Source organism: Mercenaria mercenaria, chromosome 5 (genome assembly GCF_021730395.1).
Source record: "Mercenaria mercenaria strain notata chromosome 5, MADL_Memer_1, whole genome shotgun sequence".
NCBI classification, from domain to species: Eukaryota; Metazoa; Mollusca; class Bivalvia; order Venerida; family Veneridae; genus Mercenaria; species Mercenaria mercenaria.
Genome location: NC_069365.1, coordinates 64,248,911 through 64,462,141, shown reverse-complemented (window position 1 = coordinate 64,462,141; position 213,231 = coordinate 64,248,911). Strand labels below are relative to the sequence as shown.

Sequence of the window (213,231 nt, the reverse complement as noted above, 5' to 3'; positions counted from 1 at the left end):
AAACAAAATGAGAAAAAAATGATTCAGTTAAAAAGTGAAACAAGTTTACAGAGACATTATCTAGAAAGGCACTGTGTGTTTACATTACTGAAACTGCATACATTCTAGACAGGATTATACAACAGCAGATCCAAACTGTGTGGCTATAGACACGGCAACAGCAGATCCAAACTGTATGGCTATAGACACGACAACAGCAGATCCAAATTGTATGGCTATAGACACGACAACAGCAGATCCAAACTGTATGGCTATAGACACGACAACAGCAGATCCAAACTGTGTGGCTATAGACACGACAACAGCAGATCCAAATTGTATGGCTATAGACACGACAACAGCAGATCCAAACTGTATGGCTATAGACACGGCAACAGCAGATCCAAACTGTATGGCTATAGACACGGCAACAGCAGATCCAAACTGTATGGCTATAGACACGACAACAGCAGATCCAAACTGTATGGCTATGTAGCGACAATTTCTCTTTAATTTGAATAATGTCATTTTTGAAATACTACATGCCCTTAAGGAACATTCTGTCAAACGATTTAAAGAAAAACTTGTTCGAATTTGGTTTGATCTTGTTATAATTATCAAAATTTGTTGGTTTTTTTTTTTTGCTTATTGTAAATTTGATATCATTTTTATTTAAGAAAATATCTAAATATTTATCATTTGGTGTTAAGTCTTTTGATATAAAGAACTTATCTAAAATTCAAAATATATAACACAGTTACGACATTGATTACCTTAAATTTGTTTTCTTATATATCTTCAACAAACTTGGACTGCAAAATGCTGTTATTCAAATAAAAATGTAAAACGTTATTGTTGAAATTTCTTTCATTAATTTATAAAAATCAGTGAATTGCTCAGTGGCATTTGCCTATGAACAAGGAATAAAAAGACGGCAATATGTAGATTAAGGACTTCCTGGAAGACACGGAAACCTTAAAGGCCTAGATTCACTACTATATAAGTGTCCCCCAACCCCAAATCCAGTATACAACTCCCATCTTATCTGCTGCTTATCAGTGATTATGTAACAGTTACTGATTATAGAGGGCAATTAGCACAGCAGGGACCCCAACTAGACCATGAAGATGTGTGCAGTGGAGTTGAAAAAAAAATTCTCCAGTGAATGTGGAATGATAATAATAAAAGTTATTATTTTGATATTATATGATATAATAACTATTACTTTAATGTTATAATAATGATTATGATAATAATAATAATAATTATTATTATTATATTATATATAGGATAATAAAATATACAGTAATAATATTGAAAATAATAATGATAATAAAACACAAGTATAGTGAAACTTCATGAGTTCTTTGTGCTGACAAACAATATTTTTCCATTTGGAAATTGATTTTCTTGTTTTTTTGTAATCAACATTATTTGAATATAAAATTATTGTGTTCCATCTATACTCAATTTTCATTTTCAGTATGTTGCCAAAAGTGACTTTTTCATGCTTTGCTTTGTAACTTTGAAAAGCACATTCTGTTTCAGTTTTAACAAATGTTATTTACAGTTTTCTGCAACCTGTAGATGAGTGAAAGTCACATTTTTCTGAAATATCACAATTCTCCAGAGAGAATTTGAATTTCAGCCATTAAAACAAGTTTTATTTCAAGATATCTTGTCCCAAACTAAAGTTATTTAACGTAAATAATAATCCGCACACAAACAAATAATTATAAGTCCGCAAAAAGATCTTTACCAGGTACAGATGTGTCAAAACACACCTAAAATTGAGGTACCATCCAAGTTGTACCCTGAAAAATGGTTTCGGTTTTTGTCCAACGGCACATATAAGAAGTTACAAAATAAGCTATTTAGATTAACAAAAAAGGGAAGTAATTCAATAAAAGATGTCAGTCCACAAAAATTGATTTATGTATGTCAAAGTTATGGCCTAAGATCTTATATGACATTTGACCACTAACTGCGACCTTGACCTTAAAGGTAGGGACCCAGGGTTTGCACCTGGCATCTGTCTCATTGAGGCAAAGCATTTATGCCAAATAAAAATAAGATTGTTCAATGCATGTCAAAGTTATGACACGGACAAGCTCTAAAATGACCTTTGAACCCTAAATGTGACTTTGAGGTAGGGGTCTTGGGAGTTACGCGCGAAACTTCGTCTCATTGAGGAAAACATTTATGCCAAATAAAAACAGATTGCTTTATGCATGGCAAAGTTACACAGCCCGAACAAGCTCTTATATGACCTTAAGTGTGACCCTGACCATTGAGATAGGGATCTGGGTTTTACGCATGACACTCTAAAATATAGCGCCATACTTATTAAAGTTATGGCCCAGACAAGCTCTAAAATGACCTTTGATCCCTAACTGTGACCTTACCCTTTGAAACAGAAACCTGGAGTTTGCGCATGACACTCCGTCTTCATGTCAAATATAAACAAGCCTTCCTCAATGCATGTCAAAGTTATTGCCCGGACAAGACCTGACACGACCTTTGACCTCCAAGTGTGACATTGACCTTTAAGACAGGAACCTGGGATTTACACATGACACTCTGTCTCATTGAGGTAAACATTCATGCCAAATATAAACAAGATTGTTCCATGCATGTCAAAGTAACGGTCCGGACAAACAAATCCGGACGGACGCACGCCCTAACGCACATACACCGAACAGCCATTTGGACGACTATGTCTTCGCTTCTCCAAAGTAGGCACGACAAAAATTAAAATAACGTTTCACAAATATACTTTACCATATTTAACCTGCAGCACGACAGAAGTTTTCGCAAAACCAATATTTTTCAGAAATTCGCGCATAATACAATCGTAAAATTCGTCAGCAAGTTGAACTTTTTGATTGAAATAAAAGTCGTTTATTATTCAATTTTATGTTGTTCGTTTGAAAGCAAAATAATTGCCAGCATTTGCTTGAATTTCTACAGAAGCTAGAACATCTGTAATTGGCCTAAATTGTGTCGGTTTGATTCTAAACGAAATACATTAAAAGAAACCAGTACGAAAGTTGCTGCAAGATGCAGCAAAAAGAAACTCCGCGCGAAACAAAGCAATGTATGGAATACTGATAGAACAGGAGGTGATACAACAATGCTGGTCTCTGTTGTAGACCCTAGGCAAACAGACAGTCTGATGGGGTTTCATGGATGTTTAAAAACAAAAGGCATGAAACTCACAGTTTGAGACGACAGACCAATGTGGCTATTTAGATTACCATTTGGCATAATCTAACATTGAACGACGTAAATAACGTCCTTCGTGAAATTAACAAAATGCTATGAAAATACTGCATCAATGAAATTGGTTGTAACAAAGTAACTGATGATTTTGATATATTACCGGAAAACACGCGGATCCCACAGTTTTATATACATAAATACATAAACAACCGATTGGATATCCTGATAAGCCTATTGTTTCAGCGTACAGCAGTTACACAGAAAGCATTGCGAAATATATTGATTTCATATGAATCATTACCTTCATATATTAAAAACAGTACAGATTTTTTGAAAAAGTGAAAGTCTCTACAAAGATTATCTAAAAATTCATTACTAGTTACATTAGATGTTTCTTATATATTTTTATGTTATATACAATATATACAAATATTCCACATTCTGACGGAATTGAAGCATGCATATATTTCTTAAACCAAAGAAGAAGTGAAAGTAAATGATCAACAGATGAGATCTGCCAGCCTATAAAAACTGTACTCGAAAATAACCATTTTCAATTTGGAGAAACCGGCAGAAATTAGGAACTGCAATGGGAAGTCCGATGGCACCTAATTTCGTATCGCTATTTATGGGTCATATGGAATCGGAATTTCTTAATTCTTATGAAATACAACCATCAATTTGGTAACGTTTCCTTGACGACATCTTTATAATATGGGAACATTCATTAGATGAACAAGCTGAATAATTTCCATCCAAAGTAACTTTTTCAATATCTGAGAAATGTGTTTCTTTCCTGGACATGAATATTATAAAACACACGGATGTCCATCAATACCTTGAATTTAGTTCATGCAACCCCAAAAATGCATAGAAAGTATTCCATAGAGTCAGGCGAAACGTTACAGAAGGATAATTTATCATTATTATTGTTATTATTATTATTATTATACCAGACTTATATAGCGCCCTTTTCATGATAAACCCGTTCAAATTAGCGAGCAGACCAGAGGGACAGAGTGAGATAAAGCCCCCAGAACAGACAGAGAGAAATCCTTTTTAGATACAGTCCTGTCCGGTTAACTTAGCCTAGCTCTTTGCGAATAGACCGTCTGGTTCTTTAACGTGCCCGGTGTATAGCACCGATACACGCGAAGCCCAGACCAGGCCTCTTAGTTAGGTGGGAGACACTCAAGAGCATCTCAGAAATTTTCAATGCCTGGACCGGGATTCGAACTACGGACATCTGGATTGACAGTCAAGCGTGTTACCACTAGACCACCAGCCCATTTCAGACGATGATCAATTTACGAAATCGTTAGATACATTAAAGGAATATTTCAAGGAGAGACAGTATACAGATATGATCATTAGATCTGATTTTGATAAAATTTCAACTACTACACAGACGAAGGCTCTAGTATATTCAGTAACAAGAAATGAACAAATTATGATTTGTGATACCTTTTAATACTACCCTTCCAATATCGGAAAAACCATAAATAAATATTGTGACCTTTTGAAATTATTTGAGAATAAAACTGTCAAAATGTTACATAAATACAGACCTGTGCTAGCCTACAAGAGATCCAAAAATTTACAAGATTTTCTTACCCATTCTACATTGAATAAAACAACTGAAGATGAATTTCAAGCAAATGCAACAGACGCAAATGTACAAACTGTGACTCAATTATTCAGTATGATTCGTTCACCAGCACCAACACGGGGTGAAACATTTCAACTGCGATCAAATGGTAACTGCTCAACAAAAATATTATTTATTTAATTTCTTGTAAGAAAATGTTATATACAATATGTTTAGAGTTTATGGATCAAGACTATTTCTTTCTGGCACATTCATCAAACTGATAAGCAAAAGAATTTTCCAAGTGATGTCCGACAAAAATTGCTTTCTTTTCTGCTCTTTGATTTCTTTCCTATTTTATGAAACTCTTATTTCTCGTTTGTGTTTTTTAAAGTTGATGCCATTATTGTGGGCCAGGCCAGACATTAAAAATAAAAATTTGAAATTTTGCAAATCGAAAGGACAAAATCGTCATTTCCGACATACATTGCACTGACAAAACGCCATCACAAATAGTCCGCGCCTGTGGGCGCAGAGAATAAACTTTGTTTTCGTGCTTTATTATAACAACTTGATATCTAGATGATATTAGTTTGTTTTAATGTAAGATCAAACTGTATTTCATCCGCGGCATGAACACCACATGTAATATTTTCACGAGGGGTTTAGTGCGTTGATATTGCATATAAAACAAGCATAACTCCATTTTATTTATTTTTTCAATGGTTTTAACCAGCTTTTTCACATTTTATACATCTTTACCTATAAAATGTATATGAAATACGTGTACTGTCCCTGTAAAATTAAAGATATATATTTATAAATATAATTTTTGATTTTTAAATGTTTCAATGAAAAAAAAATAGCTTAAAAAGATGAACTATAAGATCAAATATCATAGCGAAATCCACTAGAATACTCACATTTTTGCGTATATCTTATCCGATACAAAATGTCGAAATTATCATGCACGCCTTTCAGAAATTTAAATTTCAAATTGTTAAGTTAAAAGGTAGACACCTATCGTTTACAGTGACGACTTTTTAAATATTGCAACAGTATTTGCCATCAATGTCACACTTTCAGATGGGCAATTGTTAACTGGTTTTTTTTTTAGAACAAAATGCAGTTTATAGAGATTGATAGTGATGAGGAAATATGTTATTAAAAATGTACTAATTAGTCAAGAAGCAAATGTTGATCATTTATCTAGGCTGTCATTAATCATTTTATTCCTTAAAACCTAACATTTATTTATTTCCTACAGAGGACATGTTCTACCACGTTCAGTCAATATTCATTTATAACCAAGACATGTTAAGTTATTTTACTGTTTTGGTCCATTTGATATTCAGTACGTTCACTGGAGCGAAGCAAAAAAACCGCAACAACTATATATTCGAAAGTATTTGTTCTTTTCTAATGGATATTTATTTATCAGAATTGTGCATAGTAGAAATTTGGAGACGCAGATAGTTGGTCGTTACCGAAAAGAGAAAATAATTGACAAAGTTTCCATTTAAAAAAGGCTCATTTGATGTATAATAATATGAAATAAGGCACTGCCTCAATCGGGAATCGACCCGACTTCAACTCATCTCATAAGGCAACAACACAACACGGTAGCGGCTTCCTCGTAACATCATCCTTCATACTGAGTATTGTCAAAGATTATGCTATTTCCAATCTGACTAAAGTACATCTCCTATTACGCTACGCTTAGGATCTGAAGACGAGCTATTGATAGCCTCGTTCTGACGACACCTCCGCTAGCCAATCAGAAGGCTTACTTACAACATTTTGTAACTTAAAAAGCCTGTATTTAGCCTGGGTTTTTCATATTTACAAATCTTATGACGACCACATCGCGACTACGCCCTCGTGTTTTGAGAGAAATCGTATGTCATGGTACGGACTTGGTCAGTAAAGTGTCAGATAGCCGGTTAGCTCAGTCGGAAGGGCACTTGCCCTGTAAGCGAGGGGTCACGGGTTCGAGCCCCGGACTGACTGCACATTTTTCTTACTCTTTGACATTCGACGCTATTTTGATGGTTCAGCCAAATGCTTGTTGAAACAAGTCGTCTGATTGGTTCAAATAAAAATAGATTTGCGAAAATAAAAATAGCAGTATTGGAAATCCAAAATATACTAATAAACTTTGATAATGTGGCAGTTGACCTCAATACAATAGACACTGTTTATTTTCCAATACAGGTAAATCCAATATTTGCTTTTCAATAGATCTATGACGGATTATCTTTGAACACCCCTGGACTTATTGGACTCAACTGCCACATTATCATAGCATACTGAGAAATTTTCCTCACTTATCAGGGGAAGGAAGTGTGCAAATACTACGATTAAGTCAATTTCGCTATTAGCGTTTTCTCCCCTAGTGAGCAAAAGCGATAGCGCTTTGAGATCTCTTATCTCAAACAGTGACCAAGTAACCAGACATCATCTCTTACAGGCTTGGTTGTCTGTACAATCAATGCATATAAATAAACAGCATTTTTTATTCAGAACGTGAATGTTGTGACTGATGTTTTTTTTTTCTTAAACAAAAAAGTTTAGTAATTTTCTGTTCTTTGCACGAGGCAATGGATACTTTTCGCACCTAATACACAAGTGTTTCATTAGAAATTTATTCGTTATATGTTGTATTTATTTCTGATCTGAAATTTTAGTCCAACGAAAGTATCTAAACTGTACCAGAGGAAAACATTTCAATACCATATAGTGTTATTTTATTTTTTGTGATAGTATTTATTATCAGATCAGAAATCAGATTAACTTGAATAGTTGACGTATTCTTCAGACTGGCTGACAAGGATAGATCTATCAAGTTTACCATTTATTCAATAATTTCATTGCACATCTTTTAATAATATCAAGTATTGCTATTCAAACAAATCAAAGCATACATATGATATATGGATGAATGGCCATACTCTGTTGTAAATGTATGCAGCTATGATAAAACAAAGAGTTCTTATGAAACTTGATAATATTAAATCAGCTACATTATATACAATATCAACACATCTGTTTATAATATATCATCTCCAACACCATGTCCCTTATTTTATCTCTGCTTCATCTTAACACATTCTTATCAATACGCATCAGTGTAGCTTTGCGTAATAACTCTATCAGCTAAATTGTGTTTGCTATTTTTTTGTCACGATTCCTAGCGATTTCAATTTTGTTTTTAGTTCTTCCGTGGTTATTTCACTGGCGGGTTTTTCATTTTCTTTTTCAAATTTCTTATGTGCACTCTGACAGTAAGACTCAATTCTTCGGGTTTTTTTGCTTGATGATCTTCTCCGCTGTATATATAGAATTTTATCATGTCTTTACTATTGATTTGTGTACTTTGATGAGACTTTAATAAACAATAAAACCTATGTACGTAAATATATTTGAAGTTTAACATAATAGTTGCAGTTTAACATATTTGAGAATTATTTTCTTTCCTTGTCACTTATTATTTTTAATAAAAGGGTAAAACATGAAAAAAAAAACAAAAAAAAAAAACCCCTAAAATGTTGGCCCAAATCAACACAGGTGGAAATTATTAGGTGTATATTCCTCCTTCATTATGGAAACACATGTGCATCTGGTCACTGTTAATTAATAATCTAATTAAGAGATAAACATCTTTTTGGCGTAAAACAGCACGCACTAGAAAACTGTTATCAAATTAATTCTTTAAACGGCATTTAAGTTTAGTACTAAATAATAATATAATTAAAGCTATTTAGATTTCGGAACATGTAAGAACATTTCAGGCAATTTCGAAATAATGACTTTGCTGCTGATTTCACAGAGCATCAAAGTCATAGCCAATATTTTGTAAATTTTCTTAATGTCATTTTAATTCTAATTCACTGATACAATCCGCTACTTTGACGTAAATCACGCGTTTAAATTCAAAAGCTTATATTAAAACATCGGCACGTGTTACGATGTTACACCTTTCATTCAAACATGCCGTGATTAGGACGGCAACTGTCGTCACTTTAAAATTAAATTAACACAATTTAAATTCTGCGTACACTGATTTAAGGCACATGACCATAAGATTTATAATGCTAATATCTTGTCAATACAATACGCTGTCCCGTGCCACGAAGATATACATGTATACAAGAAACAGGATGCTACTTGACCAAAATGACACTTAAAAATTTCAAATTCAAATTCAACTAATTTATTGAAACACCCAATCATTATGTCAAAATAAGTCATAATAAATATATTGTATTATTATTTTGGTTATTACTGTAATGCAACAACAGAGCTGCTTTCACTTTTATTTTCGAATTTTTTAAAACATATCTCAGTATTTTCAAAGGAAAATGCCATGAAAAAAGTAAAAACTTTTAAAAGAACATTTGTCAGACAGAACGCACCCTAAAATCATGCTAAACTCTGTTATATAATTATACATGTATTCCTATTCCGATACAGCTCTATCTTATCGTAAAACAGCACGTTTTTGTCAATATACAGAAAGCGTTGAAACTCTGTTTTTAAAGGAATTTTGAAGCAAGAAAGAAATAACTTATTTTATAATAAACTATATATCTAGAATGTGCACGACGAGGACTTTCCAAGTATATCCGGGATGGTATTTTAACTTTAACTTTTCCTTCAATAATACTTAGTAAAAATAGGATTATCGTGTAATTCTGCCAAATATATATAGAGAGTATAATGAATTTAAGAGACGTTTTTCAAACGAATTTAGAAGCAACCAAATATTGACTTATTTTGAAAGAAAATATGCCATCGTAAAGGTATTGAATTGTTTTTTCAGGAAATATCCGGGATGGTATAATAGAATAAATAGAAATGTGTAATTTTTGACATTTTGTATGGTAAATGTATCATTTTCCTATATAAATCAATGTAAGTATAGGAATAGGATTTATCAGTTGCACTGTCAGATGGCTTATCAGAATATGTGCCGTAGATGTACTGATAAGATCGCCAAAGAGGAGAATTGTTCCACATGTTTATTAGTACAGAGGGCCATTCTCAGATCTTCGTTTAGGTAGCTATTTCAATGACATTTTATAAAAAATACATTTCCTATCTTTCAAGATGTTACTTTATTTCTTAAGGCAATACCTTTCTAAAAATGTTAAGAAATTAATTGAAATTATTGCAGAAAAGATTCTGCTCCATAAAATTGTTTCTCCTACTTTTTCTCTCTTGATGCAAGAAAAAATGTAAACAAAAGGGAGACCACTACTTCCAACAAAGGGATAAGTTCCAGAATGCATAATAAGTAATGCTTTAGTTACTTCCCTTTAAGTGATGATAGACCATAAAAAATACAGGAAGTGAATAATTGCTTCTCCCTTGGAATTTCATAACTTCCGCTGCGCATGCGCAGTGAGCACTTTACGATTCGAAGTTTTGGAGGCAGATCGCTTGTAAATGCGAGTTGATAATGATTTAATTTCTGCAATAATAGAATAGTTGTGAGGTAATCCATCATCTGTAGGAATTTCTTTTTGTTTGCTGCAGTATTTATGAAAATTGAAAATCATTTCCAACTTTCTATGATACTAAATAAAAGCAAAGTTTCACCGCCGATTTTGTTTCCATAAAAAAAAAAATCACGAGTGTATTTACGAATTTTCAAGCGAGTTCCACTTTCTACTTTCAATCGACGGCCGCCATATTTGTTTACATTAAAGGTCAAGGTCATTGAAATACCTAGTTTAGGAAGATCAAGTACTTTAGTCAGATTGTGCTATTATCAGTCTTGACGGGAAATAACTCGTGTTTACCGCTTTAGTCGTTCGTTTTCTTTTCAGTCATTACAGTCCATCAGCTTGCCCACAAATATGCGTTTGTGTCATTTGGAATAAAAACAACACTGCCCATATTTGTACTGCTGTGCAAGACGTTGCGGTTCGAACAAGTTATGTGAACGCTTATTAGGCACAAGGAAAAATCGTATTCTTCCAAAAAATCCGAAGTCAGACGTTCTGTGCACGTGCAGGAAGTACACTTTTTTTTTAATTCGATAGTATATCTCATTCGGTAAATCGCATTTTACCGTAGAGGGATCGATCCCGATTTTCGTTTCTTTTATCAGTTTACACATAATTTACATGCATATAAACAGGTGATATTCTTATAGGCTGACTGTCTATATCTCCCTATATAAATCAATAGAGTTAGTGTAGTGTTGCGATAAACAATCGATGTGAACTGGTTCGCCTGCCTATAGCTGTGGTCAGTAATGCATGTACAAACAACATTTTAAACTAAATTTACACGGGGTTGTCTTTTTGTGTCTAATGCAATAACCAGGAACAATTTCGACAAAAATTCCGTAAGATTTTGTAGTATACATATTGTACTTCAAAAAGAGCTGAATTTTGTCTTTGTAATATGTGTTTTAATGGAGTTTGACTGTCCGTAAGATTTCAATATTTTGGGGTAAATTTCCGGTCTAAACGAGACTCAGATATTATACAAGCGGCGTATGTACTATAAATCATGATATGCTTCTATGTTGATGATAATTTGACCAATTGTTAAGGCTTTTGTGCAATTTCAAGAGAAAAATACTCGGCCTGAAAATATGAACTGCTATTGAGTTGTGACTGTTGCGATGTCTTAACGAGGGAACACATTTCAACAAGTCAATCTTCAGTGAGGCACTCAACAATACATACATATACACAATACATGTTACAATAAGCATGAAACAAAAGTAATAATCAATAAGCAAAGTATTTATCTTGATGGCTGCTGGTTACTGGGAAATTTGCTCCATTGTAAATATAAGGATTTAAAATGTGTTACTGAAGTTGCATGTGTATGTACTTCGGGAGGCCATTCCAAATAGCTGAACCACAGTTAAGAAAAACATTTCTAAAAGATTCACTATTTGGTTTGGGCAATTAAAGCTGGAGATGAGAGGACGACTTCAGCGTTCTAAAATGAATATCCGAAGCAAATGTAAGTGGATCTTTGAGATACTCAGGAGCTATAATGTCATACATAGTTTTGTATATGAAAACGTTTTTTTTTTTATTTACCGCGTTCGGGAAAGGTTATCCAATTTAGTTCTGAAAACAATGTAACAATGTAACAAATGCAGTCACAAGTTCAAAATCTTTATCAAGAATAGGAATAGTTCTAGCAGCTCTCTTTTGAAAACGAAATAATTCATCTACAAATTCCCCAAATTACGCAACTGTAGTCCAAATTGGGCAGAATGTACGCGTTATAAAAGCGTAGAAAGCGTTTTATATGTAACACTGCATTTTTAATAACAAGATCAATATGAATATTCCAAGTAAGTGTGCCGTCAATATTAACACCATGTCAGTCATGAAGACTGGCAGTAATTCCCTCGCCCAATAAACATACAGCAGGCAAGGATTCTGTAATACGATTTATTTTTTGCCTTATAGAGATATGCATAACTTTGGTTTTTGCAACATTGATAGACATTTAATATTTGGTTTACACCAATTATTAACATTGGCAAGATCATTGTTCAGTGACATGGCGACATTATCGATTGACACATGTGAAGTAGAAAGAGTTGTATCATCTACAAATAAATAAGTGTAAATCATTCACATAATAGGACCGAAGACAGAGCCCTGTGGAACACCCGGAACAGCTGTTTTAGATTCAGATTTGCATCCAGAAATGTCAGTTTGTTGTGACCTTTTGCCCAGATAAGAAGTAAACCAAAGTAGGGACAAATCATCAAATTTATACGACTTCAACTTATACAACAGTATAGAATGATTAACGAAGTGCATGTTGCACGTGGTATTGAAAATGTTCACTTCGTGTTGCCACACGTTAAACTCTGACAATAGCCTGTCTGGACTACTTTCGGTGACTCTTACGTATCTTAATAAATGGGCAAGATCTTGTCTCGTAATAACGCTTCAATGAATGACTTTTAGATAGATCCACTTTTGCCGATAACGCTTTTTATCAACAGACACAAAAATTCAGAACTGACGGGCACTGTTGAAGAAAATGGTTGTTTATGAGTTGTGTAAAAGCATGAAACGAATTAATGAATTGCTTACATAAGTAGTGAGTTTCAAGCGGTTTCTCTCTGAATTGAGCGTGAATGCACACAAGGTTTGTAAAAAGTCTACATTGATAGGATGTAAATAAAATCTGTAAAAAGATCCTTTGGAAGCAAAGAATGCAACGAAGAAGAATAATAGCAGACTCGGTTTAATTGAGTCTGTTCATGAGAGGTAATGAAACGTGCAACACCTCTCACGCCCCCTAGTTGAAAATACATGCACAATTAAAATGAAAACGAAATCCTGCTTTCTGTGAAATTGAAAAGGAATAACCAATTTTTTTTCTATATAACATCAAGGTTTATGAGTATATCATCAAAACACAGCAATATTTGATAAGCGAACGACATCTTTATCAACAATCTACCTTACCATTATATGTTCTGCCGTACTGTCCAGTACGATGGATATCTTAAATATTCTAAAACAATTGTCTCCCTTTGAAAACGAATGCCATTTGTAAAGAAATAAAAAATAAACAATTGCTGTAAACTACGTTCCTCCTACCACAGGAGTCTGAAATTCTATCAATAAGACCATAGAAGTCTATCTTTACAAAAAATACCCCCTATATATATAAAATAAACACCAGGAATGAAACGTCAAAAACCAGGGTCCCCTGAAAATACGCACGGAACACAGGGTGATCGCAATTAGCGAGCGTAGTTAAGAAATAACACTAAATACTCCCACCACACTCGACAGCATTCAAATCTGATACACTTTACAAGTAATCAGACATTTTCTGAGTTTTCTGAGATTTTCAGCTGTCGCGAAGCCATTCGCTGACGTCACAACAACAACAACAATTACAGCGCCGAGATAAAGATAAAATACTTATTTTATCCTTTAAAATTTGTACATCGAGTAAATAAGTATTAGAATATTTATATGTTTACATCAGTCTATAATATCCCCTCGATTCCTTTTGCAATAAAAAGATAATTTACAAAATTTGATTGGGAAAACCTGTAAAGGGAGGTTACTCTTGGGATAATCCATTTTACGTTGCAGCGGAATATCTAAATTTCAGAAGTAAAATTTGATACTTGGTGTACAATGACTTTTTTATATGAATAGAGCAATATGAAAATGTCTGTTATGTAATTTGAAGGTAAGACAGTACGGGAATTGCTACTTTCTAATTTTATCCCGGCGCTGTAATTGTTGTTATTGTTGTGACGTCAGCGAATGGCTTCGGCGACAGCTGAAAATCTCAGAAAACCTCAGAAAATGTCTGATTACTCTTGTAAAGTGTATCAGATTTGAATGCTGTCGAGTGTGGTGGGTGTATTTTAGTGTTATTTCTTAACTACGCTCGCTAAATTGCGATCCCCCTGTGTTCCGTGCGTATTTTCAGGGACCTGGGTTTTGACGTTTCATTCCTGGTGTTTATCTTATATATATAGGGGGTATTTTTGTAAAGATAGACTTCTATGGTCTTATTGATAGAATTTCAGACTCCTGTGCTCCTACTTATGTGGAATTTCAGCACTAGGAAATTATTGCAAATGCATCAAAACGAAGATATTTAACAGTTCTTTGAAAATGGTGAGATTTTAGATGCGTTGAACTGTCAGAAAATGTGGCCCAATCCTTTTTCAGAAATTCAATATATACTGATAGTATACTGATAATTGTTTTATAGAGTAATATACATGTTTTCTATACTGTTTAATTTTCACGTGAAACAATCCTTGCTTTCTACGATTTGGTATTGTTTGATTTTTTAAAAAAAATGTAAAGCTAAGCGATAAGTGATGTGTTGCTGCCTTATCTGAAATAATGTAATCTTTCAGGTTAATAAACGCCCTTACATGGTCAACAATTAGGTTGAGTTCGCCGTCTAATCGGTAAAAATTACCCCCCTTAAAACGCCTGGCTGGTCGATATCGATTTTTTATCTGGTTGTTTTTTTTTTCCCAATAGAAACAAAGAAGGAAAACATTTTTGGAACAAATATTGTTTTCATTAGAATGAACGCACAACATCAACTGGTACAGTAATAAAATCCAAGAGCGTATTGTCTGGTAATCAGCCGATTTTGTCACATGACCACAGTGAGGCCAGGTATGGCGTACCCAACCACTTCAAGTTTATGACTTTGTCAATAGGCATTTTAGATATATTTGTAGTCAACTGCAACATAGTTAAAAAGTTATCTGAGCATAAAAAGTAGTCCTGGGTAAACTATTTGGATTAAAAATAGAGACACTATAGACAACTATGCTAAAACTATTCTTGGCTTCTTCGCATCCAACAAACTAAACACTTTTAGCCCTTAGCCATGGAAACAGCATGCCTAATTTCCACAACTGGATATGAGCAGACATTTAAATGGTTAGTGACCAGTGATACGAAAGGAAAATGATACTAATGTAAAGGTCAAATCAAGAATTTACCAAGAAATCGTAACATTTTCTGAAGTGAAATGTATAAAACAAACAGACAGTATTTTTTAAAAAAGTAAAATCCAGCAGAAGTTCACAAAGTTAATTGTGTTGTTCAAGACATTGAAAGTGATGAATCTGCGCTGCGTATATTAATGGTATGAGACAAATATCTAGAAAATGGAGCAAAGCGAAGAAAAAATGAGGTTAGATGTGTTAGTTTGTATAGCAGGGAAACATAAATTTGTGCAGATGAAAGTATAAAACAATTTTTGCAACCGATTTTTATTACTATTTACTCCACGATGTAAGCACACGACACTATGCAGTATATAGGTTTGAAATGTGTTCGCTGCTCGAAAGGCGTACGGCACTATGCAGTATATAGGTTTGAAATGTGTTCGCTGCTCGACAGGCGCACGGCACTATGCAGTATACAGATTTGAAATGTGTTCGCTGCTCGACAGGCGCACGGCACTATGCAGTATACAGGTTTGAAATGTGTTCGCTGCTCGACAGGCGCACGGCACTATGCAGTATACAGGTTTGAAATGTGTTCGCTGCTCGACAGGCGCACGGCACTATGCAGTATACAGGTTTGAAATGTGTTCGCTGCTCGACAGGCGCACGGCACTATGCAGTATATAGGTTTGAAATGTGTTCGCTGCTCGACAGGCGCACGGCACTATGCAGTATATAGGTTTGAAATGTGTTCGCTGCTCGACAGGCGCACGGCACTATGCAGTATATAGGTTTGAAATGTGTTCGCTGCTCGACAGAGACTATAGATGTATTTATACCAAACATACCATTTTTTTTACCAAAAACACGATAAAACTTCTAACATATAATTGAAAATATAATAAATTTACCATACCACATGTTGTCTTATATCAATCCATGACAATGAGAAATCATCAGAAATATTATACACTAATGTTAATAACGGACATGACTTTATATTCAGTTGGAAACTATTTCTGGAAGTATGTTACTGAAGGATGCAAAGCTCATGAAAAAGCTCTTAATATATCATACACAATGTTTCCTTTCTACCAAGTACCACCCATATTGCATCTAGTTGCATCTCATCCAAACAGTTGCTATTTTACATATCACTACTACTTAAACCCAAGTAAAAATGAAAAACGGGAGGTTCCTTACCAAGATTGTTACCAAAAGCTTACCAGTACATGACCTTTTGAACCTAACACACGCAATGCCTTTAATAGATGGACAAATAGATTGGTAAAAACTAAATTTATGCGACGTTTACTTTTATCATTTACTTTTCTTCTATTGACTGGAAAATGACATTCTCATATTGGTTTTGGAAACTATTTCATATCTGTCAAATATGATGGAAAAACTGACAAATGAATGCAAACGCCGTTCCTGTATCCTGTAGCTAAATGTTTTCATGTGCAAAGATTCTCTGGATATTGTCAAAGCAATTTTGAGTCTGTTCATTTTAGAGGTTATCGATTTGGCGGACCTCTTATATAGATTAATGTGCTCTAACAAATCAATGTCCCTCGTGGTTGTCTATTCTCAGATTAGCATCGCACTTTGAATTTATTTTGATGCCGAAGAATGGAAGGGTATAATGTAATTGTTTCGTGACTTGATGGTAAGAACAGGACACATCGTCTTCTATAATTTGTTTATTGAGCAAAAGGAAACCTACTGGAAACAAACTAAATGCTCAAACTGTTTAGCGGTATAATATTGTTATACATGACTTTTAGATCTACTTGGCCTGTGACTGGGTTAAATTGTATATTCATATGTATTCGTATTTTAAACGATATACACATGTCATTATGATAAATAATGTCTTACTTACTTTACTTACCTTAGCAGCCACACAAACACATGATACTCAGATTAATTGCTGCAACATGAAAGAAACACAATACGGACATTCTTTGCACTGATGCTCCATTAACTAAATACATTATAGAAATCTACATATGAGCCGTGCCCTGAGAAAACCAACATAGTGGCTTTGCGACCAGCATGGATCCAGACCAGCCTGCGCATCCGCGCAGTCTGGTCAGGCTCCATGCTGTTCGCTTTTAAAGCCTATTGGAATTGGAGAAACTGTTAGCGAACAGCATGGATCCTGACCAGACTGCGCGGATGCGCAGGCTGGTCTGGATCCTTGCTGGTCGCATACCCACTATGTTGGTTTTCCCATGGCACGGCTCATATCATACCTGTAGTTACATATCGTCTTATATCATTAAATATCAATGTTTTAACAGAGAACTGCCGTAACTCATTCGGTGTGTTTTGATTTAAAGTCAGTATTATACAGTTCAGATCATATGTCGATTTTGGATTGAATGGTAAACACTTCCCTGAAGTGTTGATGTTTTACTGTTCTGCCGGGATTACCCATTGTATACCATAGAGGATAGAAATTTTGTTCCAGTATTACTATATCATCGATGTAAAATGTGTTGTGAGCTTTTTTAAAAAAAGTACATACGTTCAAATGAATTAGCTTTGGTAATACAAGTGAAGCAACATTTCTGAGTACACAATTATGTAGACAGATAAAACGATATAAGTACTGTTTAGAAAGAGGTTAGCTTTCTGTGAAAGCCTATGATCAGCCAGTTTCTATATATTATACTGTTTAACATAACCCAACTGTAAGCTCTGTGGCTATGACAAGTAAAATGACACATTTACACATATACTTAGTCCCAAAGAAAACAAACTTTTCGACCGAATAAAATATATCAATCACCGTCATATGGCTCTCCTTTGGGATCGTGTATTACAGTCAATGTTACTATAACAGAATTCCGCTTAAGTTTGTGCAAATGTTGGGAAGGGTTTTGCATATTTCATTACCTCTCATGAACAGAGGCAAACAAACCGAGTCTGTCATCAGTCTACCTGGTGGCGTTTTATGCTTCCAAAGGATATTCTTACAAATTGTATATTAACTATCACAGCATCAGTCTTTTAATCCTGTATGTGGACTCGGTATTATTGAACTTTCTGGTCATTCGACATTGTGCTATTCATTCAATTTTACAATAATGGAATTCCTCTTAAGCCTGTGCTAAGGGGCATGAGGGTCGTGATAATTTCATAACCTCTCATGAAGAGACTGAATTAAACCGAACCAGTTATTAAATCGTATGGTGTTGCATTTATAAGAGACCAAAGTGGAAATTCTTATTGTAATTGAAGTTTTTTTGTCGCAAATGAAATTGTTAGGTTCTGGCATAAAACTTCTTCTGTGAAGTTTTATTGACAAACATCCATGTTTGTTCAAGTGTACACACCTTTTAAGGGTAGCAGTGTATATTGGCCATTGCATCAATGATATTATTAGAGTACAGGTTACAGATGCAAGTCTCCAATATAAAAGAAAAACCAGAAAGAAAGCAAGAGTATATCTAGCCTATGTATTCCAAGACATGGCAAATATATTAAAAAATCATACGCACTAGTCCTCTGTTATTCTTGCTTGGAAGCGGCCATATCAGACATATCAAGAGCTAAGTATACTGGTGTAGTTACCATACAGTGCAACTGGAAGTAGTATTAAGAAACAATTTGAAATCATTCTGCCATTTGATAGCAGACGCCATATGATAGCAGACAACAAAATACATTTAGCTTGTAACATTAGGCAGTTTCGTATTATATTGCGTTTTATCAAGATGACAGTCATTTTATTTTCGAGATAGGAGAATTTCACCCAATATGTTTTGGACAGTGATACAGATCTATTGGTGTACGTATATAAGACCCTGGCGTAATAACACTGACAGACTTCGACAGTCACCACTCACTTCATGCAAGAGGTCCTGACATGTAACAAACGGGCAAACTGTAATTTGTCAGATGTCATTTACGACATCTAGAACTGTTAATACCGAAGTAGAAGTGACTAGTATATAATGCAGTAGTCCAAATTATGGTTCCATGTTGTTGATGAAATATGGTATTATGTGTCATATAAGGATGTGAGAGTTAAATATGAATGTGTGGTGCTAGAAATAGTTTGTGTGTTTGTCTCACAACTGTATGCGAAGTGAACCCAGTGGAGACTCAAGCCTTCGGATTCTTGAATTGTCTCTGATAAATATCATTTGAAAGAGGCTAATATTTCATTACATTATTTTCATTTTGGCTTGATATGAGACGAACAAATGAGTTTTTATCTGTCTGGTTATTTTATTTTCATCCCAGGTTCGATACTCCTGTCTGTGTCTAGGAACATACCGCACCTTTGCAATATGACCACAGCTTCAAATCTAACTCATATCTGATTTTTTGTTTATACAAACTAGCTTTCTATCTCCAGTCGTGTCTATAATCCCATTAGTACGGTTTTCATCAAATCATCTGACTACTTCCATGAATGGGAAGCTATGTGATTGATTTCTTGATTCATCAAGTCTTACTTTTTATGGATAAAAATGAGAATTAAAGTCAGTTCTATGAATACGAACAAGTATAAAGAATATCTGTACCATTCTGGCTTTTCTCGTAATCTCTTTTCTATGCAACAAATCGTAGAAATGTCATGCAAGAAGGCGCTCCACATGACAATGGAGGAACATCGATTATTGCTTCCGTTGAGTCTTCATGACTTTATTTTGGTATTGGATTCTTAGAACGTCTCACTTTATCGCTTGTCTGTAGGAAAACCCGAACACTCTCATCTATATGCAGTATGAGGATATTACACACAAATACGCAAATCAGTTATTTTATATTCCGAACAAACGGAGTTCATTTATGTTGAAATATTTGCTCTCGTGAACATTATTAGACAAAATTTTACGAAGGATTAAATGTGGTGAACATTGTGTTTCCTTGCGTTAAAAAGTTAAAAATGATGTTGATATGCCAAGTTGAAATGTAACGCAAAAACAGTGCACACGAGTATAATATTATAAAGAAATAAAAGTAGAAAAACAGGTCTGCGGAAGGCTTTGAATTTGTTCTCATTAGCCAAAGGCATTAAACTTCTGAGAAAGGTTACTAATATTTTAAGATTACATTTTGAGACGTAAAACCTTTCTTTCATGCTGTATCGAAGTTTAATAATATTGGATAAACAAGATTTATTACTTTTAATGCGTTGTTCACCCATATCACGCTGGCCATAGCTTTATCAGATCAAGTGGTTCCAACGTTGTTTGAGCGGTGAATTTTACGCCGATCAGATGGAGAAATATGGCCGATACTACAAATTTCAGGTACTGTAAGTATGACTTAAAGGAATTTCTACCCGTTAAATAACGAATCAAATGAAAACGATGGGTGCACCTGGAGCGCAAATGTGTCGATGTTTTAGCACATATGTCCATTTAGCTGAGATTTGTGCCGTTTATTCAAACACTTATGTACATTCCGGCGGGGGAAGGGGATTTTTGACAGTTTCTGACAATATCGCCTCAAATATAGTGTTTTATCGGGAACAAGTAACTGTTAAAACACTTTTTATGTAAAGGGCTACTTCTTTAAACAAAGCGTGTGTATTTCCATAAAATTATTCAGCGTTGTTTCTGAAAAATCGGCCGAAAACCTAATGCAACGCCGTTTCGAGTGGGTCGCAATGCAACGCAATCAAGTGGATACCGTTCTCTGTCTTACTTGCGAAGTCTTATCCGTCTTAAAAACCGTCATTAAAGCCTAACAATAAATAAATTTAGAGAGTTTTATATCATTATAATGATTCCGCCATTTCTCATATATTGTACTTTTACCTTTTTATGCTCGCTTAACATTTAACATATTTTTGCGGACATTGTCAAAAAACATCAACACAAAAACATAAAGCAAGGATGAACATCGAACAATATCACCAAGTAAATAATAGTAATAGTTCGTAAAAATTAGAACCAGTTCACGGATATTTATCTCCTCCACGAATGTTACTAAACAGCATACCAAAATCGGGTTGACTCTTTAAATCGTATAGTTACAGTTGGTTACTTTTAAGTCCCTTAAAAACCAATACATTTCGAGTTCATTACTGATTTATTGTGCATTTAAGCTGTTCATACAAAATAAATAAAATTTGGCCCATGATAAAAGTATTGATCAGTTGTTTGTACATATTTTCATTCATATTCCTGTGGTAGCGTTCATTTATTTTCAGAGAGATAAATCACAGAGAACGTTAAAATTGGCCAGGGAAAAGACAATATTTCATTTGTCCTCCATAAAACAGAAACGACGTAATAAAAACTCTATGGCTGCCGTTCAAATATGAAAATACAAATGAAAATACAGACACCAATGAAAGAAATAAAACGGGACCAGCAATACTAATAGAGATGTGTCATTAAACAAACGATTAAGAGCGTTTTCTCCATATCCTCAAAGTGAATAAAAATTAAAAAAAAACAACCGAAAATACTGCTAATTCCAACTTCAAGCACCAAAATATCAAGAAAAAAACCTGTTCACAATAAGGTATTAAAAGTGAGAGTTTTATGTGATGAAATGTTTGAAGAATTAGCAGAGGAAGAGACAGATTTTTAGACAATGCAAGCGACAAGGCTATCCTGAGACAACTTTCTGAAGCAAAAGATACATTATTTTACAATATTTTAACTCTTATCAATTCGAATAAGTAGAATAAGTACCCGTTGGCAAACATCGCTTTTCTTCTTTGGTAAGAGACAGTTAAATAGTACAACTGTGGCACATCTCTATTAGTATTGCTGGTCCGTTTATTTTCTTTTATTGGTGTCTGTATTCATTTGTATTTTCATTTTTAAACGGCGACCATAGAGGTTTATTACGTCGTTTCTGTTTTATGGAGGACAAATGAAATATTGTCTTTTCCCTCAGTGGCCAATTTTAACATCCTCTGTGATATATCTCTTTGAAAATAAATGAACGCTACCACAGGAATACGAATGAAAATATGTACAAACAACTGATCAATACTTTTATCATGGGCCAAATTTTATTTATTTTGTATGAACAGCTCAAGTGCACAACAAATCAGAAATGAAATCGCAATGTATTGGTTTTAAGGGACTAAAAAAGTAACCAACTGTAACTATACTGATTAAAGAGATTTTTTTATGTTTCTGCGTTGATGTTTTTTGACAATGTCCGCAAAAATATGTTAAATGTTAAGCATAAAAATGTAAAAGTATAATATATAGAAATGGCGGAATCATTATAATAATATAAAACTCTCTAACTTTATTCATTGTTAGGCTTCAATGACTGTTTTTTAAGACGGATAAGACTTCGCAAGTAAGACAGAGAACGGTATCCACTTGATTGCGTTGCATAGCGACCCACTCGAAACGGCGTTGCATTAGGTTTTTGGCCGATATTTCACAAATAACCATGAGTAATTCTATGAAAATTCACACACATTGTTTTAAGAGGTAGCCCTTTACATAAAAAAGTGTTTTAACAGTTACTTGTTCCCGATTAACGCTAAATTTGATGCGACATTGTCAAAAACTGTCAAAAATATCCTTCCCCCGCCGGACTGTACATAAGTGTTTGAATAAACGGTGCAAATCTCAGCTAAACGGACATATGTGCTAAAACATATATACATTTGCGCTCCAGGTGCACCCATCGTTCTCATTTGATTCGTTATTTAACGGGTAGAAATTCCTTTAAATCATACTTACAATGCCGGAAATTTGTAGTATCGGCCATATTTCTCCATCTGATCGGCGTAAAATTCACCGCTCAAACAACGTTGGAACCACTTGATCTGATAAAGCTATGGCCAGTGTGCATATGTGTTAAAAAGGTATTTCAATTTATTCATAAGGCTGTGACAACTGCTGTGGTAAACACTGTGTCGTATGGACCTTCTAGAATATCATTGATCACATCCAAGCATATGCCATATGGTATACTTTTCTATCCGTTTGATAACGACATTCGCTTATATCGATAGATTGTTCAGTACGTGTATAGATGTCAAATCTAAAGGACAAACATACAGGATGCTTGTGTAACATGGATTATTTCGTTAGGACTTTATTATTGATGTGGCCTATATTAATAGGCATTGCCTTTCAAGGGTAAGTAAATATTATCTACGTATTTACCATCAAATTAATCAAATATAATGATATTCACATTTGTGTAGCCGGATACATATATAGTTCATAGAAACTACTCTTGTTTGCCAAATGGAACCGAAGACATCGCTTGCATAAACATACATGTGCTTGTACATAATATAATTCTCATCTTCATCTTTGGGGGACCAGTTTTGTTTTAAACGATATTTTATTTACACAAGATATATGTGTATGATATAACAAGCAACCTGAAGTGATGAGTAGGAAGTAAATTTGAGAGCTCTCTTAGTAGAGATCATATTTGACTTAACTCCTAACATCGCACACACGCCTGGTACACTAAAAGAGGTATACTATTGTTGTATATGATGGCCCTGTGGCTGTATCAGATTAAATATTCACATACTTTGTTAAACGTTCTACACATGCCACTATGAACTATTTACTCACTTACTTTACTTACTTAAGCCTCTCAAAGGTGGTCAGTCACATTTGAGCAACATTTTATGACATTTTTCAGTTTTCATGTGTTCTGTTAGAGCTTTATTAAGTAACAACAACAAAAATATAAAATAATAATAATAAAAACACATTACATAGAGTTAAATCCCTTTTGGAAATGTATATTTTAATACTTTTAATTAAAATTTGTAATTACCTCCCTTCAATATAAAATATTGTAAAAAGTGGACTATTTCTTTAGATATAATTTCTAGTTTTACATTTGCATTTGATAAATATAAGAATATTTCAACTACTGAAACAAAAGGCAAGATAGCTTCCGGATTAATCTATTTACAATCTATCTTGGTTGCGCAACCGATATAGGCAAAGGGAGGTAATAATAATCTTATAAACTTACATTTCTAATTTAACTTTGGTAAAATATGTACTTGTAAATGCAAATCTTTGACAACTTTGATATAATAATGCTTATATTCATATCTCCCCTTAGGCAAAATATGTTTATTAAATTATACGTATGCTAAAGTAACGCTATCTTGGTGTGGCAACCAGGATAGGAAAACTAAATTTTATCAATACTTCCAGTGAAACTCTAACATTTATTAATACCTCAGTGAACACAAGTAAGTGTAAACGATTAATTGTTAAAGTTTTGAAAAAATCCATAGTTGACCAAATTCTGATTAACCACCTTAAAGCCGATGCTTGCTGCGCATTTAGCAGTACAGTGCTTGTTGAGCATAAATCATTCCAGTGTTTGCTGTACATATAGGAGACTAGTGTTTGCTGCACACATAACAGCCTCGCATCTGCTGCACATATAACAGATTAGTGTTTGCTGCACATATAGCAGACTAGTGTTTGTTGCACATATATACTTATATAGCAACAGACTAGTGTTTGTTGTACATACAGCAGACTAGTGTTTGCTGCACATATAACAGACTCGCATCTGCTGCACATATAGCAGACTAGTGTTTGTTGCACATATATACTCATATAGCAACAGACTAGTGTTTGTTGCACATTATAGCAACAGACTAGTGTTTGTTGCACATTATAGCAACAGACTAGTGTTTGTTGCACATATAACAGGCAAGTGTTTGTTACACATCTATCAGACTAGTGTTTGCTGCACATATAACAGACTAACTTTTGCTGCACATATAGCAGACCAGCGTTTGCTGCGCGTATAGCAGACCAGTGTTTGCTGCACGTATATCAGACCAGCGTTTGGTGCACGTATAGCAGACCAGCGTTTGGTGCACGTATAGCAGGCAAGCATTTGCTGCACGTATAACAGACCAGTGTTTGCTGCGCATACATCAGTCCAGTGCTTGCTGTACCTATCGCAGTCCAGTGTTAATTACACTTAAGGAAGTCCAGTATTTGCTGTGCATAAAGCAGTCAAGTGTTAACTAGGCATACAGCAGTCCAGTCCTTGCTGCACATATATCAGTCCTGTGTTTACAGCACTTAGTAGTCAAGTGTTCGCTATATATATAGCAGTCCAGTGTTTATAGGGCATAAGGCAGTCCAGTGCTTGCAGAGCATATAGCAGACCAGTGTGTACTGTGCATAAGGCAGTACAATGCTTGCTGCACATTTAACAGTACAGTGTTTACTATACATGTAACAGTACAGTGCATGCAGAGCATATAGTAGACCAGTGTTTACTGTGCATAAGGCAGTACAAAGTTTGCTGCGCATGTAACAGTGCAGTGTTTACTGTGCAAGTAACAGTACAGTGCTTGCAGAGCATATAGCAGAACAGTGTTTTCTGTGCATAAGGCAGTACAATGCTTGCTGTGCATATAACAGTACAGTGTCTACTGTGCATGCAATAGTACAGTGCTTGCAGAGCATATAGCAGACCATTGTTTACTGTACATAAGGCAGTACAGTGCTTGCTGCGCATATAACAGTACAGTGTTTACTGTGCATGTATCAGTACAGTGCTTGCAGGGCATATAGCAGACCAGCGTTTACTGTGCATATGGCAGCTCATTGCTTGCTGCGCATGTAGCAGACAAGAGTTTACTGTGCATATAGCAGTCCAGTGTTTGCTGCGCCTACAGCAGTCCAGTGCCTGTTGAGCAAGTAGCAGTCCAATGCTTGCTGCGCGTTATAGAAGACTAGTACTTGCTGTGCATATAGCAGACCAGTGGTTGCTGAGCATGTAGGGGTTTAGTGCTTGTTGCCCGTATAGCAGACTAGTAATTACTACACATGTAGCAGTCCAGTGCTTGTTGAACATGTAGCAGTTTAGTGTTTGCTGCCCTATTTTACATAAACGGTGAAAGCAAAGTTTTAAATTACAGTGTTTCCTAATAACGACGCATTGTGATTATCATATAATCTTAAAATAATACATATACATATAGTGCCATGTATATTTTCGACGCTAAACACAGCTTTCAATCAACGAGTGGAATATGTTAGCCATTTACTGAGTATTCATGTCATTTAAGACAGCTTTGAACGTTTCTTGAAGTTCTTCCAAACTAGGCAGTTTTTTTCTTTGTTCGGTCTGTAACAATCTAGAAATGATGTTTACAGTTCATGCTCTTGGGATGAATGTGTTCGTGACTTGTGTTATTTTAGACAACATAGGTTTAGAAGTAAACACAAAATTTTAACGTTATTGTACTAGATTGAAATATCGAGTCCAAATGACCTAAAGACACCAGACAATGAACAGTTGGTTCATATAGATGAAATAAAACTATTCATATTTTGTAGTAACATTAAACAATCAAATACCTTATCTACCTAGCTGTTCGTTCACAGATAAAGGCAGGTGTCTGTTACCGGCAATACGCTGTATTTTTATGTGCTTCAGGTCAAACCCAATGTTGGTCATTAAGAATACAATATACAATATGTATCGGCGGTGAAACCTGACACTTACATATTTCTGTTTTACATAATTAGTATTCGAAATGCTAAAGCGGACACTATTGATTTTGAAGAAATCTTGAAGTGTCTGGAAACACCCAGACCCTCGTTTAACAGAACTTTCTTGCCAGTGAGATATCAGAAGTTGCCAGTGAGAGATCAGAAGTTACCAGTGAGTGAAAGATCAGAAGTTGCCAGTGAGCTATCAGAAGTTACCAGTGAGATATCAGAAGTTGCCAGTGAGTGAGATATCAGAAGTTGCCAGTGAGATATCAGAAGTTGCCAGTGAGTGAGATATCAGAAGTTACCAGTGATATATCAGAAGTTGCTAGTGATATATCAGACGTTGCCAGTGAGATATCAGAAGTAACCAGTGAGATATCAGAAGTTGTCAGTGAGATATCAGAAGTTGCCAACGAGATATCAGAAGTTGCCAGTGAGTGAGATATCAGAAGTTACCAGTGATATATCAGAAGTTGCTAGTGATATATCAGACGTTGCCAGTGAGATATCAGAAGTAACCAGTGAGATATCAGAAGTTGTCAGTGAGATATCAGAAGTTGCCAGTGAGATATCAGAAGTTGCCAGTGAGTGAGATATCAGAAGTTACCAGTGATATATCAGAAGTTGCCAGTAATATATCAGACGTTGCCAGTGAGATATCAGAAGTAACCAGTGAGATATCAGAAGTTGTCAGTGAGATATCAGAAGTTGCCAGTATGAAGATGGCATCTCTTCTAACAAAATGTCATTTGTTTATTGTACGTAAATGCATGTGACAATTACCTACGTGAAATATGTTTATAGTTTATGTTATCTGAGAAAGCTGCAGAATACGATAATTATAGAATATTAAGTTGTAATTTGATGATGGCAGATGGTAGTTCGCAAATTATTTGAGTTGCATCTTCATTAGAACTTTAATTATATACACTTTTAAACGTAAGTCAGTCTTTGGTAGTAAAATATCTCCATAAAATAATGACTTTGCCCTAAAAGAGAAAACAATGAGCAGAACGAATTAGAGATGCGATCTGAGGTTATGGAGCCTGCATATCACAGAAACAGCCAAAAGACAAAATTAAAAAGCAGGCACCATATCCAAGGGGAGATTGAACAATACCCAAAGCTATTAATGCGGGAGTATTGGAACCACCCAAGCCGAAATGGTCTAGCTTACATAAACGATCTGAAGAAACTAGATATGCAGACCGACAAACAACTTAAAACCTGACAATGAATATTGACATTTATAGATCCAGAATTTATGCACTAGTAAAGCTTCTCTATATTTGAGACTAAATGTTATTGGGAGAGTATGAGGCTCGAACCAGGACCCATTCAGTTACAGGGGAAGTGAGAGGCTCGAACCAGGACCCACTCAATTACAGGGGAAGTGAGACTAAATGTTACTGGGAGAGTATGAGGCTCGAACCAGGACCCACTCAATTAAAGGGGACGTGCTCTACCGACATAGATAACCTGCTGCATTTCAGCTTTACATAATAATTATACTATAGTAATATTACCTAATTAGACCAAGTTCGTAGCGTGACAGTAAGTAATATCTATCTCCCGCTATTATCATGCTACCCAATGTCTATGTTAGCTTTGTGAAATGTTAAACAAAATTTGCATGTGAACTCATACACCACAAATTTATTATATTGCAATTTGCATTATTTTTCAGCATGTCTAAGTGCTGGAAAGTTCCACCCACACCCACAATTAGTAAAAGATGCTATGGTCTATACTAGTATACTTGAACAATAACTGCAACATTTTCATTATATGACCCCCTCCTAGAGAGTTTATTACAAGGTGTTGAATTTCAGCAGAACTTGTAAACGAATTCCTTTCCTAACACATACACGGGGTTTCAACAATAAAAAGCAACATCCTTTTCATAAATAATCTATTTAAACAATACACTAGCTATTGTGTACGCTCAAGAGTTAGCTGTAACCTTAAATGTTTTAACTTATTAATTATGTGAATGAATATAATTTTGACAAGAATGGGCAAAGAAAGAAATCTTGTGCTCCCACGTTAATGCTTTTTTACAATCACTCCCTTAGTTCCAGTTTCTGAGCATATGACTTTGTTAACTTCCGTTTTTCGCATGTTGTACCAAATTGCTTAAATTAACAGGAAAAATGGATATTGGTGTGAATTTATAGATGTCAATATTGAAAGTCATTTCAAATACAATATTCTCTATTCTCTCCTCTCTCTCCCACAAAGAAAAAACTCGTGACATTCTCTCTTCATGCTCTTATTTATCTAAAATATTACAAAAACTGGGCCAGAACTGTAACAGAACTGAATTCTATAGTACACTTGGTTGGACATTTAAGGATGACCAATTAGCAAAGTTGTTCCCATGTTCAACCACTTCATCCGACAACATTTACACCTTTACTTAAAGTTTCATCTATCCTTCTTTGCTTTACCTTGAAATGTAAATAATCTCGTATACTAATTTAAATAGTAGGTTATTCTAACAATATAAAGAATCTTAAATGTTTCACGCTTAATTGTTAATTATATAAAAATCAATGAGTCATTAGTTTTACTTTACACTTTAATGGATGAAAATAGCTGATAAATATTTGTTTTAAATTTGCCCATTTTCAGTTATTTATGTTTAAGGAAGGACACTATGTATAAGGAAGGACAATATTTTTGTATAAGGGAGGACACTATTTTTGTATAAGGGAGGACACTATTTATGTATAAGGAAGGACACTATTTATGTATAAGGAAGGACACTACTTATGCTTAAGGGAGGACACTATTTATGCATAAGGAAGGACACTATTTATGTATAAGGAAGGACATAAGGGAGGACACTATTTATGTATAAGGAAGGACATAAGGGAGGACATTATTTATGCATATGGAAGGACATTATTAATGTATAAGGGAGGACACTATTTATCGATAAGGGAGGACACTATTTATGCATAAGAGAGAACACTATTTATGCATAAGGAAGGACACTATTTCTGTTTAAGGGAGGACACTATTTATGCATAAGGAAGGACATAAGGAAGGACACTATTTATGTATAAGGAAGGACATAAGGGAGGATACTATTTATGCATATGGAAGGACATTATTAATGTATAAGGGAGGACACTATTTATCGATAAGGGAGGACACTATTTACGCATAAGAGAGAACACTATTTATGCATAAGGAAGGACACTATTTATGTTTAAGGGAGGACACTATTTATGTATAAGGGAGGACACTATGTATGTATAAGAGAGGATATCATTTATGTATAAGGAAGGACACTACTTATGTATAAGGGAGGACACTATTTATGTATAAGGGAGGACACTATTTATGTATAAGGAAGGACATAAGGGAGGACATTATTTATGCATATGGAAGGACATTATTAATGTATAAGGGAGGACACTATTTATCGATAAGGGAGGACACTATTTATGCATAAGAGAGAACACTATTTATGCATAAGGAAGGACACTATTTCTGTTTAAGGGAGGACACTATTTATGCATAAGGAAGGACATAAGGAAGGACACTATTTATGTATAAGGAAGGACATAAGGGAGGATACTATTTATGCATATGGAAGGACATTATTAATGTATAAGGGAGGACACTATTTATCGATAAGGGAGGACACTATTTACGCATAAGAGAGAACACTATTTATGCATAAGGAAGGACACTATTTATGTTTAAGGGAGGACACTATTTATGTATAAGGGAGGACACTATGTATGTATAAGAGAGGATATCATTTATGTATAAGGAAGGACACTATTTATGTATAAGGGAGGACACTATTTATGTATAAGGGAGGACACTATTTATGTATAAGGAAGGACATAAGGGAGGACATTATTTATGCATATGGAAGGACATTATTAATGTATAAGGGAGGACACTATTTATCAATAAGGGAGGACACTATTTATGCATAAGAGAGAACACTATTTATGCATAAAAAAGGACACTATTTATGTTTAAGGGAGGACACTATTTATGTATAAGGAAGGACATAAGGAAGGACAGTACTTATGTATAAGGAAGGACATACGGGAGGACACTATTTATGCATATCGAAGGAAAATATTAATGTATAAGGGAGGACACTATTTATCGATAAGGGAGGACACTATTTATCGATAAGGGAGGACACTATTTACGCATAAGAGAACACTATTTATGCATAAGGAAGGACACTATTTATGTTTAAGGGAGGACACTATTTATGTATAAGGGAGGACACTATTTATGTTTAAGGGAGGACACTATTTTTGTATAAGGGAGGACACTATTTATGTATAAGGGAGGACACTATGTATGTATAAGAGAGGATATCATTTATGTATAAGGAAGGACACTATTTATGTATAAGGGAGGACACTATTTATGTATAAGGGAGAGCACTGTTTTAGTATAAGGGAGGACACTATTTATGTATAAGGGAGGACACTATTTATGTATAAGGAAGGACACTAATTATGTCTAAGAAAGGACACTATTTTTGTATATGAGAGGATACTATGTATGTATAAGAGAGGACATCATTTATGTATAAGGAAGGGCACTATTTATGTATAAGGGAGGACATTATTTATACATAAGGGAGGACACTATTTATGCATAAGGAAGGACATTATTTAAGTATAAGGGAGGACACTATTTATGTATAAGGGAGGACACTATTTATGCATAAGGAAGGGCATTATTTATGTATAAAGGGAGGACACTATTTATGTATAAGAAAGGACACTATGTATGCATAAGAGAGGATTATCATTTATGTATAAGGAAGGACACTATTTATGTATAAGGGAGGACACTATTTATGTATAAAGGAGGACACTATCTATACCTAAGGGAGGACACTATTTATGTATAAGGAAGGACATAAGGAAGGACAGTTTTTATGTATAAGGAAGGACATAAGGGAGGACACTATTTATGCATAAGGAAGGAAATTATTTATGTATAAGGGAGGACACTATTTATGTATAAGAAAGGACACTATTTTTGTCTAAGGGAGGACACTACTTATGCTTAAAGGGAGGACACTATTTATGCATAAGGAAGGACACTATTTATGTATGAGGAAGGACATAAGGGAGGACACTATTTATGCATATGAAAGGACATTATTAATGTATAAGGGAGGACACTATTTATCGATAAGGGAGGACACTATTTATGCATAAGAGAGAACAGTATTTATGCATAAGGAAGGACACTATTTATGCAAGTAAATCTGTATAAGGGAGGACACTATTTTTGTATAAGGGAGGACACTATTTATGAATAAGGGAGAACACTATTTATGTATAAGGGAGGACACTATGTATGTATAAGAGAGGACACTATGTATGTATAAGGGAGGACACTATTTATGTATAAGGGAGGACACTATTTTTATATAAGGGAGGACACTATTTATGCATAAGGAAGGACACTATTTATGTATAAGGGAGGACATTATTTTTGTATAAAGGAGGACACTATTTATGTATAGGGAAGGACATTATTTATGTATAAAGGGAGAACACTATTTATGTATAAGGGAGGACACTATTTATGTATAAGGGAGGACACTATTTTTGTATAAGGGAGGACACTATTTATGCATAATGAAGGACACAATTTATGTATAGGGAGGACACTATTTATACATAAGGGAGGACACTATTTATGCATAAGGAAGGACATTATTTATGTATCAAGGGAGGACACTATTTATGTATAAGGGAGGACACTATGTATGTATAAGAGAGGATATCATTTATGTATAAGGAAGGACACTATTTATGTATAAGGGAGGACACTATTTATACATAAGGGAGGACACAATTTATACATAAGGGAGGACACTATATATGCATAAGGAAGGACATTATTTATGTATAAAGGGAGGACACTATTTATGCATAAGGATGAACATTATTTATTTATAAAGGGAGTACACTATTTATGTATAAGGAAGGACACTATTTATGTATAAGGGAGGACTCTTTTTATGCATAAGGAAGGACATTATTTATGTATAAAGGGAGGACACTATTTATGTATAAGGAAGGACACTATTTATGTATAAGGGAGGACACTATGTATGTATAAGAGAGGACACTATGTATGTATAAGGGAGGACACTATTTATATATGAGGAAGGACACTATTTATGTATAAGGGAGGACACTATTTATACATAAGGGAGGACACTATCTATGTATAAGGGAGGACACTATTTATACATAAGGGAGGACACTATTTATGTATAAGGAAGGACACTATTTATGTATAAGGGAGGACACTATTTGTGTATAAGGGAGGACACTATTTATGTATAAGGGAGGACACTATTTATACATAAGGGAGGACACTATTTATACATAAGGGAGGACACTATATATGCATAAGGAAGGACATTATTGATGTATAAAGGGAGGACACTATTTATGCATAAGGAAGAACATTATTTATGTATAAAGGGAGTACACTATTTATGTATAAGGAAGGACACTATTTATGTATAAGGGAGGACACTTTTTATGCATAAGGAAGGACATTATTTATGTATAAAGGGAGGACACTATTTATGTATAAGGAAGGACACTATTTATGTATAAGGGAGGACACTACTTATGCTTAAGGGAGGACACTATTTATGTATAAGGGAGGACACTATTTATGTATAAGGGAGGACACTATTTATGTATGAAGGAGGACACTATTTATGTATAAGAGAGGACACTATTTATGTATAAGGAAGGACATTATTTTTGTATAAGGGAGGACACTATTTATGTATGAGGGAGGACACTATTTATGTATGAGGGAGGACACTATTTTTGTATAAGGGAGGACACTATTTATGTATAAGGGAGGACACTATGTATGTATAAGAAAGGATATCATTTATGTATAAGGAAGGACACTTTTTATATATATAAGGGAGGACACTATTTATGTATAAGGGAGGACACTATTTATACATAAGGGAGGACACTATTTATGCATAAGGAAGGACATTATTTATGTATAAAGGGAGGACACTATTTATGTATAAGGAAGGACACTATGTATGTATAAGGGAGGACACTATTTATGCATAAGGAAGGACACTATTTATGTATAATGGAGGCCACTATTTATACATAAGGGAGGACACTATTTATACATAAGGGAGGACACTATTTATGCATAAGGAAGGACATTATTTATGTATAAGGGAGGACACTATTTATGTATAAGGAATTACACTATTTTTGTATAAGGGAGGACACTATTTATGCTTAAAGGGAGGACACTATTTATGCATAAGGAAGGACACTATTTATGTATAAGGAAGGACATAAGGGAGGACACTATTTATGCATATGAAAGGACATTATTAATGTATAAGGGAGGACACTATTTATCGATAAGGGAGGACACTTTTATGCATAAGAGAGAACAGTATTTATGCATAAGGAAGGACACTATTTATGCAAGTAAATCTGTATAAGGGAGGACACTATTTTTGTATAAGGGAGGACACTATTTATGTATAATGGAGAACACTATTTATGTATAAGGTAGGACACTATTTTTGTATAAGGGAGGACACTATGTATGTATAAGAGAGGACACTATGTATGTATAAGGGAGGACACTATTTATATATCAGGAAGGACACTATTTATGTATAAGGGAGGACACTATTTATGTATAAGGGAGGACACTATTTATACATAAGGGAGGACACTATTTATGTATAAGGGAGGACACTATTTATACATAAGGGAGGACACTATTTATGCATAAGGAAGGACACTATTTATGTATAAGGGAGGACACTATTTATACATAAGGGAGGGCACTATTTATGCATAAGGAAGGACATTATTTATGTATAAGGGAGGACACTATTTATGTATAAGGAAGGACACTATTTATGTATAAGGGAGGACACTATTTATGTATAAGGAAGGACACTATTTATGTATAAGAGAGGACACTATTTATGCATAAGGGAGGACACTATTTATGCATAAGGAAGGACATTACTTATGTATAAGGGAGGACACTATTTATCGATAAGGGGGACACTATTTATGCCTAAGAGAGAACACTATTTATGCATACGGAAGGCCACTATTTATGTATAAAGGAGGACACTATTTTTGTATAAGGGAGGACACTATTTAGTATAAGAGAGGATACTTTTCATGTATAAGGAGGACACTATTTATGTATAAGGGAGGACTCCATTATGTATAAGGGAGGACACTATTTATGCTACTATCTAAAAACTGGAAAGCGACCATATGACCGTAATAAAGAAGTAAAATTGTAAAGTATGAGGTAAAACAAAACAATGAGATTAACATTTCGGTCGTCAAAATCAATTTAGTTGGATTAAGAGATTAAGAATACAAGGAGCGGAGACAAAAATATAGCCTGTTAAACTGTTTTTTCAAGAGAGAAAGACGGATGGACAGATAGAAAAAAATGGTCGGTCAGAACTCGTATGTACCTTTCGGTATCATGATAAGAGACGTAGAGACATATGATAAATTTCAATTTTGTACAAAGACTATAACATCATATTTTTAATGTTTACATATGAAACTACTGAAATTCATTTGTAACTAATGATGCGCAAAATTCTTAAACAAACAACAACAACAAAAACAACAAAAACAACAAAGTCCACCCAAGTAACCAATACTAATAGGGAGACACTGATAAGGTTTAAGTTCGTTCACACAATTTCCGACAGTGCTGTAGCTCATTTTGCAGAAATGTTATAAGAGTCTCGTTTAAACGCTTTGATACTGAGTCGATATACAGTGTAAATGCTCTTGGAAATCTTCGATGTATGGAAGGCCGGTGCACTATGCTTATGTGGAATTTCAGATACTTTATGCTCAATGCTAATTGTAAAATGCTGAACTGACAAATATCGGCAATCATATTGTAGTTGTCGAATGTGAATGCTGATCGTTTATTCTGAAATGCGGAATGATACAGTCATATACTAAATGTTTATTTAAATAAAGAACTGAATATACATGTACCATTTAAATAGTCATTTACGTTCGTAAAACCTAGTCCCTTTAAAAATCAACGTTTTATCTGAATATTTTAGAATGAATAGTTTCAGTGCCGTTAAACCTTGGCTATTCTTTCAAATCATAGTACTACATCAGTGTATGTTTTCAAATAAATGAAAATAACGGTCATTAATTTAAGAGATACATATCACTATCTCATAAAAAAAAATTTGACTATAAGCATTTATCATTTTTTGACAATTAGCATAAGGTATTTGACATCTAGCATTTGGCATTCAACATTAAGTATGTGGCATATGTCAGTTAGCGTTAAGTATTTGACATTAATCATTTAGCAATTAGCATGGCGTATCGACCTTTTACAGTGATAAACATGCTATTTTTTCACATCAGTCTGGTTGAATGACACAACAGTCCTACAAATTTTGAAGTAAAGGAATTTGATAAAAACAACAACATTTAGCACTTAAAATTTGCAGTAAATGTTTGGCATAAGATCTATCTGACATTAAGCAATTGTTAAAATTTACAATTTAGCATCACTGGTGTTCAGCATTTAGCATTAAGCATCTAGCATAAAGTATTTGGCATAATTATCGATTATTTGGTATTTAACATTAAGCATTTGGCATTTAGCATGGTGCATCATGCAATGCGCATATAGCAAAAAGCATTTTGCACTAATTACTTGTTATTTAGCATTTGTCATTTAGCATGGCGCACCGACCTTCCATAATGCTGATTACTCGTTGCTAAATGGCACATAGTTAAATGCCAAATGTTAGTTGTCAAATGCTACATATAAAGGACAAGTATCAAATGCTAGATACCAAATGCTTAAATGCCGAATGTTATTTGTCAAATTCTGTAAATTTATGGGTTAAGACTCTGTTTCTCTGTATAATAAGTTTTTACAGTAAATTAGTGTCATGTCCAATATTTTAGAACACATTTACAAGTCTGATATGAAACACGTATTTTTACCGGCGGGCAAATGTCGGAAACTTTTCTTCTGATCTGTTGAGAGAAAATTCTGTGGCTATTGGCCCATGGTTTCAATGCAATATGATATTTTGAGCTGTATGTTTTAGAAAGCTCTTAGCAATAAGTACTTGAGTATGAACATTTGTAAATTAGCAATTCGGTATTTGACATTTATCATTTGGCAATTAGCATGGCCATCCATATTTCTAGCCTTTACTGATTGTCATAAAACAAAGCTGAAGTATTTTTCTATGCAAAGATTTGTCTGCCTTCGTTGAATCACAGATATTATTTTGCTTTATACAAACATATGAATATCAAACTGTCTGCTCAAGCCATATTTTGATATTGATTTATTAAGAAGAAATGGTCTGTTGCGTACGTTTAATTTGTCTAAGACATTTAACGGACACAGTCTCTGTATTCTATTAACCGATAGACTGGTTTCAATGACAACTTTAGAACAAAGTCTTTGAACAAGGAGGAGGTCCAAATATCAGACATTCGTTGGAAGCGTACAGTTCAGATTAATCACCGTGAATGACACTTCTTTTTCCTTTGTTATTTGTTTCTGTCAATTATTAGCGCTAGAGGTATAAAAAACATTCTAAACTCAAATTGAAGTAGCAAATCTGCATTAGGAATTTCCTTGTCACTAAACATACTTAATCATATGATATAAAATCTCTATTGTGGAAATATATGTTTCTGTTTCTGTCATTATAGGGGATGAAAATCCCCGAGACGGTAACGTCCGTATAAAGTTATTCGTCTTTGTTGTCTGCATATACTGAGGTAATCTGGTTCCCTGTCCAATATTGGTTCCCATTGTTTGCCGTTCACTAAATGAGAGATATTTAAGAAATAATATATCTCACTTAATGATTTGTCGCTGAATAAATCATTGTTTGGAGTTCAAATGCGAAGGAATAGATCTAATAATACGCATCTGAGCGACAAACAATGATTTTGTTCAAGAACAAATCACTAAATAAGATATATTATTTCGATTCTAACACGTTACCAAGGACTTTAAAGTACATCCTTTACGGCATTCATTAAATATTTGCCCGTTTTCAATTGGTTTCTTTTCCAGCGCGCCGCTATATGCCGTTTGACGCTATGACGTAATAATTGTGACGTCAGAACAGTGAATTGTTGTAGCCTATAATAATTCACTGTTTTCAGCCTCCTTTGTTTAATAGGAAAATGAATCGGACCGTGCTAGAATATTTCTTAAACAGCTTTAGTGACTGTAGGTTCCGGAAATTAATTCCTACAATAAGCCCTATTATTCTTCATTCGTATACATTATTATTCATAGTTTGACTGTCATAGCAGACGTGGCGGTCCTCGGGAAAGTTTATTTACCAAGCATGCGAACCCTTTTGAACTGATGACCAAATATAGCACAGGTGTACGTCGAATAGATCTGTGAGATTTGTATCCTGACTGTAAAGGACGTCTTGGCCATATTAATTCATGCCAAAAGAAGGTATAAATATGTGTTGCTACATAAACTCAAATTACTTCCCTGGAAATACATATGTAGTTCAAATATTGGAACGCCTTTAACTACTTGACCATTGTTGTCCTTTTATTATTTTTTTTTCTCTCTTAAGTCGGTGCTAGGGGGCGGGGAGGTGTGTTGAACATTTCATTACACCTCAACAGACTCAGTCAAACCTAGGTCACTATCATTTTGCTTGGTTGTGTTATATGATTTCAAAGGACCCTTATACAGATTTTATTAGTAGGCTACTTCAGATTATTATCTTTGACTACGTAAAGCTATCAAAATATGAAAATTGTTTTTTTTTTCTGAGATTGTTATGAAATACGTAACTATGCTTTGTCATATGCGGAAATTGTTTACAAATTATTTGGCAATTAGGCCTATATACATATTTATGTTTCAATTACAAGCAAAAGGTAGTGGTCTAAAAGGTAGTGGTCTATGATATTTTGATTTTGAATTACGAAGGATGCTCATTATTTACATACAATAATAAAATTCCTCATAGAAATATGGTATTGACGGAGTTTACATTCTCTAAAATTACTTATCCTTGAGACGAATGCACATCTTTAGTTTTTTCCTCCATGAAATGGTTTGAACAGCGCAGTATTCTAGAACAGTTAGAGCCAACTGCTTTCCTACAGTGAAAACCCTCAAGGTATTTTCTTTTCAATTTTGGTAAAAAAGAAAAAAAACATCACAAGGGGGTACATCTGGCGAATAGGGTGAACGACTGATTTATCCTATTTGACTTACGTGTTGATGTCAAATAACAAGCGTATGCGGAACAAACTGTAAGCAGAACCATAAATTATGCATGCTGGACAACAGTGGTTACAAAATTGAATATTATAAATACATAGTTTTTACAGTTCTTGTGCTTTTAGTCACACAAGGACTTCTACCGTTTGTGGTTACCTATGTATTTTGGCTTACTTTTCTGTGTGGTTCATAAAATAAACGCAATTTACTAAATTAGAACACTGAAACAGGAATTGAATTGAATAGAATAGCAAGTCGAAGGGAATGCCTAATTTTATAATAGCTCATATGTAATGATCTGCCTCTGTGGCAAAGCATCTTTACAAGTTGTTGTGACCCGTACAACGTCATATTTGTTGTCTGTGTGTTGGGTTAGAGTCTGATCTGTCCCACTTTTATTTGGGATTGTCTACAGTAACAGCTTATTGCCTGCATTTGTCAATCAAAATTCATGATGTGATTGGTAATGTGCACGCCTCCAGATAGATTAGTTAGTAATTGAAATAAAGAGAAAATATGAAGTGAGTTTATGCATTTTAGGAGCTTTTTTTAATCACATAAATACGTAAAATACTTTCAAAAGCGTTAATTTCGCTATTGAAATTTGATACAAATTAAAATGAATTTACAGTAGCTGTATTTTATATGATACACATTAAAATATCTACTTATTATATAATAAATAATACTGCTCTATCAGTTTTATTGCTACCTGTTTAAAAAATGAAAGGTAAATGTTCATTTGGGGGCATTTCCTTTTAAAATATTAACGACAAATATCATTAACTAACCATCAGTATAGACAAAAAAAGTTAAAATGGGTTTATTTTATCAAAAAACATAACAAAACTTGTATTTTGCTGCCATTTACTTGAGAAAAGTTAAAAAGTAAATGGCAGCACTACTGTCATATTCTGCCTATATGAAATGTCTGGTGCAGAAATGAGGTTGTTTGAGTGTTTTAGTGGTAAAATCATGACAAACGACATTTCTGATAAATCAATGACACATAAACATAGTTCACTTTATTCGATCTGACTGAGAATCACACTTACAATTTAACTATGTTTCAGTTTGTTCTATCATATTATACTTCTCTGTACAGTTAGTGGTTTTAGCCAAGAGTTCAAAGAAGTTCTTAGTCTCCCCTTGTGCCATTCGTGTAATTTTATGACCATTAAGATCAAAAAGGCGTAATTCAGCGCCATCTAGCGTAACGTCAAACATTGACGACGTCACGTCTTTGTGTTCTAAGCATTGATTGACGGTAAACAGCCTGTATGCTGAAGATTTCATTTCGAATCAAGCTTTTCATCATATTTAAACAATTAAATATCTACTTGTAGTTCAGAAAAGGTGTGGATATAACTACTGCCTACTTTAAATATATTTTCTGATATATTCTTTTCCATCAAAGCAGAATGAACGCATTGAAGCCCAAAAAAATATATTTATTATGTTTAGAGTAAGAATATGGCTAAGATTATGTCAACATTTATTCGCCAGTATTATATCTAACACTCGGATAAAACCTTCTATCATTTTTATCAGTATGTGTAGTTTTTCGAATTTGAATAAAGTGAGTATTATAGCCGGATAGAGCCGCTAAATCGCTGTCATTTTCAACTTAGTTTGAAACAAAGCCGGGTGATATGGATAAGAAGTATGGCCTTGAACTGAAGTATAAAATATGAAAGATCGGTGTCTTTTCCAAACTTTTGCGCAAAAATTTAGAACCCGTGTCCCTCCAAACATGATCGCCCAGAGTCTGTTTTAAAACGGTAGTAATTAATTGCTAACTTCATTCTTTGTTTTTAAAATCATATTTGATGGTTCTTTGTTTCATACATAAAATAATACAAGCATATCCTTTTAACACAGAAAAAATAACAATTAGTTCGGGCTACAGCTTATCTCAACATCGGCAAATACAGCCATTCCCACAATGTTAACTTTCATCTTTTTAAATGAACATTTTAAAGCATGGTTCAATTTCAATTCAAATTTTTTTCAGGCCTAAGATCATAAAACATTATATATAACTTATACAGTAAAAATACATGTATACAATAATCAAGCAATATATTTAAAATGCCTTGATTAGAATTTTATAAAAATCTTAAAATAGATCATTATCTTCACAATTAAAACCTGTGATCATTACAAATATATAGGTAAAAAATTCGTGTGTAAGTGAAAAACATTACCTTATCTAAAAAAAACTTATGTCCTGAATATTATCACAGTGCAATATTCATCTTCAGGAATGTCTCAGTAGAAAATAGTATTGATCAGAGGTTTCTCTTAGACGTGCGCACTTGTAATCGACTTTTTAGAGACTTAGTGAGACCAGCATACCACGCCGGACAAGAGTAGTCTAAGTGGCACTTTGTTTGAATACTGAAATACTACAGTGTCTGTATAAAATTGTTTACCCGTGCATTGACCTTACTAACTATTGAGTCTTCTATCTGCTCACCATTTAAAAACTTGTCGATACGTAGATCAAGATACCTAAAATTACTCTGAGAAGGTATTACATGACCGTTACAAACAACTTAAAAGTAAGAAATTTCCCATTGAGCTTCCTAACAGAACCAAACAACATGCATACCAAGATGTAGGGACAATTTATTATCAATTAGCCATGTTGAACAGTTTTCCATAACTGCTTAATTTTTTCTGAAATAATGCGCAAGTGATATCGCAATGTCATCGACATATAATATAAGCTTGCAGTCTGAATCTATATACACGTTGGCATGTCATTTACGTAACAAAGAAAGAGTAAAGGCCCCAGGATACTTCCCTGTGGGACTCCACATGTGCCCTCGGCAGATTCGGATGAAACTTTGTTAATATTGACTATCTGTGTTCGGTCAGTGAGATAAGCTTTAAACCATTTTATTGATTGAACCCCCATTGCTGTAAGCTTGCCACAAAGAATAGCATGATAGCATGGTTAACGAATATGTACAATTCAGATTGTAGAATAATTCCCGTTTTGAAAACTTCAAATAAAACTGACCCTTAAAAGAAGTTTCTTGTCTAATTCATACCCCACCCCTCATGTCGGACCGAATAACACACTGGTTGGAGTGTTCGCCCTTCAATCGAGCGGTCTAGGTTTGGTGTCCGTTATAGTCACTCTTTCCGTGAATAATATTTTTCAATGGGACAGTTTAAGTTACTGTGGAAAAAAGTGCTTGTAAAAAAAATAAAATGTTGATAAAAACGGTCTAAAATCCCAAAACAATTATTCCCGGCTAATTCTGACTTTTAAGTTGATCGAACTATGCACGTCAGACTTTAAAAGTGTACGGACATGAAAAAAAAAGAGTTATTGCACATATGCATTTGAAAGCCATTAATTGTCAATTATGTCACGGCGGTCTGCTTATACAACCTTTCTTTATAGTTTCTAACCAGTAGGCACTCTCCCTAAGAAATTGACAACTTTCCCACTTCATGGAACGCTGCAGGTGGTCGGGCTCGATGTAACATATCCGGATTTCGGGGAAATTATATTTAACTATTTATGAAACAGTTGAAACGTATTGAAACTAATTAATGATGCAACAAGCCGTTCTGTAAAGGCTGCAAGTAAATCCTACAAAAAAGAAGACAATAAAAACGCGGGAAAAAAGGGAATTTTAAAAACAAGTCGCAGCCTTGTTAACATCTTTAAATAATAGCAAATGCTTATTTTCATCAGATATACAATTATTGAAAAGGTCAACTGCACACTTTTTACGCAAATGACGTCGAACTATTATACAGTTATTGCCTTTTGGTGAGGTCGATATGTGGATTTATCAGGTCGATAAATCCACATATCGACCGAACTTAAAAGGCAACAATTGTTTTATTATCAAATCCAGCCTACTCATAAGTATAAACATTAAATACAAATATCTGCAGCCTTTGGTCATTCTTCGCAGTAAATTGTGTACGACGTCGCATTGTTTTGACGTCAGACCGTGAAAACGTCACAGCTGGAGGTCAATATGTGTTTTAGCTCCGCCTTCGAGTCAATACGACTTTTTATCATGATCATGTGACTACATCTAGACCAATGGAAAGGACTATCAATATAGATTTATTTTATCAATGGACCGTATATAACAGGGAATGACAGCAGCCATTAGCAAGACGCAAAATCATCAGCCATTTTAAAAGAAAACAAGAATGAATTTATTAATGATTGACAATATCATCATTTCGTTGGCAGATGAGTTAGCGTCCGACCACATACGTCTGTCACACCCACTACAACTAAAATATCAGTATAAATGAAAACAACAACACAATTTAGTGGGAAAAGGCCGCGACTTTATTTAAAGATTTCTCATGGCAACTGGCAAGGTGAGATAATGTTTAAAATGCACATAATATACAAACAGTTAATTTAAAGATGTATAATTGAAAATAACCTAATTTCATTTGCCCCAGCGACACTGCAAAGGTACAAACAGAATACATTAAATAAATAAGATAAAATTTGAATCAATCGAAAGAACAATCATTCCCAGCGATGGCTGCAAAAGGGGGAAAATACTAACTGTTGCATATGTCATGTTTTGTTATTTTCCTACATATCTGCGATGTGTCACATGTTTAATTATAAAGCGCCTTTGAACGTATATTACATATGAAAAGGGCTCTCAACAAATCTGGTATAATAATAATAATAATAATAACTGTACATAGAAGTTATTAGAGTACAAAAGTATCTTTCTTCTAACAGAAAACAGTAATCAACAATTTTACATTCTTATAATAGAAAAGCAAACATACGGCATCAAAATGTAAATGTTATTCAAATATGTACAAATGCTATACAAGATGCCGTCATATCAATTGATATGCATGCCAGAATCGAATCTGTATATTAAATAATACAGTTAAAGCCGCTACATGTTTTTTACGGTGAACAAATTCGATTGTATATTTCTCAAACGGAATACGAGCCGCCCACGAAAAACCCCTCCCCGATTTTAACTAGGACAGGAGGAAACGTGTTTCCGTAGCCAATGTATAACACATTGAAATGCTCAGACTATTCCTCTTTTTAAAAGAAGCCTACTTGTTATCCATAGTCTTTATTCGGCTTATTAAATTTCAAATCAATAAAAATTTGCAACCTGAACTTCTCTCCATTGTAAACCAAGCATTGTACTCGAACTGTAAAATAGTTTGTAAATCACATACCTATTATATGATACGACAGTTTTCATAGAAATAAATATATAAACAGTCATTATTTTCGAAAAATATGACAATTTATTACAGCATTACTAAAACATTTTACTGGAGCTATTTTGAAATAAAACAGTTAAGATTCGTCTTGCTAGTTACCGAGAAAGCGAATATTTCAACCAGAGTATTCCCATAGTCCAATAATTACTGTTAACACGATTTTGTTCGAGTTAAGCACTTAGTTATGTGCTAACACGAATCCTAACTAGATACGTGTTCTGTGGCTAGTTATCGAAACAGCGAATGTTTCCATAGTAGTCCGATTGTCCAATACCTGGTAACTCGAATCTTTTCACGTTAACCACTTAGTTATGTAAAAACGCGAATCTTGACTATATATCCAGTAAATATTTGAAGGTAAAAATAACTTAACAGGTGGCAGCTCTCGGCATTTTAGGGCTGTAATTTTTTTTAAGAAATTTATCTCACTGGGAAAATATTTTAAAACATTAACTTGGTAACCAGATAATTTTCCAGATATTTATCAAGCTAACGCGAACCTGTTCGCGAACCTTAACAAGATAGCTAGCGGCAGAAATATGCCAACAACCACATTGTTATTTTTACCATGAACTCTTGCATGTTTAGATTAAAAACACACATATACCGTAATCGTGTTAATAGAAGAAAACAGGAAGTTAGTTTAGGACTGCTTGTACGTAATGGTGAATTTTCAATTTAATCAATATCACCACAGACAAAACCCCTTCTTAAACGCGAACAAAATCCTAGACGTCTCAGTTCTAGAATTAAGAATTTTTTATTGCAGCTTTGTACGATCCCTCTGATACTTGCCAATATACACTACCTAGAATCAATTCACTTCGAGAAAAAAAATACAAGATATGCTTGATGACGGATTTAGTATACCCTTAACTTCCTTCAAGCGATGTTTTAGGGGCCAAAACAGATGGTGAGCGAAATATTTCTAACATTTTTTTTTAGAATTTAAGAGTAAAGCGTTTCGGACACATGTTTGCACAATAGGTAGAAATAGCTCTTGGTGGACCATATTACGGTTTCAAAAAGTCGTAAATTACACTTATTTGTTTTACAGATACATATCCATTAATAAAGTTATTTATCATTTAGGTATTTAGGATTTAGCATTTGCAATTTAGCACTAAGTATGTTATATATATCCTTTGGTTTTCAAAACATTTAGCATAAGGTATTTGGCATTTTGCATTAAAATGTTTTATGGAGCATGCTTGTGTATCCCAGCATGATGACAAATAGCAGACATTCTCCTATCAAACTGTTTTAAACTGACCGTCCAAAAATGACGAATGCTTCAAGTGCCTTACAAGACGTCAAATGCGTTCACTGGAAAATTACAAATGCTTTAATGCTGTTGATTAAAAGATAAATAGTTATTTGTTACATGATGATATAGTTTAATCATGCAAGTGAGCATCTTTGAAGAAAATACTAATGGCAGAAGTTTTGTTTAGTTTAGTTACTAGGATATCTCGGACAGACTGACGGACCAAAGACAAAAGACTCTTCGATTTGTTTATGCTACCCAATTAGGCATACAATTTAAACCATGTAGAAACGTCTACAAAATGTAAAACACCGTCAATAATGTAATAAAAGTTCTGTTCTTCTTTCTGTATTGTCTCTCATGTTAATGCTTTTTAATCATTTTGAACAGGCTATAACTGTTGATGTACAAGGTAAATACACTTTCCAGACGACTTTCCGATTCTGTAGTCAGGACTCATAAGCCCTTGAATAAATTCATATGTAGCAAATATTTCTAGAAATTCGTTTAATTTTATTTTATTCATGAGTAAAACAGGCGATTTTTTAAATTTCCATTTAAAAGCTAGAGCAGTATTTCATTTAATGTTCGTATTTACTAGAAATGTAAGTAATGTTCCCAAGATTTTATAGTAACATGGATGGTAGCTGATCCTCTTACACGCTGTGATATGCTAATGGGATTCCAGTGCGAATAATATCGAACCAAGAAACCATGGAAACAAATTAAAGAAAGAATGGTAGTTTCAATTTTGTCTCTTTCACAGTGTATTATAATGGAATGGTTTGATGTCTCTTTCAAATTTTCATCCATTTTCTTACATTCTGCATGACATTTCAATACAAGTACATAAAAGCCGCAAAGTACTGATTATTATTCAAAGCGAAATACTCGTGAACATATTTCGGCAAATATTGGCTGTTTTAAAGAAGATTACGTACTTTCAAGAAAAAAGCTATTAATTTTGCGCTGCAATTGACACGTAACGTCATGACGTCATTTTAGAAAAACAATGTTTTGTAGCGTTTCTGCGGTAATTAATTCGTTATTTCAGAATTATTTTACCATTAAGCATCACAGGTTAATGATTTTGTTTCAGAAGAATGAATATACAAACACATTTAGTTTGTCGTAAACGTTGTCGTATATCCTCACGTTAGCTTGCAGTTGGACATGCGTACATACAAATATTAATGTATACTACCTCCTTAATAAATATAGTAGAGCTGATTCTTTAACACTAGTAAGCAGTAGGCAGTAAGCAGGACGCTGTAAAGCAGTAGACAGTAAGCAGGAGGCAGTAAGCAGGACGCTGTAAGCAGTAGGTAGTAAGCAGGAAGCTGTAAGCAGTAGGCAGTAAGCAGGAGGCAGTAAGCAGTAGGCAGGACGCCGTCGTTTATGGAATTCCATATAAAAGTCAAATTCAGTCTCATACGACGTAATGCTACTTCGTCGAGCACCGTCTACACAAACAAGCTATTTACATGAAATTTGCATTTTAACAAACACAATTTCCGCTAACTGTTTTGAAGTGAACGTTTAGCATGCTTTGCATACCACTTATAGAAGGCTGTCTGTTGGGATTTATTTTGATAAATATTAAGTACGTAAAAGGAAATTATTTGGATAGTATCAGAACAAAGCTATTTGACGATGATTGTGATCATAAAACTGTAATAAGAAAATATGTTCCAATCAAAAAATATTTTGCAGGGTACTTTTGGTACTGCATACATGAAAATTACGTGAAATTAAAGCAACTATTTGATTCACGTTATCCGCCACAGAAGGTTTACGTAAATTCATATATATTATTTCTAGAGTCACTCTATGTTTTGAATTAAATGTATAAATAGTAAAATGTTTACTTTATCCGAAAACCACATGCGCTATCGCAAGCAGCGACTGTAGACATTCTAAAATATTCACTTATCTATAATCTTGCCTAATTCATGCTAATTAGTTTAACTTGCATTTATCGACTTTCTGATTGTATTGATTATATATGTGCTTGAATGTTACTCTCTTCTTTACTTTACCTAACCAAATTATTAAAGATATTGAGTGGTAGTAAGAAGGCGTTTTTTTTTCTTTTGCTTTCAAAAAGGTGCATATCCTTTGCAAATTTCCGTATAATTAAGGATGCAAAGACACTGTTAGACAGACTACGTAATGGCTGACAAATAATTAAGGATGCAAAGACACTGTTAGACAGACTGCGTAATGGCTGACAAATAATTAAGGATGCAAAGACACTGTTAGACAGACTGCGTAATGGCTGACAAATAATTAAGGATGCAAAGACACTGTTAGACAGACTACGTAATGGACTTGAGCAAAAATTTAAGAGATGCACAAGGATAAAACACTGTTAGACAGACTACGTAATGGCTGACAAATAATTAAGGATGCAAAGACACTGTTAGACAGACTACGTAATGGCTGACAAATAATTAAGGATGCAAAGACACTGTTAGACAGACTACGTAGTGGCTGACAAATAATTAATTTAGTTTCTTTTAAATTGGTCCAACCGCCTTGTTAACGATTTATGATGAAAGTATATCTTTACATATTATGAAGCCAGAAAATTTTTTGATTTTTGAAAAAAGAATGTAGCTGATGAATCTATTGTCTAGTAGTAGTACACCAAAGTAAGCTATTCCTATGAACAATTAGCTTTTTCATTCACGGTCAGTAGTAATATACAAAAAGCGGGCTTAACGTTGCTGAGGTTTTGTCGGGTTCAGTGAGGTTCTGTAAGGTTCTATTCAGTGAGACATTTCTTAACTCTCCTGAATGCCTCAATGAGATATCATGACATTTATTAACCTTGTCAAACTTCCAATTTGTGTTCTAGATTTATTTAAAAGGGGACAAATATTTGTGCAGTGGTTCTTTGATCATGCCCTTGTGTCTAAATTAACTCCGTCCTGGGACCAAAAGCTTAGATATTTGGAATGTAGCATTGTTTAGTGGTCCTCCACAAAGTATGTTGAAATCATGGACCCACCAGTGGGAACTGAGAAATATAGAGTCATAATGTCCCTCTTGTTTTACTTTAATAATCAGTTAATGCCTATACATGCTGAAGCAGGCATTACTTAAGAGAGATATTTTATTGATCATACATTTTGTTAATAGACATTTCACACATTTCTTCTTTGACATTATTTCACTAATACTGTGAATAACATACCTTTGTTTATTTTCTACATTTATAAGGGTCTTGGTTTAGACTTGTTATTCCCTTCTATATACTTGTCCTAACAGAGACCAAAAGGACGACGGAGGAAATCAAAAAAAATGTCGACATGTTTACACGTCCAGTCTTAACTGTACATACGCTAGACATCTTCACTACTAAATACATTATCTAAACACAAACGAATAACATAACTTTAGGACTTGTACATTGGAGTCATTTAATCGCAAAAGATGGAGGAGTGAACATTATATAACATTTTCTCAAATTATTGTGGGTTCACGTTACATTAGCTGCGAATCTGCTATTGTGCGTGGACAGTCTCATACGTGCCCACAAAGGATAATAAATATTAGAATATTATGCCGTTGTTGAACAATAAGATATACTAAATAAGGGCAAAATGTCTTCAAGTGGAGAACAGGGCTAAACGACCAATGTAGGGTTAACGCACGTTTTTTTTGTGTAACAACATCTGCAGAGCCCCAAGGGATTGGTTGGTGCACGAGCCCTACGGGCCAACATAGCCCGAGTGATTTGCAGATGTTGTTTCACGAAACAAACGTGTGTTATCGCTCTTCTTGCATAAAACACAACTAAAGTGCTGGAACTATCGAAAAAACAAGACTATTCAGCTGACATTAGCCGATCGAAGCCGGCCGTTTCAGGCTGTTATGGACACATGTTTTATTTATGCATGTCCAGGGCCTACAGAAACAGTGCATATTTTATACATGTCGAACGGACATTCTTGATGTGGTAATTTCTTTAATATTAAATATATGTAAAATAAGTATGACTCACCCTTTTCCGATATATCGGTAGGAACTTTAGCTTTAGAGGGTCGGAATTATGAGAATAGGGCATAATGTACACGGCATCCTGTCTTTACACAATTTGCAGCCTGCAGGTGAGGTGCCGACAGAACACAATTCTGCTTGGTTTAAATTAGTAGTCTGTCCCTTACGCTTTTTAAATGTAAACATTATCGTTTAATAGAAATTAGTATCGATACCTATATTCTTCATATCGTTAAAAATGAAATCTCTAGGCCTATAACGTTGAAAATTTTGCTTTGCACCCCACCCCATCGCGGTTAAAGTTTGAAAAACACAAAAATTTGAATTTTTCCAACATCGATATAATCAACTTAGACTGGATTTATAAACTCAAACATGGTTGGTGAGATCTCCAAATATATTGAAAAATATATAATAAATACCTTCTGTTCATCAAATGTTCATTAACTATGGAAAAATTCTTCTAACTTAACGCTTCGTCATGTTTATGCTTTACATTACACACCATCACTACATCAGTAGACTGCATAGATGTGTAAAGTAGACACAAACATTTTTAAAATTTTGGTGTAAGATTTAAAGTTAGCATGTCAACTTTCTCGACTCAAATTAATTTGGAAAACGAAATTGTATTTTTGTAAATGTTGTTTGCCTATCATTTTCAGGGATTAAATCGCGGCGTGTAAACTTACTTTGGGTCAAATACGCGTAATGATTATAATACAATAATACGGAACGTCAATGCAGTCGCGTATCAAGAGAGGTAGCACTTTTTACAAGTTAAAGTAAAGTTAGGTTGAAAAATGATATTTTTGATAAATTGCAGATGAAAAGATTTCATAAATCTCGGACCTTTCGACTTCGGCCAAAATTGATTCGGGATCCATAATTTGCTTACGTTGGACCCCCAACAGCATATTCAAAACGTTCACCAACAGCGCGTGCTCACGAGAATCTCCTTGTTTGTACACGTTTTTTCCCTTTTTGTGCATGCCCGAAATCGGCAAAAAACAAAGGTTTTATGCAAGAATGCATTGACGGTAGCCGTATACATCAATATGAAAACAGTTTGTTTTCGACAGTATTTGGGGAGATATACTGACACAGCATATACACCATCTGGGTATTACCTGTCCATAATGTAAAGGGTCAACAAGAAAAGTGTTGATTTTTCTGCGTTGAAACATTTTACTCACTTTTGATCAAAATGTTTGGTAATTTATTAAGATATCTTACAATCATATATAAATCATTTTATCCCACTGGTCACTTACATATACTACCTACAATGTATTTTTTTTTTAGAAAAAAACCCCAAACAAAACAATTTTCGCGTAGAAGTGTGAGCAAATCGCATTAGAAGTCCACAATTCTCAAGCTGAACATCAGGAAAGTATGTCTATGAAACGATTGATGCCGTGGTTTGCTTGTTTAAGATAACGATTTTTTCCGGAAGGATTTACCAATAAACACTAATAACGTTTCTAATTCAATTTAACAAACAACTACAGGAAAGTGTATTAGTTTTTCATCTAATATAAACGTATAGTTATAGCATCAAAACACGAAAGACTGTAAATGTAAATGAAGTATGCTATTCTGCTATTATCATATTCCCGTGTTAGATAGACTGCACTTTGTTTTATCTAGAACAAATAAATGTATTGAAAATGGAATTTTGCAAAAATCTTTATTCACGGAATGCTTCAACTGCCAAGTGAATGTACGCATTACATAGGTGGGCCGATGGTCTAGTGGTAACACGCTTGACTGTCAATCCAGAGGTCCGGGGTTCGAATCCCGGTCCAGGCACTGGAAATTTCTGAGATTCTCTTGAGTGTCTCCCACCCAACTCGAGGTCTGTACTGGTCCTTCCCAGGAAAGACGGCTTCGCATGTATCGGTGCTATACACCGGGCACGTTAAAGAACCAGCTGTCTATTCGCAAAGAGCTAGGCTAAGTTAGCCGGACACGTCTGTATCTAAAACGTTCTCTCTGTCTGTTCTGGGGGCTTTATCTCACTTTGTCCCTCTGGTCAGATCGCTCTGTGTCTGTACTAGTAGAGGATGAATTTCGCGCCCTGTGTGGCTGCGTCTGCTATATGTAAAGCGCCTTTGAACGTGTTTATCATGAAAAAGGCGCTATATAAATCTGGTATAATATTAATAATAATAGTTACACTGTAGTCCCTTCCATTTTGATTGACAGAAATGTGACAGTGTGAGTTACTTTCTTACGTATTCGAAAGCTTCTCTAGGGATCGACAAAACTTGGACAGTGTAAGTTAGTTTTTTGTTAGGTCTGTGAAACATTTCCAGCGATCGGCATAATCTAAACAGTGCCTGTTATTTTCTTACGTCTGTTAACCATATCCAGTGATCGACAGAGCTTGGAAAGTGTCAGTTTCTTCTTACGTCCGTTAACCATCTCCAGTGATCGACAGAACATGGAGAGTGTCAGTTTCTTCTTACGTCCGTTAACCATCTCCAGTGATCGACATGGAGAGTGTTTGTTTCTTCTTACGTCCGTTAACCACATCCAGTGATTGACAGAACTTGGAGAGTGTCAGTTTCTTCTTACGTCCGTTAACCATCTCCAGTGATCGACAGAACTTGGAGAGTGTCAGTTTCTTCTTACGTCCGTTAACCATCTCCAGTGATCGACAGAACATGGAGAGTGTCGGTTTCTTCTTACGTCCGTTAACCATCTCCAGTGATCGACAGAACATGGAGAGTGTCAGTTTCTTCTTACGTCCGTTAACCATCTCCAGTGATCGACAGAACTTATCCTCATTACTCTCTTAATGCTGAGCGCGAAGCCAGGGATCGAATCCACGACCTCCCGCACGCGAGGCTACCGAGGCGGTCATGAGCAGTGTCAGTTCATTTCGTACGTCTGTTAAATCTTTCTAGTGATCGAGAGTACTTGGACAATGTCAGTTTCTATATTAAGTCTGTTACATTTTTCCAGTGGTCGACAGAAGTTGATCAGTGTCAGTTCTTTTCTTACTTCTGTTAAACTTCTCTAGTGATCGTCAGAATTTTGGTCGGTTTCAGTTCCTTTCTTACTTCTGTTAAACTTCTCTAGTGATCGTCAGAATTTTGGTCAGTTTCAGTTCCTTTCACTTTACTTCTTGTATCGTAAACATTCTCTATTGTTAATGGATCGTCAGAATTTTGGTCAGTTTCAGTTCCTTTCTTACTTCTGTTAAACTTCTCTAGTGATCGTCAGAATTTTGGTCAGTTTCAGTTCCTTTCTTACTTCTGTTAAACTTCTCTAGTGATCGTCAGAATTTTGGTCAGTTTCAGTTCCTTTCTTACTTCTGTTAAACTTCTCTAGTGATCGTCAGAATTTTGGTCAGTTTCAGTTCCTTTCTTACTTCTGTTAAGCTTCTCTAGTAGTGAACAGAACTTGGACAGTGGCAATAACTTTCTTACGTCTGTTAAACGTTTCGGGTGATTGATAGTGTCAGTTGCATTCTTTTGTCTCTTAAAAGTCTCTTACATCTTTGATCACACCACTTTCTCATATCACTGGAAATAACAATTTTCATATTAGCAGCATTGGATCTCATTACATTCAAAACGATAATGATTCTATTCAAACAGTTCCTACAATGTTCAAATTTTAAATGTATTGGCTAGAGGTCTCGGAACCAATCCACCTTTTCTACCTTTTTTAAAAGTGACCAATTTCCAATGGCAGAAATATGAGAAAATATATTATTGTCGCTAAGAGTTTTCATGTCGAACATTAGTTATTGAGATTGTTTCATTTTGTTTCAAGTTACAGTGTTATCTGTAAATCGCCCAATACAAGATACAGTGTTATCTGTAAAATGTCCAATACAAGATACAATGTTATCTGTAAATCGTCTAATACAAGATACAGTGTTATCTGTCAATTGCCCAATACAAGATACAGTGTTATCTGTAAATCGTCCAATACAAGATACAGTGTTATCTGTAAATCGTCCAATACAAGATACAGTGTTATCTGTAAATCGTCCAATACAAGATACAATGTTATCTGTAAATCGTCTTATACAAGATACAGTGTTGTCTGTAAATCGCCCAATACAAGATACAGTATTGACGTTAGATCGTCCAATACAAGCTACAGTGTTATTTGTAAATCGTCCAATACAAGATACAGTGTTTACGGTAAATCGTCCAATACAAGATGCAGTGTTATCTGTAAATTGTCCAATACAAGATGCAGTGTTATCGGTAAACCGTTCAATAAACGATACAGTGTTATCGGTAAATCGTCCAATACAAGATACAGTGTCATCTGTAAATCTTCCAATACAAGATGCAGTGTTATCGGTAAATCGTCCAATACAAGATGCAGTGTTAACGTTAAATCGTCCAATACAAGATGCAGTGTTATCTGTAAATCGTCTAATACAAGATACAGTGTTATCGGTAAACCGTTCAATACAAGATACAGTGTTATCGGTAAATCGTCCAATACAAGATACAGTGTTATCTGTAAATCGTCTAATTCAAGATGCAGTGTTATCTGTAAATCATCTAATAAAAGATGCAGTGTTATCGGTAAATCGTCCAATACAAGATGCAGTGTTATCGGTAAATCGTCCAATTCAAGATGCAGTGTTATCTGTCAATCGTCCAATACAAGATGCAGTGTTATCGGTAAATCGCCCAATACAAGATGCAGTGTTATCGGTAAATCGTCCAATACAAGATGCAGTGTTATCGGTGAATCATTCAATACAAGATGCAGTGTTATCTGTAAATCATTCAATACAAGATACAGTGTTACCGGTAAGTTTAAGTTATGCCATCACTTACCTCTCGCCGCTGCGGGCTTGAAACCTTGCCACGGTATAGAGTTCTTCCATGTAGTAAAGTCATCGCTCTGGCTTACAAGTGGTTCCACCTGAAGTAATTCCCAGAAGGCATCTGAGGCCATCCTCCACCATACAAAATCTAGAAAGTCGCCATATGACCTAAATTATGTCGGTGTGACTTAAAACCAAACATATTTAAACGGAACAAAATAGAAGCCATACAAACAGTGTAAACAGACTTACATCTGCGTTAAATTATTTTTATATTATAAGTAAACAGATGAGCAAATTCTACTAACCTACTTGTTTAGTTACATGTATACATCGAACACATTTAAGAGATATGTGAGATGGTTTGCTGGAAAGAATATTCAAGATCTTTTCGTAAAAACATCGATTTTGTAATAACTATTTTAAAGTATATTCAATTTTAGTTAAATTTAGCCTACCAAAACACAAAAAGGAGCAAAAATGTCAGTATAGGCTAGAGCCAATCAAAGCGACAGCTTTACCTGGGAATTCATCACATAGCAAGTTTTTATCTATCTTTTGAAGAAATAGCTGTGTTGCTGATTAGGCGATTAAAAATGTTTAAAAGCTCTTCGATGTCCATGTTTAAACAGACCAGAATAATTTGAATACATTTTGTTCAGGATCACCGATGAATCATTTCTGTGAAATTATTACAAAACTGGACCAGTAGGACTCGACACAACATCTAAACATTTTCTATTTCTAGTTTTCGACACAACATATAAACATTTTCTATTTCTAGTTTTCGACACAACATCTAAACATTTTCTATTTCTAGTTTTCGGTGAGTCCTCCAAAACTTTTCTGTGAAATCATTTTAAGATCAGACCGGCGATTAAAGGATGAATTATCATTTAAATAGTTTTCCAGTTTTAACTCCGGCTGCCATTCAGAACAGTTTGAATTGGTAGACCATAGACATTTGTGTGGAATTATCAAAAAGTAGTCCAGCAGTTTCTATAGATAAGATTTTAAAGCCGCTAAAACATACATTTAGAGAAAAGTTACTGTGTCCTCTGATGGCCATATTTTATGACGAATCAGACTAATATGAAAACTCTTGGAAGAGCGTCTAAATAAGGAAAATTTGAGTAAAATTATTTAATGAAATCAGCAGTTCCTGAAACAAGACTCTTAAAGTTTACACTACATGTAAATAAAGAAAGACCAGCCCAAATTCATGGTCATGCTTTTACCAAAACCGAATGGTCTAAATGTCGCCCAGTGAGCGTTTTAAATTACTTAGAAGTCAATCAAGCAGTTTCTGAAAAGGTGGTTCTCAAATTTTCCACTTCATCAATATTAAGACAACCTGCAAGACCCCTGGTGACATCTTTTTTAACGAAGCGGAATGATTTGAAGCAATTTGATAAAAAAGTCATCCATTGAACACTTTATATGAAATTATTGAAAATCGAGCCAACGTGTTCAGCGGAGTTATTTTATAAGATTTTTCCGTTTGGCATGGCAATCTATTGCCCTATTTCAACCAAACAAGCGTTTCTCGACATACACTTGATTTTTAATGTTTTTAAGTTTTTCCTTTTGGACAGACATCCAATGAACCTAAAAGCTACGAGAGTAAGAGAGGGTGTGTACACGTGTGTAGGGGGTGGGGTAGGGAGGTGGGTTAGTAAGAGAGGGTGTGTACACGTGTGTAGGGGTAGGGTAGGGAGGTGGGAGAGTAAGAGAGGGTGTGTACCTGTGTGTAGGGGTGGGAGGGGTGGGGTGGGGAGGTGGGAGTGTAAGAGAGGGTGTGTACACGTGTGTAGGGGTAGGGTAGGGAGGTGGGATAGTAAGAGAGGGTGTGTACATGTGTGTAGGGGTGGGAGGGGTGGGGTGGGGAGGTGGGAGTGTAAGAGAGGGTGTGTACACGTGTGTAGGGGTAGGGTAGGGAGGTGGGAGAGTAAGAGAGGGTGTGTACACGTGTGTAGGGGTAGGGTGGGGAGGTGGGAGAGTAAGAGAGGGTGTGTACATGTGTGTAGGGGTGGGAGGGGTGGGGTGGGGAGGTGGGAGTGTAAGAGAGGGTGTGTACACGTGTGTAGGGGATGTGGTGGGCTCAGTTTTCTTTCTTTCCTCTTTGAAATTATTTTTTTTCCATTAAAACACCATTTACAAAGCAAAAAAAAAAAAAAAGCTTCTTTGATGCAAAATTCCATACCATAATTTTTATAAAAATATCCTAGATCTACATATTTCACATGTCTCTGTTATTGTATGAGAAAAAAACATATCCCAAAATCAAGTACGTTACACCATGTGAAATATTGAATCTTTAAACCATATTATAAAAAGCCGTCTAACAACGTCATATGTTTCTCACATAGAACATTAACCATTAATAATAACACTGCAGGAAACGTTTTCCGACAGCTCTAGACACTTTGGAAATTCATTTCATTTCATTTCATTCAGGAAATAGGAAGATCGCGGGATGTCTTGACTATGTTTATTTTTCCCATTTATATATGGTTTCTGCAACAGAAATTTACAAGAACAACTTTCATTGTTTACCAAAATATTCATTTTAGGGTGAAAATGGTTTCGTACATCTTTTGATATATTTTGAAAGTTCCTTCTATGAGCCAAGTAGACATTCAGGGTGGTATGTAACCTTTACCTGGCTCTAATATCAGCCAAGTAGACATTCAGGGTGGTATATAACCTTTATCTGGCTCTAAATTCAGCTAAGTAGACATTCAGGGTGGTATGTGTGTGTTACCTTTACCTGGCTCTACAATCGGCCAAGTAGACGTTCAGGGTGGTATGTAACCTTTACCTGGCTCTACAATCAGCCAAGCAGACATTCAGGGTGGTATATAACCTTTATCTGGCTCTACAATCAGCCAAGTAGACATTCAGGGTGGTATGTAACCTTTACCTGGCTCTACAATCAGCCAAGTAGACATTCAGGGTGGTATATAACCTTTATCTGGCTCTAAATTCAGCCAAGTAGACATTCAGGGTGGTATGCAACCTGTACCTGGCTCTACAATCAGCCAAGTAGACATTCAGGGTGGTATGTAAACTTTACCTGGCTCTACAATCAGCCAAGTAGACGTTCAGGGTAGTATATAACCTTTATCTGGCTCTAAATTCAGCCAAGTAGACATTCAGGGTGGTATGTGTGTATAACCTTTACCTGGCTTTACAATCGGCCAAGTAGACGTTCAAGGTGGTATGTAACCTTTACCTGGCTCTACAATCAGCCAAGTAGACGTTCAGGGTGGTATGCAACCTTTACCTGGCTCTACAATCAGCCAAGTAGACGTTCAGGGTAGTATATAACCTTTATCTGGCTCTAAATTCAGCCAAGTAGACATTCAGGGTGGTATGTGTGTATAACCTTTACCTGGCTTTACAATCGGCCAAGTAGACGTTCAAGGTGGTATGTAACCTTTACCTGGCTCTACAATCAGCCAAGTAGACATTCAGGGTGGTATGTAACCTTTACCTGGCTCTACAATCAGCCAAGTAGACGTTCAGGGTAGTATATAACCTTTATCTGGCTCTAAATTCAGCCAAGTAGACATTCAGGGTGGTATGTGTGTATAACCTTTACCTGGCTTTACAATCGGCCAAGTAGACGTTCAAGGTGGTATGTAACCTTTACCTGGCTCTACAATCAGCCAAGTAGACGTTCAGGGTAGTATATAACCTTTATCTGGCTCTAAATTCAGCCAAGTAGACATTCAGGGTGGTATGTGTGTATAACCTTTACCTGGCTTTACAATCGGCCAAGTAGACGTTCAAGGTGGTATGTAACCTTTACCTGGCTCTACAATCAGCCAAGTAGACGTTCAAGGTGGTATGTAACCTTTACCTGGCTCTACAATCAGCCAAGTAGACGTTCAGGGTAGTATATAACCTTTATCTGGCTCTAAATTCAGCCAAGTAGACATTCAGGGTGGTATGTGTGTATAACCTTTACCTGGCTTTACAATCGGCCAAGTAGACGTTCAAGGTGGTATGTAACCTTTACCTGACTCTACAATCAGCCAAGTAGACGTTCAGGGTGGTATGCAACCTTTACCTGGCTCTACAATCAGCCAAGTAGACGTTCAGGGTGGTATGCAACCTTTACCTGGCTCTACAATCAGCCAAGTAGACGTTCAGGGTGGTATGCAACCTTTACCTGGCTCTACAATCAGCCAAGTAGACGTTCAGGGTGGTATGCAACCTTTACTGGCTCTACAATCAGCCAAGTAGACGTTCAGGGTGGTATGCAACCTTTACCTGGCTCTACAATCAGCCAAGTTGACGTTCAGGGTGTATGCAACCTGTACCTGGCTCTACAATCAGCCAAATAGACATCAGGGTGGTATATAACATTTATCTGGCTCTACAAAATTTGTTCAAGAGTTAGAAATTCATGACTTTTATTTCAGTCCGCTATTTTGGCTTGCAGCCTGACCTGCACTGCAAATTACAGACCAGTCACAACTAAATTAAACACAGAGCGAATGATTTCATACACGATTTAAATGCAAAGACCCAGAAATACACAATTTAAGTTTCACATCTTTTAATGTTTTGTCTTCTACCAACAAATATTTCGAAATTTTTTTTCCAATTTCTGGTCAATACTATGATTACTGTATCGGAAGTCACCTTACCAAGAAAATAAATGGTAACATAAAATGTTTATGTCCAGAAGCATGGCTATTTATCTTTGTTTCATAAAAATCAAGACATTTTTTCCAATATTCACCCATATTTTGAAAACACCATTTGTTTTTACTCCAAACTAGCTGTTAAATTTATACGTGAATTATAGTCACATTGTAACAGGAAAGGTAGTTTAAAAATTATTAATAAATGTGTATTTATTACTGACATAAGTCGTGCAATGTATCTTAGTATAAACTTTGGTCATACGATCTCTTTCGAAAAGTCAAAATTAAGTTGAAATTATTATCAAAAATATTACTTAAATTGTTAAAGGTGGTCAATCACATTTAAACAACATTTAATGACATTTTTTACTTTTTGTATATTCTGGTAGAGAATTATTTAAGGAACAAAAAGACCGATTACATAGAGTTAGATTCCTATTTGAAATGTATATTTTATTATTTTTATAAAATTTTGTAATTACTCCCCTTCAATATGAAAGTATATAAAAAGCTGGGTATTTTTTTTTTATTTCGATACAATGTCTAGTTTTACATTTGCATTTGATAGACATATCAACTATTGAACAATCTGAACCAAAATGCAAGTTTTAAAGCTGTGTGTAGCTTCTGAATTCATTTATTTCCAATCTATCTTGGTTGCGCAACCAAGATAGGCAAAGGGAGGTAATAATAATTTTTCAAACTTGCGTTTCTAATGAATTCCATCTAAATACATAATTTTTAATGCAAATATTTAACAAATATATTACAATATGTCTAATATTTAAACATTTCCTTAGGCAAAGTATGTTAATCAAATTTATACTTATGATAAAATAACTCTATCTTGGTTGGGCAACCAGGATAGAAAAATGAAATTTTAAAAATACCTCCAGTGAAAATCTAATTTGTATTAAGTGTTAAGTGAACATAAATGAGTGTAAATGATCAGATGCTAAAGTTTCGAACAAATCCGTTACATGGCCAAAATCTGATTATCCACCTTTAAAGAACGTCAAGATGTTTTACGATGTATCCTAACCAGATATCAATCTGACAAAAGCAATAAAATCTCGTTAATAACAACTGATTTATTTTCCTTTCAAACAAAGTTTTGGATAATTGTCCTTGATATCGTGTCAGAACCAAAACGATATATCTCACTCGAAAATCGGCGCCCTCGTGATATACAGTAATTCCATCGCATCTGAACTTAAAACAATGATTTTATTCAACGATAAATCACAGTTTTTGATATATTATTTCTTAATTAGCAGTCTTGTTCAAGTTTCTTTATGCATATTGGGTACATTGTTATTCAATTGACGAATCCAACGGTCAGATGCATAACAACATTTTTGTCATTCTTTTACTTTCGCTTATCAGAAAATGTCAGGACTACTTTTCTAGAGAAGATAATCAACTCCTCTAACAATACAAAATGTTTCTCTCTGGTAAAACTACACAGTATTAATCAATGATGTTACCCTCATAAGCATTCAAACTAATTCACTTTATCTAAGGAACGACTGTTTTACAATAATCATGAAATATATTTAGTTCTGTTTCAGTAACTAACTCTTATTTTGACGTAAAGACGAGAAAAATGTTTCCTGATTATTCGTCTGAAGTTTTCCCAAAAGGAGTGGAGGAAGATATAAATGAAACATGACATCCTTTATATGAAGAAGTGAAATATAATATCCTAGATAAGAGGTTATGCAAACGCAGTTCATGGTGTTTCTAAGATATACTTTCATTAGCTGTTGGATACAGCAATTTACTGTTAGATTTTATTTAGAAAGAAATGCCCTATATCATATAACAGTGACGAGTTTCTATTAATGTCATGATAATAAAATCAGTTGAGGGGATTTCAAAAATACTAAGTTTTGTCCAACACTCAGATCGTTTCTAAAATGAGTAAATAGTTATTAAATATAATCTGTAGAAGGAAGATAATATAGCCCAGCCGACATATGAGAAAATAAATATTTTACTACAGTTATACATGTTATGCAACATTTATCTATAAACATATAATGCAACATTTACAGTCAAAACGTGTTGCATTAGAGGAAACTATACATACCAGTTCTTTTGAATCATGTAGCACTTTGAAAGGTTGCAACGATCGATTGACTACGATTGTGTATCGTATTTTAACTTACTTACATAAAAGCTGACGTCGTGTGACGATGTGTAGTAAGTTAAAGGCAAATGTCACGTCTACCAAGTAAACAAATAGAAAACTATGGAAACATGTTTACGTATTAAATTGAAATCAAAATATCATTCTCTACTGCACTGTTGACATTCTCTCTCTGGGGAATTGTCGCACAAGTCGTATCTTCAAAAAGTATTGTACGGCGTAGAAATGTATAGATGTAATTACCACCCATCGATATCCCCATGTGGGTCTAGGACGATCTGTGTATGAAAAGAATTGGAACCACTGCCTTACCCTCGCATGATCGTAAGAGGCGACTAATAAGGTCTTAACACTTGGTTTTGCTGTAACTCTGATTCCAGCAGGTGTGCAAATTTTGATTCCATACCTCATGTTTTTATTTCGATGTAAATGAGATGTGAAACCAGAGTTTGTAGTCCAGTTTGGCGGCATATAACCTATACTGTGTTGGTGCGCCGTAAACCCAAATAAAATAAAATAAATAAATAAAGATGCTTGTAACAAAACGATAGTAAGGAATACCCGCACGTAATTCAAACTATATCCGGTAGTAAGAGTTGTGGTAGTCTTTCCATGAACGAAACACCCAAAAGAGTACTTCATTGTCCATTTTACTTGCCTTTTGCCCTGCTTTTATCTATGAATCTGGAAGCTATTTTTCAGCGGTTCCCAAATCAGCCAAATGTACATTCAGGGCAATTATATAGCCCCTCAAGATGAAAGGAATTATTTTATCAATGGACCGTATATAACAGGGAATGACAGCAGCCATTAGCAAGACGCAAAATCATCAGCCATTTTAAAAGAAAACAAGAATAAATTTATTAATGACTGATAATATCATCATTTCGTTGGCCGATGAGTTAGCGTCCGACCATATACGTCTGTCATACCCACTTCAACTAAATTATCAGTATAAATGAAAACTACAACACAATTTAGTGGGAAAAGGCCGCGACTTTATTTAAAGATTTCTCATGGCAACTGGCAAGGTGAGATAATGTTTAAAATGCACATACTATACAAACAGCTGAAGATGTATATTGAAAATAACCTAATTTCATTTGCCCCAGCGACACTGCAAAGGTACAAACAAAATACATTAAATAAATAAGATAAAATTTGAATCAATCGAAAGAACAATTATCCTCAGCGATGGCTGCAAAAGTGGGAAAAAATGTTAGCGATAAACATTATCAAAGAACCAATTCGATTTGAATCATTATTTTCCGTGTTTTATTATTAATCACCTTGCCTAGTGCCATACCTGAAATGCACTTATGTGTGTTGATGGGCCACTAACATTATTATTTTATATACGTATATATACATTATGAATAAATGAAACTGCTTAGTAAAATAATAATTGCCCCAAGGTTAATAACAAGCGTTACTTATATCATATCAAAGTAGAAATTTGTTTAAGGTTTAGCAGTATATCAGAAAAACATAGAAATTTTTTAGTAAACGAACAACATCCCTATAAACAACCCATCTGTCAAATACATTTTTTGTTCTGTCCCGTAAAATTGGATACTTAAATATTCTAAAAGATTTGTCCCCCTACAAAAAATAATGCCAGTTAAATAAAATAAAATAAAATTAAACAATAGTCAAAAACGATATTTAACCTAGTTGTGTAAATATTAAGCACTCGTACATTGTTGCAAATGCACCAAACGAAGACATGTAACATTGGTGAGGTTTTAAAGGCGCTGAACTGACCAAAGTGTGGCCCCTTCACGCAGGCCTTTTTCGCAATTCAAATATTTATAAATATGAGTAAATTGACAATGGATTTGTAGAATGAAAAAATGTTTTATATGCTACATTTAATTTTTGTGTAAAACAATTATTACTTTCTATGATTTGATGATGTTTAAAATTTCTTCTCCAAAACATGGACCTAACTCATCCGAACAAAATGGTCGAATTCCACCCGTGTATAAATGTAAACGTCTGTTTTAAAGTGACACCCCTCAATTTTTTTTTTAAATACGAGAATGTACTTTCATTATTTGATAATGTAAATGTGCCGCATTTGTGGAACATTTGTTAAGCATGTTAAACATACTGAGAAAAAAACATAACGATAGTAGAGCAATTTAAATGTGATGTAGAAAAAGGGGTATAAATTATTTAATATTCTATAAGCGTTTCAAAGTAGATTTGAAACATACGTTTATGTTTCTCATAAATATTTTCCAATTTTACAAAATTAAAGCATTTTGGTGTCCTCATGGAGGCAAGCCCCTTTAATGTGATTAGAAAAATGGTCATGATAATGTTTCATTTATCAGCTAAATAAATAAAATGTACGTATCAGGGGCGATCTGACCTAGACAGTTATTACCATTTGTTTATTTGTATATAAACATGTATATAAGATACTTGCCTTTTCTAAAATAGAGATGTTTCACTGCAATAAATGGCTGCAGATACGAATCATCCTGTTAAATGAATGCTCATCTAGATTTTGATCGGACGTCCATCAACACAACATGTGTACAACCCATATAGACAATCACTGGAAACATGGCGACAGTAAGAAATTTGTGAATCGTTGTGCCAGTCGATGGAATCTGTGATGGCAATTATTTAGCCAATGCCGCTGAAAAATATGAATGAAACAGCAGCACAGCGGATGTAAGATTACGGTAATGATCTTATTTGTGATACTCCTTGAAAAACAAAACTCACGAAGAGAAAAGGACCTGTAAGGTGGCTGAAAGATACAATCTGGCTGTCAGACATGCGTACCATGGAAGTGTAGTCACCCATATCATTTCTGATACCATATAACAACGACAATTTGTTTACAAATTTAACTTTTAATGTTGATCTGGAGGTATTTTCCTTAAATTAGCACGAACAATAATGAAAGAGCTGAACATTAAAACTATCTATGACAATGCACTTGAATGCTAACTGGACAGGTCAAGACAACATACTATGCTCGAATCATGCAAAAATACCAATTAAACAGGAATCCAAACTGCCATGCCCTTATGTGCGGAACCCAAATTAGCTATAAACAAAATTTTCCTGTACGAATTTTGCTATTTTTAACTAAAACCTACTTGTTCAAAGGACAAAAGGATACAGTACACTTACTGCGCATATAGTTATATCCCAATCACAGACCTGCGCTGACCAAACAGACGGATACTCTTCAAGGGGGTCCTCTTTGGTGGGACCCTGGTTGTTAGAGGTTTAGCAAAGACATTATATATATATGTTTTTTTTTTTACTTTGCAACTCTCGACGTTGGGGACGACCGATGAGCAGCTTACTTTACCTTGAAGTATTTAAGTGCAGGCCTGTCAAAGGAAGCCGTTGGAGACGACACTAGCCGACATTTTTATTGTCAAGGCTGCCTCTAACAGTTAAGGGGTTTTACTTTTATTTATTTACTTTATTTTACCCCTTAAACCAATATAAAGCATGTACTTGTGCCCCCACCACAAAAGTACATAGCTGCACAGATTATGAAGACGTGGCTGCAGGCAAGTTTTCTGCCAAACCAGGGATACAAACTAGCTATATTTATTTAGGGGCCCAGACTGTCCAAAATAAATGTTAAACATTGGGTATACGGGCATTTTATACTACATTTTACAATTTAGGGGCCCAGCCAAAAATCTAGGGCCAAGGGCTACTGGGTCCCGCATATTTATATCCCTGCTAACGCAAGCTTACACGCTTATAATCAGCCTATATATTTATCATTACATTTATTTTAACTGCCGTACTGGGTAGCAGTATATATAATTCTTTTTTTTTCCTTTTTAAGGTAATAGTACATATGGAAAATAATTCCGCAACCGAGCATTCATGCTGACATTTCAGTCATTACACCAAAAGGTACAATAAAAGGTACAATAGCTCAATACTTTAGCCCACAGCGCAGCTGTGAAAACTTATGAAGAACGAAAAACAACTCACAGCGCCCCGTTAATAATTTGCCCATATTTTTTTATGCCCCCGAAGGGAGGCATATTAGTTTTCAACTGACCGTCCGTTCGTTCGTTAGTCACAACGTTAACTTTTTGCATGAAGGCACTTTACTCACAAACCACTGCACCCAGGACCTTCAAACTTCACGTGCTGATAGTGCTCATTGAGTGTTCGACCCTTACTGACTTTAGGGTCACCAGATCAAAGGTCAAGGTCACAGAGTCCAACGTTAACTTTTTGCATGAAGGCACTTTACTCTCGAACCACTGCACCCAGGACCTTCAAACTTCACATGCTGATAGTACTCATTGAGTACACGAACCCTCTGACTTTGGGTCACCAGGTCAAAGGTCAAGGTCACAGGGGCCAATGTTAACTTTTTGCATGAAGGCACTTTACACGCGAACCACTGCACCCAGGACATTCCAACTTCACATACTGATAGTACTCATCGAGTACACGATCCCTACTGAATTAGGAGTCACCAGGTCAAAGGTCAAGGTCACAGGGGCCAACGTTAACTTTTTGCATGAAGGCACTTTAATCGCGAACCACTGCACACAGGACCTTCAAACTTCACATGCTGATAGTACTTATTGAGTACACGACCTCTACTAACTTTGGGGTCACCAGGTCAAAGGTCAAGGTCACAGGGGCCAATGTTAACTTTTTGCATGAAGGCACTTTACTCGCGAACCACTGCACCCAGGACCTTCAAACTTCACATGCTAATAGTACTTATGGAGTACACGACCCCTATTGACTTTGGGGTCACAACGTCAAAGGTCAAAGGTCAAGGCGCTGCGGGGGCATTTGTCACCATTAGTGACAGCTCTTGTTTTTTTTTTATCAACTGAGCTAGCCGGGTGCTTGTACTTGTAAAAATAAAATTAAAATAAAATAAAACGGGCTAAAGAATGGAAAATAATAAATATTTGAATGTTTACACTTGCTTTCACAATATAAAAATATTACTTGTGGTTCAAATTAAACATGCAAGCAGCATTTTCAACAGCCCTGGCAGACCAGACATTATGTGCACGCTCAATCTAATGGCATTTATGGTACATATCTCTGCCCATATACATATGACGCAAATATGACATTACTTTTTATTTTTTTTTATTTTTTTAGCACTTGGCCTACAGTTCCCTCTTGGCGCTAACCATTGACCTATTGACTACAATATGATCGCATTTTCAATCATTCTTACAATATTACTTAGATTCTTTCTATCACTGAATCTAATTTAATGAACTTAATTAAAAAAAACGACTCACCCGGTTCACCATTCATTTGTTTCTAAGAGCTGCCATCAATGAAGATGCACCTTGACCTTAACCATTCCAAAACGCCACGCTAGCTGCTTGGTCCACACCCTTATTCTGAAGATCTTTATAGGCCTACCAATCATATTCCTTGAGGTTGTGGATAACTTCTCACGACGGAATTAACTTGCATTTTCTGAATCTTGTAGTAAACAACTTCTACATATATTAAATGAATACCACGCGATCATAGCTAATATGCAAGATAAATTCAGTGAAAGTCTATGTTGTTCCATTGCTGACGAGGATTGAAATGGCCGTGCAAACGTGGCAAATCCAAAAACGAAGTTCACGCTTTTTTCATTACAAATTGCGTTCAAAATACAACAGGAAACAACTAGCGCGCGACTAAATACTAAAATACTGTTCTCGTCGCGACCTCCTTACTGGAACAGGGGTCCATGAAAAATAAACAGGTTTATTATAGGTTTATTATGCACAAAGGGCAACATAAAACCCAATATTGTCTAGGCAATATATGCCGTATCCACAGAAGCGTGAGCTTGCAAAATTCGCTATCACGATTGACGGAATTGGAAACAAGAAAAAAGATTAATGAGCTACATGACCTTGAAGACATGACCTCTACAAGTGTGCTAAGGCACACTATATCATAGTAATGTTGACTGCAATTTAGCAAACATGGCGAAATATACAACAGTAATTCCCAAAATTTGGGGGTAAAACCAACAACATTTTAGGTTTTATTGCTTAAGATCGCTGAACCATTCGAGCTTCACTTGGGGCGACAAAATCTTCACGTGAGGAAGCCATCTAGCTGGCTTACGGAAAGTCGGTGGTTCTACCCAGGTGTCCAACCGTGATGAAATAATGCACGGGGGCACCTGGGGTCTTTCTCCACCATCAAAGCTGGAAAGTCGCAATATGACCTAAATTGTGTCGGTGCGACGTAAAACCAAACAAAAACAAAATCAAAATCAATGAAATAATACTGCTTAAAGAAAAAAGTAATTAATGAGAAAAGCCATTCATAGAATATTAAAACGTTATTGTAACTTCTTTAAACATGATTTTCGTAATAACTTAAGGTATATTGAAAACAATGTATTACAAATTTTACGTAACAGGGAAATGAATGTTTACAGATGCATTCGATAAGTTTTAAAATTTCGAAATTTTATATTACCCGCTCCATTTTATCTTAGTTGCAAGAATAAATCGAATAAAATTCTTAAGTTATAAACAGATATAACATAATTATATTTACATTGTATTTCCTACATAAATGAAGAGCTTTTTTGAACCATACAAAACATTTTAATATAACTCAAATATAGCGTGTATAAAACATATGTACAAGTGAATTATAAATGTATTTGAGACACATAATTTTATCACAAATTGATCTTTATTAGAACCTATGAATTTAGCACGTATTTCATTAACGAATACAAAACCCATTATTCAACTATATGGGTTAATATTCCATCGGAAATGACTTAATGATGACGTCTAGACGTTCCATGCGACAAATAGTCGTTCACCGTTTAAGTCTTATTTAACTGAGTCAATTTTGACTAATTGAGCGCTTGTTATTTGTATATGTATAAAATTAAAGGGTCATTAAAACAGTAACTTGATATGCAATGATGCATTCGGCTCTCGTTGATTTTGCCAGGCTGGATCACACTCCACGCAAGCGTCTCGTGGGATCAAGTGCTGGTAACATCCAATCGAAACAAGTCAAAGTACTGTTATAACCCTAGCAAACAAATCAAAGTACTGTTACTGTTATAACCCTAGCAAACAAATCAAAGTACTGTTACTGTTATAACCCTAGCAAACAAATCAAAGTACTGTTACTGTTATAACCCTAGCAAACAAATCAAAGTACTGTTATAACCCTAGCAAACAAAACAAAGTACTGTTATAACCCTAGCAAACAAATCAAAGTACTGTTATAACCCTAGCAAACAAATCAAAGTATTGTTACTGTTATAACCCTAGCAAACAAATCAAAGTACTGTTACTGTTATAACCCTAGCAAACAAATCAAAGTACTGTTATAACCCTAGCAAACAAAACAAAGTACTGTTATAACCCTAGCAAACAAATCAAAGTACTGTTATAACCCTAGCAAACACAACAAAGTACTGTTATAACCCTAGCAAACAAATCAAAGTAGTAGAAGTATAATTCTAAAAAGCCCAAATTGGCGGCCAACGTGGAGGCCTGTTAATGTATAAATAAATTTCTTTCAACTACTGGTGCTTAGTATTTGTACAAAACTGAAAGCGTAAGTCTATTTGCTTCCGCACCCTCCCCGTCGTGGAACCGAAATGTATTAAGGAATGCTTGCCTTCCACTTTCTGTCTGTCCGTCCGTCTGTTTGTATTCAAAACAGTTTAATAAGTGAATATTTGACTAAATTGATTTTGACGTAACTTTTGTTATAACAAGCATTTGTTACATTTATATGCAATATACGTTTGTATCCAAGAAAGATGAAGGACAGATTAAATTGTTTCAAATTTAAGTCCGAAATGTACAGGAAAGTATCGAAAGTCCAGTTGCTTCAACTGCCTTTAGCGGTAGTTGTTAATTAGTACGCCAAACGTGTTCATGAATTATAAATTCACTGAAACATTAAAACGCTTGTAACTACGAAATAAGTCATAATTTGATACCATATTAATATTTTTTTTCAGCAAATACTTAATTTTGAAAAAATGCATTTTTAAAAGCCAGCTTATCTGAACATCAACCGAATCGGATATTTCAAACAAACTTTTTTGAAGAAAGGGAAGATAATTTGAAAAGTTTACATTACCAAATGTTCCTTAAGGCGATATTGGTTAAATCTACAACCTTTTAAATACAAGATACCACGATCACAGTACAAAGCATGAACAGACTAAATAAAAAAATCAAAGAAAATAAGGAAAATAGCTATAAAGAGCAGGAAAAAAAAACTTAACAAAAAAAAAAAAAAAAAAAAAAAAAAAAAAACACACACACACACACAAAAGAAACTGAGAACTATTTGAATCCGCCATAATGCGACCATTTTTTCGCGCCATTTTTCAATTTAGTGTCTTTATACCACGTTCATAGCCTTATTACTGCACTTAAAACTAAAACAGCATTTTTTGATGCGGGGTTTATCCCGCTACCAAAGTTAAAGTGTATTTCTGACAATCATAGCATCTTTATTTTATTCCAAATCACATCCAAAGGATGTTCATGTGCTACACAAAATAGTCCCATTCATGAACAATGCGGATGAATTATCAATGAACAAGCAGTTCTTATTCAACCTGTATCCACTCACACTGACCAATTAGATTATATAAGATCTATCAATGATAAGGTATTCCAGCCCATTGTTACATCACAAGCCGGGTCAGGCAGAGTTCATCTTAGATATGAGGCACATTAAATTTGTATTTGTTTCTCGTTTATGTATATTCATAGACTGGCATTTAAACAGAAAATAAATCTACCAAAAACCCGCAACCATCAGACATTTCAAGGCTTTGATTCCTTAAAAGTAAGATAATGTAATTGCGTATTCCACATGTGATTTTGACAACATACGCAACTTTAATTGTTACTCGACTTATGAACTCAAGAACTTAATGTTGAAAAAACGGCGTTAAACCCAAAACAAACAAACAAACAACAACAAAAAAAAACCCCACAAGAACTTAATTGTGTTCTTTGACCAAATTAATATGTGAGAACACAAGCGATGGCTTTTATGTTTGTGGCACTTTTCTGTATTAAACATAATTTAACACAAATTTCGATTTCCTGAGATACTGAAATGATAATCAATGTTTAAAAATGTGACACTCCAAAACATTAATAATCATTTCAAAAATTGTCACGACAGTCAAATATTACGTCGATGTCATTTCTCTTGAGGTCTTGTCAAAAACATAATTCGGAATAAATAGAAGTTATACAAACTTACTTTAACGTTAAACGAACGTCATTCAACTTCTTCATTAGATCGAAGAAGATGTGACCCCGTTCGATTTCGAGACACAGTATGTCTTTTTCATGGTGTATTAATTAATTTTCTGTCAGTATGTTGCGAAGAGACCGTATGTTTAACGTAATTTAAAACGACGGCACGGGAGACAGATTGTTCTCATTGTTTAACATTCTATAAGAATACCGAGGATAGAATTTTCGACCAGTAAATGGTCCGAAACTTTTCTAAACGGTATAATTATGCAAGAAAAAGAACTCCATATCTGAGATATAATAGAAGTTTCCCATAGGCAACATGTCTTTAATGGTTCTAGAACCAATGATTTATGAATTACCTCGTCTAAAACAGCAAGTTGTATATACACGGCCTACCTCTGCTGAATAAAACCGTTACAAACAGACTTATACGACAATACGTTTAACACACACACCAACGTCTATTAAATATCAAAAATTTGCTTGACAGCGTCAAAAACACCGTTAACACGGTCATTGCACTATCTGTGATGAAGTTTACAATATCCTGCTCCCGAACATCGCCCAACAATTTTCATCCTGCCCCAATAATCGCCTTTTTTCGTATTTCAAACATAAAATCTCCACTAAGACAGCGATTTTGACATTATATTGGAAGGATGACAGGGGAAAGATTGATAAATATAGTCGATAAAGAAATTGTCTTTGTTTTGCAATAGTTACGAAGAAATATGGCTATAAACTTTATAATTGCCGAAGTGAGCGTGAAGTTTAACATTTTTCCCTAAAAATGGCATCTTTTCAGGATTTTAAATCGGCTTTGGAAACTTCATTTATTACATGATAAGGCAAGTGAGGTGATTTTACCGCATATTTGTTTTATATACCAAAATGAGGAGAATATTTAACACGATAAAGTTATCAAATCAATGTATCGATCCTGCACCGAACATAGCATCCTCCGGTTACCTACTATACTAAACGAAATCAAGTTAAGATAAATTTTCGCCACACTTACCCCAAAACAAAAGAATGCTCATTTCATTATTTCAACACTTCTAACCATAATCATTTGCAATGCATTTCCAAGGTATACATACATATATTTATTCACTGAAGCTACAATCATTTCTGATTAAAGCAGTTTTGATTGCAGTTTTGTACAGTTTTTATGATCAGACACAAAAATATCCCAATTAAATGAAGTTTCGATATCAAGCAACTTTTCAATGCTATTCATTACTTTTCTTCCAACATGCCTTTTGAGAGACTGAAGCAAAACAAGGGATGACAATACACGGACATGGTAAAAATCTTCTCCATCTAAAGAAGAACAATCGGCGATGTTGAAATGAGAATGCTCGAATGACATTCATGTCAAAATGCAATCGATGATATATGTAAACTAACGAATCAGTAAACAAGTAGAAAGTGGTCCAGAAACATTTAGAACTGAATCATGCCGGCGGTTAGATTATGTAGAATACCGTTTCGGTGAACCAGTACGTCACATTTAGATTTAGTGTGACTTATTAAACACCAAAACATTTAAATAAACAAGAGGACCATGATGGTCCTGAATCGCTCCCCTCTTCCCACATGACCCAGTTTTGAGTATGACGTCGTTTTTTCCATTATTTGACATAGTGACCTAGTTTTTGAGCTCATGTGACCCAGTTTTGAACTTGACCTAGATATTATCAAGATAAAAATTCTGACCAATTTTCATGAAGATCCATTGAAAAATATGGTCTCTAGAGAGGTCACAAGGTTTTTCTATTATTTGACCTATTGACCTAGTTTTCGAAGGTACGTGACCCTGTTTTGAATTTTAACTAGAGAGCATCAAGGTGAACATTCTCACAAATTTTCATGAAGATTTCATGAAAAATATGGCCTCTAGAGAGGTCACAAGGTTTTTCTATTTTTATACCTACTGGCCTAGTTTTTGACCGCACATGACCCAGTTTCAAAACTTGACCTAGATATCATCAAGGTGAACATTCTCACTAATTCTCATGAAGATCCATTGAAAAATATGGCCTCTAGAGAGGTCAAAAGATTTTTCTCATTTTAGACCTACTGGCCTAGTTTTTGACCGCAGTTGACCCAGTTTCAAACTTGACCAAGATATCATCAAGATGAACATTCAGACCAACTTTCATACAGATCCCATGAAAAGTATGGCCTCTACAGAGGTCACAAGATTTTTCTATTTTTAGACCTACTGACCTAGTTTTTGACCGCACGTGATCCAGTATCAAACTTGACCTAGATATCATCAAGATAAACATTCAGACCAATTTTCATACAGATCCCGTGAAAAATATGGCCTTTAGAGAGGTCACAAGGTTTTTCTATTATTTGACCTACTGACCTAGTTTTTGATGTCCAGTGACCCAGTTCTCAAACTTGACCTAGATACCATCAAGATGAACATTCAGACCAACTTTCATACAGATCCCATGAAAAATATGGCCTTTAGAGAGGTCACAAGGTTTTTCTATTATTTGACCTACTGACCTAGTTTTTGAAGGCACATGACCCAGTTTCGAACATGACTTAGATATCATCAAGGTAAACGTTCTAACCAATTTTCATGAAGATCTTTTGAAATATATGGCCTCTAGAGAGGTCACAAGGTTTTTCTATTTTTAGACCTACTGACCTAGTTTTTGACGGCAATTGACCCAGTTTCAAACTTGACCTAGATATCATCAAGGTGAACATTCTGATCAATTTTCATGAAGATTTTTTGAAATATATGGCCTCTAGAGAGGTCACAAGGTTTTTCTATTTTTAGACCTACTGACCTAGTTTTTGAAGGCACGTGACCCAGTTTCGAACTTGACCTAGATATCATCAAGATGAACATTCAGACCAACTTTCATAAAGATCCCATGAAAAATGTGACCTCAAGAGTGGTCACAAGCAAAAGTTTACGGACTGACGCACGCACGCACGCACGGACGACGGACGACGGACGCTGCGCGATCACGAAAGCTCACCTTGTCACTTTGTGACAGGTGAGCTTAAAACCCAAACACAGTAACAGCGTCTCTAGTATGTAGAACATTAAGATATGACTTCATAGTCCTGAAAACATGTAAAATCAAATATTCAAATAGCGAAATTATACGTTTCTCTGGCTGTGATCAAGAAGAACATGAACAAGGTACAGGAGATACTGAAATATTAATTGGCCAGCTATTGAACAAATTTTACATGAGTGTCTGTTCATATTGAATTAATTAAACAAGTTGAATAAAAGTGATAAAATGCGAGGGTCCGCTGGGCATTTTATCAAATTTATTCATCTCGTTTAATAAATTCAGTGTGGATGTAAATGTAATATTTTGTTTATCACATGAAAGCTTTTCCTCCTTAAACAGCAAAATTTCTTCTTTCCTTTAAGAAATGAAATGATTTTTTTCGGTGTTCATGCGAAATGAACGACAGAATAGGATCGGCAAATCCACGAATCGGCGCTAGCGATTCATGTTTAATTTGCCGATCCTATTCTGTCGTTCATTTCGCATGAACACTGAAAAAAAAAATAGTTTCATTTCTTATATTTACATTATATTTTCTTTCCATTTGTAAACAAGATAATATTATAAATTGCACATATTTTGTGGCATTTAACATTAAAATCAGCATCCCGGCCATTCTGTTCACCAGGCGGAACGACTGCGACGTCATATAAGGAACGTTCTCACTGACTATACGCGGACGTCGTCATAACAGCGGTCGGTTATCACTAAGCAGCCATGACGTAACTTTCGCGCCTTTCCTTTTGCTGTTCATACGAAATGAACGTCATAATTTTCAATGGAAAAGAATAGGGCGAATGTAAATATACTAGTGTATTATCAAATTAATGTAATGGTTTTGTTTCATTCCCACGACGTCAGACATGTGATAAATATATATAATATTTAAATGTGTAGATACGTTTTTAACAAAAAGATTATAAACGCACTCGTTATTTAGCTTTCTAAAGTCCAATATTTCAGCTGTAGAACTCGTTCCTATTTCTTATTCTAATATGACTAACAATGCTTTAATCAACACAACGATATTATGTTGACGTCACGTCAACGTTATATTTAGCGCCATGTACGCATCAAGAAATAGCGCTTTCAAATTTCATGAAATATTTAACTTAATAACATGTTTTAAACAAAATGCCACATTGCACAAATGTGTTGATTAATTTACACACATACTGAGTTAGTTATTCGCTTTGCTGAATAATTCGCAATAATTTTTGCCCGAACTGAACTCTGCCGCAAGACGCATTACCATTTCCGGTCCTGACGTGTATAAACAAAGACCTACTATTGGCGCCATGCTTGCGCGAAGAAACAGTTCCATCATATTTGATATAAAGTTTACAATAAAGAACATATTAGAATCGAAATAATTTATAACAAAACAGTGCTTTATCACTATTTATACACGATGGGCGATTATACGTCGGGCGTAATAATTTCACGAGGGCGCAGCACTGTTTTGCTATAAATTATTTCTTAAACACAAAGCTTATACAATGTAACCTATAATTATGCTATGACCACACAATTGATAAATTCTAAAAATTTCAAAGCCGCAGGAAGTGATGGTTTTCAAAATGAATCGACAGAGACGAACGTCGGGTTATTTGCTATATTCATCCTTTAACAAAGCTCAGTCCTGTTGTCAAAAAGAAAGATACTCGGGAAAGAGTTTCTAAAAAAGCGTATATTAGCTTACTACTCGATGCCTTGCTTTTGTAACATTTATTGTAATCACATGCTGTTTGTTGAATAAAATATTGTTTAAACCAAAAAGAATGATCCAAACCATCCATAACGATTGCGAGACCCAATGTTTTACTAAGAGGTTAATATACACCTAAGGCGTCTTCGTTCTTCTTGTTCTTCTGTGTCCGACCCGAGATAGAATCGCCAAAATGACACGAACAAGGCCCAAGAACCCTGTTCTCGGGTCAAAATTTCAAACCACCTCCTAATCGGGAGGACCGCGAACAATGCGAGAACAATATGGTGGAATGAGAAGGTACAACTTCAATGTCAAAGAAGCATCGTAGCGAAATAAACATATAATAAATTTATGACCATATAAAATATTATTTGAACGAAGAAATTACACTACTTTTGTAGAAATGTTGGTTACTCCCATCGATAATGTAAACAAGTGCCGTAAACAAGGCTGTAAAACTCCACTTCCAGTTCTCGGTGTTAGAGCGTTTTACTCGAGTTATGTGATCCGACTCGACTCAATTCCATCCGGGGGATAAACGCCCAAGGACGCTCCTGGTGTCATAATTGTCCGAGGACATTAGCCTGAGGGCCATTATGAAACCAGGCGTGCCATTATGGCTAGAAGGCACAAACTAGCTGTTTATTGACCTTTCTGTTATATACGTTCGCTTCATATTTATCATGGTGTTTTCATACTACATATTTTTCACAAATTATTAAGCATCATTTGTATTGCTTTTTTCATCAACAATGCCATCATTATTTGACAGTCGGTCTGAAAATGATTAAATGATTCAGCACCCTTTCACCCGCGATAATGACGTTGCTTCATGACGTTAACACCATAGCGTGCTGACGTTCCGGTTACCCGTTGCCATTATGATTAAGGCGCGTTCAGAGACCACCAATTCAAAAAAGTAAAGGGAACTTGCTGGGAATAAGATAAATGTATACCTGTGAATAAGGTAATGTTTGTCCGTTTTGATTGGTCAGTCATTGAAATTGAAATTTTAAACTACATTTACAGTATTTCGTTATACTTTTTGACAAAATCTGCTGCATTTTATGTGTATTGAAAAAAAAGTTTTATCAAACGAATTTCTGCCGCCATGCCAACGACATAAACAGGGGCTCATCTCATTCACACGAAAATTACTTAAATAAAGTATCACTATTCATATGTTTTTCGTCCGATATGTTGGTGGAAATAAGACAGTTCTTGAAAAAAATGTGATTAGATATACATGTTTCGATTTATGGAAGGTCGTAAACGTCATAATGTTATCATTGAAGTCTATGGGAAAACAATTGGTGGTCTCTAACCTATAGGCACACTTTGCCATTACGGATCCGTATTAAACTTTTTTTCTTACTATTTATGGTAAGGTATAAAATAAAGGGTAAGTAAAATGTATTATACGGTCTACTACTTGAGCAAGAAAGTAACAACCTCCTTGCAGATGAACAAATAGTTTTAGGGAAAAATACAATAGATCATTTAATCACTTAAGGTTTCGATGGAGGCCTTGAGAAACAAAAATCAAACAACACCAAATCATAGAAAGAAAGAGTAGTTTGACATGAAAATTGAACAGCATGAAAAACATGTATATTACTTTACGAAACAAGTGTCAGTATACTGATATAAACATTGAATTCCGGAAAAGGGCTGCCTAAAGGGGCTCCACTTCCGGACAGTTAAACGCCTTTAAAAACTCACCATTTTCAAAGAACAGTTACACATGTTTGTTATGATGCATTTGCAGTAGCGTGCGAGTGGTGAAATTTCGCATAACAACGTGGAACACAGTTTTCAGCAATTGTTTATCTTTATTTCTTTACAAATGGCATTCATTTACAAAGGGAGGCAACTTTTCCCGATTATTTTAAATACAAATGGCATTCATTTTCAAAGGGAAACAACTTTTTCGGATTATTTTAAGTAATCTTTGAGAAAAAGTTGTCTCCCTTTGAAAATGAATGCCATTTGTAAAGAAAAAATGATAAACAATTGCTGAAAACTATGTTCCACTTTGTTACGTGAAATTTCACCACTCGCACGCTAATGCAAATGCATCAAAACAAACATGTGTAACTGTTCTTTGAAAATGGTGAGTTTTTAAAGGCGTTTAACTGTCCGGAAGTGGAGCCCCTTTTGGCAGCCCTTTTCCGGAATTCAATGTTTATATCAGTATACTGACACTTGTTTCGTAAAGTAATATACATGTTTTACATGCTGTTCAATTTTCATGTCAAACAACTCTTTCTTTCTATGATTTGGTGCTGTTTGATTTTTGTTTCTCAAGGCCTCCATCGAAACCTTAATCAAATAAATAAATTTCAACCTTTTTGCTTTCTTGTATTTCATTAGATAACGTCATTTGTTTTGAATTATAAATTTTGAGAATGTTAATTAATTTTCTTATCCGTCAAATATTTCAAATCCGTGTAAGACCTGCTATTTCACATTTTGGACTTGACAATACACAAATACATACTGTCCATTGAAAATCCACATGTACATATTCTTCATGGAATACCCGCATGTAGAATCTAGTTTTTACATCTACTTTTTATGAATCTATTAAATCTACAACTACGACTTTATTTAAAATGACTTTGTCAACTATATTAATTACAAAAGTCTTTTCATATTGAATTTTATATACATTTTGAATAAAATATCATTATGTCTATCTAATTATAAATAGTAACAAAAAACAGTTCAAAACGCCATAGATGGATCCGTAATTGCGCAGTGTGCCTCACGCGCCATAATCATAATGACCCAGGTAACCGGAACGTCAGCTCATTCTGACGTCGACGTCATGTAGCAACGTCATTAAGAATAAAATTAATGCACATCTTTCAAAGTCAGAAGTTTCACACAGAAAATCCATCATCCGGTAATTGACCCAGTCAATCGGCGACAGTGTTCCGAAGTATTTGAAGTAAATAACTAAACTAGATCTATGCATGTGAAACAATATCTTTAATCACTTCAGAGTAGATCTAGTTTTAAATGCATAATCCGAGAAAAATCTGTACGATACAAAATCGTTAACTGCTACAGTCGTCTTAGTTGCACATTAAACAATCTCGCCTAAACACAATAACTTTTCAAACGCTGAATTTAAATTATGTCATACAATATATGACGTCATTAAAATATCTCGAGCGATCAAATGCATAGGCGGAACGATGTTTGAGCTCTTTTAGTAATTATTAAAGCTGAAGGAGAGGTAAAGTAAATTAGCTGACAATGGTGTGAGTCTGATTACATGGATAAAATTTAAGTCAAAGGCGGGGATGGTTAACGTTAAAAGTTAAATTCAAATTGCCGTGAAAAAAAAATTCTGTCGTTAAGATGTTTTTCATACTCTGTGAGCTTGAAGAACATTAGTTTTTAAGACAAACAAGAGAAGAAAAAGCACAGTCCATCGAACTCGTATTAATCCTTCACCCACTGTTTAAGCTTTTCTGAAATTTTGTAAATTTGAAAAAATGATGGTACTTTATAAAACATAAAACAGTTCTGCCGTTAAGATTTTAAAAATATTTTGCCGCTTAAATGATACACACAAATTCTTCAAAATGGAAAGAAAAACAGTTGGGGTCACCGTGCATCTAAGAGATTTATTTAGAAAAAAAAACGTTTAAAAACTAATGAATTTTGATATTTTTTGGTTCTTTTTGGTTTAATTTATATTTCCTAGATGATATAAAGTGCTATGTTGAAAACTTTTTATTTCAGTTGTAGCTTATCATTATATATATCAGTCAGAAAAATATGAGAACCAAACCTGAGCTACTTTGATAGATATTTGAAATTACCAACCCCTAACCCATTGTACATCTTGCTTCTGTTTTAGGCAAATGCCAGTCAAAAATAAGGGAGAACAATTTTTGTTCGCAATAAGTAGAATCTGTTTAGTTAAATGGTACATTATTAGGCATATTTTAAATATTTAGCAATAATTCTTGGTAAAATTTTTTTTAGAAAGAAATATTCGAAGAACATTTTTTTAAAATGGCTGATGTCCTGAAAAAAAAACACGCTCGTACATCCTTAAAGCATTATTTTGTTAAGTACGATCTATTTCAATCCATTTCCAACTAACGTGCAAGGTTTCGTGCACCAGGAACAATTATTTTTGTTAATTTGTCCCGGACAAATACGATTTTACGAGCAATTCCTCTGTCGTCAAATGGACAGTAGTAATGGAAAAATCCATCCAATATTTGCACAGTGTTTCAGTATATTGTACCTGAAAAACTGTTGTATCATAATAAAAACATAAAAATAAACATTTTTATCGAGTTTTGTTAGATGTCAAAAAAACCCTGAAAAATATCTATTCAGTTGGAATCAGTAGTTTGTCGATATTTCGTTTAAATTCTGTCAAGCTGCCGTAGTGTCATGTTTTCACCCCACCGACACAACAGCACGACAGATCGACATTTTCTGTATTTGTCGAGTATTTGCGGGTATTTCCCCTAACACGACCATTCGACATGGTAGAAATCGGCCACTAACATGTCACCAGTTGTTCTCTCTATGTGACTCCAAAGTAAGGTTGTCAGTGTTCCTACACAGTAAGTTCCAACATGCTGTGGTGACACATAAGTGACATATATACCAGTCTTGTGTGCATAAGACTTGATAAGTAAACTCTCCATAACAATGTTTAACTAATCGTATAGAAAAGATAAAACAAATCTTCATTTAAGACTATTTAGGATATTCAAACAGTTTTTAATTCCTTTAATATAAAGATCACTGTGTTAACAATTTTACCAAACATAACGGTAATACAGATAAATTGAACTGGTTGGCCAATGAAATGAAAAATATACACAGTTTACCAAAACTTTGCCGTAATGCACGAATTTCTACTTCTTGTAAGCCGGGATATATTGCAGCTTTTGGACCATACCTTAAAGCGAGTATTTCATGAACGATGTATCTTAGGTTGTTCTGAATATATTACCTTATACTAGTTTCTTACTCCTAGGCTTAAAGACGTTTAAAAAGTATTGATAAACACTAGTCTTAACAGCATAACACAGTCAAGAATTACTGCACAAAGAGATGTACTTTATGCAGTAAGTGACAGTTCATTCACATTGCTTGTTCTTTTGAAAAATGCAGCGCAAAAAGCTCATGTTTACTGGGTTTTGTTCAGCCAGGTATTATTACGTTGAAAAACAGTAAAAACTCGTTTTTAAGTACAAGATTGATGTCTGTTTTCTACAAGCATACTGAGAAATCATTGATGATATTCCACCATTCCAGAAACTGTTAAACTGAAACAAGAATAACAAATAGATTATATTTATATTCTTATCATATGGCATTTTTCTGTATATTTCAGAGTCAAAACGCAGGACTTGTCAATGAAATTTAAAAACGCATCTGAGGCTATCGAAAAACTGCTGGACGGATACGACATTCGACTAAGGCCTGATTTTGCAGGTTTTTAATCTTACCTTTATTTGATGTTGTAATCTTACAGTGCTGGAGAAAAATCTTACATAAATTATGTGTTATGACATTTAGCCGTTAGAGTAGATACACGTTCTATAAACATGAATTTGCTGTTCAATTAGCCTATCTCAGATGAATTGTACCTATTTATTTACTTAATCCTCTCAGTATCAGCATGATATTTCACCAACGCAGTTAAATGTTGACCTTGACCGCATTATTTTACTTATTAGGAGTCCAACACTCGACTATCTGATGTCGTCCAAAAGTGTTGATACATAATCTTATTGGGCAGTCATATATCACTATGTACCACCTTCTTCAGATAACATTTATAAATCAAAGGCCTGAATGGCCTGAGTCGGCTAATGATTGATGTACTGACAGTATAGTCTACCAGTTTCAGTTTGTTTTTAGTTTTTTTCTTAAAATTTCATAACACAGCTCGATATTTACCCAAAATATTATATCCTGATACGATTACACTTTTCTCCAGTTTGAACAATATATTTTACAAATTTTGATGATACGAAGACATTTAGCAGCAATTGGCAGTATCTGACATTGAAGTTTACGGTTAAATTACCTCTTATTTAAATCTTTTCATAAAAAAGTTGTTTCGTTTCGTGAAAGCAGCCAAACATAGACGATCTACTTCCGATTTTAAAAACTACAAGAAAATACAATTTAATGTTTCGCCGATTTGTTTATTTCTCGAAAAATAAGAATTAAATTCATTTTTAATATCAGTAGTAAATAAACAAACCAGTAAGAGCTTCTTCTTCCGATAATTTATCCGTTTACTGACTGCAAAATTCAACCCACGCAAAGTTTATAGAAATCATACGATGCGTGTTTACGTTCAAGGTGGGAGAATTAAGGCTGATGGGCTATGTTACCTAACGCATCCAGACGATTCAGATTTTGTTTTTAAAAAAGCATTGTGTGCGTTTCTGTAATTTTATATACGTTTTTATACGTTTAGAAATTATTAGACATGCGTACTTGCTTTATTTCTATACGTAATTTACGCTAATACGCATCTTATCTGGAGCCCTGTGGAACTATTTTTTGTCTTTCGCTGGATGTTACCCAAGCTTTGTAAGCCTGCGCAATTCTGAAAATGCACATTTATGCTTAATGAGTTACATTCGAGAATTGCACAATTTCAAGTCATAAATATGACAGATTACATCGTATATTGGTCATAGCACAGGGAATTGACACAACTTAACTTCATTCATGCAGTGAATTGTTTGAAGTTTGAGAAATCTAATGGAACTACATCCCTTCACTGTGTTATTTGGTCCATTTAGAGAATCGTTGGATAGCAAGGACTCGTCAAAAGGCTTTCAGCCTTTAGCCGACTCAATAAAACATGACAACTAATTTATTTTCAGGTGAACCGTTGTCAATTGGAATTGAAGTTATTTTGGCAAGCTTTGATGCTATATCAGAAGTTAATATGGTATGTTCACGTTGTCGTCGTTATGTTACATTTTTCTACACTTTTTCTTCTCATATAATACTGATCAATGACATAAAATAAATGTGGAAATGGTTTTCTTGTCATATATGTACGAGACTCAGTTGATTATTTGAATGGCTGGTTGCTTGTATGTCATGTCTGCCGTAATTTTGGTTGCGACATAAGTATTATTCAATGTGAGTTTTGTTCAAAGCAAGTCTACTTAATTTTTGAAATTATGAAACACAACTAGTTAAAGGAATCGGATAGATGTCAAGTTAAAAGCAAAAAAAAAAAAAAAAAAAACAAATGCAGATATAACATTAAAAAGGGCAACTTCTTCCGCAGGTGCCAAACATTCAATAACCTTCTGAAGGCCGGGGCGCCGTGTTTTCTCTAGAATTTGTCAAAGGTTTGAATATTAATGAAGATAATAGAATGTTTTATTGAATCTGTTGCTCCTGATTACACCCCTTTATAGCTTAAGCTGTAAAAGTTTGAAAACAAACAAAAGGTTTTTTTAAAAAAGATACAGGGCCGCATTAGCCAACGCACACTTAAAAGCATATTAGCTACGAAACGTGTATGCACTCTGCACTTTTACATACGATCTGGTATTTATAAAGCAAAACAAAATGTAGTTTTTAAAGTAAAATTTTCATGTTTTTATGTAGAATATGTTTTACAGAACACATATTTTACATCATAATTATATTAATTATAATCTAGGAAACTTTGACCAAAAAATAAGACTAAAGGAGGAGTCGAAAAGTGGGGGACGAAATGACAAATTTTTAGTCACATACGAAACATCGGGTTTTGACGGCAACTATTTTGACAGAATGTATTAAAATCCTGAGCCACACAAACAGACGTGGTTGAGGACAAACGTTAGTTTTATGATAATGTAAGATAAAGATTGTTTACCTGTCTTTCTTAATATCCGATGTGTACAGCAAAGTCAGCAGTTACTGAGCTGAGCATTTCTGTTTCAAGTTTTCGTAGCGTGATGAAATTAATTTGTTTTCGCAACAAGTGCTTTTTTATCTATTTCATTCGATGGTGGGGTAATAATAGAAGAGCAAAGCATGTCGTGTCATATTCATGACATTTGCAATACAAAAGAAGTGAATATTTTAAAATTAGACAAAATTATACTGCTGTATGTTATGGTGGCATATTTCTGCCAACCACATAATTTATCTCGAAATATTTCGTAAAAATGTTACTTATTCATTTACTATCTGGCAAGTGACAAAACTGCGTGTTAGTGCACTACTGCCATCCACATACTCACTTACGTTAACTAGGTATCTTGATTTTTGACAGTTAATCAGTAATGGTTACGATATTTAAAAATAAACACTGTTTGGTCCTCCGCTACATCAAAGCGCTCAAAACACTGCTGGCGGCTGCAGTTGCTGCTCATCATTTGAAACATACTGGGAAGAAACGTGATATATTAGGAATTCTCACTATAGGTGGGGGCCAGGAACGTTTACCATGCACCCCCACCCCTTTGACTTTTTTTTTTCATAGGTACCAAATTGTTCTTTTGAACTATATATGATTTCACTTTTTCAATTGCAACCGTTAATTTTTGGAAAGGACATCCATATAGATGATAATCAGTCATATCTTAGTCAGCTTTGGGGATAAAACAATAAAAATGTTACTCTGAAGGTAAATAATATTTTCCACATTAGGTATTTTAGCTAATTTGCATAAAATCAGTGCTATAACGAGTTCTTTTATTTGATGGTTTCATTATTATTTAATTATGTACACATCCCTGCAAACATCCATATACTGATATAGGGTTATGATTTGGGACTGCCTTCATGGAATATGTGTTTTGTTAATGGAGATTTATGTCGTGAAGTGTATCAATGCAGTCATTTACATGAGAAATAATTTTAAAAGCATTTCTTTTATTTTGGAAACACGTGTATTATAGTGAGATATTTATGCGCTCATTAATAAAATATTCACTGTTGAAAATAAGCAGTGAACAAAAACTAAACACAAGACAGGTAGTTTAAGTAATCTTTATATTTAAACATATGAATTTGCAAAGAGCTGTCAAGAATGTGAACAATATTAAGTGGTTGAAAACCAAAACTGTTAAGAAAACAATTACTTAATACTATTCAAAACTTTTAGGAAGTTACTGACTGCCTTCTGAACGACGCTACTATTTCTGAAATTCAAAAACCACTTTTATAGAACTTGAATTTTACTCACAGGAATGACTGCACATATCAGCTTTATGATCATATAAATGCACAGATTGATAATAGTGTGTGTTTTATTGAAATGCCATCTAAAATAATAGTTACATCGATGGTGTAATATATATACCGCGGTATATATATGGATCGGACTGGATATATTATATATTGGGTCGGATTCGTGCTTTTTCTTCTTCACAAGCCACTGTATGTCTCCACATTGAAGAACATCAAACCTGAAGATAAAATACATTCGGTAACTTCAAATGCGGTCATCCGCACACACTAACTCCTTTACATTTAACCAAGTGACTGAAAAAAAATACTGCCCTTTAGCATATATATTGGTGTAAGAGTGGACAGGTTGACAGTCGTATGGAATGACAAACGTATTGACAGACATACAGACAGTAGGGGCAGATGAGGTATTTATTGAACGTAATTAGGTATAAAACACTATTCAAAGCTTACTCTTTTACTTATTTAGGTAAATACAAAATAGTAGAGTACTTACCTTTGACTGTGATACTCCGATGCACAAGTTTTCTTTCCAGAGAGACGTTTTGCTACAACTTCATCATATTTCGACCTAGGCCATACAACACTCTTGTTGTTTTTCTCTATGTTTTTAAATAAATTAAGTGTAAACTTTTTTTCATTAGACATACCATTATGTTCCTTTGCCATTTTGTCTAGCACTGAACATGTCAGTCTTTGGGAATGAGAAACTACAGTATAATGTATTATTTAACAGCGAATGTGATTTTACATTATGCATATGTATAGGGAAATCTCACTCACTCAATGACCAGCAGGTATACAAAGGACATTAAGGGAGGATTAAAATCTTATAATCGATATGAAAATGGTCATACCAATTAATAATCATTACTATAATAAAAGTTATTCTAACAATTTAACAAACCACCGGAGTATTATCAGGCAATATATTAAATTGGTCAGTGTTTTTCTAGGCATTATACAAAATATCTTACATTTTTAGGTAATTTACATAATGACCAACTACCTTAGTCATTTTGTAAAATGCTTTAAATTTCAGACATTATGCAAAATGCCTAAAGTTAGAAACTGCCTGTAACTTATATATATATATATATATATATTAGGCAATTTCTGAGTTAACAGAAGGAAAATATCTTAAACTTTACCCTAACAGTTTAAATAAATCAGTATGTGATACTAATGGCTTCAATTTCTTCTTAAATATCTTAAAATAACAATGGTAGTGGTAACATATTTTAAAGTGTGTTACGGGAAAAAACAATTCACTGTCTGACAAGTAAAGAAGCATATTGTGTTCTTATAGTACAAAATAACTAAGTTATATTAATTATCTTTCTAGAATATTTTCTAAATAACTGATGCAATAAAACAAGGTTGTTGAAGTGGTAACGTAACATGTGTTATGTATATTACATTATGATTCCTCCTTCAGTTAAGTGTTTACTCTATATCTGCGAACAATGAAAATCACATAAACATGTTATTTCATTGATAACAATTAATCATATCATTTTATTCAATTTTAGTGGTCTCAGTTTTTATTCGTTGTTTGCGGCACTGGTTCAGTTTATGCAAATTTTTTCAGCATACCTAGTTTGGAGTAAAAATACCATAAGAGTAACAAAATACTATTTAAGAAAACACTGAGAGACTTTAAGACCAGATCAGAACTGTTTGATACATTTAAATTGATTTAAAACTTAGAAAATGTTATTATACCTTTTTGTATTGTTTCTTACTTTTCATAGTACTATGTTTTTAAACATAAACTGTTCAACTTATTAGAGATACCGTTATCGAATGTTAACTTACCAAAAGGTTCATGCTAAAATTGTCAATTAATCGGCAGTACGGGAATCTGATAAGCAGGGCAAATTTACACATAATGCTTAAATAAACTTTACATATGTATACAGTATGTTTAGTCCTATGGGTAAGAACGTTAGCAGGATTCGGACTACTTTTGTTTTTCATGTTTTCTAAGGTTTGTATACACAGACAGTTTTTCCCTTTAGATTTGCAGTTTGAACTGTTAGTCTACAGTGGGTTTAATTATTTTTCACATATGACCTTCTTAGCAGCAGAGGATCTCTAACCATTTTGGTTGTTCATACTTTTTTATACTTTTTTTACTATACGATTCATCGTAATAAACCAAGTTTTCGACATTCGTCACTTGATTAGAAAACACCCTGGTGTCATATTTCAGGATCTACAGACTGTCAAAACAAACAAGAAATATTCCCGACATTCAATACCGTTTAAAAAATTCGAGGGCTGCCACAAAAGAGACGTCTAATCATATAGCAGAAATTATAGAACAATAAAACTATTTTGGCATCTTTCAGAGCTAGGGCAATCTAACCACTAACCTTTCCATGCTATGCCTGAACCTCTTTTATAACTGAGTGACCGTGCAATACGACGCATGGTTGTGCCCCAAAACATCACAAAAATCTTTCAAAATGTTACATTCGAAACTTGAATTCAGCTGTTTTTACACAGTATCTAGTTATGGCGATTATTCAAATTGAAAATAATCTATGAAAGAATACACATATTTTTTTTAAATACACCATCCTAGATTGTAAAAATGGCCGGCAGAGGTAAAATTACTTATAAAATGAACAACCGTCGTCTTTAAGTACACTAGATTGAATCAATCAAACTAGAAGCTTCAAAACGCTACTAGCCATTAAATATGAAAACTCCGATATGTATTTAATATTAGTCTGCCTTCGGTAGGTTCTTGACATTTGTCATTTGACATGATGAAGATATGTCTCATTTAGAGTCATCTTGCACTAAAGCAAAGTAATGATTCAGATTCTTCGAAGTAAACTTTTCTATACAACACAATATTTTATTTCATCAACAAAAAATTGCAGTCTGAAAAACACATAAAATCTCAAATTGATTTGTTGATATTTTTGCTTGTTCGAGAATCTAAGTTCTTCAAAACATTCCCGAATGCTTACGATTTGACTTGCCAACAATAAAAGTCAGGGGTATAATTATCACTTACTTGGTTCACTTTTTAAAAATACTTTTCAACATCTTGTTTGTCAGGTTCACATATTTTCCAATACGAATAAATAATTACACACACAAAAGAGTGTAATAATATTTTTCTCGGTTAGAGTGCAAACGATGAGTCAGTGGTAACAAAAAATTCCATTGCTGATATTTGCTTAACCTTAGCCTGTTGGCGCATGTGATTCTGCCTTTGCGACCAGTGCAGACCAAGATGTGTAGGCTGATCATGGTCTGCACTGTTCGCTTTTCAGTCAGTAAATTTTCAGACAACACCCCTTCGAATAATAAATGTTGCTGCCCAAATTGAATGATAGACTAGATCTAGTCCAGTTTTGACATTTAGCAGGGTAACGGTTAAGAATGATGTCATGTTGCGTTTGATGATAATTGTTCATTCCAGGATCACTTTTCCGTTAAGGTAATCTTTACTTATTCTCCGAATGCTGTTTCGGCATTCTCTGGTTGTCATGAAAAAAAAGTCTGTTATGGCCGAAGGATGCCGAATCCGCACGGAAATTGCCGATGTTCAGTACGGATCCACTACCTTTAGAGTATTTAAATTTTCAGGACTACACAATAACTATGTACCTGAACCAGTACTGGGAGGACAACAGACTCGCTTTTTCTAGTAACCAAACAGACAGTATGACACTCTCAGGTGTGAACGGTATATATGTGATATTTTAATGTGTTGTGACATTTAGTTATGTGCGATATTTATCATTTTTTATGTTGTAATATTCAGTTGTATGTTTGTTAACGAGTTTTACGAGATTTAGCTGACAATAACTGAATTGTTCAGTGGAATGTAGTTGGAAATCGGTATATCTGTTAAAACGTTTTCTACGCGAAGTTGCACGTTGAATAGTATATATATATATATAATATTTGTTTGCTTCAACGTAAGAATGAAATGTCAAGCGAACGTTTTAGGTCTAGTGTTCGCTTGTGAAAGATATTGGTATTCCATAGTTTAGCTACTCATGGTTCATTTACATCAACTCCAAAAATTAGATTTCATTTTTATATTCACTTTATATTACATTTGGTTTTGTTAGATGGTTTATTTCCAGGAACTACTTCTTTCTTGTTTGTTTGATGTTTTTTCACATGAGTATCACAGATTCATGATAAATGTCAGACTCAATCGATACAACTTCTAGACAGAACAGCCAAAAAGACCAGAAAGATCGACCTGTGTTAAACTGTGATTCGCCATCCAAGAAAAATACTGTAACAGTTTCAGATTTTAATTATCCAAAAGAAATCATTTCAGTGTGTCAATTCAGTCAAAAGAATAAATTTGAGATATAATTGAATTTTCTTCATGAAATGTTTTCAAACGATGCTATTTTGTTTATGTTTTCGTAAATGACGTCACATTGTGCGTGCAGTCTGGCTGAAAGGAATGTCCTTTCTGTACAAAATACATACACTGTATACATATTGACTGTTCATATTTGATTTTACTTGTAGACATACACATTTTCTTTTTTATCATTTTTTTGCTTATGATTTAAACGAAATTGTACCAATTTTGTAGTTCTGTTACAGTGGAAATTAAATTTCAAGTTGTATTTCTCCATTCTATTTCAATAATTCACTTGTTTTAAACATATTTATTCCCAACAATAGACATAATTATATTTACACACTAACTTTATAAGTACATTTGATGGAAAGGGTTAGAACGAAAGACAAGTCTTATAGAGTTCTTCTCCTTTGTTCTTCACTTAAAAATATAGTAATTAGATTTATCACAGTTAATTGGGGTCACGACCCTCTACTCTTCCTCTGCCCCTGTCAACAGTTAGCCAATATCTTTTAGCATTTTAACACGGACTGAGCATAGGTGACGGTCATAGAACTTGTTTTGTTACAGTTTCAGTATGTTTTAAAAAATGTATTTTAACCATCATTGTTCTTTTTATTACAAGATATAGGCAACCATCTTCCCATAAAATCCAGGTTATTTCTGATGTATCTTTAGTCAATTTTGTTCCATTCTAAAAGCAATGTCAATCTTGGTCTATTCTAAGGACAAGGTCAATTTTGGTTCATCCTTAAGGCAAGGTTAATGTGGGTGCATTCTAAGGACAAGTATAGTAGTACATTGTATATTGTTTCATTCTAAGGGTATGGCCAATGTTTGTCCGTTATTAGGGCAAGGTCATTAGTGTTAGTCCATTCTAAGAAAAAGTTTAATGTTGGCCCATTCTTAGGGTAAGGTTAATGTTGATCCATTCTTAAGACAAGGCCAATGTTGATCCATAATAAGGGCAAGGTCAATGTTGGTACATTCGAAGGGTAAGGTCGTTGTTGGTACATGCAAACGGCAAGGCCAGTGTTGGTCCATTCAATCGGCAATGTCACGGTTGGTCCATTTATTGGCAAGGCCAGTTTTGATTCGATCTAAGGGCAATATAATTGTTGGTCTCTTCTAAGGGCAAGGTCATGTTGGTCTATTCTAAAGGCAGGGTAAGTGTTTGTCCATTTTTAAGAGCAAGGCAAATGTTAGTCTATTCTACGGGCATCATCAATGTTGGTCCATTCTTAGGGCAAGGCCAATGCCGGTCCATTGAATACAAGGTCAATGTTGGTTCATTCTAAGGACAATTGCAATTTTTCTCTTTTCTAAGGGTAAGATCAATGTTGTTCCATACTAAAAGAAAGGTCAATGTTGGTCCATTTTAAGGGCAAGATCAATGTTCGTCTGTTTTAAGGACAGGGTCAATGTTGGTCTCTTTTATGGACGACGTCATGTTGGTCTATTCTAAAGGCAACGTATGTGTTGGTCCATTTTAAAAGCAAGGCAAATGTTAGTGCATTCAACGGGCAACATCAATGTTGGTCTATTCTAAGGGTAAGGCAAACCTAAGTGCATTCTACGGGCAACATCAATGTTGGCCCATTCTAAGGACAAAGTAAATGTTGGTCCATTCTACGGGCATCATCAATGTTGGTCCATTCTGAGGGCAAGGTCAATGTTGGTCCAATCAAAGGGCAAGGTAAATGTTGGTCAATTCTAAGGGCAAGGTCAAGGTTGGTCAAATTAAAGGGCAAGGTAAATGTTGGTCCATTCTATGGGCAAGGTGAATGTTGGTCCAATCAAAGGGCAAGGTAAATGTTGGTCAATTCTACGAGCATCATCAATGTTGGTCCATTCTAAGGGCTAGGTTCATGTTGGTCCAATCAAAGGGCAAGGTAATGTTAATCCATTTTTCGGGTACTGTATTAGAAACAAAATGTTGATGCTTAGGCGGCCAAACAAGAATGTTTCTCGAGATAATTAAATCATGTAGGAAGCATCTTAAGACTCATCAGTTAGATAACAAAAACAAATTCTTTTGTATGACATTGCGGCTTGGATCAAGGTAATGACATGTGCTTTTTAGCTCACCAGAGCACAAAGTGCTCAAGATGAGCTATTGTGACCGGTCATTGGCGTCCGTCGGCGTCCGTCGTGCGTCGTCCGTTGTCCGTCAACATTTGCTTGTGAACATTCTAGAGGCCACATTTGTGACCCAATTTTAGATTGGGTCAGAAGCACAAGTGCTAGTGACTCTAGTGACAAGTTCAATTGGGTCCGTAGGGTCAAAATCTAGGTCATGCCTGATCAACGTAAAAGCTTGTGAACATCTAGAGGCCACATTTGTGACCCAATCTTTATGAAACTTGGTCAGAATGTTAGTCTTGATGATTTCTAGGTCAAGTTCTAATCTGGGTTATGTGGGGTCAAAAACTAGGTCACCCAGTCAAATCAAAGGAAAAGCTTGTGAACACTTAAGAGGCCACAATTTTGACTCAATCTTTATGAAACATGGTTAGAATGTTTGTCTTGATGATTTCTAGGTTGTTAAGTTTGAAACTGGGTCATGTGAAAGTAAAAACTAGGTCAATATGCCAGATCAAAGGAAAATTTTGTCAACACTCTAGAGACCACAATTTAAGTTTGAAACTCTTGATAATCTATAGATTTTGTGGAGTCAAAAACTAGGTCACCCAGTGAAATCAAAGGAAAAGCTTGTGAACACTCTAGAGGCCACAGTTGTAATCCAATCTTTATGAAATTTAGCCAGAATATTTGTCTTGATGATTTCAAGGTTAATTTTGAAACTGGGTCATATGGGGTCAAAAACTAGGTCAGTGGGCCAGATCAAAGGAAAAGCTTGAGAACACTCAAGAGGCCACAGTTGTGAATCAATCTTTTTGAAATTTAGTCAGAATGTTTATCTTGATGACCTCTAGGTCAATTTTGAATCTGGGTCATGTGGGATCAAAAACTAGGTCAGTAGGCTAGATCAAACGAAAAGTATGTGCACACTCTAGAGGCCAATGTTGTGACTCAATCTTTATGAAACTTGGTCAGAATGTTTGTCTTGATGATCACTAGGTCTAGTTTTAATCTGGGTCATTTGGGGTAAAAAAAAAGGCCACATGGTCAAATCAAAGGAAAAGTTTGTGAACACTCTAAAGGCAACAGTTGTGACTCAATCTATATGAAACTTGGTCGGAATGTTTGCCTTGATGATCTTTAGGTTAATTTCGAAACTGGGTCATTTTGGGTCAAAAACTAGGTTAGTAGGCCATATAAACTCTGGTGAGCGATATAGGGCCATCATGGCCCTCTTGTTTTATTTCCATTGTGGTTTATTAAATTGGTAAGTGTTTTCTGGCCTACATCGTCATAGTTTTGGGTAATGATATTGCAAGTTTTGGTCCTATAGTGTTTCAATATCATATGTGTATGAAGCTTTTAAAACTTAGCTGATGATCATTTATAACAACAACAACAACAGCAACAGCAACGACATCTATTTAGCAGAATCGACAGATACATGCATTTGGCTAATGGACAGAATACAATCACTAATTTAAAACTGTTATGTAAATAAATGTTAGACAGATATCAGTCCTTTGAATATGTATTTAAAATTCAAATGTACTTTTTTCTTAGCAGATAACAACAAATTATCAAACGTTTTCAAATTTGTCTACGATATTTTTGGCAGATATTGTACATGTTAGTTATTTTTAGGACACGTCAATAACACATGCTATTCAGATTATTCTACATTTAAGTTGCACTTTTGACATATTCGTATTTATACCACTATTATAATATGTACAATGTGTCAGTAGCTTAACAACGTAACTTTAGACGTTCTTAAGCAGCTGATCAATTTCCTTAAGTAGTCTACATTTAGTGTGCTATGGTTCAGACATAAACAGCGTTTCAAATCTTGAATAACATTCTAGTTTTGGCATGTTTGTAAAGCTACTATGCCATTCCTGTATAAATTGATCTTTTAACCATTTTGCAACAATGCCAAATACAGTAGTTCATATTCGGCGCCATATGGTTCCATAGTATCCTAGTTGTTCTAACATGGCTAGACCAATATGTACATCTAGGCGAATAAGCATTAGTGTTTAAAAATATTAGTCTTGATAGAGTCTGGATTGTTTGTAAGATTAAACCAATATTCTAAAACTCTGTCTTTACAATATATTGAGAGAGGTTACCTTCCCCAAACACTGCCATACTTGGGGTCTGCATTTTGACACCGAATATTTTTAACAGAATTTCATATTCGATTTATGAAACTTGTAAAACAAAATACAAAGTTCTATGCATAGAAATATAACAAAATTTCAAAAATTTTCATGAAGCCCGTAAATATATGCTTTATTAACACCTGTAAATTAAATAACATATGTAAGTAGGCTGAAATGAAAGTCAGTACAGCTCAATGTACCGTAAACAAATTATCAAGAAGCTCTTGCATTTATATATATAATATTTCTTCCATATTTGTATGTATTTGTATTGATATATCCGATAGTTGAATTTTAGAATTCTTATTATTTCCATCTGGATGAAAACAAAACAAGAATTAACTCTGATATGCTGTCTAATTAGACCTTTTAATTTGATTATTCGTAAATGTATGATAAACAAAATAATTTCAAGTTTCTTTTGTCTGAGAAAAATGATATGTTTCCATTTCAGACATGTTAAAATTATATATTTTTGTACGTTGTAGGAGATTTTGCGGAGAAAATTTGGGTCCCTGATACATTTTTCGCCAACGACAAAAATTCGTTTTTACATGATGTCACAGAAAAGAACAAAATGATCAGACTTTTTGGAAATGGTTCAATTATTTATGGAATGAGGTAAAAAAATTATATATTGAGAGTAAAGATTTATTTCTGCATAAAATGTATAAAAGATGGCATCACAATACATTATCTATTAAAACAGAAACAAACATGTGATAGTGATCCATATCAACTACATTATATACAAAGGAAGACATGGAATCTCTTATTTCCATTGTGGTCCTTTAAATACATACGTCAATTCTTCTCATAAAAAATGTCAAAGTGTATACTAATAAAATATTTCCATTCTCCCTGAATAAGTAAAAGTGTAAGAAAATCGATTTACTTTTGTTTACAACGTGAAAGTCATTCTACTAAAACAATGTTGTGCAATGCTACTACCCGTTTGTTAGATACCTATCAAAATAACAACACTAATCAAAATGATACAAATAAGTCAGAAACAGTGTGAAACCATTACGGTTACAAAGCAATAACTGTTTGCTCCAGACATGGTTTTACGTCATTCCCGTCTCAATGAAGCAATAACTGTTTGCTTTAAACAAAGTTACACGTCATTTTCTTCTCATTGACACAAAACTGTCTGCTTAGATGTTTACGTTCTACTCGTCTCAATGGAGCAACAACTGTTTGCTTCAAACAAGGTTTTACGTCATTCCCGTCTCAATGAAGCAATAACTGTCTGCTCCAGACAAGGTTTTACGTCATTCCCGTCTCAATGAAGCAATAACTGTTTGCTTTAAACAAAGTTTCACGTCATTTGCTTGTCATTGACACAAAATTATCTGCTTAAATTTTCACGTTCTACTCGTCTCAATGAAGCAATAACTGTCTGCTCCAGACAAGGTTTTACGTCATTCCCGTCTCAATGAAGCAACAACTGTTTGCTTTAAACAAAGTTTCACGTCATTTTCTTGTCATTGACACAAAATTGTCTGCTTAAATTTTCACGTTCTACTCGTCTCAATGGAGCAACAACTGTTTGCTCCAGACAAGGTTTTACGTCATTCCCGTCTCAATGAAGCAATAACTGTCTGCCCAAGACAAAGTTTCACGTCGTAATCATCTCAATGAAGCAATATCTGTCTGCGTAAGATAAAGTGTCATATTATACTCTTTTTTAATGAAACAATAACTGTTTGATTTGGACTAAGATACACAATGTAGCCACAACTGTCTGCTCCAGACAAAGTATTGCGTAATACTCGTCTTAATGAAGCTATTACTGTCTGCTCTAGACAAAGTTTCACGTCGTTCCCGTCTCAATAAAACAACAACTGTCCGCTCAGGACAAAGCGTCTCACGTCGTATTCGTCTCAATGAAACAATAACTGTCTGCTCTAGACAAGGTCTCACGGTCTTGCCCGTCTCAATGAAACAATAACTGTCTGCCTTAGACACGGTTTCACACTGAAACAATAACTATCTGCTTTAGACAAAGTTTCACGTTCTGCTAGTCAATATTAAGCAATGACTGTCTGTTGTAGACAAAGTTTCAAGGTTTACAAGTCTAAATGAAGCAATGTCTGTCTGCTGTAGACACAGTTTCACGGTTTACAGGTCTAAATGAACCAATGACTGTCTGCTGTAGATAAAGTTTCACGGTTTACATGTCTAAATGAATCATATTTTGGTGTAGATACACATGTGCCTTTTTCTCTTGTTGCTCTGTCTTCTGTTAAGGCATATACTACATACGTTTTTGGTTCTTAAGGTTTGTTTTTATATATTAATACAGGAGCATTTTTGTGTTTTACATGCCATGCCTTTTTGTTTCTATTACATGTGTTAGAGATTCACCTGGCGGGGATTACTTTTATTTAATTTACACTGTCCCGTCTCTTTGGAACATGGTGGCGGGGGGGGGGGGGGGGGGGGGGATAAGAGTGATGTTGGATGCGCACCATAAACCGGTTTAAGTTCCCCAGTGGTGTTTTTGCCACTGACCTTTCCAAGGTGGTGACCCACTGTGTTCCTTTATTTGTTCGTTTTGTCCTCGTGTGTTTGCTTTGTATGCGCGCGCGCGAGCGCGCGCGTGTGTGTGTGTAATGTGCACGTCTGCGTGCTGTGGGTTTCGTTGTGTGGAGGCTTTGTTTTTGGAACATGGCATTCCCTGTTTGATATATGTCCTTGTTTTTTTGTTTAAAACTAAACAAGCTGATTAAATTGAAATAATCCTACAGGTCTAAAGACGTAACGAAATCACATCGACGAAAGGTCATCCATTAAATTAAGATTAAGTATGTTTTTGTTTAATTTAATTTAATTTGTTTAAGCTCCTTTGTGATGAAAGCTTAAAACTTATTTGAACCACTCTCGAGTCTGCTTCCTGCAAAAAAACAGGACAGGTGTCATATGAGAAGCTATGATCATGATCCTAGTAGGACTCAAACCCACGATCCCCGGTGCTGTTGTTAGCTCACCTGAACCGAATGTTCAGGGTGACCTATCAGTATAGGTGAATGATCCGGCGTCCGTCGTCCGTCGTCCACATTTTCATTTAAACATCTTCTCCTCCGAAACTACTGGTCAGAATAACACCAAATGTGGTCAGTAGCATCCTGGCATGGCCCTCTATCAGGATTTTTCAAATGGTTTACCTTGGCCCCTTGTAGGGGCCGCCAGAGCTAAAAATAGAAAAAAACTTTAAAAAACTTCTTCTCATAATCTCATCAAACTTGTTCTGTAGCATCATTATAAGGTCCTGTCACAATTTTGTTCAAATGGGGACACTTGGTCCCTTTAAATGGGCCGCCAGAGCCAAAATTAGAAATACGTTTAAACTAATTCTTCACATGAACCTGTTGAAGGATTTTCTTCAAACTTGATCTGTAGCATTATTATAAGGTCCTCTTCCATATTTGTTCAAATGGGGGCACTTGGCTTCTTTTAGAAGCCACTGGAGCGAAAATTAGAAATACCTTTAAACGACTTCATCTCATGAACTGCTTGAAGGATGTTCATAAAACTTGGTCTGTAGCATAATTATAAGTTCCTCTCCCAAGTTTGTTCAAATGGGGGCACTTGGCCCCTTTTAGGGGCCGCTAGAGCCAAAATTAGAAATACCTTTAAACGACTTCATCTCATGAGATGAAATGCTTAAAGGATGTTCATAAAACTTGGGCTGTAGCATCATTATAAGGTCCTCTCCCAAGTTTGTTCAAATAGGGGCACCTGGCCCCTTTAATTGGCCGCTAGAGCCAAAATTAGAAATACCTGGTCTGTGGCATAAATATAAGGTCTTCTCATAAAATTGTTCAGTTTTGTGTGTTTGGCCCCTTTTAGGGTCAGTTGGTTAAGGTTCTCTTCAGGTGAGCGACGTAGGGCCATTTGGACCTCTGTGTTATAATATTTCTTCCAATAAAAACATTTTGACCATGAAATCAAATATATGACAAACATAAAATAACACGTATATTACTGGAAAGAATAAGATTTTTTATTGTTCAGGAAATATGTACGTATATGTCTTTAATATTTGATCAGTCAGTACTTTATATCTCAAGTCACATACGAAAACGTACAGCCATATTACTCCTAACTATTTCATGTTGCTCCTAACTGATCCATGAACGTATTGCTCTTTATTGATTCACGGCAATAACGCTACTTACTGATTCACGACCAAATTGCTCGTAACTGATCCATGACCATATTGCTCCTAACTGATTCACGACCATATTGTTCCTTACTGATCAACGGCCATATTGTTCCTTACTGATCCACAACCATATTGTTTCTTACTGATCCATGGCCATATTGTTCCCTAAGGATCCATGACCATATTTTCTTACTGATCCATGACCATACTGCTCCTAACTGATCCACGACCGTATTGTTCCTTACTGATCCACAGCCATATTGTTCCTTACTGATCCACGGTCATATTTTTCCTTACTGATCCATGACCATACTGCTCCTAACTGATCCACGACCATATTGTTCCTTACTGATCCACAGCCATATTGTTCCTTACTGATCCACGACCATATTGTTCCTTACTGATCCACGGCCATATTGCTCCTTACTGATCCACGACCATATTGTTCCTTACTGATCCATGACCATACTGCTCCTAACTGATTCGCGACCATATTGCTTCTTACAAACACGCACTACCGTATTGCTCCTAACTGATCCACGACCATTTTGTTCCTTACTCATCCATGACCATATTGATCCTAACTGATCCACGACCATATTGTTCCTTACTGATCCACGGCTATGTTGTTCCTTACTGATTCATGGCTATATTGTTCCTTACTGATCCCCGACCATATTGTTCCTTAAGGATCCATGACCATATTGTTCCTTACTGATCCATGGCCATACCGCTCCTAACTGTTCCACGACCATATTGTTCCTTACTGATCCACGGCCATATTGTTCCTTACTGATCCATGACCTTATTGATCCTAACTGATCAACGACCATATTGTTCCTTACTGATTCACGGCTATATTGTTCCTTACTGATCCACGACCATATTGTTCCTTACTGATCCATGACCATATTGTTCCTTACCGATCCATGGCCATACCGCTCCTAACTGATCCACGACCATATTGTTCTTTACTGATCCACGACCATATTGTTCCTAACTAATCCATGACCTTATTGATCATAACTGATCCACGACCATATTGTTCCTTACTGATGCACGGCTATATTGTTCCTTACTGATCCACGACCATATTGTTCCTAACTGATCCAGGTCCATATTGTTCCTTACCGATCCATGGCCATACTGCTCCTAACTGATCCTCGACCATATTGTTCCTTACTGATCCATGACCATATTGTTCCTAAATGATCCATGGCCATACCGCTCCTAACTGATCCACGACCATATTGTTCCTTACTGATCCACGGCTATAGTTTCTTACTGATCCACGACCATATTGTTCCTTACTGATCCACGGCCATATTGTTCCTTAAGGATCCATGATCATATTGTTCCTTACTGATCCATGACCATACCGCTCCTAACTGATCCACGACCATATTATTCCTTACTGATCCACGACCAGATCATAACTGATCCACGGCCATATTGTTCCTTACTGATCCATGGCCATATTGTTCCTTACTGATCTACGACCTTATTTTTCCTTACTGATCCATGACCATACTGCTCCTAACAGATCCACGACCATATTGCTTCTTACACACACCCACTACCGTATTGCTACTAACTGATCCACGACCATTTTGTTCCTGACAGATCCACTTGCATTTGTGTCGCCACATGATTAATCACACTACTGTCTTTTACTATAGATAAATATACTGTACAGACACAAATCTCATTTTATTACCTACTTTTACTGTCTAGATAGACGAATTTTCTTCATTTCCTTTCAGATTTACCACGACGTTAGCCTGCATGATGGATTTGCATCATTATCCGCTGGATGTTCAAAACTGTACTGTGGAAATAGAGAGTTGTAAGTGATTTTGTGTTCCTTGTTTTCGTCTCTTATAGATACACGGTCAATTGTATTGCTAGATTCCGTGTTCACAAATTTATTGTCTCGTGTATAATAAAACAAGATCGGAGCTATACAGTTTAAAAGTCGGTTTGTATTAAACAAAGGAGCATCCGTCGTTAGTTGGTTGTTGTTTTGTTTCACTTACGCACTTTAAAATATTTAAAATATAAAAATGTAAGTTTACTTTAGACTTTGCCTTTTGCGTCGTTCTTGACCTATTTACTCAATTATTGATGATAAACAAGTGAACAGATTTCAAGACTATAATTATCCCTGTAATATTCAAGAAAGGTGTAAAGAAACATCGAATTTTATGTACAAAAATGGCCATGATTTTCCTTGATCTCAAACTTTAGTTACGGTGACCAGTACAAGGTTTAAACACCCAAAGACAGCGCCAATCTACTACGTTAGGAAAGAAGAATGTGATATATTCCAAAGTTGTAGCATAATTTTACTAACATTTTCATGTAGAATATGGGAATGAACAATGATTCTCCGCGCCCACAGGCGCGGAGTATTTGTGATGGCTTTTTTTTGTGAGTGCAGTGCAGTTTATGTCGTAAATGACGATTTTTTCCCTTTCGATTTGCAAAATTTCAAATTTTTATTTTTAATGTCTGATCTGGCCCATAATAATGGCATCAAATTTAACAACAAAAACGAGAAAAATAGTTTTCACAAAAAAAAAAGAAGCAGGAAAGAAATCAAAGAGCAGAAAAGAAAGCAATTTTTGTCAGACATCACGTGGAAAATTCCTTTCGTTTTCAGTTTGATGAATGCACCAGGAAGAATGTTACCTTTTTCATGCGTAGTAATTTTATTCTATTTTAAATATTGATTTATTATATTGTAGGCATTGTTATTTGCCACATTTATTTCATATTATAGGGGAGTATAGGCCTTTTATTCCAATCGAAATTGCGGATACTGCTTTGTAAAGTTAATTTATGCTAATTTTAAAACCCACTTTATTGTGTTACTTTTATTGGTATGTATATAAATAAGTTTTATACTACTACTTCTGTATTAGCATTTGTTAAGGATTGTTGTGCATTTGTTAAGGATTGTTGTATGTTGTGTATCGTGCTGTTACTTTATCGTTGTTTCTATGTAATAGTCTGTAACTTACTCTGCAACTCCTTAAAAGTACAAGGATCTGTCATCTTAATGTAGGCATGGCTATGCCCATTCCTCTTTCGGTAATCAACACCAAACTTATTGCACAGTACGTACGTCTAAAACAAACATCTATAAACAGTGTTTTATATTTTTAGTTTTATACTTTGAATTTTTAAGTTAAGTATTTATGTGTTTAATGTTTGATATGCACAATTATAGTCAAACGTTTTACAAATTCACCCAACAAAAAGGCAAAAACTGGCCTTTGAACCAAGGTGACTTGCATTTTAAAGTATGTTTGCTCTATTATCCCAATGTAGGTTTCTTACAGGCTGACCTTTAGCAATATCAGAACAATGGTCTTTCTTGAGAGGTGGCTGATTGCACAAATTGACTGTTTGTCCTTCCAAAATACCAGTTGATCAATATATGACTGTATGTAGTAGTAAAGGTCTTTAAAGTAGTGAACTGTTTAGTCAATTTTCATTGCTGCGTATTCAGAAGCTGTTCTCTAAGGAAATGGTGAAGAAAACAACAACAACAACAACACTACCCTCTAAGTAAATACACCAACATAATCGTCAACATAAATCACTTGGGTTATAATTTTCTTGTTCCTTTTAAACTGTGAGTTTCACGCCCCTAGGCGGGATAAAATGATGTTTGTTGTGTTTCATTCATTGTACATCTTTGTCCTTCCTCATCATTTAACTTGAAAGTATCATATAGAGCCCACATTCCTGATTAGACATTTATCAGAATAATGGTCTTCATAACTGAGATAAGATTGAAACTCAGTCATTTCGGATGAACAACTACGTAAGTCTGAATTTAAGCACAACCTTGTGTATGCAATACATTTCATTCCATATACCGAAACTTAGAGGTCAATTCCGCATATGGGTCATGATCAGATAATATTTAGGTCACTAAATACAACAATAAAACTCCTGCTCACACTACAAAGGCAATGTTTTTTCACCATCAGACTGTTTGTTTGCCTATAGACACCAGTATCGTTATATCATCTCCTGTTCTATCAGTACCCCGTACACTGCTTTGTTTGGCGCGGAGTTTCCTTTTGCTGCATCTTGCAGCAATGTTCGTACTTGTAATATTAAGAATGACCATGACAAATCATCACCCGATTTACACATACCTCAAACAAGTTTGGCGGCCGTAAGAAGTCTCCCTGTACATTCATTCAGAGCTGTTATATTTCGATCTCCTCAGATCGTTCAGCACGACATTTATGTTGTGTTAGTGTACCGTTTAATTTTTCGGCTTGGGTGGTTCCAGTACTCCCGCTTTAAAAGCTTTGGGTATTGTTTAATCACCCCATGGATATGGTGCCTGCTTTTTAATTTTGTCTTTTGGCAGTTTCTGTGATATGCAGGCTCCATAACCACAGATCCCCTCTCTAAGTTCCAGTTTGTTTAGTTCTGCCCATTGTTTTCTCGTTTAGGGCAAAACCATTATTTTATCTGGGGACCATACGCCGCTTTTCATATAATTGCACTCTGTGTATCATTGAAGGTTCCATGTGCACCGCCGTATGAAAACATCTGCGTCTCTAAATTATATTCTGGTACTTATAGCATGTGTAAATGTTGAGTTCTGCTCAACCCGGGGCTAGAGGGCGTGGACGGTAGCTTGTATTTCCACTACCGTCCATGAACAGGCTCAACCAAACCGAGCCTGCAACATTTTCATTTATGTCGTGTTGGGCGACCTATAGTTTTCCACTTTTTTGTTTTAGTTTATTCATTATTTGATTATAAATAGAATTCAGCTTGATAATAAGAGTTCTTTACTTGCGTTTAAATATATATGGTTTTATATATGATGTTAAAATAATAAGACTTTCAAAAAAATATATATTTTTGTTAAGTCACTGTCAATTTTATCTGGTAAAGTATTGCTACAGTTGTTTTCCAGTCTGTTTAGTTCTTCCCATTGTTTTCTCGTTTATGGCAAAACCATTATTCTATCTAGGGACTATACGCCGCTTTTCATGGAATTGCACTCTGTGCATCATTGAAGGTTCCATGTGCACCGCCGTATGAATACATCTGCGTCTCTAAATTATATTCTGGTACTCACAGCATGTGTAAATGTTGAGTTCTGCTCAACCCGGGGCTAGAGTGTGTGGACGGTTGCTTGCATTTCCACTGCCTCCATGAACAGGCTCAACCAAACCGAGCCTGCAACATTTTCATTTATGTCGTGCTGGACGACCTATGGTTTTCCACTTTTTTACTTTAGTATATTCATTATTTGATTATAAATAGAATTCAGCTTGATAATAAGAGTTCTTTACTTGCGTTTAAATATATTTGGTTTTATATATGATGTTAAAATAATAAGACTTTCAAAAAATTATATTTCTGTTATTAAAGTCGCTGTCAATTTTATCTGGTAATGTATTGCTACAATTGTTTTCCAGTTTGTTAGTTCCAATTGTTTTCTCGTTTAGGGCAAAACCATTATTTTATCTGGGGACCATACGCCGCTTTTCATGGAATTGCACTCTGTACATCTTTGAAGGTTCCATGTGCACCGCCGTATGAATACATCAAGTGAAATAACTGCAATTAAATAATTAGGACTTGAAATTGAAACATCTTTTTTAACAATAAAGTAAAATTCACTCATAAATTCAAATGAATGTTTGGAAAATTAAGCCATTACGTTTCTGTATCATATTTATCATACATGTCTGATGACTTTCCAATAAAGTAATGGCCCTATGTATTGCAAGCACACTGTGAAAGTGACTGATCCCAACTGAGCTACTGAAGTCCGAATTTCCTTGGTCTACTTCTAAGATCTAGGCATTTAGCAGTTGCATGCTACTATATGTACTATGATGTTTACAGGTAAATCAAAAGTTGCGTAGAATCGGTCTATAACATGAAAATTACGGAGATACGAATTCAAATTCCAACGTCCGTTTGCAAATATAAGGTATAAGAAGATTCTTTGTGAACATTGACCATACCCAAGCTAAATAATAGGAGACTTAAAACACACTTGAGATGTCTAAAACATTTGTGTAATGTGATATAAAATGCCGCTATAATTTAACATTCGAAACAAAACAAATCCTTGTCTCAAACTTTTTTACTTGATGATGAAATATTCATTCTGGAACTGAGACAGACTCCGTAAATTATATTTATCTTCATTTTTAAATTGTAATCAGATAGACGGAGCACTAGTCTAGGAATTCAGATCAATTGGTTTAAGATGTCTTTCCCGAAATCCTGTTAAAGTAGTGAAAATATGGAGGACCCTAGAAACTTAGACATCATCATTATTTATGTTTAGGGTTCTCATTTGATAAGAAGCATGTTGATTGTCCACTAAGAATGTTTGTGATGCATTTGTTTTCAATTCAACCGTTTTTATCTGAAACACCAGTGATATCGAGATTGGAGACTAGTCGCGCAATGCAATATATTCCTCGGTCAATTTCCTCATTGATCTTAAACAGAACCAATAAATGGAAGAGTTTAAAAAGTGAGTTTTTTTTTTAATTTGGTATATATCTGACATAACTGTAAGTTTATTCCTGTTTACAAGACTAGTGGATCTTACATATAAACTTCTCTAAGAAAACTTTCAGAAAAATCATGCTATATGTGCTTGTATATAAGGCAAATATTAGAAATTGGTTGTCAACTTTTTAAATCATTATTTTGTCATTTCATTTCAACATACAGAGTACCAAATCATTAATAGTAACCAATGTCAATGGAAACTGCAATTGTGTAGATTTTGGCAGGATTTGAATAACCTAATAGGATATCTAGGCTTCTGAGAATTATAGCCGGGTATACTTTTTTAACGGTTAATCGCATTGTTCATAAATTTCATCTCAGTAGATTGAGACCATAAATTATTCATAAGAATGTTATTGTTACGCACTGGGGTGGATGTTACGTCCACATATAGCCTTCGGCTAAGAACTAGATACCTTCAAGAGGACTTGGCTAATCGACATGATAAAACACCTTCCAGTGTATTAGGCCATTGACTAGAACCTCTATATTAACTGTTTATGAAGTATAATTTGTGTATTATATAACGACATGCACAAATAGTTCATAGTTGAAGTATCAAAGAATAAAATTTATACTGATCACGTTAAATATCAAAGGAACTTTAGCAATTCACAAGATACCATACAGTGTTTATCATAAAATCAGCATAAATGTAGAGGACGATGTTAGTTTTCCATAACTTTACGAAAGACAATATATTTTTGGATGTTAGACTCTATTCATTACTTAATATATCTCAAAAGGCCTAAATAATACAGAATTCAGCAGTGATGACTTATAAAACATCTAGTATCTAGCATTAGGACTGCATAGGCTTTCCATAACTTTGTGACAGGATGGTTGAACAGGGGACAGAACCTATTTGAACAATTCAACACTCAGTACAATATTTACAAATTTATTTACATGAATGAACATTTACAAATGAAAAGACAAAAAACAAAAAGATTAATAAAGAAAGGAAAAAACATGATGAGCTCATTCTCTATTATAAAGTTCACAATTACAGATGTTTCAGTCCGAGATCTTTTATAAGGTTTTTCACAGTGACGTTACAGATGTTTCAGTCTCCAATAAACTAGCACGTAAAAGAATTACACAACTTAAATAGTGTTCCATCAAATCGCGAAGAAGTTGACCCCATTCTGGCTCCCCATATCTGGTGTTTGTATCATTGAGCTATCTCAGTCGGGTACAAAGATGAACAGCTTGGCGGTTAAGGCACAACCATGGAACTAAGATCTTCAGCTATGGGTAATCCCATCCAGGCGAGATACGTTGACCACGGGTATATCACTTCCGGGTCGTGACATCATCAGGAAATATGTCGTCCGGTGGAAGAAGCTAAAATATATGACAAATGGTAAGCTCTGAAGCAAATACAAAATAAAAGCAGAAACTGCTATGCTGGATACACCATACCTCTGCAGGCTCCCATAGATAAAACATGCCAATAATAGAACAAAGTATACGTGCTATCCACTTGAATATAATACGTCACTTAGTATTTCTATCAGTTCTCTAGTTAATTACCTAATGGACTAACTAAAGTTAAAGTATGATAAGGATGTGAAAAGATAATCATAACAAACCATAGGAGTAAAATTTCTTTTATAGATCAGAGAATAATTAACTGCAGCTATTATTCACAACAGCAAATTAACGTAATGCAATAGCCGGTAGGAACGATAACTCTGTATTATCGACTACCATGTAGAAAACGGACAACTTGAAGGAATATTTCTTTAAAAATATCTTTACATAATGTGCGATGAAATATTAAATATACGGTACCATACTAGTCAAACCAAACATTTATAATATAACATACGGTGCTGGGAAACAGAATGATAACGTACATGCATTACCGGCGTTCCATAGGGTACAACGAAAAATTTGACTACAACGGTTTATGTGAAAAGCACTTACTAAACATTACGTTACACATCTTTCAATATAAATTTGACACCTAATACAAGTGAAAAATCCTAGATTCCTCTTTCGAATTAAATAATTTACAAAAGTCACAAAAAAATTAATAAATTAGCCTGACAACTCGAAACCAGCTAATAGCTTGCAGAAATTTAAAGTAAACCTTTTTACAAAATTCTTTAAAATGAACAAACATTTACTAAACGAAATCACAATTCAAAAATAAAACAAAAACTAACAAATAACCTTCTAACCTCGATGGAGCAAAAACAATTTCTGCAAAGAATAGACTATAATGATATTCTGCCAGTCGGTAATGTGGTGTTCGCTATGCATATTTAGACTTGTCAATATGTATGGTTTTTGTCCCGCCAAAATATTGATTTTGCACGTGAATCACGACAAAGGCCGTGAAATTGTCTAATCACCCGCGAAAGTAATTTGTACAATTTAAGGCCCGTTACAGTGGTTTGGGATATAAAAACATATATTGCTGAAGTTTCAAAATTAATATTTTCCTTATTACTGAACCGAATTTAATGAAATTTACATGGACATCTAAGTAATCAAATGCAGAAATTCATGCACGGGATTCTAAACGTGAAGGATAAATGTCACAGTTGCTTATATGTATATGGGCAAATATTTTCCTCCTTTGATGTTCACATTCATTTTGCATTTCATTTTTAAGTGTGCAATCTAATTTTGCTGTGTGATATTGATTCCAAGTACGGATCGGTATGCGCTTCCACGAAATAATGAGCTTTATATCAGTAAATTATATGGAGTTATAAATACATAACTATATTTTAACATACTGATGATGGTCAACTGGAAATTCGGACAGATGGAACAGGTAGAATTCCAATCGAGTGTACTAGAGTTTATTTTCGTCCGACTTTTGTCACAGTTCCGACCGTCCAATCAAAATTTAGGAATTGTTTGATATTTGTCTTTGTTTTTGTATACGTATGCATTATTTACTGTGCCAATACAGTTATCGTTTTGTCAGATCGTTACCTTAGATATCAGGTCACTAGCGCGTGATCTAGGAAAAGAAGTAAATCATTCAAAAATGGAACTAACTTATCTGCTAACACGCCGTATATTATTTTGTGAGGTCATGAATTCTGCCGAAATCGCATAACGCTGGTAAAAAGATTCTAGAACGTGGTTATATAATAAGATTGTTGCTGTTTAAGTGCTAGAATATGTCACTCTATTACTGGTTGTAAGTGCGGATATAAATTTTCAGCATGATTTTTTGCACAGAATTTGAGTTAAATATGCTTAGAAAATGCAAACGGTAATAAAAATGCAAATAGTACTTAATAAATAAGTAGTGCATATATGCTCACTGTCAGGCAATCATTTCAGAGTGTTTATATAAGACAGTTCTATCGACTGATTACCAAATATTCGCCATAAAATTTTATTCAAGTTCAATAAATATTATACTGGTGGAAATGAGAATTCATTGAAAACATTGAAAACTCGACCTACTGAGACAACACGTACGTTCACTAAGGACCTCCAAAATCAGTTTACCAACATCAACAGATGCAAGCCATGCTGCGGGTTTCTTGTGACAATGTTATTTTTCTAAAATTAGTCAGCAAAGTTACTGAGAAAACAAGGCTTCATCAGTTCATCACTGCAACAAACAAAGAGCACGCTCCTGTAGGTTGTATTAGAAATTGAGCAATAAATTTGAAATATGAGGTAACGTTCTACATAGGTTGAACTTATGGGCCTAAGCAATTGCGCTATAGAAGAAGGACATACTAGGCTAATGTTTGAATTTTGAACAAATGAGCTAAAACAAACATTTAGTACTGTGTATAGAATGTTTAAACCATTTTCATCTTAAAACTAAGAAAGTCAATTTCTTAATTAACTCTAGAAAAATTGATTCCACGTAGTACCACTAGTCTCAGGTGTATGGGGAATCATAGACTTCCACGTAGTACCACTAGGCTCAGGTATATGGGGAATCATAGAGTTCCACGTAGTACCACAAGTCTCAGGTATATAGGGAATCATAAAATATCCTTTGGAATCATAGAAAGCAAACAAGCAACATATTTTCAAACCCGGTATAATTTGAGTCTGTTCATGAGAAGTGATGAGATGTGCATCATTCCTAACGCCCCTAGCATCGGCATTCCAAAGGAGGACCAGAAAATATAACAACACTGAGTCCAAGTACGAGTATACCTTTTACAGCCGTCACACGGCACAGTAAAGACTGCTGCTGTGATAGTTAATAACATCTGTGAAAAGATCCTTTGGAAACAAAGAGCACAACCAAGCAGTAATTTGAATAAATATACTCCATGATCTCAAAGGACCAAAAAATATAACAATACTGGGTTCCACTACGGGGAGACATTTTACAGCCACCACACGGCACTAAAAGACTCTTGCTTTTATTTATTTTTTTTATAAAATCTGCAAAAAGATCCTTTTAAAGCAGATACCATAAGCAAACACATGGGCACACATCTAGCTATAGTATTAAATTCAAACTTGGCGGTTTTGAATATGTTTTTCTGCATGTTACAGATTTTACTTTACAGAACTTAATCATCAGGCCCCGTGTTCACAAAACATTTCCAGTCTCAGCTGAGTTTGATACCGAAACTTTATCTGTCATTTATATCTAAACAGCATGTTTAAAATTAGATTTGAAGTTAATAACTATTTTCAAGTGACTATTTAGTACTGATGGTCAGTCTCATTTGGAATTTAACCATGACGTTTTAGTAAAACTGATATTAAAATTTCCAACTCAAACTCAGCTGAGACTGAAAAATGTTTTGTGAACACGGGCCAGCATATAATGTCTTAAATATTGTAAAATACTTACCAATATCATTCAGACTTGTGTAACATTTGATAACATTTGCATTTTTATTAAAAAAAATTGAGATTAATTTAAAATAACATATGACATGATATCACATTGTGTAAAACTGGTCATGTAAAATTGAAAATTGATAATTATATGTATTTATTCTGGATTTGATAAATAAATACATGTTTTGATTATATTAAAATATACACCATTATATGTCGCCATTTCATATCATAAGTCTGCTTAAAATCTATATATACACAGAACAATTTGTTTCTTTTTCTATTGTGCGCCTAGTATTTCCACGAGACAGATAAAACAAATCAGTTATCCATTCAGGACTGATTTCCCTAAGTCCCGCCAAGGTCACAATCATCATTTAATTGATTAAATCGATCTTTTACACTTGCATTAAATAAATTTCGAAAACAGCTTAAAAGAGGTGTTGGTCTTAAGGTTTCTGATGTCTTGGTATTGTCCCTATTTGTGGGGCTACCAGAATTATAAGTATACTTCTGACAAGAATCTTTATTTTGTCCCTAATCACTTCAAAAAATGTTCATGCGATACAAAAATGCATGAACATCAGTGATGAATTGTCAATGATAAAGCAGTCCTAATGACACATGCCTCCGTTTACACAGTCCATTAGATTACATAACATCTATGGATGATGAGGCAGTTCAGTCCATGGTTACATCACTGCATTCCAGCTGAAAACTTTGATAAGGTTAATTCCTAATTAATGTGAAGTCGCAGAGAGTTCATCTTAGATTTTAGATGCAGGTGTTTTTGTTTCGTATACATGCTATTTAGTATTTCGACTTTTGTATCAGAAGTATATTATTTATAGCGCAATTTGTAAGCGAATTATTTATAAAGTTAAGGTTGTGAATATTAATATTTCACCATGAAGTTTTTTTTTAATAGCATGCAAACTAATTGTTGTTTTCTGTTCTTGAGATAAATTTTGTCCTGTGTTACATTTTATACAGCTGTACTTTCTGCAAGTGACATGCGGTGTTTTAATATACAAAATGTAAAGTCAGATATTCTCTGCTTTGCCCCATCTGTTAACAAATGACATCGAGAAACGCGGTCATTGAAATAAATAAAAGACGTCTCAAGGATTTGACTATATATATTGACATGACCTTACCTTGTGCCTAACATTCAGGTGTCATTCCGCATATTGACATGACATTAACTTGTGCCTAACATTCAGGTGTCATTCCGCATATTGACATGACATTTCCTTGTGCCTAACATTCAGGTGTCATTCCGCATATTGACATGACATTACCTGATATTATGCTCAATAGTTTTACATATACTCGTTACATGATACAGTATATTCAAAGCCTTTTTTATATGCTCCCCTGAGCTTTTATTAATTTTAATGCATCTCGTTCTTCAGCTATCACAGTTCTTATGTCTTCCTTTATCTCTTTTATATTATCTATATTAGTTGTTTACGCAATTAATGTTAAACTTTTTGAAGTATTCATACAAGACATCTAGTTGTGCTTTTCAAAGTATTTTACATTATTATCACGATCTAGAGTTTTTAACATTTATTGGACATAGCTTTATATCTTGTTCTTTAATAGTGTACATTCATGCAAGTTGCTATTGTCCGCCTACTAGCATTCACTCTTTTCCTGTCATGATTCATAAACTGACCTTAACTGCTAAATGGTTATTGTCATTATCATTTGCTGTTTCTAGACATCCAACATATCTGTCATTGTCAGAGCAATTTGTTTGAGAACATTTTCTGTGTTTTTGTTTTCGTTTTTTTTTTCGGCGACGCCGTCTAAATTCGTTTTCGTTACCTATGGCACGTGACTTCAGTTTGCAAATCAAACTACTTGATAACGCATTATAGATAATTTATCAAAATGGAAGATTTATGCAACACTCTGCCTGATTGGACGAGAATGTCAATTTCTTTGACTCTGTTGATTGTGCTACGCTGAGTGAAATGTAGACAAAGCGTTTATCCTAAACGACGCTATTCACAGTTTTAAAGCTAACTTTGGCTCAGTATATTTAGCAAGAATATTGATATATCTCAAAATGATAAGTAAGTTTAATAAATGTGATAAAAACCTGTTCAATACCAACATATATCAAATTAAAGAAAGAGCTGAATACGGTCTGCGTATCACATGAATAACGGTGTGATAAGAGTCTTTTATGTAGAGAAGTGCTTTTAAAAAGATTTTCCTTGTTACAATTGTCGTCTGTATATGAAAAGCTTTCTTGCTTTTGTGACTTATTCAGGTTGCATATTAAAATGACTACTTGTTTGCTTTGATATATTTGTTATAAATTATTTAACTGATTTATTATATATAAATATTTTTCTTTAGTATGGTATGCAAATATTGAACTCAGTTGAAATCTGTTTTATTATATATATGCTATATAATGACTGAATCTCGTTACACTGAAATGAAGGTAAGCTGCATACAGTTTATCTATGTGATATGACTATGGTCAAACTTTGCTTATGAAAGAGAAATATTGAAATAATTACAAGTGTATGTTTTGCTTGACCTTCACTTTTTTATAGGTGTGACGTCATTGTCCAAAGATTCATGAATAGCGAATATGCTATTTGTTATAGCGGAATCAGTTGGCTTTTTTAGAAATAAATAAAAATAATAAATAAAAAAATCCTTTAACTGATTTTTTCTCATGTATTCTAATCAAACTTGATTTTTAGCATCTTTATTAGGCCCGCAGCCAACTTTGTTCACCTGGGACATTTGACCCCTTTTAGGGGCTGCTAGAGCTAAAACTTGAATTGCCTTTATACAGTGTCTCATGAACAGCTTGGTGGATCTTTGTCATACTTGGTCTGGAGCATCATTATAAGGTCCTCTTCCAAATCTATTTATATAGGAACTTGGGCCCTATTAGGGACCACTATAGCTAAAAGTAGATATGCCTTTCTTCGCATTAACCACTAAAATGTAATGGATTTTTATCAAATTCGATGTGTAACAATATCGTAAGGTCTCCTGCTATTTTGTTACAAATGGGGATAGGGACCAATTTAGCTAAAAATATAAACACGTTTAATGACCTCTTCTCATGAACCGCTTCATTAATCTTCATCAAACTACTGCTGTAATTATTCGTCTAAGGATAAACGAAACAAAATTGCAACCCTGCGAAACCTTTGCGAAAAAATAAAAGAGAACCATTTAAATTGTTAAAGTCCGGTGTTTAGTTTTGCAATTTGAAAAATGTTAGATGAAAGATGAATGTTAGATGAAAAATTCATAAACTTCTTTCCTTATTACAATTCGCCGACCATCATTTTTAAAGATATTTCTTGTTGTTTCTACATTTGAACCTTAAAGGGATCTTTAGCCTGTTCATCATAAGAATTGTATATTGTACCTATTTTAAGGGTTTGGAGCCCATAGTTCGTCTTTACATGGTAGGGGTAAGAGTGAGGTTAGGTGCACTATAAACCAGTTTAAGCTCCCCAGTGGTGGTTTTGCCACTAACCGTTCCGAGGCGGTGCCCCACTGTGTTCCTTTGTTTGTTTGTTTTGTCCTTGTGTGTTTGCTTTGTGTGTGTGGTGTGCGTGTATTGATCGTGTGCGCGTTTGGGGAGGCTGCGATTTTAGAACGCGGCTGTCCCTGTTGGATATTCTTCCTTGTTTTTATAATAGAATTGCCTTGTTGCGGATTTTTCCTTTGTGTGGGACTTCTGCTGTTTTATGAATTTCAACTTCCGAAGGTATTTTGCAAATCTGCATTTTTATATGGTATGCACCATCATTTTCTATAGATAGCGTATCTCTTTCCAGTTAAGTTATATCTGTTGAGATATATTTTGAGACAGAGCAACTTATATGTACTCTCATTCCAAAGTCTACCCGTTTTTGTACTTTCCAGGGAAGTGTATTTTATCTCATTTCTGTCTTTCTCATCCTTAGAATTTGTAAGACCATTGTATTGGTCTCCCCTCTTCTCTTTTCTTGTCGTTGAAAACTTATCGGTTGCTTTATGTTCATTTCATTATTGATAAAGTCATATAATGTTTGTGAAGTAAATCTATACTGTCAGTTAGTTCAACATCTCTGATATCATACAATTCAAGTTTTCTTGCATGTTTTGAAATGTAAGTTTTACTTTGATTCGTTTTCTTCTGGTTTGTATTCTTTCAGTTCTTGCATACCTAGTTCATTTTTAATCACCAAGGCATAAATTTTATTTTTGGATTGCCATGTAACATGTTGTTTTGGTAATCACTCACTTGTTTCTCATTTATTTTCAAAGTTTTTGCTTACATATTGACTTTTGACTGACCAACTTTTGTCACTGACCTTTAAAGTTGTTTTGCATCTTGCATTTGATTTTCTGGGGCATTAATTCTTGTATTTTCTGTTTTTATCTTATTTTCTAAAATCTGTCATAGAGCTTTTTATAAAAACAGCTGGGCTTCAATTCCTTTTAATCTCCAATCAAGCCTTGCTTCCATGATTTGTAGATTAGCAATCTATGTGTGAACCACTGTTATTCCATTATGCAATACTAGACACGATAATAGATTAATTGTGCATATTACTTGAAACAGATTGAGCAAATTCCAAACTCATCTGAGCCATTGTAAGAAAACCAGAGCCAGTATGAAAACAGTCAATACGAGAAAACGGGGCCAGTAAGGACTCAAATATTTTCATTTTTTAAAGAGAGTTACCAGGACGGATTTGGATAATGAAATAACCATAAATTAAATGATTTCATATTGGCCTAACTGTCTGTTCCTTAGTCAGTCCTCTGGCTGTCAGACTGGCCAAGGTCGAAGCCAAGAGCCAATACAGCTACAAAGATGACAAGTAACAAAGTCGATATCAATTAATTCGATTAATAACATAAAATTGCTGCTTAAATCTGTAATGTGTACATTTGTCTAGTCTCATAATGTCTTCAGAGGTCGTTTTCCTTTATCACCAGTATGTATTTAACGGAATTTAGCCACTATGATAACCTGACATTTCTACCCAGTGGTGTTCATATTACGGTGACAAATAGTTCTGATGTTTTTGAACTTGGATCAGGTGACAGTTGTATATTTTTCATAGTTCTGACATGCATGATATCATAATGATTCCACATTTTCTAGTACTTTGACATTTAAATTAATCGCTTTCATCCTATAAAAGGATAACTGTGAATATCAGCATAGGGATGATGTCTTATTGTGAAAACCTATAGATTGTTAATATTTTTGACCACAGCTCGACGCTACAGTGTTCTGTGCTTGCTGTACATTTTCACATTTTTATGATTTGATAAAACAGTCTTGCAGAAAAATGATTATTATACGGTATGATTGTGTAGACTTTATTCTGTAGAGTACAGCTTGTGACGCACGACAAAACATTACATTTCTTATACATATGCGTATTTTTATGCACAAAAGAAATTGAATATTTATAAGCTTGAAAGGTCTCAACAAAGAGTAACTTGTAACAAGATATAAAAAGGTGTAAAGACAGTTCGTTCCAGCAAACAGCTAAATTATTTTACTAAAATGTAAAAGGTATTATCAAAGGTACGTACTGTTCACAGAAAGGCTGGTAAGGATCATGTTTTGGGATTTACCACTGGATGAGATAATATGAATGTATGACAATTGGTGAAATATTAACTTTGTTCAGATATTTTGTAGAAACTAGTATTTTCACAAAATTATATAGGATTGGCAACTTGAATTTTAAGTTATTTATATCGTTTTACGTTACAGTAGTTGAGTTTCAAAAAGAAGATCTAAAAGGAACCAAACTTCTGTAGAAGCATTTCGTAGGCATGTCAACATTAAACATGACTGAAAAACTGTACATATCTTACTTTCCATGTTTTTGTTATGCAAATTGAAACTTTTCCGATTGGAACGAACTTTCCTTACACCCTTTACTATGATCAACACTTGACACTAACTAAATTTCTTTCTTTTATAGACGGTTATGCCATGTCAGATGTTGAACTCTACTGGAGAACTGAATCCGTTCACAATGTTGATAATGTTGAATTGCCACAATTTGACGTCGTCGAGTATAAAGCAATCAATAAAATAGAATCATTATTAACAGGTAAATAAATAATATTTCCTCAAGTACATTTAGGATTATATATTTCGTACACTGTCAGTTTGAACGATGCAACTCAAAGTTAAGATTTTTATGTCTTCGTTAATTACATTTTGACTGCATTTTATGCAAGATGTAATCAGTGTTATATTATTTATGTCACTTTTACGTAAGCAGACTAGTAGGGCCAATTTTTACAAATCTTATAATTAAAATATAAAAAGTGTCTAATTTAACGATCTACGATTTACGGCATTATAACACAGTCAACATATCTAACACATCTATTATTGCATTATAACACAGTCAACATATCTAACACATATAGTATTGCATTAAAACACAGTCAACATATCTAACACATCTAGTATTGCATTATAACACAGTCAACATACCTAACACATCTAGTATTGAATTATAACACAGTCAACATACCTAACACATCTAGTATTGAATTATAACACAGTCAACATATCTAACACATCTAGTATTGCATTAGAATAAAAACCTAGACCGTAACTAGAGTTAACCTGTGTTTAACTGTGAAATATCCTTACAAGGTGAAATAACCAACATAAAATAATACAAAAATACGCCAAGATTATTATTGTATTTTTAGTGGGATTAATGGCCATGACTGAAATGAATTTGAAATGAAATTCACAATAAACACATTGACAAAATTACTTCGTAGATTATGAAATAAAGCAAGCGAAACAAGAAGTATCTTCAAAAAAGATACATGGCCGCATTAGTAAATGCACACTTTAAGCTACGAAACGTGCATGCACTCTGCACTTTTACATACGATCGGGTATTTATAAAGCAAAACAAAATATAGTTTTTAAAGTAAATTGTTCATGTTTTTTTTATGTAGAACATAGTTTACAAAACAACACATATTTTACACATAATTATATTGATCATAGGAAACTTTGACAAAAATAAGACTTAAAAGGAGGGGTCAAAAAGTGGGGTGGGTGCGAAATGACCATTTTTGAAATCGTCAAGGGATACGAAATGGCAAAAAGGGGACGAGTTGACTGGGGACGAGTTAACTAGGGGACGAGATGACTGTAAATCGTTTAAGGGATATCACTCCGTATCAAAGCGGCAGAGTTGAACGCAGGGGATTCAGGTTTATGACGTTCTACAAGCTATTTCCACAGGAGCCTTTCAACGGATTATACTGTCTAACAGTACAGCTCAGAGCACCTGCACACCCCTTAAAAAAATATTATCTATTTCGTTCGGAAACCTGTGGAATTTTTCATCCACCAATCAAAATGTACAGTTTTAATCAGCTGTTAAATAACCTTAACCCTAGATATAAACAGGAAGTAAAGATGGAATCAATACCGGCTTGCGGCCGAACAAAAAATCCTTGGAAGCAGATGCTGGTTTCTTCCCTTTTGATTTCATAACATTGGCCATGCATACAGAAATATGTCCGTCACTTTAACAAAATGTAAATGTTTATAAATGCAGATTTTATTAAAACTTAAATTTTAATACACAGAATAAAAAATCCAATAGCAAAAACTTAACACACAATGGAAACTATAAATTAACTAAATGTGATAAAAGAGAATCTGTTGCAATGTTGACAAATACACGGACTTTTTATTGTATTTTAGTGTTTAAAATGCATAAGAAGTCGTCGAATAGTGAACGCAGTTTTAATCTGAAAATGTAACACGGCACATTCGGTTTTTACCTCATCATAATAATGATTGCTACACTTGCACCATTATGAATCGTGCCTTACATGTTTTACGAACAAAACTGAATTGGGAAAGAAACGATCTTGTGACCAATTGTCAGATTTGAAACTAACCTTAAAAACAAAACAGTTCATGAACTTAACATACGAATATGTATTTTCGTAAACATGTTTCTAACTACAAAAACAACAAACAAGAAACGTAGGTTTTAGTATTTGACAGCATTCCAATTTACAAAAAATACGAATATATTTGTCTTGTAACTGCTAGTTGGTACGATATTGTACAATGTGGTAATGACCTGTAGAAGTGTGGTAAATGACCTGTAGAAGTGTGGTAAATGCGCTTATCTTTATCTTTGTACACCATTCAGCCTGAAAACATATTAGCAAAATTTAAGGCAAACATACAATCAGATGTTCATGAAAATCTAAACAGTAAATATGTGTTTTCCTTTATGTCCCGAATGAAACAGAAACATGTTATAACTTGAAATCATCTAATCTAGAATAGTTAAACAGCATATATGGTGGCCACTCAGGCCTCTCTCAGCTTCTTTGAATAGCCACAAAATAATTTTAAAAAAGTTGTATAGCTTGTAAAACATAACATTCTTTAGAGTTAGAATCAAAATAAAATGAAATCTAGCTCAAAAAGGATAACGACAATTTCCATTTGATAAAGAAAGAATAATGTTGTATTAAAACAACATAAATATATGGATATGAAATTAAATGCGTACTTGTGAACGTTACCTTTCTAAATGTAGATACCGAAGTGTGCCATGAAGAATCCAAATATTCTTATATTAAATTCAGCAAAGCCAAATGTTAAATGTATATCTGCCTTTAATGTTCTAATATCGCACGACTACTAACTCAGTAGTAATAATTATCAAGAAACTTTTCATGCCTAAAACCCATAAAATATCTGGATGTACATTTAAGATACATAATTGTGATCCTAATTTTTCTGTAATAACTTAAAGGAGATGTAGTGCCTGGCCTGAGGAATCTCGCTAGAACTAAATGAATACTCTCGTTTAAATCACAGTCAAGCCAAATGCGAATATAAATCTGCTTTTAATACTCGAATACTGCTACAAGTTATCAGCAATAACTATCCAGAAACTGGACATGCCTGTAAGGGTGTGTAGGAGGAAAAAATATCAAAATACTTATGACCTCGAGTGAAGAATTATCAGTTAACAATCGCTTAAAATATGAGAAAATCATGAATTGAAAGAAGAAAACCCGGGAACTGGAGATAAACATAGTTAGCAGACGATGAAAAACGTGAATAATTTTATTTATCATACTAACATACTACAAAATTTAATTGTCCAGACTATGGTTTTGTTCACTTCTGTGGTGAAATAAAGGCATTTTATCAGTACGAGATATACTTGACAAGGAGCTCACTAACGAATGTGTAAAATGTTCCAGTGATCTGATTTAAAGTCAAATTATCTCAATAACTATGAAATATTAAACCATTTCCAGAAATTTTAACAAAGTTTCGCTTTAATATTGGCGAAATGTTATACACCGGCTTATAATATTACTGCCATTGGTAAACTGATTACGCAAAATTTGAATAAAATTGCGTATCCTTTGTTAACGATGCCATTATTACGTTTACTGTCAAATTGAAATTGCAATTGATAAATATTCATATAAAACAAAGAGCTCGAATTGACAATATTCTAAGTAGCTTATGGGGAATTTCAAATTCGACTTTTCATTTCTTTTACAGTCATATAAAAGCTTAGTCCACCAATTTACTAAATATGTATGATTTTCTTCGTCTCCTTTTATGATGTTTCTTTTTAAAAGGGCCATTTAAAAATATTTTAGGCAAAATAAACAACCCCTATATTGAGAGTTTTCCATTGATTTTTTGGATTTCATCAATGAGAGTCTGTATCAGAAGTCTTAACAGAATCAGTATAGTGTAAGTTAAGTCTGCTTGCAACACTTTGGAAGGACCTATGTTGAAATTTCATTTTCTTTTAGTAAATTCAAGACTAGCTAAGCATCTTAAAGTGAACAAAAAGTCTGAATGAGAGAGAATCATATGCTCTATATTATGCTTAACGATTCTTTTAAGTAAAAAAATCTTGAACGAAATTGGTGCATTTTAATTTTGATGAACCACTTAACTTTCTAGAAGGGCATAAGGACGAATTGAAAAATAATTTTTTAAGAGAAAATTTTGCATTCGATAAAGATCTTTTTACTTAACATAGATCATAATCCGTCTGCCTGAGCTGTTGTTAGGAAAAGAGACTGTTTAGTTTTGTCTCTGGTTTATGTTGTCTTCAGTTTACTGGTCAATTCAGAAGGGCCCCATGAAACCTTTTCGGGTAGGTATCATCTCTAAGTACAGATCCAACAATAACTGGAAGTAATTGTTTGTTTCCTAAAACATACAATTCAGCTTTATAGATTACGCAACTGAATCAAGTTGCAAAATTCACTGCCAAACTTTGTCGAGTACAAACATAAACATCTTGGCGGTTAGGTACAACCATGGAACGAAGATCCTCAGCTCTGGTTAAACACATCCAGACGAGATACGTTGACCACGGGCATATCACATCCGGGTCGTGAAATCACCAGAAAATATGTCGTCCGGTGGAAGAAGCTAAAATACGAGTATATAACATATGGTAAGCATCATAGCAAATACAAATAAAAGCACGAACTGCTATGTTGGATACAGCATACCTCTGCAGGCTCCCATAAATAAAACGTGCCGGTAATAGAACAAAGTATATGTACTATTAAGTTCATATGCCACTTGAATACAATACGTCACTTAGTATTTCTATCAATTCTCTAGTTACTTACTTACTGGACTAACTAAACAAAAATTTACTAAACTATTTACTAAACGAAATCACAATTCAAAAATAATACAAAAACTAACAAATAAACTTCTTACCTAGATCGAGCAAAACAATTTCTGCAAAGAATAGTTTATAGTGACATTCTGTCAGTCGGTAATGTGGTGTGTGCTATGTATATCTAGACTTGTCAATATGTATTATTTTGTCCCGCCAAAATATTGATTTTGCACGTGAATCATGACAGAGCCGTGAAATTGACTATTCACCCGCGAATTCAAAGTAAATAGTACAATTTAATGCCCGTTACAGTGGTTTGGAGGATAAAAACATCAATTGCTACAGTTTCAAAATTAATAACTTCCTTATTTCTGAACCGAATTTAATGAAATTTACATGGACATATAAGTAACCAAATATGCAGAAATCAGAAATTCATGCACGTGATTCTAAACGTGAAATCTGACATTTACTTCAACAACTCAAAAATATACAGAAAGATGATGCAAAACCCTGTCTTTCTACTATCGATGCTTTGAGGTCCGTATGTCAATTTGTGACATATAACTTAAATAAAATAAAACGAACTAAATATATCACAATTCACCAGTTTTTATTTTTATTTTTGGTAAATACACCTCTTAGATGCACGGTGAATCCAATATATTTTATTTCTTTGTGTGTCACTAAATCAGCAAAATATTTTTAAAATCTTTACAGCAGATTTTTTTGTAGATTTAAATACGTTTTTCCATTGAAGTGGTCGGGTAGTTATGCCAACTTGTAAAAATGAAAGAGATTTGTTAGTGACATTTATGCCTATATAATACTGATATCACCGTGTATTCATTGACCTGAAATCCCTATAACATTAAGTGCGATATTGTCTGCTTTATAAAGAACCCCCATTTTTCAATTTTACTTAATTTCAGAAATGTTTAAACATGGGTGAAGAAAATGCCCTAGAAAATAAAAAGGAGTGCGATGACCTGTACTTTTTCTGCCCTTATTTGTCTTTGAAAGTGATGTTTTTCAAGCTCACAGAGTACCCTTAATGTCATGTAATTTTAATATTGCTTTTATTCTTACATTATTTTATAGAACATATTTTACGTTTTTCTGTAGCATTTCGATTCGGACATCGAAACTTTATTTACGGAAACATGCGGAATATTCTTGAATGCCAGGTCAGTACTTGGGAACAATAATATTGTTGGCATTTATTTCAAAATACTTGGAAAATTTATAACCTGTATTCGTTTATTTAGGAAGATAATCTAAGAAACTTCCGTTCATGACCGCATTCAGAATCAGTATCCAGTGTGTAACTTTACTTTGAATTAGATATGCTGCTATGGTTACTATTTGTACTGAAAACGAGTTTTGCGTCTTCTTGGGAGAAAGAGAGAGAAGTTATGAATCTTGAATCTGTTATCATTTAAACCCTATGGAAAGGATGTTTATAATAATAGAGACTTAACCCATTTATGTTCGAAGACGTGCTAAGCTTAGACTTATAACAAGAAATCTTGATTACTTCATATTTCAGCTGTTCCACATGTTGAGAAGAAACATCTTTAAGGGAATATCAAGTTTTATACAAATAATGATATTAAATATTTCGAGTTTTCGAATTCATTGTTTTGACAAATTAGATAACTTCGTTTCCGAAATCTGGATTTATGCGGTCGTTCATTTGCCCAACATATTGTATACCATAGGTCCATGGATAATATTTGAGGTGTTCTTATGAATATTTTTGTTGAAATTTCTTTATCAACGTAAGAGTGTATTGCTGTGAGGACAGCATATGCGCCAGTTAGAATGATACTTAGAGACTAAATGAAATTTAACGTGTTTAGTAACAGATATTTCGATGGTGATCTTAAGAATAGGTTAATTTATTGGCGAAATCAATACTTGTAAATAAGTGTAACGAAGCACATTTTTAATAGTCCTTCTAGAATTATTTGAACCTAATGACAACTTTCTACCGGTCACAACATTATTACAAGTATCTATAGAAGTTAAGTTTTTACTGGACCGTTAGATGTCACACAATTAGAATTTGAAATTTTATTTCCTTCATTATTCTGCTCATATAAATATTTTGAGTGAAATAGCGAAATCATTGGGAAACAAGCAAGGTATTTTAAATCAAACAAGAATTCTTAATTAACCACATTCTAATACCAGAAGCATAAAAATGAAAAGCCAACACAAAATAATAGGGAAGGAATAACTAGATGGTACGAGCAATATGTCGACCCCGCCCTTTGACCCATAACTGTGACATTGACCTTTAAGATAGGGACTGGGGTTTACACATGAAACTCCGTCTCATTGAGTTAAACATTCATGCCAGATATAAACAAGATTCCTCAATGCATGTCAAAGTTATGGGCCGGACAAGACCTGACATGACCTTCTCACTGAGGTTAACATTCGTGCAAAATATAAGCACGATTGTTCCATACATGTCAAAGTTATTGTCCGGACAAACAAATGAAGGGCACCCACATACACCGAACAGCCATTTGGACGACTATGTCTCGCTTCCGCAAGCGGGATCGACAAAAATGATAATAAGGAGACTATGTAAAATTTTATCATTTTGAAGCCTTAAGAGACGGTAAATTTGCTAGTTTTTATCCCTTTATATCATATGCTTTTTATTTAGGGCACATTTTACACATCCGTAATCTGATATACTCAAAGTTAATCGGTAAAAATAGTAATAGTAAAAGTAGATATTAATGACAAAACATTTGATGTTTTCTGAAAATTCCAATAGAATGTATTATATAAGATCGACTAAAATGACTAGTTAGAATAAAGGACTAAAACTGGATATTTTGCGGGCATTTAAGAAAGAGAAAACACACAGATTATAAAACGTGTGGCATTTCACTTCAATAGACCAACAATCATCTGTTCAAAAAGTATTGCCAGATATTTCAAAAATAGTGAAGCGCTAAAATCATGGAACAAACAAAATATGTGAACAAATGATGATATAAAAAGAAATATATGCAAAATATTTGATATCATTTTTAACAGCTGTTTCATTTGCAAACTTCATTCTTAATATTCACATATGACTCCTGAAATGGAAGCTTTTATAAACTCTTCATCTATAAGAAAGGTTATGTCATATTTCAGGAAAATACCAAAGGTTGTCACTGAGTTTTAAGCTACAGAGGAATATTGGCTACTTTGTATTCCAGACGTACCTTCCATCGATCCTCATCGTAATGCTATCCTGGGTTTCCTTTTGGATCAATCATGAAGCGACTTCCGCAAGAGTAGCTTTAGGTAATTGACCGGCTGTATTGTAATTACTTAGCATCAACTGACAATTACTGAAGTAATGGCTAACAATATTGTGATACAGACAATATATTGCAGACAGGTAATTTATCGTAAACAGAAAATATATTTTGTTTTTGCTTATCTATAGAACGTTAGAACCAATTTTGGATAGATACAATGCAGCCTCAGCAATGCAATTTTATCAAAAGCTTGGGGCATACTTCGCTAAAGTCAGTTAGTGCTGACTTAATAACATACATTGCTAACCAAGCTTTTGATAGATCTTTTGTTACAAGCCAGGCGTAACTAGAAAGCAAAACCAGCAGTAAACAGCAAACAATAACAAAATGTATTAAATGAAATATTCAGAAGGCAATTTTATTATCAAATACTTTAAACAAAGTCTCCTAAAATAAATACTATCCAAGTCCTGAATGAAATCTTCAATGATCTGGGTTTTGTAGTTTTTATAATGTTCCTTAAGGTTTTATACACACGAAACAATATATGAACAGTGATATCAACATAACTGTCGAAATAATTCCTACAATTTGTTGGAATGAAATTCCCAATTAAATCCAATATTATAGTAATAATCTTTTTAAAGTAGCAAAATATCTAAACTCCAAAGTTCAATTCCAAAGATATTAATTATAACATAATGGTATACATGTACCTTATCTGGAAACGAACCCCTGGAAGTTTCTGTAAGGTCCAGAATTAAAGCCTCCCCCTCCCCCACCACCACCACCACCACTGAATCAAAAACAGTAATACCTCATAGAAATTGATGTATAAGCAAAAAAAAATTAAAGGTATCGAATCGTACAGTTAAATTCAAATATAAGAACCCCCACTTCAAGAAAAAGAAATATGTATGCAGGAAACATTACTTTGATATAACTATGTACAAGTTAAAATACAACAGGAAAAAATCAAGCAATGAAAGTTATATTTACATTATACAACAGAAATATATAAACACAATCTTTAATGACCTAATGCTAAATGCACAAGTTCAATATTATGTCAAACTTAACGCGTGATCGTGCATCGTAAATTCAATGATCTTTCTCTGTTATATATCTTATGTCAATAATAACAAATTCCACCTCAGCAGTCTTTGATTTATACTTTAAATTTGTATAAAACACCGAAGACAACTATGGATGAATGTGAAAAAGTTTAATACACTTCAAAATACTGAAAAGCAACAACTGGAGGAAGACTCAACTCAGTTTTAGATTGTTTTTCTGATGCTTGTTAAACTTTTTAGAAAATCGTTTACAGCAAACCTAAGGTATTTGTTCAAAAGAACTGTAGCGCTCTTGAGAATGGCTTTGTTTCTCAAATACTTTTTGACCTTATGACGTTCCAAATGAATTCGTTTCATTTCTAAGGCAAACAATTCAGTGATTCTGCAATTACTGAAAAAATTATTACAGGAATTTCGAGAACATCCAGTCATGGCAACAATAGCATTTGTTGTCTTTAATGAAGACACAAGGAATTCAGGGATAGCTTTGGCTTCTTACTTGTCAGTGTCCACAACATGTAAAAGTTCCATGACAAAATTGTTTTTGCAAGATTTAATGTCAGCTTCGCATCATTGTAGAGGTCAAAGAATTCCCTGATTATCTGTAGATGATCGTTCTCTGCGTCGGAGTATATGACGACAACATCAGTTTATGCATCACAACCGGATATACGCTGCTGAAACGTAGCCGGCAAGCTCTAGATTCCAACTGGATTAATATTGTACAGATACAAGTCACTGGGTGAAACGAAGGCTGGTATCTCTTTTGCTGGAACTTGCAAGAATCCTTCAAGAAAATCAAACTTTTTAATATATTCTAATTTTACTTTTACAATCTAGTTTATACAGTAGTCAGTTCTTGTTATTTGAATAGAGTCCGTTTTTTGTCGCATAGTTTACTTTATAGCAGTCTACACACATTCAATATGTACCATTTGGTTTTTGGTATATGCACACACTGTAACTACTTTGGCTTGGTTCAATAAAATATCTGAAATATCCTTGTTTCTACGCATTCATTACAATTAGCACATGGTTATCAAAAGGTACATGGAATCTGACTAGTTCTAGGTAAAGTCTATAATAACCTGATAAAAGATTTATCAAAAGCAAGAATGGGCAGTAAACGTGCTTATGACATTACCTACCATGTGTAATATCTTGACGAATTTTAAAGTTCCTACAAACATGTGATTCAAAGTCATGCGAGTAAAACTATCAAGTATCTTATGATAGGTTTTGTTCACACCTAAATGACTTTGCAAGGGCGTTTCGTGAGCAAAACGTAACTATTTCTTGGCGATATGACTTTCGGACCATAATTTGGTGGTTTAAAGTCCTTTCATACTCAGCAGGGACATCAGGCGTTTTTTTTTTAAATTGAATAACATTCTTTTCATATAACTGACTGGAACTTATGAATATTCATCTCCACATAAAAACTGGAATCACAGAATTAATTTATTGTACCTGGATAAACCGTGGCCTTGACAGCCTCTTATGACCTTGGTTTTGTGATCTTGGTGCCAAGGATCAGAAATTGACAATTGTGTCTGGGTGTCAGACAGGTTATTTGTAAGATAATTATAGTAATATAGTAATCTATTTTTCAAAATACTGACCTATTATAATACTAGCTAAGACAATATTTGAATTGATGTCATTCTCAATGACCTTCTTAGTCATAGCCACAGTAACTGCACGTGAAGGGTAAAGGCAAGGAATTTACTGCTTAACTGGGTCATGGGTCTGATCCACACATGATATGTCAATAAGAAGTAGGTTATCCAAGACAATCTCCGGACAAGATTTTAGACGGGAACAAAATATCTTATACCAACATCCACAGGCACAATAACAAGATATGAGGACAAATATACATTACGGAGAGGAATATTAACAAGTCCGCAATCTACGTTCTGATCAAGAACACAAGTTCCAGAAGAAGTCTTCTTAGAAAAAGATGTCTACTAAAAGAAGAGATTGAGAAGCTCTTGTATCTCTTCATATTTCTGTATGGGTAGGCGGGCGGATTCTCTATATTAAGTGACACAAAACCGTCTGAGAGGAATCGTTCAATACTAGAACCAGACTAGTTTCTCTGACCATCACCATTTTTGGTCTCAGTACAAGACTGAGGTTTGAACCATAATATGGTACGGGCAGTGGGTTCGGCTTCAACGCGTTGTTGATGTAATGTAATGTAATGAACTAAGACATGCGGTGACGAACATGTAAGTTGATTTTAGTGATTAAATGTAAGGAAGTGGGTTTTGATCTATTAGAAAATGAAACTTTGTGATAAGGAAAGAATTATCATCGGCCAGACAAACAGCTTCTTTTTAAGTTTCTACTTGCTTGTCGCCTATAGAAGATAGATTTAACATCAGAGAGAATGTCACGTTTAGTTTGAATTATTCAATTAGCATAATTGTCTAAGTTCTTAATGGTTTTTTTTTAATATTCCTAGACAAATATCATCTATCAAACAACTATTTCTTTAATCTGTCGAATTTCCTTCCTAACATTTCTAAACTCTGCCTACCAGCCTCAAGGACCATCCATAACCTTTGGAACTTTGATCATTACTTAGCGGTGTATTAGTTTAACCGAATCAAATAATAAATGAAATTTTCAGAATGCAATATAAAATAAATACCTGAAAGAAAATCATAAAATACGTAAAAACCTAGCACTGAACGAGCACTTAATTGTTCCTGGTTTTTGTAGTTTTAATAACGTTCCTTCAAGTCCAATCCACAGAAAAACAATGTATGAATTCTTATATAAAAACAAACACTGTTGAAATAATTCCCACACTTTGTTAAAATAAAGTCCGTAATTTAATTTTAAAAAATTTCTAATAACAACCATTTTAAATGTAACAAAAAACTAGATTCAAAGATACTGGTATTAGATCAGGAAAAGAATTAGGTGACATAATGTTATTATATGTTTGGGCAAATAGATACTAAAACAGAGTGGGGAAAATCTATATGTCAATTAAAGCCCGCCCCCATCCCCCTTTGAATCAAAAACCATAAAAATCTCGAAGAAACTGACGCATAAGCAATTACAATGTATACTATATCATAGAATATTAACATTAAATTCACATATTAAATAACAATTTTTCTGTGTAACATAATTCAACATAAATGATATCTCAAGTTCATAGCTTTTGAGAAGTCTACCTTCCTTCGCCACAATTTTTTGTAGATCCATGTATTCGAATGATAAATTCAGTTGGAGTTTCTTCGCTTTGTTCATACAAGTAAGATTTAGATTTGAAATAGATAATTTCCTCATCATGGCTTTTTGGATTGTTGTTCATATTTTTGAATTATTGCTGTTCAATGATTTTCAATTTGAAAACACAGATCAATGATTAATTGGCACCAATAAAATACTCTTCTTTGTTCTATTTTTTGCTTGTTGCTCGGTGCACGAGATGAGTTTATGAAACCATTTCTAACATAAAAAACACCTTTCATGTTTTCTATATCAACAAGTATTACCACAGTTCATGTTTCATGTACTCCTTTAGATATTATCACAGCTCATTGTTCATATTTTAAACAAGTATTACCATATTTAAGTGTTCATAATTGCTATTTTATAACGGTTTTACCATAGTTTATGTTTCAGATTTGCTGTTCAATATTACCACAGATCATATTTCATATTTCCTATTTGAGGTGCCCGCTCGTGATGAAATAATGCACGGAGGGGCACCTGGGGTCTTCCTCCACCATGAAAGCTGAAAAGTCGCCATATGACCTATCATGTGTCGGTGCGACGTTAAATCCAACAAAAAAAAAAATAATTTCTATTTGAAAAAGTATTTCCACAATTCAGTTCTATATTTGCTATTTGAACAAATAAACTGTATAGTTCATGTTTCGTAATTTTTGTTAGGTATTACCACAGTTGATATTTCGTATTTGTTGTTTGAACAAGTATTACCACAGCTAATGTTTCATATTTGTTGTTTGAACAGGTATTACCACAGTTCTGACAATGACTACAATTAGCAATGGCGTAAGGTCCTCATTACCACGTATATCATACATCAAAGCAATAGACATATATTTAGTTATGTGCTTTGTGTTTGTATTTGCCGCATTACTCGAATATGCAGCTGTGAATTACACATACTGGGGTGCACGCGCAAAGCGGAAAGCTAAGAAAGCGAAGGATGGAGGTGCTACAAGTATCATACGAGGTCCAAGAGTGGAAAGAAATTCAAAAGAAATAGTAAGAGATATATGAGTAATACGCATAGACAATAATAGCGCATGATTATCAGTTGCTGATCAAAAATGTTTAATGGAATCTATAAAATTTAACTATTACACTTGATTCGGCCTTACTGATTTTAATAAAATAGGGATTAAATTGAAAGGTGAATGGATAAGTAATAGCTGTACTATTGAGAAAGCTACGGTGGCATAGAGGGGACATAGGAAATATTTTATTTATCACGTTCGCACGTGGTAGCTAACACGTGCACACGTGAAAAATAAAATATTTCCTATGTAAACGTGATAGCTTTTACGTGCGAACGTGATAAATAAAATATTTCCTATGCGAACGTGATAGCTATCACGTGCGCACGTGTTAGCTACCACGTTGGAACGTGATAGCTAACACGTGCGAACGTGATAGTTATCACGTGCGCACGTGTAATTAACACGTTCGCACGTGGAAGCTAACACGTGCGCACTTGATAAATAAAATATTTCCTATGTCCCTTCTATGCCACCGTAGAAAGCAGCTAGGACAACGTTTTAGATATTTTAAAGACCTGTTACTCAGTTAAAATCATTTAACCTGGAGAAAATGAGTGTCTAGGTTTAGTACCGAATAATTATATTAGCTTTAATTCAGAGACCATGAGAAGAAATCCAGACACGATTATTACTTGTAGTACTTAACTGTTTTAAAAAAATTGTTTGAAACCTAATGAGGACTTTCAGAGAATTAGTAGTCACTGTAATTCAAAGAAACTAGTCAGACAACATTTACTTATAAATGATTCAATGCCCATAAATGGCAAACATCATAAAATTAATTGACTGCACAACTAGGCTTGGTACTTACCATTCCGACGTGGTTTCAATTAAATTTGAACGAGTTAACTGTATTACCATAGTTCATACGCCCTCAGTCGGTATCGCTTTTATTGGGTCGATAAATCCACATAAGGCAATAATTGTATAATATATTTACACTCCTAGCTCTATTAGTTTTTATCTTTGTTTATTTTAACCATTTTTCATTTCAACAGGAACCAGAAACCTGTATAGAAGAAGCAAACAACGTGAATATTTCACCTTTACCAGCCATTCGTAACAGCTACCAACACGTGTTTAATTTTGAGACAGAAGTGGCAAATGAACAACCAGTTATCAGAATGGCGCCTGTGCTTCCACGAACTTGTGTTGCGAAAGGATATACACCTAATACTGTGCTCAAAAGACGCAATGGAAATCTCGCGCAAAAGAGAAAACTGCTTTCAACTGTTAGACAAACTGCTAAGAGTTTGAAACCAAAGTTGCCGGTAGTGAGGGATGTTAATGTAATAGACAAGTACGCTAGACTTCTCTTTCCATTGTTGTTTATCATGTTTAATATCACATACTGGGGTTATTATTTGATCAAGCAATATCAATTTCACCGGTGACAGCTGTACTTCATACGTTTATTTTTCTTCATTTTTTCAACTATTTCAATGATTTAATCAAAAATGAAATTAAATTATGTTGTTTTGTAAAGAAAAAAATCACTCTGATCGACATCATATTGTACCTATGCAATTAATTCAAATAAATTATTTGTCCATCTTAAGGTAAAATGTTTTAAAATAAGTAAAATATTAATAAATATCAGAAAAATACAATGAGAAGGCATTTCTCAACAAAGTTTTAAAGACAGTTTCTAACACATGCCATTGGTCTTACTTCTTATAAACACCAACTTAATTCATACGTATACATGTCACAAATTCTTTTCTATTTTTTGTTTGCATTTATATTTCAACCTTTATTTGAATTACACCTCTGTACTAAATTGTCATGAATTCTTAGTAGATTCTAATATCAGTTGCATCCAGACTACATGCATGTTCAATTTTAAATTTACTAAAAATGAAGACGACAGGTCAAACTTTAGCAATACATGTATATTTATAAGATTATTCTTGATTCAGTTTTTTTTTGCCTTGAATTCTCCTGATTATTATGAATAAATATGATACTTCCAACTTACTATAAACAAATATCAAACGAAACCTTTCCATCTTCCTAAAATTTATACCAAGGGAAATTTCGATCTTATTTGAGATAAATAGCACACAAAAAACTTTAGTTATCTGTAAGTACAATATCCTTTTGAAAATCTTTTGTAAACGTAAAATCAATATTGTAAATGTGCATAAATGCGTACTAACTTTAGTATCGTTTGTATATTAAATTCTTTGTATAGTATGGTGTCTGATTTGTGCCATTTCGTCTTTTCGCCCTACGGCCGCTGGATAGCAGGGGCGCGAAACACGATAATCAGCGGGTACAAAAGATTTTAGACTTCGAACAGCAGGGTCCCGCAGCGAAAAGTCGACGTAAACAGAACGCTTGACATGGAAATGGAAGATGACACCACTTGTATTACTATAAGGGAAGGCGACACACTAATTACTATAAGTGAAGGTGACACCACTTGTATTACTGTAAGGGATTACTGTAAGGGAAGGTGACACCACTTGTATTACTATAAGGGAAGGTGACACCACTTGTATTACTATAAGGGAAGGTGACTTCACTTGTATTACTATAAGAGAAGGTGACACCACTTGTATTACTATAAGGGAAGGTGACACCACTTGTATTACTATAAGGGAGGGCGACACCACTTTTATTATTAAAGGGAAGGTTACACCACTTGTATTACTGTAAGGGATTACTGTAAGGGAAGGTGACACCACTTGTATTACTATAAGGGAAGGTGACTATGTAGTACGTAATTGAGTAATTAAGACAGTAACGACTTTATTTTGAGTGAATGATATACATGGCGCACTAGGTTTTAGTGTGGGGCACTATAAACACTTGTACATACTCAGTCGTACAATGTCAATTATGTTTCAAGAGAGTACATCCTTAACATGTTTTGTTTAGATGTGTTAAAACTGTAACGCTCCGAGTTTTTACATCTGCGACACTAACTGAAATACATGAGATACACGACAAGCGAAGTGACACTCGACAATACGAAGCGACATTTTCATAATGTCGTATCGCATGTCGTCCGTCTACCGGTGAAAGGGTAAGATAAAAAGCTGTATTTCCGTACTTTTCCGTACGTAAAATGTACATGTTTTTCATTAACTTCAAATAATTGTAGAATGTTCCAGACATAAGATATTTTAATGAAATAACTTTTATGAATTAAATTCAAACAATGTCTAAACGGATATGTAACTTGTATAATTTAACGCCGACGGTTTCGTCAGAGGACCGTCTCAAAATGTATCAGTGTTCGTGAAAATATGCATACTTCTTCATATATTATATAGAGGGCTGGTCCTTGTCTGAGGAGCCATATCTTCATAACCTGATGTCCGATTTTAATAAATGATACCTTGTTGCAAAGGGCATGTCAGTACCTAGAGAATAAAGTCACGTCAGGTCTAAACCCGGTCGACTAGGGGTCAAGGTCATAGGTCAAATTCCGATAATATTCTCAAAATATGAACTTGTCAGAGCAGACAAGACAGTCCTGAAAACCCAAGCACTACCTTCACTGAGTCCAATAACACCCTTGGAGCAATTATCATGGCAAGTTAGTACCTAGAGTCAGTACGGGTCGGGTCAGCTTAGTCTTGGCCAGCACCCTACCGTATATACATGTAACAAGTTTGGTCATTTTCTGATACCTGTCCTATTTTGTTTTAATTATTATTATTGTAATTTATACTGAATTTCAGTTGATAATGACACTATGTTAGATTCTGACCCTTGTTCGAGTCTCTACACCCCAGGTACCTACCTATACCATATATATATGAATATGTTCGTAGATGACTTGGCTTTACATTTAAGCTACTTACAAGTCCATAAGATGCCATCAGAGCTCAGGACAGGTACCAGAAAATGATTAAACTTGTTATATACGGTAGGGTGCTGGCCAAGACTAAGCTGGTCCGACCCGGGGAGCCGTGAGAATTGCTCCAATGGTGTCATTGGACTCAGTGAAGGTAGTACTTGGGTTTTCAGGACTGTCTTGACTGCTCTGACAAGTTCATATTTTGAGAATATTACCGGAATTTGACCTTGAACCCTAGCCGACCGGGTTCGAACCTGACGTGGCCTCTTTTCTTTAGGTACTGGCTTGTCCTTTGCAACAAGGTATCATTTATTAAAATCGGACATCAGGTTATGAAGATATGGCTCCTCAGACAAGGACCAGCCCTCTATTTAATATATGAAGAAGTATGCATATTTTCACGAAAACTGATACATTTTGAGACGGTTCTCCGACGAAACCGTCAGCGGTCAAATTATACAAGTTACATATCCTTTAGACAATGTTTAAATTTCATTTATAAAAGTTATTTCATTAAAATATCTTGTGTTTGGAACATTCTACGATTATTTGAAGTTAATGAAAAACATGGACATTTTACGTACGGAAAAGTACGGAAATACAGCTTTTTATCTTACCCTTTCACCGGAAGACGGGCGACATGCGATACGACATTATGAAAATGTCGCTTCGTATTGTCGAGTGTCACTTCGCGTGTCGTGTATCGTTTGGAATTGTCGCGCGTCGACCCTCACCCAAACCCGCGACACGCGACATACGATACGACATTTGGAAAATGTCGCTTCGCGTTGTCGAGCGTCGTTTGTGATTATCGCATGTCGTTTGATAATGTCGCCGTCGCGTTTGCAGGGTCGACACACGACAACGCGAAATGACATCGCGACATTACGAAGTGACATAGCGACAATGCGATACGACGCTCGACAACGCGAAGTGACATCGCGATATATCGTGCTTTTGAAAGGCGACATTTGATAGTGAATATCGCGACATTGTCGTTTGGGATTGTCGCCGTCGTTTGCGATTGTCGGGTGTCACTTCGTAATGTCGCTTTGTCACTTCGCGTTGTCGTGTGTCGACCTCACAAACGCGACGGCGACATTATAAATGGCCCCAACAGGATTCCGTACGGAACAGCTACGCAAGCACAGTTAAACACAAGCACATAACACTCTTTACACATTGCAAACAAACATAGGCAGCTAAAACAAAAAATATAGAAGCAGTAAAATAATATAAGCATTGCAAGCATAACATCACCACTAGGACATAAAGCAAATATAAATACATGCTGAGAGGTGGCTTTAATTAGAAACTAGACTAACAACAAACTAAATAAATAAGCAAAAGCAAAATCCCAGTATGTCGCCACAATGACCATGAAAATCAAATACTTTATGTCACTCCATACAATGAGCAGACACACTTCTCTCCTTGCCAAGTATTAAGTAGGGTGCGAAAGTGACTAAAGGATGAAGTTTTTCGAAAATCATCAGGAAGTTGATTCCATAGCTTGGCGTACCTTTCTATTCTAGGTTGTGGTACCTCAACCGTGTTTGTATGTCTAAAATTGTAATTAACAGGTTTATAATTTACAAGATCATATAAATATTCTGGAGACATTTTGTTCAAAATTGTGTATGCTTCTAAAGCAATTGTTCTTAACGTCTTAAATTTTAAAGAAATAAGTCCAGATGTTTCTAGTAACTGTTCATAACTACTAAAGTAGTCTTCATGTATAAATCTTAATGCCCTTTCTTGTATCTTCTCTATTTTTTTTGGTGTTACATTCACTAATAAAATGTCAGCTCAGAGGGCAGTAATTAAATTTGACATTACAAAAGAGTAGTATACAGTATTCTACCTAGTCTATTAAAATGTTTACTTAATCTTTTCAGAACATTTAGCTGTCCAGAGGCCTTTCTACATAAACTAGACACATATGAATTTAAATTTAACAAAAAATCTAGATTGACATTATTAAATAAAAGTAACTTTACTTCGCCCGCTTAGCTCAGTAGGGAGAGCGTTGGTCTACGGATCGCGGGGTCGCGAGTCCGATCCCCGGGCGGGGCGTAATGTTCTCCGTGACGATTTGATAAAAGACATTGTGTCTGAAATCATTCGTCCTCCACCTCTGATAATTCATGTGGGGAGGTTGGCAGTTACTTGCGGAGAATAGGTTTGTACTGGTACAGAATCCAGGACCACTAGTTAGCTATGTTAACTGCCCACCGTTACATAACCGAAATACTGTTGAAAACGGCGTAAAACCCAAAACAAACTAAACTAAACTTCGTCTTCACATGATATTTCTATATTATGAAAAAATATTATGAAAATTGAATTGAATTTTCTGCTGATGTTTTTTTATTGCCAAGTGCTGTTGCCTGAAACTTCTCTGGATTTAAATTTTCTTTCATTTGATTTTTGAGGATCAATCTATAAGTGTTAAACTGTCATTTTTCAGAGTATTAATTATATCTGCCAGACAGGAACTTGAATCAGAAAGAGTGTTGTCATCAGCATAATTGTATAACTGACTTCGGTCAATAAAGTAAAAGATATCATTAATATATAAGTTAAACAGAATCGGTCCAAGTATGGAGCCCTGCTTAACACCTTTAACAATATTCTAATAGTCACTACATATATTTCCAATTTTCACACACTGCTTTCTATCAGATAGGCAACTTTCAATAAGTCTCAATGATTGATCAGAGACACCATAAAGTTTCATTTTCAATAGCAAAAGATCATGAGATAGGCAGTCAAAAGCCTTTGAGAGATCCATCAGAATTGCCTCCAGATACTGATTTTTGTCTAAGATTATTTTTCCAATCATCAATTATTTTCAAAATAGCTGTATTACATCCATAGCCTGGTCTAAATGCGCTAAGAAAATGGTTAAGTATTTTATCAAAGAAAGACATAAGATATTCATAGATGGCTCTCCCAACACGGACGGACTGGTCTTTAATTACTTTTGTCTAAAATACTATCACCAATATTTTTGGCAACATTAATATAAAAATCGTTAAAAACATTACCAATCTTCACTTGTCAGTGATAAGACAATACTTTTTACTGAGTACAAGATTCTTCCGACAAGGTCTACCCTTATTAGTAAGAAAAGGTTTAATTGTCTTCCAGAAATCAGTTGCTTACAATCACCAAAGCATCTGTCTAAAAATAGTTCTAATAGATTTTTTCTTTATTCTAGTAACTAGATTTCTCATTTTTCTATAATTTTCCCAGTTACTTGCATTTTTATTTCTAATATATGTATTAAATAACATTTTTTTCTTATAAACAGCTTTCCTCAATGTAGAGTTCATAAATGGAGCAGGCTGTAATAGTTTCCTCATTTTCTTAATTGGTGCATGTTTATCAAAACATTCTACCACAATTTATTAGAATTTTTCAGATACTAAATTATGTTCTCATCATTTTTAACAAAAGATAGAAACAAACGTCTAAAATCATTTAAAAACCCTATTTCATTATTTTTTATAAACTTCTATAACTAATCCATCTATCTCGGACTGAAGTTATCTATGAACAAGAAATCAGAGGATCTCTACTACTCACTTGGTCTTTCCTTGTTTGTGTATTTTTAGTGCTGCAGGTTACTATTACGCTTGCTGTCTATTTCATGAGGCTCTGACCAGTATTCACAAGCAATAAAAAGGCTGTAGAATCCACTGTCAAAATACCCTTTAATCCTGGATTCTACCCTTTTTGATTCTTTTGACCAGGAACAGCGCGTTCTGCAGAATTCTATTATATCTTTTACGTTTCTTTAGCGTTAAAATTAAATATATAGTGAAATGTTTATCACCAAGGATAGAGAGTTCGTTATATAATGTCGTGAATACATAACGTTAACGTTGCCGCCAATTTATGTATACGTCGGACGTCAGATATTGACGTCATGTTGTTGAGTTGTTTATGTAGAATTGAATAAAGGATCGAACCGTTAAGACGCGTAGTACTCTATCTGACAGAAAATCCACTTTCGTATGCACATTTTCTGTAAGATATACTATCTTCACTATAAAATGTTATGTGAAATTTCATTTTTTTATCAGCTAGTTAAAAGATACTTTTTACCATAAGTAAGCTGACAAAACATCCAAAGCAGTTAACCAATCACATAAAGATATATCCAATCGTTTTTGTTGCATGAATATGATAGTGTGTCTATAACCCTTTTCTTTTTCCACTCGTGTCATTGTAAGGGAAGGAAACTAACATATATTTACTTGAAAGTACTTGCCTAAGGCAAAAGTTGTCAACATTAAAACTTCATTTGCAAAATCTTTTTTCTTGTTGTCATTTGAATGACTTAGATTTTATTTAATGTCCTTCTCCCTTTTAAAAAATTTAGGTTCTATCTCAATGAAATTAATGAAAAACAATGACTTTCTCGTACAGTGTACACATTTTCTATTCTGTATAACAATTAAACGGACGATCATTTTATTCAGAACGCTCAGTTATTATTATCTTTTAATATTAATATATTTTCTTTACTTGTAGCTAAGAAAAGCAAATGTAGAGATCGTGCGGACAAATAAAATTAAAACCACACTGTTTTTATAATACATATAGTCACATATAATACATATAGTCACATATAATACATAAAGTTAAGATGAAGTGTTATCGTCGTGTGTGACATCAGAATGTGACATGCCGTATCGTGGGAGTCGTATCATACCGGGGAAGATAAGAAGCTAAGAACTATCTATCTATCTATCTATCTGTCTATCTATCTATCTATCTATCTATCTATCTATCTATCTTTCTTTCTTTCTTTCTTTCTTTCTTTCTATTTTTATGTATGGGATTTCTGCCAGTCAGGTCAGAGTTATCGTCCTAGATTAAGTAAAAATATGCATACAGGACATACAAGTTTGTGATGCATGTATAAAGTAAAAAAAGAGTCATATAACATTATTGTTACATAGCATGTGAAGGGTGCATCTTGTTTTCTGTTCGAGATTTCACTCAGCAAGACCAAAGTTATGGTCCTTGACCTCGTAAAAAGTACATATAAGTGCTTAAAATATTGTGTTGCATATATCTAAAAATATTTCATCTAGAGTTATGAAATCTTGTAGGAATGTTATGCAGCCTGTGAATTCATGCACCTGATTCTTGTATAGATTTCACTGTACAAGACAAGAGTTATGGCCCTTGACTTATTCAAAATATGTATTAGGGGCATAAAAGTGTGTTTGTCCCAGGTATCTCAAATGTACTTAACATAGAGTTATATAACATCAGAGGAGCGTTATATAGCATGAGAATTTGTGCACCTGTTGTTCCCTTTGGGATTTTACTCAGATAGACTAGAGTTATGCTCCTTGACTAAGTAAAAATAAACACATAAAGCGCTTAAAAGTTTGTGACGCATATATGATAAAAATATTTCACATAGAGTCATGAAACCATGTACAGTGACAGGGCGTGGGGGCAAACGTCTAGTTTTTAGCTCACCTGAGCACGGAGTGCTCAATGTGAGCTTTTGTGATCGACCTGTGTCAGTCGTCCGTCGTCAACAATTTGACTGTTAACATTCTAGAGGTCACAATTTTGGCCCAATCTTAATGAAACTTGGTCGGAATGTTACCCTCAATGAAATCTTGGACGAGTTTGATATTGGGTTATCTGGGATCAAAAACTAGATCATCAGGTCTAAAACACTCAAGAGGTCACATTTATGACCATATGTTCATGAAACTTGGTAAAACGTTGATCTTGATGGTCTTTAGGTCAAGTTCAAATCTAGGTCAAGTGAGGTCAAAAACTAAGTCACTAGGTCAAATCAAAGAAATGCTAGTTTACACTCTAGAAGCCACATGCATGACCATATTTTAATTAAACTTGGTCAGAATGTTAATCTTGATGATCTTTAGGTCAAGTTTAAATCTGGGTCAGGTGGAATTCAAAACTAGGTCACCAGGTCAAATCAAATGTAAAGCTTGTTAACACTCTAGAGGCCACGTTTATGACTTATCTTCATGAAACTTGGTCAGAATGTTAACTTTGATGATCTTTAGGTGAAGCTTAAATCTGGGTCAAGTGAGGTCAAAAACTATGTCACCAGGTCAGATCAAAGGAAAAGCTTGTTAACATTCTAGAGGCCACATTTATGACTGTATCTTCCTGAAACTTGGTCAGAATGTTAACCTTGATGATCTTTAGGTCAAGTTTGAATCTGGGTCATGTGGAATGTGACCTACTGACCTACTTTTTTTGTTTTTAAGATACAGCCTTGAAATTTGGATGACATGTACAGTTTTGCACACCGATCTTAAAACTGACTTCAGTGACCATGAATGTGACCCACTGACCTACTTTCTTGTTTATTTAAGATAAAGTCTTGAAATTTGGATGACATGTACAGTTTAGCACACCGGTCTTTAAACTGACTTTTAGTGACCATGAATATGACCTTTTGATCTACTTTCTTGTTTTTAGCTCAGGTGAGTTTTTCTGATCGCTCGATGTCCGTCGTCCGTCGTCTGTCGTCTGTCTGTCTGTCTGTCTGTCGTCTGTCAACATTTAGCTTGTGTATGCAATAGAGGCTGTAATTTTCAACTGATCTTCATGAAATTTGGTCAGAATGATTACATTGATGAAATCTAGGCTGAGTTTGAAAATGGGTCATCTGAGGTCAAAAACTAGGTCACTAGGTCAAATCAAAGAAAAGCTTTGTGTATGCGATAGAGGCTGTATTTTTCATTAATCTTCATAAATGTTGGTCAGAATGATGACCTTGATGAAATCTAGGCCGAGTTCGAAAATGGGTCATCTGAAATCAAAAACTAGGTCACTAGTTCAAATCAAAGAAAAACCTTGTGTATGCGATAGAGGCTATATTTTTCAATTAATCTTAATGAATTTTGGTCAGAATGATTGCCAAGATGAAATCTAGGTCAGTTCGAATATATGTCATCTGGGATCAAAAAGTAGGCCACTAGGTCAAATCAAAGGAAAAGCTTGTATATGCAATAGAGGCTGTATTTTTCAATTGATCTTCCTGAAATTAAGTCAAAATGATAACCTTAATGAAGTCTAGGCCGAGGCGAAAATGGATTATCTGGGGTCAAAAAGTAGGTCACTAGATCAAATCAAATAAAAACCTAGTGTATGCGATATAGGTTGTATTTTTCAATTGATCTTCATGAAATTTGGTCAGAATGATTACATTGATGAAATCTAGGTCGGGTTTGAATATGGGTCATCTGGGATCAAAAATTAGGTCACTAGGTTAAATCAAAGAAAAACATTGTGTATGTGATAGAGGCTATATTTTTCAATTGATCTTCCTGAAATTAAGTCAGAATGATTGCCTTGATGAAATCTAGGTAAATTTGAATATGGTTCATCTTGGGTCAAAAAGTAGGTCACTAAGTCAAATAAAAGAAAAACATTGTGTATGCGATAGAGGCTGTATTTTTCAATTAATCTTCATGAATTTTGGTCAGAATGATTGCCTTGATGAAATCTAGGTCACTTCGAATATACGTCATCTGGGATCAAAAAGTAGGCCACTAGGTCAAATCAAAGGAAAAGCTTGTATATGCGATAGAGGCTGTATTTTTCAATTGATCTTCCTGAAATTAAGTCAAAATGATAACCTTAATGAAATCTAGGCCGAGTTTGAAAATGGGTCATCTGGGTTCAAAAAGTAGGTCACTAGGTCAAATCAAAGAAAAACCTTGTGTTACGATAGAGATTGTATTTTTTAATTGGTCTTCATGAAATTTGGTCAGAATAATTACATTGATGAAATCTAGGAAGGGTTTGAATATGGGTTATCTGGGGTCAAAAATTAGGTCACTAGTTCAAATCAAATAAAAACATTGTGTATGTGATAGAGGCTATATTTTTCAATTGATCTTCCTGAAATTAGGTCAGAATGATTGCCTTTATGAAATTTAGGTCGAATTTGAATATGAGTCATCTTGGGTCAAAAAGTAGGTCACTAAGTCAGATAAAAGAAAACCCTTGTGTATGCGATAGAGGCTGTATTTTAAATTGATCTTCATGAAATTTGGTCAGAATGATTACCTTGATGAAATCTAGGTCAGTTCGAATATATGTCATCTGGGATCAAAAAGTAGACCACTAGGTCAAATCAAAGGAAAAGCTTGTATATGCAATAGAGGCTGTATTTTTCAATTGATCTTCTGAAATTAAGTCAAAATGATACCTTATAAAATCTAGGCCGAGTTCGAAAATGGTCATCTGGGTTCAAAAATTAGGTCACTAGGTCAAATAAAAAAAAACCTTGTGTATGCGATAGAGATTGTATTTTTTAATTGGTCTTCATGAAATTTGGTCAGAATAATTACATTGATGAAATCTAGGTCGGGTTTGAATATGGGTCATCTGGGATCAAAAATTAGGTCACTAGGTTAAATCAAATAATAACATTGTGTATGTGATAGAGGCTATATTTTTCAATTGATCTTCCTGAATTTAAGTCAGAATGATTGCCTTGATGAAATCTAGGTAAATTTGAATATGGGTCATCTTGGGTCAAAAAGTAGGTCACTAAGTCAAATAAAAGAAAAACTTTGTGTATGCGATAGAGGCTGTATTTTTCAATTAATCTTCATGAATTTTGGTCAGAATGATTGCCTTGGTGAAATCTAGGCAAAGTTTGAAAAGGGGTCTTCTGGCTTCAAAAACTAGGTCACTAGGTCAAATCAAAGAAAAACCTTGTGTATGCGATAGAGGCTGTATTTTGCAATTAATCTTCATGAATTTTGGTCAGAATGATTGCCTTGATGAAATCCAGGTCAGTTCGAATATACGTCATCTGGGATCAAAAAGTAGGCCACTAGGTCAAATCAAAGGAAAAGCTTGTATATGCGATAGAGGCTGTATTTTTCAATTGATCTTCCTGAAATTAAGTCAAAATGATAACCTTCATGAAATCTAGGCCGAGTTTGAAAATGGGTCATCAGGGTTCTAAAAGTAGGTCACTAGGTCAAATCAAAGAAAAACCTTGTGTATGCGATAGAGATTGTATTTTTCAATTGGTTTTCATGAAATTTGGTCAGAATAATTACATTGATGAAATCTAGGAAGGGTTTGAATATGGGTTATCTGGGGTCAAAAATTAGGTCACTAGTTCAAATCAAATAAACACATTGTGTATGCGATAGAGGCTATATTTTTCAATTGATCTTCCTGAAATTAGGTCAGAATGATTGCCTTTATGAAATTTAGGTCGAATTTGAATATGAGTCATCCCGGGTCAAAAAGTAGGTCACTAAGTCAGATAAAAGAAAACCCTTGTGTATGCGAGAGAGGCTGTATTTTTCAATTGATCTTCATGAAATTTGGTCAGAATGATTCCCTTGATGAAATCTAGGTCAGTTCGAATATATGTCATCTGGGATCAAAAAGTAGGCCACTAGGTCAAATCAAAGGAAAAGCTTGTATATGCGATAGAGGCTGTATTTTTCAATTGATCTTCCTGAAATTAAGTCAAAATGATAACCTTAATAAAATCTAGGTCGAGTTCGAAAATGGGTCATCTGGGTTCAAAAAGTAGGTCACTAGGTCAAATCAAAGAAAAAACATTGTGTATGCGATAGAGATTGTATTTTTTAATTGGTCTTCATGAAATTTGGTCAGAATAATTACATTGATGAAATCTAGGAAGGGTTTGAATATGGGTTATCTGGGGTCAAAAATTAGGTCACTAGTTCAAATCAAATAAAAACATTGTGTATGTGATAGAGGCTATATTTTTCAATTGATCTTCCTGAAATTAGGTCAGAATGATTACCTAGATGAAATCTAGGTCAGTTCGAATATATGTCATCTGGGATCAAAAAGTAGCCCACTAGGTCAAATCAAAGGAAAAGCTTGTATATGCAATAGAGGCTGTATTTTTCAATTGATCTTCCTGAAATTAAGTCAAAATGATAATCTTAATAAAATCTAGGCCGAGTTCGAAAATGGGTCATCTGGGTTCAAAAAGTAGGTCACTAGGTCAAATCAAATAAAAACCTTGTGTATGCGATAGAGATTGTATTTTTTTATTGGTCTTCATGAAATTTGGTCAGAATAATTACATTGATGAAATCTAGGTCGAGTTTGAATATGGGTTATCTGGGGTCAAAAATTAGGTCACTAGGTCAAATCAAAGAAAAACCTTGTGTATGCGATAGAGGCTGTATTTTTCAATTAATCTTCATGAATTTTGGTCAGAATGATTGCCAAGATGAAATCTAGGTCAGTTCGAATATATGTCATCTGGGATCAAAAAGTAGGCCACTAGGTCAAATCAAAGGAAAAGCTTGTATATGCAATAGAGGCTGTATTTTTCAATTGATCTTCCTGAAATTAAGTCAAAATAATAACCTTAATAAAATCTAGGCCGAGTTCGACAATGGGTCATCTGGGGTCAAAAAGTAGGTCACTAGGTCAAATCAAAGAAAAACCCTTGTGTATGCGATAGAGGTTGTATTTTTCAATTTATCTTCATGAAATTAAGTCAGAATGATTGCCTTGATGAAATCTAGAATGATTAAATTGATGAAATCTAGGTCGAGTTTGAATATGGGTTATCTGGGGTCAAAAATAAGGTCACTAGCTCAAATCAAATAAAAACATTGTGTATGTGATAGAGGCTATATTTTTCAATTGATCTTCATGAAATTTGGTTAGAATGATTGCCTTGATGAAATCTAGGTCAAGTTCGAATATGGGTCATCTGGGTCGAAAAGTAGGTCAAAAGGTTAAATCAAAGTAAAACCTTGTGTATGCGATCAAGGCTAAATTTTTTGAACTGATCTTCATGAAATTTTGTCAGAATGATAGCCTTGATGAAATATAGGTCGAGTTCGAATATGGGTCATCCGGGTTTAAAAACCATGTCACTAGGTCAAATCAAGTAAAAACCTTGTGTATGCAATAGGGGCTGCATTTTACACTGGATTTCCATAAATTCTGGTCAGAATGGTTGCCTTGATGAAATCTAGGTCAAGTTTGAATATGGGTAGTCTAGAGTCAAATACTAGGTCATAGGTCAAATCAAAGTAAAACGTTGTGTATGCGATAGAGGCTGTAATTTTCAATTGATCTTCATGAAATTTGGTCAGAATGAAAGCCTTGATGAAATCTAGGTCAAGTTCGAATATGGGTCATCTGGGATCAAAAACTAGGTAACTAGGTCAAATCAAAGAAAATACTTATTTATACTCAAGATTTTTGCTCCAGTTTTAATGATAATTGGTCAGAATATTTTTTTCCATGAAATCACTAGGTTAAACATGTTTACACTGTTATGGTGTGTTATGGTGTGTTTCTCAGGTGAGCGACCTAGGGCCATCTTGGCCCTCTTGTTTAAGATACAGCCTTGAAATTTGGACAGTTTTGCAGACTGATCTTAAAACTGAATTTCAGTGATCATGAATGTAACCTACTGACCTTCTTACTTGTTTTTTAAGATACAGTCTTGAAATTTGGATGACGTTTACAGCTTTGCACTCCGATGTTAAAACTGACCTACTTTCTTAATACTTTAGCATCAATTTGACATTCGAAACATGTAGCTTATATTACTCAGGTTAGCGATAAAGGGTCATCATTACCCTCTTGTTATCAAAACAGGCCCAATCAAACTGAGTCCAGTATTATTTTAATGATTACTATGATTCCAAAAGATCTTCTGACAGACTTTATTTACAAATGTGTAGTGCAGTTCCTTTAAATAATAACATTTACAGCTGGGAAAATATCTCAAAACAGTTAAATTGTTCAATGAGTGACCCCATAATATACATTAACATGTACGCGATTTAATCGATTAACCAAAGTTAAATGCAATCCAGACATGTCAATAACAAATTCTGTACAATATCAGTTCCGAAAATACTGTTTAAACGAGCCTATTATCGGACTAGTATTTCAAACTTGCAGATTATCATTGTTCTGATGTTCATTTAAAGGCGAATGATGACTTTCTGAAGCTGTTAAGTTGCATAAAGACACATTTCTAGAAGAGCTAAAGGTAGTTTCTGAAGTGAAAACACTATGTGGTCCTCTCCTAGCGTCGCTATCTTTCGACAGTTTCTCAACAGACATTTGCTCCCCTTTGCCCAGCTGTCGTCGCCGGATAAGGACATAGACTCCAAGATTGAGACAGCCTCCTATATTGGAAAACGTTGTTACAAGGTGGAACAATGCTTGCGGTACGTTTTCTTCATCCACAATACCCCAAATACCGTATAACCCCATTGCCCACCATTGTATGAAGAACGCGGCTACGAATAATGACATAGCTCGTGCAGCACGATGTGAAGCGCGCATTGTTGCCGACATGCCACTCAATGACTTCTTTACGGCTTCTCCTTGATCGTGAATTCTCTTCCAAGTCATCATGTAAAGTACCGTGTTTGCGATAAGAATCAGTAAAAGAGGAACTGTGGTGAAGCAAATGTTTGCCACCTTGCCTTTAATTCCGTCAAAGTAGCAACTGAAAAACATGTTAAAAGATGTCATGACAGCATAGAAAATACTAGTACTACAAAAAGTAAATAATTAAATACATATATGTTTATATTTGTCTTCAGTTGCAAATTCTTTCGATATCTGATAGGTCATAAAAAGGTGTACGACTCGGAGTTATCATCGGATTAATGGGGAGGTGATAGGGACCCAAAAAACTCGCACTATATCTAAAAACTCACTGTAACGCTAGGTAGAAATTACATACTTCTTTCCAAAGTTTGACCGTAAGGCAAGGCAGTGAAGTTTGACTGTAACGCAAAGCAGAAATAACAGAATACTTGCCAGATCTGACTGTAACGCAAGGCAGAAATAACAGAATACTTGCCAAAGTTGACTGTAACGCAAGGCAGAAATAACAGAATACTTGCCAAATCTGACTGTAACGCAAGGCAGAAATAACAGAATACTTGTCAAAGTTGGCTGTAACGCAAGGCAGAAATAACAGAATACTTGCCAAAGTTGACTGTAACGCAAGGCAGAAATAACAGAATACTTGCCAAAGTTGACTGTAACGCAAGGCAGAAATAACAGAATACTTGCCAAATCTGACTGTAACGCAAGGCAGAAATAACAGAATACTTGCCAAAGTTGGCTGTAACGCAAGGCAGAAATAACAGAATACTTGCCAAAGTTGACTGTAACGCAAGGCAGAAATAACAGAATACTTGCCAAATCTGACTGTAACGCAAGGCAGAAATAACAGAATACTTGCCAAATCTGACTGTAACGCAAGGCAGAAATAACAGAATACTTGCCAAAGTTGGCTGTAACGCAAGGCAGAAATAACAGAAAACTTGCCAAAATTGGCTGTAACGCAAGAGAGAGATAACAGAATACTTGCCAAAGTTGACTGTAACGCAAGAGAGAGATAACAGAATACTTGCCAAAGTTGACTGAAACGCAAGGCAGAATAACAGAATACTTGCCAAAGTCTGACTGTAACGCAAGCAGAAAATAACAGAAACTTGCCAAATTGACTGTAACGCAAGGCAGAGATAACAGAATACTTGCCAAAGTTGACTGTAACGCAAGAGAGAGATAACAGAATACTTGCCAAAGTTGACTGTAACGCAAGGCAGAAATAACAGAATACTTGCCAAATCTGACTGTAACGCAAGGCAGAAATAACAGAATACTTGCCAAAGTTGACTGTAACGCAAGGCAGAAATAACAGAATACTTGCCAAAGTTGGCTGTAACGCAAGAGAGAGATAACAGAATATTTGCCAAAGTTGACTGTAACGCAAGGCAGAAATAACAGAAAACTTGCCAAAATTGGCTTAACACAAGGCAGAAATAACAAAATATTTGCCAAAGTTGGCTGTAACGCAAGGCAGAAATAACAGAATATTTGTCAAAGTTGGCTTAACACAAGGCAGAAATAACAAAATATTTGCCAAAGTTGACTGTAACGCAAGGCAGAAATAACAGAATACTTGCCAAAGTTGACTGTAACGCAAGGCAGAAATAACAGAATATTTGCCAAAGTTGACTGTAACGCAAGGCAGAAATAACAGAGTATTTGCCAAAGTTGACTTAACGCAAGGCATAAATAACTGAATATTTGCGAAAGTGTGACTGTAACGCAAGGCAGAAATAACAAAGTACTTGCCTTAGTTTTTAAAAAAGAAATTACAGAATATTAGAAGCTACTTCTACCACAACTGAGACAAATACGATGTGAACTTGGCTTATGATCCTTACAACCTCTTCTGAAGTTACAATGAAATGACTTCTTTGGTTTCAGAGATGTTCAAAGAACACAGTTTCCCCGTAAGAAAAGAAAATAATTTTGATGAGTAAACTTACATTGTGATCTCAAAGGTTTGTATGATTTTAGAAATGGAGAAATTCTCCAATTTAAAAGGGGATATAAATTTATCAAACAAAAGTCACAGCTATTGCTTTTCATATGTTACTTGTCTTATGATCTATAAAACATACTTGAACACTCAAATTGATATATATTAGACTTCCAGAGATAGGCGGGTTCGCACGGGACAGGGACAGACGGGGTGGGACAGGTACAGACGGTGCGGGACAGGGACAGGTACAGACAGGGCGGGACAGGGACAGACGGGGCGGGACAGGTATAGACGGGGCGGGACAGGGACAGACGGGGCGAGAGACAAAGTGGTTCCTATGATAGACCTTCTCCCCGCAAAGCTTGAAGGGGGGTGGGGCGGGAGGGGGGGGGGGGGGTGGGGTTTGGAGGAGGGGCGTAAAACGGGGCGAGACAAAGTGGTTCCTATGATAGACCTTCTCCCCGCAAAGCTTGAAGGTGGTGGGGGGCGAAGGGGCGTAAAATACAGGAATATCGTAACACAAGGTAGAATTTACAGAACATTTGCTGAAGTTTGACTGCTAACATCTGAATGTAAAACTTTAAAATTTGAAAGTGACGTGAGCTGCATGCGTAAAGATTACGTACATCAAGCTGACAGTTTTGTAATGTATTACTTACAATGTTCCGTTTGGACCGAGTTGTCCTGCTATACCGGCGATAGTTGCACCTAGAAAAGGAGCACCGAATGTCCACAGAAGAAGACGGAAGTCGCATCTTCCAAAATTCAAATTTTTATCAAAATACATCAGCATAAATGCATTAATTGCAACTATGTTCACCATAAGGTTCTGTGCAGTTATAAATATCGCAAGATTAAATCCGTAAAATTCACAAAGTTCTTTCGGATAAACATGATCCTTGACAATAACAATATGTAAATGGTCAGTAAAATGAGATATATTAAACAAGCCATCACATACAGCCAAATAAACTATGAATCTCTCGCTTTTCGACCAGTGGCTGAAGAAAATACGATAGCTCTGCCTTTTAAAAGATAATGTTATTGCTATGACGGCACAAACAAAACTACATGTGATACACAAGATTGCTGGAATATGAATGGCATAAAATGTATCATTTTCTACTCCATATACGGGAAGATCATAACCACTTTGCAAACCGGCATGTTTCACATCGGACCCATTCTCGTTCGTCGTACTTGTCATGTTTCCGTTAAATCTGCTTGTCGTTTGATATGCACAGATTTCTTAATGGTTATTTCTATATCACTAATATTGATACTCGTATTTGTAACGTTTTCTATTAAAGATAAAGAACATTAAATTTGATAATCAACACGTATTAAACAAAAGAATGTGAAAAAAAAATCCTTCTTCTTGTAAAATTCCGGATTTTAAGACATGTCCGACACAGTTCACACACTATTTAGCGCTTGTAGATTATATTTCTGGCATATTTGTAACTATCTAACCAACGTAACTTCCTTGTTTATGAAATGTCTGAGCTTGTTTTCCAAATTTTACATGACGAGTTTATCCTGGTTTATCTAAAACTTATCTAAAATGCGTATCTGACAGGACGTCAATGTTCAGTGTTCAATTTACTTTAAATTGGTCTAATTTCTAATTGGTTAACACTTATCAAGCGGAAGCAAAATCTAGTCAATATCCTCTTTTAAACTATATCACTGCATTTCAAAATTGTTATTTTGTTGTCAACTTATTTGTTTACAGAGTGGTTTAAAATGTTTAAGTTACAAACTTAATCAATTTGTTTTTATATTTGTTCAAGTTTTGCTTACATGCAGTTTGAAATCATGGCAACCAATGCATATTTGCTTGTGACGAAGAGATATAGATTTTGTGTTGTCCGTTCGGTTTTTCGTCCGCCGTGCGTTAGTTCGTCCGAAATTGAAAATGCGCATAATTATAAATTTAAAGTACTTTAGATAGAATCACCAACCCTCATATGGTTATTAATGAGCACATGATTTTACTCATACATAATATTATCCGCCTTGACCCGGTAAAATCCATAGTCCTCCCACCCCGCACCCACCCCCGTTTTGGTAAAACATATGCTCGGTTTTTTACTGTAGTTAAGTAACCTATTGGTGGATCTTCATGAAACGTAATACAAATATAGAGCTCTACAGGGTGGGGATGCAAGCGCAAATTTCGTAAGGATCTCTTCAGTACCTGAAGAGTTATTGCTCATTAATTGCCATGATACAAACGGTAACCCATCGATGGATCTTGATGAAATTCAATACTAATAAAGATCACTGTAGGGCAGTTGTGTACCTGCAACTCCTGACCAGAGGTAGACAAGTAGTCTGAGCCATAATACAGATAAACCACATCTGATTACCGGTATATTGTTTGTGAAATGAAATATAAATATATATAAATATATTATTGTGTTTTAACTTTATTTCAGGCGTCCGTATAATTTACACGTGTGTTTGAGAAGAACCACGTTTCGATATTGATGTGTGCACCCGTGTACTTTTCAATATTTTCTAAGGGGGCATGCTCCGTACCTGCCTTGAAACTATGGATCCGCCCTTGGCGAGTGCTTTTGAATGAAATATGCCACAATGTACAAACATGTACATGACAAAATTAAGAGTAACTGCATTGGATGATACACTGTCATTTATAAAGCAAAACAAAATGTAGCTTTTATAGTAAAATGTTCTTGTTTTTATGTAGAACATCATAATTTACAGAACAGATATTTTACGTCATAATTATATTAATCATAATCTAGGAAACTTTGACAAAATCTAGAATGTGTCTGTAGTACACAGGGTGTGCCCCCCCCCCCCCCCCCCCCACTGGTACATTTGTCACAAAGAAGGGGCAATAATTCAAATGTTTGCAGTCTTAAGGGGGTAATATAGCCTAAACTTACATTTTATGAAAAGGATTCAGTATTCTAGGCCATATACTTTTTGAGCTATGAGCATCACAAACAATAAATCCACTACTTTGGCTATTTCAAGGGCCGTAACTCTGTAATAAGCACTAAAATTCTCAAGAAGAATGTAAAGTGTGCAAGGTCACATCATGATAAAGACTCAAGCAAGGTTTCATGAATTTACATCAAGTACTTTTTGAGCTAGGCACATTATTAGGTGAAAATGTGCATTTCTGACTATTTCAGGGGCCATAACTTAAAAAATAAAGGGTGGAGCCTGCCAAAAAATAAGAGGTGCGCAAGTTTTTATCATGATCAAGACTCATGCAAGTTTTCATCCATTTATATCATATAATTTTTGAGCTAGATGCATCACAAGTTGAAAATGTGCATTTTTAACTATTTCAGGGGCAATAACTCTAGAAATAGGGGGCGGAGGCAGACAAAAAGTAGGAGGTACGCAAGTTCATATCATGATAAAGACTAAGGCAAGGTTTAAATTTGGATCAAATCCATTTAGTAATAACCGAGATAGAGTGAAAGTGGTTTAAAATTTTAACCTGAAATTCTAAGTAAAAGAGGGGCATAATTCAGGAAACATTGATACCAGAGTTATGGCCATTGAACCATATGATAAGGTGGAAAAACTATATTAAGTTTGAATCAAATCCATTTAGTAATAACTGAGATAGAGTGAAAGTGCATCAAAACTTTAACCTGAAATTCTAAGTAAAAAAGGGGAATAATTCATGAAATATTGCTGCAAGAGTTATGGCCCTTGTGTCATATGATGTGAGTGATGATGTTGAAGAACTATTTAACTATTTTAAGTTTGAATCAAATCCATTTAGTAATAACTGAGATAAGACTGAAAGCGCATGAAAACTTTAACCTGAAATTCTAAGTAAAGGGGGGGGGGGGGGGGGCATAATTCATGAAATATTGATACCAGAGTTATGGACCTTGTGTCATATGATGTGGGTGGTAAGGTGGAACAAATATTTTAAGTTTGAATCAAATACATTCAGTAATAACTGAGAAAGAGTGAAAGTGAATCAAAACTTTAACCTGAAATTCTAAGTAAAAAGGGGGATAATTCATAAAATATGCGTGTGAGAGTTATGGCCCTTGTGCCATATGATGTGGGTGATGATGAGGAATAACTATTTTAGGTTTGAAACAAATCCATCATGTAATTACAGAGATAAAGTGAAAGTGCATCAAAACTTTAACCAAAGTGCGGACGCGAAAGGACGCCGGCGCCACCGCCGACGCCGACGCCGGGTGGAGTAGGACAGCTCTCCATACTTCGTATAGTCGAGTTAAAAAGGAGGGCTGAAAAGTGGGGGACGAAATGACCAATTTGAAATCGTCACGGGATACGAAATGACCAAAATGAGACGAGCAAACTTCCCGCAACGACTACTTCCGCTTACGGCACATTAAATCACTGCAATCACGAGTTGTTTAACAGAACAGAACAGGATTTTTTTTAAATTGCATTATTCGCATCTAGATTGTAATATTCGCGCACATAATAGTTCAAATAACTAATTGAAGTGATTTTTGTCAAGAAGATTAGATAAATAAATAAATGTTGATAACAGAACTTTTTTGCAGTGTCATGTGACTTTCTCATAGTCACGCGGTATCTTGTGAATGCAGCGGTCTATAATGAACGCAAGGGAAGGTAACCGCTGTGAGGAGTTTGGGGACGAGTTGACTGTAAATCTTTTTTAAGGGAGATCACTCCGTGTGGCAGAGTGGCATGTGTGTAGGCCTAACTATAGTAAAGGAACCAGCGTGGGAGCCATCTGGTCTAGTCGCGTAAATGGCGGACAGCTTTTTAAACACTAATTTTTCACTTGACATGGTAAGAGAGGTCTAAATTTAAGCTGGTTTCTGTTTAAATTTCATTGTGGATGTATTTTTGACATTTTGGTAGAAAAAATGGGAGAGGAGGTTGTATTTGGTGAAGTGAAGTGAAGTGAAACTCAATTTTAGTACTTCCAGATCACAGCAGTGTGATTTTGATGTAATTGTACAGTAAGCAAATGTGACAAGAGTATTCTCACTTAGAAGATACATGACCCTTACTTTTCTTTTCATTTTACATAAGTTTTATCACAACTCTTTAAAATGAGGCAAGAATTTGTTCTCTGAAATAGGTCTAGCTATGTCTGGTAGCTCTTTAAAAATGTCAGTTTTATATAGAATATGTAGTGAATAATATTTACTGGTGTGTGACCTGTAGACGAATTCACTACCGAGGGGATTCAGGTTTATGACGTAAACTATTTCCACAGGTATCTTGCAACGGGTTATACTGTCTAGCAATACAGTTCAGAGCATCTGCACATCCCTTGAGAAAATATTATTTATTCCATTCGAAAACATGTGGAAATTTCATCCACCAATCAAAATGTACAGCTGTTAAATGTCCATCACGCAGCATGATCCAGCCATGCTATAGTTCCAAAGAGCAGATAATATTTCAACAGGACGGTTACTACCCTAGGTTCGTACTCTGGGTATATGAAGTTTAAAGTTAGAACAACTAAAGACCAAGCTGAATAACGGTTTTCAAATTTATTTACAAAGTCCTTAACAATAGTGAACAGCCAAGTTATAATACGAGAATATCATCATAAAATAAATTGTGACAACAAGTATAATAAGCTAGTAATGTAAGTCAATAATCCTGATTATGGAGAGCCAGCAGGGAACCCAAAGGCTGTGACGGAAGAAGCCGCCCGCAACCCGAATTATAAAATCTCACTACAGGGTCATGACAGAATAAAAATATGAATGTCTGCACCCTTTAGAGAGATGTAAACAGGGATCCACTTGGGAACCGCCCTTGAGAAAATAGCTGCCGGGAACCCGATTTGTGACTAACAAGCGTACTAGACGTAGGGTCAGAGTTGCTGACCTAGTTAAAATAATTTACGTACACTTTTAATAATAATTAAACTGGTATAAAATTAGCATATTAGCATATTAACATATTTATAAAGAATTAATGTTTTGCTCAAATCATAAATACAACTCTCTCTCTCATCTTAAAGATACATTAGATTGCTCTAAGAATTAATGTGTAGTTTTAACAAACTTTAGATTTGCTGTAAAACAAATGTAATCTAAATGTTCAGAATAAAAGGAAATTAATTCATGCGATTGCAGAATTAAGTTAGAAAAGTCAAACCCGTAACAATTACAAACAATATCATTCTTACTAGTCTAGCTACGTAATTACACAAACGAAATACCAATTTAACTTATTTTGTAATTTCTCATTGTTCGATATATACATTTTAATATATAAATTTTGTGTAAACCAATGCATCATCATTGAAAGCAATAAATAACTTGGGCTAAAAGATAAAAACTTAATAACGTTAATGTCGTAAAATTTCTTTAAAGGAATTTATGCATTATTTTACTTTTTTTCATGCACTTCTAAACTTTCTATCAGGGCCTCACTACAACTTATAAAATAACTGTCAGTGTAAGTCATAAGAAAAGTGTGCATGTTGTATATTGAATACAAAGAGATTTAAAGACCCACTACGACCTAGTGACCTACTTTTTCCTCCAACATTAACTTCGTGCAAATCATTCTGATAATATCATTCTGATAATACTGGTATAATACAGCTATTCTACAAGATGACAGGTGGACAATTTAGGCCCAATCTGACTAAAGTACATCTCCTATTACGCTACGCTTAGGATCTGAAGACAAGCTATTGATAGCCCCGTTCTGACGACCCTTCCGCTAGCCAATCAAAGGCTTACTTACAACATTTTGCAGGCCTATATTTAGCCTTGGTTTTTGATAATAACAATTCTTATGTCGTAAATATCCGGTTAGCTCAGTCGGTAGGGCACTTGCTTAGTAAGCGAGGGCTCCTGGGTTCGAGCCCTGAACTGACTGCACATTTTTCTTACTCTTTGACATTCGAACAAGTCGTCTGATTGATAAAAATAGATTTGCGAAAATAAAAGTAGTAATATTGGAAATCCAAAATATACAGAAGACGAATGTGAATGGATCATCCTCAGATCTTCGTTTAGAAGATCAAGTACTTTAGTCAGATTGATTTAGGCCCTCCCTGAATTAATGTGTTTTCACAACTTCATCTGCAATCTTATTCAGTAATTCTCTTTTCAGTATAGTTTTATAAACATAGAATAATAACTATCTTACACTGTAGAAACAAAGTGTGTTCTAAACTCACCTTAATAAACCAACTACTGTGCATAATACTACATTAATTTAATAATATATTTAGACATTAAACACATTGTTTTTGGCGTTATATATGCCACTGTCAATTTGTAACTAGATACTTGTTATTTCACATTTTCTTCATGCAAAGCATGTATAATTACCGTCATGGAAATACAAAAGAATACAGTTATTTTGTGGCGCTTCTTTAAACAAATGTAGGTCATATTTTGTCTGCCTGATCAGTTGTTGGGAAAAGAACCTTTTTGATTTTTCTTTCACTTTTGACCAATGTTTTATGTTGGTCAATTCAGAGTTGTTTCCCTTAAATTTTCTTGTGTAGGTCCCATTTTTAATATTTATTCTCTAGCAATGCTGACAGTTTGAGGCGATAATATTAAATAATGAATGCTCTACGCGCGTTTTTTATGTACGTGACGCCTAAATTAAATAACTGCATTATACAGATAAAGCGTTTTTAAAGTCCTAGGGTGTATTACACAAAATACTTATGCACAGACTTTAAAAATAACTTGTTAAAAACAATCAGAAAACTATTCATTTGGTCATACACACATATTTCTGCAATATTTGAAGAACGCTTAGAAACATGATATGACACAGGCAGCCATTGAAGGCATTGCGTCTATTTGTAAGCTTTAACATTGAAATAACTGTAAGTTTGCATGTAAAGCAGAAAAGCACAAAAGGAATAACCAAATCGTTGGCATTTGTGCATGAGATCTGGATGATCTTGCGAGGATCTCTGCTTCAAGATTCACTGGGCAGTGGCAGGACGTAGGCATCGAACCGCAAAATATAGCATTGAGATGGACTGCATTTACCAAACAATGCCTTAGCACGTCCTCGATACACCGTGTTGCGGCGTCGTAAACGCTGCAGAGAAAAAGAAAAGACATGTCTGGTTAAAATTAGCAATAATCAAGTGCAAACAACTTGAAATACATTTTGGAAAAGTCGAATTTTAAGTATAGGACAGAATAGGCCCAAAACAGTTCTAACAATATTTTTGTCTCATATTCAATGGAAGGTACATTCATCCTTGCACCTACACGGAGGGTGATCCAACATATGTATTCCCAAATGGGCACCGCTTAAAATCATATGTTGTGCTTCCGGTAGTACATATGTGGTAAACATTTCACAGAAAAACTGGTGAGATTTTTATTTGTGATTGAATTTTGTGAACATGACATTGATTTGCCGAAATATCGCGATGTAGTGCAACCGAGTATACATTACTAACCACGAAAGTGCATTTACCTTACCTGTATTTGTAGAAATGACAGGGAAAAACTTATCCTCCGTGAAGCGGTATGATTGAAAATTAGCAACATTTTATCAACAGATGGAAATATGTTGTAATTGCCCTGCGCCTGCTTAATTTTTGCCCTTGACACCTTCCGTATGCTAAACCCCACCAGAAGAAAAATTTTATGGCGACCACTTTTCTAGAAAAATATTTATTGGCGAAAGAAACGAATGGGATACATTCTGTTTTGCATGGGCTACATATGTGATGCATTACTTTTTTTAAAACTGAGCAGATTTTGAGCTTAAATGGTACCTGGATAAAGAAACGAACTGAAAATATGTGCCAAGTATATGTCACATCATTCCAAATATTATATACATGTGTATTAAAGGGTTAACCTGTGACCTCGGGGCAATTAGAAACGAGCACAGCTTTAAGCTTATATTAGATGTTGTAGAACATTTCCAGTTAAGAGTCAACGCGTCTCTCCTTAATCCGAAGGCGTTTTTGTGTTGCTGACCTGTGAATGTCGGAAATATACATGTTTAGTTTGGTGTATAGTATAGTAGTTGAGCGGTGTTCGTGCCCGTGGCATAACTTAATAACCATTCAAGGTATTGACGTTGAATTTGGCATAAAGGTTGTAACGATAATACAATGTGCAGAGTGCATGAATCAAATCAATTGATCAAAGGTCAAGGTCACAATTGGAGCTCTGAGGTCACATTTGTCCGGAGCATAGCTTAATAATTATTCAAGGTATTGACTTCAAACTTGGCGTAATGATAGATGGCAAAGAGGCAAATTGTAGAGCGCATGCACTTTGTCGGCGGATCAAAGGTCAAGGTCACAAGTATAATTTATTTTTTGTTTCCAGAGAATAACTTTATAACAATTTAAGGTATTCACTTTAAACTTGTTATATAGGTGGGTGGTGATGCGAAGATGTAAGCAGTTTAACAATCCACATTACCCTTTCTCTCCCACAACCCCATCCCCGCTACCAAAAGACTTTCTTTCTTGTGCCGTATTAGTCCGTCACTTCCGCCGCACAAAACACCCCTACCCCAACCTAACCACATTGCACACCTGTACCACCTCCGACTAACACATTCCAAAAACCTGTCCTTTATATATTATGAGCACAACTTCAAAACTATTCAATGTTTTGACTTTAAACTTGAAACATAGGGGATGGTTATGAGACGATTTGAGCAGCATAACTTCCCACACTTACTTCACACACCCCGTAAACAAGTGACCGAGAATTGTAGTGGCAATACAGACGTTTCCTACACATTGTCTCATCATGGGGAACGTTTGGGTACGACACTAAGATAATCGTTCAATGCACATAAAAGTTATGGACCAGAAACAATGTTTTACTTAACCTTCAACAGTGGCCTTGACCTTTGACCTACAAGCATAAGTCATTTACGTGCATAATCTACATATTGCCTTCTATTCACATACCAAGTTTTATGAACCTAGCTTGAATACTCTTTGAGAAATTGCACGATCCAGATTTGCGGACGGACGGGCGGACGGACAAGGTGGCGACAAAATGCTACCCCCTTCGGGAATTATAAAAAGAAAATTTCTCATTTATGCTGATTCCTATAGCATTTTTTTCTGACCTGTGTCTTTCGTACGTTAGATATGAATTTCCGATTAAATTATATTTTCACTACATACAGAATATGACATTAAATGGTAAATAGCATTTTATGATATGCAGATGGCACTTTAGTCAGCACTCTAGGTGTCTTAAGGATCCACAACCAAGTCAAACTATCAACTTTAAGTGATTTAAAATGTCACCAATACGAAATCACATTGTTACTGATGAAATATTTTACCTCCTTTTTACCAATGACTTAGATACGGTGTAACTGCCGAAAACTACACATTAGTCGGAACAAGAAATGCCAAAATACTTCAGAAAATGGGAAAAACATGAAATTTGGCATAGATTTTTATCACAGTAAAATATGGGATCCTTTTGATATCTTTCAAGATGGCCGCCAAAACTCATTCTAATGAAAGGTCATTATATTTACGTTCGTCCCAAAAATGCAAGTGCACCGAAACATAAATGTATATGATAAGATAAATATTAACTTTGAATCAAAATCACAGAATAACAATTCAAATGTTGTTATTTTCTTTCTATTTCTGTGGTAACGGCAAAAATATAACCACTAAAAGTCAGTTTCATATTATCATAGAAAAAATGTTCGTCATTTTTTATATTTTTCTATTTTTGTTTATGTAGTTTGTACAATATAACTTGTATTCTCTCCACTACGACAGATTAAAGAATGTTGGTAATCCTCTACCAGTATTTAGCCGGGTTGCCCACGTATGCCTGTCAATCTGTCAGTCATGCAAAGTGGTCTTCTGCGATAACTTTAAAAGTATAATATATATTTTTATGAAGCGAGGTACATGGAAAGATGGCAATGCGGAGAATGCCAAAGTCATTTAGATTTGTTGCTGTGGCAACAAATGTGGTTGCTATGGCAACATAAAAGAATATGACAAAAAAGTGTCATCTTGCGATTTCTTCCAAAGCACGAGAGGCTTTTTCTTGACAAATTGAACGTAGATAGAAGGAAAATTATTTTCTCCGTTAGTTCATCTGTTCGTTCGCCCGTCTGTTTGTCCGTCTATCAGTTATAAATGATGGATTCTTCTATAATTTCAGAGGTACAAAATTTAAAGATTTCTTCATGAAACCTGGTTTATAGATGGTATGTAATTTGGAGAATATGCAGATCCTTTCACTTAGTTTCTATGTAAAAATTCCTATGACACAAAATATGACAATTTGCCCCTTTTGGTTCGGGACATTTAAATGCAATAATATAATGTTATTGATCAACCTACCCGCCCACTTAGCTCAATAGGGAGAGCGCAGATCTACCGATCGCGGGGTCATGATTCTCCGTGACGATTTTATAAAAAGACATTGTGTCTGAAATCATTCGTCCTCCACCTTTGATTCATGTGGGGAAGTTGGCAGTTACTTGTGGAGAACATGTTTGTACTGGTACAGAATCCAGAACACTGGTTAGGTTAACTGCCCGCCGTTACATAACTGAAATACTGTTAAAAAGCGGCGTTAGACCCAATACAAACAAATACAAATTAGTCAACCGATTTCATATTGGCCTTGTTATTTGTCCAAGGGTTGTCATATTGGCCCAAGGCCGTATACGACTGCCCGAGGACAAATAGCTAGTGCAATATGAAATCGCTTGATTAATGATGATTTTATTATTCAACTTTCGAGTACTGGCGGTAACACCGTAAGAACTCTTTGTGTTACCTCACGGCAGTTATGCACGTTCAGGTCAAACATTTTGTTATAAGCATTATCTTTTAAGCCAGTGAAACAGAATGGGATGTATTCAGGTGTGTGTGAATAATTTTGAGAGATATTTTGATGCCTATAACTGGAACTTATATTTGAGCTGTGATAGATACTGCTTCAAAGGTCATTTCTTTGTTGGCTGCAGGCAACGAGACATAAAATTGCACACATTGATCAAGATAATATAATATGATAATAGAACCAACAAATCACATATTATACACCCCATACCTCGTTTTATTTGTATTAGACCGTCAAATCTACCATTCTCGTTTGTGCATTTGTCCGTATTGTTTATAAACCATTGAAGCGTGCTTAATCTATTTCTATCTTGAAACTTGTAAATCAAGTCTCGTGCGCATTCTGTTGTTCTTATTACATTCAATTTCATTGGAGCGCGAACGTGCACCATCCATTTTTGCTACAAAATTATTCAATGGTCATTTTTTTTACGCACATTGCTGAATCTGTTGCTGAGTATGACGGCCAATGACTTTACATCTGTGCTTCTTCCACGGTAAGTAGGCGGGCTAGATATGGTCGGTTTCATATTATCTCGTGGGGAGGAGCTGGGGATGTTTCACCCACTTGTATCATTTTTCTTGTTTTGTGAAATATGGACTAATTTTGTAGCCTTTTGGCTCTATATAATGTCATGTTTCTTCTTTGGTATTTTTACATAAAAATCAGATAAAAAGATATACCAGTACATCACACGTCTATATCAAAAGTTGTGGAATGGTCTAAAAACTGAAACAGTGTCAACTGACTTATATTCTTATTGAAATTCTTGGTGTAAACGTGATCATGACTAAATGTACAGTAAACACGATCATTCAAACGTCTTCTGTAAAATATAGCTTAAGAACAAACGATCAAATAGGTCGAAATTGATTTCCTCCCTACACATTCGAATTAGATGTTGAATAAATACGTAATATAGGCTAATTTGGTTATTAATTCAAAATCAAAGGTAAACGCTAAACGTGTGCGTAATTAAGGGTGGCAACTGATTCTGCCTTTGCGACCAGTGCAGATCAAGATCAGCCTGCACGGAATTGCAGGCTATTCTGTCAGTAAATTTTCAGTGAACAACCCTTCAAATAATAAGTGGTATTGCCCAAATTGAATGATGGACCACTCCATTTTCGAAATTTAGCAGGGAAAAGGTTGAGTAACTTAAAATCAGAGCTAATCCGTGTAAACAATATCCACACAGCAGGTGCGCGTTACGTACATACTGACCCTTGATATTACGTGAACACAGCTGAACATAAAACAAAATTAGTCAAGCATATGTTGCAAACGTACACCTAAAATTATAACTGTATGCAAAGTCATACTACTGTACTCTTGGTCACATATAACATTTAAAGGACTCTGTAGCTAATGAGGTAAATATATCACACAAAATAAGAGAACTGACACAAGTTCAATCTGCAGAATAATTAAATAAGGTTAATTGTTCGTATTTTCTCCAAATAAATATGTAATCCTAAAATTACCTGCAGATATCATTGACGGATACATTTCCTCCCTGACGCAGTAGCTCTGTTTGATTATTGATGGCATTTCCATAGATATCATTTATACAATGCTCGAGTTTCTTTCTGTGTGGATGTTCACAGTGATGATTTCTATCTGTTAATGGAATTCAAAATTACGATTGCAAAACATTTTGACATTATCCTTACATTTTTGTGAATAAAGAGAATCTCTAATCCGCTCTTTCTGTCTCTCTCTATGTGCCTCATTTTCAAGTTAATGAAATATGTAACGCACGCCAAAACAAAGATGCAAGACTATTTTCGATTGGTGCTTCAGTCAAAACAAAGATGCAAGACCATTTTCGATTGGTGCTTCAGTCAAAACAAACATGCAAGACCATTTTCGATTGGTGCTTCAGTCAAAACAAACATGCAAGACCATTTTCGATTGGTGCTTCAGTCAAAACAAAGATGTGGCTACTCAGGGAATCAAATAATATTGAAACGTGCCATCACAGTGTCAAAACCATTTTGTTATGTTTTCTTGGAGTAGTATTGATGTCTTTAAGTATTTACTTGGTAATTTTTTCTCTACTTATTATTGCATTAGTTTAATGTCATGTCTTCATTTTTATATTGCATTTTAATGCACATACAGTGCATCCCATTCTGGCTGTAACCATGTTTGCACTGCATTCTAGGTATTTACTCTTGACAATTAGCATACTTATAGAAGACATCCAATGGCCTGTCTTTCACTAAAACATTCTATATTTAGATATTTAATTTAAATTTAGAGAATCCTCATCAAATACATTTAATTTTATTAAATACATGTATATAAAATCATAACTACATGTCATGCAGTGTACACATTTATACCGTCTTCAGTCATACAGCGTGTACTGTGTTTTACCTAAATACAAGTACTGTTAAGGTTTAGCAGTAGATCACCAAACCACAGACAATTTTGGTAAACGAACCACACCTTAACCAACAATCTACATGTATATGTCCAACACTGTCCCGTACCATTTGATGCTTAAAATATTTTCAAAAAGTTGCATCCCTTAAAAAAATGTCATTTATAAAGAAATAAACTGCTCAAAACGAAGACATGCGCTGAACTGTCCAAAAGTGTGGCCCCTTCATGCAGTCTCTTTCCGGAATAAATATATGTATATAAGTAAATTGACAATGGTTGTGAAGGATAATATAATACTTTTATATGCTGTTTAATTTTCATCACGGTAAAACAACTCCTTCTTTCTATGATCTGGTGATGTTCGATTTTTTTCCAAAACGTGGACCTAGCTCTAAATACAAATATGCTTACATAAACTATTATATACTATCTGTTCATGTTTTCAAACATGAAATCTGGGTCTAGTATTACTTTATAACAGGTGTATAAAATGCATTAGTTCTTTAAACATTATATTTTTACCTTTTTCTTTTTTAATGTCGCATCTAAATCTTTCAAACCGCATAAATCTGTCAAGCTCAAATTCCATATTCGACAAAATATCTTCATCGTGTAAAGAGGCTAGTCTCTCGAGTTGAAAGCACTGCCTCATTGTCATCACTGATTTACTGTGGAACACAAGAAAATATAAATAATAGAGAAAGAACCGAATTTCAACAGATAAAATTAAGGCACTGTTTTGCAATAAATGTAACATGAATAAGATGTGTGAATAAAATGTTCTCGTTGCGTTTTTCCCTCCTCTGCTAATTTCAACTGTTAGTACTTTACTGTATAGGAGTTATTAGTGATGTAAACAAAACTTTTATAAAATGCATATTTGTGAAATATTGTTTGGTTATTTGAAGGACATAAAAAGAAATAACCTTTAGTAGAAACTGGATAAAACCGAGTGTTTATTACAAGCAGAAAATGAAGCGTTCATTGAGCTACACTGCACTACTTAAAGGCATACGTACAACTGATCAGTAAAATTACATATTATGTATTACAACGCTTGTTCATTAATGCGACATTTTGTTATTTACGTAAAAATGGATACATCACTTTATTACCGAATTGTTAAAAGTTGCTTTTTAATTAGATCTAATTAGGCTGAAAAAAGTCTTGAAGCAGTGAATCACACAGATTGGTATATTCTACCTTTCTGATATAAAATATATAATGCTTTTAGCCGTTTTCATTTTCCAATCAGTTGTGATATTGCCAGAAATGTTAACTAATATATAGATATCTATGCTTGTAAGTACCTGAAAAATGCCTACCTGAGGCAAGAGTTGTCAATTCTTTGCGCACACAGTTATAAGATAATCTCAATTATTACATACAGTTACACTGTGTATGTTATTGTGTGAAACTGCATTCACATTGATTAATTTCAACAGATTAAACCTGAAGATCTAGACAATATGAAATTATTGCATTCTTAATGCTCGTCTCAAATCCTTCATTGAAATGCTCACGCACCACCAATGAAACTATAAATTTTCAAGATTTTAAAGTACATTGCTTTCTGTACAGAGACAGTATATAATAATTCATAATATGCTATATCTATTTCATTTATCCAATCGTGAATGTTTATTTGCAACACGTGACCATTCAATATATTACCGTATTGGACGCACGTGCGTACAAAAAAAACCCCTGTATTTATATATATCAACATTCTCATGTTAAACATATGATAAAGCCCTAAACGTGTGAAAATGTTCCGAATGTAAATCGGGTGAAGTAGGCGCTCTATGTACAGAAAAATAAGAAAAAGCTAGTAGATCAGGCACGTAGAGCCATGTTTTCAGTTATCCAGAAAAGCCGCAAACTCAGCTTGCCTATTTCAATTCAGTTACATTTGTTTAATACTATTGTCGTTCCAATACTATTATACGGTAGTGAGGTTTGGGGTACGGAGCGGATAAGTATAATAGAGCAATTTCAACTTCGGTTTTGTAAATTGATTCTAAATTTGAAATCTACGACTCCTAACTGTATGATTTATGGAGAGCTGGGTTTACAGCCTTTAGCATTACAAGTTAAGGCTCGTGTATTATGTTATTGGTGTAAAGTAATTAATTCAGATAGTGACAAGATTTGTAAATTGTTGTACGATACAAGTTTCTATTTGCATATGAATGGTACACACACTTCTTCTTGGATTTCTTTCGTAAAAGATACACTTGATGAACTTGGAATGTCTGAATATTTTCATGCTATGTACATAGATATTAATTGTTTTAAAACAACACTGTGAAAAGTAGGTTAAAAGATCAGTTTTTGCAAAATTGGCATGATAGTGTTGTCACTTTACCAAAATGTTTAGTCTATCGTACTTATAAAAAAGAATTTGGTTTTGAGGAGTATCTTGATATATTACCTTCTAATTTAAGTAAGTATTTGTGTAAATTTAGAACTATGAACCATTTGTTGCCAATAGAAAAAGGTAGGCACTTGCATATAGAGCGCAGTCAACGAGTCTGTCACCTCTGTCCGAAGCAGGCACTACAGTAGGTGATAAATTTCATTATCTTTTGGAATCCAGTAACTTCGATTCTATTAGAAAGAAGTTTCTTCCCAATAATTTTACTACTCGTCCTAATATTCATCAACTTGATAACCTCATGAATAGTAAAGATAAGGGTTTACTTGTTAAATTAGCACTGTTTTGTAAAATTTTAATGTCAAACTTTAAATAGCTCATTCTCCAGATTCAGTATTGTATTTGAGTAACTACTTTACTTGAAACAAATACAGATGGTATTAACATGCTTCAGTTTTGGTATAAGGTATAAGTTGTATGTTACGATAATGTAGAAATTAATTATAACATATCATGGCTTATTTTTTCGATCTCTGGTGTAACATGTAAATGTTTTGGACCCCCCATTATTGATGTTTACATGCAATATAAGGGAGAACATTAAGCATTCAGGTCAATTAATAGGCAATATTTGGGGGAATATACTCTGTCATTATTTCTGCATCAGCAGTTTTTGAGTTGTCTCCCTTACATCTTTGGTTATTTTAGTGTGGTTGGTCCAATTCATTTTTTCTTAGTCAGACATTGTACCGCATCTTGTACAATATTTTTGCACAATATTTTGTACAATATTGATTTGTGACTGTTTTATTATTTCACTTTGTTTTATCCACATGCATATTATATGCCATGGATTTAAATAAATCTGAAATCTGAATCTGAGTTTTAATCAGAAAAGGTAGAAATACATTATTCAATGAATCATTTTTAATTTTAACTAAAATAAAATAGATATAGAATAAAAAGGTTGTTTAACATTGTACTGTACAATACGAGATATATTTGGACTCGTACCCAGCTGAGAAAACCATATTGGACTCGCCTATCGGCTCGTCCAATATGGTTTTCTCAGCTGGGTGCTCATCCAAATATATCTCCGTATTGTACAGAACAATGTTAAATAACCTATTAATATCATCATTATAATTAATATGAACGTAGCGAGCTGATGAATGTGTATCAAAGACTTACACACAAAGTCACTGAGAGACTTAAAAATATATATATAATTAATGAATAGTGTATCAAAAGTGATATGTTTGACAACAAACTAAATATAAAACAATTTGGGAAAAAAATTAAGTAATTTAATTTAGCACTTATATCGTGATACACGGTTTGCAATGAATTTGTTGCAATGTACTCAGTCAATAATGATGAAAATATTCTCTCTATTGACTGTTGGTCCTGAAATACAATTTTATTTTAAAAAGATAGTCATTGGGGCCCAGTAAACACCTGACGTCGTACCGACGTTGGTTAGACGTTGGATTTTGGTCGCGACGTCGGGGACTTGGATCCAACGTTTAACCAACGTCATATCCACGACGTCTAATAGACGTCAGACTTAGACGTCTAGAAGACGTTGGAATTAGGTTGGATAGAAAGTCTGATAAATGTTTTTAGTTATAAAAATCACTTATTAATGGCATGTTCTAATCTCTGGCCTGGCCTGGCCCGGCCTGGCCTGGCCTGGCCTGGCCCGATGAGCCCAATTTCCGACTGAGCCGGGCCAGGCCAGGCCAGGCCAGGCCATAGATTTCAATTTCATGAAAGTGATTTCTATAGCATCTTTAAAATCTGACTTTTGGAATAAGTTTGGATATTTCAGACATTATATAAATACATTTTGAACTCCCACTCTGTAAAATTATACACCTGGGAATAAGCCTGTAGCTAACATAACTATGATGTCTAATTTAAAGGTGATGCCTGATTAATTGTTATGACTATTATCAGGGGATCTCCACCTCAATTGACCCTTGACTGGTGGTTTGGTTTTCCCCAAATTGAATAACCTAACTAATTTTATTATTTTGTCTATTGAGGATTATTTAGTATTGTCCGAAATTATTGAACTAGCACTCAAGAATATATTTTGTATGCTTCGGTAAAAAAAAATTGTGCCCAAACATAAATAAAAATATAAATATTGAAAACCAAATAAAATATAAACATTTCTTTACTGCCAGGTCGTACATGCAGATAAAGTTGTGCTGACAAAACGTTCAGCTACCAATCTCGGGACTGTAAGTTCGAAACACCTGTTTGACCATTTTCATTATCATTTTTTTTTTAAATTTCCTCTGTAAACTTAGAATGCAGGAAAATTATCACTTATCGTGATTTATTGTTCATTTATTGAAAGAAATACGCAAGTATTTGACATTCTTCTACATACAAGTTATTACCATAAAATGTTGTAAGAATAAAACCAGTATCAATAAAATGACATTATATTGATTTAATGAAAACAATCTGAATTGAAATCGAACCCACGGTAACATGTGTGAAAGTCGGAGAACTTATCACTACGCCACTGTGCCACTGGTAAACTTCGCATGTTATTTTGGTCAATTTAGATATTTTCAGGTTACAAATATGATATAAAATAAAGAGTGGCACCTGTCAATATTAAACGGACAACAACTTTCAATTTCTAAAATAATGCTACCTCCGTTCTAGAACCTGGGATAGTATGGTGCGGGGAAGCGATATATAAATTTTGTAGTTTAGGTTATACACATACTGAATATTTTTGTAAGATTGTTTTTATATTGATCTAAGTATGTGGAAAAAAAAGCATACAAAGTCTTGTGAAACAGGCTCAAGAGCATCTTTTAGCATGAAATATATCACTTAGAAATAACATAAACACAATGCACCATTATTTTTTTGTGCAAGAAAAATATCAATAATCTAAAATGCCAACACCCTGACAATGAGTTAGAGGTCCCACAATTAATGAATATTATTTTCATTACTCTTCCATAAATTGAACATCAGCTTACTAGACCAAACACATTAAAAGTTCAACTGAACAGTTAAAAGGTCAGCTAAGGATAGTAGGGACACAACCTGTAATTACAATTCCCAAAGTGATGTGTTCTCAGTGCATGTAAATATTCAGTTATATTGCAGCAGGTAAACTTATCAATGAAATTAGCCATTAGTTTTAAACCAAGTGTTAAAGTTGACTTTAAATAATTTGATTACAGAAAAAATGGGTAGTTATCATTTAGTTACACCATTTTCTTCAGTGCAAATCTGTATTTCAAATAAGATGAATGACGGCTAATTAATGATTCTCCAGAGGACTGGTTGACATGCAGCAAGTAAACAATGCAGGTTAATACTGCCTGCTATTGTAATTGTATATTTAGATTTTATGCCATTCATTTCTCTATGTATAATAAAATCTGGCCTGGCCTGGCCTGGCCTGGCCCGGCCCAGTCGAAAATAGAGCTCATCGGGCCAGGCCAGGCCAGGCCAGGCCAGGCCAGAGATTAGAACATGCCCTTATTAATAATAGTTCATTCTCACAACAAACATTATATTAATTTAATTAATATAAATGTTACAATATCGCATGAGATTGTCTGCTTTCGGAGTCGGATTCTTTTCACGAACTTTAAACTGTTCAAGATAAATATGCATTCTATACACATGTATAAATTATTCTAAATTCACAAAGATCTTCTCTTCTACACATGCTGTCTACCAGTCACACATTCGCGAGATAAGCCTGCATCGGTTTACACAGTCTTCCTGTAATTTGATATTTATTGGGATAAGATAGAGCAAGTTTACAAATACTTTACACAAAGAGAAGGTCCGCAACGTGAGTGACAGATTTTTAAAAATTATACTTTTTTTGAAAGTTATACTGTTTCTTATTCCGTATTTTTTTTTAAAAAAAATGACTTATTTTTGTTTGTTACTTTAAAAAGCAATTGCATTTAATTACATTTTACGAAGTTATAGAATATTTTATTCATAGAATTTAAAATATTACATATTTGTTTGGCATGTAATAATTATGTTCTTAGTAATAGCACTAATATATTTGTATATGTTAAATAATGAAACTGTCAAATTTTATACATTTCAGGTGGAAATGTTGGCGGAGTTGAAGAATCATACAAAAATGACGAAACTTGAAAGTTTCAATAATATTTACTGCATTACTTTTTGGACGTACTGTAGTAGACTTACGTCGCCATAATATGAAATAAAGATGATAAAATACATGTGTTGATTACTTGTTTGATTGCAAATTATGTTGAAAATTTGGTCAGATTTTGGTTGAAAAGCGGTTAGATTTAGGTTGGAAAAAGGTCGGATTGCGACGTCTAGCCAACGTCAGGATCCGACGTCTAAACGGTTTGCAAATCCAACCAAAATCCAACGTTAACCCGACGTCGGGGTCCGACGTCTATACGACGTCTAACCGACGTCAAATGCCTACTGGGGGATGTCGGCGATTTTCTTTTCCATTTTGAGGCACATATGGGTCGGTTTTACGACACTGATAATTTTGAAACACTGCGTTTGGATACATCATAACTTGAAACAAAACGTTATTCTTTAAATATTTGTAATTTTAGCCTCGTTCTCAGAAATATAGTAATAATGAAACAGCCTTAATGATAACTCCTTGGTTTACACCTGTTAATATAACATAATACAGGCTGTTTGTGAAAGTTCCAAGTACGAATTTAGGAACACACTGTAAGTCATTTTGATGACACATATTTCCTAATATTATCTGCATATGATGTGAAAAACTTTCATTTGTTTGTGGTGTCTCAGTTATTCAAACTGAAAATCTAATCATAATAGGTTTTAGCCACGTATGATATCAGTAAAATGCTAAATCCTTGACAATTATATGAATAAAGTGTAACCTTAAAATAAGAGTTATTTAGAGCTATGTAAATGTTGCACACTACAAATTATATAAAAGTAACAAAAACGCACTGAAAATAAAACAATAATTACTAGTGTACAACTTAATACGGAATTTCCAAGTGCATACGTTAATGAATTCATTCTTTTATTAATAGGAAAACTACGTACTGACATTCCTCCTTTGATTGCTGCTTTGGATTGGGATGGAAAGCCTTTCGAATCTCTTTGCATTTGTCTGTCTTAGATTTACCACTAAACGAATGTAATAGAAAATGATATAAAACCAACTAAACACAAGCTTACTACTTACTGGGTAAGGGCAGCAACAGGGAAGGTTTCCTTGTTTAATATAAAAGTAATTAATTGATACATTTAAACCTTTAACTGCGGTCACGGCTTTAGTCTTCCATTCATATTCATACTGACTGTTGGAGTATTCACAGCTCTGGACTTCTCTTCTTATTCATACTGACTGTAGGTGTGTTCACGGTTCTAATCATCACAGACAAACTGATACTGACTGTAGGTGTGTTCACGGTTCTAATCATCACACACAAACTGATACTGACTGTGAGAGTGTTCACGGCTCTAATAATTACATACATACGGATACTGACTGTGAGAGGCTTCACGGCTCTAATAATTACATACATACGGATACTGACTGTGAGAGTGTTCACGGTTCTAATTATCACAGACAAACTGATACTGACTGTAGGTGTGTTCACGGTTCTAATCATCACACACAAACTGATACTGACTGTGAGAGCGTTCACGGCTCTAATAATTACATACATACGGATACTGACTGTGAGTGTGTTCACGGCTCTAATCACCACACACATACGGATACTGACTGAGAGTGTTCACGGCTCTAATCATCACACATATACATAAGGATACTGAATGTGGGAGCGTTCACCGTTCTAACCATCACATACATATGGATACTGATTGTGACCGCGTTCACGGCTCTAATCATCACATACATACGGACACTGACTGTGTGAGTGTTCACGGCTCTAATCATCACATACATACTGATACTGATTGTGAGAATGTTCACGGCTCTAATCATGACTGTGAGAGCGTTCACGGCTCTAATCATCATATACATACGTATACTGACTGTGAGAGTGTTCTCGGCTCTAATCATCACATACATACGGATACTGACTGTGTGAGTGTTCACGGCTCTAATCATCATATACATACGGATACTGACTGTGAGAATGTTCACGGCTCTAATCATCACATACATACGGATACTGACTGTGAGAGTGTTCATGGCTCTAATCATCACACACATACGGATACTGACTATGACCATGTTCACGGCTCTAATCATCACATACATACTGATACTGATTGTGAGAATGTTCACGGCTCTAATCATCACATACATACTGATAGTGATTGTGAGAATGTTCACGGCTCTAATCATCACATACATACTGATACTGATTGTGAGAATGTTCACGGCTCTAATCATCACATACATACGGATACTGATTGTGAGAGCGTTCACGGCTCTAATCATCACATACATACGGATACTGACTATGACCATGTTCACGGCTCTAATCACCACATACATACGGATACTGATTGTGGGAGCGTTCACGGCTCTAATCATCACATACATACGGATACTGATTGTGAGAATGTTCACGGCTCTAATCATCACATACATACGGATACTGATTGTGAGAATGTTCACGGCTCTAACCATCACATACATACGGATACTAATTGTGAGAATGTTCACGGCTCTAATCATCACATACATACGGATACTGATTGTGAGAATGTTCACGGCTCTAACCATCACATACATACGGATACTGATTGTGAGAGTGTTCTCGGCTCTAACCATCACATACATACGGATACTGACTGTGAGAGTGTTCACGGCTCTAATCATCACATACATACGGATACTGACTATGACCATGTTCACGGCTCTAATCATCACATACATACGGATACTGATTGTGAGAGCGTTCACGGCTCTAATCATCACATACATACGGATACTGACTATGACCATGTTCACGGCTCTAATCATCACATACATACGGATACTGATTGTGGGAGCGTTCACGGCTCTAATCATCACACACACACGAATACTGATTGTGAGAGTGTTCACGGCTCTAATAATTACATACATAAGGATACTGACTGTGAGAGTGTTCACGGCTCTAATCATTACATACATAAGGATACTGACTGTGAGAGTGTTTGCAGGTCTAATAATCACATACATACGGATACTGACTGTGGGAGCGTTCACTGTTTTGATCATCACACACAAACTGATACTGACTGTGAGAGTGTTCACAGCTCTCATTATCACATACATACAGATACTGAATGTGAGAGCGTTCACGGCTTTTATCATCACATACATACGGATACTGACTGTGAGAGTGTTCACGGCTCTAATCATCACACACATACGGATACTGACTGTAAGAGTGTTCACGGCTCTAATCATCACACACATAAGGATACTGATTGTGAGAGCGTTCACGGCTCTATTCATCACATACATACAGATACTGATTGTGACTGTGTTCAGGGTTCTAATCATCACATACAAACGAATACTGATTGTGAGAGCATTCACGGCTCTAATCATCACATACATACGGATACTGACTATGAGTGTGTTCACGGCTCAAATAATCACACACATACGGATACAGATTGTGACAGTGTTCACAGCTCTAATCACACACATACGGATACTGACTGTGACAGTGTTCATAGCTCTAATCATTACACACATACGAATACTGACTGTGACAGTGCTCACGGCTCTAATTATCAGACACATACGGAAACTGACTGTGAGTGTGTTTACGGCTCTAGTCATCACTCACAAACTGTGAGAGTGTGTGTAGCTGTAGTCCTTCAACATAACTAATTATACAGATTGTGAGAGTGTTCAAGACTTAGGTCAATACATACATATTATAATATTCATACCGAATTTGAGGGTGTCCACGGCTCTAGCTGCCACACACACAAACTATGGTAATGTTTACGGCTGTAGATGCTAAAAAGATATACTGAGTGTAAGAGTGTTCACAGTTCTAGTTGACACACAGATGCTCGTGCTGACTTTGTGTTTATTGCTATAGTTATCTCATAAATACACATACTGCCGGTGTCCATGGCTCTATCCGGCTCAAGCATACTAATACTAATACTCACTGTTAGGATGTTCATGGCTCTAGTCATCTGATAATACTATAACTGAGTGTGAGAGTGTTCACGGCTTTTTTCGTTTCACACATTCTCATGCTGATTGTTCACGGTTCTGAGTCACACACATACACATACTGATTGTGAGAGTTTTCAAGGCTTTATTATTCATGCTCCTAGTCGTAACGGACATACTGACGGTGAGTGTTCACGGCTCAGGTAGTTACATTCTCATACTAAGTTTTCACAACTGCTTGTCACACACATACTTACACTGACTATGAAAGTGTTTACAACTTGGTGGCCTGTACATCCTCATACTGAATATGAAAGTGCTTACAACTTATTGGCCTGTACATCCTCATACTGACTATGAAAGTGCTTACAACTTGGTGGCCTGTACATCCTCATACTGACTGTGAGAGTGTTTATTGCTTCAGTCTCCTCATACATATTCATACTGACTCGGAGGGTGTCAACAGCTCTAGTCGACATATAATTTTACTGACTGTGAGAGTGTTCACAGCTCTATAGTCTCACACACATTCATACTTAGTATGAGTGTGTTCTCGGCTCTTGTCGTTTCATAATATTCATACTGACTTCCAGAGTGTTTAAGTCTCTGGTCGTTTGAACATACCCATAAATGAAAAGGAGTGGCTCTAGTCGTCACATTCATACTCATACTGAAATGTGAGAGTTTTCATAACTCTAGTCTACATAACTCTAGTCGTCACTCACATACCCATACTGACTATAAGAGTGTTCTGAGAGTTTCACGGCTCTAATCGTTACCTACTGACTGTAAGTGTTCATAGCACTAACTGTCACGTACATACTTAAACTGACTAGTGAGAGTTTCATGTCTGTAGTCTACACGGCTCTAGTCGTCACACGCATACTCTTACTGATTGACGGAGTGTTCATGGCTCTGCTTTCTACACATATCTATGCTGATTGTGAGAGTTTTCATTGCTTTAGATATCACGTACGTACTTATACTGACTATGAGACTGTTTGCGGCTCTTGTCGCCTATTCATACTATACTGACAGTAAAACTGTTAACAGCACTCATATTGTAAACATACTAATACAAAGTGTTCACGGCTGTGCTCATACAGATGTGACAGTTTTCAAGGCTTTGGTCGTCTAATACATACTGATACTGACTGTGACAGTATTACGACTCTTCTCTTCATACACACACTCATACTAACTGTGAATATTTGTGCCTCTAGAAATCACATACATACTCAAGGTGAGTATTCACAGCTCTAGAAGTTTGAAAAAACTTATACTGAGTGTTCACGATTCTTGCTGATTTCAAGTGTGAAATCTGCTCTTCTTGTCCCACATATACTGACTTAGAGAGGGTTCACGGCTAATAGTTGCCACATAATTATTCAAACCGATAGTGACACTTTTTACAGCTTAAGTTGTAACCTACATACTAGTTCTGACTGTGACAGTGTTCACGGTTGTAAGATACATAATCATACTGACTTCATGACATTCCACGGTTCTGGTCCGCATACATACATAATGTTGAGTGTGAAAATTTTCATCCTTCTCTTGTCTTACTTATACTGACTGACAGTGCTCATGGCTGTAATTGTCATATACATACTCATTCTGATTTTGAGCGTCCACATTATGTACTCATTCGGACTGTTGGAGCCCATGGCTAAATCAGTTCACTTACATAAGTATTCGTCTTTGACAATAAACATACTTATGATGGTGACATACAGTATTCTTTGAAGTGAAACTACATATTAACGATGTTTATATATAATCATCATTACAGTCAACAGAAACTTTAGACTTTATTTACAAAAATCGTACTGTTGCGCAGAAAGCTAAACATCAAGTGATGTTATACAAAACTAATTGCAACTTCCTGCTTAATATATGATGTAATAATAGATCTATAAAATTTCAAACCATTTACACTTACTATTTTGAGCACCTCGTTGCCATAAAAGCCACCGAAAGTTTTGACCAGAAATATCGAACTGTCGGCGAACACGTGTTCTCATAAATCCTCCAATAGCATACGCTTAGAGTGTTTTCCGTTATTCTGAAAAATATGAGGCAGAATTTAAACAAGCAGGAAAACACTACATAAATATATACAAAAAACCGACGACCACAAGATCGAGCTTCTTGCAACCAACGACAGAGCTTAAGTTCTGTTAGGATATCTCCAGTGGGTTTTCTAGTGTGCTTTTGAGATCTCTTGTAATAATTGACTGGAATAAGTGTATCAATAAATGGCGAATTCGAAGGTTGCTAAACTAGTTTATGTAGGCATAGGAAAAAGAGATCAATATAATTGCACCTTTACTAATCCTACCAGGTGTTCTGTATAACAAAAAAGCTTCTATTGTGACATTTTGATACAAGCAAAACTGTATTATCTGCACTATAAAATACTTACTGGTATTTCATTTTTTTATCGGCTTGTTAAAAGTTAATTTTTACCATAAGTAAGTTGACAAAATCATAGGACCCAGTGTTTCAGGGGTAAATCAAACACATATTAATAAATCCTAAACAATTTTGTTGTGCAAAAATGTATGATATTGTGTTTTAAACCGTTTTCGTTTTCTACTCTATTGTGTAATTGCAAGGGAAGTAAACTAATAAATATCTCTGCTTTAAAGTACTAGCCCAAGGCAAGAGTTGACATTCTTTGCGTATCACAACTTTGAATTAAATATTAAAATTTCTGTTATTGATATTAGCAAAACTATCATACACTGCACATTTGTGAAATCATTTTTGTTAATTTCAAGGACTTGGAAATCAATTTCTAGACTTTATTTAATGTATTTCTATCAATGAAAATGTTAGGTTCTATCTCTAGTTTATGGTGATTGACTGGTACAATCTTTTACCACTTTTAGACAGACAAATTGATTCATTGGCACTTCAACAATCGCAATGCTTGTTTTAAATATTAGAAGCAAAATAATTCTGGCAATGTAAGAGTTTTTGAGCGAGCCCGAGCCGTGAATTTGTGTGTTGAAGTTTGGAGCTGATATTTGTCCAAACTAATGGCTGATTACTACTAAATCACAAGCAGTCTAAATATAAATAGTGCTATTTTTTCTTCCTCTCTGCGTGCCCTTTCTCAATAGCATCGTGTTTTTATTTACTCTATCGAGTTTCAGTATGTATGTGTAGCATTCTCTCGAAACCGGCATTTTGCTAAAAAATACTGGTGTAAGAATTTTATGTCTCGAAAAGAGACATTTAAAGAAGCGAAAAAGAGTAAATTCCGCGGGTTGTATTTAACGAACAGTAGTTTTCTTATATTAAATTTAACACCCCTTTTTTCTTTTTCTATAGTAGCGATATAGTTCTTTATGGGAAAATCTAATATTATAGAAAATGTCTAAAAACCGTTATAAAGTAAGTGGATTTTGTATGAAATAAAGAACATGTTGCCCGTTATTATATCTTCGATTGAATTTCTTCAATATGTCATTATCTGTTGACTGGATGATTTCACTATGAAGTGGATGGATACTTTAACAAAATTTAATGTAAATTGCCAAATAAAAATTATACGAGACTATCATAATCAAAAAGTAAAGTGGCTTGATATCAAATATTGACTTTCGAACAGTTAAAGCCAAAAGCTATTTGCTAATTGCTTATTGTGAAATGCAGAAAAAGTGCTAAGTAGTTGCTAGTGTTTATACAAATAAAAAGATGAATATGATTTTTCAAATGATTAAAAGTTACATTCAAAAGAGATACAGATCAGCAGCTCATAAAGTAAAATAATCTGACGATTAGCATTTATCATTTTGTCAGTTAGCATTTAGCATTATGTATGTGGCATTTAGCATTAAGTAATTTGCATTTAGCATTAAATATTTGGCCTTCAGCATTCTGCAATAAGAAAGGCGCATCGGCCTTTAATTTTTATGCAAATACGGATTATGTCTCAGCAGTGTGCAACATTACAACATGTCACAGTGGTATGTTGCCATACTATTACGCCAGAGGGCGCGTATGTATTCGATTAGGAAGTTTCCATATGACTACCGAATCATAATACGAAACATCCGAATATGACTGTATGTCCAGTAATCAACGTAACAAAATGGAGTATTGATATAGGGTAATACTCATTTTCCCGACAGGAACCTCAAGCCTTAAAGTTATTGCCCATGGTTGGAAACATTTCAGTTTATACATTGCAGCCGTATGGTGACTCACTTTCATAAAATCATGTTGGAAAAGCGGCATAAAGCATCAAACTTGATTTAAATGTTAAAGGGTTTTATCTGAAAATGAAACGAAGTGGCTGTAATATCCAAATGTAGGTTATGTCTGACTTGTAGTCAAGCCGAATATCTAAAAAACAGAACACACAAACACACAAATGCAGTAAATTTACATAGAATAATGTAATACGCAGTCTAACCTGTCTTAAGCAGCCAGCCAGGGGAAGTAGACAATTTGGCCGCTTAAGCCAGGTGACCGCTGATCGGAGGTGCAGCCAGTATATGTATTTTTCAGACTTCTGATCAGTGTTCAATCATGACTTTAGACTTAAGGCCCATTTCTTTTTCGTTTTTCTATTATTATTTTACCAAGATACATTGACGTACATTCGCCTTCACAATACGAATGGTCTTCTTAGCAATCTTTTTTTACAACAAAAATTGTTACAGACAATTTTCGAACTTCAAAAAAAGTTTATTTACGATTTTTACCATTTTGGTTAGGGAAGCTACTCTCCGCGTTGACTGTCTACACTAAAATCTAAGATTGCCGTTACGTTCCGTAAAAAATCGAGTGGTTTATATTTCTTTCAAACACAATAAATTTCGTATAAATTTTATAGTATTTTGATGAGGGAAATATAAAAAAAAAATCACAAATATTATGATATTTAACCGAGGTCAAACTGTGAACAACAAAATTGACACGAGGTGACACGCTAGCCAATTGCCGAGAATTACTGGCCATTTGATCGTAATTGGCAATTTCGGTGGCCGCTGACCGCGGATGGGAGGTGGCCGCTGAAAAAAGTGATGAAATAGAAGAAAATTCGCCGGGTGTCATAAAATGACCGCTGAACGGAGGTGACCGCTAAGCGGAGGTGACCGTTAGTACAGGTTAGACTGTATCCAAATGTCATCCACGGAACAAGGTTATGTCTGGCTTGTAGTCACGCCGAATATCAAAAAAAAAAAAAAAAAAAAAAAAAAAAAAAAAAAAACAACACACACACAAATGCAGTAAATTTACATAGAATAATGTTATACGGGTTGCTTTGTTTATTTCACTGACATATATTGTAAGTTACTGTGTTATCCTTATGACCACCAAAACTAAAGTGGCCGCCAAATTTTATATATGAAGTAATATATGCACTTTGCAAGTACAAAGAATCCATCTATTTTTTTGGCAATAACATTAATTCTTTGTTACTTCCCATACAGAATTATGCTGTTCATAATTGGTGGTTTTCTGTTTTAATCTTATCGCAAAGTGGTCGCTAGTTCTCCTTGCTCTTGTTTGATATTCCAAATATTCAAATATAGCAAACTGAATATATTTCCTTGGTTTTGAAACAGGTTGCCAATCCCGCATTGGTACCGTCACGTATATATCAAACACGTCATCCTCAGCATAATACTAAAGAAATGCCTGCAGTAATATTTGTTAATTTCCGATGATGGCTGTCACGAGCAATACGTGTGATTAGTAGTAGTAACATACATACATACATACATAATTACATACACTACGATATGCAAGAGGCGGAGCTAGATCACTGTTATTACACTTAATTGTTAGTGTTTCCAACAGTAACTGTTACTGCTATAACTGCCAGTAATATTTTCAACAGTAACGATACTTCTGTTACTTTTCCATATCTAACTTTACGCTCATAGTGCATGCACGCCGTAACGTAAACGGAATATCGTTAACAAAAAATTCGGAAGAATTTTGCATCTGATGGACAATACAAGTCATGCATAAAATAAGTGTTTCAAATCTTGTCACAAGTAAGAACTGATGCGAGTTGAACATTGTGCATCATAGCGATTTTATAGATGACATCCTATATACGAACAACTGACACTGACGAATCACAAGAGAATGCCAAATTGAATGTGCGATTCATACAATCGTAAGAACACGTCCATTCTATAGAACACAAGATGGTACACTTTGCGGACAACAAACAAAACTGCGCTTGGAAATAAAAGTTAGGACAGTTTTTATTGTTGGGTCAATTAATGATTAGAGCGAAAATAGCTACAGTAACCCTATTACCCTATGAATAAAATCAGCACGTGATTCTTCTAATGTAAACAATCCTAAATCGTGGACACAAACTCTACATGTTAGACTGCAAGAAAATACTAGATGTCTTAATTACATTGCGATATGATTCTTATCATAGAATATTCGCTTCAAATGCGTTAAATAGACTATTTGACAAATTACATGTACATATATATTTCTTTTTTTACCTGCAGGTCGTTGATTCGTTTAAAGTGTTGTTGTTGAGTAGATGGTTTTCAAAGTTCGTGTTACAATGCCTTGGGATGTCTGGTTTTGTACATTGAACAATTCCAGATGCATCTGAAAGAATAACCGAATACCTTATTTTTAGAAGCATGATGTTTTTAGTTAAATTTTCCAAAAAGATCACCTATCATCCAAATGGAGAACTTTGCATTTCTTGTAGTGTCATATAACTTTTCATACAAAATGTAACAAAATTGTCTGCTGTGCTGGTCTGATAGTCCAAGCAAACTCTCGTCAATAGTGACTGTCTCACTGTATACCTCAAACAAACACATCGCAAGTCATTAAAATATGAAGTATTGTACTCAACAACTTACAGTTTTCATTTTGGTCTTTGGGCTCAAATACTTTAGATCGTTTATGTGACAGGAGTTCAGCTTGCATAAATATGTGACATATCAAAAGTCTATACTAGTGTTTATTCTTTTTGTTTTAAGTAATTCTGTGTTTACCTTACCTGGCTGTTTACGACACAGATGACTCATACTTTGTTTGAAAATTTTGTTGCTAAACACATGCTTCATATATTGTCCATCATACTGACCGTCCTGTAGTTTAGATTCTATACAAAGTCCGAGCTTCATATGTAACCTACATACATGAAACAATTCCAAAATTTACCAAACAGTAAAATTTCAATACAGCATCATACAGGCTTATCTTGTATTAATTCAAATATTTGTAAACGTTGCTACTGAAACGAAAGACAATGTAGTTATAGTTATAACAAAATTTAAAAAAAGTCAAAGAACTGAATGTTTCTGTTTTTCAAGCACGTGTGACTTTTGATTGTAATTACTCCAGGCTATAGTGGCCAATCAGCCATTTATTACATTTATCAGGTTCCGCTCCAATAGTCAGTTGAATCAATGCATCACTATCCGTTCATTGCTTTTTTCCCTGAGATTTGATTCTATTATTTTAGAGAGAGAGAGAGAGAGAGAGAGAAAGGTGGGGGGGGGGGGGGGGGGGTATTTGTTAGCAGTTTTGTTTTGAACGTTAAGTTGGCTCTCGCGCGACTGTTTAATTAGCGGTCAATTATCTTGGAACACGCTGATAATCATATGCGTGTTCTATAAAATACCTGAAAATGCGGTTTTCTTTTTTTCATTTTTGACCAACGGAGTATAAATATTTACCATTGTGCTTATGAAAATTAAACTATCAAGAATAAAAATGATTTACTTGTTACGGACAAATACTTATACCCGAAGATATTACGACCCTGATGTGCAATATTAGTAAGGTTGGGCTATGAGTGTTTGAGTGTTTGGGGGAAAACTGCCATATTATAGATGCTGCACATAGTCATAAAGTTTTATTTCGGCAAAGCTATGGGTTAACGATGAAACGACTTCTGGTGTAAATATTGACCCCGTTGAAAATTGACCCCATTGATCAAAATTTAATGTTGAGATGTTGGCGGGGTCAATTCTCAACGTTGAAAAAGGACCTTTTGATCAAAATACAATGTTGAAATATTGGCGGGGGTCAATTCTCAACGTTGAAAAAGGACCTTTTGATCAAAATACAATGTTGAAATGTTGGCGGGGTCAATTCTCAACGTTGAAAAAGGACCTTTTGATCAAAATACAATGTTGAAATGTTGGCGGGGGTCAATTCTCAACGTTGAAAAAGGACCTTTTGATCAAAATTCAATGTTGAAATATTGACGGTGTCAATTCTCAACGTTGAAAAAGGATCCATGGGGTCTATTTTTAACGGGGTCAGTATTTAATGTTACAGGTCCGGCTCTTTACGAAACCGTCCATATTAAAAAAGTTTGTATCCTACTGTTATTGAAATGCAGCCCGGTCCTGTAAACAACTATGGCAGGGATAGATCCAAGATTTTGGCTCGGATGAAATTTGGTTCTTCTTGTGTGATTTTTTGATAGAATATCGCCACTGTGATATTATATACAAAGAATGATGACGTTCTGTTGTGCTATTAAATTAAGCCTTAATACGTTTTTGTGTATTTAAAGGTCTGCAGAAGCTAGGAGGCGTGAGAGGTGTCGCACATTTTATTAACCCTCATGAACAGACTCAATCAAACCGAGTCTGCTATATTTCTTCTTGGTTGCATTTTTTGCTTCCAAAGGATCTTTTTGCAGATTTTACTGAATAAAAACATCGCGAAAAGTAAATGTATTGTTTTCACAGGCAATGACCTTACAATTCCGGAACAATTTTTGTTTACCATTCTGTTGTTCTTTGAAACGGTCAACATGTTTTAAATATCCACAACCGGGGCTCATAAATCAACAACATTAACAAAAGCATGTATTCAAAAAGTTTAAAATTTCTTGTTATTAAAACATGACGTCAGGTATAGTTTTGCATTCCACGTGATATTACATTTCGAGGGTTCAACGCAATAAGGGCGTATCTACATAAAATAATTATATGTAGATACGCCCTTATTGCGTTGAACCCTCGATTTGCATTTCATCATCGTACCATCGATCATCGCGATTTCACCATCGTGCCAACGTGTTTTCACCATCGTACCATCGTTTCATTATCATGCCATCGCACCATCGCGTTTTCGCCATCGTACTATTCATGTTAATAAGAAGTTTAAAATCAGGAATGCTAGTCTCAACTCAATTTTTCATAACATTGATGCTGATATGGATGCATAAAATATGTATAATATTACTTTGTAATCATCAAAACATGTAAGTTTATATGTGAGCTATATTTAGCTGACAGACAGCTTAGAGTAGCCTTGTTATTAGATAGGCTCCTCCTACAAAACTTACTGCTAGTGTAGTAAAAGTTGGGGCTTTAACTTTTGACCTCTAAGTGTGGGCTAGATCTTGGAGCTAGGTGTCTGGGTTCTGCGCAAGACACATGGTCTCATCATGGTAAACTATTTCAAAATCCCTTCATGGATGACAAAGTTATGGACCGGACACGAAACAGACCCTGTTAACCTTTGACCTCTAAGTGTGGGTTGGATCTTGGCGCTAGGAATGTGGGTCTTGCGCATGACACGTTGCCTCATTATGGTGAACATTTATGCCAAGTTATTTTAAAATTCCTTCTTGGATGGTAGAGTTATGGACCGGACAAGAAGTGTGACTGACGGACGGAAGGGCGGAAGGAAGCAGCCTATTTCTATGTCCCCCTATTTTTCTTCGAAAAAGGCGGGGGTCAAAAACCGTTTTATTAGGGAAGCTTGTTTTAATATTCATTAAACAAGAAATAGAACGCTTTTCATCGAACCTCAATCTCGGATGAATGTGAATTTGTACAATATTCAAATTACATGAAATTCTTTCTCACTATATGATGTGGACGGATATCATCTGAACTCCTGTTCTTTTTTGTCATTCTACTTAAATATTTGTAGAAATGAAACGAACCCGAGTTTTGAGGGTGGCTAATTACATCTCCGTACATCGGAGTGTTATGTAATTTTATCAGCAATGCTAAGTAATAAGAGTAAAAATCCAGAACTTTTAAATTACAAATGATTACGCATACCTTTGAATAAAACAGTAGAGGGACAAGAGTAATCCAGGTCGGTTGTTCTATCCATGTGCCGGCCCGTGATGAAATAGTTCACGGAGGGGCACCTGGGGTCTTCCTCCATTATCAAAGCTGGTGAGTCGCCATATGACCTATACTTGTATCTGTGCGACGTTAAAAAACAACAAAAACAACATAAAATAAGAATAACGATAAAGGCGCAACACACATCGTCCCATCAAGGTGAGTAATGTCGTTGAAAGTATGCAATATGTATTAAAAACAACATACCTGCACAAAGAATGTATGTCCTTTATCTCCGTTTGGTCCTTACACTGGCAAAGAGGATCTAACTTTTGTCTAAGGACATCGTTAGAGCAGATTTTTGTTGAAAATATCCCAGGAAGGTCAAAATCTTTCAGGGTAAATGAATATGTAACTGCTATCATGGTTACGAAATCTGAAATATACGACAATAAATATGTGAAGCTGTCTTCACTCTGTAACTAGTTAATTATGTTATCTTTAGCATTGAATGTATGCATGTGCCGGTGATCAAACAATAATGTATTGCCTATAAGGTTCTAACATTCATACATGTATTAAACTAAGACTGTTTCACGCGGAAGCGATAAATTATCCAATGTGATAACGAGTACGTGTATTTGGACTATACGGTGCTTCTATAACACAAGGTATATATAACGTCCTCGCATAGCATTACTGTGCCTTCGGGTCGTGATCTCGTGCCATTACATGGTGTTCTCGCCATAATCCATCGTAATCTTCTTCTTACTACTCAACATACTGGGGAAACAACGGTGTTCCAAATATATCAACGTAGTTATAGGCCTAACAGAACACCATAGTTATTCTAAATAATCCAGATGTTCTCGTGGAAATAATAGGAATATTCATTACATTAAACTGTCTTCTCACAACACACTGAATAGTTAAGGGACATCTTTTGAATATTTCTGCTGCAGACATCGGCATATACTACAGTCAGACAGATAAACTATGGAAGTAGTCATCCCGTTTCTCTTGATGTCTGTTTAGCTTAGGCGAACCACTTCGTGGTCTATCCTAACACTATTGTCAAAATATAAATGATCACGTTATCACGTTCCGAGCAAGCCGGATATTTACACAATTAACAACATATGCACATTAGAAGATGACATGTTATTTGGGTTTGTTTACCTATGGCTGGTGAACAACTTTTTCCGGTTTCTAGTACAAAAATAAAGCTTTTGTTGGGTTTAGTGTCGCACCGACACAATTACAGGTCATATGGCAACTTTCCAGCTTTAATAGTGCATGAAGACCCCAGTTGCCCTTCCATGCAGTATTTCATCAAGTTCGGGCATCTTGGTACACCCACCGACCTTCCGTGTGCCAACCGGATGGCTTCCTCACATGAAGCATTCAACCCCATATCGATGAGCGGCAAGTAATTTAAAGTCAACGACCTTAATCATTCGACTACGGAGGCCCTAACATTTAATTAAGATCATTAATACCGGATACTGTTGCAATTGACTGTCTCTTCGTTTATAAAACAATCTACAGGCTCCTCGAAATATAGTGTAAAGTATTCCGATTTTAATTTGTTAATTGGTTTAAGTGGAGTACTGCCTTTGCCTTTTATTTGATGCTATAAAATATTCACTAGATCAACAACTGTTTGATGCACCAAATCCACAACATCGCTTGTCGCCAAGTTTGTCTTTATCTTGCGGCATCCCGATATAATGAACCATGTATAACATCGAAGGTAACATAATTAATCATAATAAAGAGAAACGAACGAAATCCTTGTTACGGAAAAGGTGTATCAAACACTATTTCGAAGTATTTTTGTGAAGCATATAATTATTGGAAATAGATAAGCTACATTGCATGTGAAAATTTACTGAAAAATGCATTTACTTTCCTCTTATATTAATTTGGTGTGCCTCCGTACTAAACTCCTTATAGTTAAAGTTTACATGTATTCAGCTAAACCATATTTAATTTCCCCAAGCGTATGTTTTGAGCTTCAACAGTGTACATTGTTTTGTACATATTTTGTATCATATCAAACGTGAACTTTATTGTGCAAACACTTCAGTTTGCAGGAACCTTACATTATCAGGAAAATTGCTTTCTTTGTATGCGCATTTCACAATAGCCTAAACAAATGAGACTTAGTTTAACGTCCATTTGGAATAAATTGTTTGTCTACTGCAATAGACTAAGGAAACTGAGGTGTACTTTAAAATATAAGGAACACCACCATTATGATTGTGAAAAATGCGTTATTCCTGATGTACCGTCCAGTTTCTGTCCAAAGTTTTAATCAGGCATTTGTACGAAATAAAATGACCTTTCATCACAAAATGATATTGACGTAAGTGGTGTGTCTGACCACAATCCGCAGTATTTCAAACGCTTCAACATGAAGATCGCAGATTTGAACCCTCCGCCCCACCCCCAGCCGTCCCACTGGATCACGACTCTGCTTTTCCCCTTTTTTAAAGTGATTATAAGGAACCGAAAGCTTTTCTAAAAGTCATGTTGAAATAGTATAAACAAAAGAATGAAATTTACTTACATACATTACAATTGATAATATTCACCATTGTTGTCCGTTTAAGTTATAAAAAACGAGAACACCGTTTTTAAATCCACATTTACAGGTAGACATTTATAAAGAAAATTAAAAATGATGTTTTTTCAAATATTTTAACAATCTCGCAGTGCACTATGACAAGTTTTACAATTGTATTGTAAACATTTCTGATTGGTTAAGAGGTTATTCGTAAAAGCTCTTTGTTACAGCACTTGACATTATTAAAATCATGAGGCTCTCAACAGGGAAACTGAAGTTGAAATAGTATTTAATTAATTCTATTTTATTTCTCTATGCTTCTCAAAGCAAATTTCCAGGTCTGACCTTGAAAACTCCCAATGCTTAAATTTCTCATAACGCTTTTGATGCGACAAGATTAAAGGGTACAGCAAATGTGTAACAAGATCCTTACTGCCTGATCAACCCAGATTGTCTCTGTATAGATGGAACCCCAAACAGAAACTACTTTAAGCTCATTTCAGTGTCCAAATTGTTAGTTTCCACATTACTGTGACATTTTGTTTTACTCTTATTTCAAATTTAGTGTGTGTGTGTTCGGGTTTAACGTCTTTCTCAACAATTTTTCAGTCATATGAACGACGGTGTCTACTTGTAGCAGTGAGCACAATGCCCAACTTTATAGTGCTGCCTCACTGGAATATCACGCCGTAGACACATGACAAGATACCCCACCCAGTCACATAATACTGACACAGGGCTGACCAGTCCTAGTACTATCCTCCTAATGCTGAGCGCCAAGCGAGGAAGCTACTAGTACCATTTTTACGTCTTTGGTATGACGCGGCCAGGGATCAAACCCACGACCTCCCGCACTCGAAGCGGACGCTCTACCACCATGCTACCGAGGCGGTGTATTTCAATTTTAAGTACATTTTGTACCAAAAGGGTACATCGCATTTTGTACCACAAAGGTACATCACATTCAAAAGAAAACCTTAGAAAATTTAAAAATATTTCATCTTAGTAGGCAATAGAACTAAAAAAACAACAAACTTCGAGTAGGCATAACCTATTGTAGATATATGTGTAGCTGCATCAAAGTACACAGTCCGAAAAAAAATAAAATCAATAAAAATATCATTTTCTGAAATAGAGTTATTTGAGCTGAAAAAATGATCTTGGGTCTATTATTTGGTGTGTGTGTGGGGGGGGGGGGGGGGGGGGGGTGGGGATTGAAGACAAGTCCGCTAAGACTTTATTGCAGGCTTGTGTGACTATTGACCTTGTACCTCGTGCAGACCATGCACTTTTTACCTCTAACCATGAAAAAAGCATGCATAATAACTACAACGATTAGCAGTCTAAAAAGATTACTATGTAAAGATCGAATCAGTTAATGCCCTGGGGAAATGTGAAATTTGCCAACAAACAGACGATTTTTGTTTAAAAAAAGTCAAAACCCACAGAATTTCACAAGGTAAAATATGTTGAAAAAGCTACTGCTGGAAAGAGACCAGTCTCTGTTACCCGTATATATGCGTCAAAGTATGGGAAAAAATATCTAGAAATATGAGAAAATCAATGAAATCAATTTCAGGGCTACTAGATGCATAACTATTTTATCCTACATAATTTAAAGACGCATAATGCCTTTGTTCAAAATGTGGCTGCCACCAGTTTTCTAATGACCATAAAATGTATTAACATCTTGTTAATCGTATTTTCTGTTTTCTCTAATATTTGTCAAAGTTTGGATATTGTTTAACATAGTATAAACTTTTATTGAACACACAGTTTTTGATTACCTCCCTTTACAGCTCTAACTGTATAAGTTCATGTGCAGTATTTCAAGTAGTGCCTTTCTAATCATGTAATTATGCAACATCTATTTGGACAGCTGTATCATCTGTTTTTAATACAATATTTAAAGCCTTATGGGACTTTAACATAGATAGCTTTTTTTCTATTGCATAGATATCCTTTCCGTAGCCATAACGTAATTAAACGTATTAGCGTCTGACGGCCCTTTCACGCTTCCGTAGAATCAACATTTATTACACGAAATTCAGTTTGAAAATATTTCTGAAATGTCTAGGTCTGCAGCTCTCAAATACGGTTATATCTTACATCCGAGGCATATATTGACACTTTCAGACAACATCAAAAACGACCTTTTGAGCGATTTGATGAACTTCCAAAATTATCAATGTACCCTTGGTCCGATACGGACCCCTGTGGGATTTGTGTTTATCCCGAGCTTAAATATCTTTTAATAGATGAAAAGCTGACATGCCGAACTAAAGCCCTGGTAATTTCAGTTTGTTAGAAAATGCTGAAAATTGACCCCATTAGCAAAAAAACAAAAAAACAAAAAAAAAGCCCACGCGCATACATTTAGACGGGATGACCCCTGCGCGTGACCCCTGACTATTGACGAATCAAAATACGGCTTTCGTTTTCAAGTTTGGCATTTCTACTTTCATTTTCTTTACTTCTGGAAATAGCTGAAGGTCGAGCGACGTTATTTTCTGCGTTGTCTAAGACTGTGACTCAATGTTTGGAGCGCCGGTATAAATTACAGACTCCGGTATATACCGGATTCAAACATTTGAACTAAAAGTACTTTAAATGTATATATTTTGTAACCATGGTGATACTAACCCTAACCTTTAGTCAGTATATCATACATATTATACACTAAATGCGTGCGAACATGCAATAAAGTGCGTGTTTTCGTCGTGCGCTCCAATTGATAATCACTTCCGGGCATGCGTAGAAGACCGCTTCTACTCTGCAATGAGCCACATCGGTTGTTCAAAAACATATATATGCCTGGCGAGATTGCATAAATATGTACCAGCTGTCCTAAGGTGTAACATAGACAGGATTAGGATTGACAAACGGTGTCCACTCAACAATTTCACTCAGTTAGAAAACAACATAGGCATATGTCATATACAGAGCAACCTATTGTTGGGAGGCAAACTGCTGAATATACATTTAGTTAAATGGACTCACTAAAGACTGGGTTTATCCATATAAGTTTCCTACTTAAAGAAAATATGAAACCAAAACAAATATGCTTGTTTCAATGATGTCTTCTATACAGTTCCGATGTGCTATTTGTTACGATGATGTGTTCTATATGCGTGTCGCTTTGTGTATTTGCTTTGATGATGTCTTCTATATAGATCCAATATGCTTGTCTCAATGATGTCTTTTTATATAGTTCTGATGTACTATTTGTCACGATGATGTCATCTATATAATTCTAATATGATTGTCTCATTGTGTACTTTATCTTAATGATGTCCTTACGTAGCTTTGGGTATTGTCTAATCACCCTTTGGATATGATGCCTGCTTTTTAATTTTGTCGTTTTGCAGTTTCTGTGATATGCAGGCTCTTTAACCTCAGATCTCCTCTCTAAATTCCAGTTTATTTAGTTCTGCCCATTGTTTATTCGTTTTGGGTAAGCTCATTATTTAAACTGGGAACCATATGCCGCTTTTCAATGAATTGAACCTGTGTATCACTGAAGGTGGCTACATGAACAAGTCTCAAAATTCATTTTTGTACTTGTAACACGTGCAAATGATGTGTTCTGCTCAACCCGGGACTAGAGGGCTTGGACGGTAGCATGCACTTCTCTACCGTCCATGAACAGGCTCAATCAAACCGAGCCTACAACATTTTCATTTTATTCGTGTTGGGCGACTTGTTGAGTTTCACTTTTTCTATTCCATATAGCCAATACGTATATCAATGATGTCTTCTATATATTTTCACTATATTTGTCACAATGATGTCTTCTACATGGTTACAATAATGTGTATTCATGATATATTCTATATAGTTCAGAATATATAGTTCCAAAATGCGTGTCTCAGTGATGTCATACATAATTATACGGTTCCAGTAAATATAAATATATCTGATTACGTATCTGCCTCAACGACGTCTTCGATTGGTGCCAATATGCTTGTCACAGTGATGTCTTCCATATAGTTCCAATATGCTTGCCACAATAACGTCTTCAATATACGGCAATTATTAAGTGTCGTGTGATGGCGGCTGTAAAAAGGCTCCCCGTGCTTGGATTCAATCTTGTTATATTTTCTGGTCCTTTGGGATCATGGAGTCAGGAGCCAGGGGGCGTGAGAGATGTTGCTCATCTCATGAAGATAATCAATCAAACCGAGTATGCTTTTATTCTTCTTGGTTGTATTCTTTGCTTCCAAAGGAACTTTTTACATATCTTATACTATATAGTTCCAAAATGCTTGTCTGAAGGATGTTTTTTATATGTTCTAATATGCTTGTCACATTTATATCTTATATATAGTTCCAATATGCTTGTCACAATGATGCCTTCTATATACTTCCAAAATGCTCGTCTCAGTGATGTCTTCCATATAGTTCCAAAATGCTTGTCTGATCGATGCCTTCTATATACATTTGTAGTTCTAATATGCTTGTCTCAATGATGTCTTCTAAATAGTTCCAATATCGTTGTGTCAATGATGTCTTTTATCGTAGATATGTGTGCGAGGTTTCGGGTTTTACAAGTGTGTAAAACAAATTTTTTATGACATTCATTCTTTTAATACTTCCGATATGCTTGTCTCAGTGATGTCTTCTATATACTTCCAATATAGGTGGGCCAGTGGTCTAGTCGTAATACGCTTGACGCAATCCAGAGGTCCGGGGTTTGAATCCTGGTATAATATAATATATATATATATATATAATATGCTTGTCTCAGTGATGTCCTTTATACACTTCCAATATGCTTGTCACAATGATGTCTGCTATATACTTTCAATATGCTTGTCTCAGTGATGTCCTTTATATACTTCTAATATGATTGTCACAATGGTATCTTCTACATAGTTCCAATATGTTTGTCACAATGATGTCTTATAAATCCAATATGTTTGTCTCAATGATGACTTTTATATAGTTCCAAAATGCCTATCTCAATGTCGTCTTCTGTGTAGTTCCAATATGTTTGTCTCAGTGATGTCTTTTATACACTTCAATATGTTTGTCTCAGTGATGTCTTTCATACACTTCAATATGTTTGTCTCAGTGATGTCTTTTATACACTTCAATATGTTTGTCTCAGTGATGTCTTTTATACACTTCAATATGTTTGTCTTAGTGATGTCTTTTATACACTTCAATATGTTTGTCTCAGTGATGTCTTCTGTATCGTTCCAATATAATTGTCTCAATGATGTCTTCTACATAGTTCCAATATGTTTGTCACAATGATGTCTTCTATATACTTTCAATATGCTAGTCTCAGTGATGTCTTCTATATAATTCCAATATGCTAGTCATAGTGATGTCCTTTATATAGTTCTAATATGCTTGTCTCAATAATGTCTTCTACATACTTCATATATACATAGTAGAGTCATCAGCATGGAGATCTATATTGCCAGTCTTTGAAGCTAAAGCGATATCATTGATATATAATAAGAACAAAAGGGGGCCAAAAATAGAACCTTGAGGAACTCAAGAGGTTACAAGCATACTTTTAGATTTGGTGGTTCTCACTTTTATCATTTGGGTTCTGTTTGAAAGATATGATTTGAAAAATCAACACTTTTATCTGAAAAATGATTAAGTTTCAATTTATGCAATAAAATATTATGATCAACAAGATCAAAAGCTTTTCGTATATCTAAAAATACAGTTCCGACATATTTACTAGAATCTATATCTGAAAGCCATGCTTCTATTAGTCTAGTTAATGCTGTATGACATGAATGATACTGTCTAAATCCTGATTGAGTTTTGTGAATGATGTTAGTTCTCTTAAAGAAGGAATGGATCTGATTTGCTATGTGTCTCTCAAATATTTTGGAAATTGTAGGCAAAATACATATTGGCATGTAGGTCTTCTTTTTCACCACCTTTGAATATTGGGAGAACGTAAGCCTCTTTGAGAGCATTGTGAAATAAACCATTTACAATATAGTTTTGTTTATTATAAAAGCAATTGACGTTGTAATATGGTCACCAGAGTAGCGCAATATATTTGGACCGATTCTATCAAATCCTGTTGATTTATGCACATCTAATTTATCAATATATTTTTTAACTTCGAAAGATGTTATAGGTTCAATAACAAAATATGTATGGGTATTAAAAAATAAAATCTGGAAAGCAGATCATTCGGAAGCATCGAGAACAAGGCAAATAGTGTAAATGGCAGACTCGGTTTGATTGAGCCTGTTCATGAGCAGTAATGGAAAATGCAACACTGCCCACGCCCCCTAGCACCGGCTTAAGCAGTATTCAATCTTCAAATCTAAATGAGTTGAAATCAATGATCCCGAAGGACCAGAAAATATAACAACACTGAGGTGAAGCTGGGGCGGTTTTTACGGCCGCCACACAGCACTTAACACCCGCTGTTGTGAAGTAAATAAAATATGGAAAGCAGATCCAATAGATAAGTTTACTATCAATGAAGTTCTTAAGGTTTGAGAAATCTGATTCTACAAAAGCTGATTTCTTAATATTTGTTATTGGTGAAATGTTCATTTGGCATATGAACTTGCTAAGTTTTGTTTATAGGAGGTATATATGGGCACCCGAACAGTCTATGATATTTCAGCGGGATTCATAGGGTCCTGTGATTCTGTGCGGTTGCATTATTAAGCTAGTTCTTTTTTTAAATTCTTCAACATTGCAAATCTTCATTTATATTTGAAAATTTGTGAGGTATTTATCATATCAATAAAAGTTTTTAAGTGCCTAAAAGGTTAAAGTTTCATTATTCCTTGTATAGGGTAGAGCAGTACTTTAAGATTTTTCGAGAGAGAAAAATAGAACACCAAGTTTCTGACTAAAAAGAAGGTTGTCTTTTTATTTGGCCATATAACGCTACTGATTGAATTCAATACTTGTTCATTCACAAAAACAGTACCTAAGTTATTTGGAATTCAATGGTTATATGTTTCACCTATGTTTATATAATACATATATTTTGTAAATATTCGCACTAATTTATTTTTGTCTTCGCCAAATAGGGTTACTTCGATAACGTAAAACAAAATAGGAGACGAATAACATTATATTATATACCCTTCTCAAATGCGCTAATTTGATTGGTCGAAATGAGTGCACGCGCGGGTCCGCAAAAAGCGATACCGACCTGCAGTGATAATGACTCTTGTGATATCACTTTTTCTTATATGTATGAAATATGGACCAGTCAAATAAATGCATTTGAGAAGGGTATATAATATAACAATTATAGACTTGTGTTTCGGTCAATATGTGTTTTTACGGACCTATAAAAATAATATTGTCAATATCATTGTTTACAGGTCTGTAAAAACACATACTGACCTCAACATAAGTCAATAACTGTATAATATTTTATGTTGTCCATTATTTATTGAAGATAGAATTCGATATATTGATAGATAGACAAGAACAAGACCAAGTACGTTCAAATTTATGAACATAATCACATCGAGCAATTTTAAACTACTGAAAAGTCTAAGTATATTTTGTAAAAGGATTATGAACCATTTTAGATCATAACTGGCATCATCAGAACTAGTCATTAACTAAATACTTTTTTGTGTTGTCAAATTACAAGATTGTAATATTCGGTGCTTTTGTAATACAGAATTTCTCTTCGTCTTTCCATATCTCACGCAACTATTTTAGTTTGGCTTGTATCATGTCTAATCAATATTCGATTTCGTGGTTAGACTTGCTCACGCAGGTACTAATATGCCCCAGATCTGACTGAAGTTTAATTTTCTATGTATATTTCTATTTTAATACCGGAATGTATAATGCCTTGGTACAACCTGTACATTTTAATTACTATATTTCACTGACTTACAAAATATTAATATTGTGCAAATATTTGAGAACTGTATAATTAATTGCAATCTTTGAGATGAATATTGATTGGGTATTTGTCTTACGAAGTTAGACTTTAATTTTTTGCATTCTATTATGCCTATAAAATGTAATACTAGTATCATTCTAGAAGAAATCGCATTTATTTCCTGAATTCGCATGACATATCTTGTTAATCCAAGTACATTATAAATAATTTAGAAAATGCGAATCTCTTTAAGATCACATTACCAATAGAAAATTTTCCTCTTTTTTCACACATACTGAAATGTAGTCGTTTTCCAATTTATTAATGTAATTAAATTGTTATCTATCTGCATGTATACGTATGTAGCTTATATACAATTGAGTACATACATGTATATTGCTGATGCTGCCCACGCATTGTGCTGTAAATAAACGAAAAAAAACAAACAACAAAAAACAAAAACAAACGAAAAACGAAAATCTAGTACAAAGATGATCTTTTATTATATGGTATAAAATACATTGAATATGGGGCTACAGTCTTACGTTTAAATTTGATGCAAGTTTTAAGGTCTCGAGTTTATTCACCTTTAGCCAACATAGGTGCTTACTATTGTAAACAGTTGTGCGTGTCTCTCGATGCTTCCTTTTGGTTAAGGGAAAGAAATAACTTGTACGACTCTAACTTCACTTCAAAAGTTTAGCAATAAAGTACAGAGTTTTAATTAGATTTTAAAGACGATGTTTACTTATCAGGCGATCTCGACAATCAGCTTGCCGAAGGAAAATATAGCGGCTATAAGAGGTACACACTAGTCTATGTTCAGACCCTGTGTTTTTGTTCACATGAGATAACTCCTGAGGCTATTCAAATTTTGTATAATTATGTCCCTTGTCTTCTCAAAAACACTGGCCAATCAGAGCCAAGACTGATGAAGTCAGAATATATAACAGAATTATTTTTTCTAAAAGAAGATTATTTAGTCGGTAGCCAGACTAGGTACACACGTGTGTTTAAAACTGATTGGATCATAGATAAGTTTGAATGACAGGCGGCGACTTGCATACACGTCATAATAATGTGTATTATTGAAGCTTGCCAAGTATCCATGCATCTTTGTTGATCGATATTAGAAGAAATCTGACTCCTGTCTTCTGTTGCTTGTTGGCCTATCATGCGACGTGTGGCTCTAACTGTGCCGTGCTCAATGATTCCGGGGAGTCTACGGCCTACCTTTTAGTTTTGTGACATATACATATCACATCTTCCAACTTAGGTCATGAATTTTTACATTAGAAACGTTTAATTCTGCAAAGTGCAGTTTTCTTTACGACATTGTACACTGATTTTAAATCACACTGTCTTTGGTGACGTGGTCTTCAACAACGTGTAAGGCCGTAAATTATTGATGGATGATATAGGTATTAAGGTATTGGAACCCTATTAGTTATGTTTAAAGAATGGCATTTGCTAAGTATATTCTTAAAGATGACCGTGTTTCGCACTGTGTTGCAATTTTTAAACAACTTTTACCGTGCCGTTTTTTGTAACTTTTGTATAATTCATAATATATCCTCAAGCTCAAGTAGAGACAAATTTCAAAGTGATGGCCACTATCCAAAACGTTTGCAGATAATTCACATTACCATTAATTTTGATAAATGAAACATCAAACTATTGGTAAATAATTACAAAACAAAATTAAATTGTCAATATAAGTTTTTTTCGAGGGTGCCTTAAGAAAACGGATTTAATGAGAGAATTTTAACTCCAACTTTGAAAAATTAAGGTCAAATCCTGCGGGTCTGTTTTGAATTTTGCTCACTTCATTAAAACATAACCTTTGGACAGAAGTAAAACCTACCTACATTTCTTCCATAACATGTAATCTAAAGAGTGAATGCAAAATAGAGAACTTTTGCCGCAAGTTACTCAGTATTTTTAAAGATGTCTAACTCTACCCCTTCTGTTTCAGAGGTAAATTTACTTTGAACAGCAAGAAAGCGCTTATAAAATGAAAATTTTCCACTTTTGTACAATAAATCAAGAATAAGTCTTGAAAGAAGTAAAATCTTACTAGAAAAAAAAAATGAAAATAAGGAAAAAAAATTGGCCCCAATGGGGCTTGAACCTACGCCCCCCTGAAAATTGCAGTCAGAGTAGGTTTATGGTAGGAATTGAATACTCTTCAAAAAAGAGGTACTCTATTACAGGTCTAATACCTTAAGGCACTACTTATTATGTCCAAATAATAAAACACAGTTCCAGATTTTTATTTTTCTTCAGTGGAAAACCACACAGTTTAAAGTCAACAATCAACAATCTTCACAAGGTTATCCGTAGAATACAACAATTAGAAACAAAGATTAAAATATTAACAATTAGTAAAAAGATGTTAAAGTGTTCTAGTGGAGAACCACAGTGCTTCTATTTGGAAATCCAAATCTATTCTCCTAGAAACCTGCTGTCTTGAAAATATATCTGCTCTCAACATATAATAATTGACCAATTAAAATGACCCTTATTGTGACTGCAGTTAACAGTCTAAAACAATCAAATTCAAGAAAGTGTACATGGTAATAATATTACAAGTATTTAAAATATTAACAAGTTTCAACACCTTATCAGCCAGGAAGTCTAAAACATTAAAATTATCAAGACGATCACAATGACCTTATCATAAATACATTTAGAAACCTTTTAGCACATTCCGACAATCAAAGATTAAAATGCATTAAATGTGTCAAAGTTGAGACAACAATAAAGTTTTGACATCTGTCATGAAAACATAAAGAATTTTCAGTATTTAAAATTTTGGCAACATAAACTTATTGTGTAATTTATCCTTATTGTAGTTTCTATATTAAAAAATGTACATTTTTGTGCTATCTGATCTTTAACGACACTGCACAAACCTAACTATTTTAAGTTTGAATCAAATCAATTTAGTAGTAATAGAGAAGGACTGAAAGTGCGCCAAAACTGTAACCTGGAATTCTACGTAAAATGTGCGTGCGTGTGTACGTGTACGTGTGCGTGTGAGGGGTGGGTGTGGGGAGTGTAGATGATTCATGAAATACTGGTGCGAGTTATAGCGCTTGTGTAATGTGGATGATCACGAGGAAGAACTATTTAATGTTTAAAGCAAATCCAAGAAGTAATAACGGAGAAAATGCAAAGATGCAGCAAAGCTTAAACCAAGGTGTGGACACGGACGCGGACTACGAGGCGTTCAGGATAGCTCTCATTGTATTTCTTATAGTCAAGCTTAAAATGTTCAGGTTTTCGCGCTTTGTGCGTCGATGGATCTCAGGACACCATCTTGCTCTTTTCCTTCACACCTCGCCACCATGCAAATGCGATACACGAAATGCCCGATCATAATTGCAAAGTGCAAAAGCACGATAAAGAAGCGAAATTACAAAAGAAAGAAAGAAAAGAAAAGCAAAAAAGAAGATATCGTGATTTCGTGCATGGGCACTTAATTGGGTAGGACCAACGACCGATACTCCACAGCAGACCCAAGTTCATCATTTGAAAATCGAAATATTGATAAATTGAATTTTCTAATACTACAGTATCCAATAACCTTATATTATTTCCGCTGTATGTAAATAAAGATATCAGTTGAAATCTCGTTTACACATCTTACTACGTAGTGTCAATTGCGGCTTTCCGGATAGTAACCACATCATATCTCGAACACGCCTAACAGTAACTAGGTCAAAACAATATTTTTCTCATACAGACAGTAGAATTTACAAGATGAATTTCAGCAAATACGTACACAAAAATGTACATATACTAATCATAGTCTACTAAATATATAAAAATATTGAGAACTTCTCAGATGATAGGATTTTTTTTCAAAAACAGACCTCATTTTTTTTTTCATTTTCAAGTAAATCTTTAACATATATGATCTTGTCACGGAAACAATTCTCTATGTATTCCTTTCCCCCCCTGAAATCATGGTTGCACCATAAAGGTGTTCTAAGGTTTAAGAATAATATATTTCCATAGCGAGTACTTTTGCATACTGCGAACCTTGAGAGATGAAAATGTCGAAAGAGTGTTCCAGGTATCTCAGTAAAAAACAACCATTTTTAATCCAGTTAATTTTAAGAATTAAATTAAAAGCTTTAAAATCTATCATTCTTAATCCGCCAGATTCTAATTTTGACAGCGTTTACTTTACTCTTTCTATTGTTCTATAAAAAGTTGGCAACAGTTTCTTACTAATCTCGAATTGAGATCTGTCTCACCGACATAGTCTCTTGGATGCATCAGAACATGCTGAAGCTCAATACTGATAAAACTGAGGTCATTTTGTTTCACACAAAAATACCCGAAGATATCTGCGTGAAAGTAGGACCCTCTCAGATTAAACCATCAATTTGTGTGAAGAATCTCGGTGCTAGAATGGATTAAAACATGGTCATGACACAGCAAGTTAACTCTCTTTGTAGTAACATGGATTCTGTGAATTTAATGTTTGTTGTTACAACAGTAATAGAATAAAGAATGTTGTTACCGTAACTGCTATTAAAACCTAAAAGCAGCAAAACTGCAAGTACTACTCCAGTGCAAACTTCCGGTGATCCGTAGGTTTATGCTACTTCAAACTGTATACATTGTATAGATGTTACATTCTTACTAAAAGCTTTGTTATTTTTCAGCTTTGTAATTATTGACATTTCATACATTCGCAATGTTTAACTGCTGTAACTGCTGGCAGTTGTAGCAGTTAACTGCTGTAAGTGCTGCAACTGCTAACTGCCAACTTCCTGTTGGTGGCAAAAAGGCTAAATTATGCAGCACATCACAGCTGTTGCTACCAAGTCTCTTGTGAACTCTCTGGTTACATCGAAAGTAGACTACTGTAACTCGCTGCTGTATGGAATTTCCAAAGACACACTTCAAAACTTCAATGTGTACAAAACACAGCGGCCCGCATCATAACAAAGACTCCACGATACAGTCACATCACGCCGGTCTTGAAGGAGTTGCATTGGCTTCCGGTTCAGTACCGAATTGAGTTCAAAATATTGACTCTTACATACATAGCCATGCACACTGAATCTCCCAAGTACATTGTCGATATGCTAGATATGCACAAGCCTCGTAGAGACTTACGGTCGGCAAATGACCCGGTGTCTTTGGTTGCACGAAGGAGTCGAACAGTAAAGTATGGTGACAGAAGTTTCAAGCCAGGCAGCTCCAAAGCTTTGGAATGCCCTCCAAAGCATCAGAGATTTAAGCTCACTGTCCGCATTTAAAAAATCTTTGAAAACGCATCTCTTTCACACATGTTATATAAAATAACAAAATCTGAAATACTGTTGAAAATGGCGTTAAACCCAAAACAGGTTTATTTCGTGTTGAGAAAGGGATTGCTCGCGTAATGTAATTTAACGCTGAACATAATTTATGGATGATCTTTTAATTACTATTCCTTTTAATCTTTTACCAAGATATTTACATGTATGTATATGTATGTATGTGTTCTTTATGTTTTTGTAAAGCACTTTTGGACGCACATATTTTGTATGAAAAGTGTTCTATATAAATGTGGTAAATGTGGTATAATAATAATAATAATTGCTAAACCTTTAGCCCGCTAAATTTCTCAAATGAAATGGTCCATCATTCAATTTTGACAGTAACATTTATTAGGTGCACTTAAATTCCAAATATCATAAACTTTGGCAGCCGAGTATTTTAATTGGTTCTTGACTCCATTCTAACGGTTGGTCAGTACAAAACTTAAGTGGAGAGTTTATTAATGAACCTATCCAGTAGGTTCTTGTTTTATCTATATTTATTTTTATATCTCGACATTTTATAAGTTATCAAGCGTTATCAATCAGTTTCTTAATAATTCTTCGGACCCGTTTAAAAATCTGGGTATCATCAGCATACTGACTGATTTGATATTCTTGATTCTGCAGGCTGATACTTACAATACTATTTATTATTCCGCCTAATCATTTGACCATATCTTTGAACATAAAGTAGATAAGTAAACTAGGTCAAACTCTGCAGAGTCTCTTCCAAGAAAGAAAAATTCAGACAGACGACCATTTTGAAAAATTCATTTTTCGCTTCCATTTTGAAATAAAGAGGTTGTCTCAAGTTTTATGTATAAATGCCCAGGAGACTGATTCGGATGCTTGCTGAAAATCATCAATGGAAAACAGTATATTTTGCATATTTTGTGACTTAGTTTCAAATGTGGTGTCATAATAAGATCTAATATTTTTCACAATAAATCTACCGATAACAAAACATTTCTGAACTTTATGGATAAGTATATCTATAACAGCGATACATGTGCCGTGACTGAACCAGACTACTAACTTTTTGAAAAAGTTCTGTCAGTACAACTTAGCAATTATTTTGACTCTATTTTTGACAAATTTCTATGTGCTTTCAGAAAAGGTTATGGTTGCCAAACGGCTCTATTGAAACTTCTTGAGGATTGGAAAACGGCTCTTGACTCAAATGAATATGTTGCTGCCATTCTGATGGACCTGTCAAAAGCATTCGACTGTCTGCCCCATAACATTCTCCTTAGTAAACTCAAAATATATGGTCTAACTGATAAGTCTATAAACTTAATGTCTAGTTATCTTTCATATAGGAAACAACAGACTAAAATTGGTAACATTGTAAGTACTTGGGCTGAAATAGATAAGGGAGTGCCTCAAGGTTCCATTCTTGGGCCTTTACTTTTTAATGTTTTTATAAATGATATTTTCTACTTTATAAACAATAGCACCCTCTATAATTATGCTGATGACAACACTCTCATTTCACACACTAATTAAACTATGATGAGCTCCTCACATCTTTACAAACAGAAAGTGATACTTTAATTGACTGGTTTAGATTTGACTGTATGCAGGCTAACCCGGATAAATTCCAGGCAATTGCTGTAGGGAAAAAACACATGATAAAGCTCCTGTTTTTAAAATCGGCAGATCCACTATTGAATGCGAAGATATTGTGAAATTACTGGGTGTTGACATTGACTTTAGATTAAACTTTGACTCTCATATAAATAATATTTGTAAAAAGGCTGCTCAACAAATAAATATCTTAAAACGAATTGGAAAAAATTTAAATAAGCTTAACAGATTAACAATATTCCATACCTTCGTGCTCTCAAACTTTAATTTTTGTCCGTTGTCTTGGCATTTCTGTTCAGTCAGTAACACTAAAAAAATTGAAAAGACCCAAGAACGTGCTCTGAGATTTGTTTACGATGCTTATGATAGTTTGTATGAAAACCTATTACTTAAGGCCAAGTTACCATCATTACACTTAAGAAGGACTAGAACAATAGCTATTGAAACTTTTAAAATTTTAAATAATATGGCCCCTACAGTTCTGTCAGATTTAGTAGTGAAAAAAGATTTAAAGAATAACTTCAGGTATTCCAATATTCTACAGGTCCCTCAAGTTAAGACAACAACATATGGTGAATTCGTTCCGTTTTGCAGCACCAGTTCTGTGGAACTCGCTACCAGAAAGCTTCAGGCAGCTAACAGATTTTAATCGGTTTAAAAACCAACTTGGTTTCTGGGACGGCAACAGTTGTAAATGTGTTGCATGTAAATAATGCCTGGGGCTTTCTGCTGCCATGGTGGGTCCCGCAGACCAGCTTTTTCCTAATTTGCTTCCTGAGTTGCTTTGATTAGTCTGTTTTGATGTTTTATTTTGCTTTTCCTTTTGTTTTTGCCTATTATTATGTCTTGAGTTTGCCATGGTTTTTGTAGTTTAATAATATACTATCGCCTCTGTTTACCTTGTTTGGCTGATTGCTTAGTATGTGCTATCTGCTTGCTTGTATGCTTCTGGGCTTATTATTGTATCACACACTGTGACAGACTGTATATGTGACATGCTCTCTTTCATGTTGTTTGTCATTTGCTACTGTGAGGAAGTTGCTGATTAGTTCTTTCCAAATCTGATTTGGGGGGATACAGTTTTTATCACCATTTCTTAAGCATACACTTTTGTGTGTTTTTTGTATTGCAGATCTTATTTTCCTTTCTTATGGCAGTTTTTAGACAGCAGTGTCTAGATCAGCAGCTTCAACACAGATTTTAACACTTGTATTATTACACATGCTCATCTAGTTCTATTTAAATTAGTGTGCTTAATAATTTCTCTTTTATAACTTTGTTAAACTTGTTTTAATTTGTTGTATAGTCGGTTCAAAAGCTCTTCAGAGCTTGTGTTTTGTAATGTTGCCTTCTTGCCGACTCAAAATAAAGCTTATTGTATTGTATTGTATTGTATTGTATTGTATACAACGTCCAAGAAAGAAATTGGTCTCCACTTTTTCTTCAAACATCTACCTTTGATTGGTTTTGGAAGAAAAGTTATGACCCCTTGTTTTGGTGTTACTGATAATCTCAGAAAAAAATGCATTATATTTCCAAAATTATAAATTATTTAATTTATCAAAACATCCGTCCAACCCGGGGCTTTCGTTATTTTTCAAATCATTTAATGCCTTCCATAATTCTTCTAATCTATTTCGCCTTTTAATTTTGAAGACTCTGAAAAACTTAACTGCATGGAAATGTTTCCAATGATATTTACAATTTGCGTTTTATTTGCTTGTAAAATGTTTCATACAACATTTTAACCTTTTTTCTATTTTTGAGACGGAGGTATTAGTCGATGAGCCAGACCCGGTAATTTTGGCTAGCGGTACTATCCAAGGGGAATAAAGCTCAATGCTATTTTTGGAAAGTTAAGGTAGTTCTGCACGTTTGGATCCAAATTTTTTCTACAATGTAGAATTTGATTAAACTTCAATTTTTCAAAACTTCAAAGTATACCTAGAAAATTCAGCAAATAAAAAAGATAGGGTCGTGTGCTTGATTTTTTGCTAGGCTGGTTTGAAAAATTTGGACCTCACGCAATATTTCATAATGGGAGTCTATGGGAAAATCATAACTTTCGTAACATTTTCGCGAATAGAATTTTTTCTACAATGTAGATTTTGATGAAACTTCTCACAATTGTAAATAAACACATGGCCTATAATTTGGTGAAATAAAATGTATAGGTCCGTGTGCTTACTTTTGAGATAATTTACCATGATTAAAGGGAACCGGGCATTTCACGTTAATTTTAGAAAATCATTTTGATTTTTTTAACGTGCCATATGTTTTAATATCATATTTTGACTTTAGAAATATAGCAACAGTGCCATTATAACAAATTTACTGACAGGTTTCGATTAATTCATAAATTGATTTTCATTTCCGTACGCCGAATCCAGGCTTTATTCTACGTTTACCGGATAAATGACGTTACGTCATCACTTCCGGTTTTTCAAACGTGCAGAACTACCTTAAACATCTGACAATTCAGAAACTATGTGATAGCATTGCAGTGGTGGTAGCTTTTTGTGCATTATTAGCCGTGCAGTAACCCCACCCCAAAATAGACTTTTATCAAACTTGCGTTACACATAAGAAGACTTCCTATTTCAAACTAATGGTTCTCTCTTAACTTTGACTATATTTGCTTGGCAATTCATATACAAACAGTTCAGCTTATGCATTTTATAGAACTGTTTATGAAATATTACCTGTCTAGCATTTAATGTTGGCAATTACAGACACATACAGACCAGTGCTTAAACATTTAAGAACACAAATATAGTTTCATAATATTCAGTTAGAAAGGTATTTTGCTCATTCTTGAATTAATATGGCATGTTTAAATGCATAGGGTATAAGGTAGTAGGGTTCTACAGATCACAAAATCAAGTTGTCTGCCATTGGCTATCGGAGCGCTTGTAATTTACGGCCTATTAATGTGCGTTACCTATTTGTTTGAAATTAACACTTCTATAAATGATATGGAGCAGAAAAGTATGAATATGGTTAAATCAAAGCAATTTCTGAACTAATTTTGATATGTTAGATCTACAACTAGACAATTATTCACATGCCATTACATGTAGTTTTAATATCTAAGTCACTTTGTTGTTATTGTAATTTATGTGACAATACACGTGTAGACGAAAAACACAAAATATGTTCAAACATGATCTACTGGTATTACTATTTGATATGTCTAATGCGTACTCATGCCTATGTGTGTGTGTCAATGTTCTTGTGCTTAAACAGTAGACATTTTTATGCTGAACAATACCACATGGTACTTTTATACAGTAAAATACGTTAATATGTTACCATAAAATCAAGATTTTTAACAAGTGGTTGTTATTTATAATTATTATGTTAAGCAAAAAAAAAAAACAAAAACAAAACTAATCAATAAAATTATCCTACGGTTAGATATCAAACGTCACGTAAATTAATGGAGTGTAATTTAAGTTACTATATGTTGCTGAAATCGGTAATATGTTACCGTTATTATTTTCAGTCATTGTCATTGTATTTCATGTCAATGTTATTCTTTGTTTTCAATGAACTACATCTTCTGTATATTCAACATACTATAACATTCATAGTTATGACTTTTCATCACTGTCTGAATCTTATAAGATGTCGTCAATAATAAATTTGGTACTCTTATAATCTCCAACAGTTTCGCTTGTTTCGTTTATGCCAGTTTTGCACAATATATCAAAAAGTTCATCAGGAACAATGTTGTTGTCACTCAACTTGTACACTAACTGGTGCTCGCCATCAAAGTCCCAGCCATTTTTATCAACATCAGGAAGATCAGGGCTGTTCTTATGGGCATGTAGCCAGACAAGTACCTGATGGTTGACTGGATTGACATGGTGGCGATAGGGTCATGTCTATGCCTTCGGAACTCTTAAGGACGCTGTTTCGGTTGTCGTTCTTCTCTACAAACATGTCATATCTGATTGTTGATGTTCTGATATTTTGAATGACCATATAATGGCTCTCTGTCCTCCAAACCGCTGTCGGAGCACACATGTTGTCGTCCCAACTGTTTAAGTCTCTCAACATATTGGCAATTTTTTTCGACAATCTTTAAAGGTTTGACTCTCTTTTTGGGCACAAAGGTATTTTTTGTATCGAATCCAGTTCAACAATGTATGGCTGGTTAAATTGAACAGATATCATGTCCTTTTGCGTCTAGGATCGTCTTGATATCAAGCAGCAGTCGCTTGTTCCGAACACCAGTGTTGTTAAAAAAGTCTGTTCTAAGTTGGTCAGCATAATTGGTCAGCAGTATAAAGACAGCAGAGAGGAGGGATCTAACAAAGACTGTTGAAGCGTTACATGCCAAATAATTTTTGTGTCCACTTCTTCCTGATTGGAAAACAGCTCTTCTGTCAGAACACTGAGTTCAGCATAACTTGTTATACGGAAACAGCTGTTTCCAATTACAAAATTGATTTCCCTGCCTTGTAACCTGGATGCATAACTATCTTACTTTCACTGCTCAAAAATGAGTCTGATCAGTTGAGTTTTGTTGTCATCAATACTCATGAAATCTTTCCAATTCTGTGGATGTTTTGGTTTTTGGACCAGACAACAGAAGTGTTAATGCAGTTCTACTTCGTTTTCTTCCGACAGACTTGATTGCTTTGGGATAGTATGTGTCTGCGACGGCTAGATGTAGGCTCGATACTGTCTTCAACGTAGTGTAATAGTTTGGCTTTGTCTTTCTTTGTTGGCATTCCGTAGGATGTTGCCAATGGCCAAGGAATTCTATGTCTACATCATGCGTCTTAAACAACTAATATCACGAATAGTCCAAACACATTTCTTTCAGCCCTTGTCTGTGCCATCTTATTCTGCGAGCTGGTCACTTTCTTTGATTATTTAACTAAAGCAATTTCACTATTGTGCCCTGATATTATTTCTCTTCAAGGAATCATGGAAGGGGACTATCTTCTCTACAAATCGTCGCCTGATAAATTCTTCAATGATATCAAAATGCTACTTTCTTTAATACATACCGAATAAAATGTAAATGCATGGCTGGGTCGATGTACCCCACCCACCATATAAGTACATATCAAAAAATCTCAAGAACTTTTTATCATTAAAAAATTTAAGAAACATTATTCTCACGTTTGCAATAAAGAAAACAAAATAAAGTAATTATTAACTGAACAAGAGCTGTCTGTAAGACTGCGCACTCCACTATTTGGCGATTTGACAGTAAAATTAATTTATGTCTAAATAAGAGACCTCTACTTTAAAAGGAAGATACACCAAGAGGGTCATTGACCCTAAAGCACTCACCAGTGTACAAGGCTTCAAGTGTGTTTGTATAAGTACAGAGTTAGGTTTCTTCTATGTTAACCTATATTATATACAATCGTCATGTCACACACACTTTTGAACCTAGGGCAATAATTTGAACAATTATGGTAGACATTACAAATCTGATATCATACGCCAAATATCAAGGCTCTAGCTGTTATTGATTCAGAGAAGAAAGGTGACCACGCCCCCTGGCAGCCATGTTTTTTGACGAATTGGAATACTTTGAACAATCTAAAAATGGTAGAGGGTCACACAAGAACCATTTGTGTAAAATTATTTTAAAATCTGGCGTGCAGTTTCAAACAAGAAGATTTGAACAATCTGATACAGGGTCACACAAGGACCATTTGTGTAAAATTATTCTAAAATCAGGCCAGCAGTTTCACACAAGAAGATTTTTAAAGTTTCCACTATATACATATCCATGTTTTTGATGAATCAAAATAATTTGAACAATCTTGGTAGAGGGTCACATAAGGACCATTTGTGTAAAATTATTCTAAAATCGGGCATGCAGTTTTATACAAGAAGATTTTTAAAGTTTCCACTTTATACATATAGGGAAAAGTGACCACGCCCTCCAGTGGCCATTTTTTTTTTTGACGAATCGGTATAATTTGAATAATCTTGGTAGAGGGTGACATAAGGACCATTTATGTGAAATTATTTCAAAATCGGACCATCGGTTTAGGAGGAGATGTTGTTTGAAGTTTTTTTCTATTTTTAGTTCTGGCAGCCCCTATATGCAATCAAGCGGAGCCGTTTGAACAACTTTGGTATTTGGGACCACACAAGGAACATCATAACGAAGTTTCATCAAAACCCATTTATTGGTTTTGGAGGAGATGTCGTTTAAACGCAAATGTTGACGACGGACGACTTGACTGACGGACGATGGACACCGGACATAGCGTGATCACAATACCTCACCATGAGGTGAGCTAAAAAGACCCTACTACTCAGAGGGGTTAAAGGTCAAGTATGTTAGGGGTAATTTTGATGGAATTAAATTATAAATGAAACAAGAGGACCATGATGGTCCTGAATCGCTCACCTTTCCCACATGACCCAGTTTTGAACTGAGTATGACGTTGTTTTTTCTATTATTTGACATAGTGACCTAGTTTTTGAGCTCATGTGACCCAGGTTTGAAACTGACCTAGATATCATCAAGATAAAAATTCTGACCAATTTTCATGAAGATCCATTGAAAAATATGGCCTCTAGAGAGGTCACAAGGTTTTTCTATTATTTGACCTAATGACCTAGTTTTTGAAGGCACGTGACCCAGTTTTGAATTTGACTTAGATATCTTGATAGGTGAACATTCTCACCAATTTTCATAAAGATCTCATAAAAAATATGACCTCTAGAGAGGTCACAAGGTTTTTCTATTTTTATATCTACTGGCCTAGTTTTTGACCGCACGTGACCCAGTTTCAAACTTTATCTAGATAACATCAAGGTGAACATTCAGACCAATTTTCATGAAGATCCATTGAAAAATATGGCCTCTAGAGGTCAAAAGGTTTTTCTATTATTTGACATAGTGACCTAGTTTTTGAGCTCATGTGACCCAGTTTTGTACTTGACCTAGATATCATCAAGATAAAAATTCTGACTAATTTTCATGAAGATCCATTGAAAAATATGGCCTCTAGAGAGGTCACATGTTTTTTTTTATTATTTGACCTACTGACATAATTTCTGAAGGCACGTGACCCAGTTTCAAACCTGACTTAAATATCATCAAGTTGAACATTCTGATCAATTTTCATGAAGATCCATTCAAAAGTATGGCCTCTAGAGAGGTCACAAGGTTTTCTATTTTACGACCTACTGACCTAGTTTTTGACTGCAGTTGACCCAGTTTCAAATATAACTTAGATATCATCAAGATGAACATTCATACAGATCCCATGAAAAATATGGCCTCTAGAGAGGTCACAAGGTGTTTTTATTATTTGATCTGCTGACCTAGTTTTTGAAAGCACGTGACCCAGTTTTGAACCTGACCTAGATATCATCAAAGTGAACAATCTGACTAACTTTCATGAAGATCCATTGAAAAGTATGGCCTCTAGAGAGGTCACAAGGTTTTTCTATTTTTAGACCTACTGACCTCTAGAGTGGTCACAAGCAAAAGTTTACAGACGCACGGATGGACGCTGCACGCTGCGCGATCACAAAAGCTCACCTTATCACTTTGTGACATGTGAGCTAAAACAGTCCAAGAAACTACATGCATTATAACCTGAATAAAACTGAACTGAAAAACTGAATTGAATTGAACTGAATTGCACACAAAGTATAAAGACTTTGCTAAACTCAAATTACATTTCTATATATTTTTTTATTTATTTTTATTTTATTTTTAAATTATTTATTCATTTTATTTATTATTACAGCAGATGATGATGATAAAGATACATTTTAAGTTTCAAGTCATTATCTTATATTGTACTAAAGTTATATCCAGGAAGCGAAGATTGCCAAAAAACTTTATGCATGAAAAGGGCATAATTCTGTCAAAAATACAATTAGAGTTACGGGGATCGTAACCATACATGCAATTGATGATTATAAAGAAATGTTTTTAATTTCAAGTCATTATCTTTTAAAGTACCAAAGATATGTCTGGAAACGAAGCTTTCGAAAAAATTTAACATGAAAATAATTCCAAGTATAACAACTTGGTGACCTTGACCTTATGTATAATGGGCCCAGCCCCTGCACATACTTTCTTTGTATGCTGGACAATGTTTATGTGAAGTTACAGTAAGATATAAGCAATTGTAACAAAGATATTGACAGACTAGAAATATGTCACCGCAACATGAGAAAGGTCACAGGCATGGTACTGCTCATAAACTAAAAGAAGGACCCTTGGCCCTATTTATTTACAAAAAAAAATATTGTAGGAAAACCAGAAAATTTAGTAATATGTATATGTAGTGAAAATTGGCTAAGTTCAACCAGGGACTGTGACTTTCACCTTTTGAGCTAGTGAAATGATTGTTGCGCATGACACATCGTCTATCCATGCTTATCATTTGTGTCTAATTATTTTGAAATCGAACCATGCATGTCAAAGTTTTGGACCGGACACGAAGACCACATTATCAGTATATATGTAGTGAAAATTGGCTAAGTTCAACCAAGGACTGTGACCTTGACCTCTGAGCTAGTGAAATGGTTGTTGCGCATGACACATCGTCTATCCATGCTTATCATTTGTGTCAAATTATTCTGAAATCGGACCATGCATGTCACAGTTATGGCCCGGACACGAACACCACCCTTTCCCGAACACACAAACAAACACACACACTGACAGGGGTAACACTATATGCACCCCCACCCCGCCATAATCAAACGTTGCCGAAAAACTTTAACCAAGGAAGTGACACGCTGACATCGGGGTGAGTAGAATAGCACCCCTATTCTCCGAATAATGGTGCTAAAAATAAATAAGAGGGCCATGAAGACCCTGTATCGCTCACCTGACCTACTGACCTAAAGATCATCAAGATTAACATTCAGACCAAGTTTCATTAAGATATGGTCATAAATGTGCCTCTAAAGTGTTAACTAGCTATTCCTTTGATTTGACCCCGTGACCTAGTTTTTGACCCGACATGACCAAGATTCGAACTTGACCTAAAGATCATCAAGTTTAACATTCTGACTAAGTTTCATGAAGATACAGTCATAAATGTGGCCTCTAGAGTGTTAACAAGCTTTTCCTTTGATTTGACCTGGTGACCTAGTTTTTGACCCCACCTAACCCAGAATTGAAATTGAGCTATAGATCGTCAAGATTAACATTTTGACCAAGTTTCATAGAGATATTGTCTTAAATGTGGCCTCTAGAGTGTTTACTAGCTTTTCCTTTGATTTGACCTGGTGACCTAGTTTTTGATCCTACCTGACTCAGATTCAAACTGGACCTTAAGATCATCAATATTAACATTCTGATCAAGTTTCATGAAGATACATCATCAATGCGGCCTCTACAGTGTTAACAAGCTTTTCCTTTGATTTGACCTGGTGACCTAGTTTTTGACCCCAGATAACCCAATATGGAACTCGTCCAAGACTTTATTGAGGATAACACTCTGATCAAGTTTCATTAAGATTGGGCCAAAATTGTGACCTCTAGAGTGTTAACAAGCTTTTCCTTTGATTTGACCTGGTGACCTAGTTTTTGACCCCAGATGACCCAATATCGAATTCCTCCAAGATTTTATTAAGGGTAACATTCTGACCAAGTTTCATTAAGATTAGGCCAAAAATGAGACCTCTAGGGTGTTTACAAGCTTTTCCTTTGATTTGACCTGGTGACCTAGTTTTTGATCCCAGATGACCCAATATCGCATTCGTCCAAGATTTTATTGAGGGTAACATTCTGACCAAGTTTCATTAAGATTGGACCAAAATTGTGACCTCTAGAGTGTTAACAAGCTTTTCCTTTGATTTGACCTGGTGACCTAGTTTTTGACCCCAGATGACCCAATATCAAACTCGTCCAAGATTTTATTGAGGGTAACATTCTGACCAAGTTTCATTAAGATTGGGCCAAAAATGTGACCTCTAGAGTGTAAAAAAAGTTAACAGTCAAATTGTTGACGACGGACGGACAGACGACGGACACAGGGCGTTCACTAAAGCTCACCTTTGAGCACTTCATGCTCAGGTGAGCTAAAAATCTTTGCATCCTAATATCAATTGGCTTAAACTATTGTTTGCGTTTTAATTCTGGGTGATTGGTGTAATGACACATCTATTCTTAAAGGTCTAGATCTTAGAAATGGGCCAAGGGATTTCTGTCTTCATTAGCACAGTTTGGGGCTAATGATTTTCACAGAATGGTTCCAATAAACAAGGGTCATTGTTTATTGGCAAGTTGGTCTACCTTAATTATAACTGTGCATCAATAAGTGAGAAGAGAAAACAGTGTTTATATTATCAAATTTTTATTTAATAAATAATGCGGTAACTTAAAACGAATTAGAGATGCTTGAGAAAAGCGCATGTCTCCCACAACTGCCCCTATGAAGAATGTCTAGTTTCTCTAGATGGTTTAGACGAGTAGATCCAATTAGATGGTCTGGATGAGTGGATCCAATCAGTAATTCAAGGGCCGTAAATCAAAAGTGCCTAGGCAGATTTGGCTAGTTATCGAACTTGGCTAAGATCTTATGGCCAAACACATTTTGTTCAAGTTTGGTGAAGATCGGATGAGAAATGTTCGACTTAGAGAGCGGACAAGAGTAAAAAGGCTGATTTTTGGTTATTTAAGGGCCATAACTCCAATATGCCTGGACCGATTTGGCTAGTTATCAAACTTGGCCGAGGTCTTATGGTCAAACACATTTTGTTTAAGTTTGGTGAAAATCGGATAAGAAATGTTCGACTTATGCGGACAAGCTTTGTGACAGAAAGACAGACACACACACAGACTGGAGTAAATCAATATGTCTCCCACACCACTGTGTGGTGGGAGACATAATTTCCCCATGTTTATATAGAAGAAAAGGATGTAATAAATGTTATTTGTGTTGTAATGGCAACCGAAATCCAAAGCACTCATGCAAAAGTAAGTGATGAAACTAAAGCTACACGTTTAAGTTATTTTTCAGTAAAATCATTTTGAAGTGTTCCTAAATATTCAAAGGCCTGTTGATTTAAGAAATAATAAATCTGTTCCTATATTTGATCAGTTAATAAAATATGGGCAGGAGTTCGGATGCGTAATAATTAAATCACGAGTGCGTAGCACGAGTGGTTTAATTATTCGCATCCGAAAGACTGCTCATATTTTATTAACTGATAAAATTATTGGAACATATTTATTATTTCGATTCTAACAATGCAAATAATTCGTATTTTACAGTATTACATTTTCAGCGTAATACGTCATTCGGATCATATGCAGTTACAATTTACCCTCATGGTTAGAAAGTGTTGCATAGTCAATGGAACGTACAGATATTTGTTCCTTTTTTATTAGAATTTTGAGAAGTAATCATAAACTAGTTATCTAACAGCTAGCGAATTATTTATGAACAAAATAATCAAATTCGGTAAGCTGACCCAGTGTTACGAGTTACAAGTATAACTTTTATATGACGTCACATCATTATGACGTCATACTTTATGTTATACATTTTTGACGTCACAGCTGAATCATAATTGAGCTAATTGAATTCGCTCGTAGGGATCAAAACATGTTTTACGGCCCTACACGTAAGTCAGTATGACTTTTTATCATAAATGTTTTTGAAATGTTGTTTTCAACCATTTGGCTCTGAATAATTCGTATGTAATGGAACAGAAGTAGAATTTCTTATGTCACAATCGTAGGGGGTGAAATATAACAGCCAACCATATTTTATCGTAGATTCATGTATAGGCGATTTCGCTATATCATGTTTATATAGCAATTGCTGCGGATAGTGTTAGAATAGTAAGCGATACATATAATTTGTCACATAAATGACATAAAAAATACATGCTATACTGGTTCCATGACGTTCTTAATGTCAATTCTCTAAATGCCTTTGGTGACTTCCTTAAAAAGGTTGTAAGTCTTGAAATAGTGAAGATAATTTCTTCAAATTTTCAGATTTGCAAGGTAAAACAATATTTTTCAAGAATATTTTGGTACTTCAATTTTTATGGTTTTGTCACTAATATGGGTTTTGTTCTGGAATGGCCCATGTGTGGGTTTTGTTCTGGAATGGCCCATGTGTTACAGACGATTTTACAGTTCACATTTTTATCAAAATGATCACCTGAAAAAAAGGTTATATGTACAAATATTGATGAGCTACAACTAAATAAGTTACATTTCAAGGGAATAAAGAACTTGGTTAGTAAGGTAAATCTAATATAGATACTGGCTGTCAGATATAAGTATGGATAAGATATAGCTGTCAAAATATTCAATGTTGCAATAGAAATCAAGTCATTCTTGTTAAAACAATTTCCATTGAAAACTATATTTCGTGGGCTTAGCGCAAAACGGTTGTAACTTATATGAAATAAAGAAGGAGTTACAACCGTTTTGCGCTAAGCCCGCGATTTATTAATTTAACAGTATGTTTCAAGAGCTATTTCTTTTGTTTTAACCATTTTTAAAAGCATTCATGAAAACATGTTTAAATAATATAATTTAAATGCTGCTTTTATTTCTATTAAAACTAAACATATATTTATTTATTTTGTTGGGTTTAACATCGCACCAACACAAATAGGTCATATGGCAACTTTCCAGCTTGGATGGTGGAGGAAGACCCAGGTGCCCCTCTGTGCATTATTTCGTCATGAGCAGGCACCTGGGTAGAACCACCGACCTTCCGTAAGCCAGCTGGATGTCTTCCTCACATGAAGAATTCAACGCCCCGAGTGAGGCTCAAACCCACATCGATGAGGGGCAAGTAATTTGAAGTCAGCGACCGTAACCACTCTGCCACGGAGGCTCCCAACTAAACATATAATGTAATAAATACATGTATTTATTTGTATTAGGCTGGCTGCCTATTAGATGTTACACATATAGTGTATCAGAGTAAAATAATTAGGAACATTGAAGAATCAAATATATATTGAAACTGTCCTTTTCATTTAATAGTGAAATGAAAAATGTCATTGTACAAGCAGTTATGCAATCTGTTCTTTTTTCCTAAGGTTTTTAAAGCTCGTACTTAAATGCAAATTGCATTTCACTGTGTCACAATGCAGTTGAATTTTTTGACATCTTTTTAAAGCAGTATTACATAAATGATTGCACAAACGGAATTTCAAACCTCTCAAAGAAGTTTATGCTACATATATATTTAAAGTTCATACATGCCATATCTCCCGCCGGGAGCCTTTTTCTCCCGTATTTTCCATATATCTCCCGGTCTCCCGCCGGGACATGAAAACCTCCCGTAAAAAAATAAATTCAGAAAAAAAGTTCTCTGTCGAAAAATCGTATCTTTGACCCAATGTAGACCTTTAGAAAATACTTGAAATTCAATATCGAGTAGCCCGGAAATACTCTTCAAACATAATTTTGATAGTTGTCTATAATCCCTTGCTTGTTTATCGAGAGATACACGCCTGAGGCATTAATTATTTTTCCTGTCACCATCTGCAAACAATTAACCATTTAATCTTACCCGTAGGCAACTGTAAACATGTGAATTCGAGATTTTAGATTGAATATGTAAACCAGTCTTAAAATTACGTCATTTTACCGCCACCTGCCAAGGTGTACTTTCGTTTTCGCTGACCTCAATATTTATCGAGCCATCAGAAGATGAGACAGGTTAGTGCTAACACCGAGTTCATGCTTCTCAATTTAAATACTTGCACAACATGCAAAAAATCAACCATGATTTAACAAAAATTGGCGAGTTAATGTCAGACTACAGAATTTCGGACAAACATAAATTCGGATAAAAGAAATAAACTGCAATTCATACTGCCCAAAGAATTGACTGCCTTTCCTTTGTGATATTGTCATGTTGCAATAATTAACGGAAGAAGAATTTCTAGTTTAAATACATGAAGATCTTTAATCTAAATATGGAAAATCCAGCAATAGAACGACTTTCATTTTTGTTTTAACAACTCATTTCTGAAAAGAAATGACTGCCCTTAAAAGACTGTTTGGACATGATATGTCTGCAGTTTTTTTTTTGAGTATTGTATTCTTAAACATGTCAAAAAGATCACTCTCTCCAGATGAAGAAGCATCAACACATAAAGCATAAACAAAGTTCCTGGTTCAATCTTTCATGAAATTCTGAATTTCCTTGGATTACTTAAAGTGCTGTAAGTAATAATCATGCATTCTTTACACAACTGTTGGCTCCACTCATCAATTCAATATAGAAAACTTGATGATTTTTTCATGTAAACGGCTATTTAGCGCGTAAAAATGAGCGAATAAAAGTCTCCCTTATTTTTACCCAAATCTCCCTTTAAAAAATGCCCTGTTGAGGCAAATCTCCCTTATTGACCGTCTGAAAATATGGCATGTATGAAAGTTACTTTTTGGTAATACATGAACATTTTAGCTATGTTGTTTGAAATAAATCCCAAATCCCTTCAATGTCCTTCACCAAAAACCTTTCAATGCGTAGGCCTCTGGAATAGTGTTAAACTATTTTAAATATATCTAGAGCCATAATTATTGCATTTGCTTATTGCATGTCCTGGATTCAAGAAGTATGCTACTTGTCATATCTGTATGTTCTTTGATATTTATATTGTTGGTACTGTTATAATTGGTGTTGCTATTTATAGTAATGTATGTTCCACCTGTCTTAGGAGGTAAAATCAGTAAGATTGGTGTTGCTATTTATAGTAATGTATGTTCCACCTGTGTTAGGAGGTAAAATCGGTATAACTGGTGTTGCTATTTATAGTAATGTATGTTCCACCTGTGTTAGGAGGTAAAATCGGTATAACTGGTGTTGCTATTTATAGTAATGTATGTTCCACCTGTATTAGGAGGTAAAATCGGTATAACTGGTGTTGCTATTTATAGTAATGTATGTTCCACCTGTGTTAGGAGGTAAAATTTATAGTAATGTATGTTCCACCTGTGTTAGGAGGTAAAATCGGTATAACTGGTGTTGCTATTTATAGTGTTCCACCTGTGTTAGGAGGTAAAATCAGTATAGGAGGTAAAATCAGTAAGACTGGTGTTGCTATTTATAGTAATGTATGTTCCACCTGTGTTAGGAGGTAAAATCAGTAA

The 213,231-nt window shown here is 34.8% G+C and overlaps 3 protein-coding genes across 3 annotated transcripts; 1 reads left to right on the top strand and 2 right to left on the bottom strand.

Moving 5' to 3' along the window:
* The first annotated feature begins 23,074 nt into the window (after positions 1-23,074).
* Positions 23,075-130,805, top strand: LOC123557427 (gamma-aminobutyric acid receptor subunit beta-like). The gene is made up of 10 exons (XM_045348870.2): positions 23,075-23,317; positions 80,569-80,669; positions 82,082-82,149; positions 88,008-88,098; positions 93,488-93,620; positions 98,934-99,016; positions 114,525-114,656; positions 122,388-122,540; positions 127,574-127,830; positions 128,864-130,805. Exons 1-10 carry the CDS (start codon positions 23,211-23,213, stop codon positions 129,257-129,259), a joined length of 1,521 nt encoding a protein of 506 aa, XP_045204805.1. The 5' UTR covers positions 23,075-23,210; the 3' UTR covers positions 129,260-130,805.
* Positions 130,806-143,374: 12,569 nt separating this feature from the next.
* Positions 143,375-147,593, bottom strand: LOC123557426 (uncharacterized). The gene is made up of 2 exons (XM_045348869.2): positions 146,686-147,593; positions 143,375-144,187 (listed from the first exon to the last, which is right to left on the bottom strand). The coding sequence occupies exons 1-2, from the start codon at positions 147,231-147,233 to the stop codon at positions 143,620-143,622; spliced, it is 1,116 nt and encodes a 371-aa protein (XP_045204804.1). The 5' UTR covers positions 147,234-147,593; the 3' UTR covers positions 143,375-143,619.
* Positions 147,594-151,524: 3,931 nt separating this feature from the next.
* On the bottom strand, positions 151,525-183,558 carry LOC123557424 (uncharacterized). The gene is made up of 9 exons (XM_045348868.2): positions 183,387-183,558; positions 181,082-181,250; positions 177,769-177,902; positions 177,254-177,365; positions 172,705-172,827; positions 167,702-167,785; positions 160,768-160,913; positions 159,339-159,474; positions 151,525-154,078 (listed from the first exon to the last, which is right to left on the bottom strand). Exons 1-9 carry the CDS (start codon positions 183,412-183,414, stop codon positions 153,841-153,843), a joined length of 1,170 nt encoding a protein of 389 aa, XP_045204803.2. The 5' UTR covers positions 183,415-183,558; the 3' UTR covers positions 151,525-153,840.
* Positions 183,559-213,231: the final 29,673 nt, after the last annotated feature.

Excerpts from the sequence above, each read along its gene's own strand:
- LOC123557426 (XM_045348869.2), bottom strand. The coding sequence starts at position 147,233 with ATGACAAGTACGACGAACGAGAATGGGTCCGATGTGAAACATGCCGGT. Across the intron at positions 144,188-146,685 it reads CTCGGTCCAAACGGAACATT|TTGCTACTTTGACGGAATTA; the intron begins GTAAGTAATACA and ends CATGTTTTTCAG.
- LOC123557424 (XM_045348868.2), bottom strand. The coding sequence starts at position 183,414 with ATGGTGAATATTATCAATTGTAATGTAT. Across the intron at positions 181,251-183,386 it reads TATTATCAATTGTAATGTAT|ATTTCGTAACCATGATAGCA; the intron begins GTAAGTAAATTT and ends CGTATATTTCAG. Across the intron at positions 159,475-160,767 it reads CGACATTAAAAAAGAAAAAG|ATAGAAATCATCACTGTGAA; the intron begins GTAAAAATATAA and ends TTCCATTAACAG.
- LOC123557427 (XM_045348870.2), top strand. The coding sequence starts at position 23,211 with ATGTCAAATCTAAAGGACAAACATACAGGATGCTTGTGTAACATGGAT. Across the intron at positions 82,150-88,007 it reads CTATATCAGAAGTTAATATG|GACTACACAATAACTATGTA; the intron begins GTATGTTCACGT and ends TTAAATTTTCAG. Across the intron at positions 99,017-114,524 it reads TACTGTGGAAATAGAGAGTT|ACGGTTATGCCATGTCAGAT; the intron begins GTAAGTGATTTT and ends TTTCTTTTATAG.